The sequence below is a fragment of the Aethalodelphis obliquidens genome, unplaced genomic scaffold (genome assembly GCF_003676395.1).
Source record: "Aethalodelphis obliquidens isolate GAN/ISIS:26980383/991018 unplaced genomic scaffold, ASM367639v1 scaffold23, whole genome shotgun sequence".
Lineage (NCBI taxonomy): Eukaryota > Metazoa > Chordata > Mammalia > Artiodactyla > Delphinidae > Aethalodelphis > Aethalodelphis obliquidens.
In genome coordinates this window covers 13,864,881-14,071,921 of record NW_020837967.1, presented here as the reverse complement: position 1 = coordinate 14,071,921, position 207,041 = coordinate 13,864,881, and the positions used below count along the sequence as shown (strand labels likewise).

General features: G+C 39.2%; 4 protein-coding genes, 1 long non-coding RNA gene and 1 other non-coding gene across 6 annotated transcripts in view; 4 read left to right on the top strand and 2 right to left on the bottom strand.

Annotated features, from left to right (window-relative positions):
- The window catches only part of BMI1 (BMI1 proto-oncogene, polycomb ring finger), a 10,275-nt gene extending 10,055 nt beyond the window's left edge, over nucleotides 1–220 (bottom strand). Inside the window, exon 1 of the mRNA XM_027121813.1 lies at nucleotides 4–220. Within this exon, the coding sequence (XP_026977614.1) occupies nucleotides 4–27 (24 nt within the window). The 5' untranslated portion in view covers nucleotides 28–220. The remainder of the gene's footprint in view (nucleotides 1–3) is intronic.
- A 1,299-nt stretch (nucleotides 221–1,519) lies between these two features.
- On the bottom strand, nucleotides 1,520–5,523 carry COMMD3 (COMM domain containing 3). The gene is made up of 8 exons (XM_027121816.1): nucleotides 5,329–5,523; nucleotides 3,892–4,003; nucleotides 3,724–3,787; nucleotides 3,597–3,631; nucleotides 3,176–3,236; nucleotides 3,024–3,080; nucleotides 2,872–2,931; nucleotides 1,520–1,890 (listed from the first exon to the last, which is right to left on the bottom strand). The coding sequence occupies exons 1-8, from the start codon at nucleotides 5,465–5,467 to the stop codon at nucleotides 1,831–1,833; spliced, it is 588 nt and encodes a 195-aa protein (XP_026977617.1). The 5' UTR covers nucleotides 5,468–5,523; the 3' UTR covers nucleotides 1,520–1,830.
- A 36,204-nt stretch (nucleotides 5,524–41,727) lies between these two features.
- LOC113628207 (uncharacterized) lies at nucleotides 41,728–59,393 on the top strand. The gene is made up of 5 exons (XM_027121491.1): nucleotides 41,728–41,823; nucleotides 42,142–42,279; nucleotides 55,218–55,611; nucleotides 55,681–57,957; nucleotides 58,250–59,393. The coding sequence occupies exons 1-4, from the start codon at nucleotides 41,728–41,730 to the stop codon at nucleotides 56,691–56,693; spliced, it is 1,641 nt and encodes a 546-aa protein (XP_026977292.1). The 3' UTR covers nucleotides 56,694–57,957; nucleotides 58,250–59,393.
- A 546-nt stretch (nucleotides 59,394–59,939) lies between these two features.
- On the top strand, nucleotides 59,940–70,246 carry LOC113628334 (uncharacterized). The gene is made up of 2 exons (XR_003436014.1): nucleotides 59,940–62,407; nucleotides 70,050–70,246. It is a non-coding gene; the product is annotated as an uncharacterized LOC113628334 (long non-coding RNA).
- A 4,761-nt stretch (nucleotides 70,247–75,007) lies between these two features.
- On the top strand, nucleotides 75,008–75,081 carry TRNAN-GUU (transfer RNA asparagine (anticodon GUU)). The gene has a single exon. It is a non-coding gene; the product is annotated as a tRNA-Asn (tRNA).
- Nucleotides 75,082–75,129: 48 nt separating this feature from the next.
- On the top strand, nucleotides 75,130–161,314 carry LOC113628333 (translation initiation factor IF-2-like). Its single transcript, XM_027121806.1, has 2 exons — nucleotides 75,130–75,585; nucleotides 161,145–161,314. Exons 1-2 carry the CDS (start codon nucleotides 75,147–75,149, stop codon nucleotides 161,255–161,257), a joined length of 552 nt encoding a protein of 183 aa, XP_026977607.1. The 5' UTR covers nucleotides 75,130–75,146; the 3' UTR covers nucleotides 161,258–161,314.
- Nucleotides 161,315–207,041: the final 45,727 nt, after the last annotated feature.

The following is a 207,041-nucleotide window of genomic DNA, read 5'->3' as shown; positions in this document are numbered from 1 at the left end:
GATCTTGATTCTGGTTGTTCGATGCATTTCTGCTTGATAAAAGATCCCGGAAAAAGCAGCCGGCGAGAAGCGATCGCAGCGGGCGGAAAAGACAATGAAAGTTAAAAGTCGTTCAGCAGAAAATGAATGTGAGCCAAGCGGCCATCTTGAAGCGAGCTGCAGACGCTGCTGTCAATGGGCAACGAGCGCAGCCGAGAGGAGCCGCGGCCGCCGCGCTCGGCTCATGCTGCCTCCCGAGCCCGGCCTCCTCCTCCTCCTCCGCCTCGGCCTCCTCCTCCGCGGCCTCCTCCTCCTCCTCCTCGGCCTCCAACGCCTCCTCCTCCTGGGCCTCCTCCTCCTCCTCGGCCGCCGCCGCCTCCTCCCGCTCCGCACTCGGGGGAGGGAGCGCGCGGAGGGGGCGCGATCAGTATTATTCTGCGGGGCTGGGAGGTGTTTCTAATCCGGATCGGGGCTCCCTCGCCAACATCCCCATTGTCTCGCCCCGATCTCTGCCTTTAATACTACGATTATTATTTCATAGTTGCCGTGGGGGGAGGAGGGGGTGGGGGGCGCCGTGTGTGTGCGTGCGGAGAGGCGGGGGGAGGGGAGGAAGGCTGAGGAGGGGGAGGGGAGGGTGGAAAAAAAAAAGCACCGCTGAAGGCAGAGTGGAAACTGACACCGGCTCCAAAATGGCTCAGAGTCCGCCCGCCCCCTCCCCCCGCCGCCCCCCCACCGGGTCACGTGCTCCCCTCATTCCTTAAGGGCGGCCTGGGAATTAGTGTCGGTGTAGTCGGGCCCGCGGCCGCCCCCTCCCCTCGGAGCAGCGCGACCCGGCCCCCTCCCCCTCGCTCGGCGCGGCGGCGGCGCTGGCGCGGCTGCGGAGACATTTCTCCACAGCGCCACACGCGCCACCCTGCTCTCGGCGCGGGCATCGCTCCGGCCCCGCAAGCAGTTCAGCCCACCCCCCCCCCCCGTTATTTCTTTCTTGCCGCCGCCCGCCTCCGCCCGCGGTGCACACGTCCGCGGGCTCCAGCCGAGGAGATCGCCCGGCCGCCGCCCCCCGCTCGGCCCCAGGGGCTGCGGCCCAGACTCCGGCGCCGCGGCGCGGAACCTGCGACCGAGTTGGGCTCGCGGAAACAACAGCGCCCGCCCCAGTCTTCCCGCGGCCGCGCCGGCCCCCTTCCCCGCCCGCCAGTGGCCGAGGCGGGGCGCGCGCGGGCAGCCGCTCGCTCCGGGCAGGGGCTCCGCGCGGGGCCGGCCGGCCGGGCCGGGCCTCCGGAGCCCCACGGGCGAGGGTCGGGCTGCGGGCGAGCCCTCGGGCACAGGTAACGGGACGGGCCAGCTCCCGGCGCGGGGCGACCGCGCCCTTTCCCCACGTCCCGAAGCTGGGGTCTTAAGGCAACCCCGAAGATCGCATCCTTTCCCACTACGCTTAACTTTAATCCTGAGAAGAGGCGATCGTTAAAAGTTAACGCCAATCGTGTCTGCGTTTTCAAAGTAATAATTAACAAACTCAAATCCAAACAAACTCTCAGCACTCTTTAGTGGGAACAACTTATTTATTCAGAATATAATACTGTCTGCTTCCTTTTGGAAGACTTGGAAAAGATCAAATATGATCAGTGTACGGATAATACTAAAGATGATTCAAATACTTAGGCAGACTTTCCCTCTTAACCCTTTCACAAGTGTAAAAGAAAAAGTGTCAAAATTGATGAGTGACACAAATCCAAAAGAAAAAATTTGTTCTCCTGAAAAGGAAGACATCCAGCTCGCAGAAACGATGGTTCGGCGGAGGCAAGGCGTTCCTGGTCTTCCTCTAGACCGGGGCAGATCGTTAACTTCCCCAAATTACAACTGAGTTGCTCTTTCCAGGCTTTTCGAAGCATCTTTAAGTTTCCCTACTAAGTCCTGAAGATGTGTATGATGAATCGTTTTTAGGATAAAAACACAAGAAAGAAGTATCCAACTTTGAGAAAGATGCAAGAAAAGAGTCGGGGGACGCTTTCTAAACAAGTTTAAAATTCACAAAGATTTTAAACCTTTGACAAACCACTATCAAAAGAAGGTTTTCTTCTAAAATATAAAAGATGTAAAAAATTAAAAGAAGGTCAATAGAAAGTTTTCCTCTAAAATATCTCATCTTCAAATGGGCTGCTTGCCCTCAGATGTGAGATATAGTTTCTAACTGAATCCTCTGAACAGGCGAAGTATATCAAAATTAAAATTTCTCAAGTTATCTAACAAAGATTATGCTGTATTCACATCTTTTGAAAGTTTAAAGTTTGATTAATGGTTACATTAAAACGACTCTGCAGGAGATCCCTTTTGAAAAATTCAATCTCATCAAAATTTCAAGCAATGACCTTCATTTTTTTAAGTGGTAAGAAATAAATTCGTTGTCATGTCCATTAATCAATGTAATTTTTAATTTCCCCAGTCTTACACTGGCAATATAAACAGTTTTAGAATTTTGTATACTTGCTCCTTTATAAAAAGTCATTTACAACTACTGTTTAAAAATCATGTTTTGAGAGTTTAATTCAATTTCTGAAAGCAAAGAAGACATTTTCAAAGCCAAGCTCTTCCTTTTGCTTTGTCCTATTGGCTCACACTTATCACAAATAGAAGGAATTTACACTCAACACTACACAAGTTTATTTTAATTGGAGGGAACAGCAAATGCAGACCAATTCTGTTAGTAACATCATAATTTCAAAAGCGAAGCCTACGTTAAAATATTGCTTTTGAAGCCCCCTCACCATTAAATCCTTAACCAACCTTCATTATCTACTGACAGATGGTTAATTTTCTTTTGAACTTTACATAGGCATAATTCTCAATTAAAAATCTGTAAAAAGGTAGGCATATTCACAGATCCTAATACTGTACCTGTAATTGTTCCATGTTGCAACTAAAACTAATTTCTGCGTGGGATCGGGAATCAGTGTTCTAGGGAAGAAAAAAATGCTGTTTATTTAAATCAAGGAAATTTTAAATTTCATTACACATTTAAGTTTTAGACAGGGCTTATGTATAAATACCTCTATATTTAAGGTCACCAAATATGCAGATCTGTACATCTTATCAAGTTGATTGGTCTAAAACAACACAACACATTGATTTCAGTCTTTAACTCTTATTTTTTTAAAAAAGTTCCCTAAGTTCCCCTAGAAAACAGTTTGTTAAACTTTACCTTTATCTGATATTCCAAATGCCAAGAAACATCAGTTATATGAGGGAAAGATCTGCCTATACTGAAAGATACAATGATAATTTTGTACATAATAGCTACAGGAAAACTTTTAGTATTTATCTTCACCAACAATGGTGTCTACCACCTCCCCACCACACACACTATTTTAATCCATTCTGAATTTAAAACATTGTTAAACTTTATTTTCAAGTTCTGAAGAGTAAAGAGCATTTTAAAAATTATCTCCATAAGCTTTATCTTTAAAAACATTAGCTTAACTGCAATTGTTTCACTTGCCCTTTAGCCCCTTTTCTTTTGGTCTAGATCCCGTTTTTTTGTCCTGTTTTGTTTCACACCAACACTCTCCATTCATACCTGCAAGTAAAAAGTAGCTCAGCTTGACACCTTATACAGGACCTACCTTCCCAGTAGGATTTCTAGGGAATTCCTATTATTCTGGGAGGAAAAAAAAGAAAGAAAATATGTCTTTGCAAACAGAGTAGAAGAAAAATAGTAATTGTTAATTTTTAAAAATTTAAGTAAGTAACCTGATATTCCGTGCAAAACAATTCTATTCTCTCGCTGTCAAATTTACAGTCCTCTAGATAAGTGCTAAAGAAAAAAAAAGCCTAAGTTTAGTCTCCATTTTAAAAACTGAAATTGGAATCATAAAGGTACTATTTGAAAACAAATGGATATTTAAATAAATCCTGTACCTTAGAGTTGATTTGTCAGCTCTTTGCTTTCCAGCCTCCAGTATGTAAGTTGCAGCTGCTGCATGACAATGTTTTAAAACCACTGGATCGATATGTTTCAAGTCTGGGTGATCTAAAATAAATTAATTGCCAGTGATGCCTGTGACAATAAATTCTTTATAGTCCTGTTTCTAAAAAGGAATTTTAATTTGGGTAAAGAACCCTCTCTAACAAGATAACAAGAAGAATTCAACTATAAGGACTGGAAATTATAAGTAAATGAGATGTGCAACATGGTCAATGGCAAAACAATAAAGATCACACATCAATAATTATGCAATTACCTGGTCAAATTACCTTCTTTTACTTTACCTTAATACTCTTATTTTTTAAAAAACATAGTCCTAGAGTAAAATATACAGTGGTCACTCTAAAGATGGAGTAAATTCCGAGGAAAATAAGAAGATAAATATTTTATATGGTGTAAATTTAAGAATGAATAAACTTTCCTTCTAAAGATTAATTTTATGCTAACTGGCTCCATGGACATTAACACATGGAGGTGGGGGAGAGGGAACGAGTTCAGAATATAAAATACAATTTTCAAAATATTTTCAGGTTTCGACAGCCATCCTTTCTTTTTTTTTTTTTTTGAGATTAACCAGGTGGCGGTTACTATTTTCGTTTAAAGAACTTCCACTTTCATACTTTTTGTACACGTGTTTAGCTCGTGAAACTACAGGAAAAAAATTTGAATTGTTGAGATATTTATATTTAAGAAAATCATGTAATAGCGATCTGTCTTAAAATATGCCTCCATCCATACTGACACCGCACTCCGCAATCACTGACCCGACCACTTATAAGAGACTCGCCTCCTGATAACTAGTGCAGAACAAAACATTATGCACCATATTTTAAGGGTCTAGGCGTGGAACCTGTGCAAAACATATTGAACTAGAGTGTTGGAATGATCAGAGGATCTTGAGGTATTCTCTAAGATGAAAAATGTCAACACTATTTGACGTAGTAATTACTTTGGAAGCAGACCCTTTAAAACCTTCGTCAACCTAGCACTGAAAGCTTGAATTGCAGGGAGCTGCCCTGATGAAGTCCAAGTGTCAAACAGCCTTTGCCCCAGACCAGGCTGAAAACCTTAGATGTTTAGGCCACAAACAAGACTTGAACACCGGCTTTACAAAGGAACAAAGAGCCTGGGAGGGGAAATCAGGCCAGGAACGTGTAGCTGGCTGTGTGCAGGTGCCAACTGGGGAGAGAACAATGCTCAGGGTCCGATGTGGGTTCTGGCAGAGCCACATCCCCACACTCCGTCCGGAGCGAAGGGCAAACCCCGGAGACTTCCTCTTCCCGGGGCTTTCCCCTTCTCGCTCCATCTCGCTCCTCTTCTCCGAGCGCCCCTCCACCCAGGCCGATCCAGCTCAGAGCCCAGCGGCTTACCTAACACGGCCTCGTCCGCCTGGGCGTCCAGCAGGCTCTGGAAAGCCGCCCGGAGGAGAAGCGTGAAGGCGTTGGAGTCGAAGGAGCCGGGATCGGCCAGCATCTGGAAGCCTTTCTGCACATACTCCGAGAGCTCCATTGTGAGCGCGCCGTGACCTTCGACACGCGCACCACGTGACACGCGCCGCGCGCTCAGCTGATGCGGCCGCGCGCGCACGCGGCTGGGGCGGCGGCGGAGGCGGCGGCGGCGGCGCGGGCTGCGGGCCTCCCAACCCGTGGGCTCTCCGCCGGCCTCCCGGGCCGCTCCCCGGCCCGCGACCCCGGCCACCCGCCAGCCGCCGTCGCCGCCGCCGCTTCCGTCCAGTCCTTCCTTCTGCGCCCGCCGCTAGGGCCGCCGCGCCTTAGCGCGAGGGGCGGCCCGGGCTCTTTGTGGACGCGCTCGGCGCTTTCTCTGCTCTCGGCGCTCACCTAGGACTGTCACCGGCTCCTGCGGGGCCCGCGGGAGCGCTCCCGAAAGACCCCTCGGGAGGTGGTGATGGTGACGGGATCCCGGCCCCCACCGGCCCCGAGAACTACGCCTTCCCCGCTCCTCGCTCAGCGCGAAAGCCTGCGGGAAGCTCCAATCGGAGGCAACTGGTTGGTTTTTGGTTGGGGGCTTTTTTTTAACTCAACAGCTTAACCCCCAAGCACTGCCCTTCTGTGAATGAGACTGTAGACGTCTAATTATAATTCTTGCTTATTTTTCCTCTTTCATTGTCATTCCTGGAATACGGCAATTGATTCCTTCCTGCGTGGTGTGTGTGTGTGTGTGTGTGTGTGTGTGTGTGTACACGTGTATACATATAGTGCGCGTGTGTAGGTGCTGTACTTCGACAGTTAAGGGATTAATATTCACGAACATATTGGACAGAATTATTAAAAATTTTAGATGTAGCTACAAATAAACACCTTTCAAAAGCAAACTGATAAAAATTTTGTGCTACTGTGCTCACAGTATCTATAGGTCCTGTTTTAATTAGTCAAGCTATCATATTTTTATCAAATAGTTATCTTAGTAAAATGGCAAAACTAAAAACTATTTACTAAAAACTTAGTAAATAGTTAAGAATGGCAAAATCTTTATCAGAAGTGAATACCCATCATTTTAAAGGTTCAAATATTGTATAAAGTTTAACTTCCCCTTTATAGTTATACGAATTTGGAGAACAAGAGTGATTCTTAAAACAAAACAAAACAAAAAACTGCATCAAAGTAGATTATGCATTTTTTGATCAAAAGAATTTAAAAAGGAAACTCAAAGTGCAGTTCTTTCCGGGTGGAGGGGAGGAATAAAGAACGAGAAAGATGTTTTAGTCTTTCAAATAATGCCTCTTAGGAGGCATTATTTGAAACAGACTCACCATGAAACACTTTTTGAGGCATAATTTAGGTGTTTATTTGAAAAAAAAGTTTCTAACGAATACAGTCAACATTTAACCTTGCACCAATGCATAAAGAACACCTGATTTCACAACAACAGGACGCAAATGGAATAATTTAGCATCAGTAAAGATTGAGTAACTACTCAAGTTCTCCTTTGAAGGCTTTGAAAGGCATGTGAACTAGCTCTCCACTTCGGTGAGCATATAGGAGCAGTGAAGGATTTGAAAGTCTCCCTAGAGTCTTTATGAAACAAACACCTATTAATCATGTTCATCTTTTCTTCCCATCTCTCATTTTCTTTCTAAACTCCTTGTTTCTCCTCAGTAGTAAAACGTCAGTTGAAAAATGTCCAGATATCTGATTTGCATAAGGGATATTTTACAGGGCAGAGTTGTGTAAAAGTTAAACAATATTAACAACACCCAAGCTCATTACATCTGTTACATATTTTATGACCTTGCATAATATTGATTGTTAATACTCTAATAGAATTTGAGTTGATAACTGTAATCATACTCAATTTAGTGTCAAAAAGGAAAGCAATAATGCTTGAGCATAGATTTTTAAATGCTGTTTTAAAAGAGGAAAGTAATTCAATTAAATGTGACTTCCTGGGTGTAAAAGTTAGGAAATTCACAAGAATTGTTTCTGTAATAGCTGTCATGTTACTCTCCTGTACATATGTAAGTCCTTTCTCTTACAAGGCATTTGTCGCCTTCTACCTAAATGTGTTTATGTGTTAGGCCCAAGTGATGGGTATATTTCCAGCTCACACAAAAATTTTCACCATAATGTTTTCTGATACTAGAAAAACTGAATTTTTCTCCTGTAGCTACATTTATTTCAACTCCCTTTGTAGGAGGCACAGGATTAAGTATTTGTTTAAATGTAGATAATACATGTATTTCTTTGACAAGTAAGCCATTGAAATACATTGAAGTATAATTATTAAAAGGCATGATTACACAGATGTAGACTCTGTTGCAGCAATAAAATCAATATAGTCTATATTATTAGAAAAACTAGGTATGAAAACATTCTGAAACTATGGGGGAAAAACTATTAAAAATTTTTGCTTTGATCACTGAAAACAGCATTGGAACCTTCACTAGACTTAAAACAATTCTGCAGCCTTAAAGCCAATCGACTAAATTTGCCCTGAAAGAGCCTTTTAAAATAACAATTATGTGCAGCTGAAAACAGCAAAATAGATGTTCAATGATCTTCGTGTTAATAATGTATTTTTCCTTTTAAACTGCAAATTTAAGATAGATAATGCTGCTAAATTTGTTTTTCTTTTTGAGAATGTACAAATTATTCAAAGGATGAGAAAGTATTTTTAAATGTTTTTAGAATGTTTTAAAATACATTGTATCCTTTGAGCTGGTTAGTTAACTTTTTCTTTTTTAGAAAACAATTTAATATTGGCCTCTGCACCATGAGTACAATTTAAATGTGCTGGGGCATTTACAGGATCTATGTGGTCAGCTTTTCCCAAAGGCCTCATTGGTATATTTGTTGGTTGCAATTGTTTTTATTTCTAGTATTTATTTTTTAGACTGTATAAGTACTTTTGCTTTTGTGCCGAGGAAGCTGAGGGAAAGTATTACTTTAGATTGAAGAGTTCCTTGAATACCCATGGGGAGGAAAAAAAAAAAAGCCAATATGCTTAAATGCCCACGCATCCAAAAGTTTTTACTGGCATACATACTATGTTCTTGCGGGGTTCTATTCCACCCCTGCACGTGGAATACCTGCTCACTTTCCAGAAAGAAGAAAGTTTAAAATGCTTAAATATTACCTAAACACACGAAACATCTTCTCTCTGCCCCCTCACAGGGATTCTTTGGTGGTTAGTGATCTTAAAGCCTTGAGATAAATATTAATAAAAATAGAATTTATTATTTTAAAGCTACTTTAACCACAAATGGACACTTGGGAGGAATGCTTAACTGAGTTAACATACGGTATTTGAAAGTATAGGTCAAAACTATTTCAGTGAAGTTTATAAAATCTATACACATTCTTTTATTAAATAACTTGGCAAGGCATAGATTGGGTCTTGGAATTTGAATGGTCAAGTTTTTGCACATTTATGACTACAGAGTTCAGTGGTTTCAAATTGAGTCTTGTGTCACGTGTTTTCAAAAGACCATATCAAGCATTCAGAGGGAACAACAAAGGTTTAATTTTCAAATTAAGCATTTAGTCCAATCTCTAATAATTTATAAATGGTCATTGCTACAGTAATTAATATAGGCAAATACAACCTTTTCCCTCCCTTATTCATATAGCCTATCTTGTATATGAAGATTTTTTGATAAAACTCAAATTTATTTCAATGGAGCTAGTGCCTTAATATGTGAGCGAAAGTGAAATGCTAGTCACATTAAAGAAGTTGGAACCATAGGAATGAAAATCAATGATACAATGTTCTCTAAAATACTACAAAATTCATGCTTATGGTTTTGCACAAGCGTTTTGAATTTTTCCCCCAAAAGTTTTATTCAAGACATTTAGACTAATTAGCACAACTTCTATTTAAGTAGTAGTTTCATCATTTAGTACTATTTTTTAAATTTCATTTTTCAGATAGTTGCATCAGGAAAATATCAAATATAAAACTTCAAAATGTGGTATATGATAAATACTTCAAATCTAAGTTGTAACAGGTTAATTATCATGTTACTAAGAAACTGAGTTTCTTAAAAAGATAAATATCAAAGCATTTCCTTTGAAATTAAGAAACTATAATTTTGTCAAACTTTGCAAATAGGAAATTCGATAGTCAGGATGTTTAAAAAGGAGAATACTCTTGAATTTTTAAAGTGAGATTTGGGAGCTATCATCAAGAGTGTCCTGCCTTGATTTTGTTAGCTACTTGAGTCAGAATGAAATAATTCTGTAATATTAAAAGAATGTACATAAGTATCAAATGATAATTTTTAATATTAAATCTTTGTATCTAAGCAGTCTATGGGTTTGAAAGGATTTTCTACATATTGGAAAAGTCAGGTCTGCTCTTCAGGGCTTCCTTTAGGAAGTTTGATCCCTTATTTTGAAGCCAAGCAACTAATGTCACATGGGAATATCTGAGTAGTACTGACTAAAATTGTGAAGTCTTCAGCTAGGAAGAAATGAGGAATTGGTTTCTTAAAAGGAAATAAAAATTTTAACATGCAGTTTGGCAAGAGATGAAGGCAAATTTTAATTTAAAGGTAAAGAAATTAGAAACAAGGAAGGCAATCATACTCCACAGTATATTTAATGAGAAAAGAACAGGTTGAATTGTGTGTCTTAGAATTTCTCTACATGGACAAATGGAAACTATTTACTTTTAAATTATTACAATGTACTTATCTTTTGTATGGATTATAAAAAGTAAGTTTACTCCTTAAGTCACCAGTGAAGTGATATGAAAATTAGGAGCTGGCCAACCATCCAATAAAGTCTGTCAAATAGAGAATTTAGATAATAAACAGTTTCCCCCTCAACAACAGGTTGGTTTTATTCTCTACTTCACTTATAAAGATCACCGCTTCGATTTCCTACTTCATTGATCTGGGATCAGCCAGAATGACCCATGGGTTAGCTAGAAGAGAATGAAAGTGAAGCATGGACATGTTGAAACAAGTTTACTTTGATGAATATATCTGATTAATTCTTCCATATGCATGCAGACTGTCCTTTAAATTGTTATTTTACATTTTTAGAGAGAGAGGGAGAGAGAGAGATTGAATATTCTTTGAAGGAAGGAAGGAAAGGAGGGAGGGAGGGAGGAAGGTTTTTCCCTTCCAGAGAAGAAATGTTACAGAAAACTTATTTACTGTTTATTTTCTCTGACACAGTCCATTACACGAAGATTCTTTTAGCTCCACTGAATTTAACTAAGCCTCACAGTCATGCTCAAAATGGACTAGAAGATTGTCTGTCATGTCCAGAACCTAACCAGTTTTAACATGGCTTACATTTAGACTATAACAACAGAAAATATCTAAGAGGTTCCCTTCCTTTTTGGTCCTGGTTTTGGAATCTATTCTAACACTGTATTTTCTCATACCTTAGAAACTGAAGTTTTGACCAGATCCATGAACTCCAACAACAACAACAAAAAGGAACAAATGGGCCTAGTCAATGGAATATTATTGTCTAAAGCCAACATTTTTTAAAAGTTTGTATTTTGAGAGCATGCTTTTTATATATTAAAATTTTGAAATTTAAGTAATGTATAAATATTCATATTTATTTTGTTTAAAGGAGTATAATTTTTAAAAAGAGGAAACAAAAAATAAAAGTATTTTATATACTAAACTCGGTAACAATAATCCATACTTGCTTATAAAATGAAAGATTTGACCATCATTTATCAAATGAATTATTTCAGAAGAGAAGTTATATATATAAGAATGCATGATCTGAATTAAATACATTGCCAACACTAAAGAAACTATACAAAATGTGCTTTTAACTCATTTAAAGTAAACATTTAAACCAAAATTAATATATTAAGAGAGATTACTTTGTAAAGAAAGGCTTAGGTGAAAGTTTTAATATTTTGAAACACATGATATTTTAAATAATACTGGTTAAGAATTTAACATTTTAATTATGGTTGTTTTGAATGGTGTTTTCAAGAGAGTACATATTTTTATGTCTCTTGTCAAAATAAAACATAGACTTGAAACAATTTTATGCAAAGTTCAGTCTAACAATACTTTAAAAAAATCCTTAGAATAATTGTGTTCAATTCTCTCACATATTTTTTGCATATATAGAACTATTCAGAAAATACTTTATTAATTTATTTTTAATTAAAGTATAATTGACTTACAATATTATATTAGTTTCAGGTGTACAGCATAGTGATTCGATATTTTTATACATTATAAAATGATCACCATGATAACTCTTGTTACCATCTGTCCCCATACAAAGTTATTACAATATTATTGACTATATTTCCTATGCTGTACCTTACATCCTGGTGATTCGTTTATTTTATAACTGGCAGTTTGTATCTCTTAATCTCCCTCACCTGTTGCATTCATCCCCCTACAACCCCCTCGCCTCTGGTAAGAAAATAAATGATTTATACATAACTGATTTTTACACCATGGTAAATGCTCAGAAAGTAATTTTATAGACTGTTGTGAAAACAAGTGCCTATGAAATAGATGAAAATTTCCATTTTTTTCTCCCTAAGTGTTTGATTATTTTCATTAAGTTTAAAACATAAATAACCACAGTTGTTCTAACTCTTTCAAGTGTAATTTTCAAAATTACATTCCTTTTTGTAAGCATTCCTAATCTGTACTTTATGGAAAGGAATGGGGAGCAAGATTTATAAAATCATTTTAATGTCATAAAATACCAAGAAAATAATGACTGGCAACAGGGTGAAAGGGAGAGTTGTATTAATATGGACAATTTAGTCCATGTTATTAGAAACTTGGACTTGAGTTACTAGTATCTGGGTAATTACTCAACTTTTTATTTTGTGCTAAAGTAAATAGTCCTGGATCATTTGGAGCAACAGTATTCTAAATCAAAATTAATCAGATAATTGGCAACTTTTATTTGACTTGCAGTGCTCTATAAATTATAGACCGAGAAATGAGGAGAAATTTGGTAAAGAATAATAATGTAGATGGTAATACATGGCCAAATGAGGCCTAAGGAAACTCTGAATTTTTGTATGCTTTTCTTAAAATCTGAAGGTGACAGAAGATTTTTAGTGAGGCCCAACTACAATACATAGGTGAGTAGTAGAGAGTTAAGAAAACTTGTTTTTTTAAAAATAGTAATTGAATTAAAATATTTGTGAATTGAAAGGAAGAATTGTTTTATAAGACCAGTGGTGTCAATAAAGAGATACATATTTTGTTTTATAAATTTCTATAGAGAATATTCACTCTACAAAGGACTCTTTCCTTCAACAGTGTAAAATGGAAATATTGATTTTACATTTGCCAATTATAATAGAAGGAAAATAATATTCTACTATGTATGTTGTGGTTTTGAAGGTTGCCTTAATTTTGTAACAAGGTGGACATTAATAAAAATCTAAAGTACAGAGGCTTGTGAGATATTTTAACCAATGATTAATGTGTTTTTAGAAACCTAAAAGCATTTTCAAACTAATACTTTTTTATTCATTTAAATTTCATTTTGCTTTTATTCTGTTTCTAAAAGTTGCTCTGATCAATATTTGTCTGTAGAGACTATGACATTCTATGATGACTAATGTTCAAGTTGAGTCATAATGATAGTCTGTTATATTAAAATCAAGAGTGACTATAGGAAAATAGTCATTTTGCAAGCAAACATCCTGTCAAGTAATGGCCAGGGTAGCAGGGAGCATATGTCATAAAGTAACAGACTTAAACCTTTAGCTATGCCTTAAGTATCTGTCCATTGACATAAATGGCATAAAGACAATCTAATTGTGTTTGTCTTAAGCTTTTTTTCTTAGCTGCCCTTTATTTTATTAAAGTTTTAGAAAATAGTGTAAAGAGAAAGACTTGGTTAGACTTGAACACACTCGACATAATTCCTAAGATGATAAAGAAAAAGAAAACCTTTCACTGAGATGTTATCAGAATCTCAGACATAGTTTTACATTATGCAAAAAGTTTAAATAATCATTTGATCATTCCAGCTAAATACAATAATTGAAGAGTAGATAATGCTACTTTGTGTATTAGAATAATATCGTGCCATTCTTTGAATGAAAATAGTTGTTACTCTTTTTTTTTCCTTTAGGATATCTGAATAATTATATGAATAATATTTTGGAAATGTAAGAGTTTAAATGGAAAATTTAGGATTAGAATTTATCTCCAGTTTCAAGTGGAATGTCAGTTTTTCAAATAATATACTTGATTAGGATAAAAAGATTTATTGAAAAGGAATAAAAAAAATCTTTTGTGGAGTACTTATCCAGAGATATATTCTGGATAAATAGGGAGATTTTCATAACTCTGCTTTAAAAGTTTATTTTTATCTTAATTGTAAAGATCACTATGAAATTATATAAATAAGTTACAATGCCTTCTTAAAGTATACTGAAGCTCATGGAATTTAAACCTTTATGGTTGTTACTTCTTTACTTTTTTACTTTGCTGTCCTTAAAAAGAGTCCTTTTATTAGACGAGTACCAGGTACATGACAGACAGTCAATAATATTTATTGAATGAATGAAGGCAGTACAGAACATGGAGTCAGAGAAAATTGGGTTTAAATTCCTTTCCTACCTGCTTCTAGTTCTTGACCTTATTTTCTCTTCTCATTTTTCTCAAATGTATGATGGAAGTAATAATGGCATCTCTTTCATATGGCTCTTGAAAAGCGTTCAGAGCCTAAGTATGTGCAAAGCATTCAGAGCCCAGCCTTAGCATGTGCTCCATGCATGCAATTATAACCAAATAATGTGATTATGTAATTTTGAATTTGGTTTTCACTGGCATAGATTTTTTCCATTCAGATTTACAGCTGTTGTGCACATGATACAACCATCTGAGGACCCCAAGCACATAAGCCCCTACTTAGAAAATTAAATAAAAACCTTCTGGGCTGCCTAGCACTTCTTTACAGTGAGTCTGACAGAGCTCTCTTTTAATAGCAACCGTCATAAGATACCCTCAAAGACCTTGATGACAATAATTATCTTACCCTTCATCTCTTGGTCCCCCAGGAATCTCAGAATCCAGGCCGGTGTCCGTTATGGTCAGCCATCCTGTAAACACCTCCATCTTCCGAAGGCCTTCCGAAGGCCATTCCTTCTCTTCCCACTGGTTCTTACCCTAGTTTTTCTTAAACCATTTCCTTTGGTTAGCAACTCATTAGAAAGTATCCAGGAGCAAAATCAATACATCTTCACGTTTTCCTCTGGAACATCTCTTATTTATTTTTATCTTAACTGTAAGGATCATTATAAAGTTATATAAGTTACAATGCCTTCATAAAGTATATCAAAGCTCATGGGATCTAAACCTTTCTGGTTGTTACAGCAACTGTCAGTGAGTTGCTGTCTCATCCTCTAGTTAGAGTAATGCATAACTTGTGGTCCTTTGGGCTCTGCTTGGAACATCTTTGCAATGCCACATGCTTCATAAGGCATCGAGAAGATAAAATAAACTTAAAACAATAAGGAAGGACTTCCCTGGTGGCACAGTGGTTAAGAATCCACCTGCCAGTGCAGGGGACACCGGTTCTATCCCTGGTCTGGGAAGATCCCACATGCCGCGGAGCAACTAAGCCCGTGAGCCACAACGACTGAGCCTGTGCTCTAGAGCCCGCGAGTCACAACTATTGAAGCCCGCGCACCTAGAGCCCGTGCTCTGCAACAAGAGAAGCCACTGCAATGAGAAGCCCGCACACTGCAAGGAAAAGTGGGCCCCGCTCGCCGCAACTAGAGAAAGCCCATGAGCAGCAACGGTAGGCCCAATGCAGCCATAAGTAAATAAATAAATATATATATTAAAAAAGAAAAAAAGAACCCTTACCTACCGTGGAATGGAGGACAAACAGTTTAGAATATGGAGGTTTAAACTCGACAATTCCGAAGTGTTGAACAATTCAATGGGTTTTGGCAAATGTATGCAGTCATGTAACCACACCACACTGAAGAAGCAGAGCATTGCCATGATCCCAAGTTTTCCGTCTTCCCCTTTACAGTCATTATACTTGCCCCACCCCTGATCCCAGGCAACCATTGATTTACTTTGTCTCACTATAGTTTTGTCTTTTCTGGAATGTCTCACAAATAGAATCATTCAGTTTGCAGTTTTTGCATCTGTCTTCTCTTACCAAGTATAATATTTTTGGATTCACCTATGTTGATGCATGTATCAGTAGATCATTCCTTCTTATTGTCGAATAGTATTCCATTGTATGGATATACCAGAGTTTGTTTATTCATTCACCAGTTGGTGGACATTTAGATTGTTTCTAGTTTTTGGAGATTATGAATAAAGACATTTTAACAGGTGTGTAGTAGTATATCACTGTGGTTTTAATTTGCATTGCCGTAATGTCTAATGATATTAAGCATCTTATCATGTGCTATCTGCCATCTGTATACCTTTATTAGTGAAGTGTGAATTCAAATCTTTTGCCCATTTTTTATAGGGTGATTTTCTTATTGAGTTTTGAGAGTTCTTTATGTATTCTGTATACATGTCCTTAATCAGATATGTTTTTACAGATATTTCTGTGTATATTTTATGTATTGTCTTTTCATTTTCTTAAGAGTGTCTTTCAAAGAGCAGAAGATTTAATTTTTGATTAAGTCCCATTTTTTTCTTTTATGGATTGTACTTTTGGTGTTGTGGCTAAGAAACTGTTCCTTAACCAAGGTCACAAAGCTTTTTCATCTAGGTTTTCTTCTAGAAGTTTTACACTTTTAGATGTCACATTTAGGAGTTTGTGATCCATTTTGAGTCAATTTTTATATATTGTGTGATATATGAATTAAGTTGGGGTTTTCTTGCATGTGGATATTCAATTATTTTGTCCCATTTGTTGAAAAACTATCCGGTCTTCATTGAATTACCTTTCCACTTTTGTGAAAATTCAGTTGACTATATATATGTAGGTCTATTTCTGTATTTTCTGACACATTGATCTGTGTGTCTATCCTTTTGCCAATACTGACACAGTATTAATTACCGTAGCTTTATGCAAGTCTTAAAAGCAGGTAGTGTGAGTCTTCCAATTTCTTTTTTTTTTTTTCAAAATTATTTTGGCAGTTCTATTTTGTTTGCTTTCTCCACATAAATTTTAGAATCTGTTTGTTGACTTCTACAGAAAGGACTGCTGGGATTTTGGTTGGGATCACATCAAACGTGTAGATCAACTTAGAGAAGAAATGATAATATTGAGTTTTCCAATCCATGATAATGGTATGTCTCTACTTTTATATATATGTCTTCTTTGATTTCTCTCATCAGTGCTTCATAGTTGAGCATGCAGATTTTGTACATATTTTGTTAGATTAATGCCTAAATATTTTATGCTTTTGGTGCTATTTTAAATGATACCTTTTAAAATTTCATTTTTCTAAGTATCCATTGCAAGTATATAAAAATACAGGGCTTCCCTGGTGGCGCAGTGGTTGAGAGTCCGCCTGCCAATACAGGGGACACGGGTTCGTGCCCTGGTCCGCGAAGATCCCACATGCCGCGGAGCAGCTGGGCCCGTGAGCCATGGCCACTGAGCCTGCGCGGCCGGAGCCTGTGCTCTGCAATGGGAGAGGCCACAACAGTGAGAGGCCCGCGTACCGCAAAAAAAAAAAAAAAAAAAAATTGGTTTTGTATATTGACCTTATAGCCTATGACCTTGCTAAACTCACTTATTAGTACTAGTAGCTTTTTATAGATTCCATTTGGGATTTTTTTCTGTGTAGACAAGCCTGTCTTCTGTTAATAGAGATAATTTTACTTCTTCCTTCCCAATCTGCATGTCTTTAATTTATTTTCGTGCCTTATGCACTGAGTAGGACCTCCAGTATGATGTTGAATAGGATTGGTGAAAGTGGATGTCCTTCCCTTGCTCTTCATCTTTAGGGAAAGCCTTTGGTCTTTCATCATTAACTATGATGTTAGTTGTAAGTTTTTTATAGGTATATTTTCTTAGGTTGAGGAACATAAGAACATCCCTTATAAACCAAGTTTGCTGAGAGGTTTTTTTTTTAAATCATGAATAGATGCTGAATTTTTTCAAAGCCTTTTTCTATATCTGTTGAGATAACCATACAGTCTTTCTTCTCTAGTCTTAATATGGTAAATTACATTGATTTTTAAAATTTGAAACTAACTTTCATTTGTGGCGTAAAGCCTACTTGGTCTTGTTGTATTATCCCTTTTATATATTGCTGGGTATGATTTGCTAATATTTTGTTGAAGATTTTGTGTGTATGTTCATGAGACATATTGGTCTTTAGTTTTCTTTTTTTCTAATATCTTAGTCTCCTTTTGGTATCAGGGTAATACTGACTTCCATCCTCTTTTATTTCCTGGAAAAGTTTGTGTAGAATTAGTATTATTTTTTCCATAAATATGTAGTAGAATTCACCAGGGAAGCCATCTGGGCCTGCAGTTTTCTTTGTTTTAAGGTCTTTAGCTATACATTTATTTTTTAAGGTGATATAATACTATTTAGTTTACCTATTTTTTTCTTGAGAGAATTGCCACTTGTCTTTTTATTTTCTTAACATTGTTCTTCAAAGAGCAAAACATTTTACATTAGTTACAGTACTTAATACAATAGACAAGAGCAAGCAGCTGTAGTTCTTGAGCAGCAGAGAACAGTGAGACAGCAGTGTTTTAGGAAGATGAGTAGGATTCAGACAGGATCAAAAAAGGAGACTGGGCTTAAAGGGACTATTTAGCAGATGACAGTCAGGGGAGGGGTGGTGGCAGTAAAAAGGAAGAGGAAAGGAGCACTTGGAAGTCACTTTAAAGAAGGAATTGACAGAACTTAGTCGTGTCTGGAAGTTGGTAAAGATGGAGAAGGGTACTCACAAATGAACCCAAGATTCTATCTGAAGAGATGAGAAGAATGTCAAGAGTGCAGACAGATGTGACATGATGGAAAAGGTAGCCCTTTTAGAGGTTAAGGTCATGCTTCATCTTGGGATATATTGAGTGTGAAGTGAATTGCTATGGGAATTGACAGCAAAAATAGTATGAGAGGGTAGAACAGTAGAAGAGATTTTTGGATTAGTGAGATCAGGGTTCCTTAGAAGAATGGAGAATCAGAGAGGGTTGCCATATAAAATATAGGATGCTCAGTTAAATGAGAATTTCTGATGAATAAGGAATATTTTGTTGTTGTTTTTTGGCATAAGTTTGTCTCAACAGCCTGGTATTCAGCCTATACTAATTGGAATTTGTAGATCAGAGAGGATCACAATTATTTTGGAGGGATCTAAAAATTCTTATCAGTATAGGTTGAAGACCAGGCTGTTGGTGGCTAAATCATATACTTATTTTCAAGTTTGGGGCCATAAATATAAATGTTAACTGCATATGAGTTTTACTCTCAATAAAATTAAAAATCATTTCTATCCAGAGGAAAATGACATACAATTTTGAAATATATTTCAAGAAAATTAAACGTAATTTCTTTTAAAAAAAGCAAATCATCGTGATAATTTCATCAAAAGAGGGTAATTTGAAATATAGAGGGAAATACTATAAAACTGGCATTAAAGGCCTTAAAATGATCTGCTTCATAAGATAAATCATCGACTACATACTAGATACTATGAACTATGCCTTGAGATATGCAGCCTCACAACAACTCTCCCAGTTGTTACACTATCCCCAATTATTTCCTTTTCCCAAATGAGGAAACTGACGCTAAGGTGGTTTTACTTGAGGTAACATAGAATGGTGGCTTGATGCTGTGTCAGTTTAGCTAAACTGCAGTTAGGTTTCTCCAAATTCCTTGACTCGTACGGTTCCTGTCTAAAGTTGGCCCCAGGAGATATCTGTGCAACATTCGAAACGCAGGATGAAGCGGCAGCATTACCCTCAAAGCAGGCTGCTGCTGATGTCCTCGTTGGCTCACCTCGTTGGCTTGAGGCAGCAGCTCCCTCAGCATCGGCCAATCTCCTCCTTCAGGTGCTCTCGATCCTGGGCCAGATTAGATGCAGCGAGAGACATGTATAAAGCCAACACACTGTGTTACTACAAGCAGGTGTGCTTGTCTCCCACCAGTCTGCCTCCAGCTTTCCTTCCCCACAGCCTGTCTTGCCAGTCTGCAGGCAGGTGGCTTCGGGGCCAGCAGCAGAGGAGTTGGCCTTCCGGAGAGCCCTCGATAGACTCCCATTCATGTTCACAGGTTAGTGACTTTATCTGATCCTCCACCTTCCCCGTCCTTCACAGACCTCTGCTATCACACCTTCTCCCACAGTCGTATAATGTCTAATCCCTGTGATGAACCCCTTAGTCCATATCACTCCTAGCGGTCCTGCTTCCCTGGTTGGACTATTAACTGGTACATAGAGCAAGCAAATTGCCGGGGAGCTTCTCAAGCCCAGGTCTGTCCGGCTCCTCTCTTTCACGTTGAAAAAAACAATTAAGACTTTTATTTGGATGACACATTATCAAGCTTGGCTTATTGTTATAGATGGTACGATTGCTTAGTTGTTATCTTGCTGAAATTAGGTTTCACAGAAATTTGAACCCCTTTTATGTTTCCTAACGTTTCATTTTGAATTACAGCCGTTGTGTATGTGTCATCTCTAGTACTGAATGATAAAGTTCTTCAAGGACCACACGAAACTTCTCTTTATTCTTCAACAGCTGCTGCCACAGTAAGTAGTAGGCACTCAATAAATGTTTGTGACTTTTAATAGAGTAGCTAAATTCCTCAAAAATATGTAAAATAGTCCTACATCAAAATACAAACTTGCGTTTGGGGACACTAGGTGTATGTTATAAGATGCGGAAGAGATGTTGCCGCTAAATTGGGATGTATAGAAAGATGAACAGTTTTAAACAGGAATTGAACTACTGTTCAAAGGATTGGAATGTTCTTGTTACAAGCTGAGGCTCAGTGGCAGAGTCCTGCCTTCCCTTGAACACTGTAGGCTCATGGTAGAGATTTTTGTTACATGCTACTGAAAAGGTGCTATCCTGTTACAGATAGTGTATTCATCAGTTTTCTTAGTCTCTAGAAACATACTCTGATTTCTTCAGAAAAAGATTTTTTTTAAAGGATAGTAGATTGCTCTCAGAATCTCTGGGAAGATCAGAGAATGAGGCTTTTGGGGAGTGAAACCAGCTCTCTGGGAAAAAACATGTTTTCTTAATTTCTCTGTTATTTACAAGTAATGGTTATAAACATGACACACTTTTGATTTGTATTAACATTTTTCCATCACTTAAATTCTAGACAATCAAATTCTAGACAACAAAATAACAAATCAAGCCTTGATTTCTGGTGCGTGCCAGTTTCCATAGTGTAAATACTCCCAAGATGGCTGATGTCCAAGCTCCCAGTGTGATGTCAGTGAACATGGAATCGGGAAGAAATGTATGATACAGATGCAATAGATGTAAATAAGCTTAAAGTCCATAGGTAACAGTAAAATATAGTAAAATAATTAGAAAAGGATGAGTTTTGAGTTTATTATCTTTTTTATATATAATTTATTTAATTGTAAGTTTATATAATTTAATATTACATTTAATGACTGGCTCACAAAATTCCTGAAAATTCAGCAATCACCTTTTACAAGTGGGGAAAGCTGGCTTCAGCACACCACTGCATGGTGGCCACCCAGCCAGGAAACACCACCCCAAATCTCCCACAGCACTGCTCCATGGAGGACAGCACTGCACACAGGATAATTGCGTGCAGATCCTGTCACTGACTGGCCACAGGAGGGTCCTGCTGGAACTAGTGCCCTTTGTTGGTTCAGGAAACAGCCACAGTTGGCATCTGTCACCAGAGCACCACGACCCTTGTGTCTTTTGTGTTGCTGGTTCCCAAGACTTTGAACTGGTAGATGCATCTGACTGATAGCTCTCACTTAGGTGCACAGAATCTGAAAAAAAAGAAGTGTTTCACATTTTCAGCTTAAAAGGTGGTCATAAAGTGAAGGGTTCTACAAATACAGAGAAAGAGTTCAGATATTGAGTAGCAAAAAAGAGTAACAAGCATCTGCCCAGTTGTGTATTTCACCCCTTTGGTTGTGGGGGAATTGGTTGCTGGTTAAGAACATTTGCTGCATCCCATAAGAGAACACACCAATCTGTCAAGAACACGTATCACTATTCCACCATTCCATAAGGCCAGCTACTTCTGAGTGATGCATAAGTGAATCCCATGGATATCAGTTCACTATCTACTTCTCCAAATTTTTGATTGAATTAAATTTTTGATAATATGCTGTCTTTTTCAAATGTCTATCAGCTTCACTGACTGTACAGGTGACTTAAATGGTGATGTGAAAAGAATCATATCCCTGCATCTGTTAGGTTTGTTACGACGGCCTTTATCTCTGTGACCCCTCAGGTATGGGGAATTGCTCTTTGGTGACTTGTTGGTGTAGAGGGACAAACAGGGAATGCTCCAAGGGATCTGAATGTGGCCCTTCCTGCTTGCTATGAAAAGGAGTCACTCTTTCCCTCTTTCAGTTCATCTATTCCTTTATGCACTTAGCAACAGATGAATGAAATCAGGGTCCTACTGGGCTTATGTGAGACAAACACAGATCAAAACTTTATTTCTCATTTTAATTTATTCAATAACTGCATTGTAGGTGTCGATTCTATGCAAGACATTGTTCTAGCTGCATGGGACACAGCAAGAAACAAAACAGAAAAAAATCCTTGCCTTCATGGAGCTTATGTTCTAAAAGGAAGTAACAGACAATAAACTAACCAAATAATATAGTACCTTAGAAGGCAACAAATTCTATGGAGCAAAATATAAGTCAAGGAAGGGGGATAGGGAGTTCTAGATGGGGAGGTGTTTGCACTCTTAAATAGAGTGGCCAGGGAAGGCTGTATTCCAGCTAAGATTAAAGGAAGTAAGGGAACAATCTCTTTCTATCCTGTAAACCACAATTTCATTCAGGAATTAGAGTTAGTTCTGAGCCAGTTTCCAATAATCCCCCAAACATCTAGGTATTTGCCTTTACAGTGTACTCTTCCCCTGATCAATGACCCGCAGGTACTTTTGGGAAAGTCCAGGATGAAGATTCACAGTACATATGTGTGTCGTTGTGGCACGTTTTTCCTCCATGGGTCCTCACTCCCCCTTCAGTGCAGACACTCTGGGTCACTGAACCAACTCAGGTTCAGGAATCAGGTGAGTGGCTCTGAAATCCCACCGCCAAGCCTCAGAGCATGTCTCTTACACCAGACTCGGAAGATGTTTGTTATTTAGATCAGATAGGCCCTTCATGGGCCAACTACCTATTTTGGTTCTAGGGACTGGATACTGAAATAGCCACTAACAAAAATTCTTGTAGGGTTCACTCTATTTACCACTCCCATTCTGCTGCCACACACACCTTGCCCTGGTGATACTACCCTGGGACCTTGGGACTCCCATTGTGAGTTCATCGGGGAATGAAATCAGGAGCCCATTTCAACCAACACATGCCCAGGCTACATCAAACAGCCAGTACAATGTTCATTCACTTGTTCTTCGATGTTGGTATCCCCCTCACCAAGGTGTATCTCTGGACCCGCTAAGGGGACACAGGTGTTATGAGAGCAGCCTCTGCATGATTAATCCACTCCAACATTTTTCTCTCTCTGCTATTCGTATTTTTCCTTGACATCATATCAAGGAATTTCTGGTGGCTCAACTTTACTTAGCCAGGTTTCAGTCAACCAACTGGGAAAACCATTAGACCCATTCCCAGCTGCTGGTGTCAATACACCCAATAAATTCAGTCTGACCTAAAATTCTGTCCCTTAGTCTTAGCCTAACACCCTCAGAATCCATTTCCAAAGTTTACCAATATAAATTAGCATAATCCTACAATTCTTTTGATGTATAGTTGGTATTTCTTTTATTGGATTTTGTTATTATAGCCTATCTCCTCCAAGGCATGATAGGATGTATATAATACATGTTATTACATACTATATATATTCTATATACTAATATGTGTATTTCATATATGACATATATAGTTACTTATGTATATATGTGTATATAATTATATATGTTTACATAACTACATATAGTTACATATGTATATATGTGTGTAGTTATATATGTATGTGTGACTATAGATAGTTATATATACACACCCGTAAGCACACATACATATATATGTAACCATATAGCTAGATAGACATAGAGACAGACACAATGATGGGTGGAGGAGGTAAGGCATGAAGAAAATATTTCTCAGATCAGATCTTTACAGAGTCTTCAAGCAAGGCAAGAAGAGTCATCCGCTTCGGTCGGCAAGGGAAGCTCCATGGGGTTGGAGTTTCAGTTTATTCTGAGTTTTTCTAATCCTCCCATGTATTCATACTTCAGTTCTCAAGTCCTACACTTTCTTACTCAGCATCTTAACTTGAACATGAGGGATCTGGTGAGGCTGGTACTTCACCTGGTACTGAAATTAGACAACTCACAAGATCTAAGTGGATGTTCAATTTTCAGTAGTCTCAGCATTTGTTTTGAGGTCTATCAGCCCTGCTACACAATAGATAAGAGATTCTTTAAGGAAAATCATAGAAAGTCCCTAGTTTGAGTCCTTGATAAAATCCATTTTCTTTCTTTAAACTCTCCAATACCCTTAGAAGCACCTATCCTGCCCTGCAGTCTTTGAATCCTTCACATCTTTTATGCTGTTTATTGCGAATAGGCCTTGGGTTTCTCAGTGCCTTGTATGAAAGAGCACTTTATGCCAGGTGACCATAGTTACCTGCACCATGTAATACCAATGTCCCATCCTTCAAAACTGCTTGGATTTTTACTCCATTCAGCGCCAACCTGGCCAGATAACTGATCCTAGTTTCCCTATCACTCTGGATACTTTGTCTCCCCCTACCCCACCCACCCCACCCCCAAAGTACTGTAGAAACACCAACAAATTCATATATGTCTATCTTTGTTGAAGATTCCATTCATATCATGGCTCTTCTATTATAACATTGCACATGCAGATCTGCTGCAAGGAATTAAATCATAGGGATAAGTCATTTTATATCATTTCTACTTTTGATTTATAGTGGTTAAGAGCACTGGCTTTGGAATCAGGAAGATCTGGGTTTCAACCCTAGATCTGTAATATACTTGTTGTATGATCTTGGGGAAAGTACTCAACCCCTTTAAGACTCAGTTTCTTCATCTGTATAAATGGGGATAATAATATTTACCTCATTGTTGGGTGATGTTGTCATGAGAATTAAATAAAATCTATAAGATACTCAGTGACACATATTAAGAATTCAGTAAACTCTGAGCTTCTATTTCCTAAGTGAACCTCATGAGGACTTGAAAAGCTCTCAGTTTCATCAGGAAGACATTTACAAATGATCATAAAATGCCTCAGCAGGTGTCTGGTCTCACCCATTATAAAACTGTCATGATTAAGAAGCAACACACAGACTGCATCAATTCTATGGAGAGTCTCTGAGGAATTCAGAGATCCACTAGAATGCCCCTTAAGTGTAGGTAGTGTCTTGTTTATCAGTGTCTCTCCACACACCACCACACCTCACAGAGGGCATGGCCAAAATCAGGCACTGAACAAATATTAACTGAACACACAATGTTTCTTCTGATCTTCTTCTTAAATTCTAGATGTGTCCTTTCTTTTTCTTCAGCTTCCAAAGCCCTATGAACAGCACACTCCCAATCAAAATCCCATTTAGCTTTGACTTTTTGCTTTGTAGAAATTGAGAAGCTGATTCTAAAATTAATACGGAAATGCAAAGAGTGAGCAATACCCAAGGCAATCTTAAAGAACAAGGTTGGAGGAGGAAGAAGGTTTCATTTTCAAATACTAGGATTTATATTACAAAGCTATAGTAATTAGGACAATGTGGTATTCCTGCATAGATAGACAAACCACCACATAGAACAGAATGAAGAATCCAGAAAAAGACATGTACCCATACATGTACAATTACCTAATTTTTGACCAAGGTGGACACTGCAGGCCAGTAGGAAAAGGATTGGTGCTGGGTCAATTGGATATCTAAGTGGAAAAAAAACTATCTTAACCCTTGTCTCACACCTTACACAAAAATAAGGTACAGGTAGGTTGCATGTTAAAGGTAAAATTACAGAGCTTTCAGAAGAAAGCACAGGAGAAATATTCATGACATTGGAGTAGGCAAAGATGGCTTAACCACAACACAAATAGGGCTAACCACAAAAGAAAAAAACGACAAATAAGACTATATTAAATTAAGAATTTTGTTCACCAAAAGATACTCTTAAGACAATGAGAAGGCAAACTATAGAGTGGGAGAAGATATAACAATACACATATTGACAAAGGACTCATCCAGAACATATAAAAACTACAACTCAAGAAAAGGACAGGGACTTCCCTGGTGGCACAGTGGTTAAGAATCTGCCTGCCAATACAGGGGACACGGGTTTGATCCCTGGTCCAGGAAGATTTCCACATGCCGCCGAGCAATTAAGCCTGTGCACCACAACTACTGAGCCTGCACTCTGGAGCCCATGAGCCACAACTACTGAAGCCTGCATGCCACAACTACTGAAGCCCATGTGCCTAGAGCCCATGCTCCGCAATGAGAAGCCCGCGCACCACAACAAAGAGTAACCCCCCACTCGCCTCAACTAGAGAAAGCCCACATGCAGCAACGAAGACCCAACGCGACCAAAAATTAATTAATTAATTAATTAATTAATTAATTAAAGAAAAGGACAGAATACCAACAGGAAAATGGACAAAAACCTTAACCAGACTTTCACAAAAGATGATGTAAAAATGGCCAATAAACCTATGAAAAGATGCTCAACATCTTTAAACAATAGGGAAATACAATTAAAACCACATTGTTTCTACCACACATTTAAAGAAATAATACCAATTGTTTTCAAACTCTTCTGAAAAATAGAAGAGGAAACATTTACTAACTCATACAATAAGCAAGTATTACTCTGATATTAAAGCTGCACAAAGATACCACAAAGAAAACTACAGACAAATATTCCTTATAAATATAGATTCAAAAATCCTCAACAAAATACTAGCAAACCAAATCCAACAGCGTATTAAAAGGATTATACACTATGACAACGTGGGAAGTATCCCAGGAATGCAAGGGTGGTTCAACATAAGAAAATGAATCAACAAAACATACCACTTTAATAGGATGAAGGTGAAACTCTACATGATCATCTCAATTGATACAGAGAAGGCATTTGGCAAAATCTAAAACACTTTCATGATAAAAATACTCAAAAAACTAGGAACAGAAGGGAACTTTCTCAACATAATAAAGGGCACTTGTGAAGAACCCATTGCTAGCATCGTATTCAATGGTGAAAGACTGAAAACTTTCCCCAGAAGATCAGTAACAAAATGAGGATGACTGTTTTTTTAAAAAAATAAGTTTATTTATTTATTTGAGGATGACTGTTTTAACTGCTACTCTTCAACAACGTGCTGGAAGTTCTAGCCAGAGCAATTAGGCAAGAAAAAGAAAAAAAAGGCATCCAAGTTGGAAAGGAAGAAGTAAAACTACCTCTATTTACAATGACATGATCCTATATATAAAAAATCTCAAAGACTGTACCAAAAAGAAAAGAAAAAAGAAACTAGAGCCAACAGACAAATTTCAGAAAAGTTGTAAAAGTGTGAGGTCAACACACACACACGTGCACACACACACATACGAACATTTGTGTTTCTATACATCAGCAATGAACAACTGGACAAGGAAATTAAGAAAACAGTTCCATTCTCAAGAGCATCCAAAAGGATAAAGTATTTAGAATAAACTTAACCAAGGAGGTGAAAGACTTGTACACTGAAAACTACAGAGCATTGCTTAAAGAAGTTAAAGAAGTTGTAAATAAATGGAAAGACAGCCCATGTTCATTGAATGGAAGACTTAATATTGTTAAGATGGCAACACTGCCCAAAGTGATTTACAGATTCAATGCAATCTCTATCAACATTCCAATGATAATTTTTGCAGAAATGGGAAATCTGGTTCTCAAACTCATATGGAATTGCAAGGGGCTGTTAAAAGACAAAAAAATAAAAGATATATATATACATATTTTAAAAGAACAGAGTTGAAGGACTCACACATCCCAATTTCAAAACTTACTACAAAGCTACAGTAACCAAAACAGAGTGGTACTGACATAAGGATAGACATATACCAATGTAATAAAATTGAGAAATAAACCCATACATCTATGGTCAACTGATTTTTAACAAGGGTGCTAAGACCATTCAATGGGGAAAGGACATGCTCTTCAACAAATGGAATAACTTCAACAAATGGCATATTCTTCTGGCATAACTGGTCCACATACAAAGAAATAAACTGGATCCCTACTTCACACTATATATAAAAATTAATTCAAAATGGATCAATAATATAAATATAGAGCTAAGATCATAAAACTCTTAGAATAAAACATAATGGTAAGGGCTTCCCTGGTGGCGCAGTGGTTGAGAGCCTGCCTGCCAATGCAGGGGACACGGGTTCGTGCCCCGGTCGGGGAAGATCCCACATGCCGCGGAGCGGCTAGGCCCGTGAGCCATGGCCACTGAGCCTGCGCGTCTGGAGCCTGTGCTGCGCAACGGGAGAGGCCGCAACAGTGAGAGGCCCGCGTACCACAGAAAAAAACCCAAAAAAACATAATGGTAAATCTCTATAGCCTTAGATTTAAAATAGATTCTTAGATATGACATGAAAAGTACAAGCAACAAAAGAAGAAAAATAAATTGGACTTCATTAAAATTAAAAGCTTTTGTGCTAATGTCCAAGGACACTATCAAGAAAGTGAAAAGATAACCTATAAAATTGGAGAAAATTTCACAACTCATATATGTGATAAGGGCCTAATATCCAGAATATATAAAGAACTCTTACAACTCAACAACAAAAAGACAAAAAAAATCCAATTAAAATATGGGCAAAGGGCTTGAATAGACACTTCTCCAAAGAAGATATGTAAATGGCAATGGAGCACATGAAAAGAGGCTCAACATCATTAATCATTAGGAAAATGTAAATCAAAACCACAATGAGGTACCACTTTATACCCACTAGGATGGCTATGGCTATAATAATAATTATTTTAAAAATCCAGAATATGAGAAGTGTTATTTTTCTCCCAAGGATGTGGAAAAATTGGAGCCCTGGTACATTGCTGGTAGGAATCTAAAATGGAAAGTTTGGCAGTCCCCTAATAAGCTAAACAGAATTACCATGTGACACAGACATTCCACTCCTAGGTATTATATATACCTATCCAAAAGAACTGAAAAGTGGTATTCAACCAAATATATGTACATACATATTCATAGCAGCACTATTCACAATTTGGGGAAAAAACCAAATGTCCATCCATGGATGCATGGATAAACAAGTTGTGGTATATATATACAATGGAATATTATTGCACTGTAGAAAGAATGAAGTGCTCATACAATGTGAACGAACCTTGAAAACATTATGCTAAGTGAAAGAAGCCAGAAGAAAAAGGTCACATATGGTATGACTCAATTTGTATGAAGTATTCAGGATATGTAAATCCGTAGAGACAGGATGCAGATTGGTGGTTGTCATGGACAACCATGTCAGGTGGGGAGGAATCAGGGAATAAGAGTGAATAGTTAATGGGTACAGAATTTTCTTTTGGGGTAATGAAATGTTTTAGAGCTAGATAGAAATGGTGATTGCAGGACATTGTGAATGTACTAAATGCTACTTAATTGTTCACTTTTAAAAGGTTAATTTTATGTTATGTGAAGTTCACCTCAATTTAAAAAAATGTTAAACACACACACAGAAGTATAACCACCAGAAGAGCAAAACTGAAAAAGACATAAGTACTAAGTCCTGTCAGGGATGTGGAGCAACAGGAACTCTCGTAGAATGGTGGATATATACACTGGTTGCAATTATTTGAGAAAATTGGTGATACCTGCTAGAGCTGAACCATCTGCACACCCTATGACCCAGCAAATCTTCCTTTCAGTATACACCTCAAAGAAATGCATACACATGTTCATTAAAAGACACGCATTCAAATATCTGTAGGAATACTATTTGTAATAGCCCAAATCTGGAAACTAGCCAAACGCCTATCAACAGTCATGTAGATAAATGGATTACTCTACAGCAGTGAGAATGCACATTCTAAAACTACATGCTGGGACTTCCCTGGTGGCACAGTGGTTAAGAATCCGCCTGCCAATGCAGGGGACACGGGTTCGAGCCCTGGTCCGGAAAGATCCCACATGCCACAGAGCAACTAAGCCCGTGCACCACAACTACTGAGCCTGCACTCTAGAGCCTGCGAGCCACAACTACTGAGCCTGTGCACCACAACTACTGAAGCCCACGCACCTAGGGCCCGTGCTCCGCAACGAGAGAAGCCACTGCAATGAGAAGCCTGCGCACCGCAACAAAGAGTAGCCCCTGCTCGCCGCAACTAGGGAAAGCCCACGTGCAGCAACGAAGACCCAACATAGCCAAAAATAAATTAATAAAAAATAAATTTAAATAAATAAAACTACCTTCAATAATATGGATGACTCTCATGGACATAATATTGAGTGAAAGAAGCCAGACACAAAAAGAGTGCTGTATGATTCCATTTAAATAAAGTTTAAAAGACAGTCAAAGCTAACCTATGTTGATAGAATTCCTCACAGTGGTTGGGGATGAGGAGGTAGTGACTGGAAGAGAGTGGTGCCTCATGGGCTGTGATGATGTTCTGTTTCTTGATCTGTTGCTGTTTTCACTGGTGTATTCAGTTCATGATGAAAGTTCATGAACCATACTTTTATGATACATGGCCTTTTCTGTTACATTATTCCTCAGTACAAAATTTTAAAATATTTTTTACAGATATAGGAGTGTAATTTATTAAGAAATGTCCAGTGCATGAAAATCATTCAAACTTAATTTCTTAAGAATTGTTTTAAAATTTTTTTTTTAATTTTTATTTATTTTTTAACTTTTTGGCTGAGTAGCTGTGGCGCACGGGCTTAGTTGCTCCACGGCATGTGGGATCTTCCCGGACCAGGGATTGAACCCGTGTCCCCTGCAATGGCAGGTGGATTCTTAACCACTGCGCCACCAGGGAAGTCCCTAAAAAAATTTTAATGGAATGCATAAAGAAAAAAGTAGTTTACAAGGTCATGTTTTGTTGAGTTCTTACTAATTGATGACCAGTTGATTCGGTAAGAAGTGATTTATAACCTACAGCTGGTATTATTTAAATCCCTGTCTTGCAAACTGTTCCTCACTGAATCAGAGGTGTTTTCAGAGATTCTAAAACCATATAGTATGCTCTCTCAAACAACAACATTTATTTTTATGGAGAAGTTTGGGATGATCAGGGAAACCTGTTTCTGAGGGTCTTTGAAAGAGTGAGGATGAATCTAGACTTCCTTGCCTCTAAAATGCTTAGGAATCCAGGGCAACTTGGGCTGTGTAGGGGAATCATTGTGCCCTCTTTTTGGGGTCATAACAGCCACGAGGTGAAACTTCTACTCAAAAGTTTGATTCCTGTTTCGAAAGAACAGCACCATTTCATTTGTTCCTATTAGAAAGAGAGAATTTTGTAGCTGGAGAGGACCTGAGAGATGGTCTAGTCTGATTCCCTAATTTTATTACTTAGGAAAAAGCATAGAGAAGTAATACAGGCCACATGTTCCCTTCTCAGCTCATGTGAGCCATCTAAGGGATTCTGAATCTCCTCTCCACCCATTTATGATCTGAATCATATAACTTTAGGATTTAAGATTTTGAAATTAGTTTTAGAAAGAAAAACTTAAAACACCAAGAAAGTATCCCCTCTGAATGATCTTTCCTATGTCAAAAACAAAGTAGAGTAGATCTCAGGCATTTTTGACGTTTAACAGATGATTGATTAAATTAGGAAATTCGATTTCATTGATCTGTTAGGATAAATTTCCTAAAGGATTATACGTGACATTGAAATTACAGAGCTGAATGCACTTAAAGAGTTTAATAGTGTATGAGAAACTAATGAGCTACTTCTATCAAAGTGTCCAATTCTATATTTCTTTAAGAGAAACTTTAAAAATCATGAAAACTTCTGGAGAAGTTGAAACATTTTCTGCTCACAAAATGCCACCAAACCATTTCCTGCAAATGTCCGAGTGATTTTTATATTTATATTTTTACAAAAAAATAAAAATAAATGGAAGCTTTCCTCAAAATCTGTCAATTCTCTGGAATTCCAGTCCATTTATATTAAACAAGGCATGAATTGACAAGCTCCTAACCATAAGCTTGGGACAGGGAGTCATTTTGATCTTCTCAGTTGGAATTCCTGTTCTCAACACCTATACTTGATGCACATACATAGTCCCTTGGCTGTCATCCCTGGGCCCATCTGTTGGCATGGCTCTCTGCCCATTCACAAGTTTGGACTCCCGCCCTAGTGTGTAGGTGCCAGAGAATAACAGTTTACACGAGCAGCCTGTACCACGATGTAAATGTACTCTCTGCCCAACGTTTTAGACATGGTGTCCACTAAACGTGGACACTGGGTGTGCCCCCCCATTTACTGGATCACGTTTTTCATCTTATGTTCTTGATGGAGGTCAGGGAGAAGAGGCTGAGGAAAGTGGCCTTCCTGGTTTTTAATGTTTTAAAACCTGCTGGTTAATTTCACTGGGGCAGCTCCCTCTATGAGGCATGATCATCATAGGAGTGTCAGTAAGGCTGTGGCACAACCAGAGGAAATATCTCCACCCCTTTGGCGAGATCAACCACAGCAGACAAGTGACTCACGAAAGATTGTGCTTGCTCCTTTAAATTATCCAAAGGGCCAAAAGGCTAAATTTCTTTTGTTTACTTTTTTCCCCCAAAAGTTTTTGTTCGTGATGCCTCTTCATATCAGGCTTAGAAAAACAAGAGATTCTCTGGGTGTTTCTAAGCTTTAGAGAAACTACTTCTTGGTGTGGTTGAAATAGAAAAGATAAAAATCTACAGTATGTGCCAAATTCTTTGAAGGCTGTTGTTCATAGCTCAGTTAGAAACGTGACTATTTTCAAACATAAGGTCTTGAATATAAATATTATACTCTTTCCTATATTTTTATAGTTTGTAGTTTCTATATGCTACCTAGAAAATGTTAGGAGTAGCAATGGAATGTTAAAGCATAAGATTTTAAACTCCTTTGTAAGCCAGTTTAAAGTCAAATCTCTCTGACCCTTCAAATACAGAAGAGGGGCTGGAATAGTATATACAGAAGGAAACACAGATTTTATAAGATCTGATGATTTATTCTTTGGTTCAAAAGAAAATGACTCAGGTCACAAAATCCAGGCAATAATCTTGCAGAACTCCTGGGAGATTGATCAGGTGTCTTCCTGTTTGAAAGACAAATAGTAAATATGAATATCGATAGAAATCATGGGCCCATTACAGTAGCTTTTGTACCTTAGAAAAGTACTGAAGCAATTTTTATAAAAGTTACCAAGATTTGGGGCTTTGTTTACTTTCTGCTAAATGGTATGAATTATCTTTTTTCTATGACGGTTCTGGTAAGTCGGAGCAAAAGAATAAATATATTTATTTTTTACCTTAAGCAATTAGTAAATATGGATTAAACACCTATCATATACCTAGCATGTGATAAACACTAGAAGGGATGCAAAACTCACTCATTAAATTCAGTGTTTATCAATAGAGGGTTGTGGTGAAAGCAATCCTGAATTCAATATCAGGGGATTCAGTTTGCTAGTCCTGGTTACACCAATTGTCAGCTATGAAACCTCAAACAAATCACTTTTTCTCTTTGAATCTTACCTTCCTTATCTCCAAAATGAAGATAAAAATGCCTGTCTCGGCTTCTTTTTTAATGTGGCCGTGGTTATAAACAAGTCAGCTATGTAAAAGCTCTTTGAAAATCATATAGTGCTATAAAAATAGGAGGCATTATTTATCATCATACATTTCTGAAAAATTCCTTACCTTGTTCTTTGAAAAGAAATCTTTTTGACTTTCAAGTTAAATTTTGGATACAAATTGTAAGCCTTGAATGCTAGAAGTTTGGATTTTATCATGGAGGTTGTAGTAGTTATTTATGGATTTTTCAGTTGGGGAGGGGCATGCTATAATTTGCTTATTTGATCAAATTCATGTAACTTTTTTACATTTAAAAAGCTTAGGTGGTTTTAGCTCATTCGGAATATTCTTATTTCATTTTGAGTTTCATAGGACCACCATCACCACCTTCATCTAATGGTTACTATGCTTTAAAAATATTTACTCATTTAAACCCATATAAAATTACAGGCATATCTCACTTTATGGTGCTTCACTTTATTGCACTTAGTGAATACTGCATTTTTCACAAAGTGAAGATTTGTAACAACCCTGCCTCGAGAAAGTCTACTGGCACCATTTTTCCAACAGCATTTGCTCACTTCATGTCTCTGTGTCACATTTTGGTAATTCTCGCAATATTTCAAACTTTTTCATCATTATTACATTTGTTATGGTGATCTGTCATCAGTGATCTTTGATGTTACTGCTATGACTTGCTTAAGGCTCAGATGATGGTTAGCCTTTTTTAGCCTTAAATTAACACTTATAGTTTTAAATTAAGTCATGTACATTTTTTTAGACATAATGCTATTGCACACAATAGACTACAGTATAGTGTAAACATAACTTTTATAGGCACTGGGAAACCAAAAAATTCATGTGACTTTATTATTTTTTTTAAGAAAGGTTGTGGTTTTCTTTTTTTTTAATTAATTAATTTATTTTTGGCTGCATTGGGTCTTCGTTGCTGCGCGCGGGCTTTCTCTAGTTGCGGTGAGCAGGGGCTACTCTTCATTGGGGTGCGCGGGCTTCTCACTGCGGTGGCTTCTCTTGTTGCGGAGCATGGGCTCTAGGTGCGTGGGTTTCAGTACTTGTGGCACACGGGTTCAGTAGTTGTGGCTCACAGGCTCTAGAGTGCAGGCTCAGTAGTTGTGGTGCATGGGCTTAGTTGCTCCGGAGCATGTGAGATCTTCCCAGACCAGGGATTGAACCCATGTCCCCTGCATTGGCAGGTGGATTCTTAACCACTGTGCCACCAAGGAAGTCCCTCATGTGACTCACTTTATATTTGCTTTATTGCAGTGGTCTGGGGCTAAACTTGCAGTATCTCTGAGATATGCCTGTACTATTATACTTATTATTCTTATTTTATGAAGATACTAAGCACAGAGAAGTTAAATGCTTTTCCCTTGGTTACGGAGCTGGTAAGTTGAAGAGCTGGGATTTGAACACAGGCAATCCAGCTTCAGCCTGTGCTCTCTAATAAATATTCAGGTTGTATTTATGGAATACCTTTAATATAACAGACACGCTGTAAAGATGCTGGGACCACAAAGAGGGGAAAGGCATGGTGGCTTCCCTTGAGTCTATCCTTCGTGAAAGCATCCTCGTTAATTATGCTTTTGCCCTAGCTAGCCATAAATGCTCACTGTTTACCTATTTATTCATTCAACTTTTATCTATTGAACATTTACTAGAAACTAGGCATGGGATACATCAACATTTAGAGCTCAGGGAGATAAGGAGGAAGCGATGGAGGAGACTGAGAAAAGCATCAGGAGGAAATTCAGTGGAAAATCACTGCCATTGTTTGGAAGAGGCACAAGAAAATCTTATTTTGCTATAAATGAGATTCATGTGTTTCTCAAGACCATATTATACTTGTTTATCAAAACTTTGACAGCAGTGTATAAAGTGGCATTGTTTCTTTTTACAAACAAATAGCCCATTTAGTACCCTGTTTGAGTGCTATTAAATATTCAGAAAATCAGTTGCAAAACGAAATGACTTTTAGGGAAGTCTTTGTAGCCCACTCTAGAAGGTCGAGTGGTTTTTAATAATAATAAATTGTTGCTTGAGGGTATGCAAATTAAACTCTCAACCCAATGAATTAGATGTTAATGTTTTGTTAAGTAAATATGCATAAAGTGAGATTGCTCTGTGGTCGGTTTTAGTGAGAAACCAACTGGTATTTGGGGACAGGGAAGGTCTTTACTGAAGGAATAATGGGAATCAAGGGAAATGTCTGTGGTTTGTATCGTTTAAGAGTTGTCTGTTCTCTTTGCGTTGAAGTTTTCCAGCTAGTTGAGTTTGTTACTTGTCACATAAAGGAGATTAAGTATGTCAGCACTGCAGCTGGATAATAGAAGGTTTGGAGCAAAAGTATGGCCAAGGCTGAAGTTTGAGTTTTAATTTCTACGGAAGAAGATACAAAGATAGCAAAGGGAATGAGGAAATGAGGATTATAGCATTCAGGGCTGAATATGAAAAGAGGATGAGTACCCTAAAGGGCAAAGCCAAGAATGGAAAATGTTGCGGTGTGCTCACACAATATGTTCTGTTCTTCTTCAGAAGATAAATTGTTCTTCTCATCTCTCTCCATCTTGGTAACCTCATAACTCATCCATCATACTCTCCCACTTGAGCAACTTCTTTAATACGTTAGCCAGAACACTCCTGCTAAGGAATCACGTACTCCAAACCAGTTTGGGCAGCAGGACACACGTATATTCTGGGTATTAGCCAGATGTCATCTTCCTGCTACAGTCTCTATACAAACCATGTATTGGCTCCAAAATCCGTTCTCCCTGCTTTTCTACAGTAACTTCTGATTTTTAGCAGACACAAGACCACCCAGGAAAAACATTGCCTTGCTGAGCCTCTCTTGCCATTTCTTCTGACAACATACTCATTTTGAGATTTACAACACATGTGGCCTCTTCTCATGAAAGCCACTCTGACTCATGTACCTGACAGGTGAATTCACCCTTCTGTGAACATTCACGGGATTTATCTGCACCTCTGACTGTTATGACATTTATTAAACTGTCTATGCACATTCCTTAACACTTCTACTATCTTGTAAACTTTTTGGTCACATGAATTGGATCTTACTGACGTTTGGCTGCTTCGTATGAAGTATTTTGCAAATAGGAGGCACTCAATCACTATATCTTTTTCGTATTAAATTGTGAAAATAGCTGCTTCCTACTCTCTTCCCACCTGTTTTGGACTCACTCTCCTAATGTTTTCTTTCTAATTTTTATTCTTTCTGGTGGAGTAAAGACAGTATAACTGAACCTCAGCAAAGGGAATTTAAGAGGTTCTTGCTTCCTTTCTGTCATCTTTTAACATCATCTTTGCAAAGGTAGAGGCTCATACTGATTTAATTAATTATATTTTGATTTAAGTCATTGATGAAAAGCTTCCTAAAAATATACTCTTATCCCTAGTCTTTTGTTCAGGAACCTGTAGTGGGCTCCTACTTTTTATGTGTCAAATCTGAACTCCTCTGACTTGTTTTTCAGTAGATTCCTTCATTTGGATAACTAATGTATCAATAGTTTATTGAAATGTAATTTCCACCACTCCCAAAATGAGCCTTTACTCTTCCCAGGATAAACTCCTTAATGCCGGTGAAACAAACCCTGTGAACTTCCACTTCTGTTATTTGGTTTATTCTCTTCCTCCAGCTGAGACCACTTGCTACTTTTTTTTTTAAATTAAGTTATTTATTTATTTTTGGCTGTGTCGGGTCTTCGTTTCTGTGCGACGGCTTTCTCCAGTTGTGGAGAGCGGGGTCCACTCTTCATCGCGGTGCGTGGGCCTCTCACTGTCACGGCCTCTCCCATTGAGGAGCACAGGCTCCAGACACGCAGGCTCAGTAGTTGCAGCTCATGGGCTTAGTTGCTCCGTGGCATGTGGGATCTTCCCAGACCAGGGCTTGAACCCGTATCCCCTATATTGGCAGGCAGATTCTTAACCACTGCGCCACCAGGGAAGCCTGCTACTCTTAAGTCTCTTGCTGAAATCCTGTTATCTCCTAACTGCCTGCTTAAAGTTTGCCCTCTCCTTTTAATTTTACTTGAATACACCAGCACCTATTAACTGCTTTCTTTTCTCAACCTCCGTTGCATTTATAATGTACAGTTTTTCTTTTAATTTCATTTAAAATTTTGTCTGCTGTTTAGATCTTATATCCTCAACTGAATTATAAGCTCTTTGAATGCAGGAATACATATATTTAATTATGGTTAGTTATAGTTATATAATCACCAAATAGCAACTAGCCCAGGGCAGGGTACATAGTAGATATCCAATAAGTACTTATTGCTTGATGAATTGATTGAGTATAGAATTATATTCTATAACTTTGAATTGAATAGAAACTAATTTCTTTCTTATTTTAAAAATATTTATTTACATATGTCCAGCTATACATCTAATTTTATTTTTGTATCACTTTGAAATGAACTGAATGTATATCTACTTTTATCACTCCATTTTAAAGTGATTTCTGGAGAATGCTCTCTCTGCAATGAAAATAAAAAACATATATTGATAATTCTCTTGAAGATTCAGTTAATATACAAAATTATTTGGAATTAAAGAAACTTTTACAATTTGAGAAACTTTTAATTTTATGCTATTTAGAAAAGCCTAGCAATCCACTTTTGTCTGACATGGAGATTTTGTCAAATTCCAGATTCTATTGTTGGTATATTACATTGAATAATAAAGTACCCTCAAATTTTCAAAAAATAAAACCAAATAAGTGGAATTCATCGTGAGAAAGACTGAATTAGTGGGAAGACAAAATTCAAATGTAAAAAAAAAGCATCTTCACTAAGATAAGTTTCTTTTAGCGCTATGTTAATAACAATTGATGATAGAAATCCTTTAGAGACTGCTATAATGATGCAATAATACTGATTATTAAGTACTCCTGAATAAAATACTTCTAAGGTCATACAAAGTTTATCTTAAGTATGAAAACACTCTCTTGTAGGATCTACTTTACACTTCAGAGACAGTTATAAACCCTTTTTTTTTTTTTTTTTTTTTTTTTTTTTTGCGGTACGCGGGCCTCTCACTGTTGTGGCCTCTCCCGTTGCGGAGCACAGGCTCCGGACGCACAGGCTCAGCGGCCATGGCTCACGGGCCCAGCCGCTCGGCGGCATGTGGGATCTTCCCGGACCGGGGCACGAACCCGTGTCCCCTGCATCAGCAGGCAGACTCTCAACCACTGCGCCACCAGGGAAGCCCCTATAAACCCTTTTAATAAAGCATACATAGGTAGAAATATGTTGATAATCAAGTAAGAGTACCAACAAACTCAGAATTCACATGATATACATTAATTAGGCTTCACTCTATTGGCTATTAAAAACAGTCAAGGGACTTCCCTGGTGGCTCAGTGGTTAAGAATCCGCCTGCCAGTGCAATGCAGGGAACACGGGTTTGAGCCCTGGTCCAGGAAGATCCCACATGCTGTGGAGCTACTGAGTCTGCGCTGTAGAGCCTGCAAGCCACAACTACTGAGCCCACGTGCCACAACTACTGAAACCCGCGCCCCTAGAGCCTGTGCTCCACAACAAGAGAAGCCACTGCAATGAGAAGCCCACACACTGCAACGAAGAGTAGCCCCCGCTCGCTGCAACTGGAGAAAGCCTGCGTGTAGCAATGAAGACCCAATGCAGACAAAAATAAAAAACGAAATAAATTTATTTTTAAAAATTCATGTTATCATTATGAAAGAACATTATTATAAAAATGGCAAATTTGTACTATCAGCCTGGAAAAGTCTCAGTTCAGGTTTGACCTCTGCAGGTCACAGATCAAGTCAAAAAGGCAATCCGCACAGCTACTGCGTTCTAGTTGCTGCCCTGGAGTTGCAAAGTGTATATAACATGTACAGTGCAGTTAAGAATTTCACTATTGGGAAAAAAATTATACCAACATATGACACAAATTTACAACAACCCGAAGAAGAAGAAAAGAATTATTCTTTGATTTTTGCATTCATGGGTCAAACTTACATGTTTGATTAACTGGGAAAAATTCAGAAGCATGCATATTTTTCACCTTATAATAAGTCAAGGGCAAATATCTCATAGTCCTTCATATGACTATACAGCACCATTTATGATTAAGATTCATGCCATTTCAGATCAGACTTTTAAGGTTTTTGGTCATGGTCATTAACAATATTGCAGAACAAATGATTACTTACTCTGATAATGACACTGTAAGGTGTTAATTTAAAACAATGTAAAGGTTAAGTTTCCAAGCATGAAAATATGTAACATTCCAAGTGGATTTAAAATTTGGAAATATCACCATTTCATTTTAACGATTAGATCTAAGGTGTATATTTCTCTTATCTTTTGAAACAACTGATTTAAAAGATTCTAAAAATAATTAATTGCACTGTATAAAGCAGTAACATACCTTTTCTCAAATTGATCTTAAACATGTGTTCCTCAGCTTTCCCCAAGGAGTCTCCGGTATGATACCTGTCACAGCAATTTCAGAAATTAGTCAGCCATAAAGGGGAGGTAACAGACATACAATTGTTTTCAGGAATCAATACTCTACAGTGTTTTTAAATGCTCTTTGCTTATTTATGTGGTCTTTTATTCGGGACCCATTATAGCTTGGACCTACGTTTGAACTAGGTTAGGAGAGAATGTGATATATGCAAAGAAATTTATTAGCAATTGGCTGTAATTGTGAATTAAAGACATTTAGAATTTTACTTCGTCTTTCCAACCTTGTCTTCTAGTGAAAGTGTTTTTTGGTAAGCTGAGATTTGTCATTTGAGTCTAATGATCTAATTTCTTTTCAATTGAATAGAAAGAAAAAGCCCACACTCGCACCTGGAAACCTGGCACTTAGGCATGAAATCAAGATGCCTGTTTTGTCGCATATTAAAGCAGGTATGGAAGACAGCCTCGGGATGGCTCCCAGTGACCCCATCTGTGGTTGTCATGTCCTCCTGTAACCCCCTGAGTTTGGCAGAACTCTGGGACTCATTTCTAATGCAGAGAATTCAACAGAAGTGATGGTGTGCCCCTTCCCAGGTTAGGTTATAAGAGACTGCTGCTTTCCTCTTGGCTCACCTGTTTCTGACTCTCTCTTGGACTCTTTGCTCTGAAGAAAGCCAGCTTCTGTGCTGTGAGCTGCCCTGTCGCCAGGTCTGTGTGGTGAGGAACTGTGGGAAGCTTTTAGTCAACAGCCAGGGAGGAACTGGGGCCCTCAGCCCAACATCTTGGGTCCTTCAGCCCCAGTCGAACCTTGAAATGGCTGCAGCCTCATGAAAGACCCTGAGCCAGAACCAGAACTCCTGACTCTCAGAAACTATGAGAGAATAAATGTTTGATGTTTGAACCTGCCCCAGTTGGGGTAATTTGTTATGAAGCAATAGAAAGGTAGCACAGAATGTAACTTCTGACACTTCCATTGGACAGAGCCCAGAAGAACCAGTTTTAAGCCACATTCTACTCCATTACTAGTAACATTATATAATATATGGAGTAGGAGTCCAGCCAAACTCAGAGATAGCATCTTCTATCCCGTAAGGTGAGATTTCATTTTCCAAAGTCAGGAAAGAGCCTCAGCGCTGGTGTCAGACTGCCTGGGCTTCAGTCTCGACTCTACTGGTTATCAGGTGTGTAAATCTGGACCTAAAACTCACTTCTCCATTTTTAAATGGAGGTAATGATAGTACTGTTGTGAGAACTGAATGAAGGAATTCACTTAAAGGACCGGGCACCCAGTACACATTTAACATGGTAAATTACTATGATTATCATCATCATCATCAGGTCAGAGAAAAGACAATAGTAGCTTTTATTCCGAATACTTTTTCTTCACAGCTTGAAAAACAGCCCCTTACTCTTTATAAAATAAGAACAGGACTAGGTTCCTCTTCTTCAGAGGACTGTTGCTAATATCTGTTTCAAACTGTCAGCTCTATTTAGAGAGTATTTCCATCCTTAGTATGACCTTGATTAAAATATCCTTTTTTAATCCTTAAAATATTTTGATTTATAAATGCCTTGTTTATGCTGTGATGAAGTTTTCATAAGTTTAGCATGGGATAAAAAATGCAAGTAGTAGAATTATCAGATTGATGACAACACTTTTTTTGAGTACTTACTAGGAAACATCAATGTCGCTACAACACGAATTATGTCCGTAAGATGAGTGATTTTTGTTTTTCAAACAGGCAAAACTATCCACTCAGATGAATTGTTTCCTTCAGAATAATAACTTTCATCCATTCCACAAACATGTGTTAGCACCTCCTATGTCCCAGGCACTATTCCAGGTGCTAGGGGTGCAATGATAAAGTACAGTCTGTGCCTTCAAGGAATCTGCAGTTGGAGACAAAAGAGTTTCAAGCAACTTTGTGTCAGTTTAAAGGGTACAATGAGGTAGGCACTTGCCATAAAAAATGGGTGTGGGAGAAGGCTCCGTGGTTGAGGTGAAGATTGAGACAGGTCCTGAAAGGTTAGCCAGAGTCATTAGGCAGGGAAAACGGACAAGGAGGGTGGGTTAGTGCTCCAGGCTGGGCAGGAGCCTGGAGGTAGGAGAGCATGTGGCATATTTAGGAGGCAGCAGGTATTCAGTATGGCTGGATCTTGTCAGGCCACCAGGAGGGGAGTGACAGAGGTGAAGCTGGGGAGGAAAGCAGTGTTCCCATCGTGAAGAGTCTTGGATGCCATTACAAGGATTTTGGACTTTACCGGGAATGCCTTGGCGAGCCAAGGAATGATTTTAAGAAGGAAGTGTTCTCATGGGTTACACACTTATTCAATAATGCTCCTTTACTCAAAACTTTATAGAGCTCCTTTTAAATTGCTTTCAGCTCATTCTTTTGAATATGCTCAATGCTGACAATGCTTTTGAGGGTGGATTGGATTTGGGGGCGGGATGTAGGGTGCGGGATGGGAAAGAAACTGGTGAGAGGAATTGTGTTCCGTCAACAAAGTTGATGATGAAGCAGGTTAATATTATTGGGGGGGGTCAAAAATTTGCTCTGATTATGAAGCCATGAGGCTGAATCTTTGCTTCCGATTGCATTTCATGAAAAACACATCTGTACACTTTAGAATGTATTTATTGGATGGCCACTCATGTTTTTAACTGACTTGGCAGCAGCAAAATCACCCAGATGCTTTGAGGGAATGTGATCTCCCAGCTTCGGAAATGGCACCCTGTGAAGCTTCTGGTCTGGGTCAGGGATCTGCAGTCAGAGCAGGGCTTCAGGGCAAACTCTCCTCACCGTCCATACTTTGCCACCATCTGTGCTGTGGTCCTACTTTAAATAATCTCAGACAACACCACTGGCATTTGTGTATGGGTTTCTCACCTTGCTATACTGTCTATCAGTGTTTAAAACCTTTTTATACACACTTAGCTTCTCTAAAGTGTTGGGGACAAACACTTCCAGCTCAGGTCTATGATGTGTGCAGTCCGTATCACTGTAGTAAGATGTTTAAGGCCGTGACTGAGCATCTTTCACATTCATCCTATTCACAAGTTTATGGCATACAGAGGAAAGTCCGCATTTTTTTCTAAGGACAGCGTATAGAGTATTTTTTCCAAGGAACAAAGCAGAGACTCATATTTGGGACCAATTTGAAATATTCCACTGAAGTCACCTTATAGCTATGAAATGCTTAACCCCAATGTTTCCTTTTGATATCTAGTATGTTGATAGTTTTTTTGGGCTTTGTTTTTTTGCCGCATCACATGGTTTGTGGGATCTTAGTTCCCCAACCAGGGATTGAACCCGGGGCCACGGCAGTGAAAGCACTGAGTCCTAACCACTGGACCACCAGGGAAGTCCCTGTCGATAGTGTTTCTAATTTGGGAGATCAAATATCTTCATAGTTTTTCTTCTTTAGCAGACATACTCTTATAACCCTATTTTCAAGAAGATTCTGCCATGAGGAAAAAGGATGCAACAGAATGAAATAACAAAAATAAGTAAGGGAATCAAGAAAAAAGAGTAGAAAAGATAGGATCAGGAGTGTATATATTTAGCACACAAAATATATACAGTGAAGACGGTACTTTCAGGGAGAAGGACACCCATTTGCCTTAAAGCTTTTTAATAGTCAAGAGGGAAAATTCAACACCACTGGTCACAATTCCCAGGATCCAGATGATTTAGAAAAATCACATCACCATCAAAATCACCACCACCACCAGCAGCCAGTGCCTTCGGAGAAGCCTAGCAATTTGTGGTTGTGAGACCAAAGAAATTTATCATACTCTAAGTACAGCTCATCAACTGTGAGGAAACCAAACAGGCTATAAAGTGCTTTATTGTGGGTTACCGAACTTGGTAATATTACGTATTGAAACAGCTGGAGACAAAAACCAAAAAGGGACAAACCCAAGTGGAGTTAATAATGATTTAAATCGTTTTATAAAGAAGGGGCAATCAAGGAAGTTCCTATTTAATCACTGCAGGTCCAACCTACCTCTGCTAATGGACACCAGCAAAATGGCCAGCTTTTATCTGCCTCTCTTCACTTCACTCCATTTCCCTAGCTGCAACGGAATCTGGGAAATGTAGTTTTTAGCTTTCCAGTCTCAGCTGTACAGGAGGACACAGTAGAAGGAGGTTAAAAGAGGTACTGTGTAAATAAGTCCACAATATCTACCTCAGCAATTTTAATCCTTTGGATACTGATTAGTCTGAGAATAGGTATGGGATCCTCTTCTGGCTGACGAAAGGTGCAATGGCTTCCCTTTCTTTTTTTCTTTTTCTTTTTAAAATTTTATTGGATTATAGTTGATTTACAATGTTGTGTTTGTTTCAGGTATACAGCAAAGTGATTCAGTTATACATATACATATATTCATTCTTTTTCAGATTCTTTTCTCATATAGGTTATCACAGAATATTAAGTAGTGTTCCCTGTGCTATACAGTAGGTCCTTGTTGATTATCTGTCTTATATATAGTAGTGTGTGTATGTTAATCCCAGCTCCTGATTTATCCCTCCCCTCTGCGTTTCTGCTTTGGTAACTATAAGTTTGTTTTTGATAACTATAAGTCTGTTTCTGTTTTGTAAACAAGTTCATTTGTATCACTTTTTAAAATTAGATTCCACATATGAGTGACATTATATGATATTTGTCTTCCTCTGTCTGACTTACTTCATTTAGTATGACAATGTCTAGTTCCAAGGGGCTTCCCTTTCTGAATCAAAAGACAAAACTTCTTAAAAAAAAAAAAAAAAAAAAAAACAAAAGACAAAACTTCTGAAGGAAATCATTCTCCACCCCTACCCTTCTTCCTGTCTGGAACACAGATGCAATGGCTGGCAATGTAGCAGCTATCTGGAGAACATGAGGTAACAAGCATGAGAATGAAAGCCAACACACTAAGGATGATAGAAAAGAAAGATAGACCTGGGTCCTCAATGGCATTGTTGAGCCGTTGCATCAGACCTGGATTGGACTACGTTTGTACATCAGACCTACACTTGGACTACGTTTATGAGAGACAAGTAAAGCTCTCTTTGTCAAAACTACCATAGTTGAGTTTTCTGTTGTTTGCTGCTGAATGCATTCCTAATTACAGAACTTATTGCAGTATTCCAGGCAGAGACAGGAGTGGTAGGTGTGAAAGTGGAGAGAAGCAGTCAGACTCAGGATATATTTTGGAAGTAGAACCACCGGGACTTGATGATGGGTTGGCTGGAAACAGGGGGTAAGGGATGGAAGAAATCAAGGATGATTTCTAGATTTTTGTCTAGATATGACAGATGGAAATGTAAAATCTTGTTTTCATTCAGGACACGGGAAAATTCTCCCACCACTACAGAAATAGCTAAGGAAGATAAAAACATCTTTGTGTTGCTCCCTGGACACCTGTATTCCATTGAGCCTAAGGGAAAATTGGGTTAAACTCATGTTAAATAATGCTGAAAAGGGTTGGAAATTCCTAACATCTATTATGAATACTGTAGCTGGAACATACACATTTTCTACAAAGCCTTCTCATCATCAAAGCTTTCTTTTCCATTGAGGTCCAGGTACACAAAACTAAACCCTGTCATCGACCATTACGTTCTGGTTTTTATTGCTTGCAGGAATAGACTAGCATAATATCAATACCAATACTTCTAAAGAATATATTAATTTTTTGAATCAGTAGGATAATGTTCCACAGCTGGGTCAAATAAACATTCCAAACCAGAGCTTTTTTAAAAGAATGCATTCTTTAAAAACATCTACATCATTATATGCATATATTTTAACATCAGGTGAAAAAAAGAAAGATGACTTTGTATGTTTTCTGCCAATTACTTGCATCACGAAGGCTTTTCTTTTGCTGATGAGAGTATCCTAGGAATGCCAAACACATCGCCTGCTGCAACCAGTTGCTTCTAAGGAAGATGGATCACCCCCCACTCCTCCTAAGAGGGCAGATTTGAGGTACACGGATCGCATGACCCCTTCAATTCCCGTTTCAGCCCCAGCTGAAAGGACAGTAAATTCATAGGCGTGACACGGCATGACTAGGCTTGAAAGGGTGAACAGACCATTTAGATTCTCTCCCTGTCAGGAATTTGAAATGAAAAACTTTAAGTGAATAGAGCAATCTGCCTGGGAAGGTGAAACTTAAAAGTTATGAGGTAGAGCGATGCCCTGAGAGCAGAGTGGAGGGCCTGAGAGGGAAATTAAGACTCACGTTGTTGGTGTGAGACGAAAGAGCCAGGCCTCGGTCCCTGGAGGTGGAACATTCCCCAGCCCTCCTCCCTTCCCTGCCCACCCTTTGGAAGCAGCGGGAGGAAACCTGGTTGCAGCCCTGGCAAGACAATGCTCAATACTGACACCAGAGACACCCAGGAAGTGAGCAAAGCCCTCTAGGTGACCCCAGAGCAGGGCTGCTTTCTGCACACCCTCCACCCTCAGGCCCCGTACCTCAGTGAGCTGAGCTAACTTGAGTCAGGCTCTGTCTTTTGAAATGCCCAACTAAAGCCGAAACAGTAACAAAAGTCTAATATCTCTTATAGTGTACTCAATAATTATTAACAAAAATTAATTATAAAGATAGAATTATTGTTGTAAACAATAATTACACCTTTGTGTTCTCTCCAGGCCCATGCTCCCTGACAACAAGCATCTGGGAGCATAGAATGCTTTCATACGAATGACCCTGGACAGTATTTTAGCCAAGGCGAACCCAAACCCTACAGGAGGCATTTCATTCAAACTGGAACATTTCTGTGAAACAGAGGAGCGATGTCCAGGGAGTATATCTGTGCAGCCTTACTCCACAGGCCTGGGCCGGGAGTTGTGTATGGAGGAAGGGGGCGGACGGGGACCTGCCTAACAGCCCTCAGGACAGCGTGGGATTGTGGCCCCCGTGGAGGACCACTTTGTATCAGTTTCCCCAAGGACAGGTGTTGTTTTTCACTGGATTGTGTCCTCAGGCCCACTCCCTGTCCGCCTTCTTCTCTCCTCTTCCCTTCCCCCCTGATGTTGGTTTCATCGGCCCAAAGGCAGCCTTTTATAGTGTGAAAGTATTTGCTGACTGTAGGAGGAAGCTTGAGTGAATAAGGTAAAATGGAATTGCAAGAAATCCAGATGGAGATGTACATACTTAATACAGATTGATGAGTGTTTCCACTTATACAGGACACCGTTTCCACCAGGTATCTGCCACCTGGGTCCTGGGGGAAATGGCCCAATACGCAGGAATCCTTGCTTCTCTCCCCGCACCCTTCTCTGCCTGCCAGGTACCCAGTTAGTCACAGACTGATTGACTCCCTATTTGCATTTTAAAGGAGAAGGCTGTAGTCCTTCCTCCCCCCAACAATTAATCTAAAACAGGCGATAAGGGAGAAGCTTTATTTAGCTTCCTGGAAGACAGTAAGCAGGTCTTTCAGATTCTGCCATCTCTGTTTGACACTCTTTTTCTGATTCCTCCAGCTTCCTTTTAAACCAAATTTAACCAGTTCAAATACCCCCATATATTGTACGTGTGCACAGTCACTAAAGCAAACAAAAGTAAAATTTTCTTATGCTCTTTTGTCTGTCAAGCAAGAGACTCTGAATCATTCCTGACACACACCAGCCTTCAGGAACCTCGTCCTACAGTGGCCATGGGAAGTCCCTTTTGCGAAGTGATGCTTAAGTGAGAACTTTTAGGGGTGAGAAGAAACCAACCATGCTGGAACCAGCAAACTAGCAGGGGAAGCAGCATATGCAAAGGCCCTGAGTCAAGGCAAGAGCTTGACATATTTAAGGAATTAAAACAAGACCAAGTGAGCTGTAGCATACTGAGCAAATGGGAAATGGCAGGACTTGATCTTGGGGAAATACGTAGAGGACAGATTGTGTTGGGACTTGCAGGCCACAGGAATAGGTTTGTATTTTAGTCCAAGTATAACGGAAGCCTTTGAGGAGTTTAGGCTGTAGTGTCATAATATGTTTTATGTTTCAAACATGTTGATACCGGTTATATAATGTTCAGAAATGGGCAAAACTAATTTATGGCAATAGAAGTCAGGAGAGTGGTTACCTTTGAGAGGTAATGACTGGGAAGAATTATGAGGGGAGTTTTGGGGATACTGATAACATCCTATTTCTTGACTCAGGTGTTGGTTATCCGGGTCTGTTCAGGCTGTGAAAATTCGAGTTGAACATTTATGGTTTGTGCATTTTTCTGTGAAAATTTTACTAAAAAACGTATATATAAAGGATTACAAGGTCTGGATGGAGAACATATTTCAGGGACAACGCAGAGGGGAGACCCCATAGGAAGTTATTACAGTAACACAGAGTGTATGGTGGCTTGAGCTGATATGGTGGCCTTCAAGATAGAGAAGAAGAGAAAGACAGGACACATTTTGGACTGAAATTGATAGAACTTGATGACGAAGTGGATATAGGAATTTTAAGAAAAGAATGACTTCCAGGTTTCTGACTTGAGCAGTTAGGTAAAAGGTGATGCCATTCACTGAGAATGGGGAGAAGCAGATTTGTAGGCAAAAGGTCAAGGATTTAGCTTTAGAGGTATTATGTGGTTTTAGATACCCATGGAGCATCCAAATGGTGATATCATGTAGGTTGTTAGGTAGATAAATTAGGGCTCAGAGAAGAGGTCTCTGATAGAGGTATAAATGCTGTAATTGTACAGATTACGATAGAGTTATAAGAATGTTTGGGATCATTTAGAGAAAGAGAGTAGAGACAGTAAAGGAGAGGGACAGGATCCTGTCTTAAGGAGCTTCATCCCTGAGAGTGAAGGTAAAGAAGGAAGAGCCAGCCAAGGAGACCAGTAAGGTGGGGAAAAGAGCCAGCAATCATCATGTCTATCTAGGAGGATTGACTGGTGTCATGTGGTTGAAAAAGATGACAAAAAAAGGATCCACTGGAGTTGACAGTATGGAAGGCTGTGAGTAACAGTGGTAAGAATCTCCATCACTTTACTAAGGATTCTAAGGCTTCTTTCCTCAGTAAAATGTCATAATAATTGTACCCACTTCTCAGAGCCTTTATGTGTAAAGCACTTCATATACTTGTATAAGGTTTGGTTAAATGTGAGTTGTTATGTGAGCTAAGAAAATATGCTTGCATTTCTGTAAAATAAGTTTAATAATACTGTCCTCATAAACTTACTATGAGGAATAATGAAATAACATGTTAGAAAAGTAGATTTAAAACAAAGAAAACTACAGGTAGGTTTGCAATCCCTATACTTGATTTAATTATAACGAAGTATGTCTGGGAATAAGACGACCAAAGCAACTCTTCAAGGAAGTAAAAGACTGAGTAGTAGGGTTAGACCCTACCATCCATTTGTTTACGTCAGAATCCTAGAGAGAGGTAGTTGGGTGTCAGTAAAAACGGAAAGAGCTGTGTTGCAGAAAATGTGATAAATTAAAGCACCAACGTTTATTTCATTTTCTACAAAAACACTATCTGGCTTTGGCTCCCTATGATTACATTGCTGGTGTAGATGCTTCGCAGATGTGCTGGGATTTGGCCAAAATTGTCACAGGGCAGAGCAAAGGCAACGGCCCAGGATGAGGGGATCCAACACCGGGACAGACAGAGCCATGGTGTTGTCCACAGGCTTTCAGCATGAAGGCCAAGATGAGGCCAGGAACACGAGGCCTTGCTCAAGGCCTTCATATTCTCCATCTTCCATACCTGGAGGTCTAGTTCTAAGAAGACAAGTACCCAGTCACTGCTGGGGCTGGCCCAGCACTGAGCCAATGTGGGTACTGGCGATAGTTCCTCTATTCCTTTGAACTGAAGATGGGCTAATTGGCCAGGTTTTCAGATAAACCTGGTGGAAGGTCATCTTTGGCAACCAACAAACAAAAAATACTACTCACTGATCTAGTTAGTAGAAGAAATGGAAAGAAACCCTAGAACAGCTCTGGGAGCACACGGTTACTCATTCCTGGACCATTTGACATCAGGCATAGCTGCGAGGGAAGCCCAGTCCACAGATGACAGGTCCCTGTTCTTCGTGAAGGGCAGGTGGTGGGGTGGTCAGGCTACCAGAACAAAGAGCACTGACTGCTTGCGCAGCCACTGTGTTCGTGTCTCCCATTCGCTGGGATGGGTAGGCGGGGATCGGAGAAACAGATCAAGATCTTTTCAAAGACAAACACTAAGAAAGTAGGCTCAAAACACAGTTTAGCTGTCAAGTCCAAGTTAGGAGTATGGGAGTGAAAAATATTCAGCTTGCAATCACAAAATAGGAACCAAAATCAAGTCAGGTTGGGAAGGAGACACTCACCGGCTATTCAAATTGGTCTCAGGAAGCAGATAACCAGCTAGGAAAAAAGTCTGGGGTCTGCAATGCCTGCATGTGTCTGAAAGTGTGTCTCCCTTCATCAGAGACCAGGGTACAAGCTAAACAATTCCCTCACGAATCAGCACATATCAGCTTCCAATATCAGCAACATGTCTCCAAGTCTCTTGAATTAATATTAAGAAAGGCTGCACCATTGAGAAATGGTTTCCAGTTGTTTAAACTTAAAGAAGAGTTAGATTGTTGAAATACATCTTTGATCACAGATAAGTTATTGAATTTCAATAGTTTTTGGTGTTGGCTAATTCAGTGATTAGTTGATATTTGTTCAATATTTAAGAACAAGGGATATACATGAATTTCACTTTTATGTCATTAGCATTTTGACCAACAATTCATGTTTTACTTTAAATTAGGAAGCCAAACTTAATTACTGATGATTCGTTAATCTTCATTTGTTTGGAAATTGTCTGAAAACTGCTAAATACCGCTTTTAGTATAGAATCTTGAATGATTGGAACCAGTTTGTTAGAAAAAAATCTGAGTCTGGTTTACGTATGAAATAACCAAACCATTACGTGATTGTTTGGCTTTCTTAACAATTGATTTTGAATTGTCATGTGTTCTAATTTCTACACACTATGGAAATCGTCATTAATATAACCAATACAAAGAAAAAAATCTAAAACTTACAAAAATGATTTGGGACTGTATTTTGTCATGATATATATGAATACAGCTCACAGTAAAGCTGAAATTTAGCAATCATCTAGTTAATTTATGTGGACAGATAAATTATCTGGTTGTCAAATACATAATCCAACCAATATTTCACTTTCTATTTTATACACATGACTTTAATGATCTGAGCATTTTACATTCAAGTCGTTTGCTCCTGAAGTCTCTAATTAATTCATTTTTTCCGCATTATACCTTACACTGATAACTTAATTGCTTAGATATAAGGAATGGTATAAAATGGATTATAGATCATTAATTACTCATTTTAAATGGGTCTTTATCACGTCAGTTACTTTTGACCAGGCAAAGTTGTGCACAAAAAAGTTTGTCTCTGTTCCTCAACAATTTCCCATCCTTAGCCCTCTCTCTGCCCCTTCCACCTCCTCAAGTTCTCTCCATTCATATTAATTACTCAATGTCATGAAACTTTCTCTTCCTTCCACCAACATTAGCTCTGACAATCATTCAAAGGTATAAATTACTGATAACAGCTGAGAATGTGAGTTTTCTCAGTAGTACTTGAATTTTACCGACGTTCTAACATTTAAGCTAAAAATTTGAAGGCATCAATAAAGGGTAATGGAAATATTTAGGGAGGATACACTCCTTGCAATTGCCCTTGAAATTGTACCAAGTAGCAAGTTGCCTACTCCACCTGTGACTAAGGCAGGCAGGAATTCTGCACAAACCCCTTCTTCGCATAAAACTCTCGTTTGTTTTATATAAGCAGAAACTGTTTATTTTAATCATTTATATATGTGTTTCTATTTTTCCTTCGTTCTTGTAAGGGAGAGCATGGCACAAGGTACACATAACTCTTTTATGCAAAATCACAATCTCTAGATGCCATTTCAAATGATTAATTTTATTTCACAGCGTTCATAAGAATAATACCTTACTTTAGGAGGTTTTTTTCACCAAGTTAGTTAGTTAAAAAAATAATTAGGTAATCACTAGTTCCTCAGTGGAAAATAAATTATGTAAGAGGCAAAATATCATTAGAAAAACAATTGGGTAGCCCCACTCTAAATTGTCTACAGTACAATGTACAGTATGCAAATGTTCATTCATTTGTTAATTTTAGAGGACAGCATTTCATTGAAATAATTGAAAACAGCTCATAGCCTGTTCTGTGAAGAAACAAAACATTGTTTGTGTTAATGTCAAGTAAGTTAATTATGTTTTGTAATCTTCAAATGGAGCATATAATTGATTTATGAAATTCTGTTATCATTGCATTTATCATTGTTAGTAACCAAGAATTCTAGTAGTTTCTTATTATTCCCAATGTATGAAATCAGCTGGGTATTCTATATGTTTAAAAACAATTCTATTCAGAAGACTTGTACTATAATAAAGTGAAGAATTTAAAACAATATATTAAAATGTGTTAAAACCACTGAGAAGATCACTGACTTTTATAAAATATTCCATTTATTGTAGTAATAATTTTTAATTCAGTAACACAACTATGCAACTTTTCTGTATTATTTGTAGAATTTTCATTAATACCACTTAAGATCAATGGCTTACATACAATTTTTATTTGTGACATGAAAACTATAGCATTTTAGCTGATCAACATTCTCTTACTCTGTTATTTTTAGGTCTTTATAATTATCTGAGAAATTTTCTGAGGCATTGAACCCATTGCCAAATATTTAGCTGAAAACAAAAATGTTTTCAAACAAATGTAGATTTAAAAAAAGCAGTAAGATTACCTCAATAACTCCCACCACCAGCCTTCCAACCACCACCAACACTACACACACTTTTCTTAGGATATTCTGTACCATATACAGCCCTCCTAAAGCAAGACATATTAAATAAAAAGAACACTCTTCTTAAATTCCCAGTTAATGTAAAGAATTATAACTTTTGAACTTCCTGTATTTCAGTATTTATTTTCAACACATTCATTGCTCAGATGACCTTGGACTTCAATAAATTCTGTATATTTGATAAATGAGTGCAAGTGTTTATCTTAATTTTAGGTTTAAAATTGTTAAAATCTTTTAACTGTATCTATTTCTCATAAAACAATTAAGAAACAATATCAGACTTTTAAAAGGGAAATTTTAAAATTTCATTTCATTTCATTATCTAAGTGTTTGATCATGCTTGGTATCCAGTAGACATAATCAGAAGAGTAGTTAATAAAGCAATGGATTGGGAAGGGATTGCTAGAGAATATAAACTGTATTACTTTTTAATATTTTAGTACAAAAATAAGGTCTTAGCAAACTTTTTGATATTCTACTACAAAAATAAGGTCTTAGCAAATAACTTACTTTATGTTTTTAATTGAATGTTCTTAAAATGACAATAGAATTATAGAAAAATGAGGTTATTTGCTTTGCTGCTTCCTGTGATTGTACATACCTTATTTTAGGCATTTACATTTTTATCCTAATAGAATGAAATACTTGAATGTATTCCATGTGCTAACATATAACAATTCTAGCACTAAAAAAATGTACCTCAAAATGTAAAAACTGCAGATACTTGAAAACTTGAGGCATTCATAAAACAAATAAGGAACATTTTAAATACACTTATTTCAGTGGGTTGAAGCAATTATGACTTATGATGTAACACAGCAGGCAACTCTAAACATAAAGAAGTGCCTTAAAAGTCTTCAATAAATTACCAATATTAAGATTTTGAAAGACAAAGAGATGAATAGGTAACGTTAAAAATAATAATGTAGTTTTGTAAAAATTGTATAAGTTGACTACCATATATTGGACATTTCTGATTTAGTTTTTTGCATTCCTAAGAACTATCTTGCCAAAAATTTGCTCTGAAGGTAATTAACTATCTTTCTAAATGGATTTTGAATCAAACATAAGAGTTCTACTTAAAATTTGCCTCTTCTTTTAATTCTAAGACAGTGGTTGTATGCCTTCTTTTACAGGGTAAATCTATCAAACAGAGATGCTTTTCTTTCTGAATTGCATACTGCTTTGCACTATTTAACACATGAAATGCTGGAAGTGGGGTACCTTAACACAGTGATCTTTATTCTACACTGAAAATTAATCAGTTCATGGACTTAGGAAAAGAAACCCAAGTTTCTCTTAAGAGTTTAATAAATGCTTTGCAATGTTAAAAAAAAAAAGTAGGCCTTAATACCTAATCAGTTGCATTAAGAGGCTAGATTTAAGAGTGGATAGAGTACCTGCCAAACTACAACTTCCAACTTTTATTTCTGAAGAAAGTGATCCTTGAGAGATGAGAAAGTTACTTATTTTAAGTTTTATTTGCCCTTGTATTTGTCTGTCATAAAATATCCTTTTCTAAAGGGCTTTTGAGTTTGCACTTAAAAAGAGAAAAATTATGATTAAATTAAAAGAAACATAGTGCATTATATGTAAGCTTTCCCACAAAAGAGGGAAGCACAAAAAACTTGAGTAAATCCAAGAAACATAATATAAGCATGAGACTTATGGACAATGCTCAATTTAAATTTCATATATTGTCAAATGACAGATGTCTATACCAGACTGTGAATACTTTAATTTTTAAAATCTCCTGCGGTCCTTTTTATCTGTTTCAGAACCGAAGCTGCAGTGTTATTTGTGAACTAGGCCTTATAGCTTGTTAATATTCTTTACTTCTTAATTTTGTGGAATATTCTAAAACCATCATAGACAGCCCTCTGAATTTGAATTTTTGACTTTAGCATCGATCTCCTTGTGTTTCAAAATCACAAAAAGCAAGGAGATCACCATAACTAAAGATGTCAAGATTAAAGTTTGAGGTTAGCCATCGAGCTTTCTCTTTGGGAAAAGAGTTTAACCCTGAAGTAATTCGAAATCTGCATTTTAATGCAACTTTTCTAACTGAAGAATACAAGAAACTGGGTGGTTACCCCCCCCCCCCCCCCCCGTTTGAGAAAGACATGTTTTCCTTGTGGAAATCTGTAATCTGAAAAACTATTTATATAAAGGAGCAACTGTTGGAAATAACCTAAATGTTATTTCAAAATTTAAAGGCCGATTAATGTAGTAGTGGCGATAGAAGAGCCGAGTTACGAGGTCCAAGGCAGAGCGGCAGGTGGGCCTGCGCGTGCGTGGCTGGCGGAGCGAGTGGATTCCAGGACCCCGCCGCCCGCACCGAAAGATTTTCGAAGGCGCCAAGTTTGGGTGGCGCGTCTGATTTACTGCGGGGTCTGAGTTATCCGAGCACTCCAGGGGCCGGTGGCACGCACAGTGCTGTGTTGTTAGAGTTGACCACGAAAGGAGGACGCAGTGAGCCGGGGCGCACAGGACTGAAGACGTTTCTTTTCTAGGTGCAAAGCCAAGGAAGCGCTGACCGAAACGCCCCGGGACATTGCGGGGTTCAGTTACCACTGCGGTGATCCCAAGTCCACACCTTTACGGGCTCCGCTGCACCGGCCTGTAGAAGCCCTGGCTTCCAGCCTCAAGCCACCACATCTCTGCACCGGGAAGGAAGGAGGGCCCTGGAGGCAGGAGGCGGCTGTGCTGGCTCGCCGCGCAGCACGGCGCGGAACCCGACGGCGGGTCTGGCCGCTGTGCCTCCTTGGCCGCGACCGCCCTTGCACGGGTCCGCGCGGGGAGCTGGGCCGAGACCGGCCGCAGCCCCCGACGCACGGACTTCCTGCCCGGCGTCTCCCCCCGACTTGTCCCTAGAGGCTCGGGGGCGGCGAGTGCCGTGGACCTAGCGGTGGGGTGCGGGCGCCGGGGAGCCGGGGGCTCCTCTAGCGCCGGCAAGGACGTCACTTTGAGCGAAAGACAATGTCAAGTGCAAGTGAAGAAAAAAAGGAGAGGAGTACGAAGTAAATGTACCCAGGGCGCGTTGGACACTCTTACAACGGACACTCAGTCGACGGAAACCATCAGTTGAGGGTCGGGGGTGAGAAAACCTGATTTTCTGTTTACTGAACCGCCTCCCATTGCTCCAGAATTTAACCCCGAAGGAGCTTCGAGGCACCGCCCGCACCGTAAATCCCTGGGACTCGCACCCCGCAGACCGGCGTCCCGTGCCGCCTCTCAGACGGGCGCCCCGAGGCTGGCGCTGGCCCGTCTTTCCCTCCGGGCCCGCCTGAGGTTCCCGGCCGAGCCCGACCTTGGCCGTTCTTCCGGCTGCGCCCAGGAGAGGCCTGGAGGCCTGGGCCCGGCGCCGCTTCGGGCAGCAGGGCTCCGGGTTGGCCGGGGACGCAGCCCGGGCGCGAGTGCGCGAACGGAGCCGCGCCACTCCCGCCGCCGGGCGCAGGTGCGGGCCGCTCACCCCGGGGCCGAAGGCGGGCCGGGCCCCCGGTTACCCGGGAAAGGTCTATTTTCGGGCCTCCCTCCCCCGCCCAGCGTGCGCCCTCCCCTCCTCCCCTCGGGTACAGTTTGTCTTTTTCGTTTTCTTTCCTCGACGCTTCTCGGTTCCTCCATCCCTTTGCGGCACGCGCCCACCACCAACGCCGCGGGCGAATTGGAGGGCTCTATGTGCCTGCCCCGGGGGTGTCGCCGCGGGCCCCGGGGCCGTCTCCCCTACGGGCCGGGGACCGAGGGGGGGGGGCCGCCTTGCCGCCAGGAGCAGCGCGGGCGGGAGATGCGCGGAACGTCCAGGACGGGGAGGGGGCCGCGCCAGCGCCCGGGCCCTGCGTCCCTCCCCATCTGTCGGACCAAAGCTGCTGAAGCTGCAGAATTGCGCTGGCGCCCGTCCACCGGCTGCAAACAAAACCAAACAAAACGCGGCGAAAGGAAAAGCGAAATGGCGCTGCTGAAAATGGAGCCTCGGCCTCTAGGACGTCTTTCTTTCCTCTGTCTCTTACTTCGTCTACTTCGTGTTTCTAGTCCTTCAACGCCCCTCTTCTCGGCTCTCCTCCCTGTAATCTCTACCCCATCGCCCCTTTGCTTTTCTGATTAACAACCTCCTTTCCCCGCTTTTCCTTCTTTCCTTTCCCCTCTCGGTTCCTCCTTCTCCATTTTGTGTCACAGGCTCTTCTCTTCTCAGTTCCCTTTCTGGGCTCGCGCTCCCCCGCCCGTCTCACTTGATGTTTTCTGCGTGTCGGGGAGCGGGGGTGGTAGGGACGGTGAGGCTAGGTAGTGAGTGGGTTTGGTAGAGACAGGTTTTATTTAGAACCCAAACAGCTCCTTTAATTAGCCGTGCGCTCGCCCTGCGCCCTCGTTCCCCGCGGCTCTGCGCCCGGACTCGCGCGGCGCCGTCCCACCAGCCAGGCGTCACCGCCCAGGAGGCGGCTCAGGGCTTAACGCAGAAGTGAATACCTTTTTATATATTTTAAGCTTAGAATATCGTTTTTGCAGTGATCGTGAGCGTGGCATACTTCGGATAGGTGGATCTCATTTTCCCAAGGGACTTCCAAAGACCATTTTAAGAGAAGCGTGCAGAGAAGACAGCAATATTTATCACTTTTTCTTGTTTTCTTTTGAGCAGAGGGAACCCCAAGCACTAAGATACTTATGTTTTTAAGGCCAGACTTTTTTGAAAATGACTTTTTCTTTTACACTCATAGTTGACTTTGATCCTTTAAAAAAAAGAGGGTGAACTCTTTCAAAAGAGACCGATGCTTTTGAATACATAACACCCCCCAATTGTGGTTCTCGGATAGTTTCTCTAGACGCATTATGATTTTGAGGTTCAAGGTCTCTAAGCGCTCTTCAGTGAAACAGTGGGAAATATGTTGCTACGTTAAAAGAGCAGAAGGTGATATTTCCTGATTGTGTTCTATCTTAGTAGTAGAGAGTGTCGGGGTTTGTTTTTGCTTTTTTTGGGGGGGGGGCTAAGGGGGAATTGGGCAGAATTTGCCTTGGTTCTGTTAAAGAACCAGCTGATAGAAGCTATTTCAAGTGAAGAGCTTCAGTCAATACGAATCTTAAAGCAGTGACATCATTTTCTGACCTGAGTTCGTCTTTTAGTCATGGTAGAAAGGTTAGTCTCCGTACAATATTTGAAAATAAACTGATTTTGCTTCCCAGTATATTTAGTACCAACTACACTTCACTTTATTCCCAAATCTTCTGGCCAGTTTCACCTCCTCTAGAGGTCTGTCAGAACCATATCCTCCAGAAGAAAATACAAGTGCTCCTCCCGTATGTGATTCTAATGCTCTTGGAATTATTTGAAAAGATGTCAAACTTTTACAAGGAGAATCTTTTAAAAAATGTCTCAGGTTAGTATTCTTTGAAAGAATCTTAGAATGGTTCTTTTTTAAAATTACCTTCCTTGGTTTTCATTTATTGCTTTGATTAAAGTTAGGTTATGTTCATATCTTACTTTCAGACTATTTCTTTATGAAAGAAAGGAGAAAGGAAGTAGGTCTTGCAAGAACTAAACCAATGGAACTAGGCCTTATTAAGAGCCTAAATCTGTGAATTGCTATCCTCATGATATGTTTATCAAATTGAGTTTTGCATGTGTTTTTCTCTGACTCAAATAGTTGACTTTATGTCTTTTAAGAATAGGTTTTAATCCAGGCTCCTGCTGCTTTGTTATGCTTTTCTCCTGGTAGATGAACAAATAAAATGAGTCTTACTGGAAGGGTAGGTAGATTTTCTTTTTTCCAGACAAGATTTCTAAAAATAGGCAAAGTTAGAAAGTTATTATTACCCTTCATTTTAATTGGAATGATTCAGTACTTAATACCAAGTTAATACTATTAAGATGTTATTTCCTGCTCAAAGGAGATAAATTAAGTCACAACTCAGTTTATTTTAGATGGACAACTTTGTATATAAGCAAGTGGGGCTAGAAAAAAGTATCATATATTTAGATATCTAGATATATAGTACTAGTAATGTTCAAAGCCCATCGAGGCAGTGTATTGGGGAGAAGGGTATAAATCAGACATGGTATCTGATGTTGAAGAGTTTACAGTTTGTAAGGAGGGATTAATTCCTTCTTTATTTTTTCTCATTTAAAAACAAACATTCATATGGACAAAAATAAAATTAGATCCCTACCTTACTCTACACACAAATTAAATTTCAGATAGACCAAAAACCTAAATAAGAAAAACAAAACTTTAAAAATATTGGAAGGAAATACAGGAGAATATCCTTATGACCTTGGTGTAGGGAAGGATTTCTTAAAACATTAAAATGCACAATCCATAGAGGAAAGGATAAATTGAATTATGTTAAAATAAATCATATATATATGACAAAAGACATCATAAAAGGACAAATGGAGACAATATTTCCAAGACATGAACTTGACAAAGGATTAATATTCAGAATGTGTGAATAGCATATAAAGAATTTAATAATTTACACATGAATAATCATGTAAGTAAAGGATACGGATATACACATGTGAAGTAAAAGTATAGTGCTATTACCAGGAAGGATACATATTGACTTCAAAAGTGATTTCCTTTTGGAGAAAAGGAAGGAGGGGAATAGGAAGGAATCCAAAGGGGGTATCAATTCTTTATAAAAAGATCAGAGCCACCTATGGCAGGATGTTAACCTTTTTGTTGTTTGTACTTTATCATAAGATTATTATAATTGGACTTCCCTGGTGGTGCAGCGGTTAAGAATCCGCCTGCCAATGCAGGGGACACGGGTTTGAGCCCTGGTCCGGGAAGATCCCACATGCCGCGTAGCAACTAAGCCCGTGTGCCACAACTACTGAGCCTGTGCTCTAGAACCCGCGAGTCACAACTACTGAAGCCCACGCACCTAGAGTCCGTGCTCCACCACGAGAGAAGCCACCGCAATGAGAGGCCTGCGCACAGCAATGAAGAGTAGCCCCTGCTCGCTGCAACTAAAACAACAAAAAAAGAAAGCCCGCGAGGAGCAACAAAGACCCAACGCAGACAAAAATAAGTAAGTAATAAATAAATGTATTGAAAAAAAGATTGTTATAATTTATTTAAAAATCTTTGGAACTTCCCTGGTGGTGCAGTGGTTAAGAATCTGCCTGCCAATGCAGGGGGCACGGGTTCGATCCCTGGTCCGGGAAGATCCCACATGCTGCAGAGCAACTAAGCCCGTGTGCCACAGCTACTGAAGTAGAGCCTGGGCTAGAGCCTGGGCTCCGCAACAAGAGAAGCCACTGCAGTGAGAAGCCCGCGCACCACAACGAGGAGTAGCCCCCGCTCGTGCAACTAGAGAAAGCCTGTGTGTAGCGCAGCAGCAAAGACCCAACACAGCCAAAAATAAATAAATAAATTTATTTTTAAAAAATCTCTAACATCAATTCCTAGTGCAAAAAACAAACAATGACACTTTTCTTTTTCTTAGTAATAATCTTTGTAGGATGTTGTTCACATATATGATGACAAAGTAAACACCATTCCTTAGTATTTTTCCTCTACTGTGTTTGTTATATGATGTTCACATCACAGAGATTTCCCTAGTTTGGTGTTTCTCTGTTGTAAGCTTATTTGTTTTCTGAGTACATTTAGTGAGAAGAGAGAAACATGTTTGAAACTATGAATAAGCATAAGAGCATTTATTCTTATATGATCTAATCATTAAAAATGCTTTTAAAAGGAAGTAAATTAAAAACCTTCCACACCATTATAGAAACACTTTTGAAAAATCAGTCTCAGGCCTAGCATGCAAGATGTTACTTTGGCACGTCTAATTTTTTTGTGCAGATTATCAGGAATTGGTATTTTGGAAGTATATATGTGGTCTTGTGTTCTCATTCTACATGGCAGGAGTTCATACAATGTATATTTCTACCGTTGCTACTTTTCACTAACAGAAGTTTTGTTTGCTTGTAACTTTCCCAGGGACTATTCATAGTATGGCAGCACTGAAATGATGTAATATTTCATTTGTTTTGAGACTTTATGTTTGTTAGTATTAGGCCAACAAGCATGGGGAAGCAGCATGGTTATTGTTTCGCTTACTCATGTGTGAGCTGAGCGAGGGGCGTTCCCACATGGTATGAACTCCTGCCGTATGCATTGGTGGGCGACGCCAATACAATCATGTCAAATGCAAGTGCCGTGAGACGCATTACTCCTTGGGCACATATGGATCCTGCTCATTATGCCAAAGTAACCTTCTGGAAGTCCTAAAACTTTACTCAGAAACCTTTTATGACTCCCTAATGCCAACAGAATTACAGTCCAAGTCTCTTCTCTGGCAGTAGAGGCCCCTGTACCCTCATTACACTTGCATTTCCAGCCTCATTTCCAAAGACAACTGAAATAAACTGTCTTTTAGCTGCTAATCTGTATTATTTGTGCTATGTTTATTAAAAAGAGGGGTCTATACTCACTTGTCTCTCTTTTCTTTCTTCCTGTATAAATTAGAATGTAATAGAAAACCCAGCTGAAACAGAAGGTTTTTTTTTGTTGTTGTTGTTTGTTGTTGTTTTTGTTTTTAACGTGACAAGAAGTCCGTAGGTAAAGAGTTGCTAATATTTTCTCAGGGGTTCAGTGATGTCACAGCTCTGAAATTCACTTGACCTTTACCTCATGGTTGTAGAATGGCTGCTACACTTCAAGTATCACATCTTCACCATGGGTGCAAAGGTGGGAAGGCAGGCAGAAAGTTTATTCTTCATCAGCCTTAGCCTTGTAGAGGAGGTAAAGTATTTTCCAAAAACACCCCACCAAAGGATTTCCTCTTACATCTCATCAGTCAGAATTTTGATATAGTTTAGGAACTGGGCCCATGTTTCCACATCAAAGGGAATCTTCTCGATGCCTAAAGAAAACTGAAGTTCTGTATAGCAAGGAGGAAATGCGGGAGTGGTTTTTACTTAGTAAGCACTGCCACGTCTCCTAGTTTGCACCTCAGCATGTGCAAACCCGTTTGTCCCTGTCACTCTCTAGAAACATCTTTAACTGCTATCATCAGTGACTTTTGGACTTTTTAGTCTAATGGACACTTTATTTTCTAACTTGCTTGAGCTTCTTGTGGGGCTCACCCACACCCTCTTTGAAATTTATTCATCAACTATCCATTCATCACTTACTATGTATCAGGCACTCTGCTAGGTGAGGAGAATACAGAACCAAATCAGGCATAGTCTTGGCCCTCCACAAGTTTATAGTCAAGTGGAGAAGACAGGTGAACAGGTAAGTGCAAAAATATTAGAGGTGCTGTGATAAAATGAGATAAAGTGGGGCACAGAGAAAAGAGCAGTCATTTATATAACTCAGGTGCTAGGCCCCTTTTCGGGGAAGGAAGGGGTGGTACAGCCATTAACAAAGACAGTCTTACGGTTTCTTTGTTGGTTGCCTCTTTGCCTTCTGCCCTAGAAAAATACAGACCTCTATAGAAAAGGGGGAGAAGATGAGGACCACGGGGCTGGTCTCTCCCCTTTCCTTGGCCTGACAAATACATGTGAAATTCTGAAGAATAGTCAACCAATTTTTTTTTTTAACTTCAGATTATCCAACTCATACAGAATCCACCCAGTGTAGGGGCTGTGGAGTGACTTCTTTGGTTTGTTTACCTCATCTTGTGTTCTCTTAAGGGTATCCGGTCTCACCCCTAAACCCTGGGTAGGCCATGTCTCTACTCTCTTAGAGCCAGAGTCTGACCACTCAGGATGGCAGAAAGGACATGTCTGGAGAGATGCAAGTTTGTCTGCTGGATTGAAGAGTAGGACCAGGGAAGAAGACAAGGCGTGATGAGAGAGATGAAGCTGGAGAGGTGGGTACCAGTTTATGTCATGCTAGAGGGTTTGAAGATATTTGGTAGGTCATAGGTACCCAAACTTTCTCAGTTCACTGCACCCTTAGTGTCTCTCTAATTTTTTCATGATGCCCTAGGCCAAGAGAAATAACAGTTCCATTCATTACGTAGTTCGTTCCAAATGCCATAATAGTGGTAGTTTGTGTGGTGTCTGATAGATGTTGCTGCGTTTCCCTCAAAAAAATTAAATAGCCTATAGCAAACCTGAGTTCACTGCGGTGCCCAAGGGTGACTTGTGCATAGTGTGGGAACCATGGTATAGGTTATTGAAACTTTTTCATTTAGTAAATTAACTATTCAGTTTTGTGTTTTCGAAAGATCACTCTTTCAGTGAATTGGAGGCTTGTATGGGGTAAAGGCATGATGGGAGGTAGGGAGTTAATGGCAGCAGTTTACGGAAGAAGTGATTAGGCTGTAACATGCCGCACACTAATGAGAATGCTGTTGGATCTAAGATATCTTATGGAGGTAGAGTGGATAGGATTACCTTATCAGTCGGTTTTGGGAGAGGGAAAGAGATAGGATGATTCCTAGATTGCAGGTTGGGTTAAAGGGTACATCATAATAGAAATGTAGGAAAAACATGTCTTGGGAGAAAGAGTTCCTTTTCTTGGCATGTTGAATTTGAGAGGTTTCTTAAGGACAAGATGGATATATGGTGTTGGACCTCAGGAGCAGTTCTGGAAGAGAAATGTAAATTGATAAGTTGTTTATATAGAGATTGGGGTTGGCACCATGAGACTAGGGAGGAAGCAGGCCAGTGTTTAGACAGTCAACGGAGGAAGAGGCTCCTGCAAAGGGGATAGGACCAGGAGAGGGGTCACGAAGCTTGTACAAGGCAGTGTGTTTGGATGAAGCCAGGACTCTACTCTTACCATTCTGTTCTATGGACGTCTGGGTCTAACTGTTTCCTGTGGTGGGATCCCCTGGGTAGAGCTTCATAGGGGCAGCATCACAAAGAACTCTGACTGATCTTCGTGCTGCAGTGGAGACGGTGGAGTTGGGAGGGTGAGGGGCTCGGGAGAGGTGAATGGCACACGTCCAAGGAGGGTTCTCTGCAGCACCAACTCAGCCTTATGTCCAAGGAGCCGCCCATTCTGGGCCCCCAGGAGAGGAGCACCATTTTTATGCCCACATTTTAAGAAAAAATAAGGTAATGGTCTGTTTACAGTATCAAATACAATACGGTGATAAAGTAAGAAGGAGTGGTGAAAGTCCATGGAGTCTGACAATTTGGAGGGTCTTGGTGACTTATTGAAATACTTTTCTGCAGTAGAGGGAGGCAGAAACCCAAGGAGCAAGGGAGACAGTCATGTAAACAGATAATAACAATGTAATGTGATAAGATACAAGGTTTCCTATCAGGTAGGGTAGCTTTCTCTTGCCTCTATCATTCACTAACCACTTCTTATCAGTGCCTGTCACTGGCAGGCTGATCTCTGACGGCTCTGAAACATCTGTTCCCTGGGTTCCGTTCTAGTTCCTCTCTTCTCTGCTTGCTCTTCCCCAGCAATTTCCTCCCATCTTAGGACTTAAACCAGCACCACCAGACACTTGATTTCTCAATCTATATCTCTAATTCCCTGACTTTCTGACGTTGAGTTCTGCATTTCCAGAAACGTGCATGGGACTGGGCATGTGCAAGGTTTTCAGTCACCGTGTACTGATTTAAAATTTGATCCTAAATAAACTGATAATACAGAGGTAGATTTAGATATCAAGCCACTGCATTTTACAGAGTGAGTAGGTAAGGAAATGTTTCCTGCCAGATTTGTCATCAAATTTCAGTAATTAACCGGAAACCAGGTGACAGTTTCAACACGGGAGTTGGGTTAGACCCCGCTAGTCACAGTGAACAGTAGATTAGAATACACAGATTTGCAAATCAGAACGCAGGTTCCCCTGATAACTTTGGGCACTTTTGCTAATTCTCTGTGCCTTCATTTCTACACTAGTAAACAATTCAAAGGCACAGTTATGTTTCCTGTTTTTACTTATTTTAATTGAGATATAATTTGCATACCATAAAATTCACTCCTTTAAAGTGTACAGTTAAGGGTATTTACAGAGTGTGCAACCATCATCGCTATCTAATCCCAGAATATTTTAATCGTTCCTCAAAGAAACCCCATGCCCATTACCAGTCATCCTCCAGTCCCCCATTCTCCAGTCCTTGGCTTCTGCTTTCTCTGTAGATTTGCTTATTCTGGACATTTCATACAAATGGAACCATACAATATGTGGTCTTTGAGTCTGGCTTCTTTACCTTTGCATGAAAAAACAAATCAAAACAAAACAAAAAACAAAAAACAGCGTGAAGTTTTCAAGGTTCATTCATCTCATAGCATGTGTCAATACTTTATTCCTTTTTATGGTGAAATCATATTCCATGAACTGGACATAGCACATTTTGCTTGTCAAATCGTCAGTTAATGGATTAGGTTGTTTCCATCTTGAGCTATTGTGAATAATGCTGCTGTGAACATTATTGTATGAGTTTTTGTGTGGCCCTATGTTTTCAAGTGCTTAGGAGTAAAATTGCTGGGTCATATGGTGACTCTATGTTTAACATTTTGTTTGTTTTTTGCGGTACGCGGGCCTCTCACTGTTGTGGCCTCTCCCGTTGTGGAGCACAGGCTCCGGACGCGCAGGCTCAGCGGCCATGGCTCAGGGGCCTAGCCCCTCCACGGTGTGTGGGATCTTCCCAGACCGGGACACGAACCCGTGTCCTCCGCATCGGCAGGCGGACCCTCAACCACTGCGCCACCAGGGAAGCCCTATGTTTAACATTTTGAGGACCCATCAAACTGTTTTCCAAAGTAGCAGTATCACTCTACGTTCTCACCAGAAGTGTAGAAGTGTTCCAGTTTCTGCACCTCCTGGTCGACACTTGTTGTTGTCCATCTTTTTTTATTATTGCATCCTTGCAGATGTGAAGTGATATCTCATTGTGCTTTGATTTACATTTCCCTAATGACTAATGATACTGAGCAGTTTTTCATGTGTCTGTTGGCCATTTGTATATCTTCTTCCAAGGTATGTCTACAAATCCTTTGCCCATTTTTAAATTGGGCTATTTTTCTTTTCATTATTGCAGTGTAAGAGTTTTTATATTGATATATTCTGGATGTTAGACTCGTATCTGATATATAATTTGCAAATATTTTCTTTCATTCTGTGGGGTTTTTTTCCCCTCACTTTCTTGACAGGGAACTTTAAAGCACAAAAGTTTTCAATTTTGATGACATCCAATTTATCTATTTTTTTCTTTTTTTACTTGTGCTTGTATTTTTTTTTTAAGAAATTGTTGCCCAATCCAAGGTCATGAAAATTAAGGCCAACGGTTTTTTCTAGTAGTTTTATGATTTTAGTTCTTACATTTAGGTCTTTGATCCATTTTGAGTTAATTTTTGTATATGGTGTGAGTTAGGGATCCAACTTCATTCTTTCGCATGTGGATATGTTGCTGTCCCAGAACCATTTGTTGAAGACTATTCTTTCCATATTGAATTGCCTTGGCACACTTGTTGAGAATCAGTTGGTTACAGGTATCTGGGCTTTCAATTCTATTCCATGATCTCTATGTCTATCCTCATGCCAGTACCGCAACTGCAATTCCAGAACTGTAAAGTGAATTACATTGAAGACATTCTTATTCTCAAATTACTTGATAATTCAAGAGACTTGTCAGTTTGGATTTTCTTTCATACCTTATTGAAAAAGAAGCCTTGCATTAAAGTCTCCCATCTAAAATAAGTAAATTATATGCATAAATCTAAATTTAAGTGCTCACCTGCATGAACCTTTTATATAATTCTACTTTTACGTTGATGATATGGGCTTTGGCAATTTCTCTGTGTATTCTGTGAAGCAGTTAAAAAGTCAATTATGAACTGAGACCTTCAATTTCTTATTGTTAGAATGCTTAATGTTAATTTAAAACCTAGTGTACGACTTCAAGCAAAAGCCTTCAAATTATTAATTTTAAAGAAATATGTATTTGTTATGCCTTGTGAACTTAGACAAACTTTTTTTTTTTTTTGCGGTACATGGGCCTCTCACTTTTGTGACCTCTCCCCTTGCGGGGCACAGGCTCCAGACGCGCAGGCTCAGCGGCCATGGCTCACGGGCCTAGCCGCTCTGCAGCATGTGGGATCTTCCCAGACCGGGGCACGAACCCGTGTCCTCTGCATCGGCAGGCGGACTCTCAACCACTGCGCCACCAGGAAAACCCAAGGATTTTATTTTTGAACCACAAAACTCAATGACCATTCACTGAGGGCTTCATCCCACCCAAAAATCATAGGCAACGGTTGTTCCACTTTCTGGTGGCTATTTCTCAGTAGATGAAGTGTCAGGTCATAGTGATTCAGTGAACATATAACTGAAACAAACAAAGAAGAGGTACAGTTAGCGGACTTTAAAATAAAATTTAAATTATTATTTCAAGAATATTCCTGTTTAAATAGTTGAGACTCTACATGTGATGTTGAGGAATCCTGAGAAGTTCTGTTTCTGCCAGACTCATGATCGACATCACTCATCTCTCTGTGCTTCTTCTAGCCTCATTTTTTTTTTTCATTTTACCATTATTTCAGATTGATATTACAGTATCCAGTATACTAAATGTGTTAGAGGGAGCAAAAGCACCTAACCTGAATCTAGTCATCAGGAAACACCAGACAACCTGACATTTAAGGACATTTTACAACATAACTGGCCTGTACTCTGCTGAAATGTCCAAGTTATGGTATGTAAGAGACAGAAAGAGACACAGACTCAGGAACTGTTACAGATTAAAGAAAACTGAAAGACAGGACAATGACATGCAAATTACGATCTTAAATTTTCTTTTGCAATAAAGGACCTTATTGGAACAACTGGTGAAATTGGAATAAGATCTACAGATTAAGTCCTAACCCTAATAGTGCCGTATCAATGTTAAGGTCCTAATTTTGATCATTGTTCTGTGGTTATGTAACAGAATTCCTTAACTTTAGGAAACACACTGAAGTATTTAGGGGCTATTACATCTGCAATTTACTCTTAAACAAATCAGAAAAAATTAAATATTGAGAGAAAGAAAGAGAAAAGGATAAAGTCAGTGTAGTAAGATACTAACATTTGGGAAATTTGAATTCTTTGTACTATTCTTGTAACTTTTAAGTCTGAAATCATGTTTAAAAAACCTTTAAACTAGTGGAAGATTTTTAAAGTCTCCAAATTATTTTTAAAAATGTCCATTGTACAGTACTCAAGAATTACTGTGCACTAAAAAAAAAAAAAAAAAAAAAAGAGGCAGGATAGACTAGCAGTTAAGTGAGTTGTCTGGAGAAGAATGCCTGAATTTGAACTCTCCCTGTCACTTACTAGCTGTGTGATTTTGGGTAAGTTACTTAACTTCTTAGTTTCTCTACCTGTAAAACAGGGATGATAATAATGGAACCTACTTCACAAGGTTGTTATAAAATTTGAATGAGTAAATATTTGCAAAGGCCTTGGAACAGTGCCTGAAACAAAGTCTTATATATGTGTTTGTTAAATGAATAAGTCTAGAAAAGCACTTCAGCCTTAACGGTACCAAAATCACCTTTAGAAATAGCAGTATTTTAAACTTTAAAAAAATGTTAAAGTTTTTCTAGAGACAGTCGATTTGGATTCTTATTAGTCTCTTCTTTGATCAGCTTGGGATTCCTATTGCTTCCTTTGATAATCTCTAGTACTAATTTTTTAGTCAGCTTCATATTAGGAACCTGTAAACTCCACTAATATTTTAGAACAAATATTGAATATAGATAGCTCTTTCACTTTCACTATTATTTCAATTATTCAGTACATTTATTTATCATGACTAAGTCAAGTGCTGTGGGAGGTATAAAGATGGATAACATTTCTGACCTCAAGGAGTATATAGGTTAGAACGGAGATTCAATAGGTGCAGACATGGCCACAATATAATGTGAGGTTTGGCCAAGGAAAAAGTGCTAGATGGTTTACAAGAGGGAAAAATTTTATCTAGTTGGAGGGATCAAGAAAGGTTTCATAGGATGAGGCCACTATATGAGCTTGAAGGAGAAGTAAGGCTTTAATAGGCAAGATGACGAACGAAGGATATTCTAAGTACAGGGATGAGTGGAAAAAAAAAAAGGTACAGCAACAAGGAACAGCAGGTGGTACCTTGGGCAAGTTATTTAAAGTTTAAATAGGCTTGGGGTTTAAATTTTAAACCATTATAAGCCTTAGTTCCTTTATCCATAGAATGGGTATAACAATAGTATCCATCTTACAGAGTAGATGAAAGATAAATAGAATGCATGTATCTGACAGTAAATGCTCATTAAATGTTATTCTTGGTACACATTTATTGGAGCTTACGTTTTATGTAGGGAAATTGGAACATGGAATGTATTGGATTAATATTAAGTAGTGAAGGGACTTCCTTGGTGGTACAGTGGTTAAGAATCCGCCTGCCAATGCAGGGGACACGGGTTCGAGCCTTGGTCCGGGAAGATCCCACATGCTGCAGAGCAAATAAACCCGTGCGCCACAACTACTGAGCCTGAGCTCTAGAGCCCACCAGCTACAAATACTGAGGCCGCATGCCACAACTAATGAAGCCTGCACACCTAGAGTCCGTGCTGTGCAACGAGAAGCCAGCGCACTGCAACGAAGAGTAGCCCCCACTCGCCGCAGCTAGAGAAAGCCCCTGCGCAGCAACGAAGACCCAGCGCAGCCAAAATTAAAATAAATAAATAAAAATTAAAAAAAGTATTTAGTGGAAAGGAGGAGACAAAGTCAAAGTTCAGAGATGTTGCAAAGGTAGAATCTATGACTTTGTGACTGACCCAATATAAGAAAAGCCTTTATCTTTTAAAATTTTTATTTATTTATTTATTTTTATTTTTGGCTGCGCTGGGTCTTCGTTGCTGCGCAGGGGCTTTCTCTAGCTGCGGCGAGCGGGGGCTACTCTTCGTTGCAGTGCGCTGGCTTCTCGTTGCACAGCACGGACTCTAGGTGTGCAGGCTTCATTAGTTGTGGCATGCGGCCTCAGTATTTGTAGCTGGTGGGCTCTAGAGCTCAGGCTCAGTAGTTGTGGTGCACGGGTTTATTTGCTCTGCAGCATGTGGGATCTTCCCGGACCAAGGCTCGAACCCGTGTCCCCTGCGATGATGTCAGGATTTCAACTTGGGCTGCTGGAAGAGTGATAGTGTCCTTAAAGGGCCACAGGGAAAAGATAACTTTTACTCTACATCATAAACACAGGGCACTGGGCTAGTGCTTTATTCGTGATCTCTCATATTTGAAGAACATCCTTTGGTGGGATCATACTTTATACAAGAGCACTTGTTATTTACAGTGTTCTAGGATGAATCATGTTGTAATACTACCAAACCTTTCAAATATGGATTTACTTGAGCTTGCTTTATTTTTTTAATTAAAAAATTACCTAAGGTAACGTTTATATGCCTTCAAAAATTCTAACGATGCTATGGTTAACTATTCATTGAGTGAACAGTTCACTGACTACCAGCTCTTTACCAGGTACCATCTCCTCAGTGATTTGGTTGACTTTAATTCAAGGTTTCCTATCCATTTACAGGAAGTAGCTGCAAGGAGGAGGCTATTCCCAGGGCTTTGGTCTGTACGCACTCCTCATACCTGAAATTTTATTGGAACTGTGGAAATGGGGCAGTGGTTTTACTTTTCACTCTGCCTTCAGTGGGACTCCCTGGAAGAAGTGCTGTGCCAGTGACTGGTATTTCTCCTGAATAAAGCATCTTGGCCTTAATGACCGCAGGTTTGGATCCTCTGGTTTCATCTAAATTATACCCTCTGATTGATTTAAGATGTTATTTTTCTTTCATTTCTTTTAAACAGAACTACTGATCTTTGAAAAATTTAAATAGCATCTGTACGACAATTTGGAAGCGAAAGAAATATAATGTGTTATTTTCCAATAGGGTCTCTGACTAAGGCAGGGCAGCTATTATTAATTCTGTGGTCTCTGAGTTCGAATGGAATCTCCCTTTGGCGTCTGCTCATTCTCTTTATTCTTTTTTTTTTTTTTTTTTTGCGGTACGCGGGCCTCTCACTGTTGTGGCCTCCCCCGTTACGGAGCACAGGCTCCGGACGCGCAGGCTCAGTGGCCATGGCTCACGGGCCCATACGCTCCGCGGCACGTGGGATCCTCCCGAACCGGGGCACGAACCCGCGTCCCCTGCATCGGCAGGCGGACTCCCAACCACTGAGCCACCAGGGAAGCCCTGTTCTGAATTTTTTAAAGTTAATTTCTAATGGGTGAGTTCACAAAGGCAGGACTGGGAATTTGTCAGTGCATTCACTGTATAGGCGGGATACCAAAAAACTTGCCTCCAACTGCTCCTGTGAACACGAACACATCATGGAAAATAAAAGGCTGTGGCTACCTCATGGATGGTGGTGTGGTCAAGTGGCGGACTGAGAGGTAGAACCCATGAAAGTTTCTGAGATACCCATAGGGTCTTCCTGGAGCAGTTTTCCCATGCTACTGAAGAAAGTGGAAATCTGTGCTGCTCCCAGACCCTCCACTCCCCACCATTTCTAGCTGGATCAAGGATTCTATTGGTCTGGACACAGTTGAAATCATCGATATTGTTAGCAAATCATACTTTTTCACTACTGAGATAAGCAATGATTAATATTTTCATTCTGGATTATTTGGTAAAACCATCAAAAATGATTTCTACCTCCAAAAGAGAGGTTCATGAAGAAAAAAACCTATAATTTTTAATAATTTTGATTGAACCCATTAGAATAGAATATCAGTATTATTTCTGCCTTAGTTTGCCTTTTCTCATATACCATGTCTGTTTAATTAAAAATAAAATGGAGATTATTGTCTGAATAATTTCACAAAATTTCCCAGCTGACACAATTTTTAAAATGATGGAAAAACAGATATGATAGTCTAATATACCTGTCTCAATTTTCTTACTTTATGTGTAGACCCAATTTAGTGGTCAACTATGGGAGAAGTATGCTCTATGGATACTGCTCTGTGTCATGCTGCTACTGGCCTGCTAAATTGGTAACTGACCCTTAGTCAACAATTTTGAATGAGATGATACTTTTAGTGAGTAGGAAATACCATTTAAGCTTGAGCCTGGTTGGAAGGATTTGACTCCCCTTTACTATACATCAGTTTTAAAATGTGACTTCAGTTAGTTTTGAAAATTGGTCTCATAGTTCTTCTCTTGCTCTTAGAGACTCCCGATTCAGCATTCTCTCTCTTTTTTAAATTAATTAATATTGTCTGCGCCAGGTCTTAGCTGCGGCATGTGGGATCTTTAGTTGCAGCATGTGGACTCTTAGTTGCGGCATGCACACAGGATCTAGCTCCCCGACCAGGGATTGAGCCTGGGTCCCCTGCATTGGGAGCGCGGAATCTTACCCCCCTGGACCACCAGGGAAGTCCCCAGCATTCTCTTTTAACTGATTTCCTGGTGCCACAATCTTCCATTTATTGAGATGATTTCTCTAACTCATTGATTTCTTTTTACATTCTAACTGGATTTTTCATTTTTAACAACTCAATCCTTTTGAAATACAGGAATTGAAAAGAATTAAGGTCATGCACAGTTGTGTTAATGGAAATCCTGTGAGTTGCCTCTTCTGTTGGTTTGAAGCTGGAGGCACATCTTCTGATAGCCTTGGATTCATGCTTCCAGGAAGGTCTATAAATCAGTGTAGTCCATCTTGCCTTGGATGTCAAGACAGGTGGATCCCATTTGCAAGATGTTCTCTCTTTTTTTCCTCTCTAAGAAGGAAATAAAATATACAGGCCCATTAATCTGCAGAGGTCAGCTTCTTTGATAGGGCACATTCTTGGAAAAGTTAAAGTTGCAGTTCATTGTGTATGATATACAAAAAGGGGGCAAGATGCCCAGTCCTTTTCACTTTTAGCGATTATAAAGACCTAAGTATTAATGAAGCTTTAAGAATCATTTGTTGTGGGTTACCCTGAAATTTCAGGAAAAATGATGTATGTTTCTAAAGTTAATCCAGGGCTTCCCTGGTGATGCGGTGGCTAAGAATTCACCTGCCAATGCAGGGGACACGGATTCTATCCTGCTCCGGGAAGATCCCACATGCTGGCGGGGCAACTAAGCTTGTGCACCACAACTACTGAGTCTGCGCTCTAGAGCCCGCGAGCCACAACTACTGAAGCCCGTGCGCCTAGAGCCCGTGCTCCGCAACAAAGAGAAGCCACCACAGTGAGAAGCCTGGGCACCACGATGAAGAGAAGTCCCTGCTCCCCGCAACTAGAGAAAGCCCACAACGAAGACCCAGTGCAGCCAAAAATAAATAAATAATAAAGTTAATGCAGTGGGCTTAATTTGTCTTTAAAAATTGGGCATAGATATTAAGGCCTAAAATGAGACAATTACAAAGATTTAGATGACAACACATGCTTTTATTTTTGTAAATGGGCATTTTGCATAAAAGCTGCATTTGATATACGTAATTGGAGTGAAATGTTGATATTCCATTCAATATGTTTAATATTTATATGTTCTTTTGAAGTATTTACAAATGGAGAGACCAAAAGGCAAAGCTAATGAACCGTGGACAGAACAATTTATTTTCTTAAAAATATTAACAACTGGGCTTCCCTGGTGGCGCAGTGGTTGAGAGTCCACCTGCCAATGCAGGGGATGTGGGTTCGTGCCCCGGTCCGGGAGGATCCCACATGCCGCGGAGCGGCTGGGCTCGCGAGCCATGGCCACTGGGCCTGCGCGTCCGGAGCCTGTGCTCCGCAACGGGAGAGACCACAACAGTGAGAGGCCCGCGTACCGTAAAAAAAAAAAAAAAAAATTAACAACTACAGAACCAGGCTGAATTTTAAACAAACAATGATCCTCACATAGAAAAAAATTTTTAGCATACAATGAGCTAATTATTTCTTTCTGAATTATTTTTTTCTCATCAACTGTTTCTCAACATCTCTCTTTTTTAGAAGTTAAAATGTTAGTATGATGACTGAAGTGAGGAAAAGAGATTGGAGCTTAAGATAGTCACATGAGTAGAACTGTTCCTAATATTCTAAGCGGCAGAGTAAATATTGAATGAAGGGGTGGTGAGGTACTAGTCGCAGTCTGTTCTAACTGAGTAGTCACAAGCACAGTAGCAGAGGAGAGAATACTCATTTTGGTATTCAGAGAAGAAAAACCAGTGCCTAATAGTTTTAGCTCATATTAACAGGTACATAAAACATAAAGTATGAACGTAGCATCATATAACGAAATCAGACTCATTATATATTCTTTATAAGTGCTTCCTAGATTTTTTTTTTTTCAAATTTAAAATTTTCAAGTGCACTTCTAAAAGTTTTTTGAGACCAGAGTGGTACAGCTCGGTATGAATTCACAGCTGTTTGATATCTCAGCGCTTTCAAGGAACTCCACTAATTGGTTCCAAAGCCAATTTAAGTTGTCTTAACAAGCCACAGGAACTCAAAATGTTGACTGGACTAATGCAGGTCGCATACAACTTCTATAAATCATGATACGAATTCTTTCTCAAGGGATTCTGGACAGAGCAATTTAGTAACTTAAAAGTTTAAGTACAGAGTTGTCAAGTGGAAACTAGCAGTTCTCTGAGGCGGGAATAGGAGAAAAAAGTGCCTGGAGTTTTGAAGAGTACCTCAAAAGGCATCAGGAACTATTCACACAAAGGGTAAGATTTTCATGTAGGGTATTTACAGGGATGTAACGTTTGCCAGAGGTGTTTCTGTGTTAGGGATTTTCAGGCGTTAGTCATAAATCATACTTTTTTTCTTCTCTAACTTCTCTTTCCTCAAATTGGGTTATATATATCCCATGAAATGTACGTTTTAAGTGGCATGGCTCAAATGTGGGTGTATAGGCTAATTCCAAGGAAAAAACAAGAGCGGATTTAGCAATGAACTACAGCGTACAGGGATGAAAGAATGTGACTGTAGCTTTTCCCCCAATGTCCTTTACAAGTAACAAAAAAAAAATAGTGACAAGTAATTGTACTATAGGTTAGTACACAACAAATAGGAAGTGCATATACGTATTTAATAATACCTGAAAATAAAAATAAACAAGGCAAATACAATTCAGATGACCTTGGGAATGCTACGCAAGTAAATTATGAAGATGAGTGAGCAAAGTACTGGACAAAGAGTTTGAAATAAAAGGAAAGTTTCTCAACTCATAAGATTAAAGATTAAAATTTTTATTTCCCTATAAAACAAACATAATAAATAGTTATCTCCCTGAAACAAAACGTTCCAAATGGGAGGGGTGGGGAGGTGGGGGGGAACAGCAGTATTTTAATACACGTTGCAATCTGAAATTCTGCTTGATCTTGCTGTATTTTATAGTTTTCCAATATGCTTTAAAGGTGGAAAATAGAGTTAAAGGGTTAGAAATGTTAAGTGGAAAAATCTGATTTTAATTATAGGCATCAGGGAGCAGAAAAGAAACGAACAGTCACACGCTGCCTTTATTATTCTTCATAAAGGTTATGGCTGGAGAACGCCACCACATCAGAGTCTCTGTGGCGCAATCGGTTAGCGCGTTCGGCTGTTAACCGAAAGGTTGGTGGTTCGAGCCCACCCAGGGACGCTTACCCCTTTTACAGGCGGTGCCCGGTAGTTTTGCATAAATCATGGAGTTGAGGCCTCCGGGCAATGCAGGCGTGGATTTCGAGGGTCCGGAGAAGAGAAACCGCGGATCTCACTTCGCGGTCCAGCAGGGGGTGGCTCTCCAGCTTCCGGGCGCGCTGGGGCCCCTCCTCCAACCCCGGCGGCCGGGTGGGCGCTTCCTGCCGCCCAGAACAGGCGTGTGGGTCCAGCTCCTTAAGGCCCCCGCATCCTTTCGCTTCCACTCCCTGGGTTCCTAAACTCCGGCCCTCTTCCCCCTCGCTCTTTCCCGAAACCCCCGTCCCACAGCTCCCAGCCCCGCCTGGCCGGGCTCCCGCGGGCCCTGGTCAGGCAGCGGCGCCCAGAGCGCGCAGAGGCCGGGCGGCCGCCGCGTTCCGGCCTCGAACTCGCCGCCCCGTCTCCAGGCGCGGCCCGAGCTGGCCTGGTTCTGCTTCAGGACCCCTGCGATGTCAGAGGTCGACTGACTGTATGTATTTAGTGTCAAGTTCAAGCTGTACGTTGACTTAAAACGCTCCACGTTTTTTATCTGTTGGTTTTTTTTTTTTAAACTAATGTTAAATTGTGCAGCATTTCGTCTGTTCCCCGTCAGCGTAAACAAATATTCCCATAATTTAACTTGGACTAACCCTCGCATTGGTAAACTAAGAAATGTTTGTCATAAAGCCTTTGTGTGGACACTCTTGTAAGAGCATTTGTATGTTATAGGTTACTTTTTCTACTAAAGTTTTAGAATTTAATAGAGAATAGAGTAAACCTGCAAAATGTCCCATATATTCAGAAAGGGAGAAAACTTTTTTTACACTTAAAAAACCCCCAAATTATGAGAAAGATTAAAGTGAAACTGCTAACATATTTTGCTTCGACATTCTGTAAGCATATTACCATTTATTTCACAAAAAATGCAAAACTCTCCAAAATCGTTACCTTGTACATTGTTCTCTAAATATATGCTGCCTTGGTGACGTAATCAGTTTCACCATAATAATTAGTCTTGGCCACAGATTAATTTGAAAGACGGTTCTGGAGAAAAGTGGTATGTCTTATTCCTGCAAGTATGTAGTTATGCTCTGCTTTATGTTTTCCCCCACGTTAGCATATTAATAAAGGCTAACATTTTTTGAGTGCTTACTACTTGCTAGGCACGATTCTAAGTGCTTTCCTGGATGCAAGTGTGAGATCCGTGCAACAACTCTCCCAGGGAGGTCCTATTGTTTCCACTGTATTGGTGAGCCAACTGAGGCTCCGTGCAATTGAGTGATTTGCCTGGTCACAGTTAGTGCCTAGCACAGTGCAGATTTAAACTCGAGTTGTCAGGCTTCAGAGCCCCATGCTTCTCACTCCTGTACTACCTACCCAGAAGTTCTCTCCTCTAAAATAGAGCTACTTGATTGATTTGTTAATTTAAAACCAAAGGTGATACTTTAATTGGTTTTTCTGAAGTTTCATTAATATTTTGTTCCAAATCTCACGAAGGAGAGAAAAAACCCCACTGAATATTCATGGAATACGGAAGGGCATTAAGTCATGTGCCGCTTCATTTTATTGAAATGAAAACTGTGTGGGAACATGAAATCTTCATGTGGAACATGTCTTTGGAAAACAGTTTGATAGCATTTGTGTAGAGAAGACAAGATTAGCAATAAAGGCAGGTTGGAATAGCCCAGAGAAAATATGGAAGAGAAAGAGAAAGAAGAATTGGTTCAAGCCAAGCGATGGGGGCTAATCTGGTGTCTAGGGATTCTTGGACCCCAGGCTGATGTTTGGCAGTTGGGGAGCCCAGACAGACCCCTATTTTAGGACCCATTTGTGAGAGAATACCAGTATCTGCACTTGACAGATGCCTAGGTGGTAGTTTTAAACTTGATCCTAAATTTCTAAGTATGTTCTACTTCACCCTATTGGGGAGATTAATGGGATTTAGTGGCCAGAAAATAGAGAGAGAGGATTACATGAGAATGGAGGTGGGATGAGGACTGCAAAACCGCCCTCTAATGTAAGTAGTTGATTTTATTATGTGGGCAGGTACTTAGTGAATTTCTTTATGCTAGGCTGTTGCATACAGATAAGATAGGTGGGAAACATTTTTTTTAGTTGCTTAATTATTTATGGATGTGTTGGCTCTGTACAATGTGTATTGGGTATAGATGTTGTAATAAATGCTATTTCTGGCGAGCGTTATTTTGTTCCTAGTTTCTTGGGTCTGTAGTACCAACCAAGCCCAGAATATGTTGAGATCATTTAGGACATTAGTTAAAGGCTGAAGAGCATTTAAAAGGCTTTGCTGAGCATCTGAGCATGTAAATATGTTCCTGATAAACATCTGTATACTTAAACTTCATATATAAAATCAGAGGGAAACTCACTGAAGTAATGCAGTAAAAGGTGAATCAAGTGCTGTGGTTTATGCAAACTTGTTAGAGAAGGTAATAGTCATGTGATTTAAAATAATTAATAATTTAAAGTGTTTTTTATATTGTAGCATTTCTTTAGATAATGGAGGCTGGGAGGAGACCACATGGCTAATACGTTTCTGTGTTCATTTGTTAACACCTGTATCTGATGTCATATGATACAAGGTTTAGGGGGAATAAGACGTTAAGCTGCCAGAGAAACACAACTACCTTTTTTCTGCATTCATAATATATCCTAATGAGTAATGCCAACATGAATTTTAATTTTATTTCTCTGAATTTTGGTGGAGGTGATGCCTGAAATGTTCAACTTATTGCTACAACCAGCAGAGCAGGGGTAAATTGGTGGTAGAAGAAGCCATAATGCATTTAACTAGAAAATAGTTTAAGAAGTTGAAACCTTTTAAATAATTAAGAATGTTAATTTTATCAGCTGCAGCACTTCATTTAAAGTGCTTCATGTTGAGCCCCTTTGGTGGTGTCCATGCAGTCTGTGTTTTTGCATACTGAAAATTGTGTGTGTGTTATTTTACATGTATTTGTGGGTTTTAAAATTAATTTTTATTAGAGTATAGTTGATTTAAAATGTGTTTCTGCTGTACAGCAAAGTGAGTCAGTTATACATATATCCACTCTTTTTAAAATAATTGTTGAACTTACAAGAATGATGTGAGAATAAACTATATCTGTAAAATCGTAGTACACAGCTCAGTTTTAAATTGTTTTCATAGCTTAAATTTTTAAGAGAAGCCACTCGAATTTTCGTTGTTCAGTATTTAAACTACAAAATGTAGAGACTCATATCCTTAAGAAAACTCTTAAAATATAATTTTAAAAGAAACTCTTTATTAAGCTTAAATACATACCGAAATGTGCACAAATCATTAGGAGTACAACTGAAGAAATTTTTACAAAATAAACACACCTTTGTAATCAATATCTTGGTCAATATGTAAAATAATGTTAGCATCCCAGAAACCTCCTCTTGTGTTTATCCCAGTCACCAAAATGTAACTTTTAAATTGTAAACATATGGATTATTAGGTTGAAATGTGAATTTTAAGTTGTCATAGATCAGGACTCAAAAATAAATTTGCTACCAAACCCTATCAGATAAGTATTTACACATAAAGATTGGGAAAAATAATGGAAATGAGAAATCAGTTTTCCATGCCTACTCACTTTTGACTTAATCATCCATGATAGACTTGGGACAAATAAATTTGTGCTATTAAGCCAGAAAATATGAGAAATTTACTATTTATTTGAAGTGTTTACTTTTGTCTATAAGCAAATAAAATGCACTTCTACCCCCACCCATTAAAAAACATTAAACAAAAACAACCTTCTAGAAATTTTGGCATTAAAATTAATTTTTTAGTTTTGAAAATACATTTTAAACTTTAAAACCAAGGTGAGATTTGAGATCAAAAGGTATAGTAAGAGATGATGATTCCTTGGTTTCCCAAATAATATATTCTAAAATCTTAAGAATTTTAATCTGGAATCCACCATTGGAGGAACACAAATAGTGGTCCTGTTATTTTGAAAGTATGCATAACTATAAAGGAAAATCTAATCTCTGTGATAAAAAGCTATGTTTAAAGTTGTGGAAAGTCAGTTTTGAATACCACTGAGGAAAGCCATTCTAGAAAGAGCCAACATATAAGAATCTAGAGCAAAGTTTTACTTTCTTCTAGCAAAATTCTTCATTGTTGTTATTAAAGTAGTGTATGCCTAAGGTTATAATAATAAGTATATGTACAAATTTAAGTACAGTGATGTTTACTGAAACATTATTTATAATAGTGAGAAATTACAAACAAGATAAAATATGCAACACTAGTGGAAATGGTGAAATAAATTATGGTATGTTATTTAAACATTGGAATACTATACAGCCATTTACAAAATGTGTTTCAGGAAAAAAAGCCTTTGGACAATGTTAAAATATTGCATTAGGTATAAGAAGCTAGATTCAAAACTATCAAAAAGCATGATCCCAATTTTGTAATGAGACTGAATTACTTACATAGATGATCTACAAATATTTCTTGATGGTGAATACCATCAAGAAATATTTATAGATCTATACCAAAATAAGATTACACCAAAATAAGAATACACCAAAATAAGATTATCAGTGATTTTTGTCTTTTTTATACTTTACTTTCTATAAGTAAGTTCTTTATTATCTGTAATGAACATGCATTATTTTTATTTGTTAAATAACATTTTTTATAACATTAAAATAATACCTGAACTCATACCGTATATAAAATCTTGAAAATTTTTTCTCTCTTAAAATTAACATTGAGGGAGAATAGGGAACTCAGATATAAGCCTTTGTGGGTATGGTCAATGATTCTCAACGAGTGCCCAGACCGTTTAATGTGGAAAAGACAGTCTTTTCAATAAATGGTGTGAAGAAAACTGGATATCCACATGCAAAAGAATGAAGTTGGGCGCCTACTTTACACCACATATAAAAATCAACTCAAAGTAAATCAAATACCTAAGTGTAAGGTCTAAAATTATACAACTCTTAGAAGAACACATAGGAGGAAAGCTTCATGACATTGGATGTGGTTATATTTCTTGGATGTGACACCAAAAGCACAAACAACAAGAATGAAAATAGATTAATTGAACGACATCAGAATTAAAACCTTCTTTGCAAACAACGGGCACTGTCAGTAGAGTGAAAAGGCAGCCCACAGAATGGAACAAAATATTTGCAAATAATATATCTGATAAAGATTTAATATCAGATATATATATATATATATAGAATATATACAGAACTCCTACACCTCAACCACTACAAAAAAAAATTAAAAATGGACAAAGGAGTTGAGTAGAAACTCTAAAGAAGATATACAAACAGCCAATAAGTGCATGAGAAAAAGCTCAACATCACTAACCATTAGGGAAATGCAAATCAAAACCACAATAGATATTACCTCATATACATGAGGTTGGCTATCCTGAAAGACAACAACAACAACAAGGAGAAAATAACAAGTGTTGGTGAGGATGTGGAGAAATTGAAAGTTTTGTGCATTGCTGGTGGGAACATAAGTTGGTGCAGCCACTATGGAAGATAGTATGGTGGTTCCTCAAAAAATTAAAAATAGAATTACTATAAAATTCAACAATTCTGCTTCTGGGTACATACCCAAAAGGATTGAAAGCAGGGTGTCAAAGAGATATTTGTACACCCATGTTCATAGTAGAATTATTCACAGTAGCTAAAATGTGGAAGCAACCCAAATGTCCATTGACAGATGAATGGATAAGCAAAACGTGGAACATACATACAATGGAATATTATTTTGCCTTGAAAAGGAAGGCCATTCTGACATACACTACAACATGGATGAACCTCGATGACATTATGTTAAGTGAAATAAGTTTGTCACAAAAATACAAATACTGTATGATGCCACTCATATGCGGTACCTAGAATAGTCAAATTCAGAAACAGAAAGTAGGATGGATGGTGGCTGCCAGAGGCTGGGGGAAGCAGGGGAATGTAGAAGTGCCATTTAATGGGTATAGAGTTTCAGTTTTGCAAGATGAAGAGAGTTCTGGAGATTGGTTGCACAACAAACTGAATGTACTTAACGCTATGAACTGTACACTTAAAAGGATTAAGATGGTAAAATTTATGTAATGTATATTTTTACCACAATCTTAGAAATTATATTTAGGGGATTTGTTTCCCCTTGTTATATAAGACCTATTATAAAACATATAAGAAAATAGGATATTGATGCAATTGTTTCCAGTGGCCTACTTATTTAAGAAACATACTTAAGGACATTTAATTTTTTAAGAAGGTAGGCGCTCAGGGAGGGGTGGCGGGGGGAGCATAACTCCCCACTCCTTAAGTGTGTGCTGTGCATAGTGATTTTCTTCCAAAGAGTACAATACGGAAAGTTCCCCAGGGGTGGGGGTGAGGAAAGAAGAGCATTATAGTGGAGAAACCCAACAGACACTGCCTCAGCCAGGGGAACAAGGACCTCAGTAGTGACAAGTCACATTGATAGTTGGTAACCTTATATAGTGACACTTTACCTCTGTGCTCTTCCTCTTCCAAACCCATAATCCCAGTCTATTCATGATGAAAACATCAGATCAATGTCAATGGAAGGTCATCCTACAGAATACTTGACCAGTACTCCTTAAAACTGTCAAGGTCCTCGAAAACAAGAGATGTTTGAGAAGTTGTCACAGCCAAGAGGAATCTAAGGAGACAAGACAAGTAAATGTGATGTGGTATGCTGGATGGGATAAAGACATTAGGCAAAAACTAAGGAAATCTGAATAACCTGTGGACTTTAGTAAGAATAATATGCCAGTGTTGGTTTATGAATTGTAACAAATGTACTATATTAATGTAAGGTGTTAATAACAGGGGATACTGAATGTGGGGTATGTGAGTACTCTGCATTGTCTTCTCAATTTTTTTACAAATATAAAACTGCTCTAAAAAATAAAGTCTATTTTAAAAAATAAGGTAGCCCTGCAGAACAGTGGGGAAAGGACTGCATTTTCAATATATGGTATGGGAACAATTGGTTATCTATATGGAAAGAACGAAAATTGGATCCTTACCTCACACCACACACAAAAAAGTCAATTCCAAGTGAATCACAGACTTAAGTGTGAAAAATGAAACAATAATGCTTTTAGAAGATAATACAGATAAATATCTTCACAACCTCATGATAGGGACTATCTTAAGCAAGACAAAAAAAAGAAAAAAAGTCCCACTCATTACAAAGGTAAAGGTTGATAAATTTGATTACATCAAAATTAAGAGGTTATATTCATCCAAAGACACTGTTAAAGAAATTAAATGGAAAGCCAAGAGTTGTAATTCATAAAACGGACACTGGATCATATATAGATTATTTTTAAAAAGAGGGAGGAAGTGGAGGAAGAAGAGGAGGAGAAAAATACCTAATAGAAAAATGAGCAGTAGATGTGAACAGAAAATCCAAGTGGCCTCTAAGCAAATGAAAAGATGCTAAATTTCATTAGTAATCAGGAGAATGTAAATTATATATGGAATGACTTACCACTACGCAGGCACCAGATTGGCAAAAATTTTAGCCTAACACCTGCAAGAGTTGGGGAGGACCCAAAATAATGAGTACTCTTGAACTTGGCTGGATTTTTTTTTTTTTTACATCTTTATTGGAGTATAATTGCTTTACAATGGTGTGTTAGTTTCTGCTTTATAACAAAGTGAATCAGTTATACATATACATACGTTGCCATATCTCTTCCCTCTTTCGTCTCCCTCCCTCCCACCCACCCTATCCCACCCCTCCAGGCAGTCACAAAGCACCGAGCTGATCTCCCTGTGCTATGCGGCTGCTTCCCACTAGCTATCTACCTTACGTTTGTTAGTGTATATATGTCCATGCCTCTCTCTCGCTTTGTCACAGCTTACCCTTCCCCCTCTCCATATCCTCAAGTCCATTCTCTAGTAGGTCTGTGTCTTTATTACTGTCTTACCCCTAGTTTCTTCATGACATTTTTTTTCTGAAATTCCATATATATGTGTTAGCATACAGTATTTGTCTTTCTCTTTCTGACTTCACTCTGTATGACAGACTCTAGGTCTATCCACCTCATTACAAATAGCTCAATTTCGTTTCCTTTTATGGCTGAGTAATATTCCATTGTATACATGTGCCACATCTTCTTTATCCATTCATCCGATGATGGACACTTAGGTTGTTTCCATCTCCGGGCTATTGTAAATAGAGCTGCAATGAACATTTTGGTACATGACTCTTTTTGAATTATGGTTTTCTCAGGGTATATGCCCAGTAGTGGGATTGCTGGGTCATATGGTAGTTCTATTTGTAGTTATTTAAGGAACCTCCATACTGTTCTCCACAGTGGCTGTATCAATTTACATTCCCACCAGCAGTGCAAGAGTGTTCCCTTTTCTCCACACCCTCTCCAGCATTTATTGTTTCTAGATTTTTTGATGATGGCCATTCTGACTGGTGTGAGATGATATCTCATTGTAGTTTTGATTTGCATTTCTCTAATGATTAATGATGTTGAGCATTCTTTCATGTGTTTGTTGGCAGTCTGTATATCTTCTTTGGAGAAATGTCTGTTTAGGTCTTCTGCCCATTTTTGGATTGGGTTGTTTGTTTTTTTGTTATTGAGCTGCATGAGCTGCTTATAAATTTTGGAGATTAATCCTTTGTCAGTTGCCTCATTTGCAAACACTTTCTTCCATTCTGAGGGTTGTCTTTTGGTCTTGTTTATGGTTTCCTTTGCTGTGCAAAAGCTTTGAAGTTTCATTAGGTCCCATTTGTTTATTTTTATTTCCATTTCTCTAGGAGGTGGGTAAAAAGGATCTTGCTGTGATTTATGTCATAGAGTGTTCTGCCTATGTTTTCCACTAAGAGTTTGATAGTTTCTGGCCTTACATTTAGGTCTTTAATCCATTTTGAGCTTATTTTTGTGTATGGCATTAGGGAGTGATCTAATCTCATACTTTTACATGTAGCTGTCCAGTTTTCCCAGCACCACTTATTGAAGAGGCTGTCCTTTCTCCACTGTACATTCCTGCCTCCTTTGTCAAAGATAAGGTGACCATATGTGCGTGGGTTTATCTCTGGGCTTTCTATCCTGTTCCATTGATCTATCTTTCTGTTTTTGTGCCAGTACCATACCGTCTTGATTACTGTAGCTTTGTAGTATAGTCTGAAGTCAGGGAGAACTTGGCTGGATTTTGGTGGAAAACAAAAATGTGGAATTATCTGGTAGAGATGACTGTGTACATTAATAAAAACTTGGATTTATTTAGCAAGTTGCAGCAAATCAGGTTCCCAGGGAAACATACTGAGATGCTGAGATTTGGGTACAAGAGGTGAAGTGCTCTAAGGAAAAATGAGATTGGGCTGAGGGAAGAGTTAAAATGAGATTCAGTTACAGCAGAGACCCTAACCAATACCACAGGGAACTCTGTAGCTGAGAGGCCTTTCAGAGATATCCTAAATCAATACAAAGGCCTCTGTGTCTCCATATCAAGCAGTCACTGGATGTGGACAACCCATGGGGAGGGGTCAGAGCCTTGGGCAAAACATCTTTCTTTGGCCACGGGCAATTCCTGAAGAGAGATGAAGCTATGAGTTGTCAACAGCCAACACTACCAGCAACAGAAGAAATATGTCCTTGGTGCTGAGGGTCCACTATAGTTGACCCCTTCTACTGATTGGATTCACTTTATATAGTAAGTTCATCCCATTTGGGAACATCTCCATGATGCTGGATAGTCTCTTTTTCTGGGAAATTCACAAGAGGAAGGTTAGTGGGCTGAATTATGGCTCTGGCCATTGCAGCTGGTCTTGAGGCTGTAATTGACCCTCATCATCTCCGTCTTTACCCTCTGCTGGCATCTCTTCTGGTCTTGGAAGCTTATCTGATGGATTGATCTTGACTCTCACCCTTGAGGGGTCTGAACTCATGCTCATCATGCCCTTCATTGGCTGTCAATTCTGCACTTCTCTATTTACTATCAAAATTGGAGAGAGGCGTTCCAAGAAACACCACAATGAGTCACCGGGCTGTCAGTGTATTCTTTCCTGTCCTCACAGGGAAGGAGCAATCCTTTCACCCCCTGATGAGTACTCTTTACAGATTGATAATTACTTTCCTTGCCTGCTGGTCTCTTGGCAAAAAGAGCCAGAAATGACTTGGAGGCAGCCATGCTTTAAGTTTATGGACAGTCTTGCTGTGTCCCTTGGTGGAAGCATTCTGCCTAGAATTGTGGATACAAATTTCTTAAGTAGGTTACTGGAAGTGATGGTAACATGTTCCATGCCTACATCCAAACCTTGGTTCCCATGTAGTCTATGTACTGTTGACACAGTACCATATAATGGTCATTGATTTGGGGTGTATACCATGTCCCAAGGAGCAGCTATCCAGGGTATCACCTCCAAGCTGGCTTTGACTTTGGCTCAGTTATGTTTTTAAGTGGCCATCTCCCTGCTCTATCAGGCCAGCAGCTTCTGAGTGATGCAGTAAGTGAAAGGATAAGTTGATCCCGTGGTCATATGTCCACTGCTGCAACCTTCTTTGAAGAAAAGTGGCTTGATGTAATGTTATGTGTGGCCCCAAGTCACTGATGAAGCACCAGTCCTTCGATAGTGGCGTAGTTTAGGTTGTATGGGTGCCAAAGGGAAGCCTGTAGCTGGAGCATGTATCAGAGTCAGGAGTCACTGCCCCAGTCAGGGTGCAGGGGGTCCATCCTGCCATCAGGTGACCAGATGGTGTCCTTGACCGGTTGCCGTATTGAGGGCTGCTTGGTGTTAGTCTCTGTTTTTGGCAGAATGAACATTCAGCAGTGGCAGCAACTGTCTCAGCCTTGGTGAATGGCGGCCCATGCTGTTGGTCCCTTCCATAGCCTCATTCCTAGCACCCCAGCTCTTCCATTCAGAAGCTCCCTGAATCGCCACTGGGATGGTGGGTGATAGCTGCTGGCTGATGTGAACTGGCTGAGGCGTTCTGTGAGTGTCTTCCTTGGTGGTTGCTCTCTTGTGGGAACTAACATACAGTACAAAGAACTTCACGTTTCACGTCCACTACCACTGGCTCGTCCACATCTCCCTTCCCCAGGCCTCCTTACCCTGACTGTTTTGTTATCTGTCTCTGCATAACAAACTACCCCCAAACTTAGTTATTATCATGTAGTTATAGTTCATATTTTGTGGTTTGCCTGGGCTCATCTGGGGGTCTCCTCTACTGGTGCTGTGTGGAATCTTTTGCAGTCAAATGGGGCTGGGCTGGATGTCCAGATGCCTCAGTGCTCCTCCACGTGGCCACTCCATCCAGCAAGATAGCCAGAACTTCTTACATGTTGTCTTAAGGGTCAAAGAGGAAAGAACTGGAAGCTGCTTGGCCTTCTTTTTTTTTTTTTTTTGTGGTATGCGGGCCTCTCACTGCTGTGGCCTCTCCCGTTGCGGAGCACAGGCTCCGGACACGCAGGCTCAGCGGCCATGGCTCACGGGCCCAGCCGCTCCGTGGCATGTGGGATCCTCCCGGACCGGGGCACGAACCCGTGTCCCCTGCATCGGCAGGTGGACTCTCAACCACTGCGCCACCAGGGAAGCCCTGCTTGGCCTTCTTAATGCTTAGGTTCCAAAGTCCCAGAATATCACCTCCTTGCGTTCTGTTAATCAAAGCAGTCACAGGCCCCAACCCAGATCAATGGGACAGAAGTTTTGTCTCAGATGGGAGTAGCAGTAGGCACACGCAGGGAGGGGCAGAATTATTCAGGGTTGTCCTTGAAGAATAGCTGCCACTGTCCACCTTCTGGCCACAATTCACATTCCTCCCTCACACAAAATGCAACTCGTCCCTTTTCCCAAGACCACACGTCTCATCCCATAATGGCATCAACTTGAATCTAGGATCTCATCATCTGAATCAGGTGTAGGCAGTGATGGATCTTCTCAAGTGTGTTTCCTTGGATGTAGCTCCTTAGGAGGTTCTTCTTGCTCTAAAGAACTGTAAATTAAAGAGAGAAGTTACTTGCTCAACATTCACCCAACAATGATGAGGCAGGAACAGGAAAACTGGGATAGCCACAAGGGGGGAGCGGTAGGCGCATTGCAGTCATGGTTCATAGTGCTTCTGAAATCCAGCAGGGCACACGTTCCCAGTCCTTTTAGACCAGGCCTGATCTGTAGGAATAGCTTCCAAGCCTCTTGGCTCTGCCCTGAGTCATCCTTCCTTTTCCATAGTAAATGGCCCCTCTTAGAAGATAAGCATCTTTCTTAGCCTGCTTACTGCCTATAGAAGTTTGAGGGTCCCAAGACCCCTTTTCATTATGAACTGACTCTATCTCTTTCAGTCCAAATGGATTCAGTTCATTTAAAACATTGTGCTTTTTTTTTTTTTTTTTTTGGTGTCGAATCACAATCAACTCCATTGGGTAGAAGCCACAGCTACACTTCTTTCTGAAACTGGCATGTGAGGTTCCTCTGGGACAACTTCCTTAGATTCATTCCTAGAAGCCCTGTTGTCTGGGTGAAAGGACGTATGAGGCACGCCCGGAGGATTCTTAGAAGGCTCTTTGTTCAGCTGAGAGGCTCTGTGACGCATCACCTAAAATCTTCCTGAGGTTTCGCCAAAGTGTCTCACAGTCCCACCCTTAATGTGAACTTGACACTGAGGCATAGTTTACTTTCCATGTCCTAGATTTGATTTTTTTTCCCCCTCTGAGTCCATTTCTTACCTTGAGCATTGCTTTAAAACCCATTATATCCTGGTTGCTTTATATTTTCTCTAAATCTGCTCAAAAACTATATACTTCCATTTTTTAAAAAAAATCTTACTTCCCATGTACTTTTCATAGGCAGCTAAAAACAAAAACAAAACAAAACAAAAACAGTTGGTGCTTTCAACAGTCTGCCTGTAAGTAGCCTCAGCCAGACTCATGAGTTCCTTAGGTACCTTTTCTATTTCCCACCTGACTGCAGGTGACAGTTTCACCATGGTGTGTGTCATGCACGTGTTTGCACGACATGCTGTTATGATGTAATAACACTCAGGTTCCCCTTTCCTTCAGTCTCCAATAGCAGTTTCATCGCTGTCTTTCAGGCCTTCACTTTGATCTCTTCAAGGAGCTCCATCTTGGTCCCAAAGCTAATGCCACATGTTTTAGTGTGTCGTCAAGGCAGACACCATTTTCAGGTACTAAGTTCTTGTTTTAGTTCTCTATTGTTGTGTAATAAACCACTCTAAAACTCAGTGGCTTAAAACAGTCCTTTTATTCTCTCTCTTGACTCCATGGACTCAGCTGAGCAATTCCTTGATTGATGTCAGGGTCTCATGTGGTTGCAGTCAGATTGAGAGAGAGGCCCCACGGAGAGGCCCTGAATGATGAGATATCATTTGGAGAAACAGGCCACGTGGAAGAGTACCGAAGTGCCAGGCCTCTGGTCCCAGCCCCACCATATTGGTGAAGTTATAAGGAATCCTGTGGTTGGGAGCATCCCTTCCAAAAGTAACTGGCAAAGTATTGCATCTCGCACTTCCCATCACTAAGAAAATAGCCAATGCCTGCTAGCACTCTTCAGGTTCCACACCCACTGTACTGGAGTAAATGATTATATGTCCCTTTGAGGGAAGGACTGGGAGAATCTTCATCATAAATACCATGAGTGTCAGGATTCTTCCTCCTGGGACCCAGCCAACCTTCAATCAGTGGGTTCCCAGCCTGAGGAATGGCTCAGATCCAGCAACTAGGCAGAGTGTAGTAATTCTTTATTGGGGTGACTGCCCTCAGTCCCTGCGGATCTCATCCTTGATGTCTTTTGATGTGTAGTTTGAGCACTATGCCTGTTGGCTGTTTATCCAACTTGTCCCTAAGGATGTTATGTTCTGTGAGGCATCTCCATATCTCAGTGGGTCAGACACCCACCCTCCCCCACACCTTCAGTCTAACCTTGCCAGTGGTCACAGTAATTGCCCACAACCTGCCCTCCACCACTCCAAGACTCTAACGCCGCGATTGCTATCACGGAGCCCAGTTCCGTAAGAGCATTCCCAATGTCAGCCCAGCCCACAGAAGACAGCCACACTGACCTTGACCTTGACTGTGATATTGGTGCCTCTCATCCCAGTGCTTTCCCTTTATTAAGGAGGGTCCCCTGGGTGAGTTTGCTGACCTGACATAGTATATCTTCTCTAGAACGTTCCTCTGAACCTTTGGGGTCTTTATCTTCCTGTCTGCTGTGGCAGTTCTGGCATTCCCTCTTCACTGAATGCAGACATGTTTCCTACAAGCTTCTCAGAGCCATCCCGGCACGTGTTGACGTTATCTTCCAGGATGCTTGTAAGGGTTAAATCCTGTGTCATAGGGTTGTCCATATTGATCACCTTTCCTTTATCCATCTTTGTCTTCCACTCACTTTGATCCAACACCCTTTGATCCACTCTCTTGGCTTCTGATGGTACATGCGAACTTGGTCCCGAGGCTCCTTTGGGGGGCATAATCTCTTCTCTCCCTTAGCAGGCTGGGCTACGTAGGTTAAGTAGACTTAACCCTACTTATTTGTCTGAGGGCCAAAAGGGAGGTGGGGTTGGGTCTGAGGGAAACGCCTTTGTTCTTGCGAGGCAAAGGACTCTGCATCATCTTCAAGCAAGGAGTGAGTGCTGGCCTTTCACAGGGTGAAGTGCAGGCCTAGGGGCTGGGGAGAATGTGGGAGTCAAGGTGTCCCCATCACATGCCTTAGGGTCAACTCCCTCCTAATGGGCCCTGTTCTTAAGTAGCAGATTGGCCAAGCCTGTGCGTTCAGCCTCTTCTGAAGCTCGGCTGCTCCTATAATAATTGAGTCCTGGCTTGAGCCTCAGCCTTTTCTGGTCTCCACTCATAGGAGACGAGAGTCTCTTTAAATGGTGCCAAAGAGGCTGTCTAACTTCACACTCACCTCTAACTGATGATTAATTAACCTCAGTCTTCCAGTCTTTCAGTGACTTTCTCTGGTGCATCCATGGTCCTCAGCAACAGCCTTTTTTTTTTTTTTTTTTTTTGGCCACACTGCTTGAGAGATCTTAGTTCCCTGACCAGGGATCAAACCCTTGCCCCCTGGAGTGGAAGCGCAGAGTCCTAACCACTGGACCACCAGGGAATTCCCAGCAACAGCCTTCTAATGACTACTTTCTCGTCTCTCAAACTCCTGAGATACTGCACTCACCAGTGCATTTCCTGTCACCAGTATGCAACCCCCCTTCATGCCATGCACATTTTAATAATTGTACCACCACCTCATGCCAGAGGCTATCAGTGCCCCATCCTCCACCAGTGATGTGTCTTCAATGCCAGCTGGCCAGTGGGCGATCCAGCTCCAGAATCTCATGTTAAAGCCTCCTTCCCAGGACCACTTCCAGCACCAGCTGTTGCCGATTGATCGGATGACCTTAGGAAGAGAGACTGTGAGATTTGCATTTAGGAGTTATTGAGGACTCCTCTCAGGAACAACTCCTTTGTGGGGCAAGGGAAATAGCTTTAAGCAGAGGGAGAAGTTGAACTGTGGTTGCAATGGCAGCCTCAGCTGCTTCCATGCAGAGCACTGAGGCTGCAGTAGCCTTTCGTGGATGTGCCAGATCAAGGCACAGGGCTAGGCATTTGTATCCTTGCGCTGACCAGTCATTGTATGTGGGCCTCCCTTGATGAAGGGACATAACTTATGCGAGGCAAATTCCTTTGGCTGCGGGTAATTTCAGAGGATGGATTCAGCTGTGAGGCGGCAGCAGCCAATATTCTCAGCAATAGCCTTGGATCTGAAGGGGGCCTTGGGAGGAGGGGGCACAACAGCCAGTATGTAAGTCCAGGGTTTCTTGTTTGTTTGTTTTGCTTTGTTTTGTTTTTCTAATTTTCCCTTTTATATTTATTATTTCTTGTCTTCCTTAAGTCATTTCTGGTTTTGTTCTTTTTCTTTTCTCCTCTTTTAGTTACAGGCTGGTTTGTATATTTTTATTTTTTAAAAAATAATGAAATCGGGCTTCCCTGGTGGCGCAGTGGTTGAGAGTCCGCCTGCCGATGCAGGGGACGCGGGTTCGTGCCCCGGTCTGCGAGGATCCCACATGCCGCGGAGCGGCTGGGCCCGTGAGCCATGGCCGCTGAGCCTGTGCTCCGCGATGGGAGAGGCCACAAAAGAGAGAGGCCCCCGAACAAAAAAAAAAAAAAAAAAAAAATGAAATCAATTAGAGCCATACTTACCAGAGAAGTGTTCTTATTTTCATTATTTTATAGGTAATCTGTAACTATGGTCTGCTTTTTGACTTAAAAGTTATATAGGAGAGGTTACATTTTTTTCAAGTGTTTTTTTTTCCAAAATTAATTTTATTAATTTGTGTTTCTAGTGCTGTAGTCAGAGAATATGGCCAATATAGTGTCTACTTTGTAATTCATTGCAGTTTTATTCTTATCCGGTTAAAGGTTTTGTTTCTAAAATTTTCCTCACATACACCAAGGATAATACAAAATAACTAAATGTAATTGAATCTAGCAAACACATTTGTATGTGATGAAATGCAATATATGGTATGCAGTATACACAGACAAAATCAGACTATATACATTTTCTCTCTTTATATTTTCAAAGTTTTGGGCAAACAAGAAATGGGTATAAGAACAGGGTGAAATGGTTCTCTTAATCTCGTAGAGTACTCGTATAATGATTAGGGGAAAGCAACCCAGATAATAAATTTTTGTGTTCTTGTTGTTGTTCTCTGAAATGTTGACTGTTTATCAATAGATTTTTAAATGATTTCTAAGTGGATATTTAATGCTTTAAGAATCGAGCAACAGAGTTATTTTGCTAATAAGCATGAGGGTTTCCAGGGCAACATTGGGTTCTGATTGGCTGAGCCAAGGTAGAATAAAGCAGCTCACAAGTTTTGTTTTCTTAAATTTGAAGCTCAAGTGTATTCACTTAGTTTTTTACTTCAATAAAATAAGTAGTCTTGAGGAAAGTTGTACAGCATTTTGATTATATTGATTTTTGTTAGGAAGGAGATGAGTGGATGGAGGAAAGTGGATGGAGGGCAAAGGTACTTCATAGATAGTATTGATTCCTGATTAAACGTTCAGTGTTTGAAAACTCAGAATTTCTGAAGGCTTGTACTCTGTTTAATTATATGATTACAGTTTATAAATTGCAACTTTTTATTGAAACCCTGTCCTCCTTCCTCCTTTATTATCCATAATCTACCTTTTGGGGGAAGAGTTTTGTGTGCCAAATTACCAATGATGAAAATTATGTGAATGTTTCATTTTCTGTTTCAAAGAAATAATCCAAGTTTCTGAAATTAAATAACATGAAATTACCTTCTGTATACAGAATGTTGCCACCTGGATATTTTTTTAAAGAATAAAATGTATTCTATTTTGATTGTGAGTAGTTTTCCTTAAAGATGTTGCCATATTTGGTTCTATTTGTGGCAATTTAAAGCAGGTTATATACTATCTTTTCTTTTTTTTTAAATTTATTTATTTTTGGCTGTGTTGGGTCTTCGTTGCAGTGCGCGGGCTTCTCATTGCGGTGGCTTCTCTCGTTGTGGAGCACGGGCTCTAGAGCACAGGCTCAGTAGTTGTGGCGCACGGGCTTAGTTGCTCTGCGGCATGTGGGATCCTCCCGGTCTGGGGCTCGAGCCCATGTCACCTGCATCGGCAGGCAGACTCTCAACCACTGCGCCATCAGGGAAGCCCCCTATCTTTTCTTTAAAAACATATTTAACAAATCTAGATTGGAAGTAGTTTGAGTGAATGTTTATTGTAAATATAGTTGTAGAGCAGAGTTAGGACTGAAGGGAAAATAATCATATCTCATAAAATGGATTGAGGTGTACATTATCCCATATTTATTGGTTTTTGTTTGTACGTGCCAGGGCCGAGGGGTCTATAAATGAGTTCATTGAATGATGTTGTTGGAGGAAGAAAAATCTTGAAACTCAAAGTCACCTGCAGATGAAACATTGAAACGTTGAGTTTGAAACTCTTCTCTGAATTTCTGGTGCTCATTATAGCATCCATAAGCCAAGCATCATGTAGTCCCTTGCATTGTAGTTATTGTTGCTGTTTTATCTTTTCTTTTTGATATTTATTAAAATTTATAAACATGCTTTATTAAAGATAATTTAAAAATACAAAAAAAGGAGAAAAAGTTTAGCTTAGTTGTAATCATATTGTATATACATTTTTGTGCTGCCACTTTTCTCTTGATGTCATGTAATAATAATTTTCCCAGACAAGTATGTGATATATTTTTAGTGACTGCATAATATTCCATTTAGTGTGTATACCACAAACACTTAACTATTTCACTATTACCGAACATTTAAGATGTTTCATTTCTTCACTGTCATACATAATACAGAAATGTGAATCTTTATATATAATGATTTCCCCCTCATATAGAAGATGAATTTTGTAGGTGTTTTTATAATCAACACTGCTGAGGCAGAGTATTACTATATTTGGAGTTCTTGATATATATTGCTGAACTACCTTTAAAAAGGGCTGTGCCAGACTTCCCTGGTGGTGCAGTGGTTAAGAATCCACCTGCCAATGCAGGGGACACGGGTTTGATCCCTGGTCTGGGAAGATCCCACATGCCGTGGAGCAACTAAGCCCATGTGCCACAACTACCGAACCTGTGCTCTAGAGCCCGCGAGCCACAAGTACTGAGCCCATGTGCCACAACTACTGAAGCCTGCTCGCCTAGAGCCCGTGCTCTGCAACAAGAGAAGCCACCGCAATGAGAAGCCCGCACACCACAACAAAGAGTAGCCCCTGCTCGCCGCAACTAGAGAAAGCCCAAACCCACACACGGCAATGAAGACCCAACACAGCCAAAAATAAATAAATTAATTAATTAATTTTAAAAAAAGGACTGTGCCACTTTGCACTCTCACTAACGATACATGAGAATATCTGTTTTGCCATCCTTCTGGCAGCAGTGAGAATTATCATATAAAAACTATCCCCCTATTATTTTTATTGCTAATAGTGTCTCCTTATTGCTTTGGTTTGTATTTCTTTGATTACTAGGGATGTTGGTAATTTCCTCATGTTTGTGAACTTGCTCTCTCTTCTGTGATTTGACTGTGCATGCTTTTAAAAAGTAACAGATTGCTATAATAAAGCTATTTGTAATGTATATTGCTATAGTATACAGTATAGTGATAGAATATACTATCTATATTGCATATTGAATAAATGTACTGTATATTGATATAATTCACATACCATACAGTTAACCCAGTTATAGTGTATAGTTCAATGATTTTCAGTATATTCACAGAGCTGTGCAGTCATCACCATAGTTAATTTTAGAGCATTTTCATGACTCCAGTGAGGAACCTGGTACCCATTAGCAGTCACTTCTCACATCCCCTGAAACCTGCCCAGACCTGGGCAACCACTCATCTCTACTTTCTGTCTCCCTGTGTCTGCTTGTTCTGGATATCTCATCGAATCATATGAACATTTCATAGAATACGGTATTTCATATAATCACACATTGGTCTTTTGTGGCTGGCTTCTTTCTCTTAGCTTAAGTTTTCAAACTTCAACCATGTTGTAGCAGGTACTTCATTCTTTCTCATTGCCCAATAATATTCTATCATATGGATTTCACACATTTTATTTCCATTCATCAGTTGATGGTTATTTGGGTTATTTCTACTTTTATTTTGCGTTACGCGGGCCTCTCACTGTTGTGGCCTCTCCCGTTGCGGAGCACAGGCTCCGGACGCGCAGGCTCAGCGGCCATGGCTCACGGGCCCAGCCGCTCCGCGGCATGTGGGATCTTCCCCGACCGGGGCACGAACCCGTGTCCCCTGCATCAGCAGGCGGACTCTCAACCGCTGCGCCACCAGGGAAGCCCTAGTTCTACTTTTTGATTGTCGTGAATAATGCTTCTTTGAACATTAATGTACAAGTTTTTGTGTGGATATATATTCTCACTCCTCTAGGGCATATAATTAGGCATGCAATTTCCGGGTCATATGGTCACTTCATGTTTGAACTTTTAAGGAACTGCCAGACTGTTTGTGCATGATTTTTGCATATTTATCTTTTGGGATCTTGGTGCTTTTCTTATAGATTTGTATCAGCTCTTTATATACAGTTGATATTAATCTTGCATACTTGCTGAAACTATTTTATCCCCATAGCTTGCTTGCCTTTCATTTGTAATGTTTTGTGTATGTGTGCAGATATTTTTAATTTTCATATTGTTAGTTCTGTCAGTATTTTATTTTATAACTTATTTCATTGTTTCTAAGCTTTAAAAAACCATTCCTCGAAGGGTTGATAAATATTAAGGTTTATTTTCTTGTAATTTTTCTCTAATTTGATCTTTTCAAAAAGTATTTCACTACTTCATTTATTTAGTTTAGCTGAGAGAATGGTATAAGATTAAGATCTAAATGGATTTTCACTCCCAAAGATCTAACCAATTGTACCATCACCATTTTCCTAACACTTCTTCCCTCTCCTATTGAATTTGTGTACCTCTTTTATCATTTATTAATTTTTTACACATCCTAATGTTTGTTTTGTTCAGTGTGTACATTTTTTACAGTAGTACCACGTGGTTTAAATTGTTGAGGGTTTATAATATGTTTTGTATCTGGAAAAGCAGTGATTTTCCCCTCAACTCTGCATCTCACATTCAATTATTTGTCTTTTCCAAAAATTTCTTGGTGATTCTTATTTTTTTCCAGATGTTCCCCAGATTTTTCCAAAGTCTTGTTATGCTTTCTAAATGCTGTTGGAATATTTATTGCACTTGCATTAAATGCTCAATTTGATTTTGAGAGACTTGACATTTTAATAGGATTGAGTTCTATCATCCAGGAACCTGCTCTATCTCTCTGGTTACAGTGTTTTGAAATTATCTCAGCCAAGTATCCTACTCACATGGAAGTCACATATTGTTTATTCTCTCGCTGGCGCAGATCCAGGTTTTGTGGGGTCTGCAGTTTATGCAGTTTCGGAGGCTTTTTTTTTTTTTAACATCTTTATTGGAGTATAATCGCTTTACAATGTTGTGTTAGTTTCTGCTGTATAACAAAGTGAATCAGCTATACATATACATACATCCCCATATCTCCTCCCTCTTGCGTCTCCCTCCCACCCTCCCCATCCCACCCCTCTAGGTGGTCACAGCACGGAACTGATCTCCCTGTGTTATGCGGCTGCTTCCCACTAGCTAGCTATTTTACATTTGGTAGTGTATATATGTCCGTGCCACTCTCTCACTTTGTCCTAGCTTACCCTTCCCCCTCCCCATGTCCTTAAGTCCACTAAAGGAGAAGAATACAAAATTACAAATATAAAATTGGTTACTGGATCTTGGAAGGAGCCCATGTAAGTGAAGGGCTCTGAGGCGGACTTAGTTTCCGAGTCAGATGACCTCTTCTCACAGGTGTCTTTTGCTGCTCTGTGGATGATGCCTCATTATTTTGTATTTTTATTATGTTCTGGAATGCCTGAAGGAATGCAAGAAGGCATTTACCGGACTTAGAAAATATTTTAAATACTTTTCTAGTTTTCCATTTTGGAATTTCTATACAAATGTTCACACTATAGCAATGGCTTTATATCATCTTCTATACTTTTACCCATATCTTAAACTTCTTGAGAGAAAGGACTGTATTTTGAAGATAGTTAATAAATGTCAGTGATGGCTGATAAACAAGGAGTGTATTCACGGAGGACACAGCAAGATGAATTTGGTACTCACCAAATTTCATGCTTCAGATGAAACATAATTTTGACTATACTGCAGCATGGAGGCTACAGTCCTGTAAATTTGCCTTAAAGACATATATTTTATTGGAGCGTATAATAACTTACTTTGTATTGTAGACTGAGTTTTTAATACCATTTTAATGCTCTAAACTCAGAGTATATTTATAGGGAATTTTCAACAGTTTTCATTCCAGAAATTATTCAATAAACTTTGTATTTGGCCTAGATTCTTGTGCCAAAAATAGACTGCCAAAATGGGAAGGAAAGCTTCCTAATGAAATAGTTTTGAGATCATAAATCAATAATTAGGTTAAAAAAATCTCACTGGGGACTTATTCTATTTACAAAAAAACGGGGGGGGGGATTGGACAGTTTATTTGGTATTTCTCTCCCACCGTTACAGCATTTTATAAGATGAGCGATCAGATTTTTATAGGCCATATGAAAACTTCATGTTTTAGGAATTTCAGAAGGCAAGCGATTTGTACTATCTGCCTTATTTATTTATTTATTTTGTTTGTTTTTTTGTTTTTTTGCTGTACGCGGGCCTGTCACTGCTGCGGTCTCTCCCGTTGCGGAGCACAGGCTCCGGACGCGCAGGCTCAGCGGCCATGGCTCACGGGCCCAGCCACTCGGCGGCATGTGGGATCTTCCCGGACAGGGGCACGAACCCGTGTCCCCTGCATCGGCAGATGGACTCTCAACCACTGCGCCACCAGGGAAGCCCCTGCCTTATTCTTTAATGTCTTTGAATTCTAATGTAAGATGTTGTAGGACAACAGGAAAAATTGGACAGGTCAAGTTATTTATTAGTTAATTAAGTTAACTGTCTTCTTTGTGGCTGGAACAAGTTTTGGAAAACTCACAAAATCCTATAGAACCCAAAGGAACCTACAGAGTGATCTACGGGTCTGCAGTGTATTATGGTTGATGGCCCTGGGAACACCAGCCCTATTCTTAATTTTCCAAATAACCAAGAACACAGGGATGTTTTTTAGTAAAGACTCTTCGGTTTAATAATCTAAGACATCTATTTACAATTAAGAGTGCTCAGAGTGTTGTGATTATAACTGTTAGTTAAATTAAATGTATGATTAAATGTTTGGGACATGGGGTTAAGATGTGACGTGGTCAAAAGCATGTGCCTTTAAATGGAGTTAAGTAGCCCACCATTAAGGTGGAGGGAAAATCTTAGACGTGCACCTGAAATTGTTTTCGGTTACTCTGACTTAATACTTATTAGATTTTGCTGTTGCCAAAACAAAACAAAACAAAAACACCCTAGAATTTATATGCACTTTCCTAGTTGATAACCACAGCAAAATCCATAAGTTTTAGGAGCTTTTTTTAATGTATGGGAGTTTGGGACATTTCTTTGCCTAAATCTTATTCTGTTTCCCCTACAAAGGGACTTGGGGGAATGAAAAATTGATTATGGGCATATGTTAGAGATGTTGTGGGTTTGGTTCTAGACTACTGCTGTAAAGCAAGTCACATGAATTTTTTGGTTTCCCAGTGCATATAAAAGTTATGTTTACACTATACTGTAGTCTGTTAAGTGTGCAATAGCATTATGTCTAAAAAACCAATGTACCCACCTTAATTTTAAAATACTGCTGAAAAATGCTAAAACAAGTATAATGGTAACATCACAGATCAGTGATCGCGGATCACCATAGCAAATATAATAGTAATGAAAAAATCTGAAATATTGTGAGAGTTACCCATATGTGACACAGAGACACGAAGTGAGCAAATGCTGTTGGAAAAATGACACTGATAGACTTGCTTGATGCAGAGTTGCCACAAACCTTCACTTTGTAAAAAAAATGCAATATATCTGTGAAGCACAGTGAGGCAAAGCACAGTAAAACAAGGTATGCCTATATTGTTGTGAATTAACGCAAAGGAAAATTTGTTGAGATGCATGACACACTACCAAAATCAAAAAGCCTGAATTTTGGAACAAAATAGGGAAAGACATGACTAAATAAAACATAATAACCCTTCATTACCTCATTTGTGGCTAGACGAAAGAGATGAATAACAGTATAGTTGTTACAGCGCTTCCAGAGGAGAGCTTTCAATGGAATATTGTGATTAGTGTGTGGTTGCTTCAGCTTTAAGCTTTTATCATGGTCTAGTTTTTAAAGCAGGACGTGCAATATCATATCTTAAAGGCTCTTTAATTTTTAAAAACCCTAGAGAGCCTAGAGATGTGTAACCAAGACAGTTTTCAAAGGATGCTTACATACAGCCTGTTGTTTGTTTCACTCATACTCTGATGATCATCTCCAAGTTTTCACTCAGGGCAGCCCCTACGCTGTCAGTGGGTTTGGAAACGTGGGGCATTTTGGATTGACACAGTGATTTGATATGTGAGGTACCACTGGCCCTTAGAGGAGGGGGCCAGGTGTGCTTGGTGTCCCTCCAGGCTCGATTCAGTTCTGCACAATGAAAAATATTCCTGAGTCCTGCTAGAGTTTAAAAGGATACACTGAACTAAGGAGTATGGTCAATGATATTGTAATAACTTAGTGTGGGGATAGGTGGTTACTGGACTTCTCTGGATGATCATTTCATAATGTATTGCACATGTCAAATCAGTATGTAGTACACCCGAAACTAACATAGTATTGTATGTCAACTCTATCTCAATAGAAAAAAAAAAGAAATAAAGACACACAGCTATATCCTACTACAAATATGTCAGTAGTACTTCAATACAAGTGTAAATCAGTAGCCCTTCAGTATAAAGTAATACTGAAGAGTTTTATCAGAAGCTACACAAAAAAGACTCATAATTTAGGAAAAGTCATTATGGACAGGGAAGCTTAAATGATACAAAGATATTGTGTCAGAATTACTGGAAAACTTACTCTGTATGTCCTGTCTTTAAAGTTTTGTTACTTTGTTCATCATAGACTTTTTGGGCATTAATTTGATATTTTTTTAATTAATTTTTTTTGGAGTATAGTTACTTTACAATGTTGTGTTAGTTTCTGCTGTACAACCAAGTGAATCAGCTGTACATATACATAAATCCCCTCTTTTTTGGATTTCCTTCCCATTTAGGTCACCACAGAGCACTGAGTAGAGTTCCCTGTGCTATACAGTAGGTTCTCATTAGTAATCTATTTTACACATAGTATCAATAGTGTATATATGTCAATCCCAGTCTCCCAGTTCATCCCTCCCCCTTCCCCTTGGTATCCATTAATTTTATGTTTTAAAAGATTGCATCAGAATGTTGTTGATCTTGATTACTGAGTTTACATTTAAGGAGCCCTTTAAATTTTGTGCCCAAGGGCTTCCCTGGTGGTGCAGTGGTTGAGAGTCCGCCTGCCGATGCAGGGGACACGGGTTCATGCCCCGGTCCGGGAAGATCCCACGTGCCGCGGAGCGGCTGGGCCCGTGAGCCATGGCCGCTGAGCCCGCGCGTCCGGAGCCTGTGCTCCGCAACGGGAGAGGCCACAACAGTGAGAGGCCCCCGTAACTCAAAAAAAAAAAAAAAAAAAAAAAAGTAAAAAAAAGATGAGTACCTCCCTCCCCTCACCTTAGTCCCGGCTCTGATGTACACAGTTAGTTGAACAGGGTATTAATATAGTCAGTCGTGTAGTTACTGCAAAATCAAGGAAATCACTTGTTTCCTGGAGCAAAGGTAGACACTGCAAACCTCTTAAGCCAAGCCCCCAAAGTTACACAGCATCTTTTTGCTGGATTCTATTGGTCAAACCAGGTCATGGGGTCTGCCCAAATTCAAGGAAAGGGGAAACCATCTCTTGATGTTGGAGTGGCGAGGTTATATTGTCAAAGAACCCGTGAGATGAGAGAGATTGTTGTGGCCATCTTTGGAAGCATCATCTATCACACACCCTCAAATGAAATTCTTAGATAATGGAATCTAACTACAGGCACAATGTTTTAAAAAATGAAAATAGCACCCCAACTGTAATTAAACAGAGGAATAAAAGAAAATAATTCACAAAATACGTATTCAATATGTAAATGCTCAGATATGACTACACTAAAAGATCTAATGAAATAGCCAGGTTTTTAGAACCCAGCTGCCATGCTCTGAAGAGGCCCCAGCCCTCACTTGGAGGGGCCCACCTGGAAGAGAGGTGTGGCCTTGGCCAATCTGCCCAGCTGAGCTTCCAGCCAGTAGCCAGCACCAGCTGCCTGTTGTGTGAGTGAGACCATTTCGACCTCTGAGCTGTCTTGAGCCCCACATGACACCACACCAAGCAGAAGAACTGCCCTGCGAACCCACAGAATCATGAGAAGTAATAAATTGCTGTTTGGACTAGTTTATTTCAGTCCTAGATAAAGTAGGCTAGGAAGGGGGACATTAAGGATCTTCGTTATAGAAAAGGTTTGTTAAATTTGGTACTGTTGAGAACCACTGTCACAGGCAGTAAATGCTTTACAATTAGGACTTTTAAAAGATTCAACAATTTTCAAAGCTGTATTTTCTAACGGGAGATAATTTGGATTAAAAACGAATCAGTGGGGACTTCCCTGGCTGTCCAGTGGTTAAGACTTCGCCTTCCGATGCAGGGGGTGAGGGTCTGATCCCTGGTCGGGGAGCTAAGATCCCACGTGCCTCTCAGCCCAAAACAAAACAAAACAAAAAACCCCAAAACAAAACAGAAACAATATTGTAACAAATTCAATAAAGACTTAAAAAATGGTCCACATAAAAAAAAAAAGAAGAAGAGGGATTCCCTGGTGGCGCAGTGGTTGAGAGTCCGCCTGCCGATGCAGGGGACACGGGTTCATGCCCCGGTCCGGGAAGATCCCACATGCCGCGGAGCGGCTGTACCCGTGAGCCATGGCCGCTGAGCCTGCGCATCCGGAGCCTGTGCTCTGCAACGGGAGGGGCCGCAGCAGTGAGAGGCATACTGAAAAAAAAAAAAAGGAAAAAAAAAAGAAGAATCAATTCCCAGATTTAACAAGAGGAACCAATAAGGTAGAAACTTACCACAGCTGTGTCTGAATTTCTCTCATTTCCTCTCGTTTTAAGTGAGAAATTAATTATTTTCTACTGGAAGACAAAAAACACGGGCAGGGTAAGCTGTAGGTCAATGGTTGCCTACTTCTGGGTCAAAATTATTGAGGCCCCTTGGTCTCTATGCTCACCAACTCTTGTCTGTGTGCTAATTCTCAAATGTATACAGATGCTGTTATGATTAGGAAAATACAGATGCACTCAAAAGCATTACTAATTTTTGTGGGGTTTTTTGGTCATATGTATTTCAGGCGTGGAGGTATTTTGGCATTCAAACAGAGTTTTCATATTTGAAATATTGGGAAAACCACTGGTGGAAGTCCCTGTGTCCAGCTACTAATAGATTTGTAGCTGCTAAGATTCCTTCAGACTAATTAACCACTGCTGTTCGTTTGGTTTTATGGACCTTGAAATGATTTGACTTCTTCCTGTAAACTGAACAAGTTTAGGAAATTTGCGAAACTGAGCAAGTATAGGAAAATTAATTCCATAGAAAAGTTCAAGTAGAAATTTCAGTGGCCTCCATAAGGTAACAGAGACCTTAATTATCCATCATAACGAAATTGCTTCATGGAGTCATTTTTAGAAGGCAAAGACTTACATAAAGGCCACTGGGAGAAAATAGAAAAGCTAGTGGGTGCATATAAATGAATGGAAATTTGTAGTAATTTATGGTATTTGACTTGAATGCTGTACATAAATAAGGGCATGTTTCTGGAAGTTCCACAATAGTAAATACTTATTGAATTTGATACCTTTTAATATTTTTATAGTGCTTTGTATTTTCCAAAGAACTTTCCTGAGTGTTATCTCACGGGAGTGTCTTTGTTTTCTTAATATATTTATTCTGGTTTCTCCCAAATCTGCATATCTAGGAAAAAAGTTATTAAATTATCTCTTGAAATTGGACATTATCACCAATCTTATCTCCTCTGTTAGTCCCTCCTACTTCATTTTCTCTTCCCCTTCTCTCTCATTTTTTACTTGACTCCACTTTTCTCCCAACATACTCCTGTCCCCAGAGAGAGTTTCCAAAATACATCTTTGGAAATTCCAGTGTACCTTAACTTCAATTTAGAATTTTTCATTGTATTAAAATCCTGGGAAGCACTTTTTAATGATGTCAATCATTTACACCCTAGTATGAATAAGTTTGTGTGTTTCTCTCCTGCCCCTAAGGTCACATTTCTTGTTGAGATAGAGAGAGAGAGAGAGAGAAAGGAAAAGAAACATGAAGATAATGGATCTTGGAGAAGGGTGCCATCAAGTGGGGAAAATGGCAAAAACGTTATAAAAAAAAAAAAATCCATCCCAATTAGTTAATCAGACTTAGAGGCAGACAACCGGAAGTGGACAAAAGAGAAATGGGTTTGGTTATGTTAAAAAAAACAACAACAACATAGAAAATCATGCTTTACAAATAATCACAACAAATCCTTCTGGTTAATCATGGTGGATTGGACAGATGCATTTATTTGTGTTCCCTCTGTAAACCACACTCAAAGGATATTAAACGATTAAAAAGGAACAAACCCGCAAGGACAAAGAGAATAGGAGGAAACGACAACAGACAACAGATGTCAACAAAGATTGCAAAAGCAGGGGAGTGATACCTGATTTAGCAGTGTGAATAAGGTGGAAACCCAAGACTGTTGGTGGAGAGCAAGCTTCTCTCTGCAGAGCTCCAGAAAGCCACAGGAATTTGTAGGAAGCAGGAATCTCTGAGAGAAGGGGCCCAGAGTGGCACCAACATTTGCAGAATTATTTGAGAGACATTACTTGGACTCCCAGAGCAGGTCAGCCACCTCTCCCCAACCCTTCAGAAGATTGGCAGTTTGTTCAGGAGAGTGTATGGATGATTCAGAGGCAGATACAGAGAAAACCAAGCAAAGGAAATAGCTGGGGAAAAGTTACACTCTAGAACCTTGTGTGGTTTCGCTATGTAGATGCATCATTCTGAAAATGAGTCATAGAAGGTTGACTGATTGTGCTATAACTGCGTTGGGAGGAGGGAAGATGGTTGGTTTATTTGGTGGGGGTAGGTAGGTGTGAAATTCATTTTCCATAGGAAGAAATCAGAGGACAGTATGAACAGCAAACAAAAATCAAGAAATAGCAGAATAAAGGGGTTATTTTGAGATACAGTAATATAAACTAGAAGAAAGCCAGAAAGATGGGAGTGGTGTCACTATGGGGTAAGATTCCAGAGTGGGAAGTTTCAGCTTTACTCCTTGTAAAGTTTCAACTCTAACTGCAATTTTTAAAAATTAACAATTAGTTTTCGTTTTATTATCTGCTTTTCCATAAAACGCATCTTAGTATGAAAACAAAAAATCAAATTGTTGCTTCAAAAAATAACTGTATTGTTCTAAACTTTGACATAACTGAGGATGAAACTAAGAAAAATATTTCGGGGTGAATCTTCTTTGGAAATGTTAGACTTTATTGTTTTCTTCATCCTTTTCTTGCTTTCATTGGTTTCTTTGACTTTGTTTGTTTTTTACTCTGCTTAGTTCTATTTTCTTCTTCACAATAAGAACCAAAATAGTAACTTTCCCGGTTTCTTCTTCATAATAAGAACCAAAATAATAACTTTCCTGGTTTTGTGTTTGTTTTAAAAAAATGACATGTGAAAGAAATTTAGAAAATCTGAAGTTTATTGTTGTTTTTTGATCCTGGAAATTGAAGAAGGGCTGTAGAATAATCATAGTTATGGCAGAGGTTTTATAACTGCTATTCTTCTCCTTTGAGCTTAGATGGATTCACTGATGTTTTCCATTTAAGCAAGATAAACAGGTTTAAAAGAGAGAGAGCACAAAGAAACAAACGAGAACAGGAAAGATCCTACACTGAAGCTTCTGCTATGGATGGGATAAATTTTGAAGTCAGAGTTTACTCAAAGAAGTAACATGACAATATGTATAGACTCCTTTACAGAGGGAAGCTGATTGCTGACACAGACGTTGTAAATCAAAGGAATTCTTTTCATTTACATGTAAAGAAAAGAGAACTGGAGAAGGTACAAATAAAGTTAATAATATTGACACTTATATTGTCCCAGAATGGCATTCAATTTTATAGCCAGATAGTGAAATTGGAGTTTGAATTTTTATCTTAAATCGATAAACTTATCAAATTCCAGGCTAGCAAAAAGTCTGTTATCAAAACTCTTTCTCTAAAAGTAAATTTACTTTAGGAAAAGGAGGGCAGGTATTTTAGATGCTGGAAGATGAGTGTGGGAATGATTGTCTTGGATAAACATCACAATATTTATTTTAAATTCTTTTGAAGAATAAACTAGGTCATTGGTGAAAAACAATTTTGTCCTACAGGTATCCTTTTGGAATCTGAGTCAATAAGTTGAACTAGCACTAAGAATTCTCAGTAAAACAAATGAATGTTAAAGTAAGTATTCCCACACAATGTGTGTAATTTACATGCTCCAAGTATACTCAGTGACTTTGTAGTGTTTACACATAAAAACACTTTTTAACTCTTTTGTAGGCAATATTATTTCAACTACAATACCTAAGTTAGTGTTTTTAGTCTCTATTTGGTTTGTTAGAAACTCAGAGGACCCAGTGTTTTGTGTAAAAGTATCTGTTAAGAAGGAAAGCCTGTATGGTCCTTGGTAGTATGCTATTTAATTGATAAGTGGGAAGCTCTTTGGTGTAGCTGGATATGTACTGGATGCATCTGTGGTGATGGAGATAGTCTGGCATTTGGTCAGGAGACCTCTGCCAGTCCCGTCCTGTGCTGAATTCAGAGTCATAGGCACGCCTCTTAACCATTCTGTGCTTTTTACCATGAGTGTCTTGTCTAGATCATTTCACTTTCAGCTCTAAAATTATCTGGTCATTAATAGGAAAAACCCCATTATTTAGGAACTAAGGCAGGACTTGATTTTTCTGAATTTAAAATATTATTAATACTTATTTGGAAAAAATTTCTGACACTCTGCCATGGAAGAGGTGGAACTGTGTTAAAGCTGGTTTAGCTTCATGCTTTCTATAGTAGAGGGAGGTTAAAATGTAATTTAGTTTAGGGGCGAATGTTGGGTTTGGATTCTGGAATATTTCTGTAATACTAACATTGTCCAATTTTGTGAATAAAATATCCTGAATATAAAGAGTGTGATGGCAAAGATGATGGGGTTCATTTGATGATGCTCTTGGTCATGATGACATATACATGCACACTTACTGAGCTCCTACTGTATGCCAGGCACTGTGCTAAGGACTTTATATGCATGGCATCATAGAATCTCCTCAACACTGTGAGAGATAAAGTGATATCCCTGTTTACTAATGAAGAAATTATACAGTTTGAGTTTAGTTCAATTCTAAATTGCCTTCCCTTTAAGCAGATGTACTCCCTAATTTAGTTGTAGTAGTATACATATAAAAAAGTGTTATTGCCTGTATACCAAGTGAGAACTTTTCCCTAGCTCTATCTCTAGGTCTTTACCAGGAAGAAATTATAATCACAATTATAGTTTTGTGAAGTATGTTAATAACATTGTAGCTCCTTGTTCTTCCTGGGGAATCCTTGTGACTTTCGTAATTGAAAGAATAAGAAATACTGCACAACACTGTAAAGCAACTATACTCTCATTAAAAAAAAAAAAAAGAAAGAATAGGAAATACCAACTCACTTATTCCTGCATTTCATTCATCAAACTCTTCTCCTAGAATTAATGTGACTATCTTGCTGCCCCTTCAGTCTATCTTGATCCATCTCCCCGAGGGTGATGGGAAATTCTTTTTTATATTACATGGTTGATTCATTGTAATATTAATTTCCAGTGGCTCAAAACACTGTGCCTGATATGCTTCCCCATAGAACTGCCTTTGACAGTAGAGCAAGGTCTGCTCTAAGATACTCCTTTCAATTTTTCATGCATAGGTTTAATTAAATTTTGTTTTATTTAATTGACTGTTTACAGCATTTGGAGATCTCTAAAAATGCACTGTGTGGAGCAGAAGAAAGATTAGGCAAAAATCTTCCTACAGGAAATCAGACTGTGCTCAGTGAGGAAGGCATTCAGTACACGCTGGGGAGAGTTTCCAAAGGGCTTCCGCCCCGTGTTAGGAAATGACATATGTTATATGTTTATAGCATACTTGTAACTTTAAAATTGGTGTATTTGAATATGATTGAGTTAGTTGATATATACATATATATCAGAAGAATTATATATACACTTAATTTTTTTTCTTTCTTTTAATTTACTTTTTCTTTTCCATTATGGTTTATTATAGGATATTGAATATAGTTCCCTGTGCTGTACAATAAGACATTGTTGTTTATCCATTCTATTACACTTAATTCTTATGAATAGATTTATCTTTTACGGTTTTTTTGTTTGTTTTCATTATTTATTTATTTTATTTATTTTTGGCTGCGTCGGGTCTTTCTTAGTTGCAGCATGTGGGATCTTTCCTTACGGCGCGTGGGCTTCTCTCTAGTTGTGGTGCACGGGTTTTCTCTTCTCTAGTTGAGGTGTGAGGCCTCATAGTTGTGGTGCGTGGGCTTAGTTGCCCTGCGGCATGTGGGATCTTAGTTCCCTGACCAGGGATAGGACCCGCGTCCCCTGCATTGTAAGGTGGATTCTTTACCACTGGACGACCAGGGAAGTCCCCTGAATAGATTTATTTTATTTTATTTTTTTTAGATTTATTTTTAAATGATATGAGAAAATACATTTTTTAAAGCCAAAGGCTATCTTTTTATAATGAGTGATGAATTTTCTACATTTAAAAAAAAATTAGGTATCTTCTATAACAGGGTCTCCTAAAAAAAGTGGCAACTATTAATTGTAATGCATACCATGTAAGATATAATAAAATATACAAAAGTTTGCAAATGAAAATATAGTACATTTCTTGGATAAATGTCATATTTTTATATACCATGAAACTTAATTTATACTACTAAAAAACATTTATGATATGTGTAATCCCATGTAATCCTCAGAATTTTAAATCTACAACATATTTGAAATGTTCAAAGCTTAACTTTAACAATTTAAATTTATTGCCAAACTCTTGAGTTAGCGCTATGCTCTTACGTGGCTTCAGTTTGTTCCAAATTGAAAGAAATGAATCTGTAAGAGCAGTTTTACCTATTGTTAGTGTTTTAGTCAAGAAATCCAGCTCTAAAGACTTCAATTGTTTTCAGTTTTGATTTTGACAGGGTGATGAGGTAAACCTGCTCACCACAGTGTCCTGTTACACCAGTGCCTGTAACCATGGAAACAGCATGTGTGGTCACCTGACTAATGTTAGTTGGATAATTATTTCATATATCATAACGTTTAGTCCTGTTGTCCATCTGTTTTCCAACTTTATTATCTGACGATGGCAGTATTTATTTTTCTAAGTATTTGTTTATGTATGTGCTTTGTGGTGTTGGTATCTGGTCCATAAAACTTACTTTGGCCAACTAACACAGAAACATTTACCGGATTCATCATGACTAGCTAATAAATTACTGTTGGTGAAAGGAGTACGTAATTAGCTCTAATCTTCACAGTAAGGATCATTAGCATTTAATGAGAATTAATAATTTCATAAGACATGGAAATATATTGCCCCAAGCCAAATAGTTTATAACCATAGTATTGCAAATTGCTATTTAAAATTAATGAGTGACATTTTCACATATTGTTAGATGATCTATAATATTTTTATGTTGTACCTCTAGGTCCAATAGAATGTATACTGGGGTCACGTAATTTCGTTGTAAATTATTACAGTTAACTAGACTTGAGATTCTGTCTTCCTGTGAAATGCTGCCCTTCTTTTCCTGGCTAATGTCTACTTCAGTTTAAATACCTCTTCCTTCCAGAATCTTTCTCTGATCACCTACATCCATCCATCCCCTCATTCTCACAGTGCCTGGTTCTTACCCTTTCAGAATACTTACCGCTGTTTCTAAACCTATATTTACTTGTATGTTTTTATGTGGTTAATATTTCTCTCTATATATGATTACAAGTGCCAGGAAGGGCAAAAGAACAAAGGTGAATGATTTAATGAATGAAGAAACTGCCAGTGTGAAGGACAAAGTCTCATTTCTCTCCATTACTCATAAATATATCAAGGATTAGTTGGACGCATCACGTCTAATCAAAGTTTCAACAGCCAACACTGGAATACACTTAAAAGCCTTAGGCTGTGTTGCCTGATATTACCTCAGTCTTTGGCCTCAAAAAATACTTATGTAGAACCGTAAACCTATCCAGTTAACATCATTTACCATTGATTGTGGTATTGAATAAAGATCAGTTTCGATTGTTTTTCTCTCTTGGCTACCATTCTTATGAACAGAGTGGTAACGCTTAAAATAAACCTGAATGTCACCTCACTTGTGGATCAAAGGAGTCTCTGAAGGTTCAAAAGTTGTTATCTGTACTCATTGAAAACAGCTGACACTGCCCTGTGTGATTCTTCCATGGTGTCCCGTGTTTTAGCAGAGTTATTCCAAACAGATGCTTTAGTTCTGTGAGTAATTTGACCTTTACAAAATATCCTTAGGCTGAAATCCATATTAAGACAGAGAACCTTGCCTCTCTATCCTAGTTTGAGAACATAACCATTTTAAATAGGGCACCGTGACATTGTGAAGTGTGGACATGGACCCTCTATTATAACATATAATCCCTGCATCTTAATTTGATGGAGCCTCATTTCTACTCGCCTCCAGGTTGTCCTCCTCTTTCCATCTCACCCAGTGTCGCCATGATCACACCATGTCTCCCCCTCCCCTCCCCTCCCCACCCCCGAGCCTTCAGAAGCTCTCCCCTGGCTTCAGAATCAAGTCCGAAGTCCTTAGTGCATGACCTTTGAGGCTGTCACGATCTGACCTGAACCAACATTTCCAATTTTAAAGTCCTCTACTCCCTTCAATAAATGCTGCCCTTGGCTCAAACCAAACACTTGCTTTTATCTACACCCAAGCTACATTTTCCCAGCTCCGTGTCATGGCTCCTCTTATTGGTGACAGCCATCTCCTTTATCTCCACATTGAAAGTCCTGCTGCGCTTCAAGGACCAGTTTGGTTGTCTTGTCCATCATGGAGCTGTCCTAAGCACCTGAGCCTTGTCACCTGTCCCACCCCCCAAATCTGGAATAGTATTTTGTACCCCTGTCTTATTACATGACTTTCTACCCTGTCTTATACTTATTAGTATTCATTACTTATGTCTATATCTAATTTCCCTTACTTTGAAAAATGATCACTGAGAGTTGGGTTTCTGTTTCATTTTCTCAACTCCTAAAGTGCTTAGTAAATTCGAGTTTGGTAGGATGCTGCAATGCTGGAATAAATGCTATAAACATAGTAACACAATCGTTCTAGTTTCAGCATGTGTCTGTTTTATATTGTGGTATACTTCATACATGTGTGCTAAAATCTTGTTTATCTTGTATTTTACAAAATTTGCTAAGCCAAGAATGGCCAATAAAGAGGGTCAGAACATGCTGCCCCACAATGTGCGGCTTTGGCGTATTGATTATTTTGAGCTGAAGGCATGATGGCAGATGCAGGAAAGGCTCTCTGCCCTCCTCCTTTCTCCCTAAAAGCAAGGCATAAATTTCCTGTGAAAAAGGTGCCCTCCCTGTAGCAGAAAGAGGAGAACACTCTTATCACCCAAGACAGGAAATAGATGTTGAGATGAAAGTAATAAAAAACCTTACTCCATAACCCTTACTGTTCATTACTTTCCCCCATTTACTTCCTAGTCACTTTCCCACAGTTTACCACCCCTAGTCCCAGCCCCCTTTTCCTTTGTCTTATCACATCTCCAGTTTTTCTCACTCTTTGTTAACATGGTATGTAAGCTCTCAGGATTATCCACTTCTCTGGGTCTTAGTTTCTTTTATATGAAGACCTCTGTATACACCTAGAAACATTAACATCAAATAGAACGTGTATGCTTTTCTCCCCTTAACCTATCTTTGTCAGTTTAATTCTCAGGCCCAACCACAGAACCTAAGAGTGTAGGGGAAAAGTCTTTACTCCCTGATATAAGATACATCTTCTTCTTCCCCTAAAACCTTGAGAACCCTAGAGTGTGTGTGTGTGTGTGTGTGTGTGTGTGTGTGTGTGAAGGACTCTGGATGATAAAGCCTCTAAGCATAGTGAGGGAGGGGATTCTACCGGTATCTGTGCAATTATTATAATTTCCTAAGTCACTGAGATCAGGTACTCACCCTTCAGATCTACCTGGTGTCTTTCTCACAGCCTCAGTGATGGCTACTATCACCTTGGTTAAGTCCTAATGTTAGCTTCCAGAGTATCACTTCTGCATTTCCTACTATATGCTGAAACTTGATGTCCTCTTAATAACTTAAATTCAACATCTTTAGTACTGAATTCATCATTCCCTGTCCCCTACCTTCTAACCTACTCATCTTGACTTATCAAGCTCAGGACACCATTGCTGTCTCTAAAGAATGTTACAATAACTGCCTAACTTGTGTCTCCCCATTCTCAGATGAGCTGCTCTCCAAATCCCAAATCATATTACCTTTGTTCAAAAACTTTCTTCTCTTCTGATTTGTGTTCAGACTTCCAGCCTGGCATTCAAGGTCCTAGACCAGGAGAGAACCACTATGCCACTAGTAGACATGGCCAAGTGTACAGGACTAAAAGGAAACAACTACAGGGTGATTGTTCAGCAATTTCTAGAACATTCAGGACAACTCGGTGAGGCAGGCCAGAGACAACCATCACACTGGCTTTTGTCTCTCTGTGGTTAAGCTGACCATGATCAAAAAAGAAACAAGCGTGCTCTGACTTTTGCAATGTTTGATGATATCATTTACTGGTAAATATTTAAGTTCCACACTGTGTCAACTCACCGTACTATCAGCAAACTTATTTTTAAGCTTTACATATAGAGAAAACGAGTAAATGGAAATTTGAGACACATTTTCCTCAAGAATAAACCTGTGAGGCAGGGGGAGGGTGGGGGAAGAAGGTACAGAGTGTAAAACAGCTGTTTCTGAGAGTTCTTTTTCCTTGTGTGATTTAGTTTGTCTCTTGGTATTGATCAAATTCACAAAAAATAATCGAGCTTCACTTTACTTTGCCTGAGGAATCACAGCTTTGGTCAGACACTTGACCAACCATTAGGAGAAAATTGTAAACGTGGTCTGAGGGAGAAAAAAAAATTCCTATGAGGCTCACACTTAGTTTTTACCTTCACTTCCACCCAATCCCCAACAACATCAATGAAGAGTTAGGGTGAACATATTGAAATGCTTTTGTTTTTTTCTAGTGCCTGTAAACCTCACATATCACATGATATATTATTTCAAGGTCCTGTTCATTTGAGATTAATTCAATAAAAGAAGAGACAGGCTTACCTGTTATGGGTCTGATTCATCAAAATGGGACCTAAGATTTAGCTTCTTAATCTGATAGCCCTCCTATGACTAAATTGTGTTAACTATTGATGCCAAAGTTAATTATTCAGCATTTGCAAATTCTCAGTTAACAATGAAAGGAGCATGTCACTAATTGATAGTTGTTCTTGGTTGATTGATTTTATCTCATCAATCTCTTGTATTTAGGAATGGCTATTCTTTAAATTTGTTCTCTATTCAAAAAGAGAGAAATATGCTTATTTATTTTATCTCAAATTCTTCAGTGCGAATCCTTTCTTAGCAAAGGGTGAGGCCCTGACTTTGTGCCTACCTGAGCACAGAAGGTTATGTCTCCCTGAACCTTCTCGCTGTTACAGAGCCTGCACCCCAGTGGCAACAGCTTTTCTTTTTTTGCAGGAGTGACCTAGAACTCTGGAGTAGGATAAAAAAATTTTTGTTCTAGTTCTAGCTCTGCTTCCAGCTAAGTGTGCTTGTTTGTGTAATTTATTGTTTTCAATTATGTAACAAGCACCCTCAAACTCACTATGCAAAACAAATGTTACGACCTTGACAAATAATCAGAATCTTAACCATATGACCTCCTCCCCATCTCATCCCCCCACCCCACGACCTTCCCTGACCTCATGTAACCCTTGTCCTGAAGCCTGTGTTCGTGTGTTCTTTTTTCTCCCATTTAATATTGTTTTATGGCATCTATATGTTTTCTTGAAAGAATTTTATGTTTTAGTTGTTTTTAACCTTAAAAGGGCAACCATCTGCCTCCAGACTTACCCATTGTATGACAGTGAGTTATTACTGTTTAAGTCAGTTTGAGGTGGAATTTTCTGGTACCTGCAACACAATGACTCGTAACTGATTCAGAGTCCAGGCTTAACTGGAAATGAAGGGCATGGTCTCCTTCCACATCTGCTTAAAGGAGCCAGAGTGTTTTTGTACGACCTTCAGCAGCATCTTTATGCACTCATGCTTCTCATACAGAAATGATGGGCTCTTAGGGCTAGAAGGGGATTCTCCTGCCATCCCCCAGACAGAATTTTAACTAGACCATCTCAGTGTTAACATTGCCTTAATTTATGGACTGTCCTCACTATTCCTAAATTTAAGGGTTAGATTTAAAAATGGTGGAAGACCTAGCAGCTAACTCAGGGTGGCAGTTTTTGTCTTCTTGCCGACAGTGAACTAATTAACTGATTAATTAATTGAATAAACGTCTGTTGAATATCTACCATGTGACAGAGTCTTAAAAGGTACTCGGAATTTGTTTTAATCAGGTATGGTAAGACACACAGACATGGACAAGATTGTCATGAAGGAAGAAATTTAAACTCACAGATCCCCAGGCTCAGGAGGCACTGCACAACGTGCCAGGAAGGGCCACGTGGGAAGTACCAGAGTTGGTCAAGAGGCAGAGGGAGTGAAGGGCAAACACAGGCAAGAGCTTTGATTGTAGTTTCTGCGGAAGGAACTGAGGAGGTGGGGTAAGCAGGCTTTAGGATTAGCTAGTTTGAATAACTTTAGCAGGCTCTAGGGTAGAGGGACTATCTCTAGTTGTCTGTTACCTGGCCTGGGGGTGATGAGGGCAAGGGAGTAGTTGCCTGGAACCTAAGAACTCTTTGGGAGCCCAGTAAAGGATGTACTTAAGGATATGGGATTGGGATTGGTTGGTTTGCATATGAAAAGCATGCTTGCAGATGAGTCCTTTACTATCTCTTGGAATTGACTAGCCCTTGGGAGGGTTAGTCTCTCCAGGATCAGGGAGACCCCAGATCAAAATATCAAAATAAAAAGACACGCTTAATGTATGTTAGATGGTGAAAATGAGTAAGATGGGGTCCCTGCCTTCAAGGAGTTCACAGTCTGGAAGGAAACAGATATATTTCAATAGAGCAATGCAGTGAGTACAATAATAGAGAGGTACATTGTGTACCAACACCAAAGGTAGGCATCTAGCTCACATGGCAGGTGCTGGAAAAACCAGAAAGGAATTTCTGGAAGAAATGATACTGGAACTGAGTATTGAAGTATGCATTATCTGGACAAGAGAGCTGATGAAGGGCTTCCCTGGTGGTGCAGTGGTTAAGAATCCGCCTGCTAATGCAGGGGACACGGGTTCGAGCCCTGGTCCGGGAAGATCCCATGTGCCTCAGAGCAACTAAGCCCACGTGCCACAACTAGTGAGCCTGCGCACTAGAGCCCACGAGCCACAACTACTGAAGCCTGTGCTCCTAGAGCCCGTGCTCCTCAACAAGAGAAGCCACTGCAACGAGAAGCCCGCACACCACAACGAAGGGTAGCCCCCGCTCGCCACAACTAGAGAAAGCCCGCGTACAGCAATGAAGACCCAACGCAGCCAAAAATAAATAAATAAATAAATTTGTAAAAAAAAAAAAAGAAAGTGATGAAGAGAAACTCCTGCTTAGAGGACTTAGAGGACAGCGTGCACAAAGAATGCAGTCAAACAGCATGGTTTATATGATGAACTACAAAAATGTATTGCTGAAGTTTAAGATGTGAGGCAGGGAGCAGAGAGATTTGAGGTGCGCGTGGTAGGCAGAGATGAAGTCAAGGAGGGTTTTGTATTTCTTGAGGCTTTTGACTCTTGTTCTGTAGACCAGAGTCACACTGAACGGCGTTCTGAGAAATGCTGAGGTATTGCGAGGTGGTAAGAGTGGGTTTTTTTAAAGGAGGACTTTATTCGAGACTGTTGCAATAGGGGAGAGAGATTGAAGTCGACTCTCAGATAACAGTGGATTTTTTTAAACTTTATTGAGATATAATTGACAAATAAAATTGTAAGATATTTAAAGCATACAACATATGATTTGATATACATATACATTGTGAAAGGATTCCCCCCCATCACGTTAATTAACACATTCATCACCTCACATATTTACTGTTTTTTTGTTGTGGTGAGAACATTTAAGTTCTACTCTCCTAACAAATTTCAATCATGCAATACAGTGTCATCAACTGTAGTCACCATGTAATACGTTAGATCCTCAGGCCTTACCCGTCTTATAACTGAATGTTTGTACACTTTTACCAGCCTCTTCCTATTTCCTCCATCCATCAACCCCTTGCAGCCACTTCTTTACTCTCTGTTTCTGTGAGTTTGACTTTTTTTTTTTTCAGGTAATATTGTTTTAACTCACTCCTTCTTCCCACCTTAAAAAATGTTTGGCTGGTCTAATATATCTAAACATCCCTGCAAATTCCATTCCTCTTAGAAATCCATAATGCCCATTAGCATATTAAAGGTTATGAAAAGTAAAAACAACACTTTGCTTTGTTTAATTCAGTGATTCTTAGACTTACTTGACCACAAAACCCCTTTTATTCCCCTTAAAACACAATACGCATCTTGAGAAATACTACCAGTGTCTGATGACCCACTGAACAATTTGACACTAGGGAAGGACACTGAACAAACTTCGAATCTTGTAGATGGCTTTATAGTTGAGTCCAGCTTTCAGAAATAGCAGAAGTGATGGGAATGAAGAGGCAAAGATGAATTTAAGAATTCTTTAAGAGATAAAGCAGTGCTTTACATAGAGATAGTGAAGCCAGATTATGGGAAAGATTATGACATTTTGGGTTTGAGGATCCTGTCTGACCTTCAGGTAGAGATATCCATCAGAAAGTTAGGGTAGAGCTTTTGTGTAAGAGATATATGTTTGAAAATGTAAGACTTTATTTGATTTCACCAGAAAAGTTTGTTGAGAAAACAGCATTGGACAGAGCACAGACCTTAGGGAAGCTTAACTCTTAAGCAAGAGTAGGAAGAGGAGGCAAGAATGTAACAAGCAAGAAATGGTCAAAAAGGTAGGAGGAGTCTCAAAGGCAGCAGTGTTGTGGAATACGAGAGAATGGGAAGTTGAAGTAAGAAGGAGTGATCAACAGATTCCCCTGTAACAGAGGGCTCAGCAGGCTTGTAATGGCTCACAGGGCTGATATTTTAAATTTTGGGGAGGTTTGCAAGCTAGTTGATGCCAAATTGATAGCGAAAATCAGCCATGGCAAATGTATTTGCACCACCGAAAGTGGAATACATTACAAATTCAGTCTCTTCAACTCCTGCTCTGAGAAGGTAGTTGTTCAACATTTACTGGCACACCACTGGATAAAGATTAGAAAATGCTCTTTGGATTTATCAGATAGGAAGTAATTCCAGAGAGAAGTCTTTTGAGTGGTGGAGTGGAAGCCAGTTTACAGTGGGTTAAGGAGTGGGAAGTATGAACATGGAGATGCGTTAATGAGAAAGGAAGATATAAATTATATAGTAGCCAGAGGATAATATGAAGTCAGGGAAAGGAGAAACAAGCATATTTATAGCTCAAAGGGATATTTCCAGTAGAAAGAAAACAAGGCTGAAGGTACAAGGTAATAGAAGGTGAAGGTCTCAGGGGAAGAAGGAGAGGATGGGATTCAGGGCACAGGTGTAGGGGTTCTTGAATATGATAAGGGATGTCTGATCCTCAGAGGCTGGGAGAAAGGTGGAATCTCTAAGAAGGAACCAACTTTTGTCATTCGATCTGCATTTAAACTTGTGGGACTCCACGTTTCTCTTAGACAACCTTGACTGCTTCTGACTTTGGAAGCTAAGTTGCTGCTACTTGTTTTCCTTTTGGGCAAAAGCCTGGATCTTTCCCGTAGTCACTCAAATTTAACATTATTTTAAATGTACTTGTGTTAAGAAATTAAGAGGAAAAAAAACAACAAATGTGTGAAAAGGGATATGTGATACGTTTTGAATTTTTTAGGTCTAAATTCAAACTAATACATTCCAATCATGGGTATTTTAGCTGTCTTAGCTTCTGGATTTGGATGGGAAATGAATACATCTTGTATTTAGTTTCTTGCCCCAATTTATCCTGCTTCTCCTGCCATTATCAGGTCTAGATATAGGCTACTATAATTGCTTCTATTAGTCAATTTCTGAGCTAATAATGTCCTCCCACTAAGGAATATGAAGTCAGGATTATGGATGTCATCTTGCTCCTTATTGCAATTTTTAGTCCTGGTAAGGAAAACAAATCATCGAGACTTCAAGGAAAGATTTGTGAGTGCATTTTCTGAGCCAAAGTTGTGTCTTATTCATCTTTATATACTCATTCATCTGTTTATTCATTCAATAAATATTTATTAATAGCACACTATTTTCTGGGCAAAATGCCATAAGCTAGGGATGATGGTGTAAACACACAGAGCTTTTAGTAATGGGAGAGACATATTTTAAGTAGCCATACAAATAAATATATGTAATTACAAAAGGTAGTAAGTGCTTTGAAGGAAAAAATGAAGAGTTAAATGAAATATTAAAAAAGAGAGAGCTGACTGAATTTCTGGAGTTGTGGGAGGGCTTCTCTGGGCGTGTTCTGAGACCTGAAGGATGAATGGGAGTTCTCTAGGCAAAGTGTGAGGCAAATATCATTCCAGGCAGAAGGAACAGCCACTGAGAAAGACTTGAGGCAGAAAGTTTTGTCATCTTTAGGAAATAAAAGAAAGTACCGTGGGTAAAATCTAGTAAGAAAAGAAGGGCTTGAAGAGGTAGACTAGTAAAGATTTTGGATCTTATTCTAGGTGCAATTATAAACTAATGAAAGGTTTAAGGCAAGGTAAGGCATAATCTACATTGTGTTTTCAAAAGATTTCTCTGGGTGTTAAGTGCAGAAGGAATGGAGAAGAACAGAGTAGAATTGGGAAGTTCATTTTGGAGGCTAGATAAGTAATCACGTGAAAGATAATGCTGGTTTAGACTGGGGAGTTTGCCTTGCAGATTGAGAGAAGGGCAATATTTGGATTAGATTTTCAGAGAAAGTCTACTAGTACATCATACCTGTTCATTATTTTACTGTATCGCCTGGGCAAAACAATAAGATAAGAAAAATAAATTAAGGCCACAAGAATTAGAAAATAAGGAATCTGAAAAAAATTGACATTATTTGCAGATGACATACATAGAGACCCCAAAGAACCTGTAGAAAAATTAGAAATAATGTGAGAGTTTAGTAAGATGTCTAAATACAATATTTAATTTTAAAGTGAACGGAGGAGGAAGTGAATACAGAAGAGAGGGGATGGCTAGAAGGTAGAGTGATATCAGTTAAAAAGATAAAAAGAGAAAGAGAAAGAAAAAAGGGAGGAAGAGAAAAAAAGAAGAGGACAGAAAAAAGGAAGAAAGGGACAGAGACAAAAACGTATATTCCAACTGGATGAACTAGAAGCATAGAGAGTTGTGTTTGGAAGGGGGCATAAATGAATTAGGTTATGATATGATGCAGTTCCTGATTGATCTAGGCGTGACTTGGAAGTGGGTTATTGAGGTGGAAGAGGGTAAGTCACCTATGATGAGGCATTCAAGGAATTGAATGACTAGCTGATGGGTCATTCAAGCGTATGTTGAAGTGACTCAGGATGGTGGTAGGAATTGGGATGGAGGAAGCCTGAAGCCAAGCACTTAGTCTTTCCTGAATGAGGGGCAGCAGATGGTTGCTGTGGGGAGGGGGAGAAGGAGGTATAAGCAGATGGTTGATTCTCCAAGGAGCAGGAGTTTTGCAAAAGGAAGAGGAAATAACATGCTGGGAGTGGCAGTAAGGAGGAGGGAGGATGTTTAGGTAGGTCTTCCATTTGAGAGGACTGGTATCTCTAAGGGACATCTATGACTTTGGTTATGGCAACAAACTGAAAGGAGAAGGTGATAAAAATTATAGATCAGAATCTTGAAGAGCACTTGGCCAAGTGTCAGTGCACAGTAGATGCTCAATACATAATTAATAAATCAACCAGTTAATCATGAACATGGTAGAGAAGCTGTATTATCTCAAGCCTATAACCCAACCCAATTTGCATGTTACCACCAAACGGGCTGTTTGATTCAGGGTGCTTCAGCTTTGCTCTCTTTATTTTAAAACTCCACTCAATATATAAATGTATTTATACATTCAGTATTCAGTGTATCAAATTAGCATGGTGTACACCTTAAATTTACACAATGTTATGTGTCAAATATATTTCAATTAAAAACAAAACAAAACAAAAACAACTCCATTCAGTCATCAGGAAGATCCTCAACTCTTTTTTTTAAAAAATTTATTTATTTTATTTATTTATTTTTGGCTGCATTGGGTCTTTGTTGCTGCGCACGGGCTTTCTCTAGTTGTGGTGTGCGGGGGCTACTCTTCGTTGCGGTGTGCCGGCTTCTCATTGTGGTGGCTTCTCTCATTGCAGAACACGGGCTTTAGGCGTGTGGGGTTCAGTAGTTGTGGCACATGGGCTCAGTAGTTGTGGCTCACGGGCTCTAGAGCACAGGCTCAGTAGTTGTGGCACATGGGCTTAGTTGCTCCACAGCATGTGGGATCTTCCTGGACCAGGGCTTGAACCCGTGTCCCCTGCATTGACAGGTGGATTGTTAACCACTGCGCCATCAGGGATGCCCGATCCTCAACTCTTAGTTGGAGAAAACTTCCTTTTTGGAATTCTTTATTTCTGTTATGGGGGGGCTGTAGTCAAAGAGGATAAATCTCCTCCCCATTATCTTATAATTATTATCCTAATAATTGGGCTCAAACTGATTCTCATGTTTCTGCCAAACTGGAAGTATTAAATGCCTTTAACAAGCACCTCATCTCATAGCCTCCATATTAATTCTTCTTTTTAATTTCCTCTACTGACACCCTTAAATGCTCTTTTTAAACACACTTTTAAAGTTATATCTTCATCTTCAGACTTAGTGATATACTTTGTTTCTCCACATGTCACAGTATATAGCATTTTTAAAGTCCTCTATGATGGCTATAAATGCTTATAAATCCACCGATGCAGTGTATTTTCCTGAGGGGGAAAAATGACCATCTGAGGTTAATGAATCTTGGCCTTATCTTGGGGTAGCATTTCATCAAACCAAAAATTAATTTTGAAAAAATCTAGGTTTATGTTAAGCCTTAAGTAGAACCTTTGAAATTCCAAATGATTTTTTTTGTTTTTACTACATACTGCCTCAACCCTCTATTTCTTCTTCTTTTTTTTTTTTTATAAATTTATTTATTTATTTAATTTTTGGTTGCACTGGGTCTTCGTTGCTGCACGTGGGCTTTCTCTAGTTGCGGTGAGTGGAGGCTCCTCTTCATTGCAGTGCGCGGGCTTCTTATTGTGGTGGCTTCTCTTGTTGCGGAGCACGGGCTCTAGGTGCGTAGGCTTCAGTGGTTGTGGTGCACGGGCTCAGTAGTTGTGGCACATGGGCTTAGTTGCTCCGCAGCATGTGGGATCTTCCCGGACCAGGGGTTGAACCCATGTCCCCTGCATTGGCAGGTGGATTCTTAACCACTGTGCCACCAGGCAAGTCCAACCCTCTATTACTTAAACTGTGCATTATTTGTAATGAAGGCATTTATCATTTACAGTTCATTTTAATACATTTTAACAGCTTTATTGAGGTATAAGTGACATAATAAATTATAGATATTTAAAGTGTACAGTTCAATACGTAGGAAACTATCACCACAATCAAGATAATTATCTCCAAAAGTTTTGTTATGTCTCTTTCTGATTTATTCTCTCCTTCATTCCCTCCATTCCTAGGAAATTTGATCTGCTTTTTGGCATGCATTACTTTTGCGTTTTCTAGAATTTTATATAAATAGAACCATACAGCATGTACTTTTCTTTGGCTCCTTTCACTCAGCATAATTATTTCAAGATTCATCCATGTTGTTGACTATATTAATAGTTCATTTCTTTGTATGCTAGGTAGTACTCCATTGTGTGGATAGACTAATAGTTTATCTACTTATCTGTTGACGGACATTTGGATTGTTTCCAATTTTAGATTATGACATATAAAACTGCTATGAACATTCATGTGCAAGTCTTTGTATGACCATATTCTTCCATTGATCTTGGGTAATTACCTAGGAGAAGTGTTGTGGAATCATATGGTAGACATATGTTTAACTTTTGGGGAGACTTTCAAACTGTTTCCAAAAGTGATTATAACAGTTCACTTTCCCACCAGTAGTGTATGTGAGTTTCATTTCCTCCATATCCTTGGCAACACTTGATATGATTAGTCTTTTTAATTTTAGCAGTTTGGAGGTGCATAGTGTTCCGTCCTGGGGATTTTATTTTGCATACCCGTATTGACTAGTAATGTTGAGTACCTGATTATGTAGTTGTTTGTCATCCACATATCTTCTTTGGTGAGGTGTCTGTTTAAATTGTTTCCATTTTTAATTAGGGTATCTGTTTTATTACTACTGCATTTTGAAAATTCTTTATATATACTGGATGCAAGTTGTTCAACAGACATGTAATTTGCAGACACTTTCTCCCACTCTGTGGGTTGTCTTAACAGAATTTTTTGAGGAGCAAAAGTTCTTAGTTTTGATGATGTCCAATTTATTAAGTTTTTCTTTTATGAATTATGTTTTTGGTGTTACGTCTAAGAAATCTCTGCCTAACCTAAGGTCACAGAAATTTTCTTCTAGAAATTTTTTAGTTTTATGTTTTACATTTAGGTCTACGATCCATTTTGAGTTAATCTTTGTAAAGGTGTAAGATACAGATCAAAGTTTTTTGTTTGTTTTTGTTTTGGACAAAGATAGGCAAACGTTCCAGCATCATTTATTGAAAAGATTACCTTCTTTATTTTTCAAGCCCAGTGCCTTGGCATATTTGTCAAAAGTCAACGTGTATGGATTCACTTCTGGTGACTCTCTCCTGCTCTATTGATCTGCTTGCCTATCTTGATGCCAATAACACAGTGTCTCCATTACTGTAGCCTTATAACGAGTCTTGAAGTCAAGCGGTATAAATCCTCCAACTTTGTCATCCTTTTTCAATGGCATTTTGGCTATTCTAGATCCTTGGCATCTCCATGAACCAGCTTGTCAATTTTTCCAAAAAGAAAAAAAAAAAGCCTTCTGGGATTTTGAGTGTGACTGAATTAATTGGGGAATGATTGACAGCTTAACATATTGACTTCTCTGGACCACAAAATTTCATCTCCCCACTTACTTGGGTTTTATAAAATTTCTCTCAGCAGTGTTTTGTAGTTTTCAATGAACAGGTCTTACACACCTTTTTGTTAGATTTGTCTCTAAACCTTTCATATTTTTGATGCTATTCTGCTTTTAAAAATTTCAATCAGTTTTCAATCTGGATGATTAATATTTTTGGCAGTGGGTAGAACATAGAAGTCCAGGCAAAGTTGAATGGAAGTGGTGTTAGTGGGCATCATTGTCTTCTTCCTGATCTTAAGAGGAAAACACTCAGTCCTTTACTATTAATTACGATGTTAACTCTAGTTTTTCATAAATGCCTTTTACCAGTTTAAAGAAATTCCCTTTTATTCCTAGTTTGCTGAGAATTTTTATCAAAGTATCAGTGCTGGATTTTATCAAATGCTTTTTCTGTATCATTTGAGATGATCATATAGGGTTTTTTTTTTAGTGTATTAATTTGGTGAATTACATTGTTTGATTTTTGAATTTTAAATCAATCTTACCATCCTGCAGTAAGTCCCACTTGGTCATGATGTGTTTTCCTTTTTATATATTGCTAGATTTGATTTAAATTTTTTTGAGCATTTTGCATTTATGTTTATGAGGAAATATGTCTATAATTTTATTTTCTTGTAATATCTTTGGTTATGACTACACAGTAATTCTGACTTCATACAATGAGTTGGGAAGTATTCCCTTCTATTCAGTTTTTTGGAAGAACTTTTCTAGAATAGTATTTTTGTCCTTGTATATTTGGTAGAATTCACCAATGAAGCCATCTGGGCTTGTGATTTTTTTCTGGGAAGGGTTTTTTAGCTAGTGTAAATAGATATAGGGCTGTTTAAAAGAGATAAGGCTGTTCATGTTAGCTACTTCTTCTTTAGCAAGTTTTGGTTATTTGTGTCTTCCAAGAAATGTGTCCATCTCATCTATATTCTTACTGGCATGAATTTGTTCATGATATTCCCTAGCAATCCTTTTCACATCTGTAGAATCTATAATGATGTCACTCCCTCATTCTTGATTGGAAATTTGTGTTTTCTCTCTGTTTTTCCCCTGATCAGTATGATTAGAATTTTATCAATTTTATAGATATTCTCAAAGATCTATAGAAAATATCGAACTTTGGTTTTGTGGATTTTTCTCTCCTTTTTTTTTTTTTTCTGTTTTCTGGTTTGTTGATTTCTTCTCTGAATTTTATTTCCTTTCTTCTGCTTGCTTTAGGATTCCTTGACTCTTCTTCCTCTAGTTTCTTAGCGTGGAAGGTAGGTCATTTTGGACTTTTCTTCTTTTGTAGTATAGGTGTTTTAGTGCAATAAATTTCCTCTTCATACTGCACTAGTTGTATGTTGTGTTTTCATTTTCATCCAATTCAAAGTGCTTTCTACTTTCCCCTTTGATTTTTTTGATCCGTGGATTATTTATAAGTGTGTTATTTAATTTAAAAATATTTGTGCATTTCTCAGATATAGTTCTATATTATTATTTTTATCAGCTTTGTTGATATATAATTTTAAAACCATAAATTTTACCCATTTAAAATGTAAAATTAAGTGGCCTTGATATACTCACAGAGTTGTGTAACCACCCACACAATCTAATTTTAGAACATTTTCATCACTCCCCAAAGAGACCTTGTACCCATTAACAGTCACTTCATTTCTTCTTCTACCCCTTTCTGCCTCTCTAACCTCAGACAACCACTAATCTACTTTCTTTCTCTGAAGATTTGCTTATTTGGGGCATTTCATATAAATGGAATCATATAATACCTGGTCTTTTGTGACAGGCTTTTTTCACATAGCATCATGTTTTTGAAATTCATCCATGGTGTAGAGTGTATCAGTATTTCATTTTTTAAACTGACAGATATTATTGTATTTTATGATTATACTGTTTTTATTTTTTAAATTACTTAGATTGTGGCCAGAAGTCATATTTCGCATGACTTGTAAGCTTTTAAACTTTTCAAGACTTGCTTTATGACCCAGAATATGAAGTATCTTAGTAAGTGTTCTATGTATACTCAATAAGAATTTCTTTTCTTCTCCGCTTAGATGGAGCGTTTTATAAATGTCAGTTAAGTCAGTTTGGTTGGTTGTATTGTTCAAGTCTTCTGTATCGTTCCTGATTTTCTGTTTGCTTGTTCTACCAGTTATAGAGAGAGGGGTATTTAAAGCTCCAATTTTAATTTTGGGTTTGTTTATTTCTTCTTGTAATTCTATTGGGTTTTTTTTTGTTTCATGTATTTTGTATTTTTCTATTAGGTGCATGAACATTTAGGGTTTTTTGTCCTCTTATTGAATTGATCCCCTTATTGTTAGGATAAAACCTTCTTCATTCCTGGCAATATTCTTTGCTTTAAAATTTCCTCTACCTGATCTTAATATAGCCAGTTTTAATTAATGTTAGCATGTTATGTCTTCTTCCATCCCTTCACTTTTAACCTACTTGTGTCTTTGTGTTTAAAGTGGGTTTCTTGCAGGTAGTCCATAGTTAGGTCTTGCTTTCTAAATCACACCTAACAATCTTTGCCTTTTACTTTGGGTGGTTAGACCATTACATTTATTTATATGATTTGGTCCATCTTGCTATTTTTTTCTTTTTGTCCATCTGTTCTTTGCTCTCCTTTTTCTCTTATTCTGCTTTATTTAAAATTATTTGGGTGTTTGTATATAATTGGTGTTATGTTTCCTTAAATGTTTGGATAAAATTCTGTTTTATCTCCTTTGTTGGCTTGTTAGCTATAAATTATTATATTTTAAAAAAATTATTTATTTATTTGGCTGTGCCGGGTTTTAGTTGTGGCACACAGTGTCTTCGTTGCAGCATGTGGGATCTTTAGTTGCAGCATGAAGGACTTTTTTTTTAGTTGCAGCATGTGGGCTCTTTTAGTTGTGGCATGAGGGCTCTTAGTTGTGGCATGTGGACTCTTTAGTTGCGGCATATGGGGCTCTTAGTTGCGGCATGCATGTGGGATCCAGTTCCCTGACCAGGGATCGAACCTGGGTAGGCTGCACTGGGAGCATGGAGTCTTAACCACTAGACCACCAGGGAAGTCCCTTGTATTATTTTAGGTGCTGCTTTACAGTTCATAGTATCCATTTTTAACTTATGAGTCTACTGTTAAGTGATATTATGCTACTTCATGTTTAGTATAAAGAACTTTACAGCATTATGTTTCCATTTACCCCCTCAGACCTTTGTGCTATTGTTGTTATACATTTTACTTTGCACATGTTGTATCAGTGTCACAATACATTGTTGTTATTTTTGCTCTAGACAATTCGTTATAAGGAAAAGAGTCTGTTTTATTTACCCATATAGTTACCCTTTCTGGTGCTGTTTCTTCCTTAGTGTAGTTTTCCATCTAATGTCATTTTCCCTCTGCCTGAAAAACTTCCTTTAGTATTTCTTGTAGTACAATCCTGCTAGTGATTAATTCTTTCTTTCTTAAAAAGTCTTTCTTTTGCTTTCAATTTTGAAAGATGTATTTATTGTCTACAAAATTCTAGTTTGATAATTCGGAGGGGTGATCTTTAAATATACTGCTCAACTGCTTCTGACTTGCATTGTTTCCTATGAGAAATTTGTTGTCATCCTTATTATTTGTTCTTCTCTGCATAATATGTCTCTTCTCTGGATGCTTTTAGTAACTGCTCTTTGTAAGCAGTCTTGGGAAATTTGATTATGATAAGCCTTGGTATAATTCTCTTTGTTTTTCTTGTGTTTGGAGTTCATTGAGTTTCTTTGCTCTGTGGTTTATTTGATCAGATTTGGGGAATTTGGAGCCATTTTTTTTCTTAACTATTTCCCCCATTCTTGCAGACTCCAATTACACATATATTAGGCCACCTGAAATTTTACCATATCTCACTGATGTTCAGTTCAATTTTTTTTTGTCTTTCTCTCTGTTTCTTTCTGGATAATTTCAATTGCTAAAAATTCAAGTTCACTAATCATCTTCTGCAATGTCTAATTTGCCATTAATACCATCCAGTGAATTTTTCATCTCAGACATTGTAGTTTTCATCTCCAGAAGTGTGATTTGGGTCTTTTAAAATATCTTCCATGTCTCCATTTAACATATTCAATCATCTTCTAACTTCTGAACATATATAGTACAGTTATGATAACAGTTTCTTACTGACTAATTCTATCCTTTGTGTCATATATGGGTCTTTTTTAATTGATTGAATTTTCTCTTCATTCTGGGTCATATTTATGTGGTTCTTTGCATTCCCAGTAATTTTTTGTTGGATGCCAAACATTGTGAATTTTATCTTGTTGTATGCTAGATATTTTTGTGTGTCTATAAATATTCTTGATCTTTTTTCTGGGACAAGGTTAAGTTTCTTGAAAGCAGGTTGATCCTTTTGGGCTGTATTTTTAAGGTTTGCTAGGCAGGACCAGAGCAGTGTTTAGTCTAGGGCTAATTTTGGCCCACAAATTATGAGGATTCCCTCTCTGGATTGTGGGAACTGGAACTATTTCTGGTCCTGCATGAGTTCTGGGAGTTTTCCCCTCTAATACTCTGGGGTGGTTCTTTTCCTGGCCTTTGGTAATTTCCTCCATGCATGCACTGATCACTACTCAAGCTGAACACTCAAGGGGTCTCTCTGTAGATCTCCAGGGTCTTCTCTCTGAAGCTATCTCCTCTCTATTAGTCTGCCCTGAGAATCTAGCTGCCTTGGACTCCCCACATTCCTAGCTTTGTCTCCTCAACTTAGGGAGATTATTGAGCTCCATCTGAGTTCTGCTTCCCTGCAGTGGGGCCTGGAAACTCTCCACAGACAGTAATGGAATAATTGTAACTCACTTCATGTGTTTCCTGTCTCTCAGAAATTACCATCCTTTTCTTCCACCCCTGACACCCAGTGTCTTGAAGACTATTGTTTCATATATTTTGTCTGGCTTTGGAGTTTTTTCAGTCAGAAGGTGTACTATGATAAGAACTATATTTGGTCTTTTCCCCTGGTTCTTGGCACAGAGCTTCTAACATCTTTGGTATTTCCTGAGAGACAGGAGTATAGGAGTGTCTTTTGTTATTCACAACACCCGTCCCCCCATTCATAAATAATTACAGTTGATCTTTGAACAACATGGGTTTGAACTGCACAGGTCCACTTATATGAAGATTTTTTTTCCAAAAAATATGTTGGAAAACTTTTTGACACTTGCAACAATTTGAAAAAAACTCACAGATGAACCTTGTAGCCTAGAAATATCAAATAAATAAATAAGAAAAAGTTAGGTATGTCATGAATGCATAAAATATATGTAGATACTAGTTTATCCTTATATAGGCATAAGGTGAGTGATATTTAATATAAAATTAATAATGTGTTAGTATTCTTACTGAGTTGTAACCTTTATAATAGACCAGGAAACGCAAGTAAAGTGTTTTCCTGAGTTTTGTGGGCCATTCTAGCAAATTATGGAGGCTGAGGAGGGGATCATGGGAGCCCCTGGTTTATAGCTTGTTGGTCAGAAGTATTTGTGACTGACATCTGGAGTGGGGGCAGTCCTGTAGGACTAAAGCCCTTAGACGTGTGGAGTCTGCTGCTAACTCCAAGTAGTTAGTCTCGGAATTGAATTGAATTGCAGGACCCAGTTGGCATCAGAAAGAACCTCCAGAGGAGGGTAAATCTGGTCCCTGTGAATCCGTCTTGGCTGGAAGTAAAAATTTCCTTTTTTGTAAGTGTAAATAAATAAAATATTAAATAAACATGTAATCAACAAGCCCCCCGAATGTTAAAAGAATGTACCCACATTACAGAGCAGAAATAGAATTTCTGGATAGATATGCACAACTTAAGTATAAGTCAGGTGAAAAAACAAAAAGATAGTATGGTATTTGACTGAACCTACTAAATCCCCCACCCTCCCAAGTAAAAAGAAAACAAGAAACTTAGCATGCAAGATAGAGATGAAACATCTGTTCTTGGAGAATATATGTAATTAAAAAAAAATTGGTAGCCAAATTTAAAATATTTTTTAACAGCATATGAAATTAGCTTTAATATCTTTTAATTAACCCAATATAACCAAAATATTATTTCAACCTATAATCAATATAAAAATTATTAAGGAGATATTTTACATTTATATCTACTAAGACTTTGAATCTGGCATGCATTTTACACTAGAGCGCGTCTCAATCAAGATTAGTTGTGTTTCAATGGACTTGAGGATACGGGGAGGGGGAAGGGTAATCTGGGACGAAGTGAGAGAGTGGCATGGACATACACTACCAAATGTAAAATAGAAAGCTAGTGGGAAGCAGCCGCATAGCACAGGGAGATCAGCTCGGGTGCTTTGTGACCACCTAGAGGCGTGGGATAGGGAGAGTGGGAGGGAGACGCAAGAGGGAGGAGATATGGGTACATATGTATATGTATAGCTGATTCACTTTGGTATAAAGCAGAAACTAACACACCATTGTAAAGCAATTATACTCCAATAAAGATGTTTAAAAAAAAAGATTAGTCATGTTTCAATTTTTCATTGGTCACTTACTTGTAAACAGTGGTCACTTGTGTTGGACAGTGAGGCTGCAGAAATACTTAATGACACTATGAAATTAAAAAAAAATAGGAAAGATAAAAAATGAGGTGAAGCACCAACACAAAGATGAAAAGAGAGTTGACTGTTAGTATCCTACCCATATCCCTGCAGTCGTGCCCTCAATGTATCTCTTCTCTATAAACCTGTGATTCCTGTGATTACCTGTGATACTCTGTCCCAGGTCATTTTTCTGATCAAAGCAGTATGCCCAGCCCACATTCAGGGCAAGTGAGAAGTGTCGAACCTTAATGCTCCCAAGAACGGCCTATAACGAGTGACAGACAAAAGCTGTTGAATAAATATCCCAGCTTCTTTGCCTGCCAGTTGGGATAACTCTGAGACGTGTTCTACAGTGTCTCAAAGAGTTTCCTCTAGTAAGTTTTAGCTCCAGCTGCCCACAGCAGTTACTTGCTTGCTAATATTATTGGATTCTTTCCCTTTCCTATCTTACTTCTCCACCCCTTTATTAGTGTTTCCTGGAATTACCTCTCAAATAAATTATTTGCACTCATATTCTTGGATCTGCTTCTGGGGAATGCAAACTATGACACATAGTTTAGGAACACATTGGAAGCCAAAACAACTCCACTACAAAGCCATTAAAAAAATTAGAAACAGCAGAGAACAGAACAGATACAATATAAAACCAATTACTAATGGGGGAAAGGCTTGACAATCACAGAATCTGCAGATTTTTTAAAAAGACAAATTAAAGCAATTTAAAGAGAAAGTAAGATATTTGAAGTGCAAAGGCTAATTAGAATAAAGGTAATTGAGGTCCTAGAATTGGAGAAACTAACATAAATAGATCAGAAATTGTACTTAAAAACCAGTAGAAGAGAATTTTCCTGATTAGAGGAAGGAATTAATCTAGAATACGTTGTTCCTAGAAAAAAAACCTGTCATAGGAGCAGCTAAACTGAGATATATCCTAATGATTTTTGCATTTCACTGATTAAGATAAAATTCTTTACATATCCAGACAAATACTAACTATTTACCAGGAAAAAAATCAGGATAGCTTCAGACTTCTCTAAGAATTATCCATTGTCTGAAAAGTGCTAAGGAAAGGAAGGTGAGCTCCAAGAATGTTTTTCTCAGTCAAGCTGACATTCAAAGATAAAGGGAAGAAATAGGCAAGTAGACAATCTCAATCATAAACAAGCCAGGACCCACATGACCTTTTTGAAAAGACAAGAAAAATCAAAGCCAAATAATCAAAAAGTAAAGAGAGAAACCACAATAAAAAGACTGGTGATAAAACCCAATTAATTTAAAATAGAATTAAGAAAGCAATTATGGAAAATGTGGTCACAGAAATGTAACTGTTATAAATCTTGACAAGGTAAAGGAGATGGTAATACAACAATAGAAATCAAGCATGGAGGGGAAGGGAGGGATGTGGGAAGAGATTTACTTGTGATCATTTCTTTCATAGTCCTCTATAACTGGGACTCAACAGATGCAGTCTGAAGTTGCTAATCAAGAAATGGAGAGTTAATAATAGTAAATAAAGTTATAATAATTGCAAAACAGTAACAACAATAAGAAAACCCTCAAAGCAGATAATAAACCTTCAAAATTATCGCAAGAAGCATACAGACATCTATAAAACTGAATAAAGAATAGATAATACATTTAGCAATTGGTAGTACATAACAGAAAACTTAAAATGAAATAATAAATACTAAACATATTTCTTATACCAATACATATACATGAAAATAAGTTCACCCATTAGACAAAGTTATGGACTAGACAAAAGAAAAAACTCACAAAATCAAACCATACATTTAGAAGAATGAAATACAGTTCAATTGCAAAAAGGGGAGACTCTTTGAGGGAAGCATAACAGAAAGACAAACCAAAACCAGATAAACCACTGGCTAGTGTAGTAGTAAAAATAAAAGAAAAAGAAAAAAAGGACAAGTACCTTTCTAAAAAATTAGAAATGAAAAAGAGAAAGTAACTATTGTTATAGAGGAAATTAAAAATCCTGAAAAAAATTGAAAATGTAAGTGAAAAATACTAAATAGCAGCCCAAACAAACAAATCTAAACAGACGAGTAACAATAGAAACAATTGAAAAAGTTATAAAAGAACTTCCTCTTTAAAATCTCCAGGTCATGAAACCATGAAAACATGGTTTCACTGTTAATTCTTCAAATTTTTTTAAGAAACAGGTAAGTTGGATAGAATTTACTGTTGCCAAAAAAGGAAATCCTTCAAATTATACTTATGAAGAAAGTCTTCAGAACCTGACAAGACAGGACCAACTCACTTATCAATATGTAAGTAAAAATGCTAATAAAACAATGGCAATTGTAGTTCAGCAGTACTTAAGAAAATATGCCATTACCAAATGAGTTCCTCCCTGGACAGCAAGGGTGGTCAATATTAGGAAAACTATGAATATATTATATCTTACTAATAGCTCAAAGGGGAAAACGTATATAGTGACTTTAATATATGCAGAAAAAAAATTTGACATACTTCAGCATCCAGCATAATTATGAAAATAGAGAATAAATTAAGAATAGATGATTGGGATTAGCAGATGTGAACTACTTTATATAGAATAGATAAATAACAAGGTCCTACTGTATAGCACAGGGAACTATATTCAATATCCTATGATAAACCATAATGGAAAATATATGAAAAAGAATATATATATATATGTATATATATGTATAACTGAATCACTTACTTTACAGCAGAAACTAACACAACCCTGTAAACCAACAAAACTTCAATAAAATAAATTTAAAAAAAGAATAGATGACAACAGCAGAATACACATTTTTCTCAAGTGGACGTGGAACAGTCTCCAGGATAACCCATATGTTAGGCCATAAAAGAAGTCTTCGTAAATTTTAAAAGATTGAAAGCATATAAAATATCTTTTCTGATAATAATGAAATGAAACTAGAAATCAATAACAAAAGGAAAACTGGAAAATTCACAAATATGTGGAAATTAAACAAGACTCACTTGAGCAACCTATGGGTCAAAGAAGAAATCACAAGGGAAATTAGATAATACTTTGAGCCAAATGAAAACAAAACTCTGCATACCAAAACTTATGGGATGCAGTGAGAGCAGTGCTAAGAGAGAAATGTATATCTGTAAATGCAAGCATTAAAAATGCCCTTTATCATGTTGAGGAAGTTTCCTTCTATTGATAGGTTATTGGGTGTTTTTGTCCTAAAGAGTTATGAATTTTATCAAATGCTTTTTCTGCCTCATTTGGGATGCTCATATGAGTTTTTCCCCCTTCATTCTATTAATGTGGCATATTAATTATATTGGTTGATTTTTCATATGTTCAACTATCATTGCATTCCAGGAATAAATCCAACCTGCTCATGGTGTTTATCCTCTTAAAATGCAGCTGAATTCAATTTGCTAGAATTTTGTTGAGGATTTTTGCAATATCTCATCAGGATATTGGTGTGCAGTTTTCCTTGTAGTGTCTTTGTCTTGCTTTGGTATCAGAGCTATGCTGTCCTAATGAGTGTGTTAGAAAGTCTTCTCTCCAGTTTTCTGGAAGAGTTTGAAAAGGATAGGTATTAATTCTTCTTTAAATGTTTGGTAGAGTTTACCAGTGAAACCACCTGGTCCAAGGCCTTTTTTTGTTGGGTGGTTTTTGATTACCAATTCAATCTCCTTAGTAGTTATAGATCTATTCAGATTTTCTGTTTATTTATGATTCAGTTTTTGTAGATTGTGTGTCTCTAGGAATTTTTCCATTTCATCTAGGTTAACTGATGAGTTAGTAAATAATTGTTCATAATATTTTCTTGTAATTCTTTTTATTTTCTTATAATTCTTTCTATATTTTTAGTAATTTGAGTCTTCTCTCTTTTTTTCTTAGTCTAGCTAAAGATTTGTCAACTTTATTGATCTTTTCAAAGAATCGACTTTTGGTTTCATTGATTTTTGCTATTGTTTTTCTATGCTGTATTTCATTTATCTCTCCCCTAATCTTTATTGTTTCTTTTTATCTGCTGGTTTTGGGTTTAGCTTGCCCTTCCTTTTCTAATTCCATAAGGTATAAAGTTAAGTTACTGATTTGAAATCTTTCTTCTTTTTTAATGTATGTGTTTACAGCTATAAATTTCTCTCAGCACTGCTCTCACTGCATCCCATAAGTTTTGGTATATGGAGTTTTGTTTTCATTTAGCTCAAAGTATTTTCTAATTTCCCTTGTGATTTCTTCTTTAACCATTGGTTGCTCAAGAGTGTGTTGTTTAATTTCCACATATTTGTGAATTTTCCAATTTTCCTTTTGTTATTGATTTCTAGTTTCATTTCATTATTATCAGAAAAGATACTTTGTATGCTTTCAATCTTTTTGAATTTACTAAGACTTGTTATGGCCTAACATATGGTCTGTCCTGGAGCGTTCCGTGTCCACTTGAGAAAAATGTGTGTTCTGCTGCTTTTGGGTAGAGCGTTCTGTGTTTTATATACGTGGAGGGTTCTGGATAGTTATCTATCTATTCATCCAATCTCTCCATCTACCCATCCACCCCGCATCTTTCTATCTATCTTACTATGGGACATTTATACCTGTGAAGTAGCCTGGAAAATTACGCCCCTAGATGTTTTCGTGGCTGGTTTCTCCTCGTCACTCAGATCTATGCTCAGATATTACCTCAGAGAAATTTTCTCTGACCACAGTGTCTAAAACTGCACCCATCTCACCACATCCCCAGTCACTCTCTATCTTGTTTCCTGGTTTGTTTTCTTCATAGCACTTATCACAATCTGAAATTACATGATTTTTTTTTTTTTTTGATCCTTTACTTGTTTGTTCTCTGTCTCTCTCAGTTGAATATAAGCTCAATAAAAGCAGAGACTGTTTTGTTCACCACAAGAGCTTAATAAATATTTGATGAATATGTATTGGTTAACATTTGTTAAATGTCACCTGCTCTTCAAAATAGCACACTAATTTTACTTAAATAAATTTGTTTATATGATTTTTCATGCTGGGAGATTTCAGAGGCAATTCTCATATCCTGCGTAGTTTTTCTGTACTTTTTCCTTTGCTGAAGTTACTACTTTTAAATTTCATCAAAACTTTTTGCCCTTGGTTGTGTTGGGATTAGAAACCTGGTTATCTAGATCAGTTTACACTATATCCTTTACAATTTTATATGTTTCAATCAAATCCTTACTTTTTTCTTATACTGGTATTTCAGATGTTAGAATAGTTTCTGTTCTTTCCTTATATGTACACTAATTATGTTTTAGTGTAATGTGTATTTCCTAGGGTGATTATTCATTAAAGTAAGTAAAATTATTTAGTTTGGCTAATTGAAATGAATACTCTCTCATCAAAATTATGTATTTTATGCCATATTTTAATAACCTATAAAGACAAAATTTTTTGCTATTTTAACTTTGTCTCTTACTATCTTTAATGTTCCTTTTCTTCCTTATATCAGTGTCTCTCTCTATTCAGTCTCCCAGAATTGCTCATATTCTTATGTGATTTGAGCCTCAGATACAACCAGGCATTGCACTTGATCCAATACCTGGCATTTCTTTTCTGTCTCTGTGCCTGTCCCTGACAACCTTACCTGTAAGCAATATTTTAGAAACTATTTTAAAATTAGATTAGTATTTAAGAAGCAAGAAAGTGAGATTGTTTAATACACATCTGGGGTCAAACCCACTACCTTGTTCTTATTTTCTCCCTAGGCATATTGCTTTTGTCGGTAATGGAAAAGTAGTGGCTGTAAGGGGCAGACGTGACTCCCAGGTTCTGGAAAGAATAGAAAAAAACCTCTCGTGCTTAAAAGTGAAATTGTGCTTCACCCAGTTTTCACTGCGTCTTCAAATCCTGTCCTTCTTGAAGCTAGCTTCTTATTCTAGGAGGCCTTCTCTTTTGTCTGGACTCCTTTCAGGAATTGTCATTCATATCTCATTCTGGTACATTCTAGTTTTGTAAATGTTTCACGTTGTAGTACTGTTTCCCCCTCTACCCTGAATAATGTAGGGCTTCTTGAAGGCAAGATCATGCTTTAATAGAAAACAAACAAGCAGCTATTTAAATAGTACAGTAACTCTAAATTATATGTCCCATAGGTTTCGACTTTAAAATAAATAAATATGTTAATTATCTAGGTTGTGAGAGGGAGTCTAGTCATTTAGATACAATTTCAAAGTCCTAAATTTGAGGTTAGTAAATAGAAAAGGACCATTCTTTATGAGACATCGTCATTTCTTCAGAGTACTTTATTTTATTTTATTTTTTTTTGCGGTACACGGGTTTCTCACCGCTGCAGCCTCTCCTGCTGCGGAGCACAGGCTCCGGATGCGCAGGTTCAGCGGCCATGGCTCACAGGCCCAGCCGCCTTGCTGCACGTGGGATCCTCCCGGACTGGGGTACGAACCTGTGCCTCCTGCATCGGCAGGCAGACCCTCAACCACTGCGCCACCAGGGAAGTCCCATTCAGCGTACTTTTTAAGCTCTGTTCCCTCTCCTCACCCATCACTGCCACTCGCCTCCATCATAATTAATTGCAACTATTTTTATAAAAGAGTAGTTAAAAATGTTCCAATATGCTAAACACTCCATATGTTATTTAAAGCCAACAACAGCCCTGCAAAATAAATATTACAATTGTTATTACTGTTATTACTTTTATAATTATTATTATTATCAAGATCTCGGTGCACAGAATTGTATTAAAATAATCCTTGGCTCATTCAGGACCTGTGTTTGTTTATTTAGTTATTTAATTATTGATTTTTAATAAGGTCATAAGCACCTATGAGCCCACCACCTGAAACAAAATCTAGGACCATAACCTACATCTAATGTCTGCTCTTCATCAACCTGTTCCCCTGCCGCCTCCCACCGTAGGTCATAGAAAAGTAGATATTATTGTTATCCAGCATTTTTTTTTTAAAAAAAGGGCGTATGCGGTTTTTGTTTGTTTGTGTTTTTTAAAGAAGATGTTGGGGGTAGGAGTTTATTAATTAATTTATTTATTTTTGCTGTGTTGGGTCTTCGTTTCTGTGCGAGGGCTTTCTCTAGTTGTGGCAAGCGTGGGCCACTCTTCATTGCGGTGCACGGGCCTCTCACTATCGCGGCTTCTCTTGTTGCGGGAGCACAGGCTCCAGACGCGGGCTCAGTAGTTGTGGCTCACGGGCCTAGTTGCTCCGCGGCATGTGGGATCTCCCCAGACCAGGGCTCGAACCCGTGTCCCCTGCATTAGCAGGCAGATTCTCAACCACTGCGCCACCAGGGAAGCCCTCCGGCATTTTACATATGACGAATCTGAGACTGCTGGAGGTTAAGAGGTTTCTTTTAGATTACCCAGCTAGTAAATGGACTGTCTGGGATCCAGACCTAGGTGTGTCTAACTCTGACACTTCACCCTAAACTGCTCATGTGGCCTCCCAATTGTTTGTCTGCAAGATGGCTGAGAAGTGGTGCTCAGTGAAGTAAAGTAGATACTGGGACCTAAATCTGTGAAGAGACAATAATGACCTAAGAGTGTACTGGTTCATCTTCAGCCTTGAGCTCTGTTTTGGTTTGCTTGTTTGTCTTCTTTACCCAGCCCTCTGTAGGTTTGTTCATCACTCAGCTGTCTCATGGCTGGGCATATTCCAGTTGGTTCAGATTTCAAGATCTGAACCAAAAGGAGATATAATTAAGGGCAGCACTATGTAAATTGCTTAGGCTTGAAAGAGAATTTTTTTTTCTAAATGACGACCTTGTTGCAAATGGCAGTTTTTAAAATGGTAATTTCAGCATAAAGGCTATATTTGTATACTGTAAAAAGAACTGTCTTTTGGTCTTCAATTGATGGGGGCTGAAATGCAGTCTGATGTTCTGTAGAGGAATACGTATAGATTTATACTTGGTTGTTTTATTCTGCTAGTATATTGCACTACAGATGAGAATACACACACACACACACACACACACACACACACACACACACACTTTCCTCCTATAATTCTATACTATATAGAAATGCAAAGTTAAAAACAGAGACTAATTAGTATGGCTTTAAGAAACCCCATAGGACGTGTGCCCAGATACCCAGAATATCAATAGAACTGAAAGTACATCTGCTGGACATCACAGGGGTTTGTCTTCAGATAATTATTTCCTTTTTGGATTTAATGGAGAAGAATGTAGAACATGATACTGGAAACTTGTCAATTGACTGATTATTAGCAACAGACTTAAACAGAAAGAAAGAGTGAATAACTGGGCATCAAGTGGTGATGAATGACGAAGTTGCTATTATGACAAAGGGAAGAAAAGGTCTCTGTTAATGTCCAGAGTGTGAAGCACAAAGGTCAGGATATTAGGTTATCAAGTCCTTAGCTCTTCACAGTGACCACTGAGGAATAAATAAGATTTATGTAAATAATTTATTGAACTATATCTCCAGCTTCATAGGAGAAATAATGTTACAAACATAAAGCATGTCAACAACTTATGTGAGGTGTTTTACCTAATTCCCAGTTGTAATTAGGTGGAGTTTTTTGTTTGTTTGCACTAATTAATTACATCCAGTACTTAGAAAATAAGGTAAACTGCTCAAAATTATGGCTCATACCTTTCTACTTGTGTTATTGTTCACCATACCTAGGCTAGGAAGCAACCACATGGTATTTTTAGTATCTATTTGGCTGATACAATGTTCTCAAAACTTGAGCCCTGATAGATATTATTGTTTCCTTTTTTCAGTGGTACAGATCCATATTTTCCCCTTGGATTCCAGTTAGCTGAATTGACTGCCTATGAGGTCTAAATGCCCAGTTTTTTCTAACTTCTTCGGAATATTTTTACCTCAGAATAAAAGAATGCACAAAGTAAGAGTTCCTCTGCCTTGTTCCAATGTGAGTTCCAGTTTGTTTCCAATGGAAAGAGTCTCTTTGAGCAGACTGTGGATCCCAAAGGGCAGCGGTCCCCAACCTTTTTGGCACCAGGGTCTGGTTTCGTGGCAGACAGTTTTTCCACGGCCGGGGTGGAGGGGGATGGTTCGGCGGTAATGCGAGCGATGGGGAGCTATGGGGAGCGGCAGATGAAGCTTCACTCGCTGGCCTGCTCACCAGCCTCTCACCTCCTGCTCTGTGGCCTGGTTCCTACCAGGTACCCCTGCCATAGAGCCCTGAGCAGATTATCAATTGACTCAGCACCTCCTATATATTATACATGATACCAGGCACCAAGCACAAGCCCAGAAGAAACCAGATCTATTTCCTGCCCTCAGGCTTAAGCAGAGTTTAGGGTCTTCTCTATGCCTTTTTCAAGCACCAGTTCTCCTCTGAACTATATAGCACATTCTCAACTCTTCCAAGGCTGGTATTTAACTGGTACCGTTCTAGATGCTTACAAGAGAAGTTTACTTCATACCTTAAGACGCACAAGGGAGGTTTTAGGGTATTTGGAACTAATTCTCCCTCTGAACTCGGGTTTAGAAGGACAGGGACTTGGGTAGGAGAGGGGGAGATAAATATTAAATAAATACATACACAAGTAATAAATTATAATTGTGAAAAGGCATTGTGAGAGACTGCTGTAGGTAAACCCTTGGCCAACTCGGAGGTGAGGCAGGGTAACCTTTCATTCAGGCAAGCTGCCTAGTTAAACTCTATATAAGTTTTTAAATTTAATAGCAGTTTTATGACTGTACAAGTAATACTTTTTATTTAAAAAAAACTGAACAAGTTAAAGAATATGAAGAAGAAAAAAGTCACCTTAATCCCAAAGAGAGAAAAAAAAAAAAACTGATTTCTATGTGTCTACATACATTGAATTTGTTTGTGGTCAGTTACGTCTGTTTATTCATGGTTTCCTCCTTTGCTTTTATTTTGCAATAGCTTTTCCCTTCTGCTACCTCCCAGATCATGTAAAGAGTATTCAAGTCTTTTCCAAATTCTTTTGTGATTTCATTTTTCTTTTGCTTTTAACTCTTTAATTCAGGCAATTTCATTTTTCTGTGAGTAGCCTGTTGTTCCAACCCCATTTATTGGTCATTTTTTCTCACTGATTTGAAATGCTTTCTTTATATTATAATATTCACTTATATATGTGCATCTGTTCCTGAACACTTTTTTTCCATTTAAAATTTTTTCCAGTATCACACTGTTTTTATTAGAATCGCTTTAGACTACATTTTGATAACTGATCACTATGTGCAGCCCACACTTCAGTGTTATGTTTCACATTCTTGAAAAAAGGAGTGTCCACATAAATTATTTGGAATTCCTCTGCATGGGAGATTTGTCTTTTTCTCCCCATTTATTTACTTATACAATCATCTGTATCAGTGGGACTGATGAGTGTTTATTTTATTACTTATTTATTTATTTTGCGGTACGCGGGCCTCTCACTGTGGTGGCCTCTCCCGTTGCGAAGCACAGGCTCCGGACGCGCAGGGTCAGCGGCCATGGCTCACGGGCCCAGCCGCTCCGCGGCATGTGGGATCTTCCCGGACCGGGGCACGAACCCGTGTCCCCTGCATCGGCAGGCGTACTCTCAACCACTGTACCACCAGGGAAACCCAAGTGTTTATTTTATATTTCAGGTTATAACCTAATACTAATTTATTTATTTATTTATTTAATTTATTTTATTGCTCAGATTATTCCAGCCTTGACCCTTGGGAGCTCTTTCGGTTGGCTCCTGTGTCTTTTTGACATACCCCATCAATTTAGTTTCTGTAGTTTGGTGTGTGTGTGTGTGTGTAGCACTTTGTTATTTTCTGGCACTACAAGATGCTCCAGGCTCATCTTTTGTTTTTTTTTTTTTTTTTGCGGCACGCGGGCCTCTCGCTGTTGTGGTCTCTCCCGTTGCAGAGCACAGGCTCAGGACGCGCAGGCTCAGTGGCCATGGCTCACGGACCCAGTTGCTCCACGGCATGTGGGATCTTCCTGGACCGGGGCACGAACCCGCATCCGCCTCATCGGCAGGCGGACTCTCCACTGCGCCACCAGGGAAGCCCTCCAGGCTCATCTTGTATGTCCCCTTACCCGGCCCTAGAATGAGGCATTGGTCCAAGGATCTCTAGTTCTCCAGTTGGAGAGTGGTACTAGGAACAGAGCTTGATCTGGGCACTGATTGTCAGTCTTTGACTTTTGATCTTTCTGTGGCCTTATGTTTAGATATATATATATCTTGTAAACATCATATACCTAAGTTTTAAAAAACTGTAGTCTTGTAATCTTGCTCTTTTAGTTACAGAGTTTAGACTTTTTATGTTTGCTGTGGTTGTTCATATTAGGACTCATTTTTGTAATACTATTGATTTGTCCTACTTCTGGTTTTTTGCTGGATTATTGTTTTGTTTTGTTTTCTTCCTCCTTTCCTGTCTTCTTTTGAACTGATTATCTTCGCTTATGTTCCTTCTGTCTCATTCTGTTTTTCCCTCTACTTGTTTGAAAATTATATGCTGTGTGTATACTCTTTTAGTGGTTACCTCAGGTATTTTTACCTTCATTTAACTCAATAAAATCTGAAGTTAATCAACATCTTTACCTTGTTCCCAAACAATACAAGGACCTTAAAATGCTTTAAATGTGATTTCCAGCTCTCATATCATAATCTATTGTTGACCTATATTTCAATTCTAGCATATTTTCCTCACAAAAATGTAAGCACTATATTATGGTTGTGCACATTCAATGTTTACTTAGTTTTGTCCACATGTTTCTCTGTAAAAACTTTAGAACCAGTTTGTTGATATCTGCAAAATAACTTGCTAGAATTTTTATTAGGATTGCACTGAATCTATAAATCAGGTTGGGAAGAACTGATATTCTGAGAATATTGAATTTTCCTATTCATGAACATTGAATATATCTCCCTGTATTTAGATCTTCTTTGATTTCTCTCATCAGAGTTTTGTAGTTTTCCTCATGTGGGTCTTGTGCATATTTTGTTAGATTTATACCTAAGCATTTTATTTTTTGGTCATGAATGTAAATGGTATTATGTTTTTAATGTCAAGTTCCAGTTGTTCATTGCTGGTGTATAGAAAGCAATTGACATGTGTATTGTATCCTTGTATCCTGCAACCTTACTATAATGGCTAACTAGTTCCAAGAGATTTTTGGTTGAGTCTTTCAGATTTTCTAGGTAGGCAAACATATCATCTGCAAACAAAGACAGTTTGATGTCTGCTTCCCAATCTGAATACCTTTTGTTTCATTTTCTTGCCTTATTGCATTAGTAGGACTTCTAGTACAATTTTGAAAAAGAGTGGTGAGAGGAAATATTCTTGCCTTGTTCTTGTTCTTAGTGGGAAACTTTCTACTTCCTCACCATTAAGTATAATGTTGTTAGTTTTTTTGGGGTTTTGTGGGGTTTTTTTGTGGCTCTTCTTTATCAAGTTGAGGAAGTTCCCCTCTAGTCTTAGTTTATGAATGGATGTTGGATTTTGTCAAATGCTTTTTCTGCATCTATTGATATGATCATATAAATTTTCTTTTTAGCCTGTTGATGTGATGGCTTCCATTCATTGATTTTCAAATGTTGAACCAGCTTTGCATAGATGTCATGAATCTCACTTGGTCATGGTGCATAATTCCTTTTATACATGGTTGGTATCAATTTGCTAAAAATTTGTTGAGGATTTTTGTATCTATATTCATGAGAGATATTGGTTTGTGGTCTTCCTTTTCTGTAATGTTTTTATCTGGTTTTGGTGTTAGGGTAATGCTGGACTCATAAAATAAGTTAGGGAATATCCCTCTGCTTCTATTTTCTGGAAGAGATTGTAAAGAATTGGTATAATTTCTTCCTTAAATGTTTGGTAGCATTCACCAGTGAACTCATCTGAGCCTGATACTTTCTGTTTTGGTGGCAGATTATTAGTTATTTATTCAATTTCTCTAATAGATATATGCCTATTCAGATTATCTATTTCTCCTTATAAGAGTTTTGGTGGATTGCATCATTCAAGATTTTGGTCCCTTTAATCTATGTTATCAAATTTGTGGGCATAGATTTTTTCCTAAGAGTCATTTATTATTCATTTTATGCCCATAGGATCAGTAGTGATGGCTTTTCTTTCATTTCTGACATTAGTAATTTGTGTCTTCTCTCTTTTTTATTTAGTTAGCCTGGGTAGAAGTGAAAGTGGACAGAAGCTTGGTTGATACTGAATTCTCTAAAAAGTTACATCTAGAAACAGACAACTCTTCCTCTCAGTTCAGCAAAGAAGTTATTTTTAAAAGCTAAGAAAGCTCCTTGGGTGGAAGGCTCAGAGAAGGGAGTCATCAGTACAGCCATTTTCTATGACAGAATTCCTGAAGTGTACGAAGGCTGCTGGACTGCCAGGACATGGAAAACCTGATGAGACTGGAATCATATGTCAAATTTTCCAGCATAATTTCACTGGTTACAGAATTCTAGATTGGTGATATTTTTCTTTAAATACTTTAAGTATCTTACTCCACACTTCTTGTATGCATGGTTTCTGAAAAGAAGTTGAATGTAATTCTTATCTTTGGTCTTTCATTGTACGTTTTTTCTCCTCTTTGGCATCTTTCAAAATGTTGTCTTTGCCTTTGATTTTCTCCAGTTTGAATATATGCCAAAGTGTAGATTTTTTGGTATTTATCTTACTTGGTGTTACCTGAGCTTCCTGGATCTGTGGTTTGTTGTCTATCATTAATTTTGGACACTCAGTCATTTTTGCTTCAAATATTTCTGTTCTCTTCTTTCTTTCTTCTCCTTCTTATTACCATTATGCATACATTACACCTTTTGTAATTGTCCCACAGTTCTTGGATATTCTGCTCTTTTTTTCTAAAATTGGTTTTCATATTATATTTCAGTCTTGGAAATTTCTACTAACATTTCTTCGAGCTCACTGATTCTTTTCTCAGCTATGTCCAGTCTATTGGTGAGTCCATCAAAAGCATTCTTCATTTCTGTTATAGTGTTTTTGATTTCTAGCATTTCCTTTTGATTCATTCTTTGAGTTTCCATCTCTGTGCTTACATTAACCATCTTCCTGCATCATGTCCATTTTTTTTCATTAGAGTCCTTAGCATATTAATCATAGTTGTTTTAAATTCCCACTCTTGTCATTCCAGCATCTCTGCCATATCTAAGTTTCGTTCTGATACATGCTCTCTCTCTTTTTTTTTAAAGCCAGACATGATGTACTGGATAAAAGGAACTGAGGTAAATGGGCCTTTCGCGTGAGGTTTTATGTTTATCAGGCTAGGGGTTAGGCTGTGTTTACCGCTTGCTGTAGTTGTAGGTGTCAAAGGCAAAAATTGCCCCTGGTGTCCTTGTTTTTATCTCTGCTGCATTCCTTGGGTTTCCCTACAGACTTCTTCTTAAATAAGATCTGAGACACACAGTTCTTTCCATTGTATCCCCCCGTTATTATACAAGAGACCTATTGATGAGGTGGTAATGTGTTGGGGGAAGGGAAGCATTCTATAGTCCTGTGATTAAGTCTCAGTCTTTTATTTTTTTAATTCTTTTGAGAAGAAGTATTATCTTTCTTTGAAAGTATATGTTATGACCTCTAAATATAAAAAATTCAACATGAAATGATTGGAATTCATAAAAGATTTAATAATTAACAAAATCTAATTAAAATAAAATTAGAAAAATATACATACTTAGGAATAAATATAACAGAAAGTGAAAGGACCTATGTGAAGAAAACTGTACTTTTTTATTGAAATACAGAAAACTATGAAATATCATAATAAAATAGGCTCTGAGTTAATGTAAAGACAGTTATATTCTGGAGATAACTCAAAGTCATAAAAATGTCACTTCTTCCTAAATTATGAATGTAATAAAATTCCAGTCATACATTGAGTGATATATGATTTGCTTTTGTAACTAGTAAATTTAGTTTCAAGTTTGTATGAAAGAAAAAAATGGCTGAAAATTACCATGAAAAAAATTACAAAAAGAATTACCAAAAAACCTGAAAAAGAATAGTGAGGAGTTCCTTTCTTTCTCCAATATTAAAACATATTTAAGGGAATGTTAAAATTTTATGCTTTGTAGATCTCAGTCTTTAGTGAGCCTGTGACCCTGGGCTGTGATCTGTACAAGTGCTTCTCAGTTTTGTTTTGTTTTGCTTTGGTTTGTGGAGTTCGGAAGGCTACAGTTGACTGGAGTTGGGTATTTCCCTTTCCCCCCATTGGTTAGACTCTGGTAAAACCCCAGTTAGTTAAGCTTTGGTGAAATAGTTTCTCTTGAGGGCAGGCCTTGTTAGAAGAAGAACAGAATTTTCTGGGCTTTTTTCAAATGGCTCTTTTTTGCCAGAAGTAGGAGGAGACTTTTCTCCAACCTCCCTGAGAGAGCCTGGTAAGACTTTTGGAGGTAGAACTCACAAAAGTGTTGAGGCCCCCCTAATACTGGATCCCCATGGAATTTTTAACTCTTGAACTTGTCCACACCGAGCCTCCAGTACTTCATCAGTTACTGATTAGGTTTTCCTATCTGGTACTAGTTCTTGTGGAAGCTTCTGCTCCTGGGCTTCTGCTTCTGTAAGTTGTATTCTCCGTATCTGCCCATCTGTCTCTCCAATTTTGGGGAGCAGTGGTTTGCCCTGTGACCTCATTTCTCTGGTGGATCTAAGAAGGGTTGTTGATTTTGTTTGTTCAGCTTTTCTCTTTTTGTGAAGACAGGAGCGATCACTTTCAAGCTCCTTACACGCTGGACTGGAAACTGGAAGTTCTTTGCATTCTTTTTTCTGTGTTTTTTGATTTTTCACTGTGCCTTATTTTAAAGAGTTTGGGAATGACCTACAAAACGGATTGTGTGCATGTTATTTAAATGGAAATGAGATATTAAAGCTATGAAAAGAATGAAGCAAGAATGCTGTTCATATTGGTTGTTATAGTTATTGTGCCTGAGTGTTACACTGAACCAAGAATTTCCTGATAGTGAAATCAAAAGAGAGAAATCTTACGGGTTACAGAGTTATCTTTCCTTGCCGAGTGAGCCTACCAATTTTTGAGTCAAGACAATATTCTCCTGCTTCAAAATTCTAAAGTAAATCTACCACATGGAATAAACAAGTGGAACATTGAGCAATAGAAATATAACAGAAACAGAAAATGTTTTCATCCATCTTTGGCAGATACACATGTTACTTTATATTGCCCTTTTTCATAGTGACTTCCATGAAAGACCAACATCAATGTTTGACTCCATTAAGGCAGTTCTGAGAGGGTCTATTTTAATATGCTCCTGATGAATATTGATATAAGGTGACTCTAGGCTGGAACGTTTACAACCTTAAGGAAAGAATGGGTGGCGTGGCAGTCTGTCTTTATTAAATATAACTTTTCTCACTGGGGCTTTAGTACTTGTGTTAGCTGGGACCCAATAAAGACACCACTTTTTACAACCACACTCTGAACTAACTGAAAAATAAAATATATCTGTAAGCAGATGGAGGTCACAAACATCACCTTCATTACTCACAAGGCTGATTTTGGAAAATGTGGCTTCTAGGTGTAGGCAAGGAGACTCCTCACTACTGAACCCCAGAAACAGACTGATGAACCTACGGGGTGTCGGGCAGCCCTGGACCAGGGAAGGCCCTCACAAAGGGATTGGGAGGCTCTGAGAAGAACATGTGCTCTTTTCCCAAGTGAAAGTAGAGGAGCTAAGCCAGTACATACCCACTTTTGACTTCCAGACTCCCCAGTCAGATTAGCTCGCAAGGGCAGAGAGAAGCCAAGATGTTTTGTTACTTGGATTCTTCCCCCTAGGAAGGAAGCGCGAGGAGTAGGGAAGAAGCATTCACAAAAGTGTATCTGGATAGGTGATTCAAGGCTCTGCTCTCTGGCAAGAGCTTTAAAGCAGTGGCTGCTGATTTAAGACATATTCGTAATATCAGTAACACTTGTGGATGTCACATCTGCATTTCTGTTATGAAAGGTGAGAGTTTTAAGCAGCTGGTCGCTCAGATGGAGGATGCCCACCTTGGCTTGAGCTGGTAGACAGGGAAACCTGTGAGCAAGGCCAAAATCCTCTACAAGAAGCACTGGCAGGGCTTCCCTGGTGGCACAGTGGTCGAGAGTCCGCCTGCCGATGCAGGGCACACGGGTTCATGCCCCGGTCCAGGAAGATCCCACATGCGGCGGAGCGGCTGCGCCCGTGAGCCATGGCCGCTGAGCCTGCGCGTCCGGAGCCTGTGCTCCGCAACGGGAGAGGCCACGGCAGTGAGAGGCCCGCGTACCGCAAAAAAAAAAAAGAAGCACTGGCAGGTGCTTGATTGGGACGACCCGCTTGTACACCATGGTGCATGAACCAAGTGATTTGGGCCCAGAAAACAATGCATTATCTGCTTATAGATTTGTAACAAAAGGTCAGTCATACCCAGGGAAAGGCCAGAGTCTAAGCAGCATAAGCTCTTGGTATGAACACTGGGCTACATTAGCTGAAAAATGTACCCCTCCAGGTAACAAACACAGTGACTTCCTGAATCAAGCAAATGGGAGTTTAGCGTTCTGAAGTAAAATTCATTTTTGGGATAGTTGGAGATTTTGTAGTAAGATACATTTTATTTTAAAGGGAAAGATGAGAAATCAAGATAATAGATATGTGGGGGAAAAGTAGATATCTAGGGTCTCCTTTTTGATTTGCTGCCAAAATATTAACCAAACTGTGTCTTATTAAAGCAAGTCGGTCATTGAATGGGTTAGGCTAATTAACCACAGTCAAGTTTTAGTGACATAGCTATACCACAAACAAGCATTGGGAACTAGGCACAGTCAGTGGTCTGAGCTGTTACAGAGTTCAGCTGGGCTGTCCAGAGCAGAATTTCCATCCTTTGCAGTTTCCTTCCAAGGGTTCCACTGGGAGCTTAATAGGAGCAGCTGAAAAGTGTGCATAACTGTTAGCGCTTCCATTTCTCTCAGCAAAGGGACTTAATTAAACTCAGTTATACACATAATTCACACAGCTTTGATTGTTCTTTCAACATTGCTTTGGCTGCTAATTTGCGGCTTGCTTGGAGTGGAGGGGAAAGACTTATGCAGAATAAATATATTCAGTTTTTTTTCTTTGTTTAATAAAGATGGAGCTGATAAACACATCCAGTAGTTAGGGGAAACTGTATGTATGCCCTGGAAGAGGGAATTTGGATAATAGTAATTTCATAAAGTTAGTGAGAGTCACTATTATTCTATACTTATTGGCCCACAACAAATTGAATTCCTTTTTCTTCATGTTTGTTGGAGGTGTCATGGGTTACAGTGTTTCAGACTCTGTATTTGATTTAAATTAGACTGAATGCTAAGGTCTTCACTAGGTAAATGCATTATAAAGGAAAGAAGAGAATTGGCGATCTCTGCTGAATTTCGGTATCCAAAACCAGATTTCAGACCATTCATCTACTTAGAAACCATTGATAGCTCTCCACTACCCACAGAATAACTCCTATAAAAGCAAGTTTGGTGAAATTTGCTTCCATAATTTGGCCTGATTCTAACTGTCCAGAGACTAAACACTCTTATGTCTGGTCGTATTCATCTGTGGCTTTTCTTCAGACCCTGCATGTTTCCCCTTGTCTGCTGTCGTCTGCTTAATCAATTCTTTATGCTGTGTAGCACAGTGGTTACAAGCACAGCCTCTGTGTTTCAGACTTGGCTCTACTGCTTAGTAGTTGAGCAGTCTTGGACAGATTTCTTAATCTGTCAGTGCCTCAGTGTATGTATCAATAAAATGGAGCTAATAATAATATTTATTTCCTAGTGTTGCCATGAGAATGAAGTGGAATATTGCATATAAACTGCTTAAAACAGTGCTTGGCTCATAGTAAGCATGCCATAAGTATTAGCTCTGATGCTCATGGCGATGATGATGGTCATGATGATGAATGGAATGCCCTTCTCCAGCATCTACTTATTAAAAATTTTGCTCATTCTAGGTCAATTCAAATTCCACCTTCTCTAAGAAGCCATCCCTCACTTCCCCATATTTCTAGTTTATATTTATTTAAATGGACTAAAATACATGTTGAAGAGTGATGGTATATGGGAGAACATAAGTAGGACCAACTAGCTTCACAAAGAAACTGAATCTTGATTGAAATTTTCTAATGCAGTGGTCATTAACGTAAGTTAACAGAGAGAAAAATGGTCAATCTGAGTGAAGAGAAAGATGGGGTGATGTCAGATAGGAAAAAGCAGAGCATTTATGAGGAAATGTCATGGGTTTTTGTTTGGCTATACATAAAGTTACCCAAGGGAGGATGTGATTCTGATGCTGAGGAAACAGGACAGGGCTAGAGAGATTATCTCTAGTTGTGTTGTGAAATTCCAGTGAACAGACCTTCAGAGATCTTTCACTTTCTTCCATTACCTGTCTATTTTATTTTTATAAATATTTGTGTTCAGCCCATTTTTCTAATAGTATCTTCTTTATATTCATAACACATTGATGTAGTTAACAGAAGGCAAATAAGATCCCTGTTTTATGGGAAGGTGACTCCAAGAAGTTAATCGAATGGCCCAGGTCTCAGACCGTTAGAAGGGATGCCAGAGTGTCCTTTACTAGGTCATTGATGATCATATGAAATAGTATGGTCCTGGTACAGACAGTGTGGTACTCTATTCAGTTCTAGTGTGCTGAATACACCATGCTGTGGGCTGCAGTAATGCAGCTATGTTTTTCTTTGGATTACCTGTAGTACCTCAACTGCATGTTCTGCACTCATTATAGTGGGATTCCTGTCGTGTCCCAACACTTTTTCAGGCCTGAGAAGGTAAAGCCTCATTATAGCCAGAATGACTTGGTCCCACTCAACTGTAGGCAATGAGGCTAAGAGAGCTCTTACTGAATTCTCTAGTTAATCCCTGTAAGTCAGACATATTTAGTGGATTTACCCATCTGCTGCTAAAATATAGAATTAGTCTTCTACAAGGTCACGTATATATGGGCACTCTGGACACACACAAGCCTATTCTTGCTGTGTTCTTGCTCCCCTCTTGAGTTTCTTATTTGCACAAGGACCTGAGGCTTCCCTGAATCTCGTAGCAGTTGACCAAGGTACTGTTCCTAGCCTTTACCATCACTGTTCTCAGAGATTACATCCCCCAGGAACTGGCTGAGGTTTTGTTCTTAACTAGATATCCCACTAGTAACCATGGTACCATTGCCATTCTCTGTCTACTGAGTTTGGCCACCTGCGCAAGCCACAGATTAGTCCTGGGGTTACTACACACATTGGACTCTGTCCACCGGGGGTCAATCCTATTCCTAGGTAACTTTTCTATAGACGATCTCTGCCCATTGCAGACTAGCCTGCTGGAGAGATCCCACTACACTCGTAGCTTGTGTTTATACCCAAGACTCTTGAGCTGAATTTACCCCAGACCCTGAGTGTCCCTCTAAAAAATATGTGGAAAGAAAATGAGGTATTCCTCTGTAGGCCGGTTGAGTATTTAGCAGGAGTCTGCCTCACTTTCAAACCACCCTTATTTTATTTTAACTTTTCTTTAATAAGGATATATAATAATTTTTAAAGTATTTTAGATGTCATTGTTAGTAGCTTTGAAAAAAAAAACCTTCAATTTTCTATATTCCAAGTGTCTCCAGTTTTCCACAACTGTCATTGAAATCTCTTTCTGATGGTCTTTCATTCTTATTGTTGTCATGGTTGTTTTTAAGTGTGTCCCTTCAGCCATGTGTATTGTACAACCAAGCTTAATAGTTAGACTGAAGTTCTAGGCTTTGAGCCCCCCAGTTTGCTCAATCAAGACCGAAAGAGCCGACACAAGAGCTGATGTATGCAAGGGGTGGATGTCCCCACTGGGAGCATCCCAGTTAGGGACAATGACTTTTTGCTTGAGGAATTGCTGATTCAAATGTGTATGAGTTAGGCAGGGAGTTGATTGCACTTGCAATGCAATGCTCAATAAACATTGCCATTGGAACTTCCCTGGTGGTCCAGTGGTAAAGAATCCACCTTCCAATGCAGGGGACGAGGGTTCGATCCCTGGTTGGGGAACTAAGATCCCACATGCCACGGGGTAACTAAGCCTGCACGCCACAACTACTGAGCTCGCACGCCTCAATGAGAGCGCCCACGTGCTGCAAACGACAGAGACCACGCACTCTGGAGCCCCTGCGCCACAACTAGAGAGAAGCCTGCACACCACGACAAAGAGCCCGCGCTGTAGCAAAAGATCCTGAATGCCTCAACGAAGACCCCACGTGCCTCAGCTAAGACCCAACGCAGCCCAAAAAATAAATAAATAAACAAATATTAAAAAAAAAATGGCCATCACCTTTCCCAGCATTGTTATCATTGTCATCGTGAGCTGATACTCTTTAGGAACAAGCCTACACTTTTGTGGATATGCATTTTAGGAATACATTCTCTGTGCATAAAGTGCTGTAAGATGGGGTGGAATAACTTTGTAAAAGTGAATGAGTTTTCATTTTCTAAAAAATATTTTCTTTTATTTATTTATTGGCTGTGTTGGGTCTTCGTTGTGGTGTGCGGTCTTCTCGTTGCGGTGGCTTCTCTTGTTGTGGAGCACGGGCTCTAGGTGTGCGGGCTTCAGTAGTTGCGGCGCATGGGCTCAGTGATTCACAAGCTCTAGAGTGCAGGCTCCGTAGTTGTGGTGCACAGGCTTAGTTGCGCAGCACGTGGGATCTTCCCAGACCAGGGCTTGAACCCGTGTCCCCTGCATTGGTGGGCGGATTCTTAACCACTGTGCCACCAGGGAAGTCCGAGTTTTAATTTCTTATGTTCAGCTTTGGTTCAGAGGATATGTGAAGCAAACAACATGGTAGAAGGTGTCAGTTCAATATAGCAGAGGTGCACTATGTGAAGAAATGGTAAAGGTCAGGGAAGTCAACTGAGATCAGGGAGGGAGCCAGGAACTCCACTGACTAATCAATCAATTGATTGTTTAGAGCCTTGTACGCTTGGTGAGAGGAAAGTGATATGAAGGAAGCCTTTACGTAAGGTTTTTGAGGAAGGGGGTGTCATGACCACACTTTTGTCCTAACAGGCTCCTTCTGTCTGCTGTGAAGAGAATGGACTGTAAGGGCCAAGAGGGGAAGCCAGGGGGCCCCGTGAGGTGCTGTCGATGTAGCGCAGGGGCAAGATGGCTGTGGCTATGTTTGGAAGGTAGGCGTGGAGATAGTAAAATGTTGTATCAAACAAACACTGAAGAATAATTCATACAAATGATTAACTTAGCATAAGTGCTAAAAAATAAAAATGTTAAAATGCTAAAAATTAAACATATTAGGAAAAAGAATTTATGATAATATGGCAAAGAATGAGTAGCCTAATATCAATACATAAGGAACTCATTACATGATAGGAAAACATAAAGTCTGTAATAAAGTGTCCACTCTGCTTGCCTTTGAGAGCTGATTGATTGATACTTATTCACAAACTTCGTAACAGATTCTGGACAAGTATGTTGACTTGGGACTTCTCTGGTGGCACAGTGGTTAAGAATCTGCCTGCCAGTGCAGGGGACACGGGTTCGAGCCCTGGTCCGGGAAGATCCCACATGCTGTGGAGCAACCCAGCCCGTGCACCACAACTACTGAGCCTGCGCTCTAGAGCCCATGAGCCACAACTACTGCAGCTCGCGTGCCTAGAGCCCGTGCTCCACAATAGGAGAGGCCACTGCAACAAGAAGCCCACGCACCACAACAAAGAGTAGCCCCTACTCGCCGCAACTATAGAGCGCCCATGCGCAGCAACCAAGACCCAACACAGCCAAAAGTAAATAAATAAATAAATATATTAAAAACTAAATAAAATAAAATTTAAAAATCTAGTGCCATCCAGAGAGAAAAGAAAAACTTTTTCAAAGTGGATGGAATTCATTCACTGGACCAGAAAGGGTCACTATTTCTGAGAGTCAGAGCAGTTCCAAATCCTTGAGTTAAAAAACATAGGGCTTCCCTGGTGGCGCAGTGGTTGAGAGTCCGCCTGCCGATGCAGGGGACACGGGTTCGTGCCCCGGTCCGGGAAGATCCCGCATGCCGCGGAGCGGCTGGGCCCGTGAGCCATGGCTGCTGAGCCTGCGCGTCCGGAGCCTGTGCTCCGCAACGGGAGAGGCCACAACAGTGAGAGGCCCGCGTACCGCAAAAAACCCCCAAAAAACCCCCCATAAATAACGTGTTTTAATATAATCTAGATGGTATAAATTGAAATTTTCATCTAGCTTTTATTGTTGTCGTTTAAAAATATTACCAATAAAATGTAAATTGGTGCAGCAACTATTAAAAAGTGTGGAGTTTCCTCAAAAAATTAAAAATAGAACTTCCATGTGATCCAGCAATTCCACTTCTGGGTATTTTTCTGAAGAAAACAAAAACATGAATTCAGAAAGATGTATGCACTTCTAGGTTCATTGCAACATTACTTGCAATAGCCAAGATATGGCAGCAACCTAAGTGTCCATCAACGGATGAATGGATAAAGAGTTGTGGTATATATAAAATATATGCAATGGAATACGCCTCAGCCATAAAAAGGGATGAAATCTTGCCATTTTCCACAACATGGATGGACCTAGAGACTATTAGGCTGAGTGAGATTAGTCAGACAGAGAAAGACAAATACTGTATGATTTCATTTATGTGTAAAACAAAACAAATGAACAAACCATAAAACAGAAGCAGACTCAACCACTCGAACTGGTGGTCGCCAGAGGGGTGGAAGTGATGAGTGAAACAGGCGAGGGAGACTACGACATAGGAACTTCCAGTTATAAAATCAACAGGTCAGGGGGCTGTAATGAACAGTGTAGGGAATAGAGTCAATAATACTGTAAGAACTGTATCTGGTGACACATAGTAACTAGACCTGCAGGGGTGATCATTTTGTCATGTGTAAAAGCAGTGGGTCACTATGCTGTACACCTGAAACCAATATAAGATTGTAAGTCAACTACGCTTCAATAAAAAAAAATTCTCAGTGGAATATTTTATATGTGAAGAATCTAGAAAACTGAGGAGAAAGGCAGGCCAGTGTTGCTGGGCCTCAACTAGGGGCAGGACGGGCGGACGGGCGCCGTTCAGTGGACGCGGGCTGGAGTGGGAGATGGGGGTGGCGGGGATGGGTGGGTGGGGTGTGGTCTACAGAGAGAAATGACAGAAGTCACGAGATAGCTGCCCGGACGAGGCTATAAGCTCTGGGGAAACACCCCTAACTGCTCCCAGAAATCTTCTCAGGAGATTTACTAGAGGGTGTATTGTCTTGTTACCCTAATACATTTCCCACCCAAACAATTATTATTCTGAAAAACAGAGTAAAACACCCCTGAAAATAAAGGTCATATTTACAGAAGCTCGAGCCGGAAAACCAACCAAAGTAGATGGCTTGTTCACCTCTACAGACAACTCAAGGACGTAATTCATACCGACAGCGTCTGAGACTGCCCGGTTACAAAGGCCTTCTTCACACTTCAGAAAGAGCCAGGAGACGCGACCAGTACAGAATCCATTCACGAGTCCAGGGGCAGGTAGAAAGCCATCATCAAATCCTCCCCGGCCCCCCCGGCAGCTCCACTTACTAGATGTATGAGCACTGCGGCAACCTTGTTCTCAGCTTTGTATTGTGAATAGTACATTTAAAAATAAATATTTAGTGCTCAGAGCGCTGCTTCAAAAATCTGTATTATAATTAAATGAGCTATTGAGAAAAGAGGTAGCAGCTTGCAGAGTCACTCTAAAAAAACCCAGTGAAGACTATGTATAAACACACACACACACACACACACATATAAGATAGTGCAAAAGCTGTATTGGTGACGGAGTGAGGAGAGATGGAATCATACAGTTTGAGCATTAAGACTGCATCTCTTTTTTTTTTTTTTTTTTTTTGCGGTACGCGGGCCTCTCACTGTTGTGGCCTCTCCCGTTGCGGAGCACAGGCTCCGGACGCGCAGGCTCAGCGGCCATGGCTCACGGGCGCAGCCGCTCCGCGGCATGTGGGATCTTCCCGGACCGGGGCATGAACCCGTGTCCCCTGCATCGGCAGGCGGACTCTCGACCACTGCGCCACCAGGGAAGCCCCAAGACTGCGTCTATTAAATCCTCCTGCAAATCTGCTCTCATCCTCGTGGAGAAAATCAGAATGAACTACGATCACTGGTGTTTCGTTTTGTGTTCTTTCTTTTGAGTGGTGTTTCTCAGTTGGTTTGCCATCACAAAGAACTGAGGTAGGAACCAAGCTGCCTTTGAAGACACGAGCACAGTGCTGGCGGTAAAGCGGAGACCTGGGCTGAGGCAGGACCATGAAGTCCACCTAGTGTTTATGCCAAGACATGCTGTCTAGGAAGACGCCAGATTTGGACCACTGCCTGGTGCAGCATGCTCTTTCTCTTCCCTGACCTGTGACGCGCCAAAGAAACAGACCCTGGGTGATTTTTTCAAAGTGTTGAAATGATACTGCAAAGCCCTTATGATTGCTGGGGATGCTGGGATAGTGGGAATTGGGGATAATTGGGGAATTAGTGGGAACCAGGGATGACGCTGGGAAGAGGCAGGGACCGCTCTGGATACTACCAGGGAACCAGCCTTCGGGGCGGTGGGTGTCCCTGCAGCGCCCCCTCTGTGCCCTCAGCGCCCGGCCGCCAACACTGCCAGGCCCAGGCTGCTGTCCCCTGCTGCTGAATGGGCTGCATTGCACTTGATTCATGTCTGGGGCAGCTCCATTGATCTGCGTCCAACTGCAAAGGAGACTGAGAACATGGGGATCCAGACTTTTCAGCCATGTTTTCCCCACGATGCTCACAAGGTAGGGAATTCCTCACCCAGAGGGATTCGGATGCTGGGCTATAAAAAACAAAAAACACAAAAACCACCTCCCCAAAATGTCATGAGACCCCAAGCCTTAAGATGCAGCCTGCGGTTGATCAGTTAATTGCTGCCAAACTCACAATATGGCAGCAGTTCCCATCAAACTGTGTTCAAATTCTGCGATTGCCAGTGAAGAAAAACCCCAATCTACAGTCCGAAAGGACAAGACTTTTCGTTAATTCTGCACTGGTGTTCAAGAAGCCGTGAGCCTTCAGGCCAACAAGTGACACTTGAGCTTTTTTTTTTTCTCGCCACTTCCTTCTGTGAGTGACTCTGTGGATCCAGGGCCACGAACAGCTGTGCCCCCTTGCTGGCTGTTGCCACGAGGGAGGGCGTCCCCTCCGCCACACACCCTGCAAATCAGCCTCTGAGCAAGTTCCACTCGGTTCTTACGGCAAAGGAGAAGCTCATTAAAAAGCCAAACTAAAAGACCATAGATGTTTCCTTCCATCTTCACGTTCTGTAGAACAGACATGTATGTGGATGTTTGCGTGATTTGCAAGAGAAAGAAATCCTTCAGCAGAGTGACCAGCTAAGCGTTGCCCACCTGTGAACCAACCCACGTACAATGCAGAAAATGAGGACACGCTAAATAAATCTGGAGTGTTCCAAACTGCGTCTGTGCCTATCTCATAAAGATTTAAATGGGAGAAGAAAGGGAAAATAAAGAAAAGAAAAAGTATGACTGTATGACTCAGGAGAAAGGTAAACTGTTTAAGCTGTCTGGCATTTGATACCGTGGGTGATATCTTGCCAAGGGTATCTGTCAGAGATTTTTTTTTTTTTTTCAATGAAAGTGCGTATCTGGCAACCTTCCCACGATTTGTGGAATGCATCTAGGGCACCGTCTCTGCAATGGGTGGTCAGCCGGCTCTCCTAAAGTTTCACTTGGCAGTTGCTTTTTAACAAAATCTAAGTCCCAGTAAGGCCTCCCGGACCTTTCATGTGTTTTCTCTTTGCGGCTGCTCACAGCTGACTCATGTCGGTGGTCACTTAAAGTCTGTTTTCCTTGTTATTTACCAAAGCGTTGGAGATGTGTCTTGCAGATGGCAGATTGTTTTAATGTTGGCTTATAACAAGTCATGTCAATCTGTTTGCACTTCAGATATCCTGAGTGCCAACTGAGCTAGAGAAGAGTTAACTCTTGGGATGAGAAGTCTTTATGATATTTTAGAGAAGGAAAAAATAATACATATACATGTGTATATATATATATATGTAAATACACACACACACACACACACACACATATATTGGTCTTAAGAAAACCCATGCTTTCAAAAAACAGGAAGTGTGCTCTTCAGAACACAGCAGTTGGGAGATAAAACTAGAATAATTCAGTTTAGCTACTTAGGCCTGGGGTTCCTCAACAGACATGATAATAGAATGTAAATATTGATATCCAGCTGTCAGCCCATTGGCCTTCCTCACAGAGGTTAGGAGAACTTGGCTTCCCTTGCTGAGAGCTGGCTAAGGACAGGCGGGAAATTCAGACAAGAATATATTTATCAGATTTTTCCTTCTAAGTTTGAGGCTTTAAAAAAACACCACAGAGGAAACGCAGGGCTTCCTCTCCAATGGGTCTTTCTTGCTCCGCTCTTACCTTTCCACCTTTCCCACCTGTCACAGTTCCAAGGGACCAAGAGGTTGGATCCTTCTGAGCACTTTTCTAATGGGTTAAATTAGACCTGGATGGGTAGTACCTGACCTGACTTATCTATAAGGCGTAGAGCTTGGCCTTGAGAGCTGCATGCTTGCCACTAACCTCCTCGCCTCCCACTGGGTCCCCCTGCCTTTGCTTTCAGCCCACTTGGGTCTACCTTCCCCTTTTACAGCCTGAGTGAGTCTGGCAGCCTGGATTTAAAGCTCTCCAACTGGGACCCACTGCTTAGTGGAGTCTTTTCATTTGGTTTGCACTCTGGCAGTATTCAAGTAAAGAAAACATCAGGTAATGGTAAATGCTACGATGGAATAAAACACGATAGAGGGAGAAAATGACTGGGGCTACTCTTATAGGGTCAGGAAGAGCCTCTCTAAGAAAGGTGACATTTTCACAGAGATCCGAGTGAAAAGAAGTGGCCAGCCTTGTGCAGATCTGAGAGAAGTCCAGGCAGAAGGAATAGCAAAAACACCGAAAGCAGCTCCTTGGAGAACATTGGAGCCTCGGGGAAGGAAGAAGGACTGGGGTCTGTCAGGCAGTGGTGGAGCCTTGAAGTCTATGTGATCTTCTATCATCATGATGGTAGAGTTTGAAATGGGGGTGGGGGAGGTGGGGGTGGTTATACTCTGGTGTACAGTTTTGAAACATCTCCTTGGCTGCTATGCAGAGAATGAATTACGTATGTGTGGGCAGAGGGAGTGGAAGCAATGATCTCAGTGACCAGCCTGTCACAGCAGTCCAGGAAAACGATGCTTCTGGCTTAGGCTTAGAGAGTCTCAGTACAGTGGGGACAATGGATGGATCTGGGGTGTGGTTTGGAGGTAGAGTTGACAGACTTTGCTGATGAGTCGGAGGTGAGGGAGAGGACTGTGCGAAGATGGAGGGTTTTTTGGCTTGAGCAACTGGGGAGATGGCAGTGCCATCTGTTAAGGCCAGGAAGATTCGAGAAAGAGCGGAGGGGGGGACTCCCCCCTCTGTAGAGGGGGGACACAAAGAGTCGTGTCCTGATGTGGCCATGGGAGCTGTGGGATGGCTATCAGAAACCAAAGTGGAGGTGTTAGGCAGGCAATTAGATGTGCTAGCCTAGAGTTTATGTCAGGAATTCCACGTTAGATTGGAACTAGAATGTAAACGTAAAAAGTAAAATGAAAAATTGCTGAAAGAAAACTAATATGGCTATTGTTATAATCTTAGAGTATGATATAAATACGGTTTCAAATCATAAAAGACTAACAGATTTGACTATATACAATTTTTTGAGGTATAATTGACATATAACATTAAATTAGTTTCAGGTGTACAGCATAATGATTTGATATTTGTACACATTGCAAAATCACCATCACAGTAAATCTAGTTAACATTCGTCACCTTACATAATCACAGAATTTTTTTTCTTGTGATGAGAACCTTAAGATCTACTCTCTCAGCGACTTTCAAATATGCAATGTAGTATTATTAACCATATTCACCATGCTGTACATCCCCATGATTTATTTATTTTATTTTATTTATTTATTTTTTAAAAATGTATGTATTTATTTTTATTTATTTTTTGGCTGTGTTGGGTCTTCGTTGCTGTGCACAGGCTTTCTCTAGTTGTGGCGAGCAGGGGCTACTCTTTGATGCGGTGCGTGGGCTTCTCATTGTGGTGGCTTCTCTTGTTGCGGCGCATGGGCTCTAGGTTTGCGGGCTTCAGTAGTTGTGGCTCACAGGCTCTAGAGCGCAGGCTCAGTAGTTGTGGTGCACGGGCTTAGTTGCTCTGCGCATGTGGGACCTTCCCGGACCAGGGCTCGAACCCATGTCCCCTGCATTGGCTGGCGGATTCTTAACCACTGTGCCACCAGTGAAGTCCCGATTTATTTATTTTATAACTGGGGGTTTGTACCTTTTGACCTCCTTCACCCATTTCAGCCTCCCACCAGCCCCCACCCCTGGCAAACACCAGTCTGTTCTCTGTACATGTGAGCTTGTTTTTTGTTGTTGTTGTTAAGTGATATATGGTATTTATCTTTCTCTGACTTATTTCACTTACCATAGTGCCCTCAAGGTCCATCCATGTCACAAATGGCAAGATTTCATTCTTTTATATAGCTGAATAATATTCCATTGTATAATATATACCCTATCTATTCATCCATTGGTGGACATTTAGGTTGCTTCCATATCCTGGCTTTTGTAAATAATGCTGCAATGAACATGGGGGTGCCTATATCTCTTCAAGTTAGTTATTTTGTTTTCTTTGGATAAATATCCAGAAATGGAATTACTGAATTATATGATAGTTTATTTTTAATTTATTGAGGAACCTTCATACTGTTTTCCATAGTGGCTGTACCAATTTACATTCCCACAGTGCACAGCATTCCCTTTTCTCCACATTCTCACCAGCACTTGTTATTTCTGCCTTTCAGCCATTCTGACAGGTGTGAGGTGATATCTCATTATGGTTTTGATTTGCATTTCCCTGATGATTAGTGATGTTGAGCCCCTTTTCATGTACCTGTTGGCCATCTGTGTGGCTTCTTTGGAAAAATGTGTATTCAGATTCTTTGCCCTTTTTTAATTGGATTGTTTGGGGGGTTTTGGTATTGAGTTGTATGCATTCTTTATGTATTTTGGATATTAACTGCTTATCAGACACATGATTTGCAAATATATTCTCTCATCTGGTAGATTTTCTTTTTATTTTATTGATGGTTTCCTTTGTTATGCAGAAGCTTTTTAGTTTGATGTGGTTCCACTGGTTTATTTTTACTTTTTTGCCTTTGCTTTTGGTGTTAGATCCAAAAAATCATCACCAAGACCCATGTCAAGGAGCTTACCACCTAGGTTTTCCTCTAGAAGTTTTGTGGTTTCAGGGCTTACATTGTAGTCTTTAATCCATTTTGAGTTGATTTTTGTGTATGGTGTAAGATAGTGGTCTGGTTTCATTCTTTTGCATGTGGCTGTCCAATTTTCCCAACACCATTTATTGAAGAGACTGTTCTTTCCCCAGTGTATATTCTTGGCTCCTTTGTTGTAAATTAATTGATCATATATGTGTGTTTTTGTTTCTAGGCTGTCTGTTCTGTTCCATTGATCTATGTGTCTGTTTTTATGCCAATACCACACTGTTTTGATTATTATAGCTTTGTAATATAGTTTGAAATCTAGGCACATGATGGCTCCAGCTTTGTTTTTTCTCAAGTTTGCTTTGGCTATTCAGGTTCTTTTGTGGTTCCATACAAATTTTAGGATTGTTTGTTCTAGTTCTATGAAAAAAGCCATTGGAATTTTGATAGGGATGGCATTGAATCTGTGGATTGCTTTGGATAGTATGGACATTTAAACAATATTAATTCTTTCGATCTCTGAGCATGGGGATTTATTTGTGTCTTCTTCAGTTTCTTTCATTAACGTCTTAGAGTTTTCAGTGTACAGGTCTTTTACTATCTTGTTAAATTTATTCCTAGGTATTTTTTATGTAATTGTAAGTGGGATTATTATTTTAATTTCTCTTTCTGGTAGTTCATTATTAGTATATAGAAATGCAACAGATTTTTGTATATTGATTTTATAGCCTGCAAATTTACTGAATTCATTTATTGGTTCCAACAGTGTTTTGGCGGGGTCTTTGGGGTTTTTTATATGCAGTATCATGTCTTCTGGAAATAGTGACAGTTTTACTTTTTCCTGTTTAATTTGGATGCCTTTTACTTCTTTTTCTTGTCTGACTGCTCTGGCTAGAACTTCCAATACTATGTTGAATAAAAGTGGCAAGAGTGGCATCCTTGTGTTCCTGATCTTAGAGGAAATGCTTTCTGTTTTCACCACTGAGTATGATGTTAACTGTGGGTTTGTCATATATGGCCTTTGTTACATTGAGGTATGTTCCCTCTATACTCACTTTGTTGAGAGTTTTTTTTTTTCTCATAAATGAATGCTGAATTTTGTCAAATACTTTTTCTACATCTATTGAGATGATCATATGATTTTTATTATTTGTTCTGTTAATGTGGTATATCACGTTGATTGATGTCTGAATGTTGAACCATCATTGCATCCCTGGAATAAATCCCACTTGATCATAATGTATGATCCTTTTAATGTATTGTTGAATTCTGTTTGCTAATATTTTGCTGAGGATTTTTTCATCTCTGTTCATCGTGGATATTGGCTTGAAAATTTCTTTTTTTCTGTGACATCTTTGTCTGGTTTTGATATCTGAGTGATGTCGGCCTTGTGAAACGAATGCGGAAGTGTTCCCTCCTCTTCTGTTTTTTTTGGAAGAGTTCGAAAAGGATTGGTATTAATTCTTCTTTGAATGTTTGATAAAATTCACCAGTGAAGCCATCTGATTCTGGATTTTTGTTTGTTGGGAGGCTTTTGATTACTGATTCAATCTCCTTACTAGTAACTGATCTATCCATGTTTTCTATTTCTTCATGATTTAGTCTTGGTAGGCTGTATGTTTATAGGAATTTATTCATTTCTTCTAGGTTGTCTAATTTGTTGGGATATAATTGTTCATAGTAGTCTCTTATGATCTTTTGTATTTCTGTGGTATCAGTTGTGAGGTCTCCTCTTTCATTTTTTTATTTTATTTATTTGAGTCCTCTCTCTCTCTCTCTCTCTCTTTTTTTTTTTTGGTTAGTCTACTTAAAGGTTTGTCAATTTTATTTATCTTTTCAAAGAACCACCTCTTTCATTGATCTTTTCTGTTGTTTTTTTCAGTCTCTATTTCATTTATTTCCACTTTGATCTTTGTTATTTCCTTCCTTCTACTAACTTTGGGCTTGGTTTGTTCTTCCTTTTTTAGTTGCTTGACATGTAAATTTAGGTTGCTTATTTGAGATTTTTCTTGTGTCTTAATATAGGTGTTCATCATTATGAACTTCCCTCTCAAACCTGCTTTTGCTGCATCCCCCAAATTTTGGTAAGCTGTATTTCCATTTTCATTTGTCTCAAGGTATTGCTTAATTTCTCTTGATTTCTTGTTGACCTGTTGGTTGTATAGTAGCATATTGTTTAAGCTCCACATATATGTGAATTTCCGGTTTTATTCTTATAATTGATTTCTAGTATCATACCATTGTGGTCGGAAAAGATGCTTGATATGATTTTAATCTTCTTAAATTTATTAAGACTTGTATTGTGGCCTAACATATGATCTGTCTTGGAGAATGTTACATGTGCCCTCGAGAAGAATATGTATTCTGCTGCTTTTGGATGGAAAGTTCTGTATCTATCTGTTAAGTTCATTGTATCAAATGTGTTGTTTAAGGCTGACGTTTCCTTATTGATTTTATGTCTGGATGATCTATCTACTGATCAAAATGGAGTATTAAAGTCCCCTATTATTGTTGTATTGCTGTCTATTTCTCCTTTTAGATCTGTCAATATTTGCTTTATATATCTAAGTGATCCTATAGTTGGATGCATAAATAGTTTACACATGTTATACCTTCTTGTTGGATTGACCCCTTAAGATTACGTATGTCCTTCTTTGTCTCTTTTTAGTCTTTATTTTAATGTCTATTTTGTCTAAGTATAGCCATCCCAGCTTTCTTCTGGTTTCCATTTGCATGGAATATTTTTTCCCACCCCTTACCTTTCAGTCTGTATGTGTTCTTACATCTGAAGTGAGTCTCTGTAGGCAGCATATAGATGGGTCTTATTTTTTTTAACCCATTCAGCCACTCTGGAGAATCTAGTCCACTTGCATTTAAAGTAATTATTGATAGATACATACTTATTGTCATTTTGTTCATTGTTTTCTGGTTGTTTTGTAGCTCCTCTCTGTTCCTTTCTTCTTCTCTTGCACTATTCCTTTGTGGTTTGATGACTTTCTTTAGTGGTATGCTTAGATTCCTGTCTCTTTCTCTTTTGCATATCAGCTATAAGTTTTTGCTTTGTGGTTACCATGAGGCTTACATAGAACAACTTATATTTGTAACAGAGTCTATTTTAAATTATTAACAGCTTCAGTTTGAATGCATTCTAAAACTCTATATTTTTACTCCCCTACTCCCATTTTTATGTTTTTGATGTCACATTTTATATCTTTTTATCTAATGTACCCCTTAACTAATTATTTTTGTCATAATTATTTTACTACTTTTGTCTTTTAACCTTCATACTAGCTTTATAAGTGATTCATCTACCACCTTTACAACATTAGATTTTTCTAAATTTTACTATATACTTACCTTTTCCAGTGAGGTTTATACTTTTCATATGTTTTCCTGTTACTAATGAGTACCCTTTCTTTTCAGCTTAAAGAGTCCCTTTATCATTTCTTGTAAGGCTGGTCTAGTGGTGAAGAACCCCATTAGCTTTTGCTTGCCTGGAACTCTCTTTTTCAATACTGAATGACAACTTTGCTGGGTAGAATATTCATGGTTGGAAGTTTTTTTTTTTCTTTAGCACTTTGAATATATCATGCCACGTCCTTCTGGCTTATAAAGTTTCTGCTGAGAAATCTGCTGATAGTCTTACGAGGTTTCTTTGTACATAAGAAGTTGTTTTTCTTGTGCTGCTTTTAAGATTCTCTCCTTGTCTTTAACTTTTGATATTTTAATTATGTGCCTTGGTGGGGGTCTCTTTGGGTTCATCTTATTTGGAACTCTCTGCATTTCCTTCCCCAGATTAGGCAAGTTTTCAGTCATTATTTCTTCAAATAAGTTTTCTGCTCCTTTCTCTCTTCTCCTTCTGGGAATCCAATAATACAAATGTTGGTCTGCTTGATGTTGTCCCATAAGTCCCTTAAGATATCTTAAATTTTTTTTCCTTTTTTTCCTTTTTGCTGCTCTAATTGGGTGAGTTCCACTGCCCTTTCTTTCTTCTGCTTCATCTAATATGCTGTTGAATGCATCTAGTATATTCTTCAGTGCAGTCAGTGCATTCTTCAGTTCTGTGATTTCTATTTGGTGCTTTCTTGTACTTTTCTATTTCTTTGTTTAAGTTCTTGCTGTGGTCGTACATTCTTCTCATGAATTTGCTGAGCATTTTTATAACCATCACTTTGAACTCTTTACCAGGTAGATCACTTATCTCCATTTCATTAAGGACTTTTTCTGAAGTTTTATCTTGTTCTTTCATTTGGAACTTATTCCTCTATCTCTTCATTTTCCTTGACTCTCTGCATTGGCTTTCCATGCATTAGATGAAAGAGCCACCTCTCCCAGTCTTTAAGGAGTGGTCTCATGCAGGAAGTGAACCTTATCCTTCAACATTGTTCTAGCTGTTGGTTGTGTCCCCTTTGTGATTGTCCAAGCAGCCTATTTTATTCTTAGTGGCTCCCAATAATTAAGGATATGCCAAGACCTGTCAGTGTCCCAAAGGGCATGATCTCAGTCAGCACCTAGATTCAGGCTGATTGGAAGTCAGACCCTCAGAAAACAGCTTTTGAAGTATGTAAATATACATACAGTCCTGTGAGGCTTCAAGCATAAGCCCTGCTGGCCACCATAGCCAAGGAAATTAGAGATGTTTCCTGACAACAGCTGCAAAAAATCAGGGCACCAGAGGAGGGTACAAGCTCCTCTCCAGGAGATACCAGTGAACTGGAGTGAGGCAGAGGGAGAGTGCAAAGATGGCGACTGCCAACCTCTGTCCCCAGAGAGTTCTCCAGCAGGTTCCTCCCTAGATGTGTGTTAGGTTAGATGCCTGGCACTGAGGCCGATGCTTTAAGACAAGCAAATAAGCCCCTTTCACATAAAGTCTAGGCACTGGTTCCTGGGACAGGTGAGTCTGAGTGCAAGAGCCCTTTAAGAGCCTTTCTCATTTCACTATAGCTTGTGGGTCTTGTGGACGTGAGCCCTGCTGATTTTCAAGCTAGCTGATTTGGGGACTCATCCCTTAGGTTCAGGTCTTAAAAGTTGGAGTGCCTGATGTGGGGTTCAAACCCTTTGCTGCTCAGGGAGAAGCTCTGGGATTTGAGTTCCGTCTCAGTTGTGGGTCACCATGCCAGGGTAGGGTTTATGGCAAGATGTATCTCAACCTCTCCTACCCACTTTGATGTGAGGTGTTTTTTTTTTTCTTCATTTGCCTGACATGTAGGAGTTGCTCCACTAGTTTTTAGGTTTTTTGGAGGAAATTGTTCTGTATGTTGCTGTAGATTTGGTGTGTCCATGAGTTCAGGATCTTCCTCTGTTGCCATCTTGAACCAGAACCGAGAAGATTTCCTCTTGATTTTATAAGAGGGGTTAGCTGGAGGAAGGAGTCAAAGACATCCTTTAAGGTTTCAAGCCCAAGAAGCTAAGAAAAGAATGGTGCCGATCAGAGAAATAACAGAAAATCAAGGCATGGGAAAAGATGTTGACCTAAGAAAAGGGATGAGTTTGGTTTTAAACAGGTTGAATTTCAGGTGATGACATTTATCCAGATGACTTAGGGATCTCAGGCAAGTGGAAGTGTGAATCTGAAGCTTGGCCATGTCAGAGCCAGAGGCATAGACTTGGGACTGGTCCATAAAGAGGCCATCAAAGCAGACGAAACTGCTCAGGGGACCACAGAGAAGAGTTAGACGAGAACAAGGCTGATTCTTGAGCATTGTCCACACTTCCGAGCCTGAAGGAGGCAAGTAAATCACTAAAGAAGAGATAAATATTCAAAAAAGTAGAAGGAGAAACAGGATAGGGTAGCATCACTCATGAGAGGACAGTTTCAATGTGAGAATAAATAACCAAAGTTGACATGTGGCTAGAATAAGCATAATGCTGAGGTCAGAAAGTACTTTCAGGAATCACATAGTTCAAGTCCTCATTTCGTAGGTGAGGCCATTGGGTCTTAAAGAAGTTAATTATCCTACCCAAGATCACAGATACTGAGTTACACAATGTAACTTTAGCTCTGCCTCCTGTTCTTTCAGCTAAACCAAACCCTGCCATCTTGCCATTTTTCTAATTGTCATATTATGTAATCTACAATACACCATATTTAAGCTCTTAGAGGCAGGGACCATATTTTTTTAAAAAAACTAGACGAGAAAGACTCAAGGCAACCTATTCTTGTCCATAAAAAATGGTTCATGATAGGGCTTCCCTGGTGGCGCAGTGGTTGAGAGTCCGCCTGCCGATGCAGGGGGCACGGGTTCGTGCCCCGGTCTGGGAGGATCCCACCTGCCGCAGAGCGGCTGGGTCCGTGAGCCGTGGCCACTGAGCCTGCGCGTCCGGAGCCTGTGCTCCACAACGGGAGAGGCCACAACAGTGAGAGGCCCGCGTACCACAAAAAAAAAAAGAAAAAAAAAAGATTCATGATGTTATTGTATCAAGTTCAGGATTATCCTATGTCATTAACTGGAGAAGTCTAGCAATGAGATAAACAGATTAATTGGAAAAATCTAGTAATAAACAGAAAAAGAAAATACATTTTATTTTACAAATATGAATTTATTTTCCTCATTACAAACTAGCAGACATTTATTTTAATAAAAGAAAGAAAATGTAGAAAAGTACATATAAGAAAATAAATATCACTGATAATCCTACCACCCACAGACAATTACTCTTAGTATTTTAGTGATTTTTTTTCTCATGTTGTGTCTATTGGTTTATACAGTCGAGGTCATACACAAGAGACAATTTGTTTTCTGTTTTTTCTGTTGATGTTATATTACGAACATTTATTGTGGCTGACACTCATTTTTTGTGATTTCTTTATTTTCCTTCCAGTTTTATTGAGATATAATTGACATATAGCACTGTGTAAGTTTAAGGTGTGCATGATTGACTTACATACAACATAAAATGATCATCACATAAGTTTAGTGAACATCCATCATCTCATATAGATACAAAATTAAAGAAATAGAAAAAAACTTTTTCTTGTGATGAGAACTCTTAAGATTCCTCTCTTAACAGCTTTCATATATAACACAAAACAGCGTTAGTTAAATTTATCATGTTGTACGGTACATCCCTAGTACTTATTGTGTCTGACACTCTTAAATGCCTCCTTGTACCTACTCTTACCTTCTTCATTACTAACAGAACCAGGAATTTGTTTAAGGAGAAATTTAGTTTCTTTTCAACGAAAATATTCACATTCATACAGCCCGTTGCAGCTAGGGGTGATGATGCAATGCAGTTCTAGGCAGTGACACCTAAGGAGGGGTTGCTGGTGGTGGGAGCAGGGGCTTCTGAGAAAGCTTTTAAAAGGAACAGACTCAGCTGGCATGTTACTTGTGGCCTTTTGTCCCTTCCCTCTTCTTCCTGTCTGGTATGCATACATGATACGCTGAGGGTAAGTGGTACAGCAGCTACCTTTGCCTGTGAGGTGGAGATGAAGGATGGAAAGATTTTGAATCCTTGGTTATATCATCAAGCATCAATATCAGCCCTAGACTGTATTTCTCTATACTTCTTGATGTGTTAAGATAAAGACTTTAAACCTCAGTTGTGTCAAGTTCTGTATTACTTCCGGCCAAAAACAACATTGATGAATACATTTAGTGAATAAATTTTAAATGCTCCCCTTTGCATCATAAAATGCTGTTGTGTATTTAATTGTTAACTCGTGCCTCATCTTCTTTCAAAAAACATTCTGAGGTAGCTTATAATAATTGGCAGCAGTAGTACAGAACCTTTCAAACCATGGTAACAGAATATGGTTGAATTAAGGGGAGAGATAGTTATTCTAGAAAAACTACACGAAGGAGAAATACAGGTGTTAAATCTAAAATTTACCTCCGAGTTTCTGGCACCGAACGCTAGTTATCTAATAGCTGAAACCGTACCAATTTATCAATTTCTTCCTAGCACGGAGTTTTAAAAAATGTATCATGTGGATCTAACTATGAAAGTCTTTTAAAGCAGTTTTTAAAAGATGCAGCAGTTTTATCATAAATTATCTAATACCAAATCCCAATAAAGGACAAAGTTTTAAATATCAATCTATAATCCAGGTTAGCCCCTTCCCCCCAAATATAATCTTAAACTGTCTGCTGCTATCCTTGGGGGCCTTTTTAAAGTCAAAACAGTTGAGAAAAAGTATATAAAATGGAAGAGAGTTTAAAGGACATGCAGGAAACCTCACCCTTATCTTCATAGTGTATTATTTTCCTCTACATGAAACCAGATGAAAAAGAGAGAGCTCTCACACTGGAACACCTTTGTCTGGCGCCTCCGCAGTTGCCTTCACCGTGCTCGGCCGTATTCACCTGGAATGCACAGAAGGACCTTATATTAATCTCAAACTGAATCAGCTGCCGCATTCATTGTCCAGGTGTGGTGGGGGCATCAGCCACAGCAATTCTCAGCATCCCTGTGCAAAAAAGCAGGCAGAACTTTTTTTTTAAATACCCAACTATCAGGAAAAGGTCTTCATTTATTTGTTTGTTTTTCTGAAAAGCTGGTTAAGCGTTCTTCTTTTGGACAATGTAGATGTGTAGCTAATTATATTTCTTGGTTTTCTTTGGTTTCCAGGAAACTTAGATGCAAATTTGCAACCCAGCCTTTTCTTTAGGTCCAACATTTCTGCCTAGTATTTATTTTCACACTCACTTTTATTTATAATTTCAATAAATTATGTAATTTTTATTATACATAATATGCATACATCTTTATTATATACATATATATATAATTTATCTCCCCCTCTACCTACGTTTCCTCTGGATATTAATTTTTAAAACTTATATTTCATTATACATGTGTGGCTTCAAATCCTTGTTAGAATAAGGTAGAGTAGAAATAATTAAATACAGGCAGTCAAAATAATTTGTCCAGGTATGTGGTTATCCGGTTATCTAAATAAAAGATTAGAACTAGAGAACCAAGGCATGATCGATTACCATATACCTCTCAAATATTAGTAATGAGGCTTTGGGCCAGGTTTAGAGAGCACAAGCTTTGCGAACACTGTCTTTACAAATGCTGGGTAACAGAGCAAGGATGATAAGTACTATAAATAGTCAGCTGTGCCTGATGCAATTCTAAATGGTCTCCATGTGTCATCTCATCTGCTCCTCACAGCAGCGCCCCCCCCCCCCCCCCACCCAAGAGGTCAGTTTCATTGGGGTGGCCAAAAAAGTTCATTCGGGTTTTCCCGTAAGATCGTATCCCGGATGAACTTTTTGGCCAACCCAACATTATTATCATCACTGTTTTACAGTGAGGAACCTGGGTACAGGGAGTCCCTGGGGTTACCTGGAAGGACGGCCATGGGTTGTTTAGAGACCAGCTAGGTAAATGGCAAGGTTGATAACTGCTACTTCAGGTAATGAGCCTGGGGGTAGTCCTGCCAGCACTCATCCTGGGAAGCATCTTTGATTGTTTTTTCGTTTTAATTTTCAGTTATACAATATGGTGTCATCAACTATTGTCACCAGGTTTTACCTTAGATCCTTAGACCTTATTCATCTTAGAGCTGAAAGCTTGTACCCTTCTGTCAACCTCTCCCTACTCTCCCCACCCCTCCAGCCCCTGGCAACCACTTTTCTAGGAATTTGGCTTTTGGTTTTTTTTAATTTCACGTATAAGTGATACCATGCACTGTCTTTCTCTGACTTATTTCACTTAGCATAATGCCCTCAAGGTCCAACGATGTTGTCACAAATGGCAAACTTTCCTTCTTTCTTGTGGCTGAATAATATTCCGTTGCATATGTATACCACATCTTTATCCATTCATCCATCGAGAAACATTTAGATTGTTTCCATTTCTTGGCTGTTGTGAATAATGCTGCAATAAACATGGGGGTGCAGATAGCTCCTTGAGATAGGGATTTCATCTCCTTTGGATATATACCCAGGAATGGGATTGCTGGATCATACGGTAGTTCTATTTTTAATTTTTTGAAGAAAGTCTATACTGGTTTCCATAGCGGCTGCACAAGTTTGGGAAGCTTCTTTGACTCTGCTCAGCTGCTGTTCACTGGTACCTGGTTGAAAATGCTGACTTCTGCACCCTAAACCCAGGAGAGATCACCTTGGTCTGAAAGAACAAGATGTAATGATCATCCCCTTCCACTGTAACGGCACCTCTTCCTAATGCCTGTGCAGTGTTTGGCTTTGAGCAGGGCTGTGGCCAGACCAACCCTGATGATTTAGTTCCAACACCCACCCTTAGAATCGGCATAAAGCAGAAAGGTCACAGGGATTCCGGGAAGTGATCTCATCAACGCTCAGCTACCCCTATGCGACACTTAAGCCTTGTCTACCCAGAAAGTCCCCAGGTTCCCCAGTGTAAGACTTCCATTTAGGGTCTTTGGAAAAATCATATTGTCTCCAATCTGTGAGATGCTGCCACTTTTGTGCAATTTCTGCACGTACACAGTTGCCTCTTTCACGGCTGCACATGCCTGACAGCTCCTGAAAACATTGTCCAGAGTCACCCAGCCAGACAGGCCATGTAGAAAACCTACACATTGTGGGCACAGATTCAAGAAATAAGAGCAGGCCTCCTAAAGTGGAGCCAGGAGCTGTAACTTCAAACAGAAATTATCTTCATTAGCCAGTGTAGAAAAACAACGAAGATGTTTGCATTTCATGCGCAGTGAGGCCCTCACCAGCAGCCTGTGCTCCTAGGTCCCCAGCCCCTTTTTCAGGGGCAAGGAAGGTCCCTGGACCTCGCAAACCTCTAGCTCGCAGGCTCCAGCTGCAGCTCCTGCCCTCTGCCCTGTTCTCCCCTCTTAAGGGTATAACTGAGTACATCTCCCTTTTTGTTATTGCGAGACAGATGAGTCCCTTCACTTTCCCAATAAGGAAATAGCCACGAGCAAATGATCTGGTTGGACAGGAAATAGCGCCATTTCCCCAGTTCTTTCATGGCCAAGTTCTGTGTTTTAAAATAAATACTATGCTTGTCAACGTGCTAATGAATAGGTAACTATTGCATCAGAGGGCTGGGAGGATAACGGCAGCCAATCTGACGCCCGAGGGTGGAGAGTAGTGGACAACGTTATTTTTCAGGGTCTGGACCTCCTCTGGCCACCACTCCCAAATCTGTAATATAAGACAGGCTTGAAACATTTCCTTGGCTCTCTCCCAGACGCATTCGTTAGGCATTGCTGTCCTGAGGAAGCTTCAGGGAACATGTTCAAGTGCATGCTGCTTGCGGGGACAGGGAAAGGAAGAGGGGGCGACCCAGGGCAAACACACGACTGGGGGTCTCAGCCCTCTTCTGGTAAGCTGGCCGTCGGAGGTGTGCAGGTTCTCCAGCTTCAAGGATGTTGTTGGGAGGTGGGCAGAGGTGGGGGGTTTGAGGTGGGATTTGTGGGCTTCACCTCGGGGCTTGGCTGAGTCATCCTGTAGGGGACCAGGGGCCGTGAAGGAAATGCCGACATCATGAAAGCTCCAGGTTTGGACACCTGGAGCAGGCCTTTGCCCCAAGTGAAGAGCAGGAAAAAGTAGCACGGCCAGCTACCCAGAGGGTACCTGGAAGTGCTTCCAGATGACCTCTTCTGTCCCCAAACCAGGAGTGGTCTGAGCGCAGGGACACGCCACAGCCCAACAGCCAGCACATCCTACTCCCAGGATGTGTATTGAGGGGTGACAGTTGGTGGCATCTGTCCCCAGCCTGCTGTTCCCTTTCTGTGCTGGAGGACAATGGGATGTGGGAACGGGGTAGGGCTAAGATGCTATCTCAGGCTGCAGCAGCAAGTCAGAGGTCACATGTTCCAGGAGCAGACGCTGAGACTGGATTTGGAGTGCAAGATATTTCTTAGCGGGTAACATCTGTGGAGGAGAAGAAAGGGAAGAAGCGTTGGGTAGAAGAAGTTTAATGCAAGCTGAAAAAGCCTGGACCAGCCTCAGGACAGCGCTGGGGAGGGACTTGCCCATCAGAGTTGTCCTGAGTCTGGCCATTATCCATCCCCCCGCCATGGGACCAGAATCTGTATCGCTTTCTGAGACATTAACATCACCTTGAAGCAAGGCTACCCTGACTTTCACCTGTGGCATCTTGTTCGGTGGAGCTTCGATAAGCTGCATAGCGATAGGGATGGTCATCTTTTACTCTGAATTCCACCCTGAGATGGACACATCCCGGGCAGCCTCCCTTGTGACCAACAGACGTGGACGTGCAGTGGGAAAGAACCACAAAGACGGAGAAAGACTTGCCCCCAGTGTAGGATGCCTGAGTTAACAATGAACTTCAAAGCTTCATATGAATAAAACTACGTGCTAGCCATAAAGTACACATTGGCTTTTTGTAAATTTCTAAAATCAGATATTTGAACAAGCACAAGTATATGAAAGCCTGCTGCAATATATTAATCAGGGTTCATTCTGTTTCTCATCTACAAGGTGAGAAACACCGTTAAAGCGACAGCCCGGTCAGCCTCTCTCTGGACTTCACAGCTGAGTCCTAACTCAGCCCACTTTAGGCAAAGGTCTGGCCCGGTTGTCTGTTTCACAACCGCAGGAAACAGTTCAGGGTTCTCCGTGGGATCCCATCGAACCTGCTCTTAACCCCCACAACAACGCACAGAGGGCATCTTTGGCTCATTTATATAACAGCATTTGTTCCACAGAGTTCCTGAATCTTGCAGATATAACTTACAGCAGTGTATGCAAGTGAACAAGCTCACATTACAACAAAACAGTTGAGCTCTCCTTTCATGCTCAACCCCCACTAAACTTGGCCTTAGAAAGTAACACCTTGACCCCTCCAAGCAAAGAAGTGGATTGGGAACTCAAAGTTCTGCAGCTGCCCTCTCCAAAGAAATTTCTTCAACAATCTCCTGGCAAAATTCTCTCCCACACTTTAGCCCTTGTTCTCTGAGTGGGTGAGGGAGTTTGAGAGTCATTGGCAAATAACCCGTGTCCCCACGGTGAAGTCTGCACTTGGTGGCGATGCCTTGTGTCTTGCTCACGTTGGTATTCTGATTTCCACTGTGTAGTCCCCTTGGTTGACATCAAGGCCAGAACAGTCTCCTAACCTGTTCCACTGGCATGACCTTGTTTAATCCTACAGTCGTAATGAAATAGATACCCTTATCCTCGTGTGACGTACAGTGACGCAGACGCGGTTAGAAGCCACCTTGGTTGTAAAGCTAGACATTGGATTCAGGTCTTTTTGACTCCAGTCTGTGCTCTTAACTGCCAGATTGGCTCCTTAGTTTAAACTTAATGCAAATTGTTCTGAAGTCAAATGTAATTAAATTGTTTGGGTTTAATTTGAATTATACTAAATGAAAAGAAATACAACTTGAAAGGAGAGCTCAACTGTTTTGTTGTAATGTGAGCTGGTTCGCTTGCATACATTGCTGTAAGTCATATCTGCAAGATTCAGGAACTCTGTGGAACAAATGCTGTTATATAAATGTGCGTTGTTGTTTATTTCTTCACCGCAGGCCGAGACTCCTTAGCTCAGTGCCAGATTCAAAGTTTTATGCATCCTGTTATTTTCAAAGTAATAAGCGGATTCCAGGGTCCACGCCCTTTGCATACCCTCTCCCCACATCTACTTTCATTGGTAATACAGAGCCTGTGGTTATAAGGCCCCAGGCTGCTACAGCTGGGCCTGTGGAGCTCTCTGACCTGAGACTCCTGCCATGCTGCTGAGCCGCGTCACCTAGATGCATCAGCCACTCTGGCCTCCCTCTGCACGGGGAGTTTTCTTGCCCTCCTTGCCTTCTGGGTAGTGGTCTCCCACGCTGGAGCCTTTGGACAGACTCCTTCTGTGAGGGGCTTCCCCACATGCATCACTGTCCAAGCATCACTCAGCAAAGCTTGTTGTGTGCTACTGCCTCTTGCAGTCGCATCCTTTCCCTTTGATCAGCCCCAAATCCCTCGAACCCTGACAGATACGCAGTAAGTGGGACAAGGAATTCAGGAGTAGAAAGCGAGATTACGCATTCTACTTTTATTTCTCTTCTCTTGTTTCAAGCTCCTTAATCTCACTGATGTTTTCTTTGTTCTAGTTTCTCTAAGTCTGGTGGTGGCTGAAGGCTTGGAACATTTACGTCTGAGCACTTAGCTGTACATTGACCTACCTAAGGCGGATCGCAACTTACTAGCCTTGCCCTAAGTGTCATTTGCAAAAGCATGGATTTGATGTGTTGGTTCATGTTTCTAACATACATCATAAACTCAAACCAATTTTTAAAATTTATTTTTGGCTGTGTTGGTTCTTCGTTGTGGTGTGTGGGCTTCTCACTGCGGTGGCTTCTCTTGTTGCAGAGCATGGACTCTAGGTGCGCGGGCTTCAGTAGTTGTGGCTCATGGGCTCTAGAGCGCAGGCTCAGTAGTTGTGGTGCATGGGCTTAGTTTTCTGCGCCACGTAGAATCTTCCTGGACCAGGGCTCAAACCCCTGTCCCCTGCATTGGCAAGGCAGATTCTTAACCACTGCGCCGCCAGGGAAGCCCAAAACTGTTTTTTTAAAAACCCACATATGAACTAAAATAATCTTTGTACCGTACTTTGGGAAGCACTGGCCAAGTTCTCACCCTTTAGGGAGTGAGGATTTCTTTCAGGATTTCTCCCTCTCAGTTTTCCCCTGGCACATTTGAGCTCTGGAAATACAGAACCTGCCCAAACTTGTCATGCCATCGCATGGCTCTGCCTTTGTACATGTTATGCTATGTAAAGTGTCCTTCCCCTCTGTCTGTCTGGGATGAGACTGAGCTGGTCCATGACCCCGTGGAGAAGCCATCACCACTCCCCACCTCCTCAGTGGATCCTCTTCCCACCAACCCTCCTCAGTCAGAGTCCTCTGTCCACCCCCAGGCCTCCCCTGCAATGTGAATTTTACCCTTAACCACATGGCCTATTGTTTGTTTGCCTGTGTCTCTCCTCCTGTCTTCAGACCTCTAGGAAGTTAGGGACTTAGAGGTTCTTGTATTCCTGGTGCCTTCGCTGAGGAGACACTCAGCAAATGTTTTTTCAATCAATGAAAGAGTGAGAGAGCAAACGTCATGAAAATAACGGCTATTCTGTTTTCCTTTTATTTTAATGGCGTTTGTTGACCTGAAGTTTGCCCGTGGAAGTAGGAGGGGCTGGGAGAGGGAAGGTGAAGGGGAGGAGAAGAATGGGGGAGGAAAAGGGATCCCGTGGCGCTTTTTTCATGATGCTGAGTCCTTGAAAAAGTATAGGCTTCCGTTTCAAGACAGCGAAGTGAGAGTTCCCATTTACTTCTCCTGTCTCCCAAGGTCCCACTGAAATGGCAGGAATTTTTTTTTTTTTTTTTTTTTAAGAAATGAAAATATAACAGAAAACAAGAAGGGAAGTCACCTTAGGACAGGAAGTTTGAGGAAATCCCTAACGAGGAAGGAGCAGGATAGGAAGCTTAAAGAGAGCAGAGAAAAACACAGCCCGAAGCAGCCGTTCCCAAGACACCCCCAGCACCTGACCGCGCAACAAATAAAAGAGTGGGAGGGAGCTGGCAGCTAAGGCCGGTGGTTAATTGATGAGCTATATTTAGAACAGCTGGGACGGTGAGAGCCCTGCCCCTTGCTCTGCTCTTTCTCCTTCCAAGAGCATCCTGGCTTGGCTGGACAGGAGCCTCTAAAGACACTTATTTGCCTGTTGGGGCTTCTAGAATGGGAGGGGCCTCAAAAAAGGCAAAGCAGTTTGCAATCACTCTGGACCCTCACAAGGAATAATAGAAGGGACAAAGGGGCCAGGTGGCTTTGTCCTACATAGACGTCCAGTCAAGTCCTCCTGTGACCAATTAACAGCTGTCTTTTTGGCATCTGGGGTTGAGATGGGGCAGCCTGCCTCCTTGCTGATACAAACATGCAAACCCAAAGTAAAGCCTGCCAGGGAACACAGCCTGCCCGTGTCCATGGGGCCCTGGTCAGTCCAGGAGCCCAGATGATGTGAACCTGAGGGGTGGGTAGTGTCGGAAGACACTCCTTCACAAGGCTCTTTGTTCCTACACAGCTTGCTGAGTATGCCAAGAATGCAAGGCCCTGGCCACTCTTCAGGGTTGTACTTGCAGCAAGCAACCTTGAGGGGTGAGATCATGTCTGCTTCTGGGATAAGGAGAAGTCTTGCTTACTGGTTGCTATAAAACAGAAGGTTCCCCAAGCTCAGTGTTCTACTCCTGTAACTCGACCCACTGTGTGTGCAGATGTTCACTGAGGCCCCTCGGCATCGCCCTGTGCAAACTGGGGCTTGGAACTGACACAAACATGCTGACACTCTCAGGATACTGCTTTTGTTGTGAGTTTAAAAAGTCTTTCATTTTGATCCAAGAGTCTTGTGTCTCCGACAGCATGCAAGAAATGGCAAGCTAACTTGTTACCTTTTGCAAGTAGAGTAAAACCTCAGATGTTTCATAGTTCTTTTTTTTAATTGAAGTATGGTTGATTTACAATGTTATATTAGTTTCAAGTGTACCTAGCGATTCTATATATATATATATATTTTTTTTTGCGGTAAAAAAAACCGTTTGGTTTTTTTTGATGTTAAGTTGTATGAGCTTTTATATATTTTGGATATTAACCCCTTGTCGGTCATATTATTTGCAATTATCTTCTCCCATTCAGTAGGTTTTCTTTTCATTTTGTTGATGGTTTCCTTCGCTGTACAGAAGCTTTACATTTAATTAGGTCCCATTTTTTCATTTTTCCTTTTGTTTCCTTTGCCTGAGGAGACAGCTCCAATTGCTGAGACTTATGGCAAAGTTTCTTCTAGGAGTTTCTTCTAGGAGTTTTATGGTTTCCAGGCTTACATTTAGGTCTTTAATCCATTTTGAGTTTATTTTTTGTATATGGTGTGAGAAAATGTTCTAATTTCATTCTTTTACATGTGGCTGTCCCCTTCACAGTTGTTGACATGAGGCTGTCATTTGTAGGTGACATGACATGTACAGAGAAAGTCCAAAAGAATCTACAAACAAATTATTCGAATAAATAAGAGAATTTAGCAAGGTTTCAGGATACAGGGTCAATTACAGAAAAATCAATTTTACTTCTAAATACTAGAAAAAATATAGAACATAAAAATTTTAGAAATACAATATAAAATAGCACAATACCCATCAAAAACCAAGGAACATAACTAACAAAATCTTCACACTGAAAGTGCAAAATCATTGCTGAGAGAAATTAAAGACAATATTTTTAGCAGAACGATAATATCATGTTCACAGATTATTAAGATGTTCTTCTGCCCAAAATGATCTATAAATTCAATTCAATTCCAGCCAAAATTCTAGCAGGTTATTTGTAAAAACTGAGAAGGTGATTTTAAAATTTATATAGAAATGCAGAGGACCTATAATAGTCAAGGGAATCTTGATAAAGAACAAGGCTTTAACTACCAGATATCAATACTTATAAGTTTATAATGATTAAGAGTGTGGTAAGGATGTACAAATAATCAAATAGATACATGGAATGCAACTGAGATCCAGACAGAGGTGACAGAGGTGACATTAACTATAACTCAGTGGGAGAAAGGATAGTCTTTTTAATAAACGAGAATGCTAGGTCAAGTAGACATATACTTGAAAGAAAAAAGAATTTTGACCTCTAGTTCATACTGTACACAAAAATTAATTCTAGATAAATCTTAAACCGAACTATGAAAGGTGACACAGCAAGAGACTATTTTTATGACTTTTGGGCAAATAAAGATTTCTTGTAAGGACAAAAAAAGATTAATAAATTGAACTCCTTGTTATATATCCAAGAGATATGAGTTCTTATGCCCACAAAAGGACATTCAAGAATGGTCATAGGGGCTTCCCTGGTGGCGCAGTGGTTGAGAGTCCGCCTGCCGATGCAGGGGACATGGGTTCATGCCCCGGTCTGGGAAGATCCCACATGCCGTGGAGCGGCTGGGCCCGTGAGCCATGGCCGCTGAGCCTGCGCGTCCGGAACCTGTGCTCCGCAACGGGAGAGGCCACAACAGTGAGAGGCCTGCGTACCACAAAAAAAAAAAAAAAAAAAAAGAATGGTCATAGCACTATTATTCATAATAAACAAAAACTGGAAACCACCCAAATGTCCATCAACAATATAACAGATAAATAAATTGTGATATAGTCATATAATGGAATACTACACAGCAATGAAATGTAAACCATGAATGAATCTCACATACATTATGTTGAATGAAAGAAATCTGATTGAAAAGAGTATATACTATGTGATTCCATTTACACAATGTTCAAGGACTTGCAGAACTCATCTATGTTGATAAAGGAGAAAAGTGTTTGTCTTGGAGGGAACAGTACTGACTGGGAAGGGGTAAGAGGGAACCTCATAGGAGCTGAAATGTTCTGTGGCTTGATTCGGGTAACAGCAGTAACATGGTTGTAGACATACATACAATTGCTTTGAGTCAACTTAAGATTTTTTTGCAACTTACTGAATGCAAGTTATACCTAAATTAAATGGAAAAAAAAGAATTAACATACTAAGTATATTATCTAAAGGTATAATGTTACTTTTTCTTAAGTTACATTTTTTTTTTTTTTTTTTGTGGTACACGGGCCTCTCACTGTTGTGGCCTCACCCGTTGCGGAGCACAGGCTCCGGACGCGCAGGCTCAGTGGCCATGGCTCACGGGCCCAGCCGCTCCGCGGCATGTGGGATCTTCCCAGACCTGGGCACGAACCCGTGTCCCCTGCATTGGCAGGTGGACTCTCAACCACTGTGTCACCAGGGAAGCCCTAAGTTACTTTTTTAAAAAAAAAAAAAAAAAGAGCCACTATCAGGATTGACTTGGGAAAGGAGAATTTTACTTTTTATTTTATGCAGTTCTGTGAAATTTGCATTTTGTTTAACTGTGGCTTTTTGTGGTACACAAATATTTCTTTAATTTTATAAAGTAGACTTTTATTTTATAAATATATTTATGTTATGATTTTTATCACCTTTCATATTACGTTATACTTTAAAAGTATCTCTCTCTAGATGGGTGAAGTTATAGATAATATTTTGCTTTTTCTACCTTTCTATATGGTATGATGCTATGTGTAACTTTTAAAAATCAGAGGAAAAAAACTTTCTTCAAAGAAAAAGGAGAAAAAACCTTTAGAGAAATGTTGCCTACTTTTCCAAGTTAAAAAATATATATCTGGACCAATTTTAAAGAAAATCATCCTGAATTTTCAGAATAATTACAGTAGTAAGAAGTGTTTTTATAGGGCAAAGACATTGTCTAATGTAGATTTAATGATAGACTTTGTTCACATAGTTAGCACCTATCAAGTCAATAATTTTTTTAGAGTAATTGGATTAAGGGTAACAATTCAACTTAATTCAGCAACCTTTATTATGAAGTTGAAAGAATTTTGCTTTAAAAAAACTCCATGATTAAAAATTTGTTTCCATTAAATAAGTTTTTTAGGAAATGAAACTAGCTCACCTTTGGGGGAGCTAGGAAAGAAAAGTGCTTTCAAATTTGATAACATTATCACTTCCACATATGTATACATGTACATGGTGTTTTCCTTATTTATTTATTTAAAAAATATTTTTTTCTTTTTAAAAAAATTTTATTATTACTTATTTATTTGTGGCTGCATTGGGTCTTTGTTGCTGTGCATGGGCTTTCTCTAGTTTCGGTGAGCAGGGGCTACTCTTCCTTGCAGTGTGCGGGCTTCTCATTGCCGTGGCTTCTCTCGTTGTGTAGCACGGGCTCCAGGTGCCCGGGCTTCAGGAGTTGTGGCTCACGGGCTCTGGAGCGCAGGCCCAGTAGCTGTGGCGCACGGGCTTAGTTGCTCTGCGGCATGTGGGATCTTCCTGAACCAGGGCTTGAACCCATGTGCCCTGCATTGGCAGGCGGATCCTTAACCACTGCGCCACCAAGGAAGCCCCATGTTCAATTTTTAAAACGAACACTGAGTTGGCCAAACCAAGCCCATCTGCAGGCCACGGGTCAACCATCGTTGTTAGAGGGCCAGGCTCTAGTTCTAGATGGTGAATCTGTTTATTACCTTAAATTGTTGGTTATCAAAGCATATCATCTACTCTTGTGACAGATGGATTTTCCTATTTGTAGATTTGTCATCACTTGGTATTAATTAAGTGCCTCTTAGTAATCTGATGAAAAATCAGAATGCAGAAAGAAAAAATAAAACAGAAAGGAAGAGAGGTAATGGAAGGGAAAAAGACATCAGAGGCAAAGGATAATTTGTTAAAAAAAGAGAAGTGTCAGTACTGATCGAAACCAAATCGGTGCTACAATCTCAGTATTTTCTTCTCTCTTCTAAGGAGAAGTATATGTATATGATGTTTTTATATGGAAATCCAGAGACGACTTGTAAAAACTGAAAATAGTAAGCAGCTAGAAGGGTCCAGATGTTTGTTTAGGCTTCTCTGGTCTCCCCGGAGTCCAGCTCATATTTCAGCGTGAGAGCACGACGCGTCCTTGGCCTGTGGCCACTGTTTGCATCACACCAAGACAAGCCTGGATCAGAGTTTGGCCTGACAAACATTGTGTTAACTTATAATTTATTTAGAGACACTAATTGAACTGGGGTGATTAAAACCTTTTGAACGAGCAGAGTTTAAGATGGGTAACTCAGCATCTCTGCAGTTTTCTAATGTGTCTAAATGTCTACTGGCGTTCAAACATCTGTTCTATTAAACGTCCACCCTCAGTGTTAGCTTATTGATGGAGTTAGCTAAATTTAAGTAAAAATCATTTGGAAACCAACACACAAGTTCTCTCATGCAGTAACTTTGAACTACAAACTCTAACCTGAATTGTAATCATACTTTCTAATCCCTAATGGGACATTTAACATATATGTGGTATTTCATGGCAAAGTTCTTCCTTGAAACAAAAAAAATATACTTAGGATTCAATGTATTTTATTTTATTTTATTTTATTTTTTTAACATCTTTATTGGGGTATAATTGCTTTACAATGGTGTGTTAGTTTCTACTTTATAACAAAGTGAATCAGTTATACATATACATATGTTCCCATATGTCTTCCTTCTTGCGTCTCCCTCCCTCCCAATGTATTTTAAAATATAATTTGCTCTCATTATGACTCCAACTAATTATACACCTCAATTAATTATGTATACTTAACAGCTATACCAACAATCACATGTGATATAACCTTACATTACAACACAGTATGTATATTTAATGTGCCAACATTTCATTCTTGTGCTCTGGGGTGATGATCTAAAAGTTACAGACTTAAAAATCAAATCGAGACAAATTAAAGCGTATTTTGAGCTCAGATTCCCGACTCCCTTCCCTTTTGATTCCAAGGCCACTCAGACAACTGTCCTTTATTGCTGAAGCCTAGAGGAGCACCCAAATACATCTGAGTTCTGGGGCAGAAGTTACAGGTTCAGAACATCACTGTATACAAAGTTAGAGCTCAAGAGTTATGAGGCTGTTTCTGCAGTGGGTCAGAGATAAAGACAATAGATCCCATTGGCTTTAGGGTGAGGAGGTACCAGCTGCCTTGAGCAGATGCCGCTCTTCTAACATTGGCCAATAAAACTCATTTCTTCACCTACTGAAGGATTTTATACCTAAAGATATGAATTAGCCAAAAAAGACCAGAAATCGCTTCAAGGAGGCAGGCTACGAAATAATCAAAGCAGTTGGCACCCAAGAAGGCAGACTTAATTGAAGGGTTTTAGATGTTTTGCATGCTTTACGTGAAGCATTACAGAAGGAGTGGGCAGGGCGATTGGGGTGGAAACGTGCGTGAGATGCACCCTCTTAATAGCCCTTAGATACGTTATCATTGTCTATTTAGAGTTAACTAGCGTATCACAAAGTTCAATGCCCCTCCTATTGTACTCTTTTTATTTTATATTGGAGTATAGTTGATTTACAATGTTGTGTTAGTTTCTGCTGTATAGCAAAGTGAATCAGTTATGCGTATATTCACTATTTTTTAGATTCTTTTCCTGTGTAGGTCACTACAGAGTATTGAGGAGAATTCCTTGTGCTATACAATAGGTCCTTATTAGTAATCTATTTTATATATAGTAGTGTGTATATGTCAATCCCAATCTCCCAATTTATCCCTCCCCCTGCTTTCCCCCCTGGTAACCATAAGTTTGTTTGCTACATCTGTAATTCTATTTCTCTTTTGTAAATAAGTTCATTTGTATCATTTTTTAAGATTCCACCTATAAGTGATCTCATATGATATTTGTCTTTCTCTGTCTGACTTACTTCACTCAGTATGGCAATCTCTAGGTCCATCTATGTTGCTGCAAATGTACTCGTACTTTTTATTTCTTCCTGTCGAGATCATCAAGTTAAAGCCCAGAGTAATGAAAAAAGTTAGTCATATCATGGCAAAATTTTTATATACCAAGGATGAAGTCTTACAATCTTTCAGTCAAAGAGAATGGTCACTTTATAAGGGAAACAAGTATAGCAGTCTTTTCATCTTTAACACTGGGAGTTAGAAAATAGTAAAATCACATTTAGAGGAAGTGAGAGACCCAAGAATCCACTCCACAGCCAAGTAATGGCAAAAGAAAGGGCATTTTCCATGCACAAAGAGCTCAGAGAAATATACAATCATGTTCTCTTTCTGAGGAAGCTACCCAAGAAGAACTGAAAAAAAAAAAAGTTGAAATCAAAGACTATCTCAAGACACATAAAGGCAAACTGGTAATATCAAGCATTTATCCTGCCTTTCCTGTACAAACTTACCTTCATGTATTAGTTTGCTACGACTGCCAGAACAAAGTACCCCAGACTGGGTGGCTTAGAGAGCAGAAATCTCTCACAGTTCTGGTGGCTAGAAGTGCAAAATTAAGTTGTCCTCTCTTGAGGCCTCTCTCCTTATCTTGCAGGCAGCCACCTTCTTGCTGTGTCCTCACGTGGCCTTTCCGCTATGTGCACATCCCTGCTGTGTCTCTGTGTGTCCACCAGTCAGACTGGATTAGAACCCACCTTAATGGTGTCCTTTTAATTTAATCACCTCTTTAGGGACCCTATCTCCATACAGTCATATTCTGAGGTGCTGGGGGTTAGGACTTCAATATATGAATTTTGGGGGAAGCAATTCAGTCCTTAACACTTAAGGCAACCAAACAGTTGTTGAAGAAAAGTATTTCTTTATAGGGAAATTTGAATTAATAAACAAAGAAGGAATGATAGAATTAAATATAACCTTTTTGTAATCTACAATGGATTAATACCGTTAAGCAGTGGCTGGTAATGTCACAAGATAGAAGAATACCAGACATTATGTATCTCCTGATGGAATGTTCTTGTCAAAAAAATCAAACCTGAGTGTGAGGCCTCTATCTTTAACTACCAGTTTACAGGAACTCTGGGGAATGAGGACAAACATGTTAAACAACACCATGGAGCCTGCAATCAGCAAAATCTATACAATGGGAAGTACAATGGGCCAAGCAGCTCTGTCACTTCCTATCACATAGACTTCCTATAAGCTTATTTTTCTTCCCATTTTGTTTGCTTGTTTTTGTCTAACTCACCCACTATATTGTATATGGCTGTATCTCCAGAGCCTAAAGCAGTGTCTGGCATATAGTATGCACTCAACAAGTGAATCTAGACACAGAACTTACACTCGTCAAAAAATGAACTCAAAATGGATTATACACCTAAGTGTATAATGCAAAAGTATAAAAATCCTAGAAGATAACATAGAAGAAAATCATGATGACTTTGGGAGTGGTGATGCCTTTTTAGATTCTACACCAAAGGCATATATAGCTAACCCTTGAACAATGTGAGTTTTAGAGGTGCCGAACCTCCGTGCAGTCAAAAATCTGCATATAACTTAACAGTCAGCCCTCTGTATCTGCCATTCTGCATCCACAGATTCCACCAACCATGGATCAGGTAGTGCTGTAGTGTGTATTTAGTGAAAAAAATCCAGTAGTAAGTGGACCTGTGCAGTTCAAACCCATGTTGTTCAAGCACCAACCGTACATGAAAGAAATAATTGATAAGTTGGACTTCATTAAAATTCAAAACTTTTGCTTTGTTTTTCAAGAAAATAAGCCACAGACAGGGAGAAAAAATATTTGCAGAAGACACATCTGATAAAGGACTGTTATCCAAAATATACAAAGAACTGTTGACATTAAGAAAACATACAACCCAATTCAATAAATGGGCCAAAGACCTTAACAGACACCTCACCAAAGAAGATTTCCAGATGGCGAATAAGCATATGAAAGATTCTCCACAGCCTGTATCATCAGAGAACTGCAAGTTAAAACGATGAGATACTACTGCACACCTATTAGAATGACCCAAATCCAGAACACTGACAACACCAACTGCTGACGAGGATGTGGAGCCACAGGAAACCTCACTCATTGCTGGTAAGAATGCAGAAGAATGCTGCTAATTCGGAAGGAAGTTCGGCAGTTTCTTACAAAACGAAACATGCTCTTATCGTATGATTTGGCATGTGATAAGTACTAAATACCTTTGGTATTTATCCAAAGGAGTTGAAAACTTAGGTCCACAAAAATACCTGCACATGGAGGTGTATAGTGGCTTTATTCATATTTGCCAAAACCTGGAAGCAACCACCATGTCCTTCAGTAGGTGAAAGGATAGATAGACTGTGATACACCAAGACAATGGAATACTATTCAGCACTAAAAAGAAATGAGCTGTCAAGCCATGAAGAGACATGGAGGAGTCTTAAATGCATATTACTAAGTCCGAGAAGCCAATCTGAAAAGGTTGCATACTGTATGATTCCAATGACATGACATTCTGGAAAAGGCAAAACTATGGAGACAATAAAAATATCAGTGGTTGTCAGAGGGGAGACGGATGAACAGACAGAGCACAGCGAATTTTTAGGGCAGTGAGAATACTCTGTTTGATATTATAATTACAGATATATGTCATTATACATTAGTCTAAGCCCATAGAATGTACGCAAGAGTGAACCCTAAGGTAGACTAGAGACTTTGAGTGATTTGAGTGTTGATATAGGTTTATTCTTGGTAACATGAATAATTACGGAACGTGATGCACCTTTCTGGTGAGTGACGCTGATAATGGGGGAAGCTATGCATGTGTGTGTGTGGGGGTAAGGGTTATATGGGAAGTCTCTTTACCTTCCTCTTAGCTTTGTGTGAACCTTAAACTGCTCCAAACAAAAAGTAAGTCTTTTAAAAAGTGAGAATGTGGAGAAATTGGAACCCTTGTGCACTGTTCATGGGAATATAAAAGGGTGCAGCCACTATGGAAAACAGTATGGAAGTTTTCCAAAAAGTTAAAAATAGAAATACCATATCATACAGCATTCTCACCTCTGAGTATATATATCCAAAAGAATTGAAAACAGGATCTTGTAGAAATAGTTGCACACCCATGTTCATTGCAGCATTATTCACAATAGCCAAAAGGTGGAAGCAAGTTAAATGTCTATGAAGAGATAAATGGATAAAGGAAATGTGGAATATCCATGCAATGGAATATTATTCAACCTTAAAGGAGGAAGGAAATCCTGTTACATGCTACAACAGGGATGAATCTTGAGGACATTACGCTAAGTGAGATAAACCAGTCATAGAAGGACAAATTCTACATGGTCCCCCTTGTATGAGGAATCTAAAATAGTCAAACTCTTAGAAACAGAAAGTAGAATGGTGGTTTCCGGGGCCTTCGGGGATGGGGAAAGGGGAATTGTTCAATGGATATAGACTTTCAGTTTTGCAAGACAAAAAAGTTCTAGAGGAGTGTAGTGCAACAGTGTACATATGGATAACACTTGGAGTGTACACTTGAAAGTGATTAAGATGCATTTTTTACCACAATTGAAAAAATCCACCTCAAAGTTGTATAATAAATGATTTTATTTACATGGAAATTTATATAATAAATGGTTTCATGTACATGACACTCTCAATAGGCAAAACTATAGTAGCAGAGAAAATAAGTGGCTGCCGGAGGTCTGGGGTAGGAGGCAAGCTGCAAAAAGCCGTGTTTGGGAAAGATGGAAGCCCTCTGTCACCTGAGTGTGGTGAGGGGTCCATGAACCCAGACATACGTTAAGATTCCTTTCCACTGTGAACCCCCCCACGTCAGTCTTTCTAAATGGTAACTTTTTAATAAAACAAAAATTGAGTACAAAATGCATGATTTGGGGTATATGATTTTATGACTAGCATGAAAATCTTAATGGTTCTGTTTCATATTGGCATTTAGGTCAGCAAATTACATGTACCCTTGATAGAAAACAGAGTCATTTTACAAGAACTCTACATAATAATGATCATTTTAGCTTCTGTACCATGTTACAGATTGCTTTCTGTGGCCTCTTCCAACATTGTTCTTCCTTTACTTGTGTTTTTTTCCTTTGAGTAATTTGACTTGAAATTGTTCCCATAAAAGCTATCATTTTATACTTTTCCTGATTAACTGGGGAGGCATAAAAGCTATCATTTTATACTTTTCCTGATTAACTTGGGGGGGCATAAAAGCTATCATTTTATACTTTTCCTGATTAACTTGGGGGTGGCATAAAAGCTATCATTTTATACTTTTCCTGATTAACTGGGGGGGGGCATTTCTCATTCTATCCGTCCACCTTTTCTAGTGTTTTTCCTCATATCATGTTTAACACCTCCCACCTTGAAGTCACTTAAACATGTAATAACGGGTTCCTTTAAATCAGTCTTCTAGATTATTTATGAAGATGTTAAACAAAGCAGGGTTTGACCTTAAACCCTACCAGGTCTGCTAATCTAAACCAAAATCGCTCACTCACATGCTGCTTCACTTTAAAGTATTCATTGTTTACAGTCTTATCTAAGATACATTTCGTAGTATCAATAACCAAAGGAATTCATCTCATTTCTCTAATGCATATGCTACCAAATGCTTACCCCAGAGTCCAGATGTTTTACATCCTTTTGTCTATTCATTTGATAATTGTAAGAAAAATGTGATCTCACAGTCCTCTTAGTGGCCACCTACAAAGAAGCCAGGATGTGATTCCCTTAGAATCAGTTTGTTCCTAAGAGTTAGATAATAAGTCAGTAAGTAAACAGAAGAAATGAGCACTACAGACAGATGCCTTATACAGATAAGCAGATCTTCTTCAGGTTGGAGTAACAACATAGAAGAGAGAGAGAGGAAGGAAGGAAGGGTGGGAGGGAAGAAAACAGTAAAGCAGAGAAACTTATTATTATGAAAGGTAACAGTACATGAGTTCACAGACACAGTTAGAATTAAGCAAAGCCTGTGATGAAAAGCTATAGATGACACGTGATGTTTGGCTGCAGACACAAAGAAACAACGGAAAAGTAGAATCCAAGCTGCATTCTATTGAGAAACGTGGAAGTTTAAGGCTTTGAGCAAGATTCATGATACGATGAAAGAAACTAATTGAAAAGAAAAAGCATTTGGACCCATTCAGTGGAGACACAAATAACAGGTCCCCGATAAAATGAGAGGAGCTCAAAAGGAGAAGAGCTAAAAAAGTGAGCAGATGCTTTAAAAACAAAATTTAAATATTACTATTTGTAGAGTGTCGTAGAAACAGGTCTGGAACACATCTGAATAGGCATATCAAAGATATCTTCCATCTGTAAAAAAGAATACATGAAATAACATTAAGCCACATTTAAGATACTGGTGACTCAATTTATGGGAGGAGAATGGTGAACTCAATCGCTAATGGTGATAAGAAAAAGTATGTCTTGTTAAGGTAGTTATAAACTAAAAAAATTACACGGCTCTGATATGTCATTCCTCTGCCTAAAGTTTTTACATAACCCTGACTGGGTGACCTTCAAGGCCCTTTGCAAAATGGGCTCACCCCCTCTAGCCCCTCCTCATCTATATCCATTAATGCGTAGTAATGCGTCTCATTACTACCTCACGACATTCTTGTAGGAAAGTTAATGACACAAAGTACCAAGTACATGACACATAAGTGCTTCACAAGTGCTAATTTCCTTACTTTCCAACTCTCTTTCCCAAGAGCCCTATGTTCTCCACACACCAGGTTATGAGAACATGCTGTGCTCATAACAGTTCTGTGTCTGTTTTTCATATCCACTCTCTGAAATATCTTGATTGTTTTTAATTTAGCAAAATGCAATTCTTCATAGAGGCCCAGCTTTAATGTGTCTTTTTACCCTGCCAGGCAGAAATGATCACTATCTCTTAGCTGACCCCATAGCACTCTGTTCCTATTGCCAGAATTTCACCTATTTCATTGTTTTCTTTCCCTCTGACCTCAAGCTCCCTGAGGACAGCAACTGCATATCCAGAGTGTAACAAAGTTGATCATTCATTTATCCCACCACTAAACACTGATTGAGCACCTATTATGTTACTAAGTATCATGGATACAAAGTTAAGAAGACATAGTCATTGCTTTCAGAGAACTCCAGTCTGTTGTGGAAAAGAGGTACATAAAGAAATGTTGTTAATAATGACTTCCAATGGGATGTCAGGGGATTCGTGATTTCTTCTTAATGCTATTCTGAATTGTTTGCGTGTTTATAATGAGGATTTTGTTTTTAAAAAATCAATATGCTATTTTCATTTGGAAAAGAAGAATCGATGATAGAATTTTGTAAGGCATAATGGGAGCATCAAGGAGGAAAGCAAAGGGAAGGCAGCTCAAAAGAAGCTTCCTAGGGGATCGCAACAATGGGTTCCATCCGTTAGAAGCACTAATGGGTGAGACAACAGATCTCAAGCCCGGCCCTGTTTCCCTACGCAGTGGTCTAAGAACGCTAAACTATGCTCACAGGATTATTTTCTGACTTGGCAGTACTTTGGTTTCTTAATTCATATCTTCTTTCTAAGAAAAAAATTTTATTGGAGTATAGTTGATTTACAATGTTGTGTTAGTTTCTGCTGTATAGCAAAGTGAATCAGTTATACATATACATATATCCACTCTTTTTTAGATTCTTTTCCCATATAGGTCACTACAGAGTATTGGGTAGAATTCCCTGTGATATACAGTAGGTCCTTATTAGTTATCTATTTTATGTATAGTAGTGTGTATATGTCAATCCCAATCTCCTGATTTATCCCTCCCCCCACTTTTCCCCCTGGTAACCATAAGTTTGTTTTCTACATCTGTAACTCTGTTTCTGTTTTGTAAATAAGTTCATTTGTATCATTTTTTAAGATTCCACATATAAGTGTTATCATATGATATTTGTCTTTCTCTGTCTGAGTTACTTAACTTAGTATGATAATCTCTAGGTCCATAATTCATATCTTCTAAATTATGTGCTTTATTATTATTATTATTTTTTTGGCCCCTGCAGTGGAAGTACAGAGTCTTAACCACTGGACAGCCAGGGAAGTCCCTAAATTATGTGGTTTAAAGACCCACATCTCATACCAAACAAACAAAAGTACTCTCAGACACCCATCTGACTTTCTTGAACAATTCCAAGAGGACTTTCAGATTATCTTGTATCTAATATTCTCTCATTCATTAATTTAAAAATACTCACTGAGTACCACCAATGAGGTGTACTATTCTGTGATCAACGATGGCTCATTAATTTCAATTATCTATCACTAAATTTTAAAATAACTTTTTTTTTTTTTTTTTTTTTTGCGGTACGCGGGCCTCTCACTGCTGTGGCCTCTCCCGTCGCGGAGCACAGGCTCCGGACGCGCAGGCTCAGCGGCCATGGCTCACGGGCCCAGCCGCTCCGCGGCATGTGGGATCTTCCCGGACCAGGGCACGAACCCGCGCCCCCTGCATCGGCAGGTGGACTCCCAACCACTGAGCCACCAGGGAAGCCCCGTAAAATAACTTGTATTTTTATATTTCAGACACAGTTCCTTGTTTTTTTTTTTTTTTTCTATGATTTGCCCACAGAATTGTCTCCCAAACATACTTGCCATTCCTCTTTGGCCCTTGCCACTTCCTATGTGTGACAGGAACAGTCATCTATTATTAATGACCTAGATTCTGGAGATTAAAGGTGAATGAGGCAGAGTCCCTGCCTTCAGAGGACTCACATTCTAGCCAACAGGGGCTTGAGTAGAAGAATAACTTCAGGTCTCCATATGATACAATAGTTTCTTACAGGGCATAATGGCACAACTCTCTAGGCACCAAAGTTAGAATCAGACACGATCGCATAGTAGACTTTACTAGGCAAAGCCTGATTGGGGAGAGCAATTTATTGTTTCTGAAGGAAAATACTTGGTAATGCCTTCTAAGTTCTCCTCCCCACTATGATGGCGGAGCCACTTCAGTTGTTCAGGTGAATGGAATCTGGTAGAAAGGACATTGAGGGGAGGGATTAGGCAAGTGGGTTCTGGTCCTTGCTGCTGGACACTAACTAACTGTAGGGATTTGGACAAGTTTTATTTATTTATTTATTGATTGATTGATTGATTGTACTTTATTTATTTTAAGGAACATGGACAAGTTATTTAACATTATGGGTGCCTCATTTATAAAATACCAGGGATGCTCCTACACTGTTGGTGGAAATGTAAATTGGTGCAACCACTGTGAAAAACAGTATGAGGTTCCTTAAAAAACTAAAAACAGAGCTACCATATGATCCAGCAATCCCACTCCTGGGCATATATCTGGAAAGGGCGAAAACTCTAATTCAAAAAGATACATGCACCCCAGTGTTCATAGCAGAACTATTTACAACAGCCAAGACATGGAAGCAACCTAACTGTCCATCAACAGATGAATGGATAAAGAAGATGTGGTATGTATACACAATGGAACACAACTCAGCCATAAAAAGGAATGAAATGCTGCCATTTGCAGCAATGTGGATGGACCTAGAGATTATCATGCTAAGTGAAGTAAGTCAGAGAAGGAGACACAAATATTATATGATATCACTTACATGTTGGATCTAAAAAATAATACAAATTAACTTATTTGCACAACAGAAATAGACTCACAGACGTAGAAAGCAAACTTACGGTTACCAAAGGGGAAAGGGGGGGAGGGATAAATCAGGAGTTTGGGATTAACATATACACACTACTATATATAAAATAGGTAAACAAAAAGGATTTACTATATAGCACAGGGAACTGTATTCATTATCTTGTAATAACCTATAATGGAAAAGAATCTGAATATATAACTGAGTCACTTTGCTGTACACCTGGAAGTAACACAACATTGTAAATCAACTATAGTTCAATAAAAAAATAATAAAATAAAATAAAATGCCAGGGTTGGACTACAGTTGTAGTTTTCAAGGTGTTTTCCAGTAAGTGCCCTCAGGATAGGAGAAAGGGAATATTGACCAGCTGGGTTCCTATCTGCCCACTCCTTCTTCACCCACAGCAGTTCTGCTTCAACTTTGTTTATATGTTGGGTTTCCACTTCCACTTTCTTTCTCTCTGTTTTTTAGATATAATTGACATATAACATTATATTAGTTCAGGTGTACAACATAATGATTGGATCTTACGCTTTCTTCTGAGGTGAGGTTTGGCCTCTCAGATTCTTTTTAGTCCTATCATTCTAAGACTCTGTGAGTCTATAGGCCAAGTATTCATGCTCTTCTGTACACTTACATTAATAAGACCCTTTCAGGTTGGAAGGAAGAGAGAGCAACAGAGTTTATCTCAGATGATGGGGGAACTGAGAAAGACCTAGAAACCATGTCAGCACAGTCTAGTCTCACTGAAGAATTAGACAAAGCTACAGTAATCAAAACAACATGGTACTGCCATAAAAGCAGACACATAGACCAATTGAACAGAACTGAGAGCCCCCAAATAAACCTATGCATATAAGGTCAACTAATATTTGACAAGGGAGCTAAGGATACTCAGTGCGGAATTGATAGTCTCTTCAGTAAATGGTGTTGGGAAAACTGGACACATGCAAAAGAATGAAACCAGACCATTATTTTACACCATTCACAAAAATTAACTCAAAATGGATTAAGGACTTAAATGTTAGACCTGAAGCCATAAAACTCCTAGGAGAAATCAAGGGAAAAACTCCTTGACATCAGTCTTGGCCATGATTATTTTGGATATGACACCAAAAGCACAAACAACAAAAGCAAAAATCAATGAGTAGGACTACATCAACCAAAAAAAGTCTGCACAGTAAAAGAAATCATCAACAAAATGAAAAAGCAACCTACAGAATGGGAGAAAATATTTACAAATCATATATTTGGTAAGAGATTAATATATATATATATAAAGAAATAAATGTATATAAAGATAAGAGATTAATATATACAACTCAGTAGCAAAAAAAAAAAAGGCAAATAATCTAACTTGAATAGAGCTTTTTCCAAAGAAGACATACAAATGGTCAAAAGTATGTGAAAAGATGCGTAACATCACTAATCATCAGGGAAATGCAAATCAAAACCACAATGAGGTGTCACTTCACACCTGTTAAAATGGCTACCATCAAAAAGACAAAAGATAGGGCTTCCCTGATGGCGCAATGGTTTAGAGTCCACCTGCCAATGCAAGGGACACGGGTTCGTGCCTCGGTCCGGGAAGATCCCACATGCTGCGGAGCGGCTGGGCCCGTGAGCCATGGCCGCTGAGCCTGCGCATCCGGAGCCTGCACGTCCGGAGCCTGTGCTCCGCAACAGGAGAGGCCACAACAGTGAGAGGCCCGCGTACCGCAAAAAAAAAAAAAAAAAGACAAAAGATAAAAAGTGCTGGCGAGAACACGGAGAAAGGAGAACCCTTATGCACTGTTGGGAATGTAAATTGGTACAGCCACTATGGAAACAGTATGGAGGTTCCTAAGAAAATTAAAAATAAAACTACCAGATGATCCAGCAATCCCATTTCTGGGTATTTATCAGAAGGAAATGAAACAACTATATCGTAGACATATTCAACACTTATATGGTTCAGTGAAGCATTGTTCACCGTAGCCAAGACATGGAAACAACCTAAGTGTCCATTAATGGATGAATAGATAAAGAAGATGTGAAAACACACACACACACACACACACACATACATACACACACCGAGGAATATTATTCAGCCATAAAAAAGAAGGAATTCTGCTATTTATTAAAGCATTGGATGAACCTTGAAGGCATTATGCTAAGTGAAATTAGTCAGACAGAGAAAGACAAATACTGTACGATCTCACTTATACCTGGAATCTAAAAGGCTGAACTCATAGAAATAGAGAGTGGAATGGTAGTTACCAGGGTCTAGGGGGGTTGGGGAAATGGGAAGCTATTTGTCATAGGGTACAAACCTCCAGTTATAAGAGGAATAAGTTCTGGGAGTCTAAGGTACCACATGGTGGCCTTAGTCGACAATACTGTCTTGTATTCTTGAAAGTTGCTAAGAGAGTAGATCTTAAATGTTCTCATTGTAACAACAAAAAATTATAATTATGTGAGGGGAAGGATGTGTTAGCTAACCTTATTGTGGTGTTCATTTCCCCATATATACACGTATCAACTCATCATGTTGTACACCTTAAACTTACACAATGTTATACCTCATTAAAGCTGTGGGGTGGGGGGCATGAAGCCCCATCCTATCCCAGTGGTAACTCCTGGTGTTCAGGAGACTGGAGTTCTGGAGACTGGGCACCAAGTGGGCTTCAGTGACGTCCATTCTGGTGGCTCCGCCATACTCACGACACAGCTTCTGTCCACAGCTTCCTCTCCACACTTACATCTAGAGCACAAGTTCCCAGTGAGAGAACCTGACTGAGCTGGTTAGTGTCAGTCCAGTATGAAAGGCCTTTTATCGGCTGGCATTTTGCAAATTTCCAAGCTCTAATCAGTTGTGGTCAAGGCCCCAGGATCACATGACGTGAAGCTTGGCAACTTATGTATAACCACCAGTCAGGGCTGCTTTGTCCCAAGGAGCCTATAAGTACGTCAGCTGCCTAGAGTTTCACGGTCTGTCTAGTTCACTTCTATAGCTGGCTTTCATCCAATGGCTATGGTATTATTTCATATTTTTATAGTAGGAACTACCCAGGGTGCTAGGCTTTGAGTTATTAAGTGTTGAATGGAACGGGTATCATATGTTACAACATTCCAAGGGGAATAAATCTTTAGGATAACTCTGGTGGTAAATATGGTAATAAAACAAGGTATCAAAATAGAAAGATCAGCCCAGCTACCATGAAACAGAGTGTCCCATTCTAAATCTAGGTTTTGGGGAAAAGTAAAGTAATTTACAGCATTAATAGTAAGTGTAAACCCTTTCTTAAGCCTATAACATCTGGAAAGGTGTGAAGGTACTATTCCTTATCAGAGAGAAAAATCTTATTTTTACATAATCATATCACAAATGCACAGAGACCAAATTAAGTCACAAAAGAGACAAGTTTGCTTTTTTTAAAAAATAAATTTATTTATTTAATTTATTTATTTTTGGCTATGTTGGGTCTTCGTTGCTGTGCACGGGCTTTCTCTAGTTGTGGCGAGCAGGGACTACTCTTTGTTGCAGTGCGCGGGCTTCTCATTGCGGTAGCTTCTCTTGTTGCAGAGCACGAGCTCTAGGCGCACGGTCTTCAGTAGTTGCAGCACGCTGGCTCAGTAGTTGTGGCACATGGGCCCTAGGGTACACGGGCTTCAGTAGTTGTGGTGCACAGGCTTAGTTGCTCCGCGGCATGTGGGATCTTCCCAGACCAGGGCTCGAACCCGTGTCCCCTGCATTGGCAGGTGGATTCTTAACCACTGCACCACCAGGGAAGCCCCTGACAAGTTTGCTTTTTGCATCAAGTCCCCTCTCAGTACTTAGAGGCCACATCAGAGAGGTACTTGGTAATCTCTTCTGTCTGTCTTTGTTCCCTCAATGTTTTTTACCCCTCACTCAGGCTGTCTCCTCCACCCCAATCCCAGTTAATTGATCACTTTGATTTTCTTCTCAGTAAAGCTGACCATGCAGCATGAGGGAGGGGATTGTAGGTCCTTCTGAGAAGAGAAGACCTCCAGCAGATCAACTTTTTTTCCTTCTCTTGCTGATATTGATCACCTTTATAACATAAATGCCAAGGGTGGTTTTGCTCTGCTTCTCTTTTCCACTTAAAAAAGATCCCTCCCAGGATGGAGGGTGGGGAGTGAAAAGGGGGATGCTGGAAGGAGAAAAGCTTACCTGCCACCCCATCTTATTGAAAATTAACAGAGACCAGAATCTGTGAAGCCCTGGCATTGCTGTTGCTGGCTCTCTCATTAAATCAGCTTGCTCTCCCTAGCGTACGTGTAATTTCCATGCAGATTGACTCAGTCCCAAACAGGAAAGAAAGACTAGATTACATTATGTTACATTACGAAAGATACAGGTGCTATTGCACGTGCATTTGGAATTTTTTGAGTTTAAAAGACAAGACCAGTTGTGAAGTTTCTATGGTTTTATGTATACTGATATCAAGTTAAGTCAAAGTGAATACCTTTGCCTTCATCTGGTGGGAGTTGTGTTCAATTAGTGAAATTTGGATTATAGTAGAAGTTTATATTTAAACCAGGAGTTTATATTTTAAAAGGTAAAAATTCACACAAAGCTAAATAGGAAAAGTACAATCCTAAGGTTCTTGATGTTTTCAAAATCTGTCACTGACAAGAAACAAATGTCAGGATATTGATTTTAGTCTTAAATAAAACATTTAGAGAAGAGGAACCTAAGCCAGCCAGTGTGGTAAAGGTGAATTTTCTTTAATAAAAGAGCTGTGAACTCAAACTATACTATGAGGCCAAAGTCATTTTTACTGGAATACATCTCATGTAGTTATTGAGCTTCCTACTACTAAGATCATGTGTATTAATTAGACTTAATATGATATCATGGTCTGCTTTCATTGTATAGTTAATTATATTTCATTATTAACACTTTTGACCACAAATCCAATGAGATTTCTCGTTATCAATCCATCACAGAGTTCTGCGAATTCCAACCGCCAAGTATCTTTATTTCGACCACTACCCCTACCCCATCGTCCCTCACTCAGACTATTGGCATGGCCTTCTAATTGGTCTCCTGCTCCCTTCTGCCCTGGTCCGTCTCCCATCTGTTCTCCACCAGACAGACAGAAGGCATGTTTGCAAATGCATAGAGGCGAAAAGAAAGACAAACTCTTTACCGCGACCTACAGGGCCCTTATGATTTGGCCCTTACCTGCTTCCCGCTCTCATCTTGCACAAGCTACTGCTCATTCTTTCAGAACCTCATATTGGCCTCCAGCCACAGAGCCCTGCACATGCATTTAGGACCCTCTTTCCAGAATCCTCTCCCCTCCCCTCTTTACCTTATTAACTCCAAGCCCCTTTCAGGTCTCAACTCAAGGGCCACTTCCTCCAAGAAGCCTGCTCTGATCTCCTTCCCTGACTAGATCCCTCTTAAGGCGTGTGATTAGTGCTATGTAACTCTTCTTCCTAGCACTTGTCACAGTCTTGCTGCTTTATTGGTTTGGAGATTATTTGATGAATGTCTCTCTCCTCTACTTGACTAGCAGTTCAATGAGGAGAGGAATCAAGTCTTTTTGCTCACTCCAGGCCTAGAAGGGTACCTCATGCACAGTGGCACCCAATAAGTCTATGTTGTATGAATAACATGAAAATAGCCCAAAATAAATATAGGTACATTTATATTATATGGATTGAAATGTATAGATATAAAATTACTACTATGCCATAAACCCAACTACTTTAACAATTAAGAGAAAAAATAAAACTCAACTTGGGCTTTTATTTATTTGTTTATTGGGAAATAGTAAATCATTCAAAGTGTTGTTTTACTAAAATGGTTAGTTTTTCATGCCATCCATGAATATTAAATTGTCAAACTATGTATGTCAACCTCAAACTCCCATGACATCCTTTTTACCCTCCAAAGTTAAAAATATTTTGAAATATTAAAGTGCTTTTCAATTTTAGCTTTGATTGAGTTTTACAGCTTTTTTAAAAATAAAGAAAATACTACCAAAAAATTAAAATGGAAAGTGTTACTGATGGTAAGTATGGTAGGCAGGATAGCAACAATTTAAGAAAACTAAGAGTATTGTGCTCTATTTTCAGGTGGTTTCTCATAATTTATGTTTCTACTTCAATAAATATTGCTGTTTGCGAGTTTTTCCTTGCCTGGACCTCTTACAGGTTTAAATGTGTTTAAAAATTTGGATAGTTAACTTTTATGGTCAAAAACATTTGATTCTAAATTTATAATCCTTGGTGTTTTCAGTGAAGTAGACATGTGTGAACAGTCTGGAAGAAGAAATTCCATTACCACGTTGAACAGAAACGGAATTAACTCCTTAATTTTCTGTGCAATCTTCGGGGGGATTTTCATCTAATCGCTTGACTTTTCAAATAGAAACATTTTGCCCAAGTCAGACATTAGCAATTAGATACTTTGGTGATGTAACAAAGTACTCAAAACAAATCATGCTAATGATTTAAGAGTGTTTTCTGTTCACGGGAATCCATGTCATCTGAAAATAGTGCCTGTTACAGAGTGGACATTTAATATTTGTTGAGTGATAAAATATATATGTAAGTCTAATTTTAAAAGCTTGATTAATCTATAACATAATAAATCTTTCACTTTTGGAAATTAATTCTTAATTCAGCTAATCTTAATGGCTTTGCAATAAGTAGACCTGTGGGTTCTCATGCTTTAGAGAAAATGGAGGCATATTTCATTTGTAAAGAGGGGAAAACCTTTTCAGTGAGTTTTAAATGTCTAAAAGAGGCTGTGGCTGGAATGAAATATTCAGTTACTTGTGGTTTATTTAATACTCAGTTTATTCAAGCCAATAAATTCAACTTACAGATATTGATGTTTTATTTAGAAATCTAATACTTGTATGTTAAAATACAAAATGATGGCTTTCACTTTTTCTTTGAATGATCTTATAAACTTGACAGTTTAATTTCTCCTAGTCTTTTATTTGTTTTAAATACCAAAGGTACAAAGAATGATAAAGTACATACTGATGCCTACCACTAGCTTAAGAAATAAAACGTCACAGGTAACTTTTGAAGTTCCCAAACTACTTCTTCTGAAATGTATTTTCTACTCCCACACACTACCACTATTCTGAATTATAGACTATAAATGTTTACTATAAATAATACAGTATATTGTTCTGTATGCTTTAAAACTGCATAAACAGTATATCACAGGTTGGACTCTCTAGAAGCAGACACTGACCCTGAGTGGCTTGTGGCTTGTCTGTGGCCTGTCTTTTCATTCTTTTTTAAAACATGGACTCGTTTGCTAGATAGAGGTTTTAATGTTCTACATTTTTATGTGGTCACACTTATCAATCTTTTTCTTCACAGTTTGTATTTTTGGTATCTTATTTTCAAAATCTCTCTTTATCCCAAGGTTGTAAACATATTCTTCTACATGTAGAAGCTCTCTTGCTCCCACTTATATCTTTAACTCTTGTGATGGTTAATTTTTATATGTTAACTTGGCTGGGCCACAGGTGCCCAGATAGTTGGTCAAACATTATTTTGGATGTTTCTGTGAGGATGTTTTTGATGAGATTAATATTTAAATCGGTGGACTTGAGTAAAGCAGATTGCCTTCCCTAATGTGGGTGGGCCTCATCCAATCAGTTGAAGGCCTGAGTAGAACAAAAAAGCTGACCCTTTCCTGAGTAAGAGAGAATTCTCCAGCTGACTGCCTTCACGTTTCATCTGCAACATTGACTCTACCTGCCTTATGGCCTTTGAAAGCTGAACATCAGCTTTCCCTGGGTCTCTCACACAACTGGCCCACCCTGAAGATTTGGGGCTCACCAGTCTCCATAATTGTGTGAGCCCATTCCTTATTATTATCTATCTATCTATCTATCTTTCACCCATCTATCTATCTACCTACCTATCTATCTATCTATCATCTATCAACTATCTGTCTAACCATCCATCTAGCTAGCTATCCTGCTATTTACCTATCCATCCATCTGTATCTTCTATTGATTCTGTTTCTCTGGACAACTCTGACAAATATAATCCCCCCTCACCCCTGAAATAATTTTTATGTATGTATGGGAGGTAAAGATTCAATATTACATTTTACAAACGGAAAACCAAGCATTCCATCACCGTTCTTTAAACAGTCCATCCTTTACCCACTGATCTACAATGCTGCCTCTGTCATAATCAGTCATACACTGGCATGTCATAATTATTAGAGCTTTAAAATGAATCTTGGTATCTGGGAGAACATGATCTCTGCTCCCCTTTTCTTCTGGCTATTTGGGGCCCTTTTCTTTCATATAAATTTTACAGCCATCTTATCAAGTCTGCAAAAAGTTATGAGTTTTTATTAGAATTTCATTGCATTTCATTAATTTGGAGAGAATTGACATATTTATATTACTGCATTTTTCTATTCTTAAATTTATTTAGGCTATAAAGTTATTGCACATCTGTTTTTAATATTTATTCATAAGTACCTTTTTTTTTGGTTCTGAGGTTCCATTTGTTGCTAGTGTATAGAAATGCCATAGATTTTTTTTTTGTAATTGATTTGCTTTTCCTATATCTATTGAGATAAAATTTAATTTTTTTTCTTTAGTGTGGAATCCATTAATTGATTTTTCTAATGTCAAACTGGCTTTGCATTTCCGGAATTATCCCATGTTGGTCACTGTATGTATTACTTATCTTTTGCTCCATAACAAGTTACCCCAAAACATAGCAGCTTCAATAACAAATATTTATTATCTCGTACAGTTTCTGTGCGTCTGGAAGCCAGGAATGGCTTAGCTGAGTGATTCGAGCTCAGGGTGTCTTACAAGATATCAGTCAAGGTGTTGGCCAAGGTTACTTGGAGGCTTGATTGGTCTGGAGCGACCACTTCCAAGCTCGCTCACATGGCCCTGGGCAGGCTTAGCTCCTCACTACGTGGGCCTCTCCCTCTGATGCTCATGACATGGCTGCTGGCTTCACCCAAAGTGAAAGATCTGCGAGGAAGATCAATAGTTAGAAGCCACCACATCTTTTTTTGTTTGTTTGTTTTTTTGCGGTACGCGGGCCTCTCACTGTTGTGGCCCCTCCCGTTGCGGAGCACAGGCTCCGGACGCGCAGGCTCAGCGGCCATGGCTCACGGGCCCAGCCGCTCCGCGGCATGTGGGATCTTCCCGGACCGGGGCACGAACCTGTGTCCCCTGCATCGGCAGGCGGACTCTCAACCACTGCGCCACCAGGGAAGCCCCATCACATCTTTAATAACCAAATCTCAGAAGTGACACACCATCACACCTACTGTATTCTGTTGGTCACATACACCGACCCTGCTACAGTGGGAACTACCTGAAGGTGGGGACCACTGGAGATCCTGGAATTTGGCACAGTCATCATGTTTTATACTCTCTGAATATTGCTGGATTCAGTTTGCTAATATTTTACGACAACTTTCGTATCTACATTGGACTATAATTTTTCTTTCTCATTACCAAGTTGACACTAGCCTTGTAAACTGAGATTAGTAGTGTTCTCTCTTTTTCTATTCTTGAAGGAGTTTGTGTATAATATCAGAATAAAATCTTCAGAATATCAGAATTATTTATTCCTTCACTGTTAGAAATCAATGGGGAGCCATGTAGTCCCCATAGTTTCCTTGATTCAATTCCTTCAGCTGCATTGAAAGATCATTTGGGTTTTAAAACCACTCAGTTTTTCTATTTCTTCTTAAGACAGTTGATGTAAATTGTACTTTAATAAAATTTGTTCATTTAATCAACATTTTCAAATTCATTGGCGTAAAATTGTCCATAATGACTTTTTATTCTGTATTCAGTATTTCTAGCTTTTATAGTAATGTCCTCTTTTTCTGATATTGGTTATTCGTGCTGTCATTTTTTTTTATTGGCCTCATCAGATGTTTGTTAAATTTATTAGGTTTTTTGAAAAATCAGTCTTTGGCTTTACAGATCCTCTATATTGTGTGTTTGTTCTTTTAATTTTATTGGCTCCTATTCTTATTTCTATCATGTTCTTTCTTCTACTTTCTTTGGGTTTCTTTTGCTTTTCTTTTTCTATTTTCTTGAATTTTATTCTTAGTTTATTAATTCTTAGCTTTTTGCTAGTATGAACATCTTAGACCGTAATTTTTCCAAGCATTGCTTTAGCTGAATCTCGTAAGTTTTGATATGTACTATTTTAATTATTTCTCAGTTCAAATTATTGTTTTAAATTCAACAATAATTTCTTCTTTGATCCATGAGTCCCTTAGATATGTATCTAATTAATTTCCAAACATACAAAGATTTTCTTGAGGTCTCTTTTGCTGTTGTTGGTTTCTAACTCATTGTATTATGTTAGGGAAAAAATGCTTGTGTTATTATTTCAATCCTAAAACATTTGTTTAGGTTGCTTTAATATTGAGTATATGGTCAATTTTTGTAAATATTTTGAACGTGCTTATTATATGCAGTATTCAATATATGTTTATTAGGTCAAATTTATTAATTATAATGTTTAAATTATATATATATTTAAGAATTGTTTTTCCATTTTTCTATCAATTACTGAGTGGTTATGTTAAAATACCATATTATGAATGTGGATTTGTCTATTTCTCTTAACAGTTCTATCAGTTTTTAAGGCTAAATGATTAGGTATATAGAAACTTAAAGTTGCTAAACCTACCAGTTGAAATGAACCTTTCATAATTATAAGTTACCCCTGTTTATCCTGAATAATGCAGTTTGTCTTAAAGGCTACTTAGTTTAAAAGCAATTTGGCTTTTTATCTGAGCCTTCTAGTTTTCTAATTATAGTACAGGTGGATTCTCTTGGATTCTCTTCTTTCCTTATCAAGCGCCAGTTTGCATCTTCTTTCTATAATAAGCTTCAGCTTATTTCACTGTTCTTTAGTAAAATCATGTTCATCTCTTTCTCCTCTTCTTCGAGTAAAATTGAATCCCACAGCCCTGGTTGTTGCTTTAAGTAATGAATGAAATTCCAGAGTTGGCTCTTAAAAATGCAAGTCTTCGTAATTAACAAAAGGAGCCTAAGAGACATTTAGGAGAGGTGGTTTCTCCACTGCAGCTGCATAAGAATGACCATCCTTATGTCATAAAACATGTTCGGAGAATCTGATCTGATGTGGTATTGAGACTTGCATGAATGTTTATAAATATATTAACTTGTTGTGTTTTTTGTTATTATACATTTATCCTTGGAAGGGTAATACAGACAAAGACTCTGGAAATCATCGCTGTGTTCTTCATCTCCAAAATGCTCTATAATTATGATAAATTGTCTTAATAATCTGATGCTCTCCTGATGTCATGTTTGACGTTTCCATATTTCTATACAGTATCAATACTTGTAAGATTGTTCTGTGAAATCAGTAGAAGATTACTAGCATTTTTTTTCTCTCCCCTGCATGATAAAAAGAGTAAATGACCACGACTCTACTAGATTTCTTGTTTAAGAAAGAGATTGATTGTCTTGTCTCATTTTTATTAACCAGCCTAATGGCTGGGCTTCGATATTTTTGTATTCTGTGTTCTGCATTTTTATTGCCTCAATTAGAAGTTCCCAGACCTGGGCACAGTATCAGTTGATAGGGTTGGTAGACTTTCATCTTTGTATTCGCATCTATGGTTGTGTTTAAAGAACTGCATCAGAGTTTATTCCTCCTAATCAGGCATACTTCTATCTGTTCTCATAGTTGGGGCAGGGGCACTGGTGGGGTGAGGAAGCCTGTTATCCTGATTATGCCTCTAATTTAGGTGGTACCAAGACTTTATACTGTCAGAAACTGTGAGCTCTGAAGGAGTATTCTGCTGTCCACTCTTTATCCACCAGCCACATCCCAAGCCACCTTCTGACGAAAAGGAGAGGGCAACATGCAGGGTTTCTTCCAGTTCGAGCTAAGACACTATTTGTGTATACAACAGAGGACTGTTTCACATGGAGCTTTCCACGTACCATATATGTCTCTGATGGTTTTTAATTTTTTTAGTTAAAAATTTTTTATTGAAGTATAGTTGATTTACTGTTGATTCAGGTGTACATCAAAGTGATTCAGTTATACATATACATATTTTTTTCAGATTCTTTTTCATTATAGGTTATTACAAGATATTGAATATCGTTCCCTGTGCAGTAGTTTTTAATTTGTTTTCTTTTTTTCATTTCAATTTGTCAAGACTTTTTAAATTTGGAGATAGTTTTCCCTTATTATACCCCAATTTCTCTCCTACCTTGTTCCCAGCAAGAGAAAAATAGACCAGCGTGTTGGGCATTACGTCTGGCTTTCACTGATTCACCGCATTTCTGTGGTGAGGAAGAGGACTTCCCTTCTAGAGCGACTTCCTGTGTCTTTCCTTATGAGCAGATATCACGTGCCTGTCGCCATCAGTTCTGCCCAATTCCAAAGTAGATGTATTAGTCATAGATTAGAATTTTGTCTCAGTACCTTCCTCTTGCTTTTTTTTCCTCTCTTAACTCTTGCATCTGCAAAATCTGCTTAAGGATTCCCACGACTTCTGTTTCTGAATAATGCTTCTCAAATAACATGGAGAAAATTTTTGCCCCCCTGTAGTTTAATAATGCATGTGTATGCTGTTTCTGTGTCTTATTAATTTATTAAGATTTTAATGGGAGAGAGAGGGAGATTCTGTTGTCCTGCCATTTTTCTCTGGAGATGAGTAAATAAATTATATATGTGTGTAATTTTATTTTAGTAAACTCTGTATAAGTCAGAGTTCTCCAAAGAAACAGAACCAATGGGATAAAAAAGGAGGTTTATTATGAGGCTTACACAATTATGGAGGCTATGAAGTCTTGTGGTCTGATATTCCCCAATCCAGTCAAATTGAGAGAGAAAATTTACTATCACAAACTCTAGGAGAAAATATGGGACAAGGGCTTCCCTGGTGGCGCAGTGGTTGAGAGCCTGCCTGCCAATGCAGGGGATGTGGGTTCGAGCCCTGGTCCGGGAAGATTCCACATCCCGCAGAGCAGCTGGGCCTGTGCGCCACAGCTGCTGAGCCTGCGCTCTGGAGCCCGTGAGCCGCAACTACTGAAGCCCATGCGCCTAGAGCCCGTGCTCCGCAACAAGACAAGCCACTGCAATGAGAAGCCCATGCACCACAGCATGAGTGAGTAGCCCCCACTCACCGCGACTAGAGAAAGCCCGTGTGCAGCAGCAAAGACCCAGTGCAGCCAAAAATAAAATAAATAAATAAATTTATTAAAAAAAAAGAAAATATGGGTCAAAAAAAGAGTTCAGAACTTTTTCTGGAGGGCACTTTGCCCAATATCTATCAAAATTTTTTGACCTAATAATTTTACAATAGGAATTTATCCAAAAGCTATACTTACACAGGTATACAATGGCATAGGAGTAGGGTACTTTGCTGCAGTATTATTTGTAACCGCTAAAGATTTTTAAAAATATAAATATCCATGAAAAAGAAACTTCTCAAATAAATCATGGTACTGTATATCCATACAATTGGATAAGCAGAAGTAAAAAAGAAAATGAGAAAGCTCATTGTGGATTGACATGAAAGATCTCCAAGATCTATTGTTAAGTGAAAAAAACAAGTTGCATAACAGTGTACATAGCATGCTATCATTTCTGAAAACAGAAAAAAGTGGGGGGAATACATGCATTTGTTTTTATATGCACAAATTCATTCTGGGAGGATTTGGAAAGATACATAAGAAATGTATATTAGTTGCATCTAGGTGGGAGAACTCCATGCCCACATGACTTGGGTCTGTGCTTTTTTCCTTTTGACGCTTGAACCATGTGAATATATTACCTACTCAAAACTAGAAAGAAGGAAGGAAGAACTACGCCAAAACATTAAAGTAATTGTCTTTTGGTGATTAGAATCTGAGCAACCTTTATTCTCTTTTTATGTTCTTCATTGTTTTTCCTAACTTTCTACATGGTATGCATTACTTTCACAATTAGGAAAAATATTTTTTGAATAAACATAATCATTTTCGTCCTTTTATTTATCACATAAGTCTCTCTCACTGTGGTTTAAGCCTAATTCCTTTTGAAGAATAGGACGAAAGAAGATAGGCTTTGAAGATACATATTATTCTATTCTTCTTGACATAGTGAATTAAGAACAGAATATTTTGAAGTGTACAATACTGTGTTGTTATTATAGGCACTATATCGTATGGCAGATCTCTAGAATTTATTCATCTAACATAACTGAAACTTTGAACAACGACTCCCAAACAAAGCAACAACAAAAATACAAAACAAAAACAAAAGAACACAAGGAAATTAGGAGGTGATGGGTATGACTATTACCTTGTTGTGGTGATGGGATCACAGGGGTTTGCATACATCCAAACTCTTCATATTGCACCCATTAAGTATGTGCAGTTCTTTGTGTACAAATTATACCTCAGTAAAACTGTTTTTTCAGAAAAACTAGAATATTATCTATATGTTCTTTTCTTCTAGCTAAACAATCCAAACTGTTCTAATATTTTACTTTCCTATTTCTAAAGGTAGGAGGTAGAATTATGTATGTATAAAAGACAATTATGTATGAAAGACAAAACAAAGACACCACTTTTTTGTGTGTCCTTGTTTGCCTCAGAGCTCCACTTCATTTTGACTAAGTTCTAGATCAAGGAATCTAAAGTTATTGACAATTTTTTTTTTCTGCAGCTTGAGTCATATGGTGTTATCATTTAAAATTTAAAAATTTTCAGCTTCCGTGAATTTATTGCCTAAAAACTGGGCCATTGTGACTGGTTAATGTATTCTAGTTATATTATGGGTAAATTCTCTTTAGGTAATGAAATTTCACCATAAAAAGTTGTTGCAGGTAATTTAAATTATGTATACAAATGCTACATTTGGCATAGGAATTCTTTGAATTCTGGTTTCTGAGGTGACAGGAGGAAACTTCTACGCACTGAAATCCTGAGTGGGATGAGGTTACAATGCCCAGTACCGACAGAGAATTTCAGAACCTCAACCTGGTTTCATCAGTATCAGAATTATTGCCATAAACAGTTGTGTACGTTGCTTTTGCTTACTTGGAATGCTGACGTGACTGGTGGTATAAAGGCAGCGAGCACACAGGTCTGTGCTCCTCCAGCCAGGCAGCTGTCTCACACACAGCTTGTAGCCCACCAGCCCCCCAATGTATCTCCACGAAACACAAGGGAGTCACTGGTTGCTGTGTCCCCCCGTTGGAATGCTGATCTCAAGAATATCTTCTATACCTTGTTTCTTAGTGGGGTAGACCTAAATGAAAGCTTCTGTGAGCTGGGAAAAGTCATAATTCTCATCCATTGTCATTCCAGAAGCAGACTCTGTGGTCTGGTCCAGCCCATTCTTTCATTTAGAAACCAGAAACCACACACAGTATGAAGTTAGATCATGACGTCAACCGTAAAAGCAGGCAGAGTTGCCTGGTGGCCTAGTGATTAGGATTCTGGGCTTTCACTGCCGTGGCCCAGGTTCGATCCCTGGTCGGGGAACTGAGATCCTGCAACTCGTGCAGTGTGACCGAAAAAGAAAAACATGTGAGTTGATTAACCCTAAAAGCAGGCAGATCTGAGATGAACTCTGTCCCTACCACATACTGTTTCGGCGATCTAGAAGAATGACTTAATTTTTCTGAAACTTGAAGTTCATGTTTATAAAATTGGGACTACAATGCTTACCTCGGATATGGTGGCAAAATTAAATATATTTGTGTAACGTGGGAGGCCCTTAAGTACTCAGTATTCATTAGTTACTTTCTCAACTTGTGGTTAAATTGTAGAGCGCAGTATAATCTTAGAATTTGTATATATTATATAAATTATATCTATATTTGTATACATATTAATTGAAAGTATTTTCCATACTTGAACCTGAAGAGTGGTAAAGTTTAGATAACTGCTACCAGTTCTTCTACTTTATTTCAAATTCTGTCTCTTTTTTTCACAAATCATTATTTTAATGTTTGTTGCTTTGTTTTTTTTTTTTGCGGTACGCGAGCCTCTCACTGCTGTGGCCTCTCCCGTTGCGGAGCACAGGCTCCGGACGCGCAGGCTCAGAGGCCATGGCTCACGGGCCCAGCCGCTCCGCGGCACGTGGGATCTTCCCCGACCGGGGTGTTGCTTTGTTTTTAAAAGTTACTAAAAGAGAAAGAAAGAATACAGAAAGAACATTTATTTTTATTTTCTAATATTAGATTACCTTGACCACAGATTTTAAAACTATGAGTTCTGAGTTTTATTTATTTTCACACTTTCCAAAAATACTTTTTCTATTGTGATGTGAAACAAACAAAAAAATCCACCAAAAATTATCTCTTCCTGTAATCAGGTAAATAAAATAGTCCTCTGACTGACGTACAAAAACAGACTAAAATATGAATAGGACTGTTCTTCAAATCTGGGTCTTCAGAAGCTGACTGAGGTCAGTTTCCCTGGGAAAGAGACTCTGAGATGGAGATTTGTGTGTAGTAACTGTTGGCGAGTCTTATGGGGCTCAATCCCTGTGGGGAGGGTGGAGGAAATAGGATTGACTGAGGGAGAAGCTGCAGTGTGGCGCAGTCCTTCAGGCAGCTCTGGAGCTGGGAAGGCCCATCATGAGGCAAGGGAGCCAGGCAGGATAGCTCCACGTGGTCCAGTCCTCAGCTGTGAACTGTTCCAGGAAGGAAGGTCGAGTGGCTCTTTTTAGCTGAGGGCAGTTCTCAGGGAGGATTTAGCTGAGAGCTGGGGAGTGGGAGGAGACCTGAGGGGTGACTGAATCGCTCTCCACAGCATTCGCTTAAATCAAGCTATATTCACGGGCTTCCCTGGTGGCGCAGTGGTTGAGAGTCTGTTTGCCGATGCAGGGGACACGGGTATGTGCCCCGGTCTGGAAAGATCCCACATGCCGCGGAGCGGGTGGGCTCGTGAGCCATGGCCGCTGAGTCTGCGCATCCGGAGCCTGTGCTCCGCAACGGGAGAGGCCACAACAGTGAGAAGCCCGCGTACCGAAAAAAAAAAAAAAAAAAAAAAAAAAA

Coding starts and splice junctions, on each gene's coding strand:
- COMMD3 (XM_027121816.1), bottom strand. CDS start 5,467: ATGGAGCTCTCGGAGTATGTGCAGAAAGGCTTCCAGATGCTGGCCGAT. Junction 3,788..3,891: donor GCTGACAAATCAACTCTAAG/GTACAGGATTTA, acceptor TTTTTTCTTTAG/CACTTATCTAGAGGACTGTA. Junction 2,932..3,023: donor TGGTGACCTTAAATATAGAG/GTATTTATACAT, acceptor TTTCTTCCCTAG/AACACTGATTCCCGATCCCA.
- LOC113628207 (XM_027121491.1), top strand. CDS start 41,728: ATGGGTGTGGGAGAAGGCTCCGTGGTTGAGGTGAAGATTGAGACAGGT. Junction 42,280..55,217: donor CAAAGTTGATGATGAAGCAG/GTTAATATTATT, acceptor ACCGGCCTGTAG/AAGCCCTGGCTTCCAGCCTC. Junction 55,612..55,680: donor AAAAAGGAGAGGAGTACGAA/GTAAATGTACCC, acceptor CCATCAGTTGAG/GGTCGGGGGTGAGAAAACCT.
- LOC113628333 (XM_027121806.1), top strand. CDS start 75,147: ATGCAGGCGTGGATTTCGAGGGTCCGGAGAAGAGAAACCGCGGATCTC. Junction 75,586..161,144: donor ATGTCAGAGGTCGACTGACT/GTATGTATTTAG, acceptor GTCTTAATATAG/GTGTTCATCATTATGAACTT.